At 44.5% G+C, this 288358-nt stretch overlaps 7 protein-coding genes, 2 long non-coding RNA genes and 1 pseudogene across 27 annotated transcripts; 7 read left to right on the top strand and 3 right to left on the bottom strand.

Annotated features, from left to right (window-relative positions):
- The first annotated feature begins 293 nt into the window (after positions 1 to 293).
- On the top strand, positions 294 to 7067 carry ldha.S (lactate dehydrogenase A S homeolog). Of its 5 annotated transcripts, none has more exons than XM_041591196.1 (9): positions 294 to 454; positions 578 to 693; positions 2544 to 2675; positions 3215 to 3332; positions 3702 to 3875; positions 5351 to 5524; positions 6051 to 6168; positions 6251 to 6374; positions 6507 to 7067. In XM_041591196.1, exons 3-9 carry the CDS (start codon positions 2550 to 2552, stop codon positions 6669 to 6671), a joined length of 999 nt encoding a protein of 332 aa, XP_041447130.1. In that variant the 5' UTR covers positions 294 to 454; positions 578 to 693; positions 2544 to 2549; the 3' UTR covers positions 6672 to 7067. The 5 variants fall into 5 exon arrangements, with proteins under 5 accessions (XP_041447130.1, XP_018114910.1, XP_018114909.1 ...); XM_018259421.2 differs by having other exon boundaries at positions 2541 to 2675; XM_018259420.2 differs by lacking the exon at positions 578 to 693.
- Positions 7068 to 7693: 626 nt separating this feature from the next.
- Positions 7694 to 16287, bottom strand: MGC81040 (uncharacterized protein). The gene is given in 10 exon segments (NM_001091151.1): positions 7694 to 8091; positions 8440 to 8679; positions 8774 to 8976; positions 10378 to 10484; positions 10688 to 10748; positions 12868 to 12994; positions 13568 to 13731; positions 14298 to 14363; positions 15457 to 15541; positions 16091 to 16287. Coding segments are annotated over 10 exon segments (1185 nt in total). The 5' UTR covers positions 16133 to 16287; the 3' UTR covers positions 7694 to 8001.
- A 31184-nt stretch (positions 16288 to 47471) lies between these two features.
- On the bottom strand, positions 47472 to 87669 carry ush1c.S (USH1 protein network component harmonin S homeolog). Of its 6 annotated transcripts, XM_041591456.1 has the most exons (28): positions 87463 to 87669; positions 74682 to 74749; positions 72728 to 72871; positions 70245 to 70383; positions 65408 to 65516; positions 65295 to 65319; positions 64719 to 64776; positions 63912 to 64015; positions 62679 to 62763; positions 62286 to 62345; positions 62069 to 62125; positions 61827 to 61969; positions 61072 to 61137; positions 60212 to 60336; positions 58033 to 58082; positions 57390 to 57542; positions 56979 to 57095; positions 56062 to 56511; positions 54607 to 54660; positions 53983 to 54102; positions 53584 to 53646; positions 52895 to 52936; positions 52660 to 52713; positions 51949 to 52048; positions 51507 to 51616; positions 51153 to 51208; positions 48773 to 48907; positions 47474 to 47761 (listed from the first exon to the last, which is right to left on the bottom strand). In XM_041591456.1, the coding sequence occupies exons 1-28, from the start codon at positions 87595 to 87597 to the stop codon at positions 47749 to 47751; spliced, it is 2835 nt and encodes a 944-aa protein (XP_041447390.1). In that variant the 5' UTR covers positions 87598 to 87669; the 3' UTR covers positions 47474 to 47748. The 6 variants fall into 6 exon arrangements, with proteins under 6 accessions (NP_001089894.1, XP_041447390.1, XP_041447387.1 ...); XM_041591453.1 differs by lacking the exons at positions 53584 to 53646; positions 53983 to 54102; positions 54607 to 54660 and having other exon boundaries at positions 52895 to 52927; positions 87463 to 87661; XM_041591454.1 differs by lacking the exons at positions 48773 to 48907; positions 53584 to 53646; positions 53983 to 54102; positions 54607 to 54660 and having other exon boundaries at positions 52895 to 52927; positions 87463 to 87656.
- A 14509-nt stretch (positions 87670 to 102178) lies between these two features.
- On the top strand, positions 102179 to 116273 carry LOC121393200. Its single transcript, XR_005960837.1, has 3 exons — positions 102179 to 102729; positions 115695 to 115785; positions 115945 to 116273. It is a non-coding gene; the product is annotated as an uncharacterized LOC121393200 (long non-coding RNA).
- Positions 104855 to 105564, bottom strand: LOC108715071 (phosphatidylglycerophosphatase and protein-tyrosine phosphatase 1). The gene has a single exon (XM_018259917.2). The coding sequence runs from the start codon at positions 105504 to 105506 to the stop codon at positions 105021 to 105023; it is 486 nt and encodes a 161-aa protein (XP_018115406.1). The 5' UTR covers positions 105507 to 105564; the 3' UTR covers positions 104855 to 105020.
- A 1735-nt stretch (positions 116274 to 118008) lies between the features above and the next one.
- Positions 118009 to 136572, top strand: LOC121393197 (otogelin-like). 4 transcript variants are annotated; one of them, XR_005960832.1, is made up of 7 exons: positions 118009 to 118250; positions 128303 to 128427; positions 128761 to 128867; positions 130243 to 130348; positions 132737 to 132783; positions 135859 to 136073; positions 136499 to 136572. XR_005960832.1 is itself a non-coding variant. In XM_041561061.1 (5 exons), exons 1-5 carry the CDS (start codon positions 128251 to 128253, stop codon positions 135872 to 135874), a joined length of 453 nt encoding a protein of 150 aa, XP_041416995.1. In that variant the 5' UTR covers positions 127982 to 128250; the 3' UTR covers positions 135875 to 136215. The 4 variants fall into 4 exon arrangements, 1 of the variants encoding a protein (XP_041416995.1); XR_005960831.1 differs by lacking the exon at positions 118009 to 118250 and having other exon boundaries at positions 127982 to 128427; positions 130243 to 130306; XR_005960830.1 differs by lacking the exon at positions 118009 to 118250 and having other exon boundaries at positions 127982 to 128427.
- A 6-nt stretch (positions 136573 to 136578) lies between these two features.
- On the top strand, positions 136579 to 156391 carry LOC121393439 (annotated as a pseudogene).
- Positions 156392 to 157598: 1207 nt separating this feature from the next.
- Positions 157599 to 237801, top strand: LOC121393198. 3 transcript variants are annotated; one of them, XR_005960834.1, is made up of 8 exons: positions 157599 to 157720; positions 158039 to 158149; positions 159389 to 159450; positions 161721 to 161824; positions 162146 to 162186; positions 162499 to 162527; positions 164620 to 164724; positions 237624 to 237801. It is a non-coding gene; the product is annotated as an uncharacterized LOC121393198 (long non-coding RNA). The 3 variants fall into 3 exon arrangements; XR_005960833.1 differs by having other exon boundaries at positions 157599 to 158149; XR_005960835.1 differs by lacking the exon at positions 158039 to 158149 and having other exon boundaries at positions 157704 to 157720.
- Positions 237802 to 240888: 3087 nt separating this feature from the next.
- Positions 240889 to 243470, top strand: myod1.S (myogenic differentiation 1 S homeolog). Its single transcript, NM_001085897.1, is given in 3 exon segments — positions 240889 to 241577; positions 242562 to 242640; positions 242778 to 243470. Coding segments are annotated over 3 exon segments (870 nt in total). The 5' UTR covers positions 240889 to 241034; the 3' UTR covers positions 243026 to 243470.
- A 3441-nt stretch (positions 243471 to 246911) lies between these two features.
- LOC108715325 (potassium voltage-gated channel subfamily C member 1) lies at positions 246912 to 283229 on the top strand. 5 transcript variants are annotated; one of them, XM_018260385.2, is made up of 4 exons: positions 246912 to 248849; positions 268237 to 269170; positions 279986 to 280174; positions 282225 to 283204. In XM_018260385.2, the coding sequence occupies exons 1-4, from the start codon at positions 248280 to 248282 to the stop codon at positions 282248 to 282250; spliced, it is 1719 nt and encodes a 572-aa protein (XP_018115874.1). In that variant the 5' UTR covers positions 246912 to 248279; the 3' UTR covers positions 282251 to 283204. The 5 variants fall into 5 exon arrangements, 4 of the variants coding, with proteins under 4 accessions (XP_018115874.1, XP_041416989.1, XP_018115873.1 ...); XR_005960828.1 differs by having other exon boundaries at positions 246916 to 248849; positions 279986 to 280699; positions 283062 to 283147; XM_018260384.2 differs by having other exon boundaries at positions 246918 to 248849; positions 283062 to 283229.
- The last annotated feature ends 5129 nt before the right edge of the window (positions 283230 to 288358 follow it).

The following is a 288358-nucleotide window of genomic DNA, read 5'->3' as shown; positions in this document are numbered from 1 at the left end:
AGATCAACCCGAGTACACTGGCCACTCCCTGCAGTGACACAGCAAGAAACGTGTACAGACTGTACCACACGCGCAACTCCCGCTGTCTCTGTACGACACGCTACACCCTCATATTGTCTGGGGGGCACATCTGCCCAAACCGAGGGTTATCAGCTGGGCATCGGGGAAGGAGAATAAGCCCTTTACTGTGTGACCAACTAGGACTCCCCAATCCCAATGTCCCCAAATCTCGCCCCCCCCCGACCCAATAACCTGCCATCAGGCACGTCCTGCCTCCGCCCACTCAACCGCACCGAGTGACGTCATAGAACGGCAGCAGTGAGTGACAGCTCCAGATATCCTTGCTCCCAGCCCACCCTCTGACAGCTATAAAGATCCCTCCGCGCTCTCCCTCCGCACTTACTGACTCATCGACTCACTGACTGAGTAGAGGGAAGAAGACGGAGCTGCGCAGGTAAGTGGGGCTCGTGGGGTTTGATCCCTGTCGCTTTCCTGATACAGTGCCGAGGGTCTGAGGGTGGGATGGAACCCCTTGTCTCCATGGCAACGGCTCCTGCATCCTCTAATTTCCCATCAGGTCCTTGTGTCCTTTTTAGCCGGGGGATGTTGTGGATGGGGGACCCCACTGTATGAAGGACAAACTGTCAGTGACAGAGCTGCATGATTGCACTTGGGCAGTTACCATAGCAACCGGTGAGTTAGTGACTGATTCCAGGGGCAGGATAATGATGGGGCTGGGCACTTGGGGCCACATGGGAGTGGGTTGGTTGATATGGAGGGTTAGAGTGCATGCTGGGATATTTCTGCTTATGGCCGGGGGATCTTGGGGAGCAGACCCCCCCCCTTTAGAGATTGTTAACTATAACTACCGGCACCTGCTGCAGCCTTTGGTGGTTGTGGCTGAAAGTCTCAGCTTCTTGCCCTACTGAACCACCCTCTCCATTCCTACTGGCACGTGTGCAAACCCCTGAGTGTGTGTCATTGTACCTTCACTTGTGCACCCCTAGGCCCCTCCCCTGTGGAACATGTGACAAGTTTATGGTGAAGAGCAGCGCCTCTAATATCCTGCAATCAGGGGGCATTGGTGCAGTTCTCCCAGACTGGATCCAACTGGATGAACATTTATTGGAGCATTTCTCACTTTTTCAAGGGGTTGGGTTACTAATGTATTAGGGTTAATTGTGTTGGGGTTTCAAGGGTTAAGGTTATAAGCGTTGGGGTTAATAATTTATTACGGTCACCAGTGTTGGGGTTTCAAGGTTTATGATTAGGGTTGGGGTTATTAGGGTGACTAATGTATTAGGGTTATTAGTGTTGGGGTTAGTAGGGTTACAGTTATTAGCTGGGCCACCATTAGAAATCACAGGGCCCAGTACAACAACATTTTCAGGGCCCCAAGCCCCACCCCAGATCCCGCCCACTCCACACTAGAGTTAAAGGACCACACAGACATCAGTGCTAAAAAAGGTAATCCCGCCCCACACACACAAGTTGTAAAAATCTATTGATGGTCAGGCCTCCTTATAAGTTAAAAAAACCTGTGGTGCCAGGGCACCACATAATTTTTCTAAAAAAAACATTGGTGGTAGGCTCCCTTAAGTAAAAAAAAAAATTGATGGCTTGGCCCCCCCCCACGAGTTATAAAAAGCCATTGGTGATCAGGGCCCCCACTGCAAGTAAAAAAGAAATAGATGGCCTGGCCCCCCCCCACAAGTTATAAAAAGCCATTGGTGATCAGGAGCTCCCCTGCAAGTAAAAAACAAATTGATGGCCTGCCCCCCCCCACACAAGTTATAAAAATCCATTGGTGATCAGGGGCCCCCCTGCAAGTAAAAAAAAAAATTGGCCAGAACCCTCCAATTTTTTTAAAAACTGCATGCCTGTGTTTTGTGTCTATGGGGCAGCTCGGCCATGCTTCACTTACTTGATTAGCTAGGCCCCCTCTGCTTTCAGCGTTCTGCTGCACAAAATATGGCACAGCAGCTCCATGCACGGAAGCTTTTCTCCTATTAAGATTTCCTGTACCCTCGTGGTCCTTTAAGAATAAGTCCCGGTAAAGCTGTACAAGGATTGGATAAGGGGATCCAATCCCAATGCAGATTTACTTTGATTTATTCTTAAAGGACCAATGAGGGTACAGGAAATCTTAATAGGAGAAAAGCGTCCGTGCACGGAGCTGCTGTGCCATTTTTAGGCATCCTTCTAGGGAAAATGGGGTGGAGTTATAAGAGTTGCATGTGAATGGTCCTCCTTGGTGCACCCCATTTAGCTGCAGTGTTCTGCTTCCATTACATCACAGTGCCCCCTTCCCTCCCTGATGGCAGAAGGGGGAAAGAGACACTACAGTCACTCACACGCCTGTCTGGCCTTCTCTTATCTGCCAGGGTGGGGCCATCTTGTCTCGCCTGCTGATCCCCAAGGCGGGGCCCTCCTGTATGAGTTTCCAGGGTTGGGCCCAGCGAGTGATAAACATGCGCTAGGAGTTGATGTGTAACGGGGGGCAGGTCAGTGACCCCAGAATAATCTCTTTTCTTTCTCAGCAGAACAACATGGCAACTGTGAAGGATAAACTCATCCACAATGTGGTCAAGGAGGAGTCGCTCCCCCAGAACAAGGTCACCATTGTGGGTGTGGGGGCCGTGGGCATGGCCTGTGCCATCAGTGTCCTGCAGAAGGTATGGGGGTACATCTGCTATGGGGGGTGAGGGTTTATCATGCAGAAGGTAATGGGCTACATCTGCTATTTGGGGGGAGGTCAGGGGTTTCTTGCAAGAAATGGCAAACATCTACTAATTGTGGGGGTGAGGGTTTATCTTGCAGAAAATTGTGTACATCTGATATTTGTGGGGGTGAGGGTTTATCATGCAGAAGGAAGGGTACATCTGCTATTTATGGGGGTGAGGGTTTATCTTGCAGAAAATGGGGTACATCTGTTATTTGTGGGTGCGAGGGTTTATCATGCAGAAGGAGGGGTACATCTGCTATGGGAGATAATGGTTTTATCTTGCAGATAATGGAGGGAATATCTTCTATTTGGGGGTGCTCAGATTCTTTCAGCAGAAGGTGGAGGTGAAACTGATTACTGCAGGTTGGACCCCAACATTGCAATAGTGGAAGCATTGGCCTGTGATATTCTGGGGGTCAGTGTTGGGGTGCAGATCTAAAGGAAGGGGACACTGATATTCCTTCTCCGTTTTACCAAATTTCTCTGCAGGATTTGGCAGATGAGCTTGCACTTGTTGATGTGATAGAAGACAAACTGAAGGGGGAAATGATGGATCTCCAGCATGGCAGTCTGTTCCTTCGTACCCCCAAGATTGTCTCAGGGAAAGGTCAGTGCCTCACTTGGTGGTTTGATGAAATCTAGGGGTGTCCCATGATAGTCTGATGGTGGGAGTCTCCCCCACTTGTAGATTGGGGTTTTTCTCTTCTCTATCAATCTGGAGCAGCCCCTTAGCAGAGATTGGGGGTTGGATCCTGGCTTTAACCTTCAGAGATAAGCAAGTGTTTCTGGGGTGCCTTGCCTGGAATCTTGGCATCTGGTTGAGGTCCCTCTTGCCTCATGAGACTGTGCAATTGGGGGGGGGGGTATGTTGTGCTGCTACTTTAACCCTTTCAATGGATTGTGGTATTTAAGGTCTTTAGGACCTACCCTGCCCCACATAACTGTGTCCCATTCTGGTAACCTCCTGTTCCCCCAGATTACAGCGTCACTGCAAACTCCAAGCTGGTAGTTGTGACGGCCGGGGCCCGTCAGCAGGAGGGAGAGAGTCGCCTGAATCTGGTTCAGCGCAATGTCAACATCTTCAAATTCATCATTCCCAACATTGTCAAGTACAGCCCCAACTGCACCCTGCTCATCGTCTCCAACCCAGGTAAGTTCCCACCCTCAGAAATAGGGTGCCGGCTCCTCCTGCAATGGGGGCACCGGTACAGCCCAAGGCCCTTCCCGATGTCCCAGGGCCCATAACAGATGTAGCACAGTAAGTTAGATTGAAAAAAGACACATGTCCATCAAGTTCAACCTAAGCCTCTCCAATGTGCCTCAGTGTGGGAAAAAATTCCTTCCTGACTCCAATATGCAACGGGGCCAGTCCCTGGATCAACTTGTGAGTTATGACTTGCTAAACACCATTTAACCCCTTCTTAAAGCTATCTAATGTATCAGCCTGTACAACTGATTCAGAGAAAGAATTCCACATCTTCACAGCTCTCACTGTAAAAAAAACCCTTCCCGATTTTTAGCCTGAACTTCCTTTCCTCTAATCAGATTGGGTGACCTTGTGTCAGTTGGAAGGAGCTACTGGTAAATAAAGCATTAGAGAGATTATTATATGATTCCCTTATATATTTATACATAGTTATCGTATCTCCCCTTAAGCGCCTCTTCTCCAGCGTGAACATCCCCAATTTGGCCAGTCTTTCCTCATAGCTAGATTTTCAATACCTTTTACCAGCTTAAGCTGGCCAAAGATTTTTAGAAAGATCCGATCGTCATGGTGAGACCACGATTATCTCGAAACGATCGTACGAATTGTCCATCAACTAAAAAGACCATTTGCCAGGAAAACAAAGGGTAGCTGCCTGCTTGGCCCTGCAAACATAGATAGATTGCACTGGGACCGATAAAGATTTTTTAACCTGGCCGATCAATTTTCGGACAGATGTCGGCTGAAAAATTGTAAGATGTTCGATCGTTCGAATCCCACTAACTTCACAATAATTTCGAACGATTGGTCGGACTTCGCTCAAATCGGTTGTTTCGGCAAGAAAAATCTTTGCGTCTGTGGGGAGCTTTAGTTGCCCTTCTCTGTACTCTCTCTAATTCAGTAATGTCCTATTTGAGCACTGGAGACCAAAACTGTACGGCATATTCTAGATGGGGCCTTACCAGTGCTCTATACAGTGGAAGAATGACCCCCTCCTCCCTTGACTCTATGCCCCTTTTAATACAGCTCAAGACCTTATTTGCCCTTGATGCTGCCGACTGGCATTGCTTGCTACAGCCAAGTTTATTATCTACAAGGACTCCAAGGTCCTTTTCCATAATTGATTTGCCCAGTCCCATTAAGGGTATAAGTGGATGTTTTTACATCCCAGGTGCATGACTTTACATTTATCAACATTGAATCTCATTTGCCACTTAGCTGCCCAGATTGCCAGTTTGTCAAGATCCTGTTGCAAGGATGCGGAATCCAGGATGGAATTAATTGGGTTGCATAGTTTTGTGTCATCTGCAAACACTAATACATTACTTATAATACCCTCCCCTAAGTTATTAATGAACAAGTTAAATGTAAGTGTCCCCAATACAGAGCCCCCACTGACTTTCTCTCCTTCCTTTTCCCAGTGGACATTCTGACATATGTGGCCTGGAAGATCAGTGGATTCCCCAAAAACCGTGTCATTGGCAGCGGCTGCAATTTGGACTCTGCCCGTTTCCGTTACCTCATGGGGCAGAAGTTTGGGATCCACACCCAGAGCTGCCACGGTTGGGTCATTGGGGAACACGGAGACTCGAGTGGTGAGCGACCTTATTGTGGCACCCTCGGGTGCTAATTATAACTATGTCTGCCAGTGAGAAGGTCACACGTAACACAAGTACCCACACACTTGGGCTAGAGGTGCTGGAATTACTTGTGATTTGTGACCTGACCCTGCACTGTGCTGCCCCCCCCCCTTGTATTTATGACATTGTCTCCTCCCTGATAGTCTCTTCTGTGGGTTAAGTTCACCTTTATATTCTATAGGACCTTCCCATTCTGCCTCTGCTGCTCTGTGTGAGGCTTTATTTTCATTCCTTTTATACTTTCAGAGCTGCCCCCTGGTTGCTATGGTAATTACCCCCAAACAACCAGATAACAGTTCACTTTCCAAGCCTGACAGTTGCAGAGCAAAGTTTGTAAATATTTCCAATATAAAGATCAAGTGCCACTTGCTGTGCACACCATGATGCAGATCTTACCATGATGCAGCATGGGGAACTGCAGAAAAGCAGATTGTATGGTTGGTCTCGGTGTGAATGTATTTGTGCCCTTGATGTGTTCCAGTGCCAGTGTGGAGTGGGGTGAATGTGGCTGGCGTGTCCCTGAAAACCCTGCACCCCGATATTGGGAGTGACGCAGACAAGGAGAACTGGAAGGAGGTGCACAAGCAGGTTGTGGACAGGTAATGGCGCGACGAGTCTGGAGGCTGCTTTGTGCCCATTGGTTGGCACGTGCATTAACCCTGTGTATCACTCTCACTGTAGCGCCTATGAAGTGATCAAGCTGAAGGGCTACACCTCCTGGGCTATTGGCCTGTCCGTAGCTGACCTGTCTGAGAGTATCCTGAAGAACCTCCGCCGAGTCCATCCCATTTCCACAATGGTCAAGGTGAGTGCCAGAGGCTGGTTCAGCTGTGGCCCAGTTCTTGCCCCGCCCCAGGTGTAATAAAGCCGCTCCTGATAATCCTGTGGCAGCGCCATTGTGATTCTGCAGCTGCCTGACCTCTGCTTCTTCCCGCAGGGCATGTACGGCGTGAATAATGATGTTTTCCTCAGTGTCCCCTGTGTGTTGGGCAACTTGGGCATCACAGACGTGGTTAACATGACGCTGAAGGCAGATGAAGAGGATCGCTTACGCAAGAGCGCAGACACCCTGTGGGCCATCCAGAAGGAGCTGCAGTTCTAGTCTGACCCATCTGTCTGTGTTGCACTGAGGATTAGGTCAATGTGTGTAGTGTCAGTGTCTTTTCCCACCCGGAAGCAGATCCCTCCTACCCTTGAGCGGGGGTGGAACAAACTCCTCGGGCTGATTGGGTAATGTCCCCTCTTCCATTGGACCAGACCAACAGTGGAACTAACCGGGGGGGGGGGGGTTCCCGGGAGGAAACCCATTTAGAATGCACTTTCCTGAATGTCTCAGATTCCACCATTCACCCAAAGAGAAAACTATTGAGTAATATATAATGCTATTGTGTCTGTGACCCCTGCCCTTGTATGTGTTCCCGCCCCCCGTGTCACTTCCTGTATTCCTTCTTGTTCCTATCTGACAATAAATAACGGACCTGCGCCGGTCCCAACTGAACCAGCTGCTGTGTGGGGTTTTATTTCAGGGTAACAGGTGTCCCCAATCAGATTATGGAATTTGGGAAAGCGTGTAGGATGATTGGCTGCCAGCAGGGCTGTATTTATATAAAGGTACCTAAGGGACTGTTAGGAGAGTGGCACTTGGGTGCAAATATCTATATAAATCTAGATCTACATTTTTTTAATAAAAGTCACCATCTGTGTGGAGACTTAGGGTGACACTGCACCTAAATAAAACCCATTGCCAGTGCTACTCCAACTAGTGATGTACCCAACCCTAACCTGGCAAGCCTCCCAATTTATAGACCTGCGCCCAGCTATGATGTCACAGAAGGGGGCAGGGCCAAGCAGGCAGAGTCTCTAAAAGGGGCACACTGGAGGCAGAAACCAGCACAGTGAGGTCATGGGGCAGGCCGCAGAAGAGAAAGGAATTGCTTGACTCAAACCCACCCATGATCATGAATGAGGACTTGGGGTGTGGTCACTGCAATGAAGGTGCAAGGCTAAATCCCTTGGGGCGAGGGAGGAGAACTGCATGATAGGAAATGAGCACATGTGGCCCCCAGCTACTAGATTCCAATTTAGTGACCGAGTTGCGCGAAGAGTGACAAACGAGCAAAAAGCTGAAAGAATCCGTAGCCATTTATTTAGAATATTAATCAGCCGATTATCATACAGCAGGCAGATCTGTCCCTCGGTGCAGAATTCCCAGCATTCCCTCTGGTGCAGGCTCTTAACTGGGAAACGCTGAACACACAGAGCCCGCCTACTGCTGGTGAATAACCAGATCCATGGGAAGCCCCAACCACTAGCATGTTAGTCCGCGGGGCCTTACCATCAGTCCTCAGCCTAAATTACAAGGGCCACAGCCAGGTATCTACGAATAAATTAAAAGGAAAAGTCTGGGGAGGAGAAAGGAAAGACAAGGGGGTTCAATAAAGATCACTCAGTCCCGCCATCTTCCTGGCCTTCTGCATAAGGGCGCGGAGCTGGAATTGCTTGCGGGACAGGAGGCGCACGTGCTGTGGGAACAAACAGACACTGGTCAACTGGAACCAATATAACCAAGTGCAACTGCCTCCCCCACCCCCTCGGTCACTCTCCCACTGGGAGGGGTCTATAGTTCAACCCAAATGAGATTGAAAGAGAAGGAACTTACACACACCCCCAGCTGGAGCCTCCCTACCCACCCATGAGTTACACCCCCCCAATCGCCCCCTGGTGCCTCTCTGCCCACCCATGAGTTACATCCCCCATCTCCTACTAGTGTCTCTCTGCCCACCCATGCGTTACACAGCCCCCCCTCACGAATACTGGTGAGATTTATGATTTGTACTGTACTCTACTTCTCTCCATATTTAGTAAATTACCTTAAGGAAAACATCGAGATCGATGACGCCGCGCCTCAGGGCTTCCCCCAGGTAAAAGATGGTGTCTTCGATGGCGTTCTCCTCGGCGTAGAGGTTAAGGATCTGTTTATAGAGGGGAGCAGTGGGGACAATCACTTCATCAATGTCTCTGTATTCCGACTGACTCTCCATCTTCTCCACCACCACCCCCAGCTCCTCGTCCTTCTTTCTCAGGGTCTCAATGTTCTTATCCACCTCTGTCTGCGGGGGCAAAACCAAACCTATCATGTCAGTACAGATTGCAGATCGGCTCTTTGGATCGTGAGGTTCTGATGGAGCCCCAAGTCCTACTCACCACTTCCTGTTCCAGGCGGGTAACCATCTCCTCCAGCTTCTGGTGTCCCTTCTTCAGGTCCTCCTCTGTGCGCTTCAGGGCATTGAGCTCAGCCTGGGCCCGGTCCATTTCCTCCTTCATCCTCCATCTCAGTTTGTCACTCACAGCCGAAATGAGAGAGGCGCGAATTGTGTCTTCCCCGATGGTCCCGTCCCTGGCAGGGCCTGCAAAACCCACAAACATGGTTGTGCCACATTCACATCAGTCTCATAGGCATTTATCAAACAATGGGAGCTGCCATACTGCCCCTTATTGCAGTATCGTACAGATTAATGTATGGGGGGGTAGAAGAGAACAGTGGTAGGTGGGGGTTAGGAAGACCCGAGGCTGGGTAGGATGGAGGGAGCAGCATCTCAATCGGGTGGATTGACCGTGACCCTTGGCATTTTCTCCCTGTTCTAATTTTAGCTCAGCTTTGGGCTTAATGTCATTATCCGGCTAAATACGGCTCTGACCTTTAGTCACCAGCCCAATAGCCACAGTCTGTGGCAGGAGGATGGAACTGAGTCCCCAGGACATGTGCCGTCTGCAATACAGCAGCTTCATGTTTCTATAGTTACAGTCACAGAGAGAGAGGAGGACCGGGAGTTACAGTCGCACACAGAGGGGCAGGAGGACCGGGAGTTAAAGTCGAATACAGAGGGGCAGGAGGACCGGGAGTTAGTATATCTGAATCTGTAAGAAAAGAGCATTGGAGCCTATAGAGCTGCCTTACTTCTGTGCAGGGAATCCAGCAAGTCTATATATAGGGGGTGGAATGTTTTGTCTCTCAACAGAATCCTTTTACTGTCCATCCTTCCTCCTAAACTGTCTGTTGCGCCCCCCAGTGGTATCAGCACAAAATACCAACAAAGAAATTCCATTACCGGTAATGACTTTACATCAACTCTCTGACACTCACTTACCTGTCATTATACCCTCAAGCTGTATACTCCCCCACCCCCCTAACAGAAACCCCTCGTCCCACTGTATATTATACAGGGAACTCTGAGTATCACTCATGTATTATAAGGATAATGACCCCCTACTGTATATGATAAGGATATTAGAAGTAACTGAGGGGTTATTCTGTGACCAAATAAAGGCGCAAGGCTGCAGGCTGAGTTATACAGGGAACTCTTAGTATCACTCATGTATTATAAGGGATAATGTACCTCCTACTGTAAATGATAAAAATATTAGAAGTCACTGATGGGTTCTGCGACCATATAAAGGCACAAGGCTGCAGGCCGAGTTATACAGGGAACTCTGAGTATCATTCATGTATTATGAGGGATAATGTACTCCTTACTGTATATAAGGATATTAGAAGAAACTGATGGGTTGTTCTGTGACCATATAAAGGCACAAGGCTACAGGCTGAGTTATACAGGGAACTTGGAGTATCACTCATGTATTATGAGGGATAATGTACCCCGTACTGTAAATTATAAGGATATTAGAAGTCGCTGAGGGGTTGCACTATGACCATATAAAGACACAAGGCTGCAATAAGCTGAAGTGGAGTGTGAGTGATACACAATATATGGAGAGAAGTAGAGTACAGTACAAATCATAAAACTCACCAGCATTAGTGACGGGGGGCTGTGCCGCCGGGGGCTGAGGGAAGATCTGGGGGCCGGATGTTGGTGGGTACTGCCCAGGCTGTGGGTATGGGAACCCTGTGTAGCCACTAAGGGGAGAAAAGACAGTAGATCAGCTTGGAAGAGAAACAGGATTCTCTCATGCACCCTACTACTGCTCTCCCAGACTCCCAACTCTGTCCCTTGCACCCTTCTACCAACATGCTGCTCCACCAGACTCCCATCTCTCTAACCCTAACATTATTAGGCTTCTCCTCCCTTCTGAACACCAGGGTCCCCTTGCCCTGCTTACCTGGGATTGGCAGGATGAGCAGTGGCTGGGTAGGGGGGCATTACCCCGGGCATGTAGGAACCTGGAACACAAACAGAACAAGCCGCTGAGTGTTACTGGAGAACTGCCATATCCCCAGCTGCAGACCAATTATTACACAGGTGCCGAGCATGCTATGCCACAGGAACCAATACTAACTGTTATTTCCCCACAATTCAGAAGATGCCCATATTACAGAAGGATGGGCCTGAGACTAGCACAAACAGGTGGGGTACCTCCCAACTATGAAGCCCCCTGCATCATTTAGCTGCCAGGGAAGGGCAGAGGCCAATAAGCATCTTAGAATTAAGGGATAGACACTGGCACTGTTCCACTGTCACATATCCCAGATGATGGGGGACTCGCACAGATATGTGGGGGCACCTACCAAATAGGTAGATACCACTTTATTCCGTGCAACATTCCACCCGGACCCCCTAACACAAAAAGGGATTTCAAGAAATAGTGGAGACCTTTATTGAGATACATATAGGCCTATTGCGCATGAGAGTGTGTGCAGCAGCCCCATTGCTATATACACCAAATACACTGAGACAGAGGTGGCAGACTGAACATAAAGCGCTGTAACTGGGGGTGTGTGCGGCAGCCCCATTGCAGTGAGCAGAGAGGGTTAGTGACTCCCCTTTTTTCTTTCTGTACCCTTTGGAAAATGTAATAAAAAGAGATTTAAAATAAAAATGAAGAATAAAGTTTAGTTTGGCAGGTGGGGGTGGGGGGGTAGGTTCACCCCCAAATCCCCCAGGATGAATGCTCTCAGGCTCTCTGTGTGGGGGTTGGGCTGGCACTTGGGGAGAGGAGCTGATTGGGGGGGCTGAGAGAGCAGACTGCAGCTGCTGGTAGCCCTTTCGGATTGGAGAAGGAGGAGGATGGCATCAGGCTGAGGGTCCCGAGGTGCTGCTGTTCCTGTAGGAGGCTATTGATGGAGAGCTGGAGGCTGAGGTGCTCGTCCCAGCGTAGGTTGGAGAGGGTCTCCAGACAGGCAAGGAGGGTCTTGGAGACATTGGGCATCACTGTAGGAGGGGGTTCCTGGGGTAACTGCAGGGATGGGGACTCCTCTTCCTCCGTGGGGCTCATATCTATGGGGGTCTGTGTGGGTGATTCCTCTTTTATGGGGCCCATCATCTCTTCCATTGGGAGGGAATTGCTTACAAAAGGGGGCAATAATGAACCCCCCAGCAAACCTCATGGATATATTACACATGCACCCTTTATTGGCACCATGTATTGGCCAATGCCTCCAGTCCCACCTCCCTGCAGGCACTGCCGGTCAGTATGGAGCACACCCACACAGCAGAGAAACCCCTGCCCAGGGCATGTCACCCTCCCCAAGATATCCAACAGAGTGGTACTTGTCCCCTTACACTGGGAATGTCACCCCCCCCCCCCAAGATATTCAACAACCAGAGTGTGGTACCCTTCCCCTTGCACTAGGCATGTCATCCCCCAGATATCCAACAACCAGAGCTTGCAAAGCCAGTAGGTGGCACAGTTTGTACAGCAGATATACAGTATTGGGGAATTACTAATATGGTGGATAGATCGCTCCACTTTTCAAGGGTATAAACCCCCTTATATGTGGAAGTGCATCTGCTTCTGACTCTGGTCACAACCTTTTGTTTATGCCAAACCTGGAGTTCAGCAGAGTACATGTAGGCAACACCCCAAATATTGCAGATTCCATAAGGCAATGGGTCAGTATCCCCAAAATCCACACCCTGATCCCAGGAGGCAATATTAGGGAGCCCCTTATACTGAAACAGCATCCCCCAGTTGTATACAGTAACCCCAAAATGTAAGATCAGAGAGCCCAACCGATATAAAGGGCTCAATTAATGCAGGAAGGACAGGGCTCCCCTCCAATCAATCAGTTCTTTTGTAACATTATGGGAAGTTCAACTATAAGGCTCCAGATGATAACGTACTACAACTCCCATAATCCTAATTCACAACATGGACACTGCTAAAAGCACTTACCAATGGCTACAGAGAAGGCAATGATCACAAAGTGTGTGTGTGTGTGGGGGGGGGGGTAAGTTAACGAGGCACAGAGGGTGCAGTATGAACAAGGACAGAGAAATACGATCACTGTTACTAGATGCATGGGTGTGTTGGAAGCTGTAGAAATAACAAACCATACTCACTATTCGGTGGTCCTGTTGCCGGGTACATGGGGTACGGAGCAGGAGCAGTAGAACGAGAGAAAACAGGAGGCTCCTCTCCAAAAACAACAATGAGTATTTGGATGAGACCCAACAAATCAGATGGAGGCTGCAGGGAAGATCAGCAGAATTACCCATTTCACAGTCTGGTTATCTCTTCCAGGGCATTCCCATGGCAAAGGCACAAGTACACTGCCAGGGAGCTGCTGCTGGTGTGTAAACATTACACGCTGGTGGGGTACACGCTGGTGGGGTGAAGCTGTGCCATAGGGATTGATACAAGAGGGGGGCTAGATGGCAGTGGGGGGTTAAGGCTGTGCCATAGGGATTGATACAGGTGGTGGGGGGGACTAGATGGCAGTGGGGAAGGTTAGGCTGTACCATATGGATTGATACAGTTGGGGGAGGGTAGATTGCAGTGGGGAGGGTGAAACTGTACCATTGACATTGATTCAGGTGGGAGGGGCTAGATGGCAGTGGGGAGGATAAGGCTCTGTCATAGGGATTAATGCAGATGGATGGGAGCTAAATTGCAGTGAAGGGAGACTGCCATAGGGATGGATACAGGTAGGTGGGCTGGATGGCAGTTGGGAGGGTACGGCTGTGCCATAGGGATAAATATGGGGGCATTTAATTACACCATTAGGATTCCCACAAGGAATTAAGGGAAGGTGGTACTTACGTGTTTCCACTCGTGCAGATATGGCAGATATATCTTGCCATTGGCATCAACATGTTTGCCAGTTTTGATGGTCATGGTACTGGTGGGTTTTACAAAACAGATGGGGGGATTGAAGGGGTAAGTGTCCAGGAGCCACAGGCATATTGGGATGTTATAAGTATTCCCTGCAGGAGAGGAAAGAGTTACTCTGTTGGACTAAGAATAAATAACAACAAATACACAAGACAGGCCCAAGGGATTAGACTAGGCCCCGGCAATTTCCATTAAATTTCTAGTTGTTTAGAAGATATTAGCAGTTTTAGACTGCCAGTACCAAGCCACCAGCTCGGTAGTTTTATTATAATCAGGGGGTCAGTGACTCCCAGCTTACCAGGCCATAGAGGCAGTACATAGTCAGGTCACTAGCACTTAGACTCACAGAGTTGCTGGGCTAGCAGCCTGGTACTGGCAGCGTAAAACTGCTAATAGAAACCACTAGAAAATGTAAAGTGCAGAAATGCTCAGAGGGACCCTGTGATTAATTACTGTCATTGGACAAGATCTCATTGGTGGGCAGTCCCCCAACACGCATCTGACAGTAGTCCTCTCAAGCGGGGGTATTCAGTACAATAAGGGAGGCAATAAAGAAATGGCCATTGCTGCAGACAGACCTCAGTGTTTCCTGTAAGAAGGCAAAGAGACACCAGGGGGCAGTTAGTACGTCCTGTATGGGAAGTTGTGGAGCACCTACCTTTATAAGGCACAGGAATGGTACCCGACAGGCTCAGCAACTCCCTGGAAGAGCCATCGTTGAACACTACAATGAGAGAAAGGCAAAAGAGTGAGCGGAGACAGAGCCATATGGAATATGTGGTACTTTTGGTGCTACAGAGACCACAGCTGTACGGGGGGGGGGGGCTTTATGTCTCTGTTACTGGAGGCTGTCAAACATTGAACGCTCCTTTGGGGGGGGGGAAGAGACCCCTCCACAACTGGTGATCTTCTCACCACAATGGGTGGCTTTGTACAGAGACTGATATATGGCAAAAGCAGGGCCGACAGATCAAACAGATCCACAGGACCAAGGAAGATTAGTTGAAAAATATATTTTATTAGTACAAAGTTAAAAATGTATTCAATGTAATCATTCAATGTAATCATGAGCCCATGACTAAGTGCAAAACGCATCAGGGCGTACGGAGATGCAAATATACATTTTTAACTTTGTAATAATAAAATATTTTTTTAACTAATCTTCCTTGGTCCTGTGGATCCGTTTGAGTGCTGGTCGGCCCTGCTTTATCCATATATCTGTTGCCGTACTGCTCCCTAAAGCTGGAGGTCTGAGGCTGGAGCACCCAGACCACATTTACTACTCTGTGAGTCATTTACAATTTATTCTGGAGCACCGCTTTCTTCTCTACTTTTGTACAGAGACTGACAAGGAACTAGAGGCCAAACTCACTGCAATAAATTCAGGATTCCTGCTCCACAGGAGCCATGTGCATGTGTACAGCATCGTGTGGGTCCTGACACTAGGCAGCACCCCACTTCCTTTAGGGTACACATCATATAGGCAGTGTTAGGGTACAGAGGAGAGGTACAGCACCCCCATATTAGACACATACCGTAGAAGTCCATAAAGGCCAGAATTAGGGTACAGAGGAGAGGTGCAGCACCCCCATATTAGACACATACCATAGAAGTCCATAAAGGCCAGAATTAGGGTACAGAGGAGAGGTGCAGCACCCCCATATAAGACACATACCATAGGAGTCCATGATGGCCAGTATTAGGGTATAGAGGTGAGGTGTTAGTACCCCCATATTAGACACATACCACAGGAATCCATGATGGCCAGTATTAGGGTATAGAGGTGAGGTGTCAGTACCCCCATATTAGACACATACCGTAGGAATCCATGATGGGCTTGAGGTCTCTGTAGAGGGAGGTGACATTGAGAATTTCTCGAACTGACAGGTCCCTGTATTTGTACTGAGGAGAGAAGGGGAAAGTCACTGAGGCACAGTATTACTTTGGGGTACACAAGGAGGATTGTGGGCACACAGTAATGGGGGGGTAGAAGGAGAACTGGGCTGTGTACAGAAGGTATAACTAGGGTACAAGAGGATGAGGAGGATTTGGCGTGGGTAAAAGGGCAACTGGGGTTGTAAGGAGTTATGGGGAGGGTACAGTGGGTATAACTAGGGTACATGAGGATGAGGAGGAATGGGGGTGCATAGAATGGGAACTGGGGTATAACAGGGGCACAGCAGGAGAACACGGGGCATGAGGAGGGAACGAGGGGTACTGTGGGTGTAGTTAGTAAGAGCAGGGGCATGGGGTTTGGGGGAAAAAGGCATTCCACACATACACAGCGGGTGAGGAGAAAGCAAAGGCGTTATGTGGGGGTTATAGGGTCCCGATATAGTAACGGGGTAGCCGGGAGTAGTGAAGAGGAGCAGGGGTACAAGGGAGGGGTAACAGATAGGGCACAGGGTATCTTTCGGGAGCACAATCTGTAAAAGGGGCATAAGAACTCACTTTTCCGAGCATTTTCTTAAGTTGTGCCTCGGAGAGAGCCATGGTACCGCCCAGCTCTCTCTCTCTCTCTCTCTCTCTGCCAGTTTGGACTTTCCCGGAAGTTCCGCATCTGTCACTCGTTTCCTGCTCTGGCGTCACTTCCCTCGATACAGGCGCTCGTTCTCATGGAAGAGTAGCAGAACGTGCCAATAATAATCTTTGTCTGGAATGACGCTCCCCTTCACAGTCATATTTTATATTTACTCCCATGTACTCCTCTCCTAGGAAAGGACCTGACGTCACGGTCATGTGATCCTACCATGTGACCCTTCCACTGAGGCTTACCTATTCTTGAGCGGCAAATTCAAACATGGGAAAGTGGCGGGCTGCGGGCTGCGGGCTGCGGGCTGCGGGCTGCGGGCTGCGGGCTGCGGGCTGCGGACTCTTGACAGGACCTGCAACTAAATTCCCAGGGTTGCCAACTTGTATTGTAGGTTTAGTACTGGTTGTAACCTCTACCTCAGGTTTTGGGGCAGTTCATTGTGTCGCTGGATGTTTGTAGGGATTGCCTCTTAATTTCTGTGGGGTGAGGGGGATCACAGTGAATTGTTGGTGGAGCGGGGTGAGGGGGAGATCACAGTGAATTGTTGTTGGAGCTGGGTTTTTTTTACCATCACTCTTGCACAATTACAATGCAACAATGGCAACATAAAAATGAAATGCAAGACATATTGACACAGCTATAATAATATCATATTCATTAACCATAAACAGTTTCGCTTTTCTGCCATGCACTGAAAGTCTCCCTTAATGGAGAATAATGTAATGGACAACTTTGGAACAATAAATTGTATAGAAACTGTTGTCTTGGTGTTTCATGAGCTGACTGAAAATGTGGAGCGCCCAGTCAAATAATAGAACATGGGATAACGATCATGAGAGGGACTTCTATTTAAGGAGAGGATCATTGCCCCTAAACCTTTTTAAAGGACCAGTAACACCAAGTTAGCTTAACACTTAATTTCCCCCAAACTTCTATATAAGTCAGGCTTATCCTCCCCTTTGGTTTTCTTTTTAAATCTTGAGCTTCAATATGACTTCCAAAGTCCTTCATAACAGAATGTGAAAAGGTGACGGCCGCTTGAATTCCTCTGTGTGCTGAACCAAAAGTTTTTTTTTTTTTAAGCATCTGCAGTTTAAATGTCTGTATAAAGGCTGGAGTGATTGGATGTCGAACAGAATAGAACAGAACCCAACTTCCTGCTTTTCAGCTCTCCAACTCTGAGTTAAGGTGGCCAAACACGGCCAGATTAAAGCTGTTGATATGGGTCCTTTAGACCGATTCGGCAGATTATCTGCCCGTGTGGGGGCTCCCAATGGGTCCCTCCAATCGATATCAGGCCAAAAATTGGGCAGATATAGATCGAGCAAGTTTGTTAATGCGGTCCTGTGACCCGTCGGCAGGGTCGCCATCAGGGGGGGGGGACAAGTGTCCCGGGCATGAACGGGGGCCCGGCAGTGCTGCAGTTTAGAAAGAGCTGGGCCCCCCTTGCCAGCACCGAAGATCTTCCTCCGCCTCATGCGTGCAACCTTGGCAACCCCGTAAGAACGCTAGCGTGATGTGATGACGCATGATGCTGTTGCCTGCGGAAAACGTCACCTATGGGCCGTTTGCTGATTGGCTAAAGAGGATGAGCTTCTCAGTGAGTGAGTAGGTATGAGTGCGGAGTGGGAGGATTACTGGTTTATTATTGCTGATAATCGGCTGTATTCTTACCTACAGGCTCTGATCCTGAGTATAGGGCCCCAGTAGCAGCAGCCAATTACAATCATGTCCTGGGGCTGCTTTCTGTCCATCCACAAGGGATTCCTCACATCTCTGAGACACCTGCTCCTTCTGATAATTCACAGGCCCTGGATTCTTTCCTCCATGTTGTTCTCCTGTCCCAGACCTTTAGTAAAGGAGAGCTTCACCTTTATGTTAATGTTTAGTGTCAGAATACCTGTGCGGCGGGGTCGTCCGCCGCACCGCTCTTCCCTCTAGCTGCGCCAGCATGTCTTCGTTGGCGCCGGCTCTTCTCTAGGGCGCGCGGCACGCCTCCTGGGTATTTAAAGGCACAGGCGTGCTGACGTCATACGTCAGCGCGCAAAGGCGCGAAATTCAAATAGTATTTAAAGCCCAGTTTTGCTGTTTGTAATTGCCTGTGATAGAACTTGTTCTAGTGGTTTTTCTGAGCCTTGTGCATCTGTCTTGAAAATCCTGATCTGATTATCCGTGTTTGACCCTGCCTGATCCTGACTACTCTCCAATCTGTATTCTGACCCTTGCCTGCCTACGACAACTCTCCTGCTTAACCCCTTGATTGACTACCCGGTTTTGACCCTTGCCTGCCTGACGATTCTGATACCCGCCTGCCTCGACTCAAGCCTGTCTGACCATCCGCTTGCCTAACCCTCTTGTACTGTGACCTTCGGCCCAAAAGATTCTGCTTCCTGCCGTGCCCCTTTGCCAGCCAGAACACCTCGCCTTGTACCCCTCGTTAAGTCCAGGTGGCACCCAACCACCCTGGCGACAATGTTTTTTTTTTTGGTTTTTTTTTAAAAACTTTTATGGGAGGCTCTGGCACCAATGTTTTTTTTAAACTTATAAGGGGGCCCTGACCATCAATAGCTTTTTATAACTTGTGTGTGTGGGAGGTTACTTTTTTAGCACTAATGTCTGTCTGGTCTTTTAACTGTGATGTGGAGTGGGGTCTGGGGTGGGGCTTGGGTGCCAGGGTGGGTGGGGCTCCGAAAATGTTGTATGGGGCCCCGTGATTTCTAATGGCGGCCCTGCCCGTCGGGGCCCATTCACAGCATTGTAATCTGATCGTTCAGCCCCAGGGCCGAATGTTCGGATTAACCTCATATCGCCCAGCCTAGTGAGCATATCGGGTTAAGATTCGTTGGCGACCTCTAATAGTGTATGGCCACCTTTAGTCAGCGACTCTCTCTGGACATGAGTAACTAAGTGCTTCAGTGAGTGCTTCAGAACAGACCCTGCAGCTTTCACTGTGAGCAGAAAAACCTCTGTATTAATGTCTCTCAAAAGCTCACTGACAGCTGCTAACACTGGGGGGGTATGGCAGGGGCAGGGCCCCGGACCCCCAGCCCAACCCTGACAACATATGTAAGGGCACAGCCTGCCGCTATACATGTAAAGTCAAATGTGGTAATAACTAAGCTGGTATGCAAGAATATGATAGAAAAAATGTTATTTCATATACTGGAGCATACAACTACCAGCATCCTCCCTGCTAGTGCAGGAATATGTGGAAGTGCCACAACAGGATCAAACTTTTTGTTTTATATGTGGCATTTGGTACTAAAGTTACACTTCCTACGCTAAATGCAGAACCCCCTGTACCCCCTCAGTGGGGGCCCCCGTTACTGCCTCAGAGATCTCTGTATGTCTCTAGCCATTGTTAAACTACCCAGCTGTCCCCGGGATTGATCAAAGGGCTTTAAAATGCAGGGAAACCTGCGATTTGCAACTTTTCCCATAATCACAGAAATTCGAGGGAAATGGTACAACCACATTTAGTAATGTTAATTTGCTTTAAGCCACTCGGTAGACCCTGCATTCCTGTCCACTCCATTCCTCAGACCGCAGAAGCCGGGTCTACAGGCTGCCTGGGGTGCAAAAGAATGGAATGTAGTGTTCACCTTGTAGCTTAAAGACACTCATGTGTATGCTGCCATATTCCCTTCTGTTGCTTCTGTTTCTCTCACCCTGCTGCCCTTGATTTAATTTGGCGCATTGATCCTGGGAGCCAATCCGATCGCCGTTAAGGGGTCATGAAGGAATTTTCCCTCTAGTAAGCAGATTGTCCCAAGCTTCCCAGAGGTTTTTTGCTTTCCTCTGGATCAAATAGCGCAGTTTCTCTAACTATTATCAATAAAACTGTGACTTACACAGATTTAACATCAAGTTGTTTTGTGTGTGTCTTTATTCTGGGTATTGGTCACATTTGGGAGGGGTATATATAGATGGGGTGGGTGGGGTGAGAATGGAACAAATAAGAAACACTAAAAAGTTAAAGAAGAATGAAAGTGAAATCTACTCATGTTCTTGTTTTATAAGAAACCCAATCAGTGGAAACCAAGTGAGCTTCAAAGCAGGAAGTAGTTTTCTGTTCTGTTAAACATGCAGTCACTCCAGTCTTTATACATTACATTTTTGGCTAACTAACCATATTAGAAACATTTTTTTTTTTGCAGAGCCTATCTATTTACCCATTTTTTATTTTTATACTGAACAATTCCTTTAAGCTCAGCATAGCAGAGGAATTCAAGCTGCAGTCACCTTTCTGCTATGGAGCACTTTGGAAGTCAGATTCAAGTTCAAGATTTAAAAAAAAAAAAAAAAAAAAAGAGAGTAAACCTGACCTAATACTATAGCTATTTGAGGATGAATTGAGTGTTAAAAATTTTCGGTGTTACTGTTCCTTTAAAGATAAGTTCTGTCATCCCAGTGTCTTTACTATAGAGACTTGACAGGGCTGGTAAACACTTGTAGGCTGCAGCTACATTTATATGCAAAATGTATTTCAATAAGTGGGGAGAAGTTATTGTGGAAAGGGTTACTACACAGGACAGGATATGGTTAAAACTTAGCTGCACAAGGGAGATGAAGCCAAATTATAGACTAATAAAACTGAAGGGAAAGGATAAAGTGAATGTATGTGTGCACTTTGTGGAGAACGTGAGATAACATGATATCTTTTCCCTCCTATAAGTATAATGGAACACCAAAGGTTTTGTTGAGCAAAATGTTTGTTAATTCATTCTTATGGGAACAGCTTGCAAGTGCTAGCTAATGCAATAATGTATTTACAGGCACAAGCAATTTCTACAGAAATGAATTGGGTGGGGTGGCAATTTGGAGTGGTTTGGTGTATGTTCACAGCACTGAAAACACTCAAGTGGCAAAATGCTGGGTCCATAAAGAGGGTACACATCAATGACTGTTCCATTTAAAGAGGCTAGAGGCTGTGTATAGGATATATTTCATTATTTAGGCTAATCAAAAGGCTGAAGAATTTGTTGCAATTTCCCATTGACTTAAATTGGAAGCTTGTGGTCTAGGGCACTACCAGACGTGTTCTTCACACTGCTGCTACTTCATCTACTTACCTAAGAGAGCTGCAAAAATTGGAAAGTGGCTCATCTTTTAGGGCAAACTGCTTGGCAACTTCCTGCATTAGAAACTGATTGGTGGTCAAATTCTTCCCATTCCAACTGAGATTGAGGGCATGGGATCTGTAGTATGAAGGGATGTTACAGAGGGTTTACTCAGTAATGAGTCATGAGCATGAGCAATTAGTCCATGAAAACTATTCTCATGAAAGAAGGATACTACCTCTAGGTGATGGTCCTCCAAGCTCTGAAATACCTGGAATGCAGAAACCGAGTTTCAGTTAACATATTCAATACATGTTATTATATTTTAAGACTAGAAAGTAGTCTCTGACCCTCTCCCAACTCAAGACATAAGCCTTCATGCACATGATTGACACGTTTCCCATAAAGCACCAGTGGCCCTTTACAAGTGGAGAATGCGGAGCTCGGGTGGCACCAAGGAACCAAGGAAAAGGCTGGTCAAGATAAGACATATGGAGCTTCACAAGGAAACATGGGCCTTTACTGCATTAGGGCTGCTGTGTATCTGAACTGGTAACATCACCCCTAACACGAGAAACATTATTTCTATTCCAACACTTTTTTATCCATAATACATCATTTAAAACCTGCTTACCAGGTGCAATCTTGAAAATGTATCAATACTGAGATTAACTGGCCACTGCACAGATTACACTTCAAATTCAGATTGTAAAATCCTGCATAGTTCACACCTTTAATCCCTCCTGCACTATTTACACCTATAACCCCTCTATTGTTCACACCCCTAAAGCCCTTTACTGTTCACATCTACTGAAAGTGCCCACACTGTTCACACCTAATACAAACTGCTGCAGGGGTACCAGCATTGTGTCACTGTATGTAGGACAGTATGAACTGCCAGGGCTGGATTTATAATGCAGGTGCCCCTGGGCCTACTCCCGCTCATCATCCCCACCCCTTTGTGTACATGCGGAAATTTTCAGCATCGGGTTTGGAATACTGGTGATTGGTGCACATAGCATTTTAAAAACGATTGTATCTTCTGCAAATTCCCAGTGCTTCTGAACCAATGCGGGCGTGGTTGGGCGGCATGCCGCCCCTCTAAAATTCTGCCACCCTAGGCCCAGGCCTTTCTGGCCTTTCCACAAATCTGGGCCTTTGAACTGCTCATATTAGAGTCATCCTGATAGGTTTCCCTGTCTCCAGCTGTAGTCTGCCTTCCCTATGTTCCCTGTATGTGCCATACTCTGCCTGCCCTATGCCTCCTGTCTGTGCAATTCTCTGCTTTCCCTATGTTCCCTGTGTGTGCCATACACTGCCCTATGCTCCCTGTATGTGCCATACTCTGCCTGCACTATGCTACTTGTGTGTGCATTGGTGCACATAGTATTTTAAAAATGATTGTATCTCCTGCAAATTCCCAGTGCTTCCGAACCAATGCGGGTGTGGTTGGGCGGCATGCCGCCCCTCTAAAATTCTGCCGCCCTAGGCCCAGGCCTTTCTGGCCTTTCCACAAATCTGGGCCTGTGAACTGCTCATATTAGAGTCGTCCTGATAGGTTACCCTGTCTCCAGCTGTAGTCTGCCTTCCCTATGCTCCCTGTATGTGCCATACTCTGCCTGCCCTATGCCTCCTGTGTGTGCAATTCTCTGCTTTCCCTATGCTCCCTGTGTGCCATACACTGCCTGCCCTATGCTCCCTGTATGTGCCATAATCTGCCTGCACTATGCTCCTTGTGTGTGCCATACTCTGCCTGTCCTATGCGTGTCGGAGCTGTGTGTCATACTCTTCTTGTAATGTTCCCACCATAAAACCCAACTACAACTGCCACAGATATGGAGAAATGTTTTGTGCAACAAAGTATGCCCTTGTATTTCAAAGTCTTGTAAGTCTAGTGATTGTGAATCCCACTTGGGGTTGTTTGCCTTAAAGGGGTTGTTCACCTTTAAGTTAACTTTTAGTATATTATAGAATGGCTTATTCTAAGCAACTTTTCAACTGGCCTTTATTTTTTATAGTTTTTGAATTATTTGCCTTCTTCTTCTGACCCTTTACAGCTTTCAAATTTGGTCACTAACCCCATGTAAAAACAAATGCTCTGCAAGACTACACATTTATAGTTATTTCCACTTTTATTACTCATCTTTCTATTCAGGTCTCTCCTATGCATATTCCAGTCTCTTCTCTCCGGGACCTAGGGTTTTCCTGATAATTGATTCGTAATTTGGATCTTCATACCTTAAGTCTACTTGAAAATCATGTAAACATTGAATAAACCCAATAGGCTGGTTTTGCTTCATATAAGGATTCATTATATCTTTGTTTGGATCAAGTACAAAGTACTTTTTATTATTACAGAGAAAAAGGAAATTATATTTAAAAATGTGGATTATTTGGATAAAATGGAGCCTATGGGAGAAAGTCATTCTGAAATTTGGAACTTTATTTGGATCAGATAACTGTAGAGGTTTCTGCTATAGGTTGTTTTGCATCACCCAGTATATTTACATCCAATTAGTACTTAGCCAATCACAGCCCTGCAGTCACACAAGCAAAGACTAGCCTTAGTCCCCTACCAGGTTAGCCCAGCTGCTGATCCAACAGTATCTGTTTATATTGCACTTGAGTACTTGTAATGTACTTGTAAAGAAGAATTATATACCCTCGCAAGTGTCTTTCCCTCCCAAGATAAAACCGCCACCATAACAGTCTGCCCTAATTTAAATCTTCCACCAGTTTAGTTACACGTCTTTGCATTTTCTCCAATTATTTATATCCTTAAAGAGGTGGTTCATCTTTAACTTAACTTTTGGTGTGTTATAGAATGGCTAATTCTAAGCAACTTCTCAATGGGTTTTCATTGTTTTTTTTTTAACTTATTTGCCTTCTCACAGCTTTCAAATATGGGTCACTGACCCCATCTAAGATCAAATGCTCTGTAAGGATACAAATGTATTGTTATTGCTACTTTTTATTATGAGTATGGGATCCGTTATCTGGAAACCTATCATCTAGAAAGCTCCAAATTACGGAAAGGCCATCTACCATAGATTCCATTTTATCCAAATAATCCACATTTTTAAAATGATTTCCTTTTTTCTCTGTAATAATAAAACAGTACCTTGTACTTGACCCCAACTAAGATATAATTAATCCTTATTGGAAACAAGACAGCCTATTGAGTTTATTTAATGTTTACATGATTTTCTAGTAGCCTTAAGGTTTGAAGATCCAAAATTACGGAAAGATCAGTTATCCAGAAAACCCCGGCCCGAGCATTCTGGATAACAGTTCCCATACCTATAGTTTCCTACTGTTAGCATTATATAGTGAATAAAGTACCCCCTCTTGTAAAATATAAGGATATTATAAGTTACCGAGGAGTTTCATGACCATATAAAAACACAAGGCCGAAGGCCGAGTGTTTTTATACAGGTCATGGATCTCCAAGGTAACTTCTAATATCCTCATATTTTGCAACTGGGGGTACTTTATTTATTATAATACACAAGTTTCAGTGAGTCATGTGACAGAAATTACATCAGAACTCACCGTTTATTATAATGAAAAAGAGAGAAAGAAAGAAAAGAACCTTGTTTTGTAACTGTATCAGTTACTACACCTCTATAATTCAAACACTTCCCTCAAAATGATGTAGTTTCAATTCGTTGTATAGTTTAGAAAAGGATACCCTTATCTTGTTGCAGTAGTCCGAATTGAAACTATGTTGGCAGTCTTTAAGATAAGATGATAATACCAGATTAGCAAATTACAATGTTGCTTATTATTGTAGTTTGGTAAATTTAACTCCTCTCTACTGGATATAGCAAGCCATGTGCAACATTCACCTTCAAAAACCTTACAATAAATGATTCTAATAAAGAAAAACTTATCAATTGGTATCGTTTGTTATTTTATTCCGGTTTAACCCACAAAATCGATAACCAACTAAAATTAAAATTCGGAGTTAATTACTCCCTATTCAATCACTTTTAATTTAAGGTGCCGTTATTTTATAAGGATTCCAATTCGTTCATAAATTCATTAAATTCGCTCTCAATGTTCTTAATCAATTAAACCAATGAGAGGTTTACTATTGCAATTCATTAAAATATACAATATAAAGTGACCTGTGCAATCGATTCAATTTTGAATAATTCTGATGTGCTCTGATTAATAAAGTGCCATGTGCAGTTAATTAATTCACCATTCCATTTAGTGGCTTGTGCATAAATTAATTAAGATCTAAAAGTTAATTACTATGGTCACAATTAAAAAAAACCCTGGTTATCAACCTCTTGATTAAAAGTTGAGGAAAAGTGAAAATGTATAGAGGGTGGAGTTGCTCCCAAGATATAACTAATAGTTTTTTCTAAGTCCCTAGGAGCACCACAAAGATGTAGAACGACAGGACCTGTAGGGCTGCGGTCTCAATTGTACCTTTCTATCTGTTTGAAAGAGGCTAGCTTAACCTACAAAACCACAAACCCCGCAGTCCTTAAAAGAAAAAATAGATAAGCAAAAAGAGTCTGAGAATATTATAAAAAAGATTTTTCGTTTCAATCCCGCCCCACCATCCGGTGATTTAAAGCTAAAATCAAGGAGACCGTCAGTTGCCAACTGACGGTCTCCTTGATTTTAGCTTTAAATCACCAGATGGTGGGGCGGGATTGAAACGAAAAATCTTTTTTATAATATAACGGCACCTTAAATTAAAAGTGATTGAATAGGGAGTAATTAACTCCGAATTTTAATTTTAGTTGGTTATCGATTTTGTGGGTTAAACCGGAATAAAATAACAAACGATACCAATTGATAAGTTTTTCTTTATTAGAATCATTTATTGTAAGGTTTTTGAAGGTGAATGTTGCACATGGCTTGCTATATCCAGCAGAGAGGAGTTAAATTTACCAAACTACAATAATAAGCAACATTGTAATTTGCTAATCTGGTATTATCATCTTATTTTAAAGACTGCCAACATAGTTTCAATTCGGACTACTGCAACAAGATAAGGGTATCCTTTTCTAAACTATACAACGAATTGAAACTACATCATTTTGAGGGAAGTGTTTGAATTATAGAGGTGTAGTAATTGATACAGTTACAAAACAAGGTTCTTTTCTTTCTTTCTCTCTTTTTCATTATAATTAACTTATACCTTGTGTGGCTGTAGAGTCTGAGTATTTATTTATTTATCATAAGAGTTAACTTTTCCTTCTAATAAAACTCACCGTTTATAACTGATGACATCAGAACTCACCGTTTATAAGGAAATAATTAACAAGATATTCATGGCTTTTGTTTATTATTACGGTATATTGATTTACTCATTACCTTACATTTTATTTTGTTTAGATTACAACCATTTCTTTTAGCCAACACTGAACTGACTGCAACATCTTACACTGATAACAATACTTATGTTAACGCACTTTAATCAAAAGGATTGTAACTTAATATGTTGCAAAACTAATTAAAATACTGAAAAACATAGTAACGAGAATAACCCCTTGCTAGCCCATAAATTGGCATCAGAGATCAGAGAAAATCTCGAAATAAGCCAGCAGAGCAAACCTTACAATATATTTTAAATTTCCATTATGCAGAGTGAAATGTATTCAGGTGTGGGATCCATTATCGGGAAACCCGTTATCCAGAAAGCTCTGAATTACGGCATGGGCATCTCCCATAGACTCCATTTTATTTAAATTGCCAATTTTAAAAAATAATTTGCTTTTCCTCTGTAGTAATAAAACAGTACCTTGTACTTGATCCAAACTAAGATATAATTAATCCTTATTGGAAGCAAAACCAGCCTATTGGCTTTATTTAATGTTTACATAAACACAAAACCCAAGGTCCTGAGCATTCTGGATAACAGGTCCCATACCTATACTTTCCCTTTAGAACACCAACACAATGAATTGTGAAACACTAATCTTCCATTACAGATAATCCACTGCTATACTCCGCTTGGCAGACGTGGAAAGAGTTGAGGAAACAGAATAACTTAAATAGCCTCTTCTATCCAACCCTGAATTCCAGAGTGAGAGGGCACTAACGATCTATCAGGACTGGGGTAAAGCAGGGGTGACAACAATATGCCAATTGACAAAGAAAGACACTCATAAGCCATTAACGTTTGCACAACTGCAAACCACATTTCCCTTCATACAACATAATGTGTTTGCCATTCTACAAGCTCAGACATATACCAGTAGGACTATATGACTTCTAACAGATGAGGATTGGGACAATGCTTTGGACAGGTTCCTTTTACGTACTAACTCCACGAGGGGTACTATATCTCTGAACTACAAGTTTCTGCAAAACTCTATAGACTATGACAGTTTACCTAACGGACCTAGGCAGTGGACAGTCGACATACCAGAATTGACCACAGAAGAGGTATTTAAGTTGTATATATACTCCTGGCGCACCCTGCCGTCTAGCATATATAGGGAAATGTTTTTAAACCTGCTACACCAAACCTATCTGACTCCGGAAGTTCTTTATAGAATGCAGAGAAGGGAGAGTAGTGACTGCCCGAAATGTGGACAAACTGGAGCTAACCTTATACATTGTTTATGGTCCTGTCCGTACATCCGACGGTTTTGGACTCAGATACGGGACTATGCTAATAGGCATCTGGTGAATTGTGTCCCATTATCAGCAGCCTGGGCAATCTGGGGTAAAATTCTGACCACTCATACTAGAATTACATGGGGTGCAAAGAGGCTCTTGTTGATAATATCAGCGGTAGCAAGAAAAACGATACTACAAGTATGGATAACAAACACCCCCCCACCATCAAACTATTCTTGGAAAAGTTAGTCAGAGTTTTTCATATGGACTGGACAGAAGCATCTTTGAATAAGAACACAGTTGTCAAACGGTTTTTTGAAACTTGGGAAGCATTTATTGACATATGTCCGAGAACAGTAAAGATAAGGCTTCATGACTGTTTCCACTCTACAGAGTGGTATATCTCTAGGACTATGAGTGGTGATCCTCCCGTCAATATATGACTGGGCGTGTAAAGCATAATAGATGGGGCTTCCGGCATCGCAGCTTTGGAGACATGATGAGACCTGTGAAGAGATGTACTTTAAGTGGTCATCATTTTATTTATTTATTTTTTTTTTGGTTGTTTGTTGGAAAACATAGTGGTTAATATGTTATTCATGTTTCTGAGCTCGCATAATACTATGATTTCCTATCTGTCACTACATTGTGTATTTAATCCTCCATTTCTGCACACTTGGATTCTAAATGGGATCCAGGACACACGGAACCAACCTGAACAGACCGAGACATGACACGTACAGGTTTTACCAGTATTATTTGTGAATGTTAATCGCTGTCATTGTTGTACGTTTACTGTGAAGTTGTACATGATTTATGTTCCGGAAAATATGTATGTAGTAATGGACAATTTTTTTTTTTTGGAAATATTGCTCGAATAAAAAATGTTATTTAAAAAAAAAAAAATTAATTCTTAGTATGATGAAGAGAGATATTATGAGACAATTTGCATTTGGTTTTCATTTGTTATGATTTATGTTTTTTTTTGTTATTTTGATTTTTCAATTTTGATTGAAAGAAAAAAAGATAGTGGCAAATAAATCAAAAACTATATAAAAGAATAAATGAAAGCCAAATGAAAAGTTGCTTAGAATTAGCCATTCTATAATATACTAAAAGTTAATTTAAAGGTGAACCACCCCTTGGAAGACACCACTGTGCAGAAGTTGCTTGCTCCTTACAGATGATCCTGTGAGATTTGTCAATACAATATGACAGCCAGGGCCTGGCATCAGTCAGTCTCATGACAGGGGGCAGATCTAGGGATTTGTCCCATTCCCCTACGGACCTATTTCTTTCCCATGAGTGCTAGGGAACCCCTGGGCCCTGTGCTGTTGTCTGGCTACGGTCCTGGCAAACTTCAACAAAAGTCCACGGGCACCACAGCCCCTGGGCAACACTTCTCCAGGAACTCCTGAAAGCTCTGCACCCCCATGATGCTGCTGGGCGGAACGGAGCTGAGGTGGTGGAGAGAAGCACTGAGACAGCTTGGGGGGGGGAGAAGAAACCACTGCTCAAAGTGTCCCGGGCTGTCAGATGCAGATAATGTAGGGAAGAGGCGAGGTCCTTCTATGGACTCGGGGATCCTTCCTCACAGTAGTCTGACAGTGGATGAGGGTCCCTGCACGTCATAGGCCACCATCTTAATCGCCTTCTTCGGTAGCGGCTAGTTCCTATCCTCGGAAATGACTTGACGTCACGGTCATGTGATCCTACCATGTGACCGCTCCACTGCTCATTATCTATTAGTGAGTGGCAAATTCAAACATGGGAAAGCGGTAATTGGTAATGGGGAACATTGTACCTCTGAATTTCTGTAGGGTGAGGGGATCACTTTGCCTCTGAATTTCTGTGGGGTGAGGGGTGGGATCACTGTGCCTATGAATTTCTGTGGGGTGAAGGGGGAGTCACTGTGCCTATAAATTTCTGTGGGGTGAGGGGGGGGGATCACTGTGCCTATGAATTTCTGTACATGGTGGGTGTTCAGTAACCAAGCCTCAGCAGAATAACTGCACAAACAAGATTTTACCTTTTCGGCACTTGACACACGCTTTGGCAGGAAGGTTTTACAAGCCACAATGATCTCTTCCACATAGGACCTGTTGTCCACCCTACATTGGGGACAGCTTTGGTATTCCCCACTGTTTCCTGTGTCACTGAAACAGACAATGGAGAAAAGGAGATTTTGTGGACTCACTGTTAAACCTCCTTCTCTTCAGTCGCTTTGGGGGGGACAGGACTTCCCTCCCTGGTTGGAGGCCTACGGTTTTCATTAGACATGGTTTTTCATTAGCCAACAGGTTTGTTCATTAATTTTTACTTGGATCACGTTTTTCGACTTTCTTTGGTACAAACTGATTAGAGTCCACAAAATCTCCTTATTTGGTATTTGCGCGTTCAGGAGACACAGAACTTTATAAATCTGCTGTGTTTTAATAAATAAAATAAATTATGCTTCTGATATATGTGATTGTACTATGTGAAACATGATTTTTCATTTAATAGACACTTAGAAGCCTATATCGTTTTACAGAAGTGGAATTAAACCAAAATTCTAGCATACTTTGAAAGCTCAGGTTGTCCTGTTTCCCAGGGTAAACAAAAAGACCCCCACAAGAAAGGCCCTTAAAGTGAAAGAGTACAAATTGTCTAAAAACTGCTTGGCAGTAGATGTTTGCATTTAGGACAAATTGGTTGGCAGGGTTAAAAAATGTCTGTTGGGACAAAATTAATATAAACACTATAATAAATGTTATAAAAGGCTTGTTAAGGGATCATGTTCAAAATGTCCTAGTGAATGGTATTATTAGCAGCAATCAGCATGGCTTTATGAAGGATAGGTCATGTAAGACAAATTTAATTGCTTTTTATGATGAGGTAAGTAAGATGCGGGACAGTGGGGGGCAGTAGATGTCAACTATTTGGATTTTGCCAAAGCATTTGATACCGTGCCACACAAACTACTGCTTTCTAAACTAAGGTCTGTTGGGCTTAATGAAGTCGTTTGCACATGGATAGGAAACTGGCTACTGGATCGGGTTCAGAGGGTGGTTGTTAATGGTACATTCTCTACTTGGAGTAAGGTTCTTAGTGGGGTCCATCAGGGCTTGGTATTGGGTCCACTTTTATTTAACTTGTTCATTAATGACTATGGGGAGGGTATTGTAAGTAATGTATCAATGTTTGCACAAAACTATCCAGCCCAATTAATTCCATCCAGGATGTGGCCCTTGCAACAGGATCTTGACAAACTGGCAATCTGGGCAGCTAAATGGCAAATGAGATTCAATGTTGATAAATGTAAAGTCATGCACCTTGGATGTAAAAATATCCACTTAATAAAGAATTCTCCCCTCTATACTCACCTCTAATCAGATGGGTTTTCTCCAGAACAAGCACCCTGTACAAACAATCAGCCACAATTAGGGATAGGCAAATTTTTTCGCCTTGTTTTGCCGAAAAAATGATGCCCATAGACTTGTATGGCATTGTGCATCAAAATAAAAGAGACGCACAAACTTCCTGACAGTTAATGGGTATTACTCAGAAAAATTTTGAATTCAACAGGGAACCAGGCAGGGCTGCCCCCTCTATTATTTAACATAGCGTTAGACCCTTTAATACAACCTTTCAAGGAATCCCTCTGGGACACTTAAAACAAAAAATAACAGCTTTCGCAGATGATATCTTATTATTTATTCAACATCCCCAAACAGAATTGCCCGCAATTTTAGATACCATCCAACTCTTTTGTACATTCGCAGGCTTCTGAATAAATCTGACTAAATCAGCAGCACTGGATATTGGTGTTGAAGGAACAAATAACAGGAATGACTTTCCATTTACGTTAGCAAGATCACATATAACATATTTGGGTATTAAACTACCAAAAAAACATACAGAATTATACTCTCTGAACATTCGCCATACAATAGATAATACACAACAAGAACTCAAAAAATGGGAGACGTTGAACTTAACATTTCTAGGTAGAATTCATTTAATAAAAATGATTGTTTTCCCCAAAATACTATATCAACTGCAGATGTTACCGTACAGCATAAAACCCTTAGATTATAAAAGATTACTCAAAACACTTCGCACCTTTATATGGAAAAAAAAAGACCTAGGATAAGCCTGTTTAAGTTGCAACAAACTAAAGAGATGGGTGGGGTAAATTTCCAAAACATAAGTGAATACAATGAGGCATCACTCTTGCGTTTCGCAGGTGATTGGATCTACAATAGAAATGTATATACCTCAACAGAACTTGATCAAGTACTGACAGGAGGCCTGTCTCTTAATTTCTTACTCCACTCTCAGCTAAAAGACATTCCTCAAGATATGCATGAACATCCCCTATTCATAGACACATACAAAACTTGGAATACAGTAGATTTAAACTCACATCAGGCAAATCCATCTATCTCACATGGATGGGTAACCTAACATTTCCAATGGGGAAAAATAATAGGACATTACTGAACTGGCAAAATCAAAAATTAAGATTGATCAAAGATGTTGCTACTGACAAATTCACCATAATTACCAAAGGAAACTTAGCTCAGAAATTCCGATTTCTATCTGAGGACTACCAACTCTCTATTCAAATTCTACATTTTGCTACAAAAGCTCTACAACATCTTTCTCAGATCGATACAAATAACCCAGTAAATACATTATGGCCCAGAGGCACTACAGTTAAGACTACATCTCAAATCTATCGTACAATTAGGACCACATTATTAATTGAAACTCCAAATAATTTTATAAGAAAATGGACCTCAGTAATTCCGCAGACAGAAGCTGCTAAAATACTCCAATTTCACATAAAGACTATGCAAATGCTTTCTACTAGTAAATATCAGGAAATGTCTCTACAGATACTTCATCAATCGTATCTGACACCACTTCGGAGACATCATATAGGTACTACAAATACAGACAAATGCCTGAGATGCCAACAACCTAGAGCTGACCTCATACACTGTCTATGGCTTTGCCCTAATATCCAAGAATTATGGGGAGAAGTTCAGGGATATTGGAAATCTCTAACACAACTGTCACGTTCGGCACCCTATATCCAGAACCCTAGCTAAGCTCCTTGGTTTCGGCTCTCACTTCTGCCTTTAACCGCCGCCTTTCAACTCGGGAGGAGCCCTCGGCTAATTGGATGCCGCCAGGCCTTAACAGAGAGAGAGAGGTTCTGGACTAGCAAAGGGGCACGATCGTCTCACCAGGATACTGGAAGGAAGAACACCACCAGGAACAGGCAGGCCGGGCCAGCACAAGCAATTATAATAGTCAGACAGGCCAGAATCAGGATAAGAGATCGTAGAATAGTCGGAGAACAGGAAAAGGTTCAGGATTGGAGAGATCACCGTAGTCACAGACAGGCAAGGTCAGGATTGGAGAGGTCAGAGTAGTCAAACAGGCAGACAAGGGTCAATACACAGTAGATCAATCAGAATACAATTAATAACGCACCCAGGAACATGGCAAATTCAACCTAACAATGGGCAAAGGCCTGAAGCCCTAATGAGCCTTTTATACTATTTGAATTTCGCACCAATGCACGCTGGCGTCATCACGCCAGCATGCCTGCGCCTTTAAGAAACGAACTCGCACGGCGTGAGCACCCAAAGAATAGCCGGAACCAGGAAGGGAGCAGAGCAGCAGCGGGCGTCTACACCAGAGACGCAGCGTTGGACTCCGCTGCTGCCCACTAGACCACCAGGTAACTTCATTAGAACAACAAACTGCACCCTTTACATTAACATGGGCAATTTTTGGAATACCCACCCCCCCCACAATTAAAACGTACACGTTCGGAGAGAGACTCTTAGCAGAAGGATTAACTGCTGCAACCAGGAAAACTATTTTACATCACTGGCTTTGAATTATTTTCAAACTATAATGTAAGGAAATATTGTCGTTTTAATTAATCCCATATTCAACTCACATTAACTCACAATTTGACAGGTTTTCAGATAAATCACTAAGCTTGTATTGACAATGGAATCTTTTCTCTTTGTATAATTTATGCACCCCCAAATTTCCATTTTGTTACTTTGTTATTTATTTGATTTGGAAAATAAATAAAAACATATGTAAAAAAAAAAAAATATATATCAATTTATACCCTTAATTGGACTGCACTAGGCAAATCCATAATAGAGATGGAGCTTGGCGTCTTTTTATATAATAAACTTGGCTGTAGCAAACAATGCAGGTCAGCAGCATCAAGAGCAAATAAGGTCTTGAGCTTTATTAAAAGGGGCATAGATTCACTGGAGGAGGGGGTCATTCTTCCACTTTATAGAGCACTGGTAAGGCCCCATCTAGAATATCCCGTACAGTTTTGGTCTCCATCACTCAAACAGGACATTATTGAATTAGAGAGGGTACAGAGAAGGGCAACTAAGCTGGTAAAAGGTATGGAAAATCTTATCTATGAGGAAAGACTGGCCAAGTTGGGGATGTTCACACTGGAGAAGAGGCGCTAAAATCGATACTGACTTTGACACTGCTAAAAGATCTGTGCTGTTTCAGTGACACTGGTCTGGGGGCGGCACAATCCTTCCATAGGCTAATTACAAATGAAAACAGAACTTCAGCCTATGGAAGGATCGGCTATATTCCGCACATTAAAGCCTTGGAGGTACTTTAAGTACACCACCCGCATTGAATGCATCCTGTTGAGTCATGTGATCAGGAGACACGCAGAGCCTGCAGCATACAAGTTATACAAGTATCGTGAGTGTATTGGCACTATTTATTTACTATGGAAGGATCACTCTGCCCCCAGCACAGCATCATGGAAGCAAGGCTGAAGATCCATTAGTTGTGTCAGAGGGTCGTCTGCTTTGAGGGGAACTATTGCGGATGCAGCAACTACTTGATACTGACACATTTTTATTTCTATAGGAACTTATCAGTATCACTTTAAGGGGTGATATGATACTATGTACTGTATAAATATAAAAGGGGATCATATAATAGTCTCTGAAATGCTTTATTTACAAGTAGGTCTTTCCAGCTGACAGAAGAAAGTGGTTCCGGCTAAATATTCGGAAGGGGTTTTCTACAGTGAGAGCCTTGAAGATGTGGAATTCTCTCCCGGAATCAGCTGTACAGGCTGATACATTAGATGGCTTCAAAAAGGGGTTGGATGGCTTTTTAGCAAGTGAGCGAATACAGGGTTATGGAAGATAGCTCATAGTACAAGTTGATCCAGGGACTAGTCCGAGTCAGGAAGGAATTTTTTTTCCCCTCTGAGGCAAATTGAGGCTTCGATCAAAAGGGTTTTTCGCCTTCCTCTGGATCAACTTGCAGTTAGGCAGGTTATATATAGACTTAAAAGGTTGAACTTAATGGACATGTGTTTTTTTTTCAGCCTAACTTACTATACTATATTTTATACCATGCTGCTGTGTCAAAGATTTGTTGTCTGATCCTGCTACATGTTTATTTTTCAATAAAATTATAAATAAAATTACCTTTTTCAGTTAATTTTTAGAAGTTTAAAGGTAACTTTACCTACTTGGCTTGAAATAGACCCTGCACAATGTTACACTTGACAAAGCCAGCCTTAGTGCAGGTATGGGACCTGATATCAAGAATGCTCGAGACCTGGGATTTTCCAGATAATGAATCTTTCTGTAATATGGATCTTCATTTTAAGTCTACTAGAAAATCATGTAAAAATTAAATAGCCAGACTAATGGCTTCCACTGATCACCTTTGGCCAGGTAAGGTACAGGGGAAACAGGCCATACCTACTTGCAAATTCAGAAATAGCAATATAAGTGAACCAGTACCATAGCTGTCTGCTCATTTAGAGTAGCGTTTATGGAAACAACATAAAAACACCAGATCATAGGCAGGATGTTATGTTACCCCCAAAGGGCTGCCTCTGGACCCTATAGTTGGTGTCTTGGAGCAACTTAAAGAAATGTGAATCACAGTATTCATCCATTGGCAGCTCTAAACAAAGCTTGACAGACTTTGAATTTCAAGGATTTTGTATGGACCAATAAACTTAGGTCATAACTGGGCAGAGGGAACCTGAAATTGGATATTTTTAGTAGACTGCTAAACCCTGGTACCTAGGAGCAGTCCTATGATGTATAAAACAACACTGATTGGTATCCCTGTGTGTATACATATATATATTGGATCCTTATTTAACCCAAACTATAGGTGGAGGTCTGACGAGGTCAGATGAAAAAAAAATATTAATATTGTTTGAGAAAAAAGAAACCCCACCAAATAGAAGTTTCTACATCTATACCAAGTAACATTAAACCATAAATTGCAGAACCAGGCTAATTAATGATAATAATAATTCATTAATAAAAGTGCTGACTAATAAATTAAGTAAAGTGCTAGTGCAAATAAATAAAGTGAAATTAATCAGTCCGAGGACTGATAACAAAGTTGATTATTCCTGAGTCCAATGGGTGTATTACCCCACCAATAGATTCCGATAACACCCCTTAATAAATAAATTCATTCATTAATTCATATAAAATGTGATTAATCAGGATAAATTTAGTAAATTGATATTGCAATAAATTACACCAATAAAGTGCAGTGCAATAAATAGGCTAAACATTGAGACTTGGTAATTAATTAAATGGTTAAAAAGGAGTTGGTAAAAAAATGGCCAAAAATTCAATATGGGTTAAAAGGTTATTCGGTCATATTCCAAGAATAAAGTTGAGAGAAATTGGAAAAAATAGCAGGTGGAGTTGTCCCAAAAAACTAACTGCCTATTTTGTTTCTAGGGCCTGGGACACCACAAAGTCAAGGCAGGACAGGGTAACCGGGGCTGTGGCCTTGTAATTTAAATTGCCCTAACAGTTAAAAGAAGCTAAATAGCCCTAAAAAGCCACAAACTCACGGCCCCTTAGAATGGAAGGAAGATAAAAGAGGTGGTAAAGCAAAGTATTTAGACCAAAATTCCTGCCCCCATAAAAATATCCAGTATATTCCCCTAACGAAAATATTGCTTCAGAATCAGATTTGTTATCTTAAGGAGATCAATTTTCAAGAGAACGCTGACGCGCGTTTCGCTTAGAAGCTTTGTCAATGCGAAAGTGATTGGGCCCGTGTGGTATGCGCCTAGAAATAGACTTCCGCATTGGCGTCACTTTGCTCACTTCTCGCGAGATCTTGGTCATAGTGGACGCGCCGAACATAGACTGCGTCTCCGCCTCCCCACTATCACATCACCAAGACCTCCCAACACCAATGATGACGCCCACAGGTGCACTCCCATCAGTGACACTTGTGGGTTTACCCAAACGGACCCATTTTATCCTGAGCTAAAAATATGAATTAACCATTTTAGCGATTTATTTATTTATTTATGAAACACTGGTCAGAATAAAATGTCTATTTTTAAAAAAGAAATTTGTTTATTTATGGATACTATATATAAAATGAATAAGTACCTTTAAAGCAGTAGTTTAGCCGCATATAGACGCAAAGTAAAATTTACATATAGTAAAATTGAAAATTAAAAGGGGAAGAAACTTATTTATTAGGAACAAAAATTAGATAAAAGCAGTGTAGAGGTTATTTTTATTTATTCCTTTTGGGGAAATTGTGTCCAGTAGCTTTCCCGTTTAAGGAGAGCTTGCTCAAGATCCCCTTTACGGATTCCCAGGTCAATTGTTTCCAGGGCCCAAAATTTTGAGAGACGGATTCATATTATGACATTTTAAAAAGTGAAGAGCTACTGCTGACAATATTTTATCATTTTTAATTGCATTTCCTGCTGTTCTTATTGTACTGCAATGTTGCTGTACCCTTTGTTTGAGCATTTGAGTTGTCATGCCAATATACTTCTTCTGGCAAGGACATTCGAGACAGTAAATCACATTGTGAGTCCGACAGTTAATATAACTGTTGACTTTGTGCTCCTTTCCAAAACGATCTTCAAAGGAATCAACTCTAATCATCCTATTACACATGTTACAATTTCCACAAGGGAAGCAGCCCCAATTCCTTTTGTTAATTTTATGGTTTGAATTATAAAAATGGCTTCTCGTAAGCATGTCCTTTAAATTCGGGCTTCTTTTGTAACAAATGGTGGCTCTGTCTTGCAGTATACCCCCTAAAGTTTCATCCTCCAACAGTACCGGACAATGTTTATTAAGAATCCCCTGAATCTGAGAACTGTTCGTGTTATAAGTAGTAATAAAGCGTACAGTAGTGTTATTGTCCTGTAGTTTATTTTTAATCTTTAAGAGTTCCGACCTCTCAGTGCATAATGCCCTATTGTATGCTCTTTTGACTATTTTTCCAGAGTAACCCCTGTCTTTTAATCTTAATTTGAGATCTTTAGCCTGTTCTTTAAAGGTCTCTAGAGAAGAGCAGTTCCGTTTCAGTCTCAGAAATTCACCTGTTGGGACTGATTTTTTCACCGGATGGTGATGAAAGCTGGAAAAAGTTAGTTTCTAGGCGCGTACCACACGGACTCAATCACTTTCGCCTTGACAAAGCTTCTAAGCGAAACGCGCGTCGGCGTTCTCTTGAAAATTGATCTCCTTAAGATAACAAATCTGATTCTGAAGCAATATTTTCATTAGGGGAATATACTGGATATCTTTATGGGGGCAGGAATTTTGGTCTAAATACTTTGCTTTACCACCTCTTTTATCTTCCTTCCATTCTAAGGGGCCGTGAGTTTGTGGCTTTTTAGGGCTATTTAGCTTCTTTTAACTGTTAGGGCAATTTAAATTACAAGGCCACAGCTCCGGTTACCCTGTCCTGCCTTGACTTTGTGGTGTCCCAGGCCCTAGAAACAAAATAGGCAGTTCGTTTTTTGGGACAACTCCACCTGCTATATTTTCCAATTTCTCTCAACTTTATTCTTGGAATATGACCGAATAACCTTTTAACCCATATTGAATTTTTGGCCATTTTTTACCAACTCCTTTTTAACCATTTAATTAATTACCAAGTCTCAATTTTAAGCCTATTTGTTGCACTGCACTTTATTGGTGTAATTTATTGCAATATCAATTTACTAAATTTATCCTGATTAATCACATTTTATATGAATTAATGAATGAATTTATTTATTAAGGGGTGTTATCGGAATCTATTGGTGGGATAATACACCCATTGGACTCAGGAATAATCAACTTTGTTATCAGTCCTCGGACTGATTAATTTCACTTTATTTATTTGCACTAGCACTTTACTTAATTTATTAGTCAGCACTTTTATTAATGAATTATTATTATCATTAATTAGCCTGGTTCTGCAATTTATGGTTTAATGTTACTTGGTATAGATATAGAAACTTCTATTTGGTGGGGTTTCTTTTTTCTTTTTTCTCAAACAATATTAATAGTCCTATGATGTATGTCAATGGCTCTGTTAGAGAAGGTCCTTAGACAGGATAGGAATTACCTAGAATTACCCTAGTTTCTATCCCTTTACTGGACCTGTCAGGTATTTGCCTAATACAAATGGTTCCTGTACTGTCAGAGAAGGTCCTTAGACAGGATAGGAATTAACTTGTTCTTATATGAACTGACTAGTTTCTATCCCTTTACTGGACATGTCAGGTATTTACCCAATACAGATGGTTCCTGTACTGTTAGAGAAGGTCCTTAGACAGGATAGGAATTAGCTTGTTCTATGAACTGACTAGTTTCTATCCCTTTACTGGACCTGTCAGGTATTCGCCTAATACAGATGGTTTCTGTACTGTTAGAGATGGACCTTAGACAGGATGGGAATTAGCTTGTTCACATATGAGCTGACTAGTTTCTATCCCTTTACTGGACCTAGTGTCAGGTAATTGCCTAATACAGATGGTCCTTGTACTGTTTGAGAAGGTCCCTAGACAGGATAGGAATTAGCTTGTTCATTTATGAACTGACTAGTTTCTATTCCTTTACTGGACCTGTCAGGTATTTTCCTAATACAGATGGTCCCTGTACTGTTATAGAAGGTCCTTAGACAGAATAGGAATTAGCTTGTATGAACTGACTAGTTTCTATCCCTTTACTGGACCTCATATGAAATAGCAGTATAGAGACTCTCTCCTGTACTACCCCCCCAAACTGTATATATGTGTATGGAGACTCTCTCTTGTACTCCCCCCCAAAACTGTATATATGTGTATGGAGACTCTCTCCTGTACTCCCCCCCCCCAAACTGTGTATATGCAGGGCCGCCATCAGGGGGGGACAGGGGGGACAAGCGTACCGGGCCCGGGCATGAAGGGGGGCCCGGCAGCGCTGCATTTTTTTGAAGATCCGGGCCCCCCTTACGAGCGCCCGAGCCGTAAAAGCCGAAGCCGATGCGACGAAAAGACCCGAAGTCACGGAAAAAGCCGAAGTCCCGAAGTCACGAAGCGCCGAAAAGACCCGAAGTCACGAAAACAGCCGAAGCCGAAGTCCTGAAGCAGCGCAAAGACCCGAAGTCACGAAAACAGCCGAAGCCGAAGTCCTGAAGCGGTGAAAAGACCCGAAGTCACGAAAGGAGGCGAAGTTGAAGTACTGAAGCCATGAGTTCAATTCTACTGAACACCAGTTTGTGTTTTTGTTTTTTTTAATCCCCTGGCCACCAATGTATTATTTTAATATTCTATAGGCCCCTGCCACCAATCTTTTTTTTAAAACTTTTGTTTTTGGGGCCCCAATTTTTTTTTTAACTCGTAAGGGGCCCCTTGCCACCATTGTTTTTTTTGGGGTTTTTTTTTTTTAAAAAAAAATTAATTTTCTTTTTGGTGGCCCCAAATTTTTTTAACTTGTAAGGGGGCCCCTGCCACCAGTTTTTTTTTTTTTCAAAAAAAATTATTTTTTTTTTAAACTTTTTTTGGGGCCCCAATTTGTTTTTAACTTGTAAGGGGGCCCCTGCCACCATTTTTTTTTTTTTCAAAAAAAATTTTTTTTCTCCAAATTTTTTTTTTGGGGCCCCAATTTGTTTTTAACTTATAAGGGGGCCCCTGCCGCCAATGTTTTTTTTTTTTTCAAAAAAAAATTTTTTTTTAAATTTTTTTTGGGGCCCCAATTTGTTTTTAACTTATAAGGGGGCCCCTGCCGCCAATGTTTTTTTTTTTTTTCAAAAAAAAATTAATTTTTTTTCAAATTTTTTTTGGGGCCCCAATTTGTTTTTAACTTAGAAGGGGGCCCCTGCCACCAATGTTTGTTTATTTTTTAGTTTTTTTTACATTTTTTTTGTTGGGGCCCCAAGTTTTTTTTAACAGGGGGCCCCTGCCACCAAGGTTTTTAAAAAAAAAAAAATTTTAATTTTTTTTTTTTTGGGGCCCCAATTTTTTTTATAAGGGGGCCCTGACCATCAATAGCTTTTTACAACTTGTGTGGGTGGGGGGTTACTTTTTTAGCGCTGATGTCTGTGTGGTCTTTTAACTGCGATGTGGGCGGGATATGGGGCGGAGCTTGGTCGTCAGTGTGGGCGGGGCCCAGGGGGCCCCAAAAATTTTGTTGTACGGGGCCCCGTGATTTCTAATGGCGGCCCTGTGTATATGTGTATGGAGACTCTCTCTTGTACTCCCCCCCAACTGTATATATGTGTATAGAGACTCTCTCCTGTACTCCCCCCCAAACTGTATATATGTGTATGGAGACTCTCTCTTGTACTCCCCCCCAAACTGTATATATGTGTATGGAGACTCTCTTTTGCACTCCCCCCCAACTGTATATAAGTGTATAGAGACTCTCTCTTGTACCCCCCCCAAACTGTAAATATTATGGAGACTCTCCTGTCAGGGCCGGATTTACATAGCGGACACCTCTAGACCCACTGCCGTTCATCGCCCCTCCCCTTTATTTGGGCAAATTTTTGTCATTGGTACCGGAGCAATGGGTATTGGCGTGCGGAGAATTAAAAAAAATATTGTATCTCCTGCGCATGCCCAGTGTTTCTGAACCAATGTGGTTGTGGTTGAGCAGCATGCCGCCCCCTAAAATCCTGCTGCCCTAGTCCTGGGCCTTTGTGGCCTTTCCAGAAATCTGGGCCTGTCTCCTGTCCTCACCCCCATACTTAGGGTTGCCACCTTTTAAAAAAAAAAATTACCGGCCATGGTGTGGGGCGTAAAAGAAAGGGGCGGGGCGTGACGCAAAAAGGGGCCGATGAGGGGCGCGGCAAAAGGGGTGGAGTAGTGTCACAAAAGAGGGGGGCCATGTGGAGTAGCATCACAAAAGGGGCGGGGCTACCGCCCGAAGCCGACGAAAATGTAAGTTTTCATCGGCGGGCAGGGGATTTTGTAAATGGTATTACAAATTACCGGCAGCTACATTGCCGGTAAATTTGTAATACTGGCCCCGGCCCTGGCAAGTGTTTTACCCACACTGTATATATGTGTATAGAGACTCGCTCTCCTGTACTCACCCCCAAACTGTATATATTTGTATAGAGAGTCTCTCTCCTTTTCTCACCCCAAACATCATACCTCCCAACATTTTGGAAATAATTAGAGGGACAAAAAAGTTGTAGTAATTTGGCAATTTTTTTGACCATGCCCATTTTTTGTCCACACCCCCTAATTACCATTACAGTGCTACGCAATATGTTGGCGCTATATAAATACATGTTAATAAATACCATGTTCATTTTACAAAAGGTTATAAAAGTTTGAACATATTTCTGTGTTTTTTTTCAGTTATTACAGTTTAGCTAATGACAGTGAATTGCAAAAGAGGGACTGTCCCTCTGGGCCTTGGTGGCCTTTCCAGAAATCCGGGCTTGTCTCCTGTACTCACCCCCAAACTGTATATACAGTATGTGTATAGAGACTCTCTCTCCTGTACTCCCCCCACCCAAAACTGTATATATGTGTATAGACTCTCTCTCCTGTACTCCCCCCCCAAACTGTATATATGTGTATAGACTCTCTCTCCTGTACTCCCCCCCAAACGGTATATATGTGTATAGACTCTCCTGTACTCCACCCCAAATGGTATTTATGTGTATAGATTCTCTCTCCTGTACTCACCCAAACTGTATATATGTTTATAGACTCTCTCTCCTGTACCCCCCAAACTGTATAAATGTGTATAGACTCTCTCTCCTGTGCCCCCCCCAAACTGTATATATGTGTATAGACTCTCTCTCCTGTTCTCCCCCCCCCAAAACTGTATATATGTGTATAGACTCTCTCTCCTGTACTCCCCCCCCAAACTGTATATATGTGTATAGACTCTCTCTCCTGTACTCCCCCCCCAAACGGTATATATGTGTATAGACTCTCTCTCCTGTACTCCCCCCAAACGGTATATATGTGTATAGACTCTCTCTCCTGTACTCCCCCCAAACGGTATATATGTGTATAGACTCTCTCTCCTGTACTCCCCCCAAACGGTATATATGTGTATAGACTCTCTCTCCTGTACTCCCCCCAAACGGTATATATGTGTATAGACTCTCTCTCCTGTACTCCCCCCCCAAACTGTATATATGTGTATAGTCTCTCTCTACTGTACTCCTCCCAAACTGTATATATGTGTATAGACTCTCTCTCCTGTACTCCCCCCAAACTGTATATATGTGTATAGACTCTCTCTCTCCTTTACTCCCCCTCAAACTGTATATATATGTGTATAGACTCTCTCTCCTGTACTTCCCCCCCAAACGGTATATATGTGTATAGATTCTCTCTCCTGTACTCCCCCCCAAATTGTATATATGTGTATAGAGACTCTCTCTCTCCTGTTCTCCCCCCCAAACTGTATATATGTGTATAGAGACTCTCTCTCCTGTACTAACCCAAACTGTATATATGTGTTTAGAGACTCTCTCTCCTGTACTCACCCAAACTGTATATATGTGTATAGAGACTCTCTCTCCTGTACTCCCCCCAAATAGGGTTGCCACCTTTTCTGGAAAAAAATACCGGCCTTCCTATATTCTTGCAGTTTTTTCCCTATTAATAACACATGGTGTATATATGCGTATGCCATTCACCAGGCAATAACATCTCTAAGGCAGTTGGGAGTCATCACAACTGTCCCTGAACAACACAAGTTCAAATGGTTCTACTCAAAACTCTTCCTGGTGGCAAATAAGGAGGGTACATCCCAGCCAGTGAAACGAGTTTATCCACAACCACAAGTTCAAAATGGAATCGATCAGGTCAGCAATAGTCTTCATGCTTTATGACATCAATCCATTAACGATGGGAGGATTTTTTCTGTTTTGATTCACAGAAAAATTCGCCAGCAGCGAAACGTGGAAATTCACTGCGAATTTGTGCCTGGCGAATTTATTCGCCCATCAATACAATCGATCTCCAAGACGCATGCATGCACATTCCAATACATCCAAGTTCACAGACATTCCTATGATTTGTATTCACAGACCAGCACTTTCAATATGTGGCTGTATTGTTCAGACTCTGCATGGCCCCGTGAGTGTTCACTAAAATCTTAGTACCAATGGTGGCTCACTTGAGGACAATGGGGATCCATGTCCTACCATATCTTGACAACCTGCTCAAAGCAACGTCCCAAAATCAAGCATCCAAGGACATAAAAATAACGCTACAAATCTTAACACAATATGGGTAGTGAATAAATAATCACAAAAGTTCTCTATTCCCATCCCAGCGGATATGTTTTTTTGGGTCTGATGTTTGACTCCAGAAGTTGGGCACCACCGACCTGGGAAGTGGTGATGACAGACACCAGCACATTCAGATGGGGAGCAGAGCTGTCCATTTAATGGCCTGACATTTGAGACCAATTTATGGGCAAAGAGAGGATCTTCTCCACCAGTGATAGACATCCTGTTGCGGGTAAGGAAGGGTCCACAGCTAAAGCCTAGCACAAAGTCTGGCGAACCTTCCTCTTGTGGTGCTCCTCCAGACAACTCACCTGGGAACACACAAGTTGTGACTGAATTTCTAACCACAAGGTTTCAGAAAGGACTAGCACCCTTAAATCCCAGATCTCAGCTATCTCAATGTTATTCCACTCCAAGTGAGCAGGACATCCAGATATCCAACAGTTCTTGCAAGGGGTTTAGCAAATCAGACCTCCCTTTCGAAACCCAACACTTCCATGGGATTTCGCCGGTACTGTCAGTCATACAGAAAGCACCATTTGAACCTTTCCATTCCTGATATCTGAAGTGGTTGACCCCAAAAGTCTCATTCCTCATTGCAATAACTTCAGCAAAAACAGTATCAGAAATGGCAGCATTGTCACATAAGGAACCATGGCTGATTATTCACAAAGACAAGGTAGTCCTTCGTGTGGTCCCTGGTTTTCTACCAAAAGTACTATCTGGATTCCCTATCAACCAGGAAATTGTTCTCCCTTTCTTTGGCCCAAACCCCAAGAACGGCAAAAAAAAAGGCAACATAAGCTTGATGTGGTGCTGCCAATCAAGATTTACAAAAAGTGGACATCGGCCTTCAGACACTGACTCACTTGTGGTCTCCTACTCTCCAGCACACAGAGGCTTAGCCGTATCCAAACACTGCAAGGTGGCTTGTAGAGACAATTAACCAGGCCTACACTTTCAACCACAAACAGCAACAGTTCCAGGTTACAGCTCACTCTACAAGGGCTCAAAGTGCTTTCTGGGCCCTTCAGAACTTGGCTACACCAGAGCAGATCTTTAGAGCAGTTACATGGGCTTCCCCCAACACTTCTATTACATTTTATCAGTTACATGTTTTGGCATCTACTCTGGCTGTGTTTGGCCGCAAAGTTTTACAAGTTTCAGTGGCTTAAAGGGGTGGTTCACCTTTAAGTTAACTTTTAGTATGTTATAGAATGGCCAATTCTAAGCAACTTTTCAATTGTTCAAACGTTTTCATTAATTATTTTTTATAGTTTTATAATTATTTGCCTTTTTCTTCTAACTTCTTCTAGCTTTCAAATGGGCATCGCTGACCCCATTTAAAAAAACAAATGCACTGTAAGGCTACACATGCATTGTTATTGCTAATTTTTATTTCTCATCTTTCTAGTAAGGTCCTCTCCTATTCACATTCCAGTCTCTTTTTCAAATTGCATGGTTCCAAGTGTAATTTGGACCCTAGCAACCAGACTGCTGAAATTGCAAACTGGAGAGCTGCTGAATAAAAAGCGAAATAACTCAAAAACCTTAAAGGAACAGTTCAGTGTGAAAATAAAAACTGGGTAAATAGATAGGCTGTGCAAAATAAAAAAATGTTTCTAATATAGTTAGTTAGCCAAATATGTAATATATAAAGGCTGGAGTGAACAGATGTCTAATAAAACAGCAAGAATCCAACTTCCTGCTTTTCAGCTCTATAACGCTGAGTTAGTCAGCGACTTGAAGGGGGGCCATATGGTACATTTCTGTTCAGTGAGTTTGCAATTGATCCTCAGCATTCAGCTCAGATTCCAAAACAACAGATATGACCCATGTGGCCCCCCCTCAAGTCTCTGATTGGTTACTGCCTGGTAGCCAGGGTAACCAGTCAGTGTAAACCAAGAGAGCTGAAAAGCAGGAAGTAGTGTTCAGACTGACATGTTATACATCAAATCACTCCAGCCTTTATACATTACATTTTTGGCTAACTATATTAGAAACATGTTTTATTTTGCACAGGCTATCTATTTAGCCAGTTTTTATTTTTACACTGAACAATTCCTTTAAATAATAAAAAATTAAAACCAATGGCAAATGGTCTAAGAATATCACTCTCTACATCATACTGAAAATGAACTCAAAGGTGAACATCCCCTTTAAGTTGTATAAGATAACCAAATCATTCAGCATACCCAACCTATATTTTACAGGAAAGTTTTTGAACGTCCCCATACGTCTGGAGGGCCAACTAGATAAAAAAGGAATTTTGTACTCACCAGAAAATTCCCAACTGTCAGATAAGTAAGTCCCACCCAGGCTGATTTTAGTATGGCTGAGAGGACTCTATCTCTCTATCACTATCCTCATACTGTTGTCTCTTGACCTTCCTACCTCCCTTGCTGTCTCCTGACCACCTCACCAAGCTTTGCAACAGAACTGGGAAACAGAGGTGGAGCCTATATATCCTGAGGGAGGGGCCAAGAGAAGACAGTTTGGGCCTACTTTAAAAGGATTTTACAGTGAGTATAAAATCCCTTTTCTATACAGTATTTGTCAAAGTAGACCAATCAAAAGAGGTATTTCCAATGCAGGGCAATCTAATGCTGTCAAAGCTTTTCAAACCTCTTCCACTATTAGAGCTTTTACATTGACATGAAACAGTATAGGGAGAGACAAACACTTACAAGGGAGGGTATACAGAGTTATGGAAGCATCTTGGAATCAGGGATGAATTTTTCCCCCTCTGAGACAAATTGGAGGCTTCAAATGGGGTTTTTACAAAGACATAAAAGGTTGAACTTTGTGGACATGTGTCTTTTTTTCAGCCTGACTTACTGTGTTACTATGTTAGAGAAGCCCTTTTTATTTCTGCCACCACAGAGAAGCCTGACTCACTCCCACCATCACAGAGAAGCCTGACTCACTCCCACCATCACAGTGAAGTCTGACTCATTCCCAGCATCACAGAGAAGCCCTACTAAATTTTCAAGTAATTGTCCACTGCCTACTCCCACCATGACATGTAAGCTCCATCCATGCCTGAGATGACACATCCCTCCCCACACAGAAAAAATGGAGAAACATTGGCCTCAGTGTGGGGTCCTTTGTGCTATTTCCATATTTATTAGGGTACTGAATATGACAATAAGTCACAATTACTGACAGTTGGACCCAATTATTATTGGAACCAGACCATTCATATTCCATATGGATCAGTTCCATACACGGATAATTAATAAACACATTGATCTTGTGCTAAAATCACCTCCCACACATCCCAGACATTTCATTGAAAAGACTCTTTAGGCTCGTCCTCTGTGAAATGGTCACACCGACAGCCTCTTCTCTGGATCCTGATTGGCTTTTTTATCTTCTCCTTAAAATAATGTTCTATAAAGAAGGGAAGTTAGAATTAGGGGGATGAATAGGCAGCAATATATATATTATACAAGAGCCATGAATATCCTGTAATTGATATCCTTATAAGTGTTGCTTAGTTCTGTCATATGAATCCCTGAAACTGATGGTTAATAATAAAATATAAAATATATAGGATAGCAGAAGTCACCTCGGAGTTCCATATACTGTATAAAAGTACTCGGCCTTCAGCCTTGTTGGGTCATGGACCTCCTCGGTGACTTATAAAAGCCTTATATTGTCAGGAGGAAGATTATTCCCTATATGGAATATATATGCTGCACCCACAGTACATGGATTAATGACAATATGGTGAATTCACAGGACTCAAGATAACATATATAAAATATAAAGTGGGAAGTGGAGACATTTCTGTTGTAGGAAGCACCAAGTGTTTTCTCAGCATGTAATGGGATGATAATGGGCGCAGTGAGATAGAGGAGAGTGGAACTGGCTCTGTAAGAAGAGAACATACATGGGAAGTGGGGAGAGTATAATCTGGGGTGGGGGGGGAAGAATTGAAGAGAATCAAAAATGTTTCCTCAAATGGGTCGAAGCCCTGAGCAGAGTGGAGCCATTGGGGTGGGGCATATATTAAAGAGACAATATCCCCCCTTATGTAACAAAAGTGCAATGAATTGGGCTCAATATAATGCCAGTTAGATTCACAATAATGGCCCCCACACACACACAATCAGGGTCTAGAGCAGTTTTGGGGAACTTATCCGATACCCTTTATATTTTAGTGATAAGGACGGAGAATGGGGCTGAAACAGCAAATAAATGGTTGGTCCAGTGGAGGTCCTCTAGTGGCTGAAGCCAGAACTGCATGTATCCCCTCTCCCTGATTTTCTCACTGGTCATTATATACTTGCTGAGAGAGCAGAGAGCTAGGGACCACTGGTGGGATAACCAGCACAAGAGTCCATCACGTGGGTCATGCAGCACTATCTTTTACACATGCAGGTAACAGCACAGAAGCACCTGGCTGCTGCCCTACTGTCCGTGGCTGATCCCTGCCCAGACTTCTGGAGCTGTAGGATGAAGCCTTGTCTGTATACAGAATCGGCATTCCCAAAACCTTCTCTGTCGGCCATGATACTCTCTGCGGCCGGAAAGCTAAACAGAAACGTATGGAAACACAGAGAGGGACTCTGGTTATTGAAATACTGCAGAATACAGCCCTTACTAATAGAGGCGTACCCCCATAACTACAAGGAACCCTTACTAATAGAGCGGTACCCCCATAACTGCAAGGAGCCCTTACTAATATAGACATACCTCCATTACTAATGGGACTACTGCCCATAACTGCAAGGGGCCCTTACTAATGGGAGATACCACCCATAATTGCAAGGAGCCCTTACTAATATGTCTTACCCCCATAACTGCAAGGAGCCCTTACTAATGGGACATACCCCCATAACTGTAAGGAGCCCATTCTAATGGGATGTACCCCCATAACTGCAAGGAGCCCTTACTAGTTCGATGTACCCCCATAACTGCAAGGAGCCCTTACTAATGGGATGTACCCCATAACTGCAAGGAGCCCTTACTAATGGGATGTACCCCATAACTGCAAGGAGCCCTTACTAATGGGAAGTACCCCCATAACTGCAAGGAGCCCTTATTAATGGGAAGTACCCCCATAACTGCAAGGAGCTCTTACTAATGGGAAGTACCCCCATAACTGCAAGGAGTCCTTACTAATAGGATGTACCCTCATAACTGCATGGAGCCCATTCTAATGGGATGTACCCCCATAACTGCAAGGAGCCCTTACTAATCCGATGTACCCCCATAACTGCAAGGAGCCCTTACTAATGGGATGTACCCCATAACTGCAAGGAGCCCTTACTAATGGGATGTACCCTCATAACTGCATGGAGCCCATTCTAATGGGATGTACCCCCATAACTGCAAGGAGCCCTTACTAATCCGATGTACCCCCATAACTGCAAGGAGCCCTTACTAATGGGATGTACCCCATAACTGCAAGGAGCCCTTACTAATGGGATATACCCCATAACTGCAAGGAGCCCTTACTAATGGGAAGTACCCCCATAACTGCAAGGAGCCCTTATTAATGGGAAGTACCCCATAACTGCAAGGAGCTCTTACTAATGGGAAGTACCCCCATAACTGCCAGGAGTCCTTACTAATAGGATGTACCCTCATAACTGCATGGAGCCCATTCTAATGGGATGTACCCCCATAACTGCAAGGAGCCTTTACTAATCCGATTTACCCCCATAACTGCAAGGAGCCCTTACTAATGGGATGTACCCCATAACTGCAAGGAGCCCTTACTAATGGGATGTACCCCATAACTGCAAGGAGCCCTTACTAATGGGAAGTACCCCCATAACTGCAAGGAGCCCTTATTAATGGGAAGTACCCCCATAACTGCAAGGAGCTCTTACTAATGGGAAGTACCCCCATAACTGCAAGGAGTCCTTACTAATAGGATGTACCCTCATAATTGCATGGAGCCCTTACTAATGGGGTGTACCTCCATAACTGCAAGGACCTCTTACTGATGGGACGTACCACCCATAACTGCAAGGAGCTCTTACTAGTTGGATGTACCCCCATAACTGCAAGGAGCCCTTACTAATCAGACGTACCACCCATAACTGCAAGCAGTAATGTAACTAGAGGGGGGCGGGACGTGCAGCCGGGCTCCCCCACCGCCCCCTCCATACACTATTTTCTCCGCCCAGAATCAGCCAGCAGCAGCAGCAGAGTCAGTGGCGCGCAAGCTGCAGGGGGGCCCTGAGGGGTTGCGGGCTCTGGCCCAATTGCACCCCCTGCTCCCCCAGTAGTAACGCCACTGACTGCAAGGAGCCCTTACTAATGGGAGATACAACCCATAACTGCAAGGAGCCCTTACTAATAGCACATACCTCCCTAACTGCAAAGAGCCCTTACTGCAAGGATCCCTTTCTAATGAGATGTACTCCCATAACTGCAAGGAGCCCTTACTAATGAGATGTACCCTATAACTGCAAGGAGCCCTTACTAATGGGAGATACCACCCATAACTGCAAGGAGCCCTTACTAATAGAGATGCGTAACCCTCCCCTTGTCTCTATGCATGACTTTCTGACTAGAATCATGTATCACAGGCCTCCCTTAACTCCCACCCAGTGCAATATGTTCTCTACTAGGAATAAAGAAGACACTTATTTGTGCCCCTAAACAAGTTTGTTCCATTGGAGCCAGAGCTCTAGTAAGATTCCAATGTAATTAAGCATGAGGACTGGGAATTGCCATTGCCATGAATCCCCGGTACATGAGTGCAGTGTAGCTCAGTGCTTTATACACAGATGTGGAGCGGGGACACAATGGCTTTAATACTTACACTTCATCATCATACTCCTTGAGGGGAGACACAGCAATTACCAAGTCTATCCAGTCCTGTAGGAGATAAACATTGTCACCCACACTGCAGTGTCCCTTAAATCAGACATGCACCCATTTCCCCTTCCCACTTAAGGATGACCCCATTACTGACACTGGACACCTTTCCCTTCCCATTAGGGTTGCCACCTGGCCGGTATTTTACCAGCCTGGCCGTTAAAAATGAAGGCTGATCCCAATGTTATGAATAGGGTAAAAAGATAAATATATACAAAGGTTGGTATTTTTTACCAGAAAAGGTGGCAACCCTACTTCCCATGGAGCAGTACGTGTAGGCAGGGCATGTACCACTTACCCCTCCCTTGTTCCACGCTTTCATCAATGTGGCCTGAGCTTCCGTTAATGTTACATCGGTCAATATCTTTCCATTCACAGCCAAAATCTCATCCCCCTGCACAATGCCACCTGGGAGAGACACAGAATCAGTGTATCACAGTGCCTGGCAAGGAAAGAGTGCTTGCAATTGCTACTGCACTGCTGCCTGGGGAACTGCTGATTTAATAATGAGAGGAATATGAGTGCTTAGCAGAGGCAGGGCACCCACAAGCAATGCACATATTCACAATATAAACCAAGGATATGAAACAGTAATACAATGGGGCTCATTTGCACCTCATATGATAAGAGCAGGCAGGGAACACCAGCAGTTGGTAACCTTAGAATTAGGGAAACAGATTCATAATAAGGGGAACCAGTGGGATAATGGCCCCAGGGCCTCCCACAAACTGGAGCCTCACCGTGTTTATCTGCTGCACCTCCGTCATACACAGTAGAGACCACGATCTTCCCAATTGGTGACTCTATTCCCCCCTCCACTGCCAGATCCAGGTCCCCCTCCTATGGGAGACAGAGCAGTCTGAATGGTAGGATGGTGGGTAACCTCTGTGGGTGGCAGGATGTTGGGTAACCTCTGTGGGTGGCAAGGTGACTAACTGTGGATGGCATGATGTAGGGTAACCTCTGTGGGTGGCAAGGTGGCTAACTGTGGATGGCAAGATGGTGGGTAACCTCTGTGGATGGCAGGATGGTGGGTAAGCTCTGTGGATGGCAGGTAAGCTCTGTGGATGCCAGGATGGTGGGTAAGCTCTGTGGATGGCAGGATGTGGGTAAGCTCTGTGGATGGCAGGATGGTGGGTAAGCTCTGTGGGTGAAAAGGTGGCTAACTCTGTGGATGGAAAGGTCACTAACTGCAGCACCAGGGCATAAGTCTGACTATGGGAGTGAAGGTGGGTACATGAGGGCAGGACAGACAGGAAGTGAATAAGAAATAAAGGGTGACTATGAAATTGGTTCCATTACTCCAACCCACCCTGTTGAATCCCCCCCCCCTTTCTGCAGGTTTTGGGTCTGGCCGAATCTCAAACTAAATCCTAAATTGAGTGGTCCCTATAAACTACTTACAGTCCAGTTGGGGTTCACCCCCAGAACCTACAGGACCCCTTATTCACCTTCTTTATCTGCAGCAGCCTGACGTCCTTCCCGGCAATCTGATCTGCACTGAACTGTAAGGGACACAAGGGAACAGTAAGTGCCACTTACCTTACACAGTTACTGGGAGGGGATCTAATTCAGACTGGGATTATGCACTGCTGCATGCCCATATGTACAGCTCATTGGTACATTATTACATGTGCCCAGCTAAACCCAATGACTGGCACCCTTGGTTGTGCCCCTTGTACTCACCATGGTGTAAGGATCAAAGTCTTCTACGTACTTCTGGAATCCCTCGGGAGAGAGAACAGTTGCACAGTCACAATCATTGTGGGACAGAACGGAAAGTAGGGCAGAAAAGAGATGGGGTGGGGGTAAAATCTTCACCCTGACAGCCAGAAATGCCTACCCTCTTGTCCCACCCAGCAGAGCACTGAAGTAGGGGTCGTACGAGTAGAGTGAAAGCCCTTCAAATCAATACGAAGGATATATATGGGGTAGGACTTTACAACAAGATTCTATAACACGGCCCATTTACTTCCAAGTGTCACTGCTGCCCAATGTTGATGATGGCCACAACCCAAACCTGTGATGATATTGCAACAAAAGCCTATCAAGCTGCTCAGGCTCACTTTCTGACGAGTGGCATCCACAGCAATGGCCCTCACATTCCTCCATGTTATCAGTGTGATACAAGGCAGATATGGCTCAGAGAGTAGACAGTGTAGATATCACTCAGAGTACACACAGGGCTGATATCACTCAGAGTACACACAGGGCTGATATCACACAGAGTACACACAGGGAAGATATAGCCCAGAGAATATACAGGGTGGATATCACTCAGAGCACAGACAGGGCAGATATCACTCAGAGTACACACAGGGCAGATATCAAAATATTATGACACGCTTCACTTCACCCCAAACATTAGTAGTTACTTGTATTTTGTTGCCACCAAACGACGAATTATAAACCACCATCCGTTTCAGCATCTGTGGTTGCTATAGAGGAGGCACAAAGGGAAAATGACAAAATGCTTGGGGCATATTTGTTTCCCTTCATACCAGCGCATGACACCCTGTCAGACACATATAAACTGCACTTTGCCTCCCAGAAATATACCCTCTGAGCCTGCAGATGCTACAGATTACACACCCTCTGTGGCCCTAAGCAGTGAATAGGGCCATAGGTTTAGAGGCCTCTGACACAATTTATGGCACTTAAAGGAGACTCCATCCTACAATCACCTGGCAAAAACATCCCAAGGAAAGAGAGAGGGGGGCACAGCAATATGGAACTGTTTGGTCCCCCAACACTACACACAGGAGGAATCTCACCAGGTGCTCTGGTTTGGGTGCTGCTCTTAGCATGAAATTAGAGTCCGGAGACAGCATGATGGGTTTTGAGGCAATCGGTACTGCTGGGCGACGTTGGGTAGGTGGGCTCGGGGCAAGTTGCTGAGGTTGGGAAGCAATAACCACAAGAAATGTGAGATCATGGCACAAGGAATGATGCACAGGGAAACACAATGATACAGAGTAGCCCTACAAAGGATGCACAAACCTACAAAGGATCCCCAGTGACACACAATGATACAGAGTAACACACAAACCCTGGGAAGGTTGCACAGTGACACACAAACCATGGGAAGGATGCACAGCGACACTGGGACAGGGATCAGTACAGAGACAGAAATGAACAGGGACTGATGTTCTGTGATAAACATGCTTGGGGAATGATACACAACAAATGAACAAAACAAAAGAATTCCCTTTCACCTGGTAAAAGCAAAGGAAATATGTGAGTTATGTTATATGAAAGGCATGTAATAGGGCAACATGATACTTTTGGGTATTTCTGCTGATTATTTTTGTTGCTTTTGCTTCCAGTAGTGTTTAGAGTATTGTTGCACATACAGGGCATGCACCACACTCCATGAACCGTGCAACACACACACTCACCAGGGGGATACTTGAGGAGGACATTTTACTGGCATCAGAGACATTTCTCACAACCTGGGAGGAAACAACAATATTCACCCCCTGCCGTCATATATCCAAGGAGAAACAGGTTAGTTAGGCAGCGCAGTTGCCTCTTTGCTCTGCCCAATCACATGCATCTGCATTAGGATACGGCCAGACAGAGTTGGGAGCCATAGGTACATGTCATTACATGCACACTGATAGAGACATAGGCAGAAATACATTATGGTTGTTGTGATCTTTTACCTAACTTGTACCTAATATTTCATTGTCGTGTGTCTGGTACAAAACTAGAAAATCAACTGTGCTTTGATTGGCCACTCCAGATTTGCCTTTTCTCCCACAGAAAGATTCATGAACAGAGAACAGGTAGCACAGTACAGTAAGAAGTGACCAAGAGATCTGCCTCTGTACAAATGGATAGTTGAAAGTGGTAGCACAGACTATAGCCAAGAAAGTAGCAGGAGTTCAGGAGTCACAATCTCAGGGTTCAAGAGCTCACCTTCCGGAGTTAGTATGATAGCATTTCCCATGTGGCCCAGTGAGCCTGGGAAAAGCACTGTACTGGCCAGAGAAGGAAGCTGTGTATGAGGAAATTACTAAGACTCATAACCTTAAAGGTAAAATCCTCCAGGACCACTGGAAATTTATCCATCTGTGGTCATCATTTTCTTGGGGTACCAAGTCAATATTAGGGATGGCTGTTGCTGTTCCAGCAAAAGGAATTAAGCAGGTCTGGATGTACAAACAGGGTCCCAGGAAAAGCTAAGTGAGCTACAGTACGTAACATATGGATGCCACTGGGCATTACAATCCCTTAGGAAACCCGCATGATACAACAATGGGAGCAGAATGCCCAGACTTAATCTTAATAGGAGGCTTGAGCACTTATTTATATGGTAGGACAACATCTTATTGCTCTAGAAAACCAAGCTTGGTCAAGATTTATCCCAGTATATGCCCTTTGCCAGTAACAGTCATACAGTCTAGGCTAATTTTTTCCAAAGATTCCCTAGATAGTAGGGATGAATTTTTGTGAAGGAAACTAAATATACTGAAAGTACTGGATATGCTGAAGGTGCTGATCCTGCATCATGGGATCTTTTCTCATTTACTGTAGACATTGAAAGTAGAAAGTATAGATTGAATCCATGAAGTTTGTGTAGTTCTATTGTTATTCACAGAAGATACAGCCCTAGTAATCATGGTGCAGACAATTTGGATGCCATTCAGGGCACAAAGGCAAACATGACACTGATAAATTTGGAAGATTGGATTTAAAGGCCATAGTGGAACCATGCTGGAGCACAGTGTGTTCTGTGAGCTCTGTATAAAGATGAAGTGACTTAAACCAACTTAAACTTACATATATGTCTAGGCAAAAATACAAGGATTAACCCTAAAGCACACCATGCAGTCACACTTGAAACCTACCTTTGGGCTTGGGGGATAAGAAGGTTCTGGGTTTGAAGACCTCAAAGCTGGTCTTCCTCTATAATTTTTCAGTTCCTCAGAGAAAGGGAGAGGTGGCCGAGCTGAGCCCAGGGACTGGGAAGGTGGTGGCGATGGAGACGGTAAATGCATCCATGTTGGCTGTATCAAAGAAGACCTTGAGGCCACTGGTGGAGGTGGCGGGGCATTCCTCTTGATTAAAGTGATATTGGGTGAAGATGGCTTTTGGGATGAAGATGATGCAGATAACATCCGAGGTGAAGGGGGAGGAGGTGCCATTCGTTTAGTAGGGTGACTCATTTCATTTAGATTAACATCATCCAGGTCTGTGGTATGAAGCTGTAGGCCACCAACAAATCGCCGCACTGAGGTGGAAGAAGGTGGGGCAGTAGGAGGGGGAGAAGGAGAAGCTGGAGGTCGCCCACCTGCCACCTACATGAAATAGCATTACTGTTATAGTACAAACAGTTACACATGGGGAACTAACTGTCACAGATGCCCCTCTGACACATGCATATATTGCAATGCTCAAAGAACACAAAGGCACAAACTAATGACCAGAGAACATGGCAGTTGTGCTAAAGTTGAATAAAGGACTTTGAAACAAAAGTACTTTCAATATATCAAGTAATGTTTAACTGTAGAGGGGAAGCGCCAGCTAAACTCAGCCAACAATACAACAACATTCTTTATGCAGCCATTTTGATTAGTATATACCCCCAGCTGCAGGTTGGTACCAGGCGCATTCTCGGGTTACTGTGGTTATGGAAGCAAAGGGGACACCAATTGGTGCATTCCTGCCCCACTTGCAACCCACTATTAGAGGTATCCAAAAGTAAAATAATCTCAGGGAGCCCCTGAGTGGCACTGCCAGCACCTGGCACACAGCACTCTGTTACCTCGTGATTATCACTCTCAGCAGAGGAAATCTGTTCCAGCCGCGTCTGGCAGAGTCTCTCTACCCACACTTGAACCTTTTCTGATTCCTCCAAGTCTTCTCTCTCCGTCTCAGAGACCTTGGTGTCAGTAGAGGTGCATGTGCCAGGTGGAGGAGACACAAGACAGAGATAATGCTAAATACTCTAATCTGGATTGGAACTCTGTACATACTGGCATTTTGTATTGTTTCTTGGTATAAGGGCCATTGAATCTTCTGTCTCTCTATCCCATGCAATAGAGTGCCCACACTATAGCATAGCTCAGCATAGATTGGCTCCACTATTCCTCTCACATTGGATTGGGGTCTCTGATGCTCCTAAGCCTGACCCTGTCCTGAACCCTGGTCCTATAGGGGAATGTAGCGTAAATACCTCCTGAACCAGACGATTTATCTTCAGCTGCTTCTCCTTTTCCAGCATCTCCTCCTTCTCCTGGGCAAGTTTCTGCTCAAACTCCATCTCCTTCTTACTCTTCTTCTGCTCAAACAGACTGTCCGTCTTGGACTTCTTTCTGTCCTTCCCTTTCTGAGGGTCAGTATTAAGCAATGAGCAAATAAAGTCACTAAGGAAGTGACATTTTATTCCCACAGAGGAACATGGCAAACAATGCAAACCATGCAGAGTGGAGTCTCTTTGTCCTTCACTGGTCAAGGGCCATTTCAAGATCATTTCCCACCAATGTCTCCCATCATGCACCAGAAAGAACTGTATGATCATTGGCCAATGTGTGGACACTGTAGGTGGGCTGTAAGTGTCTTGGATGCCCCTTAGAGAGACCCCTGTATAAATTGGTGAGGGAAACATGTCCCAATCCTACAGTAACTGAGAGGCTGCCAGAAAGGAAAAACAAAAGACACACATCCCTATAAATAGGATCAGCTAATGAGAACCATTGCCCTTTTTTGGGCATTGGTTCACTTGAATTGGGTTTTTGGCTAATGAAAACAGTAGAAACACATGAGTCTGGGCACAAGAGGCCTTACTAGAACAAGCCAAATAAACACACACACTGTACCTTCCGGAGGGTGGGAAATTTCCCTTCGTATCGGTAGAACCACCCGAATGCTATTGGAATACAAAACAAAAAAGCGCTTATGTCGGGGGGGGGGCTATCACACAATGACCAATTGGACCAGGCATAAATGAGACAAGCAGAGCTTCTAACAATCCCATCACATGCTTCTACTTCCACCGTCTCACACACCTCTCCAGCCAACTATGCCATTAACATTCACCTTGAGATGAGTCCTGTGAAACGATTGTACTGATCTACAACCCTTGCTATAAAGCAAGACTTTGGTGCAGCACAGAAAATGAAAGTCAGTTATTTCCCCCCAACCTCTCATTTGTACTACTACCATTAAGGTATATAGGAGGCATTGAGAGGGTGTTTTAGGGGTAGGGCTCAGCAATGGGTTAACGGGGCATTATACTGAATCATAACCATTGCTGCTACTGTATCTGGTGTGGGTATCTTTGGGTTTACTGAATATAATCGCCTTGCCGGTAGAACAGAAAAAAAACCCATTAGTGCCACTGCCTGCTGAACCCAGCACCTTCACCTTGTGGAACAACACAACTGGCCGTTTCAGTTCCTAATTGGAACTTTTGTCTTTTTTCCCTGACGAAAGTTCCAATTAGGAACTGAAACATTGGACCATAATAAACCTTTTCTGCATTATTCTTTTGTTTTGTTATAATTTTCCTGTGAGTGCTGTCAATCTGGAATACATTTGATGTTGAACATTTGAACTTGAACTTTTGGTTATGAGTTCCATATTGATATATATCAGTATATCATATATATATATATATATATATATATATATATATATATATATATATATATATATATATATATATATATATATTTATATATATTTTACAGTAGAGATTTCTGGCTGTCGGGGTGAAATGTCTGTATGGAGTCAGAACAGGGTGATCAGTAGGAAAAGTCTGTTATCCCTGACCTGCTTATTGCTTCTCTCCGAAAACGTATTGGCACCATCCTCTGAAAGAAGGAAAGGGAGTGTCATGAGTCTGCCTGTGGATATACTAAACCCCAACTCTACAAACAGGTGTCAAAACTGTGCATCGCCATTCCCTCAACTCTTCACCCATCCCTCCTACTCTGCAGCCATCTGAACCCATCTCCCCAATGCTACATACACACAAATAACTCTGCACTCATCCCCCAGTGCTGCATCCATTCCAGATCCTGCACCCATCCTCCAAATGCTGCAGCCATCCCCCAAGTTTGCATTCATCTCCCCACTAACTCCCACAGGCTGATTAACCCTCAACTCTTCACACAGGCCATCCCTCCAACTCTGCAGCCATCTGAACCCATCTCCCCAATGCTGCACCCACACATATAACTCTTCATGCATTCCACATCCTGTATCCATCCTCCAAATGCTGCACCCATCTCCCAAGTTTGCATTCACCCCCACTAACTCCCAGAGGCTGATTAACCGGAGAACATAAAAGAGTGGGTGCTGCTGTACAGATGCAGAGATAAAGGGTCGTTGATGAATAAAATGGCCCCAAGGTGTTCCTTGCACTCATATCACCTAGTTGTGCCCGTGTCACTGGCTTCATTGGCCCACTCCCCTTGTGAACTCTGTGCAGTGTGTAAACTGATATAGGGGAACCCTGGAGACACTGCCCCCTCAAGGTGCACTTGTGAATAAGTCCTATACAGTCCAATAGCTGAGAGACAGACAATCCAGCAAAGCAGGGGCAGTCCAAGAGAGACAGACTGTCCAATAACAGCAGAGACAGACAGAAAGACCAATAGCAGCAGAAACAGTCCAGAAAAGCTGAGACACACAGTCCAGAAGAGCAGAGACACAAAGTCTAGATAGACAGTAAAATAACAGCAGATAAATACAGTCCAATAGAACAGAGACAGGCAGTCTAATTGAACAGAGACAGGCAGTCCAACAAAACAGAAATAGACAGTCCAGTAGAGCAGAGATAGACAGTCCAGTAGAACAGTGACAGACAGATAGGTGCAGAGACAGACAGTCCAATAGAGTAGAGACAGTCCAATAGAGTAGAGACAGTCCAATAGAGTAGAGACAGTCCAATAGAGCAGATTCATACAGTCCATTCCGAGTTGGATAGGTTATCACTTACCTCCCTGTTATTGTGAATCTAAAGAAAACTGTTCCTCCTGCTCCCCAACTTACGTTTGTTCTTGGCTGTGGGGCTCCGCTGTGTCTTGGGAACTGGGGGTTTCACACTTTTAGGTTCCTCTTTGCGGCCCCAGTCTTCATCCCAATCCTTCTTTATTTTCTCCTCTTGGGATGATATCCTATAGAAAATCCATATGGCAGCTTTTACTTTCAGTGCCCCATCACGGAGTCAGGGTGAGTGGGTGCCCTGTCATTATTAGGGCAAGAAAAGATGCCCCGTCATGGAGTCAGGGCGAGAAAGGATGCCCTGTCATTAATAGGGTGAGAAAGGGTGCCACATCATGGAGTCAGGGTGAGAGGGTGCCCTGTCATTAGGATGAGAAAGGGTGCCACATCATGGAGTCAGGATGAGAGAGGGTGCCCCAATATAGAGTCAGGGTGAGAGGGTGCCCTGTCATTATCAGGATGAGAAAGGATGCCCCGTCATGGAGTCAGTGTGAAAGAGGGTGCCCTGTCATTATCAGGATGATAAAGGATGCCACATCATGGAGTCAGGGTGAGAGGGTGCCCTATCATCGTCAGGATGAGAAACGGTGCCTCATCATGGAGTCAGGGTGAGAATATGCCCTGTCATTAGGGTGAGAAAGGATGCCACATCATGTAGTCAGGGGGGAGAGAGGGTGCCCGTTATAGAGTCAGGGTGAAAGCAACACTTATGGCTTTACAGAGAAGTTTATGATATATTTTAGCTGAGTTTTCATTCCAAGCCCCCTACACGGGCAGATCTGGTTGGGTAGGTGATGGGTTGGGTTAGTGGCAGGTGAATGGTGGAGGGGAGACTAATATTAGGAGGTAATTTGGGTATAGCTGATCCATCGAACTACCCAATGGCAATATAAAGGAAAGAGAGTTACTTCTCCACCTCCCGGCGGTACCGCTCCTCTTCCTCAGCCACTTTCTGGGAATTCTCCATTTTTCTCCTGTAAAAGGAAAGAATGAATTAGGAACGATATCGGCATGTCTGGGTAGTGAATTTGGGAGCAGGACACAAAGAGACACAATGCACCAATCATTCCCAGCATTCCGCCATCATAAGTGTGCCCAAACTGACATCCATTTCTCTTCCTGAAATCCTCACTAGCTTGCGGCCAATGGGCACCATGGAAGGTGGAATGAGGGTGGGATACGGACTTTGTGCCAGCCCTTACTAAATTCACTATTCACTCCCCCCCCTCCCCCCCAGTTTGAGCCCAGTTATATACAGAGATCCAGCAAGATGTGCCAACATAACTAGCAGATGTGTTTTTACAGGAGGGCTTGAGTAGCCACCAGAGAAGGACTGCACGGGTGCAATAACAGCACCCTAATGATGTCAATACGGTATATACTTATATATGGACTGCAGGGCTAAGAGTGGTCATTTTGCTGCAGGATTGCACTTATTTCTTATTGAAAAGAATCGCTTTTAGCCCATGAAGTTTTGCCCCTCTGTACCCACAGCATGAGGTTTTGCGACTGTCAGTATGTCACAAGACTTTAGGAAGCCAGCCACAATACTGTGGGAACTCTGCCAGCAGCCATGTTTGAGCTAAGGCTGATAATGGTGCCTGGAGTAGATCAGGCAGTAGATCTGGGGGGGGGATGTAAGATGAGAAACACGGGCTCTTACATTCGCTCCTTCTCCTGCTGCTCCTTCACAATCTTGTTGGTTTCCATGGCGTGTTTCTTTTGGCGCAGAAGTTCCTGGCGCTCCAGTTCACGCCTCCGCTGCTCAGTTAGCCTTTCATCTTCTGTCATGAACAAGCCCCGCCCCTGCAGGGAAAGGACAGTTTACCTGGGGGCCACACTGGGGTATATAGCACACGAAAAGAGACACCCCAGGCAATGTCATTGCACCCCCACTTTACTTACAGCTCCTGCCACAATGGTGATAGTGAGACTCCGGCTCCCCTTTAACACTCTCACTGCCTAAAAGACACAGACGAAACTTGGTTAAACCCTGTTAATGATCTAAATAAATTTCACAATTGAAGTGATTGTGTTATTGGGACCCCAGGGAATCTTTTCACCACAGAAATAGATTATTACATTACATAGCCCCCCAATACACTGAATGCAGCAGAAATACCTCTTTATGGTCAAGGTTAGTAAAGTCCTCTCCATTCACTTCCACTATCTGATCTCCAACCTTTAAAGAACAGGAACAAACACTCAGCGTGGAAATATCAGGGCGACTCAGTAGGGCAGCACAGTGAAGCCTGGCTGATTTAGGGATAAGATTTAAGGAATTCCAAGATGAGGAGTTAGTAATGTCCTGATAGATACAGGATTTATACTCACCGTGGGGCCTGGCTGATTTATCGGTAACATGTCGGGAGTTCCAGGTTGAGGCGTTAGGAATCTCCTGATAGATACAGGATTTATACTCACAATGGGGCCTGGCTGATTTGATGGGTAACATTTGGGGCGTTCCAGGTTGAGGAGTTAGGAATCTCTTGATAGATAAAGGATTTATACTCACATCTAATCCAACTTCAGCAGATAAGGAGCCCGGTTTGACATTGCTGATAAATATGCCAGGTTTCTGTGAGGGTCCGCTGGAGATACTGGGAATAAGGTGAGACAAGCAGCCAATTTATTAATTAAGGGCACACACCAGGTGTCACTGTAGCATGGCTGAACTAGTGAAGGGCAACAGTAACCTACACAAGTCTTTTAACTGGAGGCTAGTTACCAAACTGTGGGGGGGGGGCGGCACCTTCTGAGGAATAAATATCCTCCTTCTATATCTTCCTTCCCTATTAATAACATTGACATACCTCCCAACATTTTGGAAGTAAAAAGAGCGATACAAAAAAATTTTCCGCATGTAGCGCAGCAATTTTTTGACCACACCCCTTTCTGTGGCCACACCCCCTAATTACCATGTTTGTTCTACAAAATTTGGCAGGTTATGAAAGTTTGAAAATATTTCTCCTTATCTAAACTGTGTTTTTGTGTCTCTAAATTGTTACATAGTATCTTATTTGCAACTGTTACCTGTTCTGGGCTCTCTGCTAAAAGCCAATTAAGTGAGAAACTTTGTTTCTTTTTCTGGCTGTTCAGTGCAGAGAAAAGAGGGACTTTCCAGTACAAATGAGGGACTGCGGGTTGAGCTGTCAAAAGAGGGACTGTCCCTCCGAAAAAGGGACAGTTGGGAGGTATGCATTGACTTAAGCATCATTTCTACCAGCCAGATAACCCCTATATAGAACAGGAAGTGCCAATCATTTCTACTGGCCAGAGGGCACGCCTATACAGAACAGAAAGAGCAAATCATTTGTACTGTCAAGATGACACCCCTATACAGAACAGGAAATGCAAATCATTTCTACTGGCCAGAGTATACCCCTATACAGAACAGGAAGTGCAAATCCTTTCTACTGGCCAGAGCGCACTCCTATACAGAACAGGAAGTGCAAATAATTTCTGCTGGCTGGAGGGCACTCCTATACAGAACAGGAAGTGCTTAGGAACAAAATGGGCTGATGGTATAGACTCCTGCAGATCCCTCTAAACACATCTGTGGAAGTAATACCATCACCATACTAAGAGCAATGCAGGGACCAGGTGGGTTGTGTGTGTGTAGAGATAGATAGAGTGTGAGAGAGAGAGTGTGAGAGAGAGAGAGAGAGAGAGAGAGAGAGAGAGAGAGAGATAAATTATAGATAGATAATAGATAGGTAGATAGATAGAACAGGGAGACTGTACAAACCTGCAGCCCAATCCTGTTGTTCCCACCAAACTGATAAACACTTTCTTCTCCTTCATTTCTCTTCCACCAGCCGATGCCAGTCCCGCAACACTGCTCTTGCCATCCTGCAACACAAGAACAACCAGAGCTGCCATTAATGGGGCCCAAATACAAGTGTTTGCCCCACAGATGAGCTACTATACTAGTTATAGCTGAGCAAGATGTGAACGGTGGGTCTAGCCCACTACCCAGAGGTTTCACTGCAGGGGGGGATCCTCTCTTCTTTATAATGTAAGCTGAACTGTTTCATTATACTTCAGTTCTGGTGCGTGCCCATTAATTAGGGGGTTCTCTCAAACATACGATATCAAAATACACACAGTGTCTCTCTGAACTGCTGCTGCTCCCGGCATAAAGGGCAACAACGGTAACAGGGGTTCAGGAAGTGTTTGAGAAGGACTGGGCACGCACCAGAACTGAAGTAAAAGTACCTGCCAGTATTTATCCTCTTGTATCTTTGAGTTCAACCTCTTGTTCCTAGGACCAGTCCAGCACAGTCAGTACGGGGAGAAAATTGTAAATTCTCCTGGCAATGCCAATGAAAAGTTCAGCAGCAGTAATTGGCTCCCTGTGCTGCTCCTTAAATCTGCTGTGTGGGTGTGCCACACAATCCTGAACTGGAGGACTATTCCTAATAATCTAATCATTAAAAGTGATCATCAGTGTGCAAAGTAAACTTTACCCCCATGTAGTGTTATGTCTGAAGAAACACTATGGCAGCTCCCACATAGAGGGAAGGAAGGCAGACACACCATGGAGTGCACTTACTGCGGTTTCGGACACAAACTGATCAGAGAACTGCCACTTCAGGGGCTCATCCTCACAACTGTGGGGCAGAAAAGAAAGACTGGAATTATGACGATGACCCAAGCACTAATAACCATGCTGCTCACATGCCAACTAGCACAGGGGGTGCAAGCAGCAGTTTACTATTAAAAGCTCAGGTCTTTGTGGCAGTGCAACAGAGGGGTGTTTCCACTCACACTATGAGCTGGGCAGTATAAAACATTGGTGCGAGAGGGAGTGTGCCCCATTACATTGTCATTAACTGAAATTGTTGCCATGGCATCTACATATACAGAGGAGATGGGCAAAGGCCTTCATTTATATTCCTTAATAACACAGTATTTTGTCCATGAAACGCTTGAATACTAATACCATGTACAAGGCACTCGTAGCACCAAGGGACCAAGGGAACCCCTGTGCACCAGAGGATGCCAAGATCTGGCTTGGCACAGCCATTAATACGTAAAAAAGACCCAATATAAAGTTTTTGCCATTCCAGCAACTACAGGTGCATATATGACAAACCTGAGACACAAGAGAGTCAGGGCAACACTTTACCTTTTTACTGGGATCATACCAATGTCTGTGAGACAAAGAGAGACAGGAGATATTAGTGCAAGGTATGGAGGTGACTGTGTGTGTATATCTGGCTCTGGGGGGGGCACACTTACGTCTGACTTTAATAGACACTATCTTCTTTGTGCGGATGAGGTTGATCACTTCCTCGTGAGTGCAAGACGAAATGGAATATCCATTGATCCGAACCAGCTCATCCCCGATCTGTGGGCACAACCATAAGAAATGGTGTAATCCAATAACATACACCATACACACATTTATACACACACACATTTATACACACGCACATTTATACACACTTCTCGTTTAAATGGCAGGAAAAAATGTTAAAATACCTAGGGATCCTTCTAACTCCCAAATTAGCAGACCTATACTCTCAGAATTAGCTCCTGATGGTTAAACAACTCACCTCAACACTTCATTCCTGGCATAAAAAACAGATCTCATGGTTAGGAAGGCTACATTCTATAAAAATGGTAATATTACCCAGGATTCTATACCTATTTCGCATACTCCCTATACCAATAAATACCGTAGATATAGATAAGCTACAAAACGAAATGTTCAGATTTTCCTTGAGCAACAAGCATCCAAGGGTAGCCAAAAAGATACTGATGCCAGGGGGGGCTAAATTTTCCCAATCTTCATCATTACTGGAACGCTGGGAAAAGAGACTTAATGCGTAAATGACATAAAACATTGGGAATTCACGTTAGATAATATCAGAAAAGCTTCTGTAACGAATCCTACTCAACCTGGCGGTCTAATGGTGTGGCGGGGTCGCCCGCCACGCAATAGTCGGGGGCCTGCCACGCCATCGTCGGAGGCGCATTTGGGCTTGTGATCTTTGCCCGTTATAGGATTGTGTTCCTGGTGCTTCTGAGCTGTTAAGCTATCTGTTATCTGATTCTTGATTCCTGTTATAACCCCTGCCTGGCTTTTTGACTATTCTGACTTCTGGATCCTGACCCTTGCCTGATACCCGACTCCGCTTCTGCTTAATCCCTCTGATTGATCTCCTAGTTTTGACCCTTGCCTGTCTGACTATGTTTATACTCTGCCTGCGTCGACCCGGCCTGATCTGACTACTCTTTTGCCAAACGCCTTGTACTACAACCTTCTGCCCAAAAGACTTTGCTTTTCAGTCGTGCCCCTTTGCCTGTTCAGAATCCTTCGCTTGGCACCTCTCTTATTAAGACCTGGCGGAATCCGATTAGCTGAGGGCTCCTCCCGAGGTGAAAGGCAGCTGCTAAAGGCTGAAGAAAGAGCCGAGACCAGGGTGCTTAGCATCGGTTCTGGATTAGGGTGCTGATCCGTGACAGCTTTTATCAACACAATTATCAAAGAGAATCCATATAAAATACTGTATGACTGGTACCTGACTCCGGCGAAATTACACAAAATATATGGTTCTGACCCTCACTGCTTCAGGGGCTGTAAAACGGTGGGAGACAAATTACATATGTTGTGGGAATGCTCACAAATCTATGGAAAGAGATCTTGCTAGAGAAAAATGTTCGACCAGACCCGTGGCTGGCTCTTCTTACTTTCAAATCTGACTCCCTCACCAAAAAGGAATTCAAATTGTGCTCACAAATTTGCCTGGCAACCAGGTGCACTATAGCACACAAATGGAAGGAAGGCATTCCTACATTATTGGAGGTTAAAAGGAGGATATGGTGGGTGTCCTCAATGGAAAAACTTACTGCAATGATACACCACAAAATGGACAATTTTACCCCCGACTATCCTGGTGTGAGACCCAAAGCTCTCTTAATTTTACAAGATCTGTAACTTGAAGTACATATTGTATGAGACTACTGTATTACTATTACCTAAGAATGACAGTTAGGATGAATATGTTACCTATACATGCTATATCTTGTGGAAAATGTCATTTCAACTTGGCGAGAGTCCTATTCCCCCCCTTCCCTCCCCTCTCTATCTTTATCTTTCCTTCTCTTTTTCTTTCTCCTATCCTATTTTATTTTATTTAACCTTATATATTGCAGTCTGGAATAAAATAAGCTGTTACATCTCAGAAATTATGAAGATTGTTATCTTGCAGTTCCAACACAAAATTTGTAACAAATTGATAAAGATATCACTTTAAAAAGATTAAAAAAAAAACATTCATTGTGGTAATGTACAGAACCAAAATTAGAAAAAAATTGTCTGTCCAAATATTTATGGACCTAACTGTATATAGTGGCAAGGGCACGTATGGAAAGGGTTCCAGAGAGAAACGGCCAAGCAGGTTCGACTCAGGGGAGAGCATGGGCTCTGTGGGAAGCAGATTCAGCTCACTGAGTAGAATGGCAAATGATAGATAAATGGGCAGAGCAGATAAATGTCAGAGATTTGCCCTGAATTGGACAAAGCCTGGAATATTAATGGATCCATTGCTCGGGAGCTGCAGAATGGTGCTAATAAGCTGTAATAGGGGTTATTTTGCAGACAGACAATACCATGAGATAATATCTAATATTTAAGGCGGCTGTGGGGTGAATTGACCATGGCTGGGAACTGCACACAGATAATTCCCACCACAATACCCTCCAGTGGCCATTGTGCCCCCCGAATTCAATGATTTCATGTCGGCGCTGAATGCTGCAATCTGATTGGGACAAAGTGATGGGAACTTTCTTGCCAGAAAGAACCGACACCGACAAGATGTCACTGCCAGCGCATGTCACTCAATGCACCCAACAGCTTCAGTATTAGGGTTCTTACAGACGAGTGCTTGAAACTGCGCTCCCCTGCGTTCCGTTTTTATGCGTGCAGGTGCAGGGGAGCGCAGGAGTAGACGCATTCAGTTATTTTAAATGGGGCTGTACTCACACAGGCGCATGTAGGCGCTGAAACGCAGGTTGAGACGCAACATGCTGCATTTTTCCTACGTTCGGCACCTACAGTACATGCGCCTGTGTGAGTACAGCCCCATTGAAAAAAACTGAATGTGTCTACTCCTGCGCTCCCCTGCGGCTGAACGCATAAAAACGGAAAGCAGGGGAGCGCAGCTTCAAACGCTCGTCTGTAAGAGCCCTTGAGGGGTTTCAACAGGTTCAGCATTAAGAAGTTTCTCACTGCCAATTGCCCAAGATTAATCCCTGGGGGCACAAATCTGGAATGGGATGTTCTACCCCCCTGTGCAGTTAAGTGGTAATTATTCACAGACCTGTCCGCTCTCACATCTGAACCCAAACTGAGGGTCCTAACCATTAACTGCAGGATGAGCAGCCACCTGATTCCCAAATCCTCATTTATTTTCCTTTGTGCCACTTGCTACTTTATCCTGGGGTGCAGGAAAGATGTAAAGTACCCAGAGAGAAAGGGGAGAGCAAGATAACAGGGACACACAATGGAAGGGGTCCCTGTAACTGGGCTGTTCTTCATTTCCTTCTGTTCTGGAAGTTCTAGGATACAGATACAGTTCTGACTGAAAGGAGCTAAGCAGCAAAATGCCCAAGTGATTTCCCCTATCATGCTTGATGGTGACAATGATTCCCTGAGTTTTCCCAACAACTTGTCAACAGGAGGGAACTTTTTACAAGATATCTACAAGTGGTGAGCCTAAAGGATGTGACTAACTACTCACTAGACTCGATACTCAGCCCTGATACAGTTTATCTTCACCAGGATCAACTTTCATAGATCTAAAGATTCCCACAAGGCAATTTGGTTGGTGCCACAAGTAGAGGGCCCGCATAACACTTCCTGCATCACAAACACAGACCTATGGATGATTGATCTGGGCTGCTGATGTAAATCTACTAAGAAAGATGATTATAGTAATAGTGAGTATAAGAGCACAGAAGGGACTGACCCTACATGAGGGCTAATGTTCAGTCTATATGTAGCACTATGTGAATCAGCGATTATTCACTAGGCTGAAGTATTTAGTAATAGTGAGTATAATAGCACAGAAGGGACTATGAGGGCTAATGTTCAGTCTGTATGTAACATTATGTGCATCAGTGATTATTCACTAGGCTGTAGTATATAGTATTATATAGTAATATATAGTAATAGTGAGTATAAGAGCACAGAAGGGACTGCCCCTACATGAGGGCTAATGTTCAGTCAGTACTACCCCTTCTGGTAACAACAGAATACATGGGCCTTACGGAGGTTACACCCAGCAGGATGACTTTGTTGCCATAAATACTATGTGCTCTTTCACCAAGCAAATGCCCCTTTTCTAATGAAGCCAATCACAGGGCTGGGGCAGGAGGAGAGGGCAACACAATATCGTGGGGAATGCCCCTGGGACCCCACAGAATTGCGCCACAGGAGATTGCTTGTGTTTTTTGTACATGATAAACCTTTTACGGGCAACACGTGGGGCTGTTTAGCTAGTGGCTGGGACAGTGAAGGAGCCAGACTCCCTGCCCAACAGATAAGAGATGGACAGCAGTGCTGCCTATACACCCAGGGGACATGCAATAAAATGAAGGCATGGCTATATCTGCTAGTAACGGGACGGGGATAAGGGGGGTCAGTACAGCCCTCCGGTCTGGAACCAGAGGCAGTGTATATCTATCTATCTATCTAAATTCAGTGGGGCCTTCCCACCATTTGCTTCTGCATTTCCCAGCATGCCTCAATCCTCCATTATATAGTGGAGCATGCTAGGAGTTGAGGTAGTGTTTTTAAGAAACCTGTGGTCCTGCAGCTTCCAGCAAATCCCAGCACAGACCAGCAGTCATTGGCTTAAGACAAGGAAATGAATCAATGGAGAGAGGAAGTAGAATAAATGATTATGAAGATTTTCATTCATCCAGGTCATGGTATATCTAATATAAGTAATTATAAAACAACTGGACTTGCTGAGTAATTATTGAGCAAGTCTAGTTGTTTTATAATTACTTATATTAGATATAGAATAAATGACATGGCACAAAAGCTAAATGGTGCATTAAGTCTGACCTGAAGCCCAGCATTGTCCGCTTGCCCTTCCTTCATTATGTGGGAGATGAAGAGGCCACAATTAAACTCCAGACCTCCCCTCATGCTGAGTCCCAGCCCATCAGGGTGCGTGCGGTCCAGTTTCACCTCCCTCAGCTTCCTGAAAATGGGAAAACCAGCAGAATAGAATTAAATAAATCACCCCATAGAGACAGGGGGTGGCAGGGCTCTATATTTCACTGCAATTAGAGGATTCTGTAAGAAGACATTTCTCTTGTTCCCCCTTTAATCAGAGAACTGTCATGTAAGAATTTTAATAAATCTTAAGATGGCCATAGACATGCACATTTGAGCCTCATATCGAATGAACGTTCGAAAGTTGTAATCTTCCAACCTGATATTGTCAGATAGGCAATACATGCAGAGATATTATCATTAGCCAACAGAAATCTTTTAACCTGTTCCATCGACTAAACGACCGATCTTATGAAAAATGTTAGGACGATCCACACATGGTCCAAAAAATTTTACTTTAATCAGTTGTTCATCCAACTTTAGAGACAATTAATGGTTTATTGATGGGCCCCTCAAACCTAGTCACTCACACTGTGACCCCAGACTAACAGGAGGTGCAACTGGGAGTCAGTCAGTAAGTCTGATTCCTGGAGGGGATCATTCAGGGAACATTTAGTCTGGGTGCATTTCTCAAGCCATGACAGTTCCCCTTTAAAAAGGAGTATCATCTGGCCTAATGACTAATCATTTGAATATAATGGAGTAGAGGCCCATCTAAGAGGAACCCCATGAAAAATTGTACAATATATTTGTATATGTTTTATTCACCCCGAAATCAGACCAATCAGCTCCCAATCAGCTCCCAAGTCTTCTGCTTCACTGATACAAAGATGTCTTTTGTCAAAGCAGGTGTGTCTGACCTTGGCCCCATATATTTGCATTAGCTCTTTTAAATACCTGCATCTGGGCAAGAGAATGCAACTTCCAACTCTGCATTCACCAGGTAAATAGCTCTGATTCTCTGTACTTCCTGCTCCTGGGCTGCTTTCTTTCCCATTGTCGTACAGGAGCCTCCCCCTGGGTAAGTGAATCCAATGTCACCCCAGTACTTAAGGTGGCCATAGACGCAAAGATCCTATCCTTCAGACTGTGTGTGGAGAGTCCCGACATTTTTCGTCCGGCGGGGATCGGTCGTTTGGTCGGACAGGTTTGACCGTCCAGCTGGAGCCCATTGAGCTCTCATCATAATCCGATCGTTCGTACCCCCGATATAGCCATGCCCGTTAGTGGCATATCAGGGAAAGATCGGCTCGTCTGTCGATGACGCCAAACGAGCGGATCTTTACGTCTATGGCCACCTTTACCCAGGTAAATAGCTCTGATTCTCTGTACTTGCTGCTGCTTTCTTTCCCATGGTCAGACAGTACAGTCCTGCTGCGGGTTGGGTACCTGCGGGTTACCCACAAAAACCTGTGGTACCCTGCAGGTTGCGGGTAGAAGTTCCGGGTGCGGGTATAGATGCGGGTTGGCGGTTCTGCGGGTTTGCAGGTCGGGCCGTGGGTCTTCTCAATAACGATTTTTACTCCTTTTTTCTGATCATGTCTACTACCGATAATGTCACTTCCGGTTTACAATGATAGCACTTCCTGTTTTACTCCTTTTTTTCTGATCACGCCTACTTCCAATGATCTCAGATCCGGTTTACAATGACAGCACTTCCTGATTCTTGATGGTCAGCGGGTTGTGAGTCGGGTGGCGGGTCCAAGCGGGTAAGAATGCGGGTTGCAGGTCCGGGTTGCGGACTGCAGGTTCCAAAAAATTGTACAGATTCCAAAAAATTGCCCACGCTCAGGACTCTATTAGACAGGAACCTCCCCCCTTATTAAGTGAATCAAATCTACCCCAGTACTTACCCAGGTACACATCTCTGATTCTCTGTACATCCTGCTCCTGGGCTGCTCTCTTTCCCATGGTCAGACAGGAACTTCCCCATTAGTAAGTGATTCCAGTTTCTCCCCAGTATTTACCCAGGTACAGAGCTCTGATTCTCTATACTTCCTGCTCTTTTGACTGCTTTCTTTCCCATGGTCAGACAGGAACCTCCCCTTGAGTAAGTGAATCCAATCCCCCCCCACTTACCCAGGTATACATCTCTGATTATCTGTACTTCCTGCTCCTGGGCTGCGTTCTTTCCCTTGGTCAGACAGGAACCTCCCCCTGAGTAAGTGATTCCAATCTCTCCCCAATATTTACCCAGGTACAGAGCACTGGTTCTCTATACTTCCTTCTCCTGGGCTGTTCTCTTTCCCATAGTCAGACAGGAACCTCCCTCCTAAGTAAGTGATTCTCTGTACTTCCTGTACAATGTTGAAATGACCCCAGATATCCTCTTTCCAATAAATAGTGCATCTACTAAATACATGCATTAGATACAAAGTGACAGAGACCCCCATTAGGTTCCCCTTGCACCCTCTGCCTTCAGTACTGACCTTGAGCGCTTTGGGGTCAGCTGATCATATTCCACTTGATGTTTTAATGGGATTAGTGGGCGAATGGCGTCAAACAGAGGCAATCGGAAAGGATCGTTGATGACCAGTTTAAGGTCCCCCACAAATACTGGGAGATTCATCGACCTTTAAGAGACACACAGTAATAGTGACACAGAGCTTGCACTTCAATCTATGACTTACAAAGCAAGCCAGTGGGATTGGACCCATGAATATAGAAAATGACTCTGTTATGCAGGGTTTGCAAAATCAAACATGTCAGAATATTCCGTAACTCCCCGAGTGAATGGATTAGCGACCCCCCTCTAATACCACTAATACCCCTGTCAGGGACAGAACAGGTAAATCAGGCCCATTACAATATAAGGCCATCAGATGTACAGTACATGAACAGGGTCAGGGGAATCATGGGTCCCAAACACGATGGAGGGGGCTCCAAGAATACCTTTTCTTAGGGAAGATCATGTTACAGCCTGGGGTAATGTATGAATAGATAAAAAGCCCCCCATGTGCAGTGCATTGGTAAATATCCTCCCCAGGGACTGAGAGGCTCAAGCCCATGAGAGGGAGGCAGTGGTTACGTGATGCAACATCTAAATAATTTAAGTACCAATTGATGGGAGCTGAGCACAGGTGGCCGGGCTTTATGGACCTGCATCAATTAGTCCTGACTGAAACAGAAAACTATTGAGACACACAAATAGCACATGTAAACTTCCAGGCTACTGAGGGAGGGGTAACAAGCCTGGTGCTCTGCATTTGAGGGAGGGGGGGACAGGCTGCTTTGGGGTACAGCAAGGAGAGTGCTAGCTCTCCCTTTACAGTCAAACCTTGGACACCCCCAAGACCAGATGTGGGGCCCACAAGACCTGCTCAGATGTGGGGCCAGCAAAGTTACTCAGATGTGCAATTGTTTAACCACGCCCACTTTTTGTGGCCACACCCCCTAATTACCATGCTAATTTTACAAAATTTGGCAGGGTAGAAAGTTTGAACATATTTCTGTGTTTTTTTCAGTTATTACAGTTTTGTTAATGAAGCTGAATTGCGCTTTAAGCTGTGAGTCTAACTTTTCCCAAGGGACCTGTTATCTTATATTGTTACAATTACTTATTTGCTTATCTCGAAATTGTTACAAAAGTATCATATCTGCTGCTGTGGCTGTTCTGGGCTCTCTGCCAAAAGCCAATTAAGTTAGAAACTTTGTTTCTTTTTCTGGCTGTTCAATACAGAGAAAAACTGGACTTTCCAGTACAAGCGAGGGACTGGAGGGACTGCGGGTTGAGCTGTCAATAGAGGGAGTGTCCCTCTAAAAACGGGACAGTTGGGAGGTATGCAGTTGGGTTGAGGGCTCTGTGCAGTCAGGTCCTTCCCAACTCAGCAAACCCATTCTGTACGTACTTGGCTTTGTGGGGCATTATTGTGCTGAAACATGAAAGCCCCCAAACTCTAACACAGTGTAGGAAGCACAGAATTGTCAAGACATTGAACCCTATAGCCTTTCACTGGGTTTACTGGACCTGCGGCTGAAATAACTGAAGCAGTCAATGCTTGGCAATCTGCATGGTGATGTTGTCTGGTTGTTGCACGTGGATGTTGGGCCAGGGTAGGGTAGCCCGGGGGCCCACTGGAGGTGCTGCAACCCCCATTCAGCTCAACGCACATGTACATGGTCTTACGTTCTTTTGCCGCGACCAGGGCCGGAAAGATAGATTGGGGGCAGAAGGCAGGGAGTGGGTCTGTGCTGTGGTCTGGGCCTATTTATAGGTCCAGACCACAGGGGGGATCTGGACCTAGCAATATTTACATTAATATATGTCTATATACTTTTCTCCTTGTAGCCTTTTTAAGCCAAGAAGGTTGAGAGGAGGGTTAGAGGTCTTGGGTGTAATGGAGATTTTAGCAAATTTTCAGAAGGAAACTGGGCAGAACTTACTGATAGTACATGCGCAGCACATCGTACAGATAGTCCTTCTCTGCCTCATTGTCTATGCATTTCTCAACCTAGAATAAAGAAGAAAAACATATTACATGTACATGCTCACCTACCTTTACTCCTCACCTTTCTGATATTCACTAAGCCCAGAGCAGTCTTTGCACAAGTGGCATCCAAGTTGCCACAACAGTCCATGTGTGGTGGGATCCAACAGAACAGTAGCCAAAGGTAGAAAGAGTGGGGTAACAAACAACAATAAGGACAAGATGGAGGCAGTAGGACAAGATGTAGCCAGTAGGATAAAATGGAGACAGTAGGGCAAGATGGAGACAGTGGGGCGAGATGGAGACAGTAGGACAACATGGAGACAGTATTATTATTATTAACATGTATTTATATAGCGCCAACATATTGCGTAGCACAAGATGGAGACAGTAGAGAAAAACAGAGACAGTAGGACACAATGGAGACAGTGGGGCGAGATGGAGATAGTAGGACAAGATGGAGATAGTAGGGCAAGTTGAAGACAGTAGGACAAGATGGAGAGAGTAGGGCAAGTTGCAGACAGTAGGACATGATGGAGAGAGTAGGGCAAGTTGAAGACAGTATGGCAAGATGGAGCGAGTAGGGTAAGACGGAGGTGGTAGGAACAAAGACAATGGGGCCCAGTATGGACAATTACAGGACAAGATGAAGACATGAAGGGAAAGTTGGAGAAGGAAGAGCAAGATAAGATATTTTATACAAACAATGAAGTCCTAGAGACAGTCCTGATTGAATCACAAGAACCAAGTGTAAATCCTGAAGGACAATAACACCTGTGGTAAAATCAATAATCAGAAAGACGAGGCCACACCTGATATTGAATATATTATCGAAAGAAGATTGTTAGGAATCTTTGGGGCTGTTCACTAATATAGCACATGTCCCCAATAAGGTAGGATAAACCCTTAAGTGCCGGGAGGGTGCAGGAGCTGCAATTCCCAGAGCAGAACAAGTGATAATGTGGCTGCTGTGCTGCTGCACTCACTTTCTACTCAGGGACACTGTGATCACATTACTGTGCTGGGATCATCAGGAAGAAAACTCAATAGCAACTCCTGCATGATAAGGGAGAGTTTTAGGTACCCTATGAGGGGCCACTGACATAAGCTCTATGAATAATAGGGCCACTGAGTACTAAGAGTGGGATAATAGTCCCTGGGAAGGGAGTGTGACTGTGGGGTAGCAGGTATAGTAGGAAGAGATAGTGATTATAGTAGCAGTGGTATAATAGTCTCTGGGAAGGGAGTATGACTGTGGGATAGCAGGGATAATAGGGAGAGATGGTGTCTATAGTAACATTGGGATACCGTAATAGTCTCTGGGAAGGGAGTGTGATTGTGGGATAGCAGGTATAGTAGGGAGAGATGGTGCCTATAGTAACAGTGGGATAATAGTCTCTGGGAAGGGAGAGTGACTGTGGGATAGCAGGTATAGTAGGGAAAGATGGTGCCTTTAGTAACAGTGGGATAATAGTCTCTTTGAAGGGAGTGTGACTGTGGGATAGCAGGTAAAGTAGGGAGAGATGGTGCCTATAGTTACAGTGGGATAATAGTGGGAATTTTTTTATTTGTAAAAACTTAACTGTTTACAATATGAATCAAGCCATAATTCAGATCAAATGTTCACATATCACCCACCATCGGAAAAAAAACATATAGTCCATTGTGCTGCAACTTGCCAACATTAAAGAAATCTCGCTCAAAGGCTTTCTTTTGTCCATAAACCCTCCCACAAATAATCATTCCCATTTTCCAAAGGGATGCCCCCCAACCCAACAACCGCACCAAGCACACACCCCTGGTCTTTAAGTCCTTGCAACAGGACACCCATGACACACCATCTTTCTGATTGCAGAAAAGGAAAATTCAGATGGCTAGATCAGAGTCTTTTTGCTTTCTCCAATAGAAATAAATAAGTACAGTCTTTGTTTTTGAGGATAGTGGGTACCTCTGCTTAATCCCTTATTCCCAGTTTTAACTTTACATTTTTCTAAAAACAAAAAGAAATTCATATTAGAGTCAAAACACATGAATCTCATAAGGATTAAACATACATAAGAAAGGAGGCAGTTCATAGTCTTACACCAATCCATTTGGACAAATTATTTGTGTCTGCTCTCACTTCTTTCCCTTACAGGAAACCCAACCCCCTAACTATATATTTTACTATTTGGTTGATGGAAACAGCCCTCTGGTCAAGGGATTGCTTATAACGAAAGTGCCATAAGTAATACCTCACTAAAGATATTATAATGTACATCGTACCTTGGTCTAGTAGAGGATACTGTACAGTCAAAACCCTTAAGCAGCAGCAGGGTAGGACAACTGCCTAATACATGGCACCTTCAGGGTTTCTGCTAGCTTTTGACACACAGCCTTGGTCACACGGCAATTCACCAAAAGTGCTCCTGCGTCTCCTCTATGGGACACCCCCATGGACAGTCCCTGTCAGTAAGGTTTAGATAACATAAATTGCCCTGAACAAAAAGTTTTCACTGAAGGGCAAGCCAGTTGATGTCAAAATGTTTTGGGGGGATTCTTTTGTCATTTAGCCACAAAAGGCTCTTGGACAGAACATGCCCTGTACAAACCTTCAAAATAAAGGAGGGACAAAATAGGTCTCAAGTACCCTCCAATAAATCTGCCTTCTAGAGGCCAACATGAGCTCTTCCAAAGTAACATCCCACTTCCTCAGTAGTTTCAGTCCCAGTTTGAGATGTGGTGGGAGAAAACCACACACCTGGACTTCCTTCATGCGACCATGTACCATCTCCCACCAAAGGCAATGTCCAGCACCTGACACAACACTCCCACAGGGAATCAGTTCTTTCACCCAAATTCCCAAAAATGAATTTCAGGAAAATTGAGCCAAAGAAAGCCACTGGACACAGCATGTCCAACCCACCTGCCTTCCTCTGTAGGTACGTAATACCCTAATTTAACGGGATTCAGCCTATTCCCCCAGATTAACTGGAAGAATATGCTGTGGATTCGAGCATAGAGAGCTTGAGGCAATGGATACACACAGGAAACAAACAAAAAGATAGGGAGTAGGACCAAATAAGTCTTTACAAGCTTCACCCTTTCCCTAGGACAGACTCCAGTGCTTCCATCACTGTACCTTTGCATTTCCAGCATCCAACTTTTCTTCCCAGTGTTGCCTACTGAGATCTCCCCTCCCAAATTGAATCCCTAAGATTCTAATCTGGTCTGGAGCAGTTAGGAATTCCTCGAGCAGAAAATCAGGCTTCTTGTCCTGCGACCAAAAAGCTTCTGACTTATCCATGTTGACCAGAGACCCAGATGCCTCTGAGTAGCTTCTGATGGTATCACTCAGCTTTTCCACATCCCCTGAACATGAGATCATCACTATGACATCATCTGCGTAGGCTACTGATCTAAGGTGCCGGCCATGAGTCACAGGGAGACCCTTCAAACCACTCATCTGCAATCTCCTAAGAAAGGGGTCGATCACAAACACATACAGAAGAGAGCTCAAAGGGCACACCTGCCCCAACCTCAAAGTATTCGCCATGCCATCCATTTATTAGTGGGAGGCTTACAGCCCCTTGGTACATACAGAAAGCCACCTAATAAATTGGATGCCATAATTTGCTAAAGTTGCCCACAGGTACTGATGATCCATTTGATCAAAGGCCTTATCCTGGTCCAAAGAAAGAAAGTAGTACCCGATGTTCTGAGCTTTGCAAAATTCTTGGGCCTCTCTAATAGTAAGGACTGCCCTGAAAATGCTCCGCCCTTTCACTGTGCAGAATTGGACAGATGACAACAAAGTGCCTGAAAACAAAAGTGATCTAGCAAAAAGTATTCTTGCGAGAAGCTTCCTGTATTAAGAAGGGCAATAGGCCTCCAGTTCTCAACTCGCTTTGGATCCTTCCCTTTAGATAGCAATATCAAAGAGGATTCTCTTATAGAGGGGGGTAAGATACCCCCTTCCAGGCTGTCTCTAAAGAATTCCATGAGAATTGGAGCCAGCTGATCTTTGAAATTTTTTTAAAACTGCGGCGCTTCGATTTCCGAAGTCGCCCGAAGTTGCCTCACAAAGAAATATTTTCTTAACCTTAACCTTAAAAAGAGCAGCGTAGTAGTCCTTCACAATCCCAAGGTTTCCCTCCCTCGAAACCTGCAAATTACCATTGGGATCGGTCAGGCCAGAAATGATCTTAAGCCGAACATTCTCCTTGCTGGAGAGTGAAAGCTCCCAAAATCCCTCTCCTGCAAGAGAGATTTGTAGCGACTATACTGGCATTCTCTAATTTGGGCTTTCAGCCGGGCATTCTTTGACCCCTCCTCCTCATCTGAAATGCAAGATTCCAACTTACTTATGAGAGTTAGGTACTTTTTATATTTGTTACCCTCCCTGTGTACAGAAAGTCTCCGGAAGGATGTCTTAAAAGAGCATTTGGCATCCTCCCACCAAAGAGACACTGAGTCGTAAAAATCAGCTCATGCTGAAGAGGAGCCTCAAAGGATTGTACCACTGACTCACCCTCTAGGGAATCCTCACTGAGTCACAAAGACCTTTGCCCTTTTTTTGGAACAGAGGAGGCTCCCCTATGAAAGAGCGAACCAGATGGTTCTCCTGCCCCAACAAAGGCCATGTCAAGATGACTACTTCTCCCTGCACATCTGTAGATATAAGCTGACTTTTGACTGCCCTGAGTGGCAACATCAACCAGGCCTGCCTGCTGTATCATCTGATTTAAATAATATTCTTCAGATTGTCTAGGATTTCCTGTGCGATCCTCAGGCCTAAGTACCAGGTTAAAGTCACCAGCCAAGACAACTGGGAGCGATGTATGCAGGAAGGGTATCTCAGCCAGCAGAGCCCGCCTACCTGTCACAGACTGTGGCCCATAGATGTTAATGAGACAAATATGTCTTCTGCCCACTGTTACAGCTAAGAGAAGACAATATCCTACTTGTATTTCAAGGAAACAATGCACTTTAACACTGAGGTTATTATGAAATAGCATTATTATGAAATAGCACAGCAATACCCCCATATGGCTCCTCTGCTATTGACCAAAAAGAGGGATCATACCGCCATTCAGCTTTTGCCCTCCTAAGATCGGCCCTAGTAGTAAGCTGGGTCTCCTGAAAGAGCCAGCCAAGACAACTGGGAGCGATGTATGCAGGAAGTGTCTTATCTCAGCCAGCAGAGCCCGCCTACCTGCCACAGACTGTCGCCCATAGATGTTAATGAGACAAATATGTCTTCTGCACACTGTTACATCTACATCTGATCATACCGCCAGTCACCTTTTGCCCTCCTAAGATTGGCCCTAGTAGTAAGTCGGGTCTCCTCAAAGAAAATAACCGCAGCACCAGATCTAGCCAGGCTCTCAAAGGCCAAAAATCTAACATGCTGACTTAATGCTTTAGACATTCAATGTCAACAAATTAACTGGAGACTGTACGATCATGAATGTTCTCTAGATTTGTCTTTTCTCTCAAATATCTTTTATTAAATTTATAGCTATGAACAGGGGTTTGCTAACATGAATTTTCATCATATAAGGCAAATTACACGATATACAAGAAATCTTCAACATGTAAAACATTCGTGTGTCATTTCTATTAGCTGCTTGTCCCCTATAAACTATGTGTCAAAGTGTATAGGTGTGTGCACTATTTATTCCCAGTGCTGACTGGGTCCAGATCCACCTTAACCTGGGTCAAGTGAGTGAGCTTGTTTTTTGTTCTTTTTATTTTTGGCAGTAAGCCAACCATCTTTATCAACATGCCTAGGCCTGGCCTCCTTTCATTTAACTTCACTCCTAGTCTCTAGTTCTTTTGCCTTCTCTGCTTTCCTTCTTTTTAGTATTTCTTGATATGGGCCTTTGTCTTTTTGTTACTATTTCATCTTGTAATTCTGAAACCTCTGCATTGGGCTCCTGACTATTTTCCTCTTCTGGTGGTGACATCTCCCTACTCATCTCTTTATCCAAACCTGGAATGAGACGGACCATGTTATGATAGGCTTCGGGGCACTTCCTGTGTGTATGACCCATCCTAAAACCTTATTCGGTCATAAGACTGGGCTTCATGTCCTGTTGCATTGCATGAGACACATCTTAGGACCGCCTTTGCCAGGTGATCTCTTGCACCACATTTAAAGCAGCTGCGTGGTTGGCCTACATTAGCCTACAGCCAGCATTTTGGTGTCAGATTTTAAAGACCATTTTTCCTCCTGCTTCAGCAATGGGAGCTCAGCTTTCACAGGTTGTAAAACACACTGTTGTTTCTCTGCCACTTCACCTGGATTATCTGCCTGCACATTTCTCTCAGTCCTTTCCTTTTGCTGAAGGTTTCTTTTCGGGGTCACCCTTAGCTCAGTGCCAGTAGAGAGACCAGGGTTTTCCACTTCAGACACAGCAGTTTCTGCCTGTGGGATACCACAGCGAGCTTCCACTTGTAAATCCCGTGCTGTTGGGCATTTTTTTGTCCCATTTTCTTTGCCTCAGAAATAAAGTTTTCCAACTGTATGTCTTCTTCATTGTTGTTTCCTTTTTTGAATCTTGGGGCTCATGCAGAGGAAGACCTCAATCTTGGCCTTGCAGTGTCTGTTCTCAATTCAATGGTAGGCTGGCACAAACACTGGACTTCACTCCAAAATATGATGCAAATAAAAAATGATTTATTATGCAAAAAGGAACATCTCAGAGGATGGCCTTATGCATTTTGTACCTTGTGGGCACGTAGTCATAGGCTGGGGATATTCTTTACAACCAGTGATGTTTAAATGTGAACACACCAATCAGAGAAGTGTTTTGGACAGCCAATCAGGAAAGTAAATACATAAGTGATTAGTTTGTCCAGGAGAAACATAGTACATATAGAAACAACATGTTAAAAACGTAAGATTATATATTTTTACAGAAAAAACATTGGTTTTACACCAAGAGAAAATACTTTTTGCAAAAAAAATTGTAAAAGTTATAGTTTTACTGGGTAAGGTGACAGTTTTAGTTTTTTTCAGATTACTTTAAATATAAATGGTTGGAGGTATTTTTACACCAAAATTCAAAGACTTTTAGGCAAAACAGGATACATTATAATCTAAATTCATTCCTGTGGGTTGTCTTGTTCCTAAAAAGAAAATCCATTTTGCTTTTTGTCTACAGTATTTCCGCCTCTAATATGCAGTGAAATTTGTTCTATACCAATTACTGAGAAACAATTGAGGGACCTAGTCCTAAAGCTAGCAAAATGTCGGGCCACTGTAGTTGTGCTGTTTTCACTTTTAATATCCAGAAAATGTTCCCTTATTCTTTCTTTAAGGGTTCGAATGGTTTGGCCGACATACTGTTGAAGGAATTTTTTACATGTGATCAAATACACTACATTTTTAGAGTTACAGTTAATATATTGTCTTATATTGTATGTTTTTCCTGATGCAGAGGAAGAAAAGGTAGTTGTCTTGTTCACATAGTTACACGTAATACATCTAGAAGCCCCACATTTGTACATAACAATTATTGTTAGGTGCTAGTTGTAGGTTTTTTATCCTTTATGAGGCTTGGAGAAAGAAAGTTATCAATAGTTTTTGAACGTCTTGAAACAAAACGACATGAGGGTCCTAGAATTTTGTCTAGTACAGGATCCATACGTAAAATGGCCAATTTTTTGTTTACAATCTTTTTAACTGTGAACTATAGGTAAAAATACAGGACAGAGTTTCTACATTGGTATTTTCAGTTTTTGAAGATTCAGTGTAAGATGGGGAAGAGTCTGTATGATCACATATATCATTAGATATATATCTTTTAGAGACTGTGTAACTTCATACGCATAGCTTTAGTAAAAGCACTTATTAGATTTGTCATTTTGTAACTTCTTGAGTCTATTGCACAATTGACATGATTCTAGTATAAAGTCATCAAAGGAGGAAGATGTTGGACGCAGTCTTATAAATTTCCCATAGGGTATACTTTTAATTAAGTGGTTAGTGTGAGAAGATTTGGCATGTAAACTTGTGTTGCCTGCACATTGTTTTCTAAAAAGTGTAGTGAAAACCTTATCATTGTAGAAAGCAAGAGTGATGTCAAGAAAGTTTAAAGACTGTGTGTTACATTTGAAAGTGAATTTCAAATTTAAATCATTCTCATTTATAAAAGAGTTTTTAAGAGTGACGGTGCCTGACCAAACGAAGAGCATATTGTCAATATAGCGACTGGAGTAAGCAATATATTTTTTGTATACATTTCATTCATTAAAAATGATCATGTCCTCCCACCAGCCAAGATATAAGTTTGCAAAGGAGGGGCAAATTTCGCATTTCTGTGCCACAGCATTGGAGATAATATTGTTGGCTAAACAGAAAATAGTTGTGTGAGAAGGAAGGAAATAGATTCAAGCATAAATCTTATGGTATTATTGTCATAAGAACTATAGCAACAAAGATGATATCTAATGGCGGTAAGAGCAAGATTGTGAGGTATACAAGAGTAGAGGAAAGTGATGTCAACTGAGGCCCAATTGTAATTTTGGTGCCAACTGAAATTGTCAAACACATGTAGCACATGGCCACTATCGCTTAGATAACTTGGTAACCTCAAGACTAGGGGTTGTAGAAAATGGTCTATTAGTTCACAGTTTTTCTCCAAGGTAACCAATGCCTGCAATGATGGGTCTTCCTAAGGGTGGCCTGTCTTGTTTGTGTATCTTAGGTAGATGATGAAAAATGGGGGTCTTAGGTAAATCAGCACATAAGTATTCACCAGTATTTTCATCGATTACATACATTTGAAGAGCATTTTCAATAAGGATATTTATTTTGTCCTTAAACTTAGTTGTAGGGCTAGGGCCTCCGATATATAATCAACTTTATTAAGGATGACTATTTATCCTCCCTTATCTGCTTTTCTGATGACTATATCATTTTCAGATTTTAAAGTTTTTAATGCACTCAATTCTTCAGGGGTTAAATTCAAACTTTTTCTATTTTATAATTTGTATTTACCTTTTCATCAATAAGGGCTAGGCGCCAAAGCCTGGGCCTCAGTTTGCCGGGTGCCTGACCAACCCTAGCAGGGCCTGGGCTCACGCCAGCCAACCTCCAAGCTCCTCAGAGCTCCTAAAAAACACACGTCCTCACTCTATAGTAGCAGTGGGATAATAGACTCTGGGAAGGGAGTGTGGCTGTGGGATAGCAGGTATAGTAGGGAGAGATGGTGCCTATAGTAACAGTGGGATAATAGTCTCTGGGAAGGGAGAGTGACTGTGGGATAGCAGGTATAGTAGGGAAAGATGGTGCCTTTAGTAACAGTGGGATAATAGTCTCTTTGAAGGGAGTGTGACTGTGGGATAGCAGGTAAAGTAGGGAGAGATGGTGCCTATAGTTACAGTGGGATAATAGTGGGAATTTTTTTATTTGTAAAAACTTAACTGTTTACAATATGAATCAAGCCATAATTCAGATCAAATGTTCACATATCACCCACCATCGGAAAAAAAACATATAGTCCATTGTGCTGCAACTTGCCAACATTAAAGAAATCTCGCTCAAAGGCTTTCTTTTGTCCATAAACCCTCCCACAAATAATCATTCCCATTTTCCAAAGGGATGCCCCCCAACCCAACAACCGCACCAAGCACACACCCCTGGCCTTTAAGTCCTTGCAACAGGACACCCATGACACACCATCTTTCTGATTGCAGAAAAGGAAAATTCAGATGGCTAGATCAGAGTCTTTTTGCTTTCTCCAATAGAAATAAATAAGTTTATTTATTATTTATTAGTCTCTGGGAAGGGAGTGTGACTGTGGGATAACAGGTATAGTAGGGAGAGATGGTGCCTATAGTAACAGTGGGATAATAGTCTCTGGGAAGGAAGTGTGACTGTGGGATAGCAGGTATAGTAGGAAGAGGTGGTGCCTATAGTAACAGTGGATAATAGTCTGTGAGTAGGGAGTGTGGAGAGGTATATGCAGCCCCTGTCAGATAATCTGAGGGACGTGAGTGGGGAAGTGGCTCTGAGGGGCTTTCGCTTAATATCCCCAGTAATTAAGAATCTTTTAGTCCCTAAACTGGGCATTGGCCAATAAAACCACATGAGTAAATGAGTCCCCATGGACATTAACCAATCAGCTGCAGCTTAAGCAGATTGACTGATCCATTGGGACTGGTTCCATTCTTGTGCTGTCACATAAATCAGAGGCGCTCAATAGGCCAATAACTATGCCCATATGTGGCCCCAGCTTTCTACTGACGTGGAATGGGGAGAGAGGGGGAGGAGTAACATGGTGTTGGTAACAAACCCTAATGGGCCAAAAGTGACTCCTGTTCCCTGTCTGCAAAGTGAAAGAAAGAGAGAGCGATGGGAATGTGGAGCCCATGGTGCTGCCATACTGAAGTGCAGCTTGTCCTACACATTCCAATAACCCCCCGCATGCCAATAACCCTTACCTGATAACCCCCACCGCTAATAACTGAGCTTTATGGGCCATGCAACAATACATGTGCTGGAGAGAGAGAGAGAGTGAGTGAGAGAGAGAGAGAGAGAGAGAGAGAGAGAGAGAGAGAGCACAGAGGGTGTCAGAGGGCAGATGGGTCAGTGTACAGCACCAAACACAGGGACAGTGACAGTTTCCTGACTCCTCCCATGTTCCTTTGTACCTTGTGCTGCAGCCATAAAAGCAGAGGATTATGGGTACCTCCCTGAGTTAATAGCTTCTGTATAATGTGACCCAGGAGAGATAAGTGTCAGCACATCTGAGCAACCGCACAGATACTCGCTACTCCAGTAGGCTGCGCAGAGCCATGTATAATGTGCTACAGCACCAACACTCCCTGCACTCTGCCCCTAACAATTAGGGTTGCCACCTTTTCTGTAAAAAAATACCGGCCTTCCTATATATTTATCTTTTTTCCCTTTTAACATTGGGATCCACCATCATTTTTACCGGCCAGGCCGGTAAAATACCGGCCAGATGGCAACCCTACTAACAATACAAAGCCAGGACAGGCAAGCAGGTGCCCAAGATGTTGTGAATTACAACTCCCAGCAACCCCTGACAGCCTTGCACATATCATTCATACACTGTGCATTTGGTGATGTACCCACTAAACATTGGGGTGCAAAAAGATGGTATGGTTTGCACGGGGTGTGGGAGTTGTAGTTGTATAACAGCCCAGCAGCACCACTCACAGACAACATGCCAAGTATTTCCCATCATTCATTGCTGGAAAGAGTACGATGGCTGGAGAGCTGTGTCTGTTTTCTTTTTGTGTAACGTCACACAGTTCCACGCTCTATGGCAGAGCCACCTCATAACATTATTTCTTATGTCCCCCGTGCCTCAAGCCTGGCACCCCTGCTCTAATGAGAAGGTACAAATGCCATTACAATTGCCTATAACTGCACTGATTGCCACACAGTTGCACTGCAGTGATACGCGGTCATGAACTATAACCCACACCAGACCATAATCTGCAAAACCTTAACCCACACCCAACCATAATAACATTACATTGAAATGGAAACTGTCCCCCCCTCAACTAAATATTGCTTTTTAAAAGTGTGAGAGTCATTGGGGACAGGAGCCAGTGTCATCACTGATACAGTAAATGTCTGGGCCCAAGAGCTTGCAGTTTATGAGTGTGAGAGCCACTGGCAGAGGAGCCAATGCCATCCCTGATACAAGAGTGATGGTAATGTTGAGTCCATGGTGCTGCCATACTGAACTGCAGCAGCTAACATGCCAATAACCCTAACCCAATAACCCCCACCGCAAATAACTGAGCATTATGGGCCGTGCAGCAATACATGTGCCGCAAAGAGAGAGAAGCACATAGGGGGTCAGAGGGCAGATGGGTCAGTGTACAGCACCAAACACAGGGACAGTGACAGTCTCCTGACTCCTCCCATGTTCCTTTGTACCTTGTGCTGCAGCCATAAAAGCAGAGCATTATGGGTCCCTCCCTGAGTTAATAGCGTCTGTATAATGTGACCCAGGCGAGATAAGTGTCAGCACATCTCAGCAACCGCACATATACTCGCTACTCCTGTAGGCTGCGCAGAGCCATGTATAATGTGCTACAGCACCAAAACTCCCTGCACTCTGCACCTAACAATACAAAGCCAGGACAGGCAAGCAGGTGCCCAAGATGTTTTGAATTACACCTCCAAGCAACCCCTGGCGGTCAGGAACTGTAACCCACACCCGACCTTAATCTGCAAAACCTTAACCCAAACCCAACCATAATATCATTACATGGAAACTGACCCCGCTCAGCCAAATATTGCTTTTTAAAAGTGTGAGAGTCATTGGGGAGAGGAGCCAGTGCCATCCCCGATACAGTAAATATCTGAGCCCAAGAGATTAGTTTATGAGTGTGAGAGTCACTGACAGAGGAGCGCAATGCCTTCACTGATACAGTAAATGTCTGGGCCCTAGAGCTTGCAGTTAATGCGTGTGAGAGTCACTGGGGAAAGAAGCAAGTACCATCACTGATACAGTAAATGTCTGGGCCCAAGAGCTTGCAGTTTATGAGTGTGAGAGTCACTGGGGAGAAAAAAACAGAGCCATTTCTCATGGGAGGAAAGTTGCTGAGAAGGAGGTGTCAGGGCTAAGTGCTATCAGAGGGTCCATAGTCCAAGTGAGTGCAAGGGTGGCAGGAATCTTCCCTGGGAAGCAGCTCATTCCCTGTCCCAGGGCACAGTGGCACCTGAGTGGGGTACAGATGGGGGCACAAGGGGTAATATTTCTTACCTTGTGGCGGAACTCTCTGGCAATCTTCCTCTCCATGGTGCCAGGCAGAAGCCAGTGACAGGTGTGTGATGGATCCCTCAGCCTCCTCCTGCTGCTCCTAGGAGATAAATATGCAAAGGGGGAGGGGCGTGACATGCAAACAACTTCCTCATTGGCTGCCTGATCAAACTCTCACTACACTTCTGTGACATCTGCATTTTTATTGGTCAGAGCTGTCCCCTATTCCCTGATCATCTTCTGTGTCTTTTGTACCAGGAACCAGCTGGTCCCACAAACAAACTACTCCCTTTTCACCTGGGTTATACACTCTCTGCTAGGAACAGCCGGTTCCACACACAAACTACTCCCTTCCCCCTGGTACCTACCCCCTGGGTTATACGCTCTCTGCCAGGAACAGCCAGTCCCACACACACAAACACTCCTTTCCCCCCTGGGTTATACACTCTGCCAGAAACAGCATGTCTCACACACAAACTATATATATATACCTACCCCTTGGTTTGCTGAGGGGCAGCACTAAAGAGGAAAGTGATTTTTTCAAGAATAAGAAATGTTAATCGATTACTTTTTTAAATGATCTTTTTGGGCTGAGTTTACAGTATAGGAAGCTGTTGGTTTTTTGCACATTTCATGATTACATTGGGTTCTGTTTTGCTGCAAGAAGCCCCCTCACCCACAGACTGAGCCTGTTCATGGGGATAGGTGACCTTTTACTGCAAACCCAGAGATGTATATTAATTTGTGTGGGCTATTTATCTATGTTAATGTCTTTTTGTGCATTATTTGTTAGTGCCCTGAGTGCCGCCTTCTCTCACTCCCCAAGTGGCAATAAATCAGCTTCACACTGTGCAGCCCTGTGGAGGATAATTGTCATGCAAATTGCCATATAGATCCGTATTGAAGTAGTTTCACACTCTAAAGAGAATCTAACTGGGAAAAAGTCACCCTGGAGGCTTCACATGAATATTTGGATGACTTACCCTTTAATCAGATGAATCAATGAGTAAGTTAAGTCATTGTATTTCTGTCCTTATCCACACATGGGAATAGGACTGGCACAATGGCTGTCTAGCACTGTTGCAAGAGGGCTTTGGATACCTGCTGCAGAACAGCTGACCCATCTTGGATATATTGATATGTTCCTCTAATTCCTTTCCAGCTATGTGCGCAAAAAAATAATTTTCTCTGCACTTTTAAAACTGTGTGCTCAGGTCAGAATTAATACTCATTTTGGTGTTTTACCCAATATTCTTTGTGCGCCCCACAATTCGCTGTGTGCGCTGACCTCAAAATTTGTATGGCGCTCACCTTAGAGGGAACATTGATGTCACTACAAAAAGGTCCGATGTGAGAAGGAGACATTGAATGACGCACAGAACTTGAGGTCATTCTGAGACCGTGTTCCAATAAACAAACCAAGGACAATGAGATTATTAGTAAAGTTCTGCTTAATAGCGGTCACAAACTGCTTGCCAAATGTCTCTAATGCCAGGAAAATTCCAAATTCCTCCTCAATTATTCAGGCCCTTGAGTCACCAATTCTTCTTTATAAGTGAGATCTTAATCTGGTTCCCAAGCCACGCTCTGCTGGGCCCTTCTCTGCATGCTCCTGGGGTGCAATAGGTCAGGGTGTTTTGGACCAAATTCACTTTGAGTTTCAACATTTGGGCAGGCCCCCATCTACCTCACAACAGCAACAGAACACATGACCATATCAGTGACCCTACTACAGTGTAGGGATGTAGCGAACGTCGGGAAAAAAGTTTGCGAACATATTCGCGAACTTGCGTCAAAAATGCGAACGGTTCGCGAACGTCGCGAACCCCATAGACTTCAATGGGAAGGCGAATTTTAAAAGCTAAAAAAGACATTTCTGGCCAGAAAAATGATTTTAAAGTTGTTTAAAGGGTGCAACGACCTGGACAGTGGCATGCCAGAGGGGGATCAAGGGCAAAAATGTATCTGAAAAATACATTGTTGACACAGCGCTGCGTTTTGTGCTGTAAAGGGCAGAAATCACACTACATTTCTAAACCTGTGTAATAAACTGCTTTAAAACGTCCGGCGTCTACATGCCAATCAAGTCGTGTAAAGGTTACAGCCTGTTCACACGCAAAGACGAAACGCGGCGCTTACTGCAACGCAAAAAAACGCAAAGAGCTTTAATGAATGATACCGTCAAGAGAGCAAATAATAGTTGTTAATTACTAGTTGAGCTTGTCACCTCCAGGATGTTCGTCCTGTTGGTGGCAATATTTCTGTAGTGGTGTGTTTAGCAGTCACCGTGCTTGTGCGCACGTGCACGGTCAGGCAGAGGTAATTCAATGTACAGTGAAGTGAACCAAAAAACACTGATTCTGCAGTGTGGGCCCAGTTTTGGTCTACTTTATTGATCACCTGCGGTGACCATAAAAGATGCGATTTTGCCACTGTTGCAGAACCCTGAAAAATTAGGCATGTGTACTTTCCTGAAAAATTATGTTTTTTTTGTCGCAGCCACTGAAGCACAGAGGCCAGAAAAAATATGCCATATGAATGCTAAAAATATAAAAAAAATTTGTCGCAGCCACTGAAGCACAGAGGCCAGAAAAAATATGCCATATGAATGCTAAAAATATAAAAAAATTTTGTCGCAGCCACTGAAGCACAGAGGCCAGAAAAAATATGCCATATGAATGCTAAAAATATAATTTTTTTTTGTCGCAGCCACTGAAGCACAGAGGCCAGAAAAAATATGCCATATAAATGCTGAAAATAGTCATTTTTTTGGTCGCAGCCACTGAAGCCAGAAAAAATATGCCATATGAATTTTTTTTTTGGTCGCAGCCACTGAAGCACAGAGGCCAGAAAAAATATGCCATATAAATGCTAAAAATAGTCATTTTTTTTGTCGCAGCCACTGAAGCACAGAGGCCAGAAAAAATATGCCATATAAATGCTGAAAATAGTCATTTTTTTGGTCACAGCCACTGAAGCACAGAGGCCAGAAAAAATATGCCATATAAATGCTAAAAATAGTCATTTTTTTTGTCGCAGCCACTGAAGCACAGAGGCCAGAAAAAATATGCCATATAAATGCTGAAAATAGTCATTTTTTTGGTCGCAGCCACTGAAGCACAGAGGCCTGAAAAAATATGCCATATAAATGCTGAAAATAGTCATTTTTTTTGTCGCAGCCACTGAAGCACAGAGGCCAGAAAAAATATGCCATATAAATGCTGAAAATAGTCATTTTTTTGGTCGCAGCCACTGAAGCACAGAGGCCAGAAAAAATATGCCATATAAATGCTGAAAATATTCATTTTTTTTTGTCGCAGCCACTGAAGCACAGAGGCCAGAAAAAATATGCCATATAAATGCTGAAAATATGAATTTTTTTGGTTGCAGCCACTGAAGCACAGAGGCCAGAAAAACTCAGGATTTACCTGGATTCAAATGAAACCAGTAGGGTTTGCACCCTAGTTTGTAACGGTGGCGGAGGGAGGAGGAGGACGCTAAAGGACAGCTGTGTGTGGAGTCATGAGGCGTGCAGAGAAGGACAGCTGCATGGGGAGTCAGAACAAGTCTTCCGGCGTGCAGTAACCCTCCGAGATCCACGCCTCGTTCATTTTAATAAAGGTCAGGTAATCCACACTTTTGTGACCTAGGCGAGTTCTCTTCTCAGTTACAATCCCTCCTGCTGCACTGAAGGTTCTTTCTGAGAGGACACTTGAGGCGGGGCAAGACAAGAGGTTCATGGCAAATTGTGACAGCTCTGGCCACAGATCAAGCCTGCGCACCCAGTAGTCCAGGGGTTCATCGCTCCTCAGAGTGTTGATATCTGCAGTTAATGCCAGGTAGTCTGCTACCTGCCGGTCGAGGCGTTCTTTGAGGGTGGATCCAGAAGGGTTCTGGCGCTGCCTTGGACTGAAAAACATTTGCATGTCTGACGTTACAGAGTGGCCAAAGTGCTTTGTCCTTGCAGGTGCGCTCGTGGCAGGATTACTGGCACCTCTGCCCCTGGAATGTTGATGAGTTCCTGAAGTGACATCACCCTTAAAAGCATTGTACAACATGTTTTGCAGGCTGGTTTGTAAATGCAGCATCCTTTCGGACTAGTGGTACGTTGGTAACATTTCTGCCACTTTATGCTTGTACCGAGGGTCTAGTAGCGTTGCGACCCAGTACAGGTCCTTCTCCTTAAGCCTCTTGATACGGGGGTCCTTCAACAGGCATGACAGCATGAAAGACCCCATTCTCACAAGGTTGGATGCAGAGGTATCCATCTCCGCTTCCTCTTTATCAAGGACTACATCATCCACGGTCTCCTCCCCCCAGCCACGTACAAGACCAGGGGTCCCCAAAAGGTCACCACAAGCCCCCTGGGAAGCCTGCTCCTGTTGGTCCTCCTCCTCCACAAAGCCACCTTCCTCCTCTGACTCCACTTCTGACACCTCTCCCTGCGTTGCAGCAGGTGCCTGGGCTCGTTCTGGTGATTCCGACCAGAAATCGTGCGCTTCCTGCTCCTTGTCACGCTGGTCTACAGCCTCATCTGTCACTCGTCGCACGGCACGCTCCAGGAAGAAAGCAAAGGGTATTAGGTCGCTGATGGTGCCTTCGGTGCGACTGACCATGTTTGTAACCTCTTCAAAAGGGCGCATGAGCCTGCAGGCATCGCGGATAAGCAGAGCACCCAGTAACGTGGGAAAAAAATCCCCAGCTCTGCAGATCCAGTCCTACCACCCAGTTCAAACAGGTATTCATTGACGGCTCTTTGTTGTTGCAGCAGACGTTCCAACATGAGGAGCGTTGAATTCCAGCGAGTCTGGCTGTCGCAAATTAAACGCCTGACTGGCATGTTGTACCGCTGCTGAATGTCAGCAAGGCGTGCCATGGCTGTGTAGGAACGTCTGAAATGGGCCGACACCTTCCTGGACTGCCTGAGAACGTCCTGGAATCCTGGGTACTTCGAGACAAAACGTTGGACTATTAAATTCAGAACATGTGCCATGCAGGGCACATGTGTTAAATTGCCCAGTCTCAGTACTGCCAACAGATTGCTTCCGTTGTCACACACCACTTTTCCGATCTTCAGTTGGTGTGGGGTCAGCCACCGATCGGCCTGTGACTGCAGAGATGACAGGAGTACAGATCCGGTATGGTTTCTGCTTTCCAGGCACGTCATCCCCAAGACAGCATGACAACGGCGTACCTGGCACGTCGAATAGCCTAGGGGGAGCTGGGGGTGCACAGGTGTGGAGGAGGAGGACCCAGCAGCAGAGGAGAAGAAGAGGAAGAAGACGAGGTAGAGAGCGAAGGAGGAGTAGAGGTGGTGGCAGAACCGCGTGCAATCCGTGGCGGTGACACCAACTCCACTGTTGTTGTTGAGCCACACATTCCCTGCTTCCCAGCCATTACCAAGTTCACCCAGTGGGCAGTGTAGGTGACATACCTGCCCTGACCATGCTTGGAGGACCATGCGTCAGTAGTCATATGGACCTTTGGCCCAACACTAAGTGACAGAGATGCGGTGACTTGGCTCTGCACATGGTGGTACAGGTGTGGTATTCCCTTTTTTGAAAAAAAATTGCGGCTGGGTACCTTCCACTGCGGTGTCCCAATTGCTACAAATTTGCGGAAGGCCTCAGAGTCCACCAGCTGGTATGGTAAAAGCTGGCGGGCTAAGAGTGCAGACAAGCCAGCTGTCAGACGCCGGGCAAGGGGGTGACTCGCAGACATTGGCTTCTTACGCTCAAACATGGCCCTCACAGAAACTTGGCTGGGGGCAGATGACTGGGAATGGGAACTGGTGGTCAAGGTGGAAGGCGGAGTGGAGGGTGGTTCAGACGGGTCAAGGACAGCAGAGGTAGAGCAGTAAGATGCTGGACCAGAAGGAGGGTGGCTTTTAGTTTGTCTGTTGCCTTTGAGGTGTTGCTCCCAAAGTGCTTTGTGCTTGCCGTTCATGTGCCTTCGCATAGAAGTTGTACCTATGTGGCTGTTGGGCTTCCCAAGACTTAGTTTCTGACTGCACTCATTGCAAATTACAACGCTTTTGTCAGAGGCACACACATTAAAAAAATCCCACACTGCTGACCTTTTTGAAGCTGGCAATCTGGCGGTAACAGTAGAAGTTGGCGGCGTTGGCGGCAATGGCGGGTGCGTTGGCCGGCTGACCACAGGTGCCGATACATGTTGTTGCCCTACTGTTCCCTGCGAGCTGTCCTCCCTGCTTCTTCTAAGTCTTATTCTCCTCCTGCCTCTCTGACTCTCCGTCTCTCCATCTGAACTATCCTCCTCTTGCTCTCTTCTACTGGGCACCCACAAAACATCAATCTCCTCATCATCATTCTCCTCAGATGCATCAATTTCTTCTAACAGCTCACAGAAGGAAGCAGCAGCGGGGACCTCCTCATCACTCATTATGTCCATCTCTGTTGTGTTCTCTGCCATAATTAAATCTGGTGTAACGTCCTCATCTCCTTCATCTTCTTCTGCCAATAATGGTTGCGCATCACTCAGTTCAAGAAACTCATGTGAAAATAACTCCTCTGACTCCAGTGAAGAAGGGGCGCCGGTGGTGGAGGAAGTGTTACGTGGGGTGCCCATAGCAGTGGAGGATGAGGATGTTGTGGTAAAGTTAGAAACGGTAGAGGATGGGGTGTGCTGTGTAAGCCAGTCAACTACCTCTTCAGCATTTTGGGAGTTCAGGGTCATTGCCTTTTTAAAACTGGGCAATTTCCTAGGGTCACAGGATAGCATAGCAGCACGGCCCCTAGTGCCTCTGCGTGGCGGCCTGCCTTTGCCTGGCATTATTTTTAAAACAACAACAACAACTCAGGTGGTGTTTCTGGAGACGGTATTATTATTGATATTTAGACAGATTGTGAAAAAGCTCACACAGCTAGATGGCAGTTGTTTGAAAATGAAGAACACACTGGGCAAACAAATTGAAACAATGCCTGCAAGGTCAATGTATACACTACTACAGCAGTGGATACGGAATATATTATTGCTGCTTGAAAAACGTCACTCAGGTGGTGGTTCTGGAGACGGTATTATTATTGATATTTAGACAGAATGTGAAAAAGCTCACACAGCTAGATGGCAGTTGTTTGAAGAACACACTGGGCAAACAAATTGAAACAATGCCTGCAAGGTCAACGTATACACTACTACAGCAGTGGATACGGAATATATTATTGCTGCTTGAAAAACGTCACTCAGGTGGTGGTTCTGGAGACGGTATTATTATTGATATTTAGACAGAATGTGAAAAAGCTCACACAGCTAGATGGCAGTTGTTTGAAGAACACACTGGGCAAACAAATTGAAACAATGCCTGCAAGGTCAACGTATACACTACTACAGCAGTGGATACGGAATATATTATTGCTGCTTGAAAAACGTCACTCGGGTGGTGGTTCTGGAGACGGTATTATTATTGATATTTAGACAGAATGTGAAAAAGCTCACACAGCTAGATGGCAGTTGTTTGAAGAACACACTGGGCAAACAATGCCTACAAGGTCAACGTATACACTACTACAGCAGTGGATACGGAATATATTATTGCTGCTTGAAAAACGTCACTCGGGTGGTGGTTCTGGAGACGGTATTATTATTGATATTTAGACAGAATGTGAAAAAGCTCACACAGCTAGATGGCAGTTGTTTGAAGAACACACTAGGCAAACAAATTGAAACAATGCCTGCAAGGTCAACGTATACACTACTACAGCAGTGGATACGGAATATATTATTGCTGCTTGAAAAACGTCACTCAGGTGGTGGTTCTGGAGACGGTATTATTATTGATATTTAGACAGAATGTGAAAAAGCTCACACAGCTAGATGGCAGTTGTTTGAAGAACACACTGGGCAAACAAATTGAAACAATGCCTGCAAGGTCAACGTATACACTACTACAGCAGTGGATACGGAATATATTATTGCTGCTTGAAAAACGTCACTCGGGTGGTGGTTCTGGAGACGGTATTATTATTGATATTTAGACAGAATGTGAAAAAGCTCACACAGCTAGATGGCAGTTGTTTGAAGAACACACTGGGCAAACAAATTGAAACAATGCCTGCAAGGTCAACGTATACACTACTACAGCAGTGGATACGGAATATATTATTGCTGCTTGAAAAACGTCACTCGGGTGGTGGTTCTGGAGACGGTATTATTATTGATATTTAGACAGAATGTGAAAAAGCTCACACAGCTAGATGGCAGTTGTTTGAAGAACACACTGGGCAAACAATGCCTACAAGGTCAACGTATACACTACTACAGCAGTGGATACGGAATATATTATTGCTGCTTGAAAAACGTCACTCGGGTGGTGGTTCTGGAGACGGTATTATTATTGATATTTAGACAGAATGTGAAAAAGCTCACACAGCTAGATGGCAGTTGTTTGAAGAACACACTGGGCAAACAAATTGAAACAATGCCTGCAAGGTCAACGTATACACTACTACAGCAGTGGATACGGAATATATTATTGCTGCTTGAAAAACGTCACTCAGGTGGTGGTTCTGGAGACGGTATTATTATTGATATTTAGACAGAATGTGAAAAAGCTCACACAGCTAGATGGCAGTTGTTTGAAGAACACACTGGGCAAACAAATTGAAACAATGCCTGCAAGGTCAACGTATACACTACTACAGCAGTGGATACGGAATATATTATTGCTGCTTGAAAAACGTCACTCGGGTGGTGTTTCTGGAGACGGTATTATTATTGATATTTAGACAGAATGTGAAAAAGCTCACACAGCTAGATGGCAGTTGTTTGAAGAACACACTGGGCAAATAATGCCTGCAAGTGCACTACTATTGGTGCACTACTATGAAGAACAGCAAACAGCACTGGACACGTTAAAGAACAGTAAGATAAGTAAAATAAAAAAAAAAATATATGTATATTAAAAAAAAAAAAATTACTCGGGTTGGTGCTGCTGAACTACTAGGAGCAGCACAGTAGCACACCAGTCCCACTCCCCAACACAGCTAGACTAATAGCACTGGGCTCTTATAGTAGCAAAGTAAAAAAACAAAAAAGAAAATAAAATAAAAGCAGTCCTTACAAGGACTATTGGGTTATTACAGCAGTCAGCAGATGAGATCAGAAGAGATCAGTGCCCACAGCAGCTACATACAGAGCACTGCAGTAGAAGGTAGATTACTAGCCAGCAAAGCTACCTAACCTAAAATGTCCCTCAAATCCCTGCAGAGTTCTGTCCCTCCAATACAGAGCAGTATCAAGTAGATTACTAGCCAGCAAACTTACTATCAACTGTCCCTCAAATCACTAACAGCTCTCTCCCTACACTAGCTCTTCCAAGCACACACAGGCAGAATGAAAAAACGCTGCAGGGCTTCAGTTTATATATGGAAGGGGAGTGGTCCAGGGGGTGTGGGGGTGGTCCAGGAGGGAGAGCTTCCTGACTGGCTGCCATGTATCTGCTGGTCTGGGGTGAGAGGTAAAAAAAAAGCGCCAGTTAAGGCGAACCCAAAATGGCGAACGTCGCGCGACGTTCGCGAACATTCGGCGAGCGCGAACAGTCGATGTTCGCCGGCGAACAGTCCGCGACATCCCTACTACAGTGCCAATCTTAACAAATTTGGTTTTTGGGCACACCAGGCACTTCACTCTAATCTGCTCTCTCTTGTTATGTCTGCACCCAGTACCCAATGTATTGGGCTGGATGCAGAAAAATGCAGCAGATTACGGGACTGAAATGCTTGACTATGTATTTTTGTGCAGAAATCTGCTCCAGCTGAACATGAATATCAGCACAAAAGTTACTGTAGCTGGGCTTCTTTACCTCTAAAAACATGTGCCTGCCAAAGAGTGAGAGGAGGCGCTAAAAGTGGGTACCAGAATATCAGTTCTGTGGATGATTGGCAGATAATAAGGGCCCGAGACCAATACATAATGGTTCCTTACAATCAGCTGCATTATGCAGGGCTATGAGTGATTGAGCAGATAAGAGGAGAGCAAGTGTGGTTCCCTGAGATCCAGTAACGAGCATCTGCCCCAGGTATGCCTAAATCCCAGACTTATTGCTCTTACACTTAAAGCGCTTAGACTCATTGAGGTGCCTTTAGTGATTGGAGTAAATGAAACCCAAGCGGCAGGGCTGCACATGCCTTTAATGACTTGCTGTTAACAGACTTCTTGCTAAGGCTGGAGAACAAGAACTTGCTCTGCTAAACCCATTTGAATATTTTCCTCCCTGCCGCCATATAAGCTTTTTCTTACAGTGTAGGAGAAGAAAGGGTGGCCCAGGAGTACAATATTATGTTTTGTGATGAGAAGTTTCTATGGGAAGGCAACAAATATCTGTCTGCTTCCCAGGAGTTACCATCTTTTAGACCCCCCCCCCTAAATTTCCATGATTATATGCCTTTCCTCTGCTTTTTCACCCTCCAAGATATACACATGCAAAAGCAGGAGGAATAGGCCACACCCACATACAAATAGAACACACGCACATGAATGCTCCTGCATATGTTACTTCTACCTGTATTCTTTAACTAGTGCAATGGCCCCCTTTACAGTTCCTGCCTCTGCTCCTGCCTGGATCAAGGCACTTCTTGCATAGAAAAGAACATACTGTATACCTGTATATTGCCTGCTGTGCTATATAAATGAACATATATTGTACATGTATGATGCCTGTTGAGTGATATAAATGAACATATACATGTATGATGCCTGTGGAGTGATATACATGAACATATACCTGTATATTGCCTGCCATGCTATATAAATGAACATATATTGTACATGAATAATACCCGTGGAGTGATATAAATGAACATTTATTGTACATGTATTATGCCTGTGGAGTGATATAAATGAACATATACATGTATGATGCCTATGGAGTGATATAAATGAATAAATACATGTATGATGCCTGTGTTCTGCTAAAGATGTTCATGAAGTCACTACTACAAATGTTACAGTATTAAGTGTGGATAAAGCTGGTACATTTATTCCAGACAAGTTTATTATTATTGACACTGTCAGTGTCTGTACTGTTTCTGCTGACAAGGGACACTCCATTAACCTGATGCTTGATACAGGTTCAGCTGTTTCTATACTACCAAAGAATATTTTCTTGAAATACTTTGCAAAAGATCCACTTGTTGCACCTGCCCTGAAACTGGTCAATTACTGAAAGGATCCAATCCCTGTACTTGGTTGCTTGCCAGTGACTGTACAATTTGAATCAAATACTGCAAAATGTGACGTTTACATTGTGAATAAGGGTACTGCTATACTTGGAAGGGATTTCTTTGCTGCATTAAAACTACAATTAGTTGATGGTCTCATTACAGCACCAGTGCCTGCCACACAGCCAGTGTCTAAAATTTCACCACAAAGCAACACTTCACTGGGCTGTGCAAAGAACCTTGTACACAATAGACCAGATGTAAAACCAGTACTATTTCTTGATTTAGCATGGGAAAAACTTGATATTGTCGGTCCTTTTACAGATGCTCCTATGGACTGCAGATTTGCTATAACCTTGATAGACTATTATAGTAAATGGCCTTTGTTTCTCATATAACATCAGCTACAGTAATAACATTTCTGTCTACAGTCTTTAGCAGAGAAGGTAATCCAAAGGAGTTAATATCAGACAACGGACCACAGTTTCTCATATGAGTTTGAATCCATTCTGAGAGAGAGGAATATTGTGCATAGAAAATCTTCAGTGTATTACTGTAAGGCCCAAAGGCCTCAGAGGTAGTGAGGACCAAGGGAGGAAATAACAATGTCCAAGTTCGCAGTACAGATAAGGATGAGACGAAAGAATGGTCAAACAGGCAACAAGATCAGTCCAGGCAGAAGAGGTTCAAGGTCGAGGAATTCAAGCAAAGGTCGGTACACGGATAACAAGGATTTTCACAAGATCACACCCAGGAGTAGCAAGCTAAAACCTATAATTGGGCACAGGTGAATTCCCAGAGCTCCTTAATATAGTCCCAGATTTGGCGCCAATTTGGACGCATCGGCGTCATAACGTGTGCGCGGACGCGCTGGCGTCAGCGACCGACGCGCTGACGTGTGCGACTGACGCCGGCGCCAATTATTGACGCCGACGTCCATTCCGTCGCCGGCGACCAATCAGAGTGCGGGAAGAGGTCGACATCATCGTCCGTGAGGAACCAGGGAGCCGCCATCTTGGACGCCATCTTGGCCACCATTTTGTAAACCGATTTCGGACTCCATTACAATTACCCACAAGCAAATGGAGAAATCGAGCGATTCAACAGAAGTCTGAAAGAAGCACTACAGACAGCAAATCTTACTGGGAAATCTTGGAAAGTATTTACAACAGAGTTCCTACATAACTACAGAGCAACGCGCCATGCAACAACCCAATCTCCAGCTGAATTATTACATGGCAGACAGATGCGCACTACGTTACATGTTGCAGACATAAAGCTTCCACAAAATACTGTGCCTACAAAATCATCTACTGCTGACATTGTCAAACAATAACAAGCCAAATCAAGGCTTATACGGACAGAAAATGTGGTGCAAGAGAAGTGCCCTTTCAGCCTGGATCTTTAGTCAGAATTAAGAAACCAGGAATACTGAAACAAGGACAATCTAAATTTACTACACCACTTGAAGTGAGGAGCATACACATATGAACTGTCTGATGGTCGCATATGGAATGCAAGTCATCTTGCTCCTGTTAGGAATGACTTTGGAGTTCCATTTGATGAAGGACATTTTCCTACTCCTGATGTCAACTGCAATAGGCCTGAAGAACGTGAACCTATAAGGCGTACTGAGAGAATCAGAAAACTACCTGCATGGACCCAGGACTATGTGATGTGAATAATGTATATTATTGCTTTAAGATGCATTGTTGTTGTTTATTACATTTGCCCAAATGCTTTCCTACTATAGGGGGAATATGTGGTGTTTATACAAATGGCCTGTAGATGTCACTGTGCCCAGACTTATACTGTGCATACTTCATACAGCTTAAAAGTGAAAGTGAAAGTTACTGTTGAAAGCATGAGGCTGTGCTAATAAAGCACTGTTATACTGTAATCATCCTCGGCCACCCAAAACATAACAGACTTTATTGAAATTGAATTCAGACTCCTGTGGCACATTTACTACCATGGCACAAACACACAAGGACAGTCTCATTTGTGGCACTTATTACACTGAATGACATTTGTAACATTACAGTGAATGAGACACAGTGTAGCACCCAGAGAAGTGGGCAGATTTGCACCACTGTGAATACAGGTGTGACCTACAGGCCCCTCCCCCTGTGCCAGAGTGCTGAATGAAAATGCCACCACATTGGCATTAAAACAATTTGCTTTTGGGGCCCCAGGCAGCTCAAGAGAGGTCAGAAAGGGTCAATATAAAGTGACTCACTGCCATATCAACAAACCTACCCATTGCAACGGTGCACATTTCATTAATTCTTTCCTTTCTCTTCTCCTAAAAACCAACCTGCCAAATCCTCCCCCCTGCTAATCTCCTTGTCACTGCACTGCAATTAGACAGGTGAATGAGTTCTGCCAACCCCCCCAAAAACAGATCCATTAACACCTCTGGAATGCCAGGGAATGGGGCCCTAGTGTAATAGTCCATATTGTACCTAAACTTCTGTGAGCCAGAAGTCTGGTGATATTTAGGAATGATTTGGGTGTACCCAAGCAATTCTAGGTACCCCCTGTGTTTATATATCCTCCATACTTCATAAGTGCGTCAAGTGTCAAAGACTAAGGGGAAAGCATCTAAATCAACAGATGGCCGAGCTTCCAACAGACAGATTGAGTACCGAGCCACCTTTCACCAATGTCAGTATTGATGTCTTCGGCCCCTGGAGCATAGTTACACGTAAGACCAGTGGCATTGTTAATAATAAGTGTTGGGCTGTGCTGTTCACCTGTTTGAGTATTCGCGCAGTGCACATTGAAGTTATAGAATCAATGGACTCTTCTTGCTTCATTAACGCCTTCAGAAGATTTATTTCCATTCATGGGCCTGTTAAGTTACTCATATCCGATTGCGTGACAAATTTTACTGGAGCAGAGAAGATAGAGAACTTCTGCTATATCAACAAGTGTAAGTGGGAATTCAACCCGCCTCATTCTTCACATATGGGAGGCTCTTGGGAACGCATGATCGGGATTTAGAGGAAAATCCTGGACTCTATGCTGCTGGACCACAAATATTCTCATCTCACACATGAAGTCTTGGTCACCTTCCTTGCCGAGGTGTCTGCCATAATCAATGCGAGACCTCTTGTTCCCATTTCTTCAGACCCAGAGTCTCCAGTTTTGCTAACTCCAGCCACGCTTCTAACTCAAAAGATTGGGATAGATACTATTCCACCTCAGGCTTTCGATTGTACCAATGTTTACAAACAACAATTGAAACGGGTTCAACAGCTTGCTAATGCATTTTGGAGCCATTGGAAGATGGAGTACCTTTGCAACCTTCAAAGTCGCAGAAAATGGCAAGTCAGTAAACCCGACCTGCAAGTTGGGGACGTTGCTCTCCTCAAAGAAAAAGACGCTCATCGTAACAATTGGCCTATAGGTCTTATCACAAAGACTGTTCCAAGTAACGATGGCAAGGTGCAGAAAGCAGAAGTGAAAGTAATGAAAGAAGGTTCTGCAAGACACTACTTCAGACCCATATCAGAACTGGTACTGCTTCTTCCCAAACAGGAAGATAGACTCCCAACATCGACCTGATGCAAAGGGAGGTAAGAAGGATTGGTGCTGTTGCTGCCTTCCCCTCTGAAGTCCGGTGTCCACACTTGAAAAAGTACTTCTACAAGTATTGTAGTAATGTTTCCTGTTGCTCTTTGTCGTTTCTTCTGTCGCAGGTCTTCCAAGCAGAAAAAATATCTATTATACCCGGACTTGAACTAAAGTTATTATTGTTATTAGAAATCATAGATTCCGACGGGGAGTGTCATGTTACACATGCATTGTTTGCCTTTTTTTTATGTGTCTCATCACTCTTCCCTTAGCCTCCTCTCATCCCTTGTCTCCTCCCCTACTTCTCATTCCAGCTCATTTCAGCTTCAACCTGCATTCAGTTACATGCTCTGTTAGCTGTTCACACTATGATTTTTGTCCTATCCATTTGTTCATCGGTATTTGATCTACACAGTTTTAAATAAACTTCTTCACGATCTTCAAGGTGTCATTGGATCGATTCACTGTCCGCCAATCTACCTAAGACTGCAGTTATAGACATCTCAACACAACCGTGAGTTAAGACGAGATCACATTGTAGTGCTTAGACTGGAGAGGCAGAACAGAGACGGAACTGTAATCTTTTGTCTGCTGATTTCATGTCGAACATGGATTTACACTAGATTTGCCAGTTCACTCACTGTGTCAATCAGATTAAAGTTATTGGGGTCTGTGTCAGCAGCCAGAGAAAAGAGTCTTTGTGCTTACAGAGCCAGCACCAGCACCATATTACTGGCCTTCAGGCAATATTAGGAGATTTCTATTTCCTCTGGGGCCACAGGAATGTATCACTGGTTACCCACTGATTTACCTCCAATTACACAGCCCCCCAAATCAGCTTCCAGAGATTCTTCTCTCCTTCCCTTTGTGTTCATGCCACATGACACTTCATTCTATAGTTAATGAAGAAAAACAGCTCAACCAGTACTGCTGTCCACCAAATGAAGTACATATGTTACACATGATCTGTCCTCCATATATTCCTTCTGATTATTACTTATAATATGTCTCCAGGATTTCCCTCCTACCCATATTCAACATCAGTATATACTATAGCTATTGCTATTTATAATGCCAGTCTCCAGGATTTCCCTCCTACCCATATCCAACCTCAATACATACTATAGCTATTACTATTTATAATGCCAGTCTCCAGGATTTCACTCCTACCCATATTCAACATCATTAAATACTATAGCTATTGCTATTTATAATGCCAGTCTCAAGGACGTCCTAGTTCCCACCTACCCATTTCAAATCTTGATATCTTGCTAATCTTTATGTAATTTTTATCTCTATATTTTGTTTACTAAAAAATCACTTAAACGTGAAATGGAGCCAATGGTTTTGCCTCCAATAAAGATTCACTATACCTTACTTAGGATCAAGTACAAGCTACTGTTTTATTATTACTTAGAAAAAGGAAACCTTTTGTAAAATCTTGAATTATCCATTTAAAATGGAGTCTATGCAAGATAGCTTTCTCGTAATTCACAGCTTTCTGGATAACGGGTTTCCAGATAATGGATCCCATACCTGTACAGCCATTAAACACATTAGTAATCAGTATTCCTCCAATACACTGGTAACACATCATACACGAGAAATAATGGTCTGGCTACAACAGACATCTGAACCATCTAATGACACGTGGATGTATCACATTAGGCCCTTAGCTTTGTAGACATTTTGCTTATATGTTACAATTACCACACTCTATTTCAGAATCTAATGTTTGGGCTAACCCTTGGCCATTCAAGAATATTCCACTTCTTTGCTTTAATAAACTCCTAGGTTGCTTTGGCTGTATTTTTTGGGTCATTGTCCATCTGTATTATGAAACTCCTCCCAGTCAATTTGACTGCATTTAGCTGGATTTGAGCAGACAGTGTCTCTGAACACCACAGAATTAATTCGTCTGCTTCTGTCTTGTGTCACATCATCGATAAACACTAGTGTCCCAGTGCCACTGGCAGCCATGCAAGCCATGTAAGCCCAAGCCATCACACTGCCTCTGCCAAGTTTTATAGATGATGTGGTATGCTTTGGATCATGAGCTGTTCCACGCCTTCTCCATACTTTTTTCTTGCCATCATTCTGGTAGAGGTTGATCTTGGTTTCATCTGTCCAAAGAATTTTTTTCCAGAATTGTGCTGGCATTTTCAGAAGTCCAATCTAGCCTTTCTATTCTTGATGATTATGAGTGGTGTGCACCCTCTGTATTTACTTTCATGCAGTCTTCTCTTTATGGTAGACTTAGATATCAATACGCCTACCTCCTGGAGAGTGTTATTCACTTGTTTAGCTGTTGTGAAGGGGTTTCTCTTCACCATGGAAATATTTCTGCGATCATCCACCACTGTTGTCTTCTGTGGACGTCCAGGTCTTTTTGTTGAGTTCACCAGTGCTTTCTTTCTTGTACCAAACTGTAGATTTTTTTTTTTTTTTTTAGCAAGAGACGGCATTCTTTATTGTGTGCAAAGTTGCAAAACAATCCCAGCATGCTTTATTCTGCATAGTAAATGTCCGTGCTGCCCCTCTGGCATCAATACAAACTGAGGGTAGTGGAATAGGCCCTTGGGGGTTTAGATTGTCAAAAAATATTGACTGTAGCTAGGACGGGAATACAACGTGAAGAGTCTTATCTGTACCCATTCGTCCTGATTGGAAGTTTGATGCAGCAAGTTTAATGCCTAGAGGCATAGAAATAAATATCACACTGTTTAACATTCAACTTCCAGTTTGCGGTGCCCTGGAGGTTAACGCCAGTTGGTAGAAACGCTCTAACATTTGGCGCTGGTTGTTTCAGATCAGGATGTGAGGACGGATTTCTGCTATAAAAGCAGCAGCCTCGTCGGGTTTCCATTTGTGCCTCTGTATTAAATAGGCAGCGACCATGGTAGCGCTACGGGACCGGCCTGCCTTACAATGAATATACACGCTGCTTCCTTTTTGCCTGTGCTTGTCAATGAACTCCACTCCTTGCTGCAAGTGCTCTAACTTGGGGACCCCCAGGAAGTCCACGGTGCTCAGGCACAGCTGTTCTACTCCCATCGCTTTCCACTGCTCTGCCGAGTTACACAGTCGTCTGGTCTCGTATTCTTCTTTCATAGTGATCACCCCGTGGACGTTCTCCTCATTTACTAACTTACTGCTCATTCCTCGGAACGGAAGCACCCCCAGAATCACCGTCTCGTCGATTCTGTTGTACCATTTCCGACTAGACATCTTTTCCATGAGAACATTGTATAGAAGGCTCGGATAAAACGCGACACGGGCTAAGAGAGACATTTCTTTTTGTTTCTGAGCTCAGGTTTCAATTGCAATCTGACTCGTCCCTAGGTGTCGCCATCTTTCTCCCCAAACTGTAGATTTTGACACTACTAATATTGTAGCAATTTCTCTGAAGTTTTTTTTTTCTGATTTTGCAGCTTAAGGATGGCTTGTTTCACCTGCATGGAGAGCTCCTGTTCTCTCATGTTGTCTGTTCATAGCAAAATCTTCCACATACAAGCACCTCCTCTTAAATCAACTCCAGGGCTTTTATCTACTTCATTGATAATGACATAATGAAGAAATTGCCCACACCTGCCCATGAAATAGCCTTTGAGTCAATTGTCCAATTGCTTTTGAGCCCCTGAGATTGTGTTAAAAAAGGCTTAAGTTCCTCACATTTTTATGCAATCTTTTTGTTCAACCAATTGAATTAAAGCTGAAATTCTGCAGTTCAACTGCATCTTTTGTTGTTGTTTCATTTAAAATTAATTGTGGTAATGAACAGAACCAAAATTAGAAAAAAAGTTGCCTCTGTCCAAAGATTTATGGGCCTAATTGTATACATTTTGCTGCATACCTGCCAAAGGAAATAAGTCAATACGGTTAAGGGGGACACAAGTGAAGTGTATGTGGGGGAGCTGCTAGTGGACTGGTTTCTGTGGAGGCAGGTGTTAGGTCAGTTAGTAGGTTTAAATATAGAGAAGCAATTCAGGTGCAAGAGTCTGTAGGTTCAGAAAGCCCAAATGTTCCAAATGGATCCTTCAGCTGCGGGTTTATAATTACAGATACAAGTCAGTGACATCCAAAGGCACACAGGTCTACAGGAATTCTTCCAAAATTCTTTATTTACGGATTGCAAATGCAACGTTTCGGGGAACAGAAATCCCCTTTGTCAAGCATGCTTGACAAAGGGGATTTCTGTTCCCCGAAACGTTGCATTTGCAATCCGTAAATAAAGAATTTTGGAAGAATTCCTGTAGACCTGTGTGCCTTTGGATGTCACTGACTTGTATCCTGTCGTGAGGTTGCCGAGCCTCTACCATCGTGCACCAGGCGTCTCTTAATTTCCTATAGGGTGTGCGGGGTCCTACACTGCTGTTTACCTTATAATTACAGATCCCAGAGCTGGGCCCAGTAGCAGAGCATTGCCATTGTAAGAGTTTTAACCTCATCCCTCTGCCCTGATTTTAATCTTCCCATTTTCCATAATAGCATGTTGAAAGTTCACCAGTGTGAATGGGCGCTGGCACATGTCCCAAATATTCGGTCCATTCAAGTAACTGCATATCATGCTCACTAACTGCAGATTAATCTCCAGATGCTGGGGGAGGTAGGGGGGGGCTCAGACATTTGGGCAATTGAAAAGACCCCATACAAGGGCCAACAAGCTGCAGCCTTGATCAGAAGGGGCTAGGGTGGCAGTTTCTATTGGTAGCAGGGAGAAAGCAATAGAGGAGGACGGCACATGATTTTCTCACTGACAGTTATTAAACATTCACAACAGATACAGCAGTTTCTCTTTGATGTGTTGTAAGGAGGGTAAATGCTTACTAATTGCCTCTCTCACAATAAAACTCATCGTCACAAAGGGAGAGTCAAGTCAACACTTACAGTACAATGAGTAAAAACAATGATTTGAGATCTGTGGCAGAGAGCTGCATTAATATTATAAGCCCCACAGCATTGAAGTCTGGCCCAGAGTCACACACGGGGGAGCCAAACTCAGGGACACTCACACATGGGGATAGAAAAGTGCAAAAGATACAATAAATATATCATTGTGTTGCTATGCACTTGGCTAGAGCGGGACACACATCATGTTTGGGAACCAGAACACCATATGATTCCATAGCAACTGCATACACAGGGTTCCATGGTTCCAGAATTTACATTTAGGTACAAGAAGAGCCACAGTGCGCACCTTCTCAGTGCACACAGGAGCTAGTCTTAAAGCAATACTATGCATTATTTACATCACATAGTCCATGCAGATTCTCTCAGTATGCCTTATCGGTTCACTTTCTTCAGGTCTATTGCAGATGGCATCAGGAGTAGAAAAATGACCTTCATCAAATGGAGCTTTTCCAAAGTCATATCTAACAGGAGCAAGACGACTTGCATTCCATATGCAACCATCAGACAGTTCATATGTGTATGGTCCTCGCTGGCGTCTCACTTCAAGTGGTGTAGTAAATTTAGATTGTCCTTGTTTCAGTATTCCTGGTTTCTTAATTCTGACTAAAGATCCAGGCTGAAAGTGCACTTCTCTTGCACCACGTTTTCTGTCAGTATAAACCTTGTATTTGGCTTGTTGACGTTTCACAATGTCAGCAGTAGACGATTTTGTAGGCACAGTATTTTGTGGAAGTTTGATATCTGCAACATGTAACTTAGTGTGCATCTGTCTGCCATGTAATTATTCAGCTGGAGATGATTGGGTTGTTGCATGGCGCGTTGCTCTGTAGTTATGTAGGAACTCTGTTGTAAATACTTTCCAAGATTTCCCAGTAAGATTTGCTGTCTGTGGTGTTTCTTCCAGACTTCTGTTGAATCGCTTGATTTCTCCATTTGCTTGTGGGTAATACACTGAAGATTTCCCATGCACAATATTTCTCTCTCTCGGAAAGAATTCAAACTCAGATGAGACAAACTGTGGTCTGTTGTCTGATATTAACTCCTTTGGATTACCTTCTGTGCTGAAGACTGTAAACAGAAATGTTATTACTGTAGCTGATGTTATATGAGAAACAAATCAATGCCCTTCAGAAAATTTTTTAGGCACTTGTCATGAAGATCCATAGTTGGAGCGTAGACAATTATATCATCCAAGTAGCATTGTACACCAGGTATGCCATGGAGTATAGAAGACATCTTTGAAAACAACTCAGTGCTGAAGCCAGTCCATAAGGTACACGCTTGAACCAAAACAAACCATCATGGGTGATGAATGCAGTGAGGTCTCTGCTTTCCTCGTGCATTAATATTTGATGATAAGTGTTGCTTTGTGGTGAAATTTTAGACACAGGCTGTGTGGCAGACACCAGTGCTGTAGTAATGAGACCATCAACTATTTGTAGGTTTAATGCAGCAAAGAAATCACTTCTAGGTATAGCAGTACCTTTATTCACAATGTAAAAGTCACATTTTGCAGTATTTGATTCAAATTGTACAGTCACTGTCAAGTAGAGTCCTGCATGGGTCCATTTTTTGGGACCCGTATCCGTAACCTGCAATCCACAACCCGGATCCGCTTGGAATCGCTACCCGACCCTACCCGCAAGTACCTTATCTGCAACCTGGACCCGCTGACCATCAAAAATCAGGAAGTGCTGTCACTGTAAACCAGAAGTGACATCATCAGAAGTAGACATGAGCAGAAAAAAGGAGTAAACAGGAAGTGCTGTAATTGTAAACCGGATGTCATCGGAAGTAGACATGACCCGAAAAAATGAGTAAATATCGATATTGAGAAGACGCTGTCCCCTTGCTCCCAGGCAGTGAATAAGTAAAGCATGCTTTCTCGCAGCAGAAATCTCCCCTTGGTCAACAGCAATAATGTCATTTTCAAACATATGGATCCAAGCTGTAAAAGGTATGGTAGGTTTACCAGGGTTTGGGAGAAAAGCTGCAGGCTGCTGCAGAGGTAGAAGAGACATCTCGTTGCCAATTTGTTATGTTTTGGTAGCCGAGGATGAGTAGAGTACAACAGTGCTTTTTTAGCAGGTTCATGCAGCCATTACACTTCAACGAGGGCAACTCTAATACTTTTAAGCAGTATAACTCTTGTGCACAGTGACTCCTACAAGTAAGTTTGCCAACAAATATGGAAGGGGCAGTAGGAAACAGCATGAAAGAGTTTATGATGAAAAGGGAGCTTGGGGTTATTCTTTAGGAATATATATATATATATATATATATATATATATATATATATATATATATATATATAGTATACACACACACACACAATCCTTGTTTTTTCTGTACTCCACTTGTTAGCAAATAACCCAGGTTCTACTCAATTATAGTAATTAATTAAAAAAAATAAAGGATAGAAAAGGTACCCCACTTAATCACTAACCTAAGGCAGTCACAATATATGTAATGTTGTTGCTCTCCACAATCACAAATTAATTAAAGTGTATACACCCTGGTGAGATACCCCTGATTGTCTAGGGATTAGAACAATCTCTAATAAGTTAATTTATATATTATAAAGTGCAGTGCAATGAATCAAATTAATTAATTCAACTCAAAAAAAATTTAATAATTTAAATCAAATTTATTAAGATAAAGTGCTGTGCAATACAATTCATTGAATATTTACGATTCAACCACCAGTTTATTATCTTTCCCACATTGGAGCCAATTAAACATAAAGGAAGGTCCCCAGGCAGGGTTTGAATCCTCCCTTATTCTAAGTGTAACCGCTTTACTCAAATTAGTGTGATAAATTAATTAGTCTGATTCCAACGTCCAATTAAGCTGAAAATTAATTAATTGAGTTTAAGGTGCTAAAAGTGCTGATAGTGCTGATTAAATATTTAATAATAAATACACTAAATTCTATTGAGGATTAATTATAAGTGACCGCAATTCATAGGATAAAAACTGGAATCAATGCTCAAATTCATGAAATATAGAGAGAAAATGAAAAAAGAGGAGGTGGAGTTGTCCCAAAGCTACTACCTATATATTTTTCTATCCCTGGGACACCACAAATGTGGAGAAGGCAGAGCAACAGGGACTGTGGTCTCAATATAACAACTAAGCCCTAAGATGTTGAAGGCTATTATATCCTAAAAAAACACAAATCCACGGCCTCTTGTGAGTTAAAGGGATCCTGTCATCGAAAACATGTTTTTTTCAAAACGCATCAGTTAATAGTGCTACTCCAGCAGAATTCTGAACTGAAATCCATTTCTCAAAGGAGCAAACAGATTTTTTTATATTCAATTTTGAAATCTGACATGGGGCTAGACATTTTGTCAATTTCCCAGCTGCCCCTGGTCATGTGATTTGTGCCTGCACTTTAGGAGACAAATGCTTCCTGGCAAGCTGCTGTATTTCTTTCTCAATGTAACTGAATGTGTCTCAGTGGGACATGGGTTTTTACTATTGAGTGTTGTTCTTAGATCTACCAGGCAGCTGTTATCTTGTGTTAGGAAGCTGCTATCTGGTTACCTTCCCATTGTTCTTTTGTTTGGCTGCTGTGGGGGGAAAAGGGAGGGGGTGATATCACTCCAACTTGCAGTACAGCAGTAAAGAGTGATTGAAGTTTATCAGAGCACAAGTCACATGACTTGGGCCAGCTGGGAAATTGACAATATGTCTAGCCCCATGTCAGATTTCAAAATTGAATATAAAAAAATCTGTTTGCTCTTTTGAGAAATGAATTTCATTGCAGAATTCTGCTGGAGCAGCACTATTAACTGATTCATTTTGAAATTTTTTTTTGCCCATTACAGTATCCCTTTAAGTATGAGCAGAGAGAGAAGATATGAGCCAAGCATGAATTTCCAAAACAACCACCCCACAAAGATAGTATTGATCCAAGTTAAATAGTACGATTGTAGCTAAAAGATACCAGATAAATAAAACCAACGCCAACGCGCGTTTGACAATAATAGCGTTTTCAAGGCGTAGTGAAAACATTCCCCAGACGAGTGATTTAAATCACTTCGGCATCTTACGTCACCCTAGAGTTATCGTGGGACCATGTCTTTACCAGCACGGGATTCGTCCTTCCACGTATATCTATCGCGAGGACTGGTTCATACCCGTGTTCTTCTTCTCCTACAGATTCCTTTGTAACCATGGTTACCCAAGTGGCGTGGCTGTATCATCTGACAGGAATTGTTCCCCTGCTACTCTCCCCTGATTGTTCAATTACAGAGCATCCTTATCACCAATATTACATTTCAGATATCTTCTAGGGAAACTAATTCTCTAAGGAGTATTAATTACTGGGACTTTAAAAAAAAATGTGGATCAACTCTTTTCTAACAATTATCTCCACACCTTTATGTATATACAATAAGCCGTTAAAACCACAATTTATTAATTATTTATTAAAAATGAATTCACCTATAATCCTATATAAATATATACCGTGGATAATATTAAGATGCATATGAGTTATAATAAAATTATCAAAAAACAGGGGAATAAAACCGCAGGGATTTATACTATTCACTTATAATCCTATGTTTATATACACAGTGAATAGTATTAAGACTCATATGAGTTTCTATAAGATTGTCAGAATAAAACCGCTGTGATTTATACTATTATTAGATACATGATGTAAATAAATTATTCTCATTTATTCCATTCGGGGATACTGAGTTCATTTTAAAGATCCAGTAGCTTTCTCTTTTAAGTAGGGCTTGTTCAAGGTTACCTTTCCGATTCCAAGTTCAGCCTTTTCCAATGCCCAAAATTTCATTCTTGCTGGATCCTTATTATGTAGTTCTTTAAAATTTTAAGCTACAGTATTTTTATTCTCATTCCCTGCAGTTCTGATCGAACTACAATGTTGTTGCATTCTGGTTTTGAGCATATGTGTGGTCATGCCTATATATTGTTTGCTGCATGGGCACTCGATGCAATAAATTACACCCTGGGTCCTGCAGTTGATATAATTATTGATCCAATGGGTTGTGCCAAACCGATCTTCAAAAGTGGTCGTTTTTGGCATTCTGGTACACATATTGCAGTCCCCACATGGGAAGCACCCCAGGTATTTGTGATTATTCTTTCCATAGGTTTGAAAATGACTCCTTGTAAGCATTTCTCTCAAATTAGCACTTCAATGCTCGCTCCTGTAATATTGATCCAAGGATATGATCTTCCAGAAGTATTGGCCAGTGTTTATCCAAAATTGTCTGTCTCTGTGAACTGTTGGTATTATAAGTTGTTATAAATATGACCATATTATTGGGTTCTTGTGTTTTCTTTTTTATTGCCAATAACTCTTGTCTATCAGTAGCTAGAGCTCTATGGTATGCTTTCTGGCATACCACTAGCTTACCAGCACTATCTTGCCAGAATAGCCTCTTTGTTTGAGTCTAGTTTTTAGTTCCTTGGCCTGTTCTTTAAAATATTCTAGAGAAGAACAATTGCGGTTGAGTCTCAAAAATTCCCCTGTAGGGACAGATTTTTTTTACCGAATGTGGGTGGAAGCTAGAGGAACTTAGTAGGGAATTGGTGGCTGTTGCTTTTCTTAAATGCTTAGTCACCAACTTTCCCTCATTAGTGACTTCTATGTGGAGATCCAGAAAAGAAATAGATTTCTCAAAAAGTTCCATGGTTAACTTGATATTGCGATCATTATCATTTAGTTTAGTCAGAAATTCTAGGGCCTCCTCTCTAGTGCCTTCCCATATCACCAATATGTCATCGATATACCGGATCCATTTGACAACTTTGGACCGGTATAATAATATAATGTTCTCAACCACAGTTTTTTCCCATTGTCCCAAAAACAAATTTGCATAAGAGAGAGCACATGACGTGCCCATGGCTTATTACATTTATTTTGAGTTGAATGAAATAATTTGATTTATTGCACTGCACTTTATAATATATAAATTAAATTATTAGAGATTGTTCTAATCCCTAGACAATCAGGGGTATCTCACCAGGGTGTATAGACTTTAATTAATTTGTAATTAATTAAAAGTAATTAATTAAAAAACTGCAGACAGGTCTTGATAAAGGTTTACAAAAGTTACAGACTGAAGAGTTGGCCTTTTTTTTAATTAACTTTAATCATGGTTTTAAAATAGGTTCCCAGTGTGCAAAATATATAAAATATACCACACTCCAAGGACTTTATAGTGCAAAAATTAATTATTATTAGTTTCGGCGCCATCACTCGGGCTGAAACGTCGAAATAAATAATAATTGATTTTTGCACTATAAAGTCCTTGGAGTGCGATTTATTTGGATATTTACATGTGATTACTTTGACCAGCACCCAGGCATTTGCGGCAGTGGTTGAGAGTGCACTAGGTTTGACGAATCATATATATACAGTTAGGCCCATAAATCTTTGGCCAGAGACAACTTTTTTCTAATTTTGGTTCTGTACATTACCACAATAAATTTTAAATGAAACAACTCAGATGCAGAACTCCAGACTTTCAGCTTTAATTCAGTGGGTTGAACAAAAAGATCATATAAAAATGTGAGTAACTAAAACCTTTTTTTAACACAATCACTTCATTTCAGGGGCTCACAAGTAATTGGACAAATTATAAAACTGAAAATAAAATGTTCATTTCTAATACTTGGTTGAAAGCCTGAAGTCTTGAACTCTTGGACATCACCAGATTCTGGGTTCCCTCCTTTTTAATGCTCTGCCAGGCCTTTACTGCAGCGGCTTTCAGTTGATGTTTGTTTGTGGGCTTTCTGTCCAAAGTTTAATCTTCAACAAGTAAAATGCATGCTCAATTGGGTTCAGATCAGATGACTGACTTGGCCATTCAAGAATATTCCACTTCTTTGCTTTAATAAACTCCTGGGTTGCTTTGGCTGTATGTTTTGGGTCATTGTCCATCTGTATTATGAAACACCTCCCAATCAATTTGACTGCATTTAGCTGGATTTGAGCAGACAGTATGCCTCTGAACACCTCAGAATTAATTTGGCTGCTTCTGTCCTGTGTCCCATCATGGTTAAACACTAGTGTCCCAGTGCCACTGGCAGCCATGTACACACAAGCCATCACACTGCCATGTTTTATAGATGATGTGGTATGCTTTGGATCATGAGCTGTTCCACGCCTTCTCCATACTTTTTTCTTGCCATCATTCTGGTAGAGGTTGATCTTGGTTTTATCTGTCCAAAGAATGTTTTTCCAGAACTGTGCTGGCTTTTTTAGATGTTTTTTTTAACAAAGTCCAATCTAGCCTTTCTATTCTTGATGCTTATGAGTGGCTTGCATCTTGCATTGCACCCTCTGTATTTACTTTCATGCAGTCTTCTCTTTATGGTAGACTTGGATATCGACAAGCCTGCCTCCTGGAGAGTGTTGTTCACTTGTTTGACTGTTGTGAAGGGGTTTCTTAAGGATAAATATTGATCGTGCACCTCTACTCTACTTGAGATCGAGTGCGGACACCCAAAGCATTTCTATATATATATATTTATATATGTGTGTGTGTGTGTCCAAATTAAATGTGCGCACACTGTCCATATGATGTGGGAATGTGAGGTCATCTCCCGCTTCTGGTCAGCAGTTGTTAGATACTTAAGCCAGAATCTTGATCTCCCGGGAGTAAAATCCCCGGCGGTGTGTCTATTAGGGGTGGTAGATGAGCTGGTGCCCCTAAGCAAAACTAGGAATCTTCTACGGGCTACACTATTTTATGCCAAAAAGCTTGTGGTGATGAAGTGAATGAGCCCATATCCTTCCTCTATCAAACTGTGGCGAGAATTAATAAATAAAACATTGCCACTTATTAAATTGACCTACATTGCCAGAGGTTCACCCATAAAATTTGATTAAATCTGGACTTGATGCCAATCCTGAAATCCAATTACCTGATTCTCCACAATAATAAGTGAGGACTCGCTACACTTGAACTGCATATGATATAATATTGGCTTATATATATATATAATAATGACTCGGTGCACAACTTAATATATGTCTGTTATTGTTTATGTATTTGAAAACCAGAAATAAACATCTTTAAAAAAAAAAAATGGGAACCTATCCAACCTATCCTATCCTATGCTCTGCTGGGTGTTCCAATAAATCAGACACTTCTTCAGGAATTTCCCTCATATCTGCTCAGTGGCTGGAAAAGTGATCTCATATAATGGGTCAACATGAAGAAACATCTTATTTATCTCCAACAAAGGCCAATAAGCAATGAGCATTAGAAGAACAGCTCCATCCAATTCCATATACATACAGGGTATAGTAAATAAAAGCCAAAGTGAATAAGAAGAATATGCTATAGCTTAGTTTTGAGATTGCAAGCTCTACTGAGCAAGGCTGCATTTACCTCCTGTATCAGTAACTACTTGTACTTATGATGTATACACCCTTCTGCTGTACAGAATCTGTTGCCACTTAATGATCATTCTAATTAATGATGTCACATATTTATGTCACAGGACCCTCTTACATTCATCATGAGTTCATTGCAGAGTCACAAGCTGAGCTCACACCGTCTGTCCTCTCTTTAGAAATCCTCCACTGCTTCAACGGAGGGGAATGTGTCCAGAAGAAGTTCTGTGACTGTGGTATACAACGCATCTGGATCTCGGTGTCAGATAGGTAAGTGATCCTTTATATTCACACATGCACTTCTCTGCCCTCTCCCACAGAACTTATGTTCCTTCCCTTATGTCACAGTGTATAATACTGGGGCACTTATGTTCCTTATGTCACAGTGCATAACATGGGGGCACTTATGTTCCTTCCCTTATATCACAGTGTATAACACAGGGGCCGAGAGGGACAGTATATGTCGCATGTGGGGACAGTACCACTTTGAGACGATTGATGGAGTTTATTACTTTTTCTCTGGAAAATTCACCTATGACTTGTTACGGCAAAATGAGCCGGACCAACACAGTTTCGCAATACAGGTGAGAAATCAGTTGGACTATCCACAAGGTAATAATATAAAGTATTTTCATTGTATGGAGTTAGAGTGGCCATTTTCATATAATAACATCCACCCCAGCACATTTTATTTGGGAGTAGCACTAATTCTAAACTAAATCTTGGCTCACAAATGTTACTCTCACTTCATCCAAAGGGATAAGAAACACAAACATATTAATTATATTATAGATATATAATTTTGAAAGGGGTTCTTCACCTTTACATTAACTTTTAGTATAATGTAGTGAAATTCAGAGGCTTTTTTATGATTGATGTTTTTTGAATTATTTAGCTTTTTGTTCAACTGCTCTTTAGCTTGGAAGCTATTTGGTTACTAGGGTTGAAATTACCCTAGCGACCAGGTAGTGGTTTGAATGCAAAAGTGGGATATGAATAGAAAAGAACCTGAATAGAAAGCCAAGTAACAAAAAAAAAAGTAAGTTAAAATCCTCAAAGAGCAACACTTTATGGGCTACTAGGGTCAGTATCTACCCATTTGTAAGCTGGAAAGAGTCAAAAGAAGGCAAATAATGAAAACGTGCTCTGAAGTTCAGACTTCCAAAGGGAAGCATATTAATAACTCCACTGATAAGCAACATCCAGTAGCATTCTGCATTTCCTGCGTGAATTCTGCCCACAATTTATGTACAGTCTCAAGTAATACTAAAGCAGGCTAAGAAACCTTTCAGTATTCACAGGTGCCCTACAGCAGCTGAGTGGCCAGAAGAACACTAGGAGTTATAGCTGGTTATCTGGAGGGTAGTAGGTTGCTCCTCTTTGCCAAAATCATGTCCAAGATGAGACCTTACAAATAACACTGGTAAACATAGATTATTATCGGGAGGACGGAAGGTTGCTACTCTTTGCAAAATCATGTTCAAGAGGAGACTTTACAAAGAACACCAGTAAGCTTAGATCATTATCTGGAGTATGGAAGGTTGCTACTCCTTGCCAAGAGCATGTCCAAGATGAGACCATACAAAAAACCCAGTAAGCATAGATCATTATCTGGAGTATGGAAGGTTGCTACTCCTTGCCAAGAGCATGTCCAAGATGAGACCTTACAAAAAAAACCAGTAAGCATAGATCATTATCTGGAGGGTAGAAGGTTGTTCCTTCTTGTCAAGAGCATGTTTAAGGTGAGACCTCATAAAGAATACCAGTAAGCATAGATCATTATCTTGAGGGTAGAAGGTTGCTCCTTCTTGCCAAGAGCATGTATAAGATGAGACCTCATAAAGAACACCAGTAAGCATAGATCATTATCTGAAGGGAAGAAGTTTGCTCCTTCTTGCCAAGAGCATGTTTAAGATGAGACCTTACAAAGAACAATGGTAAGCATAGATCATTACCTGGTGGGTAGAAAGTTGCTCTTTCTTGCAAAGAGCATGTTTAAGATGAGACCTCATAACAAACACTAGGATTCATGGATGATCAAGAAGAGACCTTACAAAGAACACCAAGATTCATTCCATTCTGTCAGGGAGGGAGATGTCAACCTAAGCCAAATCCTGCAAAAAGTGAAGTAGATTATATAATGGAACTTCTTAGGTCCCTGCTTCAGGCATGGTTGCCAGACAAGAAGTCCAGAAAGCTTGCATTTTAAAATCTACTAAATTAGCCAATAAAAAGAATCACCTGCTCAATATTTTCTGGTTCTATTCCACGCAGTGTGTCTGTATCGGCACAGCACACCTCAGAGAGGGGTAGGTAGGTATAGAGAGGTGTAGGTAGCTGTAGAGATGGGTAGGTAGGGGTAGATGGGTTATGTAAGGGGTAGTAGGTAGGTGCACATAGGGCTAGGTAGCTGCAGTGAGTAGTAGGTAGGTGTAGAGAGGGGTAGGTAGCTGTAGAGAGGGGTAGCAGGGGTAGATGGGGTAGCTAAGTGTAGCTAGGGGTAGGTAGGTGTGGGTATTTGCAAGTACCGGGCTTCTCTCTCCCAGTTACATAACATGAGAACTTGGATCTCGCATTGGCATGAAAATTGCTCATATTTGTCCCATTGTTTCAGCTCCATAATGACGGGCAGTGCCAGGCTGCCCCCTATTCTTGCTAGCACTCATTCAGTCTGTATTTTGCTGGAGAAGGAGAGATAAAGTTACAGAACAGGAGGTTCTCCATAACCGAAACAGGTACCTTATCTTGTTTCCCCACCAACAACAGGGCAAAATCAAAGAGGTTGTGCTATCAATATGTAATAATTGTGTCTTTGTGCCTGGAGTTGTGTGTCTGATACAGAGCCCAGCCCAGGCCTTCGCTGGCATTTGCTTTCTTTTGTACTGGCACATTTGTCTAATGAGAGAAACTCCCATTCTTAGCAACTTCCCCATAGCCATGTATTTCCCATTCTCCCTGGGTGTATAGTTATGTGTCACTATAAGTCACTGTGTCTGTGTGTCGCTATCTGTCTGTCCCTTCACTGCACTGCTGCCTCTGACTCCTGATACAATTTCCCAATAACCATTCATTCCTCATTTTCACTGGGTTTATAGTTCTGTGTAACTGTCATTTTGTCTATCCCTTGCTTTGCACTGCTGCCTCTGACTCCTGTTACAACTTCCCAATACATATTCATTCCTCATTCTCTTCTGTGTAACTGTCATTGTGTCTGGCCCTTTCTCTTCTCTGCACTGCTGCTTCTGACTCCTGATACAACTTCCCAATATCCATTCATTCCTCATTCTCACTGGGTTTATAGTTACATGTCATGGTGTCTTTCTGTCACTGTCTGTCTCTTTCTGTTCTCTAGCTCTGACTCCTAAAATAATGTTGCAGAAATCAGTTGTCCTCCAGCTCTGTTAATCAGCTGGCTTCTGCTACATTGTTTTTGCAGGATGAACCAGCAGTGCAGGGAATATAAACAGCCAGACAGGTCCAGCTTTCAGTTGCAATTACATAAACAAATAACGTCATAGCCAAATAATGATTGTATGCTGAAATGTTGTTTAGTAGTGTTACTGTCATGTCTCCAGCATAAAGGTGGCCATACACAGGCCGATAAAAGCTGCCGACAGACCGAGTCGGCAACTTATTGGCCCGTGTATGGGGGCCCCCGACGGGCTTCTCCGATCGAGATCTGGCCAAAAGTCGGATCTGTTCATTGATGCGGTCCCGCGATCCGACCGCCCTTTCGCGTTCGCTAGGATCCGATCGTTGGGCCCTAGGGCCCACGATCGGATCAGCCCCATATTGCCCACCTCAAGGTGGGCATATCGGAGAGAGATCCGCTCGTTTGGCGACATCGCCAAACGAGCGGATCTCTCCATGTATGGCCACCATAAGCCTTCAAATATGCCTTCATATTTCACAATCTATTTGCTCGGAGCTCCCTCCGCTGAACACTTGCTGTAAGTGCACAACGTCACTTCCTGTATATTCATTCTACACCTCCATAAGGCTTATGGCAGAATTTGGACTAATCAGGCTACCGTACGCTTACCACGTGACCTAGAGCAATGCCTTGTGGGAGCCAGGACTCCATTTTACAGACCATGCTGCTGGAAGAAGCACACAGTTCTGCATCTCCCTTATGATAGAATCGCTGGTGAGGAAATAGTTACACCAAAACACCTCCACAGCTGCCAGAAACCCCAGAGACATTGCTACATAGACATTTATGCCAGTATATATATTTTATGCTGCAGTTATATGTTCATTTGCATGTTTTTATATTGTTCATTGCAAGCATACTTATTATATTTTCTGCTGTTTGTATTACACTTTCACCTCTATTCCACTTGTTTATTCAGTAAAATCTACAGACTCCAAGCTTAGTCTCTTTATTGGATTGTGGGAAGGTTTAGCTGCATGTCAAACTACACACTGCCCCAGGGTAATACGTAGCGAGGACAGAACAGTGAAACAGCGCTACCACAAAGGTGGGATTGAACTGTAACTCATTGCATGCGCAGTAAAAACAACAACTACCAAGGCTTATCCAGTGTCGCATAATGTCACAGAAAAAGACATCCTCATTAGTGACCAGATCCCAGGTCTCAGGCTCCTCTCAACGATCATCTGTTACTAATGCTGCCGTCATTGTCCGCGCAAAGGCAGAAGCCACAAAGGCCCATGCCACCTTCGCAGAGAGGGAAATGGAGGTAAAAGTAAAGAGTGCACTCTTAGAAGCAGAAAGGGAAGCAGAGAGTGCCGGCTTGAAAGCAGAGAGTACACGCTTAGAAGCAGAAAGGGAAGCAGAGAGTGCCCAATTGAAAGCAGAGAGGGAAGCAGAGAGTGCCCGCTTGAAAGCAGAGAGGGAAGCAGAGAGTACCCGCTTAGAAGTAGAAAGGAGAGCAGAGAGTGCACGCTTAGAAGCAGAAAATGCACGCCTAGCAGTAGAGGCAAAGCTGGAAAGTGTTCGCTTAGAGGCAACCCTAGAAAAGCTGGCCAGAGAGAGAGAAGCTGCAGCAACTATGGCAGAAGCAAAAGCTCTAGAGATGATTGTGTACCCTAGCAGCGAAGGACACAGCGAGGTACCTAATCTTGAGACTGAACCCCACGACCCACTACAACGCACTAGAGAGTATGTCTACCAGCACTCCAAACAAGACACAGATTCTCTTTCAGCACAGCAACCAGGCCAAAATGCTGCTCCTGAACCAAGCCAAGGATGCCATACACCTCCAAAGGCCATCAGCAAGCTGCAATTGCATCAGAGAGACCACTTGGAGCAAAGTGATCCTGCCTACAACATCCACTTCAGCCAGGTACCCAAGCCTAGGGTTAACCCTGCACCTACCTCCTCAGCTGTGTCACAACGGTATGTCACAGTCCAGCCTAAAAGAGAACCTCCAGACAGGTATGACTATACAACACCTTCTCACTATTACACTCATCCACCCTCTTATCCTGGTAGTAACCAGGACACAATGGACTTTGCCAAGTTCTTTGCACGGCGCAAGCTATTCACAAAAGGACTTGAAAAGTTCAACAACCACCCAGAAGGTTTCAGAGCCTGGCGATCCTCCTTCCAAAATCAAAGGCTTAGACCTTTCATGCAGCGAGGAAATAGACCTCCTAATCAAATACCTAGGTACCGAGTCTGCAGAGCATGCCAAAAGAATCAGGGTGATCAACATAAACCACCCATAAACTGGTCTCAGAATGATCTGGCACAGACTTAATGAGTGCTATGGCTCAGCAGAGGTTGTAGAAAATGCACTCTTCAAGAGAATTGATGACTTCCCTAAAATAACCAATAAAAGTTACCAAAAACTTAGGGAATTAAGTGACTTGTTAATGGAACTACAAGTAGCCAAAGCTGAAGGAGACTCAATGGGGCTTGCATTCCTAGGCACAGCCAGAGGTGTTAACCCCATAGTACAAAAATTGCCCTATAACTTACAAGAGCGGTGGATGGCACACGGGTCAAAATTCAAAGAAATGCACCAACAAACCAAGATGAGAAATTACCCCAGTTTTGATTTCACTTTGCCACATGCCACCCTTTCAGTACTTAATAACAGTACACAAAACTAATTCTTCCTCTTTAGATTCTTTTCACAGATCTGCAGAACCTTCTCACAAGGAGACAAGGCAAAAAAAACTAGTAAGCAGTGTCCTTTACACCAAATGCCTCATCCTCTTCTGAAATGCAGAGCCTTCAGAGAGAAGTCCATAGAAGACTGCAAAGCCTACCTAAAGGAAAACAACATCTGTTACAAGTGCTGTTCATCAACGTCTCATCTTGCCAAGGACTGTCAGGTCAGTGTAAAATGCACAGAATGTGACAGCACACATCACAACACAGCTTTACACCCTGGGCCAGCCCCGTGGACTGTACCTTACACCAAGAGTGCCAGCAAGCATGGCGGGGAGGAAGATGACAGTGTCACAAACACCATAGAGGTCAATTCTCATTGCACAGAAATCTGCAATGGCGCCATAGGCGGCAGATCCTGCTCCAAAATTTGCCTGGTCAGAGTATACCCGACAGGCCAAACAGATAAAGGCATTAAGCTCTATGCAATCCTGGATGACCAGAGCAACAGATCTTCTGCCCAGCTTTCTTTGATGCATTTAATGTCAAGGGCCCAAACACTCCTTACTCTCTAAAAACATGTGCAGGAGTTATCAAGACAGCAGGAAGAAGGGCATCCGGCTACCAAGTCCATAGATGGAAAGGTATGTCTACCCTTACCAACTATAATCGAATGCAACCAGATCCCCGATAATAGATCTGAAATCCCTACACCGGACGTAGCTAAGCACCAGGTACACTTGAAACGTATAATACACTTAATCCCCGAACTTGACCTCAAGATCAAGGCTCAGATAATGCTTCTCCTTGGAAGAGATATGCTATGGGTCCACAAAGCAAGGAACCAGATAAATGGCCCTCACAATGCACCTTATGCCCAGAAGCTAGATCTCGGTTGGGTCATAATAGGAGACACTTGCCCGGGAAGCGTACACGAACCAGTCTGCGTAAACAGCATGCTGACAAACACACTAGAAAATGGACACCCCTCCATTTTCCCACCATGCAACAACCAGTTCCTAATAAAGGAAAAAACCTTACAGCACTAGCCTGGAACACCCCCCCCCAAACATTTCCGATGATAATCTCACCCGTGACAGTGATCAAGATCATTTGAGATGTACAGTGTTCCAGAGAACAAAAGAGGATAACCAATTAGCAATGTCTATTGAGGATATACTCTTTCCAAAAATAATCAAACAAGAACTAGTTAAACACGATTCAAACAGTTGTGTCACCCCTCTACCCTTTAGGCTCAGAGATAATAGCCCTTTCAAAGACATCATAGAGTACCCTACAAGGGTGCACATCTTTGGCAACAGTCCTTCGCCTGCAGTTCCAATCCACGGACTCAGTTGCTCTGCCCAAGAAAGTGAGGTACAGTATGGGTCAGATGTCAGGCGATTAGTAAAAAAAGACTTCTATGCAGATAACTGTTTAAAATTGCTACCTTCAAGCAAAGCTGCAATCAGTCTTCTCAAAAGAGCGCAGGAAGCACTCGCCTGCTCCAACCTCAGGCCTTACAAAATAGCTTCTAACAACAAAGTAGCGATTGAAGCCTTCTCTTCCCAAGACCATTCAAATGATCTAAGAGACTTAGACTTTTGAGCTGATTCCTTACCTGTGCAACGGAGCCTTGCGCTTCTGTGGGACTTAAAGTCTGATACCTTTGCCTTCCAAGTAAACAGGGAAGAGAAACCCTTCACTCGCAGAGGTGTTCTGGCCACAATAAATAGCCTGTGTGATCCTTCAAGATTCGCTGCTCCTGTCACCATACAAGATAAAGCACTTTTAAGAGACTTAACCCCCAAAACATCTGATTGGGATACCCCACTGTCTCCTGACAAAAAGAATTTGTGGGCAGAATGGAGAAGTTCTATAGCAACTCTTAACAACCTTTGTGTTACACGTCCATATGTCCTAATACCTTCTACAGAGGTGCAAAGGCAAAAACTTTGTGTGTTCTCTGATGCTTCTGTCAAAGCCATAGCTGCTGTAGCATACCTCAAAACTGTGGATATCTATGGACAATGCCACATTGCATTTGTTATGGGTAAGGCAAAACTGGCACCAATTCCCGAACACACTATACCCAGACTGGAACTCTGTGCTGCCGTTCTAGCTGTAGAGCTAGCTGAGCTCATCACAACCGAGACAGGCACAGAGCCCAAAGAGACTGTATTCTATACCGACTACAACCCTGCAGACCACACAACCAAAGCTGTTGCAGCAAGCCAGCTTAAAGACGCAACTTGGCTCTCTGGACCAGCGTTCTTTTACACCACAAGAAACAAACTCGTCCCTAGAGACAGCACTTTGAGGAAGCTTCACTCATTCCTTGACCAAACTGGCCTATTGAGAGTAGGAGGCCATCTTGCAAATACTTTCTGGGACCTTTTACTCTCCCCCTAATATACCTCGAGCCTGATCTGAACCACTTCCAGATCTTGGACACAAAAACTCGCTCCAGCGCATAGGCCTTCTCACTCCTCAGGCCTAGAGATCCCTCAAAGCCAATAACAAGCGTATTTATTTTGGGAAAGGAGACCAACGGGGGCACACTCCCTGCACCACATCGGGCGACAGCTCAAAAACAATATGCCCTGCTACATATCAAACCTATTGAGCATATACAGTAGGTCTCGAGCACAAAGCAAACCGCCAGACGACTACAATAACTTAACACCACTGAAAATCCCCTACAATTTCAATATCACGGAGATACATTATTACACTCTCTAGCCAGAGCAGTTGTAATGTGCTAATATACTTCGTACACTCCTTTTTGGAATCATCGGGGCACATAACTAAAATCCTATCACTGGACTAATTTTTCTTTAATTTTTCTTTTTTTTCCCACTCACTATGTGAATTCTCTTTCACCCCTCACCCTCTCACCCAAAGTCAGTGAAATGACCAAATAGAATCACAATTTATCACACCTCTCACCTAGAAGACAAGTGAAAACCCATCACAAGCTGCAACGTGGAACTACGACTCTCCACTACCCACTATAATTTATGCATAATACTATGGAAAGATTCCTGGGTCAAAACTCTAAAATGCTGCCAGTCTAGCCACGGCTAAAATCTACCCTATAGACATCTCAGATCATGCCATTATCACTACCCAATTGGAACTACCTAAACCCCAATCCCGCTCATCCAACTGGAGATTCCCAGCTTACTTAACCACTAATACAGATTTCTCCACATTTTTAAAATCAAACTGGGCTAATTATGTCGATGACAATATTGAGCACTGGGAAGATCCCCATTTATTATGGGCTGCCTCTAAACCTGTCCTGAGAGGGCATATTATATCTTATTTAATTAAAAGAAAGAATTTTTTTTTACAAAAATACACATTACTACAAAATGAATTGACGAAACATTACACAGCTTTCAAAACGACCAATACAAAGGAAGATAAAACAAAATATACTGAGACAAAACAACTTTTAGACACTTTATTAACAGATAAGGCATGCAATTCATTAAATTACTCAGCAAACAAATTTTATAGATGGGGAAACAAATCAGGTAAACTTCTAGCTCGGTTAGCTGCAAAAGAAATTATCAACCCATACATACAAAAATTACGAACCCCACAGGGATGGACAAAAAATCCTGAACAAATCAAAAATATCTTAAAAAACCACTTTAAAAACGTATATAGTGCCGCTTAGATGATCCAGTGGACGGTCTCAAATTTTTGCAGGAAGCTGGACTTCAAAAACTGTCAGTTCCAGATAGAGAAATTCTTGATGCCCCTATAACGAAAGAAGAAATTACAAGACAATTAAACGTTTGAAAAACAACAAAACACCAGGTCTCTTGGCAGAGTACTATAAATTACTAGTATGGGAACTCTCCCCTATCCTGACTAATCTTTATAATAAAGTCTTACAAGGTTCGTCCCTATGGCACGAGGTCAATGTCACCAGAATAATATTAATTCCGAAAGAAGGTAGAGATCCAACTGACTGTACTTCATACCGACCAATATCACTACTTAACCAAGATATCAAAATCCTAACCAAAATAATGGCAGACAGATTACAGCTAATTCTTCCCAAAATACTTACTGAACATCAAGTAGGCTTTCTTAAACATAGACAATCGGCACAGGCTATCTGCAAGATACTGACAGCGATATACCATTGCAATTTAGAGAAAAGGAGACAAGGATTATTGTTAAATCTAGATGCAGATAAAGCCTTTGATAGGATATCACATATATATATTAGACGACTATTAAAATTTCAACACATTGGTATCCAAATGTTTAATCTCTTCAAAACTTTATATTCTGCTCCAAGCACATTTGTCACAGTGAACAACCAAAACTCTGAAAGATTTCTGATTGGCAGAGGGACAAGACAAGGCTGTCCGCTCTCGCCACTATTATTTAACTTAGCCATAGACCCCCTACTTTGACACTTCTTGAAGAACCCCAACATCTTAGGTATCCCGATTAACCATACACGATTGAAAGTCACAGCTTTTGCTGATGACATTTTGCTCTTTATACAAAACCCTCAAATGGAAATCCCGACCATTCTATCAATCATAAACAGATTCGGTCAAATAGCCGGCTTTCAAATAAATGCAGGAAACTTCACCTTCATGATACCACACCACACACTTGGTCTTCCGATTTTCCCTTTAAAAAAGCTCAACGCCATATATCATACTTAGGCATCAAATTACCGAAACATCACAAAGACATTTATAATTTGAACATTCGATCAATTATTGATAAAATTCACCAAGACACTCAACAATGGAAACACCTCAATTTAACTTTTCTAGGCAGAATCCATTTTATCAAAATGATCCTATTCTCAAAACTAATATATCCAATACAAATGTTACCATATCGTATCAAACCAACTGATCTCAAACGCATAAACCATATATTTCATAGCTTTATTTGGCAGAAGAAACGCCCCCGACTTAGTACTTACAAATTGCAACAAACAAAATCCTTAGGGGGAGTTAACCTGCCAAATATTAAGGAATATAATGAAGCAGCACTACTTAGATACACATGTGATTGGCTAACAAACAGGAACTGGTTCGCTAACACAGACTTAGATCAATCTACCTTAGACGGTCTTACTTTAAATTATTTCCTACACTCTCCGCTTTCGGCGATTCCCCAATCGTTGAAGGATAACCCATTATTTTCGGACACTCATAAAACTTGGCAACAGCTCAGACTTAGACACCACTTATCTCCATGTCTAACATGGCTGGGAAATGTAAACTTTCCCATAGGACTGTCAAACCTGATATGCCTCTACATAATTGGCGGGAAGGCGGAATAGACACGATACGACACCTTATCAACCAAAATCAAGACCTGCTCTCTTTACAGGAATTAAAAGAGAAATTCCCATTCACGCATTTACCCATATTCCTCAGCATGCAAATACTTCACTTTGCTAGAACCACGGTCCACAACATGAAACACACAACTATTAATAACCCGATAGACAACCTTTGGAAAGAGAAATCAGTTGTACGATCTACCGCACAAATATATCATATCATACGAACGAACATAAACCTAGATACTGAGGAATCCCATTTATTTAAATGGACCACTCTTACATCGCAAATCCCTATCATAGATATTTTAAAAGCATACACACGCACCACTCAGATGTTATCAACCAGCAGATACCAGGAAATGACACTACAAATTCTTCACAACTCCTACCTCACTCCAAAAAAAACGATATAAGATAGGAACTCTCCCCTCAGATAAATGCACTCGATGCACAGCCCCTAAAGCGGATCTTCTCCACATGCTCTGGTCATGCCCTCAAATACAAACTTTTTGGCTGGAAGTAATCTCCTATTGGATGCAAATGACAACCAAACCAATCGGACTAACAATAGAATGGGCCTTATTAGCATCACTCAACAATACCCAACTTTGAATAAAGGGGAGAAACACTTGGCAGCTAGGTTGGCAGCAGCGTCCGGAAAACAATCTTACACCAATGGCTGTCTATGGAAATCCCATCATCCACACTTATGAAACAGAAATTGCACCATATCTTTCATATGGACGGCTGGAGGCCACGACGAGAAAAGATTTACAAGCGGAGAAATTTTTTTCCACTTGGATCTCATACATCAATAGTCTTCCCTCACCACTTCGATTTTTCACCACTTATACATTCATAAATACCACATGGTACGATATGGAAATCTTAAAAGGTAATTCTTTGCTACAAGAAACAAACGATTACATCCAAAACTCACTTGAAGAAACCAGACCACCTACAAGTTCACCCCCCAGGAGTCACCGTACTAACAGGCTTTTGGCATCTTACTTAAGGTAAATAAACCTAACCTGTTTCTCTAGATCTAGGAATTTGTGTTCAATCTCGGAATGTTGATTTATACATAACGCAAAACCATGGAACTGTAATGTTATGCTAGCTTTGTTTCTGTTTTACTTTATCTTTTTTCAATATACCACACTTTATATGGCATGCATATTTCCTTAACAATGATGACTTTTACTGGGACTCATCTAGTCCATTGCTGTATGACATGCTTATAAAATTTCAATAAAAACAACTTAAAAAACCCCCAAAAAAAACAACAAATGCTCTGTAGTGTCTAAAGAAATGCATGTTACAGCCTGGTTATAAGGCCCCCCTAATAATCATGTGTTTCATCCCAGGGAAAGTTACGGAGAACATCGAAGAGTTTTGTAATAGCTGGAGAGAAAATGCACCCCTTGAAGCCGCATCTCTACCCTCTCCAAATGAGCCAGTGTGTGACGGGCAGAGCCAGGAGGCCAAACAGGTGAAGCAGTCGCTATGTGGCACTAGAAGGGCGATACCTGGTGGGAGGGGGACACGCTGGCAAGTGATTGGCCTTGTGAAGTGACCAATCACTTGCTTTAAATTGCACATGTGGTTTTTGAGTGTTAAGTGTCTGTCCCTTAAAAATGCATTATACTTGCCAATGATTCACATTTACATTTGAGGGAAATGTTGAACTATTACTGAACTGCGTAAAGCCTTTTATTTATGTCATTGGAACTGGCTGTCAGTGAACAAGAGATACATGGTCAGAATTACAGATTTCTCTCTCCCCTTCTACAGAGTAATGTTACTTTCTCACCTTTTATTTCAGACAGGACATTCCATGTGCAGCTTGATACTACAGCCCCCATTCCAGAGCTGCCACGAGTCTTTCAGTCCCTTCCCTTTCATGGCTGCCTGTGCCAACGATATGTGCTTGTAAGTAGGGCCTTGAGATTTGGTGTGGGGGAGAGATTATATAGTGAATAAAGTAGCCCTTATTGTAAAATATAAGGATATTATAAGTCACGAGGAAGGCCTTTGACCTCATGCTTTTATACAGGTCCTGGAACTCCAAGGTTACTTCTAATATCCTCATATTTTCCAACAAGGGGTATTTTATTTATTATAATACACAAGTTTTAGTGAGTCATGTGACAAAAATTACATCGATAAGCTCTGTTTATAATTAAGAGCTGTTTCTTATGTATTCTTCATGTATTTTGTGTATTATATACTGATTATTATTAATAAATATGTCAGCTGAGTGTATTTCTTGGCACTTATGTAAAACTATCACTACTTACTTTGTAGTATATTAAGTATATTTCCTAGTACTCTTGTAACTGTCTCTACTTCCTTTGCATGGAGGAGTATATTTCCTAGTACTCTTATACTGTAACTGTCTCTACTTCCTTTGCATGGGGGCGTGTATTTCCTGGTACTCATGTAACTGTCTCTACTTCCTTTGCAAGGGGGAATGTATTTCCTGGTGCTTGTGTGACTGTCTCTGCTTCCTTTGCATGGGGGAGTATATTTCCTGGTACTCATGTGACTGTCTCTGCTTACTTTGCATGGGGGGGAGTGTATTTCCTGGTTCTTGTGTAACTTTCTCTCCTTCCTTTGCATGGGGGAGTGTATTTCCTGGTACTTGTGTAACTGTCTCTATTTCCTTCACATGTTGGAGTTCATATTTCCTGCTACTTGTGTAACTTTCTCTCCTTCCTTTGCATGGGGGAATGTATTTCCTGGTACTTGTGTAACTGTCTCTGCTTCCTTTGCACGGGGGAGTGCATTTCCTGGTAATCGTGTGACTGTCTCTACTTCCTTTGCACGGGGGAGTGTATTTCCTGGTACTCATGTAATTGTCTCTGCTTCCTTTGCATGGGGGAGTGTATTTCCTGGTATTTGTGTAACTTTATCTCCTTCCTTTGCATGGGGGAGTGTTTTTTCTGGTACTCGTGTAACTGTTTCTACTTCCTTTGCATGTGTAGTGTGTTTCCTGGTACCTGTATACCTGTCTCTGCTTCATTTGCATGGGGGAGTGTATTTCCTGGTAGTTGTGTGACTGTCTCTACTTCCTCTGCATGGGGTAGTGTATTTCCTGGTACTTGTGTAACTGTCTCTATTTCCTTCACATGTTGGAGTGTATTTCCTGGTACTCATGCGACTGTCTCTACCTACTTTGCATGGGGGGAAGTGTGTTTCCTGGTACTCGTGTGATTGTCTCTATTTCCTTGCATGGGGGAGTGTAACTCTGAAGTTCATTTTGCTGCTCAGGATTATCAAGTCTATTTTTGGTTTCCTCCATCAGGTCTGGAAGTGACACGGCCACATGGTGTTGGGCTCTTACTGAATATGCACGTGCCTGTGCTCAGGTGGGACACTCCATGGCTGGAGGGCCGTATACAAGCAGTGTGGTATGTGGAGTGCATGGGAGACTTTTAGAACAGGAGTGAGGTGGGGAAGATATTGGGGCATATGGAAATGGAAAGGGCCCATTGTGATTCTACAAAGGGGAAGTATATGAATTCATCCTGACAATAGAGACATTTTAGGTCAGTGATAAATTACAGGGTTGTAAGACATGGTGGCAGCTCCTGCAGGGGGATTTGCAAAATCACTGGGGGAAATGTGGCCTGGGTTTGCCATGAATGGGGAGACGTGAGAGTTTGAGCCGTAGCAGGGAATGAAAGTGTGGAGTTTCCCTGAAGAGAGAATGGAGAGAAGGGGCCCAATGCCTTGTTCACTCTGAGATCCAGTGTGATAAAGACTTGGTTAATAATGAGTGTATTGACTGCTGCCCCACCTCCTGCCAACAAAGAAAGCCATGTATTGACAACGAAATCTCCTGTGTGGATGGCTGCTACTGTGCCCAAGGTATCTTCCTTTTATTCCAAGCTTGCTGTATATCTCATCTGTATACAGTATATCTAAAATGACTTTGTACCTTTATTATAATATGCTGTGCTGAATAGTATTTTATTCTTTCATTATTAATATTCCAGTCTGCATTAAGGCACATTTAATAAGAACTATCCATTTACAGTCATTGCTTATTGTGACAACTAATAGTGGGGTTACATTACAGTCAGCGTATCTGTGCCCACAGGTTTCATGTATGACAATGGAGTATGTGTCCCCCCATCAGCGTGCCCATGTGACTTTCATGGCATGTCCCACCATTCTGGCTCAGTAGTACAAGAAGACTGCAATAACTGGCGATTCGCTAGATTATGTATGGCAGTTGGCAGCCATGTGATCTGATTGTTAGTGGTTGAGACAAATAAGGAACCTGGGGTGCATCCATAAACACTGGTGTGAACCCCAGTACGGTGTAAATATATTTTTGGTTGATAAGTTCTCTATACATCATAGAACATAGTGTAGCTGGCCAGCCAAGACCTGTCCTAGGTTACTATTATGGTCATATATATGTATGCACCAAAACCTGCCAACAACCTCAGTACAGTTCATATGTTCACATGTTTAAGTAAAAAGCAGAGTTATGGCTATAATTTATGTTTCTGAATGTTATAACAGTTATATGCATTGTGTTAGCAGAAGCAGAAAAAGAAAATTTACCTTTAAGAATCATCATATAGGTAGGCCAATCATAGCCAGCCTCAACCAATCCCAGTCAGATACACAATGGGTCTGTGTGGGAGTTCCCCATGCCAGATCTTTCTGAGGCCATTACTCATCAGACAAAGGGAAGGAACAGACGGAGTTCCAGTCAGAGATAAGTTTTATGGAAGGAGAGAAGGCCAAATAGTTCCACCAATTACAGACCTATCCGAGTGACAATTACAGACCAAATACAGATGCAATTACAAATCCAAGTGCAAATACAAAGGTTAATTGCTTACTGCTGCTATAAAGCAAATGCACAGTGCCATACCAAAGTGCTATACCTGGAAGTCAAATACATCCACCATCTTTTGTTATCTGAACCGTTGAACTGCCTTTTATGGTTTTATTCACCACGTGTTTGTACATGGAATATCCGCTGCACAAGCAGCAGTGTTATATGAAGAAAGTTGAAGTTATTAAAGAAGTTATTTAAAAGGTATTGGTGTGCTCTTTAAACCTACTGTTTCCATAAAACGGCGCTAGAGGAATTACAGAGTAAAAGAAAGTCTGATTAGACTAAAGGGACAGTGATTTCATAATTCTTCTAATGCCACAGCGCACAAGGCAATACGTAGTGCTGCGCCTGCCACACATAGGACCCTACAGCTATAGTTGCACTACAGTTTCCAGCAGTCAGTGAGGGAAGGGCAGTGGTTACCTAGTCTTGGCCTATTTTTGTGAAAAATTACTGAAAATTTTGTATTTCTACTTAGTGGGCCCAATAAAAGTCTCCTGGCCCCAGTGGACCTGACCTTGTTGCACCCTTGGTTGTTCTGCAAGTCTGTGTTGAATCATTTGTCAGATGGGTTTCCACTTCAGTCCTACCCACTGACTGTATGGGCAAAATCTCCCACCCCTGTTGAATGAAGTTTATGCAGGGGCAGCAGGGCATTGCCCAGCAGTTGTGCCACCCTGTGCACCAGGGATCATTGCAGCTGCAGCCTCTTTTCCCCCATGAACCTAAACACACGATTGACAAAGTATAAAAATGACGAATATACAGATCTAACATGAAAGTTACTGTATTTAATTGTACACTAAAAATCGTTTGATATGATACGGACCCCCAAATACAAACAATCCCCGTCATTTCGCCATTGAGTCCTCCATTGACAGTTAGCAGGAGTCACATGGAAAGTAAATAATATTTGTATATTTTACTTCTTGTGTTCCAGCACATGCACAGAAGGGAAGTGGATTTGCACAAACATTACCTGCCCTGGTAAGTTTAAATCTTAAATGATTGTTATTACTGCCACACTTCCTATTTGCTGGAACGGCTGAGAGGGGCTATTGCTCTGCTTGCCCTGGCTAATATTTGGGGCTTTATTTATTAAAATCGAAATATATTATTATTTTAATAAAAAAGTCTGACTAAACTAAAATCCACGATTGGACCTTATTTATTGTTTAAAAAAAACGTTATTTAATGAGATCAGGTACAAACATGAATAAATCGAGTGAAAATCCAAATTTTTTTCCCGAATCGCTTGATTTTTTCATGCTTTTTCCTGAAAAGCACGATTTTTTTTTATTATTGCCTGAAAAGTCCCAAATAGTAGGATTTTCAGGCTTATTCCAGTGCAGACCATAGAAACTTCCAAATAGAATAGGGACCTCTCCCCATGTGCGTTTCAGCCTGTAACACCACCTGAAGCCGCCCATCACGCTTACTTTAAGATCGTCGATGGGGGTCCAGGGGGGCACATCGCAAGCACAGAGAGTGAAATTGTGCTCTCTGCGCTAGAAAAGCTGAATTTACTGTTTATTACCTGGAAATTGGGCTCTTAAAGTTACCAGGAATGACTTTTTGCCTCCCCTGGTAACTTCTGGGGAGCTGCCGTCTGAGGCAAGGTGCTCATCTTGCCTCATGGCAGAAACGCCCCTGCCTTTCCTTATACTTATACACAACCTTGGTAGGTCTGAGATGCTGGATTTTCAGATTCTGACTTTTTCCATCTTCGGGGTATAATAAATCTCGAGGTATGGTAAAAAATTTTTTTTTTTGAGTTTTTGACATTTAATAACCACCCCTTAAGGTGGTCTTACACGGCATAGTTTTATCTTTCTGCCATGAATGTTCTTATCATGATTAGAATTTCATATGGTATTACGTCATTGAACCATAACATACAACAATTAACAACAACAATATTGACCCAATAGAAAACCATCCCTGCCGACCTGACCTAGAACTTCGCAGATATTGAGATGTGCTCATGGGGAGCAAGTGGCTAACTTCTGAACCTAGTGGATGGCACAAAAATCCGCCGTGCCGATGTTCTCAAGTCCAGGACCGCTACTAGCTTAGTTCCTTGCCACTGGTAGTAAAGTAGTTAGGTAAATGTGTCCACTATGTGTGTTCTGCTTGTGGGTTTCCAGTGCGTGAAACAGGGGTATATGGTCCTGGGGTACTAAGAATAGGTGGTCTCACCTGTCATGACGGTAAATGTCATTCTCAACCTTTGCGTGTTCCCTAATTTTATCTGTTGGGGCTGACCCTTAGGGATGGAGTACCCCGTGAGTCCAAACAGTCACTGGCCTCTTGTGGTGTCTGGAAGAAGAGGGCCATGTCCCCAGCTTGGACCCGCAGCTTAGCCAGGTATAGCATACCATATTTGAAATTGGCCTTGTGAGGTCGTCCTTTGACTGCTGTAAAGGTTCCCCGTTGGCGCTGCAGTTTGGCCGAGAAGTCCGGGTACACACCTTCCTGCCGCCCATCTGGATTCAGACGGTCTGCCTGCAGAATTGCATTGTTGTCTCTGAAGGTGCCGGATTAGAAAAGGTTGAGGAGGGCTGCCCGGCGGGGGGTTCTTGCCTGGTACTCGATGGGCTCTCTCAACCGTGAAGAATGGTGAGAATGAGGCTGTTGGAAAGGAGTCTCAAAGCCAGCGTTCGGCAAAGGCCACCGGGTCTGCTCCCTCCACTCTCTCCGGGAGACCCACCAGTCGAACGTTGTTGTGCCTCTGCCTGTTTTCATAGTCATCTAAGGCGGGTAGGGAGTTGCAAGTATCCTCTAGAGTGGATATTCTGTTCTCAGTTTCCCGTACCCGTTCCCTCATGTTTTGCATGTCTGACCTCAGCAAAGAGAGGGTTTTTACCTCTTCTAATTTAGTAGAGAGCAATGTCCGGCAGTCTGTGATTGCATCTAACAGTAGTTGGTCGGCGGCCTCCAGCTGTGGCGTTGGAGGGGGGGGGAAGAGTTACTGGGTTCAGGATGAGTGTTGCTCAAAGTGGCGCCATTCTGAGATGGGTGTCGTATAAATTAATTCCAGTTTGTAAACTGCATCTGCCTTTGTTTTCTGTGTTTTATTGCTGCACATTGTCTGTTGCAGGTATATTATACGCTTAGGTAGCTTGAGAGTAAATTGTTAGAGACTTTAGAGTACCGGGCACGCAGATTTTGTTCCAGTTTAAATATTCAGCATGCCAGCCTTGTCTCAGTACCAGGTGTAGAATTTACTTATGGTAGTAGAATTTACTGTTCAAAGCACAGTTTTTCCACCCTGAATCTTGGCCTATAGGCCGCAATCCTGCGTGTAGCAGAGGAAAGAGGTGGTATGATCAAGCCTGCAGGTTACGCCCTGGGAATAGATCACAGGCTGACAGAGGGTTGGTTGCCCAGCTCAGGTTCTGGAGAGTACAGAGTGCAGTTGTTATGTGGCTGCTTTGTAAGTCCTTGGGCAGTAGTTCCGAGTGAAGGGGTTAATTTGTGGTCTGTCTTGCAGGTGTTAAGTTGCCAAGTGCAGGGCTGTTTCCCCTTTATAGCAGAGGAGGGCTCAAGTGTGGGGGTATGGACTGGGTCCCTCGGGCATTCACCCTCTTCTTTATGGGGCCAAAATCCCTTTAGACGTGTGCAGGAGCAGGGGACCTTTTTACCCATAAAGAGCTTCACTGTATCAGAGACCACCCCTTCAGACGAGAAGAAAATAACTTTCCTTTGAAGCAACGTAGGTGGATCTTTACAGTGAGGACAGTGAGGTTGTGGAATGCACTGCCCGGGAATGTTGTGATGGCAGATTCAGTTAATGCCTAAGAGTGGCTTGGATGACTTCTTGGACAGACATAATATCAAAGGCTATTATGATACTAGATTCTATAGTTAGTATAGGTATGGGTATATATATAATTTATGTGAAAGAATGGAGAGGTGTGTGTATGGATGATGGGTTTTCATTTGGAGGGGTTGAACTTGATAGACTTTTTTCAACCCGATTTAAATATCTAACTATGTTTTTATTGGGCTCCTTATTGCAAATAATGCCTATACAGTAGTCAACTCACTTTTCCTTTACAGCCTCCTATGCATCTGAAAGCTGCAGTATCCTGACCAAGGACCTCTTTGCCCCTTGCCACCCCCTTTCTTAGCCCTGTGTCCTACTATGAAATGTGCTGGGGTGATACATGTAAGTGCGGCCCAGCCTGTATGTGCTCTGCCCTGGCACACTACGCCCATCAGTGCCGCCACTATAGAGTCCACATCAATTTCAGAAACAAGTGTCTCCGACTATGGTACGTACAGGCTGTGTGTGACTTACTGGGGGGGGGGACACAGGTCTGTATAATACTTATGTGTTTAAATGTACACAGTGCTGCACAAAGACAACATAGACATGAATTGAATGGGTCAAACCCTATCAAACCAGCAATGAATCCTTGCCATAAGAGCTCATACACCAGTTTGGAGTTAGGAAAATATACATGAACTTGTGACTATATAATGGCTTTAGGCATTCATGGGGCTGCAGTATTTGATGCAGGTTAATGCCTCACTGAGGGGGTGCTAACATGAGGGAGATTATGGTAATTGGTGGGGGTACAGAGTTAGAATAGGTAGTGGGCTTAGTGAGAAGATGTGATGGGGTGCCTCAGCTGTTCTTGGGTAGACAACAAGAAGCAATTGGAGCGGTGACACATTATTCTGATGATTTCTGCAGCGATCACTGTGGAGGATACCATGCAATATGGTGCCCGTGTGAGTACCTGTAGCCAGACCTGCCAGGCTCTTTCTGTTCCAGAGACATCTAACGGTGAATGTGCAGAAGGCTGTGCCTGCCCCCCAGGAACCTATTTAGATACAAAGTCAGAAAGATGTGTGGAAAGGTACATTGATTGTTCCCTTGTGTCTATGTGTGCTCACAGTGTTTCCTAACAGTAAGAGAACTCCACTGCAGCCCTTGCTGAGAGACAGATCATTTGAACGGTGGTACAACTCATCCAGTTGGCCAACTCAAGCAATAACGGTGGGTTTGCTGGAAGATTGTATACAGAAGGGTTTATTTTATTCATTCAGGAGTGAGTGCCGCTGTTATTTCCAAGGAATTCATTATCATCCTGGAAAGAATAGAATAACGTTCCTCAACAAATGGTAAGAACTGAAAATATATTCTATATGTATGCCCCTCAAGGGCCTGTGACGCCCGAAACATGTCGTGTGGATAGCAATAAATTGCAAATTGGCAGTCATCCTGCATATTGTCCTTCTGTCCTCCTATTTGAATTTATATTGGTATATGTAGGTGCATGGACGGAGCACCTGAGAGACAGTTGGACTATCTACACTACGCTTATATGTGTATAAACTACTGATTAAATAATAATGTTTATATGCATAGCACATGGTTGCTTGAACCTGTTACCCCCTTGCATGTAAACAGACTGACCCCACTAAGCAGAGATGGGGATTGTCTGACAAAAGAGCAGGAGTCATTACAGAAGGTTCAGTTTGAGTGCACACTCAGTTCTGCTCATCCTTACCATTCAAATTAGTGCTGTTCAGTTAGAAGCTCCTTTCCAAGATGGGGACCCCCAAGGGCTGGAGTGGAGTCACTTGTGTGTTAGTATTGTGCTTTATATCTGTATATATGTCATGTAGGTATGTATGGGATCTGTTATCCGGAAACCTTTTTTCCAGAAAGCTCTGAATTACAGAAAGATCATCTCCCATAGACTCCATTTTATCCAAATAATCCAAATTTTTTAAATGATTTCCTTTTTCTGTGTAATAATTCTTTCAGCTACTGTAAGGATGGGATCATGAACTGTGAGAGCAGCACTGTGTGTAAGGCCAGTGCCACATATTCACTCATACTTATACACATATATACATACACACACACTCTCTCTCACACACACACACACTCTCACACACACACATACACACACACGTCTTACCTTTAGGGTTGCCACCTTTTCTGGAAAAAAATACCGGCCTCCCTATTTATTTATCTTTTTTCCCTATTAATAACATTGGGATCAGCCATCATTTTTAAAAATCTAAAATACCTGCCAAGTGGCAACCCTACTTACCTGCCACATGCCTCATGCCAAGAGCTCATGCCAACTCTTCTCTCCCAGCACAAGCGTATCCCGCCAGGCAGATCTGTTATAACTGCAGCCATCCAGAACTTGATGCTAAACTGAGCCAGGAATGGACCTGTGAGAACCAGCTTCTTAATCTAACAGTGCCGGCCCATCGACCTTGTATTTCAGGATGTGTCTGCCCCAAAGGGTGAGTGCGTGTTAATGGGTCAATGTTGTTCATTTTCACCTTTGATCCCAAACCATGTACTGTACATACTGTACATACTGTATTAACAGCTGCCGTAGGGTGCCACTAAGGGGCACATGCAGGCAGCCACAAAGAGCCCATTTGATTATTGCCATTGCTGCAAAGGCTGCAGACATTGAGCCCTCTCTGTAGAATTCTAATTTCTCTCCTCTGTATTAAGTCAAATCCCAACATGGGCTTCCTTAGGTCTGACTATGGCAGGAGACTGTAGATAGGAGAGATCTAATGCTGGCCTTACAGAAAGGCTCCTACTGATGGCACCAGCAACTGCCACATTCCTGTCACTTCAGTGGAAAACCCACAACTGAACTGATGCCGCTATGCCTTTCCCTTTTCAGTGAACAGCGTATGACAAGAATTGTTTGTGGTGCTTCTGTGGCATCATGCTGCCTTGGGCTTTATCCCTTATGTTACATGTTGTATTAATCAGATATGTGTCACCTTTCATGTAGTGCTTGCCAACATAGATCCTTCCAGTGCACCTTCCACCCCTGTCCCTCCATGTGCACCACCTATGGGGCCCGCCATTACAGGACCTTTGATGGGCTGCCTTTTGATTTTGTGGGCACCTGTAAAGTTCACCTGGTAAAGGTAAGAACATACCAGTGCCAGGGATTCTGTATGTATAGTTGCTTTATTTTTCCCATGGCAAAGGAGGCAGCAGCTGTTCAATTTGGAATATTATTTCCAGTTACCCAATCCCTCAACTCAGGCCTTGGATTCTGCTTTGGCCACAGAGAAAACCCCACCTAATGACACTAATCTCTCCCCCCCCAACACGTGGTCATAGCCTAAGGGAAAGGACAAAGTCAGAGCACAAGGGAGAGGGGCAGCTGAAGGGTAAAAAGGGCAATAAGAGAAGAGGTAACAGAAAGAACATAATTTAAGGGTAAGGGCTGATTTGGGTGGGTAAATAATGGAGGCAGAAGAGAAGGCCGGCTATAAGTGTTTGGCAGTGAGAGGGGCATAAGTTCTAGTGACCTGTGTCTAGTCAGTGGGCACAAAGCCTGGGCACAGTGGCACATATGGGATCCTGTGGGCATGGATTTCCTCAGGGTTATGGTATGTGGGCCTCTGCCTCTCAGCACAAAAACACTCATTGTACCTTGTGTGCCACTGGGACCTCTAGTTCTGCTCACACCATGCCATTTAACTCTTTATGTGCTGTTATAGAGTTTATCCCCCACCAGTCATTGTAGAAAACGTGAATTGCTACAACACAGGGATCTGCCGCAAGCTGATCTCTATCAATGTGGGACAATCGCCCATCATATTCGATGACAACACCAGCAACCCGGTAACTTTCTCATTTATGCAAAAAGGTGACCCGGACTATAGAAAACTGTCAGTCATTAGTATGGAAGCCACTGCTCCACTTATTGGTTCATATTCTATAATATTAATGGTCTGATGGGCATATTGATTGTGTAATGCCACAACCCATATTGAAAGTGCTGCAAATAGGAGAAAAGAATAAATGTTCAGCTCCCGCTGTCTGAATGTTGTTCTGTACTGTGCCCAGAGGCACTGCTGGCACATGCTTTTCCCATAAAGCCACTTGTGTTGATATTAATTAGGTTCTTATTAATATAAATGTTTCATTATAAAATGATAAAGCTAATAATGAAACTGTACATTAACCAACATATATGTTTGTCCCCCACACCCCACAGAGCTCCGCCAGTATCCTGGAAAAGAGGCAGAACATCCACATATGTCAGGCCGGATTCTTCACATTTGTACATTTTCCCGCGGAGCAAATTACTCTTGTCTGGGACCAAAGAACAACCAATCACCTGCAAGTTGGCCCACAGTGGCAGGTAGATCCATCTAGGGGCCACTCAACATCAGGAACAAAGGGCCTTTGTGCCAAAAATTAATTTTGGCTCAGTGTTACCCTATGCATAGGGGCACCTGCTCCAGGGCTGTTCTTTAGGACGACTTGTGGGCTGCCAAAATTCAGTGGTATAGTTATGTATAATCCATGTATAATATTTACATTTAATATCACACAGACTATCATGGTTCCTATCACCCTGAGGAATCAGCTGTGTGTGTTATAATAATACATGTATATTTATATCTGGCAGGTTAGTGTCCCCCCTTTTCTAATTACCCCCTAATTGACTGAAATCTAGTGATGGGCAAATCTGTCCCGTTTCGCCGAAAAATTTGCGGAACTGTGAAAAATTTGTGAAACGTATTTAAGTCAGCAGGCATTAAAATTATTTTAATGAGTAACAATTTTTACATGAGCGACAATTTTTACATGCGTGACTTTTTTTTCCAAATGCATTAAAGTCATTGGGTGTCAAAATAATTTTTATGCGCAACAATTTTTATGCGCTGGACAATTTTTACACGAGCGACTTTTTTGGTCCAAATCCATTAAAGTCAATGACCATCAAAATAATTTTTACATGCAAAACTTTCTTGTCGCAGTGAATTTTTTCTCCAGCGTATTGTTGCAGCAGTTTTGCAAAACAATTTTCAGGTGGCGAAATGGGGGAATCCATGCCTGCTGAATAAATTTGCCCATCACTGCTGAGATCATGTCACACAGTTTGGAGATGTTTTCCATATATGAGAATAAAGGGGAGATATTTTCCATTTAATACCTACAGGTGGCGCTGTTGTACTGTAATTCCCATGTCCCAGCAGAGGTTCTGTTATCTTATAATTTGGCCCAGGAATGATCTCTGGCCTCTTTATGGCTGTACTGAAACAATTCTTATGTTTCTATGGAATGTGCAGAAGTCACATTTGTAGTTATTGTCCCTTACTTGCTAATTGGGCATAATAACAGGTATGGGTCAGTCAGTTAGAAAACCCTAATTGCCTCCCCCCCATTTTTCTCTCCAGGGTGAGCTCAGTGGACTGTGTGGGAATTTTGACCTGAAAACGGTAAACGAAATGAGGACCCCCGATAACTTTGATCTTACCAGCTCCCAGGAATTCGGAAACAGTTGGGCAGAGTGGAGGTAAAATGTTTGCAGTTCATTAGTGTTGATCATACATGGGGCAAAGAATGTGAAGCACTGCCCCTCCCTGCCCCAAATGATCTCTGTACATTCATTTATAGTCCTCACTCTTCATTATGTACTGTACATGCCCAGACCTATGAACTGACAGTTAGATTAATGCAGGACATGCCTGATGGGTTATTAATTAATTCATATTTACTGAGCCTAGAGTCGAGTTCTGTGCTGCATACTCCATACATTGCTTGGTGGGCTGTATATATGGTGCAGCATATATACACCCCACCAAGTAGTGTATGGAGTATGCAGTACAGAACTCGACTCTGGATATGCTGCATGCTGGGAAATATATATGTATGGATATGTTGCATGCTGGGAAATGTGCCATCTTGAAGAGTGAGGTGTTTGAGGCCTGCCACCCAGTGGTGAGTAAGGGAACTGTAGCTGCTCTCTATTGATGGACCTTATTGGCTGCTCAGTTCAGCATTGATGTAATTGACTGATTGTTTCTAGTTTTACTTGTTCCACCAGGGGCTTCTTCCATTATGCTATTCAGTTGTATTGATTAACAGAAGTGTTGCATGACTGTTGTAGTTGTGCTTGTCCCACCAATGGCTTCTTCCATCATGCTATTCAGTTTTATTGATTAACAGAAGAGTTAAATGACTGTTGTAGTTGTGCTTGTCCCACCAATGGCTTATTCCATCATGCTACTCAGTTTTATTGATTACAAGAGTTACATGACTGTTGCCCATGTGAGCACAATGTGAGTTCCCCATATATAAATATCCCCATATATAGTAGATGTATTTAATGGGCCCAGAGGAGGTAGAATAAGTGTGGCTGGATAACATGGAATGAGCTGGAGAAAAATACAGATATTTATACCCCACATGTTCCTCTCATGGCTCCATGCAGATAGATGTCACATGGTATTACTCCAACTGCTTGTCAGACACGTGTGGCTGTAGCCGAGGAGGTGACTGTGAGTGTTTCTGCACTAGCGTTTCTGCCTACGCACATCAGTGCTGCCAACAAGGAGTTTCCATAGACTGGCGGTCCCCGAGGCTTTGCCGTGAGTATTTATAAGGGAGCCATAAAGTAATTGGCTGGGTATGGTACATATTGTTTATTCTCTTTTGTGCAAACAGATTCCCAAACACAACCTGCCCCAGTGTCGACTGGCCCACATGGATACCAGGAAAACTCCCGGTGGGCCCAGGTTTCAGTGGGCCCATTTGCTTCTAACTACCCTAGCTGCCCCCCCAGCTTTCTCTAATTCAGGGCATTCAGCTGGTAAACTAATGTTGCTAATACTAGTGCCAGCGCTGGGTATGATGTGTGTGTAGGGGTCGATGGCTGTTCGTATGACCAATAAAATGCAGACAAATAATTAGTGCCATCTGTCCCGTGGGATAAGAAGTTAGATTTTTGCTTTGGGTACTGGTGCTGAACATCAGGAGTTCACAGGGGAAATGTTTTCTTTATCATTCCTGTTTATTTTTCCTTTTTTAGCATATGACTGTATGACATTTTTTTAGATTTAACACTTTAAATTATTGCACCACACTTTATTTAATGAATTTTTTGTCTATCTATGGATGAATTTATGGAGTATTATTAATTCACAGAGGAATTGAATTGACTCGCTTTATCAATTTTTTTCACTTCAAAGTACTTAGAAAAAGTCAATGTTATTATAACGGCACTAGCACTTTAATTAATTTTGGAGTATATTATCTCATCAATTATTGTTCTTAAATAAGTAAGGTGCATTACCTATTAGAATTTTCCTTATTAACTTTATAACCACAACTATTGGTGGGGTTTCTTTTTCCTTTTTATAATTTTTTGTATGTTCTGACCTCGTCAGACCTCAACTAATAGTTGTGAAAGATCTTTCTGTGTTTGAATAAGGGCACCGAATCTGGTTTATATTTCGCCTTTGAGAGTTTTGCCAAACCCAGGCACTTTGTGCGCTTATCGGCATCGGCAGTATTCCTTGCCAAATATCATCATTCTGTGGCCTTCCAGCTCTCCACGCTCTTCCGCTTAGCAGGTGAGTGGGCAAATGGTGCTTATTAAATACCCTTAGTAGCACACATTAGCCCTTCCTTATTATAATAACATTAATAGTGGGTTATTCTGAAAGGCCCAATGGATGAGTGTGCTGTTCCTAACCCTAATACACACACATATATGCATCAGCCATATAAACCCCCACTTCCAGTCTCATTGGTCTTTGTATAAATGAACATGATGGAGGCTTAGATGCTGCACTGATCTTAAGTACCTTACAAAGGCAGTGTCTCTTATTCTCTGGGTCCCCTTCCCTAAACTCTCCTACTATGACATAACCCTCCTCACACTCACAATGTAATGCAACCCCCTCCCTCACCGTTTCTCATTGGGAAGTGATGGTTTCTGGGACTTGAAACCCCCCTGCTTTTCAGAAAATATGTACCTCACCCACTATGGAAAGCAGAATCCATCACTTCATAATAGAGCAAGGTGTGGAGGGAGGGGTTTCATGACACTGTGAGCCTAAGGGGTAGGAATCTGGTCCCAGCAAGCTCACAGCACATTTTTCATCCCAAAGAAAGATGCCCCTTGTAGTCCCAGTGGCCTAGAATCCAGTTTAATTGGGGTGTCCCTCCGAGCACAAAGTGAAGAGATGCAGCAAGAGCTGTGGGGCTGGTGGAAAGGATGAGTGCCCTGGGCCTCGGCCCTTCATGTTGGTGTGACAGCATTTGCCCAAGCATCTGAAATGCCAGTGTTTGTTTCTTTGTTCCTGTGCGTCAGAGCCAGTGACATGAGACCTTTCCTAGCCCCATTCTTCTCTCCCTGACGTTCCCAACTCCTCACTTACAGTCTGGCTTTGCTGAAGTGCCAGGCAAGGCATTTCCAATAGTCAGCAAAAGCCTAATCTGACTTTCCGTGCACCCTGGGACTGGTGTCAATTTTCCAAAAACAAATGGCACAGTATTTTTAGCTACAGTAATTACCCACCACAGGAAGGCCAAGCTCTGAAACTACTGAATTCCTTTCCTTGTACCCTCTGTGCAATGCTGGTTCCCCAATAGGACAAGGCTGCCACCCACTGATACTAAGCTCTGCACCCGACATGGGATTTTTATTCCCGTACCAAGTGCTCAGCAATGCCCCTGTCACCCATTTAGTGTGACTGACCACCAAGGGGCAGAACCTGCAGTAGAGGCACTGTTAAACAATTAATTCTCATTGGGGGATCTGTAACTAACAGCAGAAATTCAGATTTTACACCAAACATCCAAAGTATAAACCATGCCATTGGCCGTAGTAAACTGTGCATGCACCTAAATACCAGTCAGTAGTATCAACTAGCAGTTAGGCAGGTTCAAATAAAGTTAAAAGTTTTAACTTGATGGACTTGAGACTTTTTTAACCTAACTTACTATGTTACTATGTAGTACAGGCATGTCCAAAGTCCGGCCCGTTTTAAAATTTACATAGACCAAGTGGCAGATCATTTCACTAATGTGCCCAAATATTACTGCTACGGCTACGCGATTCCTTGTTTAAATTAGTTAAATGAGGTTAATGCTTCAAATATATAAATAGGGCTGTTTCCCTTATAGGAGCAGATGTTGCTGTGCTAGAAACATGCTTTATGCTATATATTATGTTCCATGATGGAGGGGCACATCTCTCCCTCTGACATGATGAAGATGGATTTCTATTTTGGGCTTGTTGTGCTAAGCACATATTTCCTCTGGCTTCCCAGTAATCTGTCGTCATAAATAATCCTTCCTTTCCCCTGTGTTGTCACATCTGAGCCTTTCTTACAGATTTCCCCCCTGCATTGGCCCCCCAGCCCCTGAATTGTTGCCTTGTGACAGGTGCAAAGCAATGAGGCATGATCACTGTCACGCCTGGCATCCCAATACAGGTCGCTCCCGGGTTGTATCCCCTCAGCTATGGATACATAGCAACATACAGGTGCCTGGGGATCCTGAATGTCACCCACCCACATACAATCCCATTTTTTAGTGTGTGTCGCACCTATTAGCCATGCTCTCTCTCTGTTGGAAGTTAGGGTGCAGACCCCTTTGTGGACTTATCACAGTTACACAGTCGATATTGCACCTGTATTAGAGTGTAGACACCTATGAAAGGGAGCACAATGCACCTGGTGCTTCAGAGTTAATATGGCACATGGCATTGTGGGTACCTCTGTACCAGGACGTGAGTGGCAAAACAGGTTAATTTCATTACATTCAGTAGGAGCATAATTTACCCATATGACTCCTTTTATTCCAAGCAGCTGGGACATTGCCCGACATAAATTCACCTTCATTTTACTCTCACTGACACTCCAAACTAACAGAATCTTCATGTTTATAGAGTCAAAATCATATCGCCCAATCTGTGAGTGGCGCTATGATTCTTGTGGAAGTGCCTGCTTCCGGACCTGTCGAGATCCACTGGGGGAATAATGTCGGGATGTCCCAAAGTAAGTTTCTTATTTGTTTTAACTCTGTCCTTCCCCTGCAGCTATTTTCTGTTGTACTTCCTTCCCCTGCAGGTACTTCCTGTAGTATATACTTTCCCTATAGGGATTCCTCACTGTTCTTCCTTCCATTGCAGCTACTTCCGGCTGTATATCCTTACCCTGTAGGGATTCCCCACTGTTTTCCTTCCCTTGCAGCTACTTCCTGCTGTATATCCATCTCCTGTAGGGATCCCCCACTGTTTTTCCTTCCCTTGCAGTTATTTGCTGCTGTATATCCTTCCTATGTAGGGATTCCCCACTGTTTCTCCTTCCCTTGCAGTTATTTCCTGCTTTGTTTCCTTCCCCTGTAAGGATTCCCCACTGATTTTCCTTCCTTTGCAGCTGCTTCCTGCTTTATATCCTTCCCCTGTAGGCAATCCCCTACTGTTTTCCTTCCTTTGCAGGTACTTTCTGCTGTATATCCTTCCCCTGTAGGGATTGCCCCATTAATCCACCAAAGCTGTATTTGCCATTTACCGGTATTTGCCATAAAGCAGGGCACACACTGTATTACACACAAGCCTTCTGGGAAATGGTGTTTGTGGACAGACACAACAAAGATTCTTCTTCATTGGTAACGTTTAGCAACATCAACAACAAACCAGTAAATAATTTCTGCCCCATGTTTGGCTGCTCCAAGGGCAAGAGTCACACATGCAAGAATTGTATGAAATCCTATAATTCTGATATCTCATAATCCTCCACCCATCAACAGCCACCAGGGACTTTGCATTGATGTTGCTTTTTGGTGATACTTAAATAGTCCATCTGCTGCAGCCGTCTCATGTCACTCGGGTGCTGCCCTTTAGATTGGCACAGTGACTTCTCCTTTTCATCATTCAGAATGTTGTAATAGTGATAGTATTGTATCACTCGGGTCTCAGGAGAACCTGCTACTGCCTATTCCTTTATTACTGGGGGAATGACCACCCCAGCTTCAACAGCCCCCCAGCAGAATCTCAGCACAATCACTACAGTGCATATACCGAGTATTTCAGAGGCTAAAAGTGAAACAACTTCTGTTCCTTCCTCAGAAATCCCCCTTCCATTAACTGAACAACCTTCAGAGCCGGTGACATTGCCCCTAGTCTCATCTGCCCCAGCCATCAGTGAAACCAAGTCCCTGGCACTAACACTGAGTGTCAGTAGCATGGAGACAGAAGGGACAAGCACCTCTAGGAACATCATTCTCCCTTCCAACAGCCAAGCCAAAGTCGATTCTACTGGAAGGAACAGTGTTTTCCATTTCAACAAATGCCACAAGAACATTAACTTCTCCTCTAGTTACGGGAATGCTCACCAGTGAAAGAACAACACTCGTTCCTACCAAGGAACCCACATTTACTTCCATATCAACCTTAGAAAGATTAAGCACATCTGCTGTTACAGTTCTAGCAAGCAGAGAGCCGCCTCATATATCTACAATAAATACCACATCTGCAATGACAATAAGTACCCGCACATCAACCCCATTGCACTTACTGATCACTACACTGCATGTTCCTACAATATCAACCAAACTTAGTTTTCTTTCTTCTTCAGCAGTTCCTGTCTCCTTAGGTACATCGCCAGTAGCATCAACAACATCATACACCACCAAGCTTGTCACACCATTGCCATGCACTAATGTTAGCACATCCCCAGCTTCCGCCACCAGCAGAGAGATAAGCAGGACAACAGCCCTACAAGATACAGCCTTCTCCCTTCCATCAGCAATGCCAAAATATACTGTACTTAAGTGAATTTGTGGGAAATTTGCGCGATTCACCGCTGGCGAATAAATTGGCAAAACGCCCACGAAAATTCGCTGGCGAAAATTCGCCGGCATCAAAAAAATTTGATGCCAGCGTCGAAAAAAACGGACGCCGGCGTAGAAAAAATGGATGCCGGCATCAAAAACGGACGCCGGTGTCAAAAACGAGAGATTTAACTAAAAAACTTAAAGATTTAACAGGAACCACCGGGCCCTCTGATATTCAAACTACAGTTCGAGAACTAAGGAATGCAACAACTCCTTCTAGATGTACAGAATCTTCAATTGGGACATCACCGGCCACTGTCTATTTCAACTCAGCGCAAACAGCACTGCTACAGCCAACATCAATAAAGCCATCAACAGCATGGTCTACTAAAAATGTTACTGAATCAACAGCAATCACCCAACCCAGTGCAACAGTATCCCACCCAAGCTCAGCCAGCCTTTCAGCAGATATCATCAGGATAACACAGTTAACTAGTCAACGCTCTGCTTTTACTAGCTCATTATGCCAAGCTTACTCAGCTGTCTCTTCTCCATTGCAAAGCACAGGAATAAAGGAAGTGATATTGGAATCCTTTGCAACATCTCCCAGCCTCGTCTTAGTGACTACGGTCAGTGAACCAATTCACCTAGTTGGCCAGTTTAGCACTATGACTGCCTCCTCTATGGCCAGAGAAACACCAACAACATTTCTAACAACTCAATTGCCATCTAAGGACAAAGAGGAACCTTTATTTACATTGATGAGAGTCACATCTGGATTGAAAGAGCTGTCATCGGCAGATGCCTATAAAACAACAGGTCAGCTCAGTTCTGTTTCTCAGCCAGGCACTCCATCAGTCACTGTTTCTGAAACATTAGCCCCTCTTCAGCCAACACCAAAAGGATCACCGGCTGCTGGGCTAGTAACTGAGGAGACATTGACACCAGCAATAATAATAACAAGAGATAAAGTTTCAGGGACACCAAAGCCTGTATTTCTGTCAACCACCACCTACAGTCCATCCGCTATGCGACCATGGCAATCACTGCTACCTCTGTGTATTGGACTCCATTAAACACATCTGTGTGGACGGGCAGCTCATCCAAGTGAACAAGTCACAGTACTGCCCTTATACTGCAACTCAATCGGGCTGCGGACTCCTGGGATTGGCTGTGCGGATCAATGGCGACAAGTGCTGCCCCAAATGGAGGTGCACATGTAGGTGTTCAGCACAATGACTTAATTGGGTTTGTCCGGGTGACTGAAGCCTTATAAAACCTGCAATAAAATATGGTTAATTTCAGCAGAAATGCTTTATGGTACCAATTTCATAACATTGCTGAAAATGAACCTGATGTACCTCTCACCAATAGAAAGGGAATATCTGACTATAAGCCCCTGATCTCATTACACCTTATAGGGATCTCATTACACCTTATAGTGATCTCATTACACCGTATAGTGATCGCATTACACCTTATTGTGATCTCATTACACCTGAAATGAGTTCTCATTGACTTTGTAATGATATAAACTATATTCACTATGTACGCCTTCACAGGTCGCTGCTCCATCTTCTCCGACCTGAGCTTCGTCACATTTGATTGCAGCTACATGGCTCTATTTAAAGAAGCTTCTTATATCCTCAGCCTGACAGAAGATGAATCCATTACTGTCCAGGTGTCCAAATGTGCCCAGGCAGGCAGGGTAATGTATCCCCATTCTGTGTTACCATAAAGATTACTTTACTGACCTGTTTAGTGGGGCTCATATCAGCTATACTGGATTCATTAAAGGAAACCTTTACCCCTCACACAATGTAGGTCTGTATAAAAAGATATTGCATGGGGGGAGGGTCTGACCACTGATGTGAATGCATGCACTTTCAGGAGCTCCGCAAAGAAACCTCACAAGTATCCTGATACATCTGCAAATCACCTAAAAAACAGAAATACCCTCTTGGCGACCCCTACCATAGAGACATCTAATGGGGCACTCCAGAGCACAAAAGCGAGCACCAGAACTTGCAGCCCGGTTGGAAAAATTTGCCCGGAAAGCCTCCTAAGATGGCGGCTTCTCAGACCACGCAGAGAGCAATCCCAGCCTGCCAGCAGGCACTGAAGATACAGAGACTCCGGCACTAATCTCACAAGTGCGAGATCCAGCTTCACTACCAGCAGACCCCACACTGCATGATATGATGGCAGAGATACGTGCAGCAAATACCTCCTGTATAGCCCTGATACAATCAAAGACTGAGGAAATCCATGTTGACCTATCTATAACTAAGGGCGACTTACAAAAGCTCAGGGAGCGAACAATTGAGGTGGAAGTGCGTGTGAGTAACCTGGAGGATAATTACCGCGACATACCAGAACAGTACCTGGAGGTGCACAAGCTGCTCACAGGCTGCCAACGTAAGTCGGACGACTTGGAGAACCGACTGTGACGCAACAACTTGAGGTTTGTGGGGTTCCCTGAGTCAGCGGAGGGTAATGTGCCTGAAACATTCTTGGAAACATGACTGAACGACTCCATCGGGGCAGCACAACTCTCCAACATGTTTACCATCGAGAGAGCTCATAGGGTCCCCACGAGGCAAGCCCCACAAGCTGCCACCCCAAGACCGCTGATCGCCAAGCCAAGGATCCTGTCGTTAGCCAGAGCAAAGGGTCAGTTGAAATAGCAAGTGTCAAACATATCTATCTAAACGGATTACTCCATGGAGGTGCAAAAGCAACGGGCTGGATTCCAGAGTGGCAAGAACAGGCTCCGAGCGGCAGGAATGGTCTACACAATGCTGTACACCTCAAGCAAAAAGCTCAAGCCAAACACACTTTTTCTAAAGTAAATGTATGTGAAAATGGGGAGAAAGCTGGTGGCATGTTGGCACACCTGGCCAAGGTGCATACCTCCCCTCCCCCTATACCAGCACTGAAAGACAAACAAGGGACACTCCACTCTGACCCAGATGAGTTAAAAAAGATGCTGGTAGAGTTTTACAGAGACTTATTTGCCTCTAAGTTACATTTATCCTCACTATTCACTTGAAAGAGGGGTATCAGTCTTGGGTCATGTACAGGGAACTTTATTGTTTGGTGCCCCGCATCTCTACAATAAGATGTATAGGCTTTCAGACCTCACTGCCAACTAGTGATGGGCGACTTTGCGACGTTTCGCTTTGCCGAAAAATTTGCGAATTTCCCGCAAAATTCCTGAAACGGCGAAAAATTCGTAAAACAACAACAAAAAAACGTTATTTTAATATATTAATAATGGACGCCAGCTACATTTTTTTTTCCGGCGGCAAATCACCCAAGTTCGCTGCAAAATCGCGTCTGGCGAATAAATTTGCCCATCACTACTGCCAACCTTTCAGACTGGCAACCAGAGGTATGTCAGCTCATGCCACAAATGAACCAAGCTCCACTAGGGTGGACAGAAGTCTTGGAACACCAAGTCCCTCCTTTAGTTTCACCCCAACTTGAGTTGCTTTGGCTAGTAATTACTCTTATTATTTTGGGGGGGCATTTTCCCCTTACAGACCAATCAGTGTTCTAATGCCAGGCATTCTTAAATATATTCAAGTTACTGTCCCTTTAAGTCAGCCAAGAATACAGTAATGATTGTTAGTGCGAATGGCACATGCACTTTCTTGGGGATGGCAGAATGCTAAGAATGGACAAGGCATGAGCATGAGCCTTAAGCTAATAATGAGCATATTCTTATGGAGAGGACACGGTGCTGATGGGCAGCTGTAGGGTGAGGCTACACAATTAGTAATGCCTGATTGTTCTTTTCATCCTCACGAGCTGACAACTTGCACTACTGTATTGTACCAAACAGCATTTAGCTCCCCTTTCATATAATCCTCATACATTCCAGAGTGGAAAAGCCTGGACTCGAATCCCCTGCCAAGTCCTGCCCCAGCTTTCCAATAAGTCCAATACTCTCACCTGTTCTAGAACCTTCAGGCAGATTTGCACTTGCCCATGTGTCAGCAACATGACTTGCCCCCTGAGCCAGAGAAGAACTGAAGGGGCAATAAATAAGCGCTGGTGTCACAGCAATATGATTTGTGTTTGCAGATGGCCAGACACCGCTGAACTGCAACTCTTGCCAGAAACACTATCAATAGAAACCATTGTCTCTGTGTCTCCTTCAGGGACTGGTACAAATACATATTGTGCAAATACACACTCGACAATAAAGGCAGATTCATGTACAGTAGAATTTCTTTATGCCTTATTGTCCCCACAGCAGGTTTGTTATAGTCACCATCCAATCCCACTGTTAGCTCTTACAGAGCTGGTTACTAGTTACATGGGCTCCATAGAACCAGTCACAACCAGAACACCAGCTCCTCACATGCATTGGGCACAAGGGTTACTTTGTTCTTTTGCTGCTCTGGGGTTCAAATGGGCATTGGCGTGGCCCTATTTTACACACTGGCCTGCGACTGCACCATACTCACAAGAGCTTACAGTCTACAAGGAAGGGGAGCAACTGGCATATAAACTGATGATGATTATTACTGGTTTGTTTCTCATGCCTCTAGAAAGCAGTTGATGTTCTCACCCATTTGCCCTTCAACCCCAGCCCTATCTACAGACCCCCAGCTCAGTTTCCATCCATTCAACCTGACTGACTGAAATAACCAGCCTTATTAACCCTTCAGGTGGCAGTGAATTCCAGATATGCAGGGCCCATGGTTAGGAAATACGGCTACAAAATAGTGGACACGGGAAGCATGTATTTGATTGACACTCCTGGAAATGTTAAAATTCAGTGGTTTCACAGCAGCGGCCTGATGATCATTGAATCCAACTCCACCAATAAATTTCCATCTACAGTATGGGTCTGTGTGGTAAGTACTGAGATCTTTTCTAGTCTGTGTCATATCCAGATTTGTTATAGTAACGCAAGAATATTCCTTTAATAAAGCAAAACAGAAGCAAAGGATCCATCCTGTGACCTTTCCTGTAAATCGGCGCAGTAGAACATTGGGCCAGATTTGATTGGAAACATTAGCTTGCAGTTTATATTTAGGCTGGTATTTAGTGTGCAGGAACAGAACCTTTACTCGAGCACTGAAACTTTCTAACTATCCCAACACAATCCCACAGCAGCGCCAGGTGTATCTCCCAGGATTTCACCCAAATTAGCATGTGATTGGCATACATACGTATAAATGTCAGATAAATGTCACCTCCTCCGTTTCTGAATTTACTAAACATCAGACACTTATAAAGCAAAGTGAGATCCAGAGAGAACTATGCTGTGCCTGTTTGGCTCGTGTCCGCCTGGGATCCAGTAACCACATTGCTTGGGCTCAGCTTTCACTGGCACTCAGACTCTCTGACGCGCACTTCTGTTTGTTTCTTGCCTGCTCCCTTCTGCCCTGGGCAGGGCATCTCTACTGAGCTGGGGTACATTCCAGGCAAGGGACTATTTGGACAGAGTCTCCCCTAGAATACTGTGTTCCTTGAACATGATGGAACAGGCAAAAGTAATGTAGACTCCTTCACAGAGTATATCCACATCAGTCTAGTAAATGGGGGCCCTCTGTTACTGTCTGATATATAGAAGCTGTAAATACATTGGGTAGGAAGAATATGGTGCAGAGCACTTTAGGGTGCAGAGGTCAGAGTTAGAGGGGGAGTATGAGCAGGGTGCTGACCAATTCAGCCTGTTGGGGGCAGAGCAGTTAGTAAAGTGTTAGTATATGTGGCCCCCTTAAAATAGCGCACTCGGCCTCACACCCCACTGGCACCTCCACAATCCACAAGAGACTTTCTGCCACTTATCACATTCACCTTCCCCACACTGAAAGCAGATTAGCAAATGCCCAAAAGGTAAATGTAATGTGGGGCTGCAAATTGTCAGAGGGCATGATGCGGTGGTTGTGCTTGTGCAGTGGAATGAGAAACTCCCTCCAGCAGCAGATACAACACGCAATCATCACAGCCCTGCTCTCTAGACTAAACAGCTCACGTCCCAGTGGCCTTCATTAAAGGAACAAGTGCCTTGTGTTCCCTGTATTCGACAGCTCCACACTCTTGCCCCTTCCACCTTTTACTTTTCTATCACATCAATGTAATTTCTGCTTCCTACCCCCATATCCAAGGATAAAAAGAATACTTCCATGGAAATGGACTTATTGTAGGATTACATATTTAATGTGAGCAAATGTAACACAATGTGTAGTACCCCCTGAGGGTTTGGTGGTTACATAGCCATTAGTCATTGTGTAAAATGTTGTGCATTGTGTGCGCACAGGCCTGTGTCATGTAATAGGTGTGCATTGTGTGCCCGCAAGCCTGTGCCATGTAACATGTTGTGCATTGTGTGCCCATAGGTCTGTGCGATGGCAACAGCACAAATGATCTCATTATGCCCAACGGTCGAGTCCTGAGCAAACAAGAGGACTCTGTGGAGTTCCTGGACAGCTGGATGGTGCCCTACACTGTCAAATACGTTGGCAAGGAACGACACAAAGATGCCAACTGCACCACCCAGGACTGTGCCGAGTGCATGGAAATGATTCAGAACCAGACATTCAGCAGCTGCCACCCTTATGTATGTATGAGGCTTTGTACACAGTATCAGGACATGGACTGGCACTAAGGACTTTTATGGACCAGTTTCTACACTGTGCTGCCTACTGGCACCAGGGCCTCTCCTGTGCCAATATCCTGAGGGAAAGTACCAACCCAAAGTAACTTAAAGGAGAAGGAAAGCTACGGAGGCATTTTATTGCCAATAGATTAGCTGCAATAGTGCAAGCTAGAATGCTATATTTATTCTGTAGAATATTTTACCATACCTGAGTAAAAAGCTCTAGAAACTCTCTGTTTGTTTAGGATAGGAGCTGCAGTATTAATGTGGTGTGACATCACTTCCTGCCTGAGTCTCTCCATGCTCTGGGCTCAGATTACAGTAGAGAAGGGAGGGGAGGGGGGGGGAGAGAAGCAAACTGAGCATGCCCTTGCCCAGGGCAATGAGGTTTAAGCTGAAGGCAGGAAGTCTGATACAGAAGCCCATGTGTACACAATAGAAGGAAAGAAATGCAGTGTTTCTTTTGACAGGGGACTCAGAGCAACATTACTTTGGGGATTTACTGGTATATTTAAATCGACCTTTCTGATAAGGCTTACTTAGTTTTAACCTTTCCTTCTCCTTTAAATAAAAGACCTGGGAAGGGGGCTAGTGATTTAGTTTTGCACATTGGTGGGTGCCATATGTTACTGCCATAAAAAACTCTCCATCGTGTGTGTGTGTCACTGCGGGTTCTGTTTAGTGATGTGTATTCTCATTGGAGGGATGCACTTACTGAGGGCATGGGTCATAGGATTCCAACAGTGCACATGGCATCACAGATTCCCAAACGTCAAGGCTTACCCACCAAGGCTGTCAGATCTGTATATAACTAGTCCCCCATGTCTCTTGCAGGTGTCTCCCGAAACTTTCTATAACTTGTGGGTACAGGACCTGGAATACATTGAAGATCCATGCAAAGTTGTGACTGCCTATGTCTCCATGTGCAATAAATTCAATGTCTGTATTCAGTGGAGAAGCTCAGACTATTGCTGTGAGTAACGTGTCCCGTGTAAGTGTTTTGTACCAACAGTCTCTCCTACTTAGTGCTAATACCCCCACATGCCCCATGCTGGTACCATCATATACCCAATGGCTAATACTCCCACATGCCCTAGGCTGGTACCATCATATACCCAATGGCTTATTCTCTAACATACCCCAAGCTATTAACTTCATATACCCAATGCCTAATATTCCCATGTACCCCAAACTGGTACCTTCATATACCCAATGACTAATACTCCCACATACCCCAAGTTATTACCTTTATATACCCAATTGCTAATATTCCCACATGCTATAAGCTGATAAATTCATACAGCCAAATGTTAACTCTCACAAATACCCAGAACTGATGCCTTTATATACCCAATAAAAGTGAAGATAGCAGTTGAACCAGTGAAAAATGCACATGGTTTAATTTATCCCTCCTCTGAGTATCATATGTTAACAATACTTTGTCCCACTTGCAGATTTACAGTGCCCAGAATCCCTTCAGTACCAGCCTTGTTTGCCTGTGTGTGATGTTCCACGGAGCTGTCAGAATAATGAGATTGATGTAAGTGACACAGAATCCTGCACTGGCCTTACAGAGGGCTGCATGTGTCCACAGGGCTCTGTTCTGCACCGCTCATACTCAACCTTGTGTATCCCAGAGAGAAAGTGTGGTAAGTCCAAAGGAACTCATGATCCAAGAGGACCCATGTACCTTTATGCATAATGCAAGAAACCCCTTGTATCTATCAGTATAATCATCAGAAACTCATGTACTGTTCAGTATAACCCACGGAACCCAAATTATCTCTCAGTATAACCCAATGAAACCCATGTATCTATCAGTATAATCATCAGAAACTCATGTATTGTTCAGTATAACCCACAGAACCCCAATTATCTCTCAGTACACCCCACTTAAACCCATGTATCTATCAGTATAATCTTCAGATACTCATGTATTGTTCAATATAACCCACAGAATCCCAATTATCTCTCAGTATAACCCACTGGAATCTATGTATCTATCAGTATAATCATCAGATACTCATGTATTGTTCAGTATAACCCACAGAACCCCAATTATCTCTCAGTACATCCCACTGAAACCCATGTATCTATCAGTATGATCATCAGATACTCATGTATTGTTCAGGATAACCCACTGAACCTTTAGTATGTGTTTGTTGCACGTTTGTGTTCATTGTACATCAGAAATAGTGTGTAATTAGTGTTTTGACATGTCATTTTCAGCCTGTACCGATAGCTCCGGAACCCCACGTTCCATAGGGGAAGTGTGGAAAACCTCCCATTCTGGGTGCTGCATGTACCAATGTATTGACTGTAAGAAAGATACCTGTGCGGCGGGGTCGTCCCGCATGGTCCTTAATGCCGGCGCCATGTTGTCTTAGGACGTGAGCGGCGCGCCTGTGCGCCGCTTAAAGGCGCAGTTTTTGCACGTTTTTGGCACGAAGTTTGAAATGCTATATAAGGGCCATTCAGTGTACTGACATGGCCCGTGATAGAGCCTTGTGCGTCTGTCTTTGAACTCTGATTTGATTATTCGTGTTTGACCCAGCCGGCTTCCTGACAATCTGACAATCTGTATCCTGACCTGTGCCTGCCTACGACAACTCTCCTGCTTAACCCCTTTATTGACTACCCGGTTTTGACCCTTGCCTGCCTGACGATTCTGATATCCGCCTGCCTCGACCCAGCCTGTCTGACAATCCTTCTGCCTAATCCCTTTGTACCGTGACCTTCGGCCCAAAAGAACCTGCTACCAGCCGTGCCCCTTTGCCAGCCAGAACATCTCGCCTTGTACCTCTCGTTAAGTCCAGGTGGCACCCATGTAAGCTGAGGGCTCCTCCCGAAGCCCAAAGGTGGTCACACTACTGGTGAAGCCGAGCGGAGACCAGGGTACTTGGCACTACCAGGGTACTTGGGTGCCGGCCGTGACTTTGACAATGAGACCATGATACCAACTGCAGCTTCACGGTGGAACCTCCCTGCCTCAGATATGGAGAAGTGCTTCTGTCTGTATCTGAGAGTCACTCCTGTTGCCCTGAGCGAGTCTGTGGTAAGTACAATATCTATTCCTTATTCATAAAGGGAAATCATAGGTAGACTAAAGAAAGTATGGCGATCCAAATTTTGGAGCCAAGGCCCATTCCTGTTATATATATTGTATACACACAGATAGGCTATACAGTATATACACACAGATTGTCACACATATAGCACTCTGTGACCGCTCAGTAATATATGTGGCAAAGAGTGCCAGGGGCTGAGAGGGTTTCAGTGGAAGACATTATGGAGCAGTGGATCCTGATCATGGCACAGGGTCAGTGCCCATGTTGGGTGGGGCTTATTAGGCAGCTAATGTATAAATGTATGTATATAAATGTATGTATATAAATGTATGTCTAAATGTGCTTATTTGTCTCAGTGTGCAATCAGAGCCTGTGCCATGTCCCTGTTCCTGAGTGTGAGAGTTGGTAAAAGCTCGCAGGACATTATCAGGAATACTCCTGCTGCCCCAGATATTCCTGTAGTAAGTACAGCTGGGGGGCCACACTGCCAGTATGAGTCCAATATGACTCAAATCTGTACCTCCATTCTCTTTTTAGAATGTGATCTAGTAAAATGTGAGTGGTCCCAGCAGAACCAGCACTGCCAGGAGGACCAGATTCTCTTTGCTTCCCCAGTGAACAATTCCTGCTGTGTCCGGCACTTCTGTGGTAAGAATCGTGGCAACGTGCCACTGACTGCTCCTAGGATAGAGTGGAGGGAAGGAATTACTCATGGCACCATGGCACTGTCTGCTCCTAGTATAGAGAGGAGGGAAGAATATCTTGTGTCACCATGGTACTGACTCAGTGGCGTAACTAGATATTACTGGGTCCCACAGCTAATTTTTTTCCAGGCCCCCAAGCTTGCAGCACATTATCAGGAATACTCCTGCTGCCCCAGATATTCCTGTAGTAAGTACAGCTGGGGGCCACACTGCCAGTATGAGTCCAATATGACTCAAATCTGTACCTCCATTCTCTTTTTAGAATGTGATCTAGTAAAATGTGAGCGGTCCCAGCAGAACCAGCACTGCCAGGAGGACCAGATTCTCTTTGCTTCCCCAGTGAACAATTCCTGCTGTGTCCGGCACTTCTGTGGTAAGAATCGTGGCAACGTGCCACTGACTGCTCCTAGGATAGAATGGAGGGAAGGAATTACTCATGGCACCATGGCACTGTCTGCTCCTAGTATAGAGAGGAGGGAAGAATATCTTGTGTCACCATGGTACTGACTCAGTGGCGTAACTAGATATTACTGGGTCCCACAGCTAATTTTTTTTCAGGCCCCCAAGGTAGAGGTTGACATGTTTTGCCAATATTTATTGAAGCTATATATTAATTAGGGCCTCATTGGGCCCCTATACCTCCTGGGTCTGCTTCCTCTATAGTTACGCCCCTGCACTGACTGCCCTTAGGATAGAGAGGAGGAAGGAATATCTCGTGGCACCATGACAATGTCTGCCTCAGGGCACACAATCAGCCCTTTCACAGGGACATAGCAAGATAGCAGCAAAAATGGAAAGAGGAAGGTTTAGTCTTAGTTTTGGTGGCCATAATATACATCAGAATCTTGGCCTGGTGATCAGGGGATCTCAATAGCTTGGTCCTTGCTAAACAGTGTCCTGTATGCTATGATATATATATATATATATATATATATATATATATATATATATATATATATATATATATATATATATATATATATATGTTATATAGTAGCAGTTCTGTTGCAGCTCAGGCTGGTAGCTCTGGTGCCCCAACTCCTTTAGCAGTAGAGGGAAATCTTATAAAATTCTCAAAAAAAAAAAAATGTGCATGTTGCAATGAAATATTCTTAGGCTTTTATTTAATTATAAGGCTTTTATTGTATTGTGAATCTTAACTGCGCTGCTGACAGGTCCCAGATAATCTACTAAACTGGCCACTAAGAAATGCAAATTGGCATCTTGGTTGAAAAGACCCAAATACTGAATATTAAATCTTTCTGGACCTGGTACTTTTTTAGGGTGCAACGTGTGTTCTATTCCCATTCCTTCCTGCCAAGCTGGAGAAATCTATCTATCGCTTACAGATCCAGTATATAAACTAACAAGTTGGTACTGGCTATTTTTAATACACAGAAAAAGCAACTCTATGCTTCTCTGAACTTGTTGTTTTGTCAATTATTTATTTAAAGCCTATCAAAAGGTTTTAATTAATCAAGCAAATCCTCTTTATTAGCACAAGCACTTTATAATTATTAACTCATTGGTTCACTATATAATTTAGATAAGTTATTTAATTTATTTGAGAGTACGGGGGCTCTTACTATCTTTTTCTTTTCTTTTGAATAAGCTGGAGAAATCTTTATGGTGGAGGGAAACAGTACAGAACTCTGCTGCCCTTCCTATAATGTGGTGAGTTCTGATACTGCTGCTGCTCTGTGTATCAGTGTGGTGAGTGAGTATCAGTAGGGTGAGTGTGTATCAGTGTGGCGCAGGCCCAGACTGGCAATCTGTGGGTTCTGGCAAATGCCAGAGGGGCTGTTATAAGGTGCCATAGAAAATCAGTATTTAGTGGGCTGGTGGGGGCTGTTTGGGCCTCTGTATGGGCTGATTGGGCCTCTGTGTGCCTGAAATGCCAAGGCACTGGGGCGAGTGTGTATCAGTGGGGCTAGTGTGTATCAGTGGGTTGTGTGTCTATCAAAGGGGTATGTGAGTATCAGTGGGGCAAGTGTGTTTCAATGGGGTGAGTATCAGTTGGGTGAGTGAGTATTAATGGGGCAAGTGTGTATCAGTGGGGCAATTGAGTATCAGTGGGGTGAGTGTGTATCAGTGGGGTGAGTGTGTATCAGTGGGGCGAGTGTGTATCAGTGGGCAAGTAAGCATCAGTGGGCGGGTGTATATCAGTGGAGAGAGTGAGTATTACTGGGGGAGTATGTATCAGTGGTGAAAGTGTGTATCAGTGGGGCAAGTGTGTATTGGTGGGGTGAGTGAGTATCAGTGAGGCGAGTGTGTATCAGTGGCGGTGAGTGAGTATCAGTGGGGCCACCTGGGCGAGTGTGTATTAGTGGGGCGAGTGAGTATCAGTGGGTGAGTATGTATCAGTGTGGTGAGTTAGTATCAGTGGGGTGAGTTAGTATCAGTGGGGGGAGTGTTTATAAATGGGGTGAGTATCAGTGTGGTGAATAAGTATCAGTGGGGTGAGTGAGTATTAGTTGGGTGAGTGTGTATCAGTGGACAAGTAAGCATCAGTGGGCGAGTGTGTATCAGTGGTGGAGTATGTATCAGTGGAGAGAGTGTTTATCAGTGGTGCAAGTGTGTATCAGTGGGGCGTGTGTATGTCTCAGTGGGACAAGTGTGTATCAGTGGGAAAAGTGTATCAGTGGGGTGAGTGAGTATCAGTGGGGCTAGTGGGTATCAGTGGGGCGAGTGTATCAGTGGGATGAGTATCAGTGGGTGGGTGTGTATCAGTGGGGTGAGTATGTATTAGTGGGGTGAGTGAGTATCATTAGGGTTAGTGTGTATCAGTGGGGCGAGTATCAGTGGGATGATTGTGTATCAGTGGGATGATTGTGTATCAGTGGGATGAGTGTGTATCAGTGGGGCGAGTGTGTATCAGTGGGGCGAGTGTGTATCAGTGGGGCGAGTGTGTATCAGTGGGGCGAGTGAGTATCAGTGGGGCGAGTGAGTATCAGTGGGGTGAGTGTGTATCAGTTGGGTGTGTGTATCTGTGGGGCGAGTATGTATTAGTGGGGCGAGTGAGTATCATTAGGGTTAGTGTGTATCAGTGGGGCGAGTGAATATCAGTGGGGTGAGTATCAGAGGGGTGAGTGTGTATCAGTGGGGCGAGTGTGTATCAGTGGGGCGAGTGTGTATCAGTGGGGCGAGTGTGTATCAGTGGGGTGATTGTGTATCAGTGGGATGAGTGAGTATCAGTGGGTTGAGTGAGTATCAGTGGGGTGAGTGTGTATCAGTGGGGTGAGTATCAGTGGGGTGAGTGAATATCTGTGGGGCGAATGAGTATCAGTGGGGTGAGTGAGTATCAGTGGGGCGAGTGAGTATCAGAGGGGTGAGTGTGTATCAGTGGGGCGAGTGTGTATCAGTGGGGCGAGTGTGTATCAGTGGGGTGAGTGTGTATCAGTGGGGCGAGTGTGTATCAGTGGGATGAGTGTGTATCAGTGGGGCGAGTGTGTATCAGTGGGGCGAGTGTGTATCAGTGGGGCGAGTGTGTATCAGTGGGGTGAGTGTGTAGCAGTGGGGTGAGTGAGTATCAGTGGTGCGAGAGTGTATCAGTGGTGCGAGAGTGTATCAGTGTGGCGAGAGTGTATCTGTGTGGTGAGTGTGTATCAGTGGGGCGTGTGTATGTCTCAGTGGGACAAGTGTGTATCAGTGGGACGGGTGTGTATCAGTGGGGGAGTGAGTATCAGTGGGGGAGTGAGTATCAGTGGGGCGAGTGAGTATCAGTAGGGCAAGTGTGTATGAGTGGGATTAGTGTGTATCAGTGGGGTTAGTGTGTATCAGTGGGGTTAGTGTGTATCAGTGGGGTTAGTGAGTATCAGTGGGGTTAGTGAGTATCAGTGGGGCGAGTGTGTATCAGTGGGGCGAGTGTGTATCGACAGGTTATTGGGTTAACCTCGAGCCACCAGCACAAATCTGATGCCTTTCTTTTTCTTTCCCCTGTGCAGTGTGTGACGGCTCTCAGTGCCCTGATATTACAGTAGATGTGACTTTGGGATGTCGGCCGTGGAGATTTGGACCCCTGACACCTGTTGCCCTTACAGAACCTGTGGTAAATGGACGACCCCAAGTCTGAAATGAACCCACAGAGGAAATCTCTCCCCCCATATAATACCCAGGGGCTTGTAGGGACCTCAGAATTGGCCAGTGAGCCGCACCATGTCACAGTTGGTCCCACTCTGATTAGTTGCACCCTGATGCTTCAGTCTTGTTTGAGGGGGCTATCAGGGGACTGGCTGGTTACTTAACCCTTTAGTCTGCAGGTTGCTTTTAACCAGTAGCCCAGTTCTGCAGTTACTCCTACTGGGGGGTCCCCTATACGTTTATATCTGTTATATCTTATCTATATATATTATCTCTATATCTTCCACAGAATGTTCCTGTAATAAACTCCCGGTACCAGACTGCAAACTGGTAAGTGACCATTACACTGGGGGACATTCATATGGTATGGGGGGGGGGCTAAATACCCCAGGGCAATAAATAATAATAATCCCACCTGCAAGGGAAAACCCACCAAACCTACCAAGGCCCAATCCGATACAGACCTCACAAGGGGGAGCACTTGTTCCTTCACTGTGTGTGTGTATCAATGTGTGTGGGAACTTTATGGATAATGGGTTTCTGGATAAGGAATCTCATACCCAAATGATTTTTTATCATGTTAGTTGAGCAAAATAAAACTTACTTACACTACATTTATTGTTTAAATTTTGTTTCCTTCAGTCTTGGAATTACACAATCACAGCACACAGGTAGGAGCCATTTTGTGGACACCGTTATTATTCTCAAGAGAAAGGCTTCAGTATAGAAGCCGAAACGTCGAAATAAATATTTTCTTTTGTACACCTTTGATAAGACCTGGTAGTGCGGCTTTTTGTACAGCAAATTGGTATATATATATATATATATATATATATATATATATATATTTATTATTTTTCTTTTTTTTGAATATAGCTGGGGGTTATGTAATAGAACTGTACTTTATATACAGTACATATAAATAAGAATGGAACTGTACTGTATATACACAGGGGGAGCAGTAGAACAGTACTGTATATAGATTGGGGTACAGTAGAACAGTACTGTATAAAGACTGGGATACAGTAATAAAGTACTGTATATACACAGAGGGAGCAGTAGAACAGTACTGTATATAGACTGGGGTAGAGTTAAACAGTACTGTATATACACAGAGGGAGCAGTAGAACAGTACTGTATATAGATTGGGGTACAGTAGAACAGTACTGTATAAAGACTGGGATACAGTAATAAAGTACTGTATATACACAGAGGGAGCAGTAGAACAGTACTGTATATAGACTGGGGTAGAGTTAAACAGTACTGTATATACACAGAGGGAGCAGTAAAGCAGTACTGTATATAGACTGGGATAGAGTTAAACAATACTGTATATACACAGGGGGAACAGTAGAACAGTACTGTATATAGATTGGGGTACAGTAGAACAGTACTGTATAAAGACTGGGATACAGTAATAAAGTACTGTATATACACAGAGGGAGCAGTAGAACAGTACTGTATATAGACTGGGGTAGAGTTAAACAGTACTGTATATACACAGAGGGAGCAGTAAAACAGTACTGTATATAGACTGGGGTAGAGTTAAACAGTACTGTATATACACAGGGGGAGCAGTAGAACAGTACTGTATATAGATTGGGGTACTGTATAAAGACTGGGATACAGTAATAAAGTACTGTATATACACAGAGGGAGAAGTAGAACAGTACTGTATATAGATTGAGGTACAGTAATAAAGTACTGTATATACACAGAGGGAGCAGTAGAACAGTACTGTATATAGACTGGGGTACAGTAATAAAGTACTATATATAAACAGAGGGAGCAGTAGAACAGTGTTGTATGTAGACTGCGATACAGTAATACAGTACTGTATATACACAACAGGAGCAGTAGAACAGTGCTGTATATAGACTGGAGGTGCAATAGAACAGTACTGTATATAGACTGGGGTACAGTAAAACAGTACTGTATATATACACAAAGGAAGCAGTTAAACAGTACTTTATATAGACTGGGGGTGGAATAGAACAGTACTGTATATACATCAGGGGAGAAGTAGAACACTGCTGTATATAGATTGGGGGTGCAGGAAAACAGTACTATTTATAGCTGGGGCAGCAGTAAACCAGTACTGTATATAGACTGGGGGTTCTTACCCACCCAGCACATGCCATGGCTCATTTCCCTATCCCCCCCTGCCACTCCTCTCACTGCACCACCCTAGTGGATCTCGTTACCAAATACCATTGGATCAACGTTACGTCCCTAATGTGTGCGGCAAAGTGCCAAACTGTAAGGGAAAGCGCCAGTTTCTATGCACAACTACCAGCAATGTATTGGGTATTTTCATGGGTCAGACTGGGTCTTAGGGTACCAGGAATTCTCAGGGAACCCAGGGCAGCTAGCCACCCCATCTCCCCTGTGCTGTCCTTTCTAACAATTGGTTGATGCACAACTCCTGCCCAATCAGAAAGTGCTGTGCAAAGTCCCCATCAAATGAACATTGTAGGGCCCTTTCTAAACATTGCCTTGTTGGGGGTTACAGGGGTAATGCTGGGACCTTGTGCAGCCCCTACTTTACTGTCAATGATGTTTCTGAGCACAGGGTCCCAAATGGCCATTGATTTGAATTTTGCACAGTGAAGTCAACAAGTTAGGTTGTATCAAGAGGCACCTGCATGCATTGCCCTTGTGCTGGATTTACAATGCAACGACCCTGGAGCAGAGAGAGAAATGCCCCTATAAAGGAAAAAGGGCAAGTAGATAATTAGATGTGTATATTTTGTTATGTTGCAGAACCAAGTATATGAACCCCCAAGAGACCTGGCCACGTGCTGTGGGAACTGCTGCAATGTTTCCTGCCTCCAGACCTTACTGAATGGGACGCTGCTCAGTCACAGGGTTGGTACAAATTGAACACTTACCTGCACAGATAACATGACTTTGTGGATATTGACTGACTGTATTTGTAGCCCTTAGCCCCTCTAGGAACCGCCCCTGGTTAAGTGAATCCAAGTGGCACAATACACTTTGATAAGCTGTGGGGAGACTGTACCCCATTACCCAGGGGGGTTCCTCTCTTACCATGGGAAAAAGAGCAGCTCAGGAGCAGAAAGTATAGAGAATCAGAGGTCAAAGTCTTGGTACTGAGGGGTGAAGTGGGGGGTGAAGGGCACAGGTCTCTGTGTATGATGAGCACAAACGGCTGGCACTCTGACTCCAGATGCACTTTACCTCAAAGGGAAAGCAAACCCATCAATGACAACAGATTCCCCCCGCGGCTCACCCTTCTTTTTGTAAAACAGTATATTTTCCCAAATACATGTGACTTTTGTAAAGTTGTTTTGTTATATGTAGTGGGAACTGCCAGTGCAGAAATGTCTCAATATAATAACAATGAGAATTACAAAAATTCAGACATCTTTCATTAGGAAATATCATGGCCCCTGACTGTGGACCCAGCACTTACCTCTTCTTAACTTCTTCCTTTCACTCCCGTGACATGCTTCTCAGTCCTATTTCCCTGCGTCCTACTTACCTGAATGCTACTCCAGTGAGATCCCTTTCAGTCATACTTCCCTGAGTGCATCTTCAGTGCAATCCCTCACAGTCCTACTCCCTTGATGCTGCTCCCATGAGATCCCTTTCAGTCCTACTTCCCTGAGTGCTACTTTTATGAGCTCCCTCTCAGTCCTACTTCCCTGAGTGCTACTTTTATGAGCTCCCTCTCAGTCCTACTTCCCTGAGTGCTACTCCCGTGATATCCCTTTCAGTCCTTTTTCCCTGAGTGCTACTCCCATGAGATCCCATTCAGTCCTACTTCTCTGAGTGCTACTCCCGTGTTAGCCCTTTCAGTCCTTCTTCCCTGAGTGCTACTCCTATGAGATCCCATTCAGTCCTACTTCCGTGAGTGCTACTCCCGTGAGATCCCTTTAAGTCCTACTTCCCTGAGTGCTATTCCAGTGAGGTTGCTCTCAGTCTTACTTCCCTGAGTGCTAATCCTGTGAGAATCTTCTCTCATTTAAGCCAAGGTGTGAGTGTTTGGGTCCAGCATTTGGGAGCTGGAGTGATGACTTGGGCACTTATTCACCCTGTACAACACATGTATGTGAGGGGTGGGGTTGGCAAGGGTGTTGTCTGGCTGTAGTTGAACTAATACTTTTCCATGTCATTAGCACCCCCCCCCAAGGCAGGCTGTGTGTAGGAAAGGGGGGCAATATCTCCACATCTCCTGATTATGTTGTGGCAAATAGATTGCAAGCTCTTGTTGACTTGTTGGCATTGCCCATCTCTTGGCACTAATGTAATTTCCCATACTCTGTGACAATTGTTGTGCCCTTCTCAGCTGCACTAGTACCCGGTCCAGTTCCTGAGAAACATTAGCTCTGTCCATCTCAGCTCACTGATTATATCTGTTTGATTAACCTAATCCCACCAGGGACATATGTGGCCCCCAATGAATAATAACCCTTTCCAATTACTTCCAATAATGAGAAGGTCTCAGGAGGGGCTTAACGTTCTTTATTGTTCACAAAAACCAATTAAACTCTTATTCTGAAGGGATTCCCCAGGGTTTATAGTGAGATGGGGGATTAGGAAGGTAATGCCAGGGATTTGTTTGGGGCCCTGTCAGCTGAACTACATTTCCCAAAGATCCAATCCACGCTGATATCTCTTCCCAGGGTCATGTGTGCCATTCCACGTACTTTTGCCATAAAACCCCACCATTATTTTGTGGCTGCAGAGCAAAACCCCCACAAATAGTAACCACATTGCAACTGTATTTTTCCATCATTCCCAACAATGGACATATGAAGAAAAGCAAGGAAAACCTCTTGCTGTTCTTTTACCAGTTTGGATCCACAACAGATTGGCCCTTTGGGGTATCTTCCAGATCTGTTCACTGGCATAAAAGTCTGGGAACCTATCATCCGGCCCCACGGTTTGCAACTTGTCATTGTCGTATCTTACCCAACTGTATCCATCTTGCCCTACTGTCTCTATCTTGCCCTACTCTCTCCATCCTGCCGTACGGTTTCCAAGTTGTCCCACTGTCTCCATCTTACCCTACTGTCTTGATCTTGCCCTCCAGTCTCCATCTTGTCCTACTATCACCATCTTGTCCTACTGTCTCCATCATGCCCTACTGTCTCCATCTTGTCTTACTGTCTCCCTCTTATCCTATTGTCTCCTTCTTGCCTTACTGTCTCTCTCTTGCCCTACTGTTTCCATCTTGCCCTAATGTCTCTGTTTTGCCCTACTGTTTCCCTCTTGCCCTACTACCTCCATCTTCTCCTATTGTCTCATCTTACCCTACTGTCTCCATCTTCTCCTACTGTCTCCATACTGCCCTACTGTCTCCATCCTGTCCTATGGTTTCCAACTTGTCCCACTGTCTCCCTCTTGCCCTACTGTCTCCATCTTGCCCTACTTTCTCCATCTTGTACTATTGTTTCCAACTTTTCCTACTGTCTCAATCTTGCCCTCCAGTCTCCATCTTCTCCTCCTTTCGTCTCCATCTTGTCCTACTGTCTCCATATTGCCCTACTGTCTTCATCTTGCCCTCCAGTCTCCATCTTGTCTATTATCACCATCTTGTCCTACTGTCTCCATCGTGCCCTACTGTCTCCATCTTGTCTTACTGTCTCTCTCTTGCCCTACTGTTTCAGGCTTGCCCTAATGTCTCTGTTTTGCCCTACTGTCTCCCTCTTGCCCTACTACCTCCATCTTCTCCTATTGTTTCATCTTAGCCTACTGTCTCCATCTTCTCCTACTGTCTCCGTCCTGCCCTATGGTTTCCAACTTGTCCCACTGTCTCCATCTTGCCCTACTGTCTCCATCTTGCCCTCCAGTCTCTTTCTCGTCCTACTGTCTCCATTTTGTCGTACTGTCTCCATCTTGCCCTCCAGTCTCCATCTTGTCCTCCAGTCTCCATCTTGTCCTACTGTCTCCATCTTGCCCTCCATTCTCCATCTTGCCCTCCAATTGCCATCTTGCCCTATTGTTTCCAACTTTTCCTACTGTCTCCATCTTGCCCTCCAGTCTCCATCTTGTTCTACAGTCTCCATCTGGCCCCAAAATACTGCTCAACTCTTCCCCATTACAGTTGAAGTGTGTGGGTCTCTAGTTGCACTGATGGCACCATCTTGCCCCACTGTCTGTTGCACCATGCTACAGCACAAGATGCCTTTTACGGGGGTGGAAGTGCAAGGCGGTAATGTGCCCTTGAGCAAACTACGTGTACTAGTGGACACCAGTGCTGCTCTAAGGCAAACAACATGGCAGCTCCAACTTGTGTGTCCCTTCTAGCAGTTTTGGGTTAATCACATTGTATGTGAACAGCACGTTCCCCAGGCCTGGCAGACACAAAGCTCAGTGTACCCGACTAATCCCTGCAGAACGGGGGTGAAGGCAGTTTGGCCTGCAGCTGTTAGAGACTGGAACACAAGCCCCCCCGCCCCTGGGCAGCTGCAGGAACAAATGGCAAAACAATGTGTGTGAGTGCATGGAGGGGGCACGTGGGCAGATCTGCTGCCATTGTTCCACAGCTTAAGGGCAAGGTGCCACTCACACACGCAGCGTGCCCCCCCCACTTAAAGCCCAATGTGGGACCCTTGTATTGCACCTAGAATCCAGGCTTCCAGGTGGGCTTTTCTCTTACCATTCCCTTCCTGTTTCCCCATAGAATGTATATCTCTGGGGAATAATGAGCCCCCTGAGAGTGGAAAGCCAATAGTTATAAGGGCCTCCCAATATAGTTTCATTTGTTCCCAAAATAACTGCACCCAACAAGGTTGGATAATTGGATTGGATACAACCATGTTGCTCAATCACATAGCAAGCTGCCCTGGCATTTTAACTAGGAACAGGGGTCCCCCCACACTGTCATTAAAAATGTCCTCCTGTGCATGTGGGGCCCCTTCATGGGTTAAATGGAAATCTTTGATGTGAAGCTGCCCAAAACTCGCCTACTGAGCCATTTACACTGCAGTTTGGTTGGCAGGTATACTGACTTTAGCAACCAGATAACTGAATGAGAAATAGAAAGGCGCTGAGCAGAATATTAAGCAATTAAATACAATGCTGCTTTATGCTTGTTAGGGTCACTGACCATAGCAATAAGGTAGCACTTTCTGTTTCACTTGGAAGAGACAACATGCAGATGTATTATGTATAGATATAAGGGATGTTGTTGTACTGAAAATCTCAGTCTTAATACGATGGGTCTCAAAATATAGCTTGAGGGTGACAGGTTGGGCTTTCCCAGTGGATTTACTCCCCTCCCAGATTGGTCCCAGCCTTCTTGCACTGGCAGGGGAGCCCCTTCTCCAGTTCCTGCCCGGTCATTGGCTACATCATACTGAATATTCCCTTTAGGCGTATTCCTACTTCCCCCTAATAATGAATGAAATGCCATTAATTATACTCACTGTCAATATAATTAGCATATTTGCAAATAATTAGCATAATGATCACATCAAGTGACACCAACCATCTCACGCCAGGTTTGCTGCAAGGAAACTTCCCTGTTGCTTGTGTCTGTTGCGCCAGCACCTTGTCCTGACTGACACAGGGGAGTGTATTTCCTGGTACTCGTGTGACTGTCTCTACTTCCTTTGCATAGGGGGAGTGTATTTCTTGCTACTCGTGTGACTGTCTCTACTTCCTTTGCATGGGGGAGTGTATTTCCTGGAACTTGCGTCACAGTCTCTACTTCCTTTGCATAGGGGGAGTGTATTTCTTGCTACTTGTGTGACTGTCTCTACTTCCTTTGAATAGGGAGAGTGTAAATTCTCCTACTCGTGTGACTGTCGCTACTTCCTTTGCATGGGGGAGTTTATTTCCTGCTACTTTTGTGACTGTCTCTGCTTCCTTTGCATGGGGGAGTGTGTTTTCTGGTACTCGTGTTACTGTCTCCACTTCCATTCAACGGGAGAGTGTATTTCCTGGTACTCATGTGACTGTCTCTACTTCCTTTTGCATGGGGAGTGAATTTCCTGGTACTCATGTGACTGTCTCTACTTCCTTTTGCATGGGGAGTGTATTTCCTGGTACTCGTGTGACTGTCTCAACTTGCTTTGCACAGGGAATATATTTCTTGCTAGTCATGTGACTGTCTCTACCTCCTTTGCACAGGGGAGTGAATTTCCTGATACTTGTGGAACTGCCTCTACTTCCTTTGCACGGAGGAGTGTATTTCCTGGTATTCGTGTGACTGTCTCTACTTCCTTTGCATGGGGGAGTGTATTTCCTGGTACTCATGTGACTGTCTCTATCTTTGCACGGGGGAGTGTATTTTCTGGTATTCATGTGACTGTGTCTAATTCCTGTGCACGGGGGAGTGTATTTCTTGCTATTCATGGAAATGTCTCTACTTCCTTTGCACGGGGGAGTGCATTTCCTGGTACTCGTGTGACTGTCTCTACTTTGCACGGGGGAAGTTCTGGACTGAGAATCAAAATAGGCCCTGGGATTTCAGGTACATAGAGGCACAATCAGCCCACACACAGGCCCAAACAACCCCCACCAGCTTACTAAATACTGACTTTGTCTGGCATTTGCCAGAACCCACAGATTGCCAATCCGGGCCTGCACGTGGGAATGTATTTACTGTTACTCATGGAACTGTCTCTACTTCCATTGCAAAGGGGAGTATATTTCCTGGTACTCATGTGACTGTCTCTACTTCCTGACTGTGACTGTGTCTAATTCCTGTGCACGGGGGAGTGTATTTCTTGCTATTCATGGAAATTTCTCTACTTCCTTTGCACGGGGGAGTGCATTTCCTGGTACTCGTGTGCCTGTCTCTACTTTGCACGGGGGAAGTTCTGGACTGAGAATCAAAATAGGCCCTGGGATTTCAGGTACATAGAGGCACAATCAGCCCACACAGAGGCCCAAACAACCCCCACCAGCTTACTAAATACTGACTTTCTCTGGCACTTTATAACAGCCCCTCTGGCATTTGCCAGAACCCACAGATTGCCAATCCGGGCCTGCACGTGGGAATGTATTTCCTGTTACTCATGGAACTGTCTCTACTTCCATTGCAAAGGGGAGTATATTTCCTGGTACTCATGTGACTGTCTCTACTTCCTTTGCACAGGGGAGTGTATTTCACTAATGTGACTGTCTCTACTTTGCACGGGGTTAGTTCTGGACTGAGAATCAAAATAGGCCCTGGGATTTCAGGTACATAGAGGCACAATCAGCCCACACAGAGGCCCAAACAACCCCCACCAGCTCACTAAATACTGATTTTCTCTGGCACCTTATAACAGCCCCTCTGGCATTTGCCAGAACCCACAGATCGCCAATCCGAGCCTGCACAGGGGAATGTATTTCCTGTTACTCATGGAACTGTCTCTACTTCCATTGCAAAGGGGAGTATATTTCCTGGTACTCGTGTGACTGTCTCTACTTCCTTTGCATGGGGGAGTGTATTTCCTGGTACTCGTGTCTCAACTGTCTTTGCTCAGGGGAGTGTATTTCCTGTACTAGTGTGAGTGTCTCTACAGGGGGGGTGTATTTCCTGCTACTCATGGAACTGTCTCTACTTCCTTTGCACAGGGAAGTATATTTCATGGTACTCATGTGACTGTCTCTACTTCCTTTGCATGGTTGAGTGTATTTCCTGGTACTCGTGTGACTGTCTCTACTTCCTTTGCACAGAGGAGTATATTTCCTGGCACTCGTGTGACTGTCTCTATTGCATGGGGGAGTGTGTTTCCTGGTACTCGTGTGACTGTCGCTACTTCATTTGCATGGGGGAGTGTATTTCCTGGTACTCGTGTGACTGTCTCTACTTCCTTTGCTCGGGGAGTGTATTTCCTGGTACTCGTGTGACTGTCTCTACTTCCTTTGCATGGGGGAATGTATTTCCTGGTACTCGTGTTACTGCCTCTACTTCCTTTCCATGGGGGAATGTTTTTCCTGGTACTCATGTGACTGTCTCTACCTTTGCATGAGGGAGTGTATTTTCTGGTACTCATGTGACTGTGTCTACTTCCTTTGCATGGGGGAGTGTATTTCTTGCTACTCATGGAACTGTCTCTACTTCATGTGAATCTCTCTGCTTCCTTTGCACGGGGGAGTATATTTCCTGGTACTCATGTGACTGTCTCTACTTCCTTTGCATGGGGAGTGTATTTCCTGGTACTCATGTGACTGTCTCTACTTCCTTTCCACAGGGGAGTGTATTTCCTGGTACTCATATGACTGTCTCTACTTCCTTTGCATGGGGGAGTGTATTTCCTGGTACTTGTGTGACTTTCTCTACTTCCTTTGCATGGGGGAGTATATTTCCTGGTACTCATGTGACTGTCTCTACTCCCTTTTCATGGGGAGTGTGATTCCTGGTACTCGTGTGACTGTCTCTACTTCCTTTGCATGGAAAAGTGTATTTCCTGCTACTCGTGTTACTGCCTCTACTTCCTTTCCATGGGGAAATGTATTTCCAGGTACTCATGTGACTGTCTCTTCCTTTGCATGGGGGAATGTATTCCTTGCTACTCATGGAACTATCTCTATTTCATGTGAATCTCTCCGCTTTCTTTGCACGGGGGAGTGTATTTTGCTGGTACTCATGTGACTGTCTCTTCCTTTGCATGGGGGAGTGTATTCCTTGCTACTCATTGAACTGTCTCTATTTCATGTGAATCTTTCTGCTTCCTTTGCACGGGGGAGTATATTTCCTGGTACTCGTGTGACTGTCTCTACTTCCTTTGCATGGGGGAATGTATTTCCTGGTACTCATATAACTGTCTCTACTTCCTTTGCATGGGGGAGTGTATTTCCTGGTACTCGTGTGACTCTTTCTGCTTCCTTTGCATGGGGGAGTATATTCCCTGGTACTCGTTTGACTTTCTCTACTTCCTTTGCACAGGGGAGTACATTTCCTGGTACTCTGTGACTGTCTCTACCTTTGCACGGGGGAGTGTATTTTGCTGGTACTCATGTGACTGTCTCTTCCTTTGCATGGGAGAGTATATTCCTTGCTACTCATGGTACTGTCTCTACTTTCATTGTGAATCTTTCTGCTTCCTTTGCACGGGGGAGTATATTTCCTGGTACTCGTGTGACTGTCTCTACTTTCATTGCACGGGGGAGTATATTTCCTGGTACTCATATGACTGTCTTTACTTCCTTTGCACGGTGGAGTGTATTTCCTGGTACTCATGTGACTCTCTCTGCTTCCTTTGCATGGGGGAGTATATTTCCTGGTACTCGTTTGACTGTCTCTACTTCCTTTGCACGGGGGAGTATATTTCCTGGTACTCGTTTGACTGTCTCTACTTCCTTTGCACAGGGGAGTATATTTCCTGGTAATCTGTGACTGTCTCTACTTCCTTTGCATGGGGGAGTGTGTTTCCTGGTACTCGTGTGACTGTCGCTACTTCATTTGCATGGGGGAGTGTATTTCCTGGTACTCGTGTGACTGTCTCTACTTCCTTTGCTCGGGGAGTGTATTTCCTGGTACTCGTGTGACTGTCTCTACTTCCTTTGCATGGGGGAATGTATTTCCTGGTACTCGTGTTACTGCCTCTACTTCCTTTCCATGGGGGAAAGTATTTTCTGGTACTCATGTGACTGTCTCTACCTTTGCACGGGGGAGTGTATTTTGTTGGTACTCATGGAACTATCTCTATTTCCTCTGCACGGGGGTGTGTGTTTCCTTGTACTTGTGTAACTTTCTCTCCTTCCTGAGCATGGTTGAGTGTATTTCCTGTTACTCGTGTGACTGTCTCTACTTCCTTAGCATGGGGGGAGTGTATTTCCTGGCACTCGTGTAACTGTTTCATCTTCCTATGCACGAGGGAGTGTATTTCCTGGTACTCGTGTGATTGTCTCTACTTCCTTTGCATAGGGGAGTGTATTTCCTGGTACCCATGTGACTGTCTCTGCTTTCTTTGCACAGGGGAGTGTATATCCTTGTACTAGTGTGACTGTCTTCACTTTCTTTGTATGGGGGAGTGTATTTCCTGCTACTAATGGAACTGTATTCACTTCCTTTGCATAGGGGAGTGTATTTCCTGGTACTCCTGTGACTGTCTCTACTTCCTTTGCACGAGGGAGTGTATTTCCTGCTACTCATGGAACTGTCTCTATTTCCTTTGCATTGGAGAATGTATTTCCTGTGACTGTCTCTACCACCCTGTGGTAGTTAACAGCAGCTCTTGCTTTCTGGCAGAGGTATAGACATAGGAAAAAGACACAGCCAGATGAGTTCCCCGTTATTTAAAGATGGATTTGCAGTTATAGCACTGCCACCTGAAGAGAGGAGAGGGAAAGAAAAGCAAGTTTGGCAGAGATAGAGGAAACAAAAGTCCATACCTCCCAACATTGTGGAAATCGAAAGAGGGACAAAAGATTTGCCACGCGTAGTGTGGCAGAATTTTTTTGTCCACGTCTGTTTTTGTGGCCACACCCCTAATTACCATGTTCATGTACAAGATTTGGCAGGTTATGAAAGTCTGAACACATTTCTATGGTTTTTCTTGTGTTATTACAGTCTTGCTAATGAAGGCGAATTGTCCTTTAAGCTGCAAATCAGTTTCCTCAAGGACCTGCTTATCTTACATTGTTACAATTGCTTCTTTGCTTATCTTAAATTGTTACAAAAGTATATAAGCATCTATTTTGGGCTCTTTGCCAAAGACAATTAAGTTAGAAACTTTGTATCTTTTTCTGGCTGTTCAGTGCAGGAGGTCAAAGAGAACCTCAAGACATTTCTGTAACAATCCGGAACTGTGGGTTGAGCCGTCAAAATCGGGACAGTCCTGCGCAAAACAGCACAGTTGGGAGGTATGATAAAACCAATGAGATGGTCAGTACATCATTATATGGGAAAGGCTTGTGTGAGAGAAAATAATGCGCTGAAAAGACAAAGCAGGTGTCACTAAGCAATGGCAGGGGCCCTTGTCCCATTGGATTGGAGGCTGGGGGGGGCATGGGCAGAGATTCCTATAGTGGGGGAGGGGCATGCTGGCACCACAGGGCTGGGGGTAACCCCTATTTGCTGGTTTGATTAATAGAATCTGTAGAAGGAGGAATGTGGCGCCCCCAGGTGAGAATTGAGTTGATAACAGACGGCAGGAATTAACTATAGGGGGTGCTGTGCAAGGGGCAGAGAGAACTTGAGCTTGACTTACACTCATACAAGAAAGGGGAGCAGTACAGAGGGGAAGATGACAGTATATAGGATATATGTGGCAGACTGGGGGGCACAAGGATGAGCCTCAGTGTTGGGAGAGGAATAAAGGGAATTACTGGCTAATCTGTTCTTCCATGAAACCAGATCCCCCTCCGTTTCCCAGAACAATTACAGGGGCTTATTCCATATCAGGTCATTATTTGCCCCAGTCCCCAATATCTTCCTGCTCAGAACTTCATCAGGGACCGTCTGCCTGTGTCACCAATCTGCCCCCACATATACAAGGTCAGGGCAAATTGGGGCCTGTGGGGCACATCCTTGGCTCCAGAACATAAAGAAGGACTCTTAGCTGCAATACACTCCAAGCCCCCCAAATCACAGCACCCCATTCTTTATACGGCACATGACAGGCTGTTTTGCATTGAAGCTGTGGGCTCAGAGACCCCTTATGTCTGTGCTTATATAGACATCACTGTAGGCTCCCCCTGTAATTCCAATAGAAAGTGCTGCCCTGGGGGCAATTAGTACATTACCAGTAGGGGGTGCCCGGGGGTGAGTGCTTGGGGCCTAGCAAGGTGCAGTATAATCACAGGAACTCTCAGACAAGTGCAAATGCAGTGTCCTGCTGGGGCCACATCTATAGCCCCCAATAGAATAACATTTGCTCAGTGGCCCCGTCCACCCAGAAGGGCCCAATTGTCACTGATTTTGAATTAAGGGCTCTCAGTTGCTAATGACCCTAATAATGAGCCCATCTGAGCTCATTGGGGCCCCGGTGGAGACGTGTCAAAACCAACAGGGAACAGATGAGTCCACACGGCCAGGGGAAGTGTCAGAGGAAATTCTTGTCACAGCCCTGCACTCCCTGTGTGTCCCAGCCCACAGAGCTTGTACTCTAGAACCCTTGTACCAAACAGGGGCCCCTTGTGAATTCTCATCTTACTTTGTCTGAATGTAGATATAGTGCACTGGATCTCTAAAGGGTTAAACTTTGGCTGCACTGTGACCCTGTCTCTATGGGGGCCCCTTGGTGGAAGAGGACTGAGCTTGCACATAGAGCTTGCACTCTAGAGCCCTTGCACCAAACAGGGGCCCCTTGTGACCTCTCATCTTGCTTTGTCTGCATGGAGACATAGTGCACTGGATCTCTAAAGGGATACACTTTGGCTGCACTGTGACCCTGTCTCTGTGGAGGCCCCTTGGTGCAAGACGATTTCAAAGCTCAGTATAAATAGGAGAAAGTGAGAGGAAAAGGGCAAAGAAACCATTTCCTGTGGATCTTGGGAAAAAGCAACAGTTTGTGGGATCCCCCTGTAACTCGATAACCTCCCCAGTGGAAAGAAATCTTGTTTATAGAAAAGATTCAATGCTGCCTCTCCTGGGAGTCAATTCCCTGTATCCACCACTCCCTCCACTTCCTGCTCCACAGTTGGGGTCCTTGTTTTATCACTTGTGCTTCTCTCAGGGAGAAATGGAAATGGGGCCAAATGTCTCATTAGTGTTTCCCCAACGCCCTCAACTTGGGGGGGGGTATTCATTTGCTCCTTTATTTGCCTCCAGTCCCATTGACTGACCCAGCTGAGTGTGTGTGTGGGATGCAGGGTAACACCAGGGCTCAAATGCATTTGACAAACAGTAGCTGCAAAGATCAAGGGCCTCACATGGGACACTGACACCGACTTCCTCTCCACTTGTGCCTGGGGGGATCTTAACTCGTTGGGGCCCGGGGGAGGCCAAAAGGGATCAATTTGTCTTTCATTAACAACCTCAGATTTACTTTCCCTTTAACTCCCTTTAGTCTGTGAGAAGTGATGTGTGGGGGAGAGATATTGACCTTTTTATTATTAATATCCCTTGAACTCCCAGGCCCCAGTGGAGTTAATCCTATTACCCATGCCATGACCAAATTTCTTGGTGCCACATGGGCCCCAAAATGACAGGGGCCTCTTGGGGCTCAAATTAGAAAATAGCAATACATTAGGGCTGTGCTGCCTGCACTTAAAGGGCAAGTCATCCCAGGGGAGAAATCTCCTGAGTACGGTTGACGGGAAGACGAGGTTTGTGAGTTCCACATTGCGGGCAGCAACATGATGGCATACGGTGCAATCTCCATAGTTAATGACCCCTCTATCCCCAGGGGGGCCTCTGTGAGGGGCTCTACCGGGACTTTGGTTTAATAGAAAGTGGATAAATGCCCCCCCTCCAGGAAAGGAGGGGTTAATGATGAAATATCTGCAAGCTATGCGGGGGGGGGGGGAGTAGATAATTATTGTGAAAGCACTGCCCCCTTTATTCTCCCCCTACCTTACAGGGGTATTGTACAGAGCAACCAGTCGTCCAAGCTCCCCTGTGATTGGCTGGCTATAACCACCAGTGTCACTCCCTATACAGTCAGGTTACTGCCCCACCTGAAGAAACAGTAATGCAAGTAACTATAGTAGCTATAGTGGCCTCAGAAATGGGACAGACTAGCCCCCAGCCATTGGCAGACTAATCAAATTAATCGAATCAGTGTAATTATCAGGTTATTGCCCAATCAGTCTGTGAAATAAAAATGAGCTGAAAAACAAAGGGGGCTGAGCCTCATCCATCGGCTGTCCCCCAAGGGGATTCCGAAATGAAAGATGGAGTGAGGCAGAGGGGAAAGGTCACACAAGGTGCAAAGGAAATGTAGAGACATGGGGAAAAATGTCAAGGGGAATAATCCCAAACAAACAATTAGGGAACATGTCTGCACGGGCAAGTACCCAACACCAGTTCCGTGTCTTTCAACTATGGCCTCTGATAATCTGGGGAACATCGTGTCAACCTGCCTTCTAGTTCTCCAAGGGTTCAAGCCCCTCACAGGTGCAGCCTCAGGTCAGGGCACCCCTTAGCTTATAACATGGGAATTGCCAGTGTATCAGCTGTAGTTCCTGGGGCATCCAGGGCAAATATCACCCTAACCCACCCTATATTCATAGGCAGACACCCCTTGGACCAGTCCCTGGATCACCTTTGTGCTAAGAGTTAATATCAGAGACCCTGTATATTTTGCCTTCCCCCCCCCCTGCCGCCTGCTATAATGACAAAACATCAGAGACAATGCACTCGTGGCTCTTCGATTTCCAAAGTCGCCCAAAGTTTACTCGTGAGGCAACTTCGGGTGACTTCGGAAATCGAATCGCAGACGTGCAAACTTTGACAGTATAAAGGCATCTCTGCAATATATTAAGTGGAAAATGCTTTTCACAGGGTTAAACACAGAACAAAAACATACATCAGCATATTCCCCTTGTAAGCAAGGAACGTCATTGCAAAACCTTTTTGGTTCAATAGAAGCGTTGGTGTTGAGGTGGGTAAGAAAAGACGTGCTTTTAAGGCTTTCAAGTTACCTGGGACAGCCGAATTATTTATAAAGTACAAGGAGGCCAATGAATCATGCAAAAAAAATCAGGCAAGCTAAAATCGATCTGGAAAAGGATTATGCAGCAAGCATTAAAAATAATTCAAAATAATTTTTTAAATATGTAAATAGTAAAAAAATGAAGCAGGAAGGGGTTGGACCCTTAATTTCAGAGGGGGGTCAGCTGGTTGACCTGAGATTCTGAACCCATATTTTTCATCTGTCTATACAAATGAGGAACCAGTTAATGAAAGTTTCTTTCTTAAAAGTCCCAATTCTAGTAATACAACTACTGATGCATGGTTCACATGGAAATTCAAAAGAGACTAGAACATGTTACGATAAACAAAGGTCCAGGGCCAGATGGTATTCATCCCAGGGTACTTAGCGAGCGTAGCTCTGCGATTGCCAAACCTCTTTACTTAATTTTTCAGGATTCATTGAGGTCTGGCATGGTGCCAAGAAATGTGGTGTTGCTATTCAAAAAGGGATTCCGTTCTCAGCCTCAAAACTATAGGCCAGTTAGTTTGACATTAGTGGTAGGAAAGCTTTTGAAGGGTTAATAAAGGATAAGATACTGGACTTCATAGAAAATCATAATACAATGAGTTTGTGCCAACATGGTTTTATGCATAATAGATCTTGCCAGACTAACTTAATTTATATTTATGAGAAGGTGAGCAGGGACCTCTATCCTGGGATGGCAGTGGATGTGATTTTCTTAGACTTTGCTGAAGCATTTGATACAGTGCCATATAGAAGGTTACTGATTAAATTAAGGAATGTTGGCCTGGAACATAGTATTTATACCTGGATAAAGAACTGGCTAAAAGATAGACTACAAAGAGTGGTGCATTTTCTAATGGGATGAATGTTGTTAGTGGAGTACCGCAGGGCTCTGTACTAGGTCCTTTGCTTTTCATTAATGTTGTTTATTAAAGACCTGGAGGTGGGCATTGAAAATACTGTTTCTATTTTTGCAGATAATACTAAATTGTGCAGAACTATAGGTTCCATGCAGGATACTGCCACTTTGCATTTGTCTTGGGAAACTGGGCAGCAAACTGAAAAATGAGGTTCAATGTTGATAAATGCAAGGTTATGCACTTTGTCAAAACTAATATAAATGAGAGTTATACACTAAATGGCAGTGTGTTGGGAGTTTCTTTCAATGAGAAGGATCTAGAGGTTTTTGTAGATAACACGTTGTCTAATTCTGGGCAGTGTCATTCTATGGCTACTAAAGCAAATAAAGTTATGTTTTGCATAAAAAAGGGCATTACATCAAGGGATGAAAACATAATTATGCCTCTTTATAGGTCTCTGCTGGTAAGGCCTCATCTGGAGTATGCAGTGCAGTTTTGCACTCCAGTCCTTAAAGGGGACCTGTCACCCTTTAAGGAAAAAATATGCTTAAGGCATAGAGGAGGGGCAGGCAATATTTGATTGACAGGTGAGCTATTAAAATGCATTTACAACAGCTATGAATGCTTTAATAATAAAAGAATTTGGGTTTCAAGTTTAATTTGAAAATAACTTTTGAGGCCACCCCTTCAGACTAGAAGAAAAGAACTTTCATTTGAAGCAACATAGGTGGTTCTTTACAGTGAGGACATGAGGTTGTGGAATGCACTCCTGGGTGATGTTGTTAATGCCTTTAAGAATGGCTTGGATGATTTCTTGGAAAGACTTACTATCAAAGGCTATTTTGATACTAAACTCTATTGTTAGAATAGATATGTGTATATATAATTTATAGGTATGGAGGGTGTATGTATGGATGCTGGGCTTTCATTTGGAAGGGTTGAACTTAATGGACTTAATGTGGGTCCCTGGTCCCCCAAGTTGTGCAACTATCTGTAGCCTCACAGCCTAACAATTCTAAATTAATCAGCAAGAAATACTAGAGTTTGAGCAGTTTCCCTTTGTGTCACTCCTTGGAGTTATAGTAGCCTTCAAGGCTGGGCCAAGGTATTTTGGCACCCTAGGCAAGGGCTTCAATCAGTGCCTCCCCACTCTGTGCTGCATTACCATTTCCCACCTGTGTCAACAGCAGTCAATCTCTCAGATTGCCCCCAATCTGTACTTGTGCCACCATAAAACAAAACATCCATCATATTGTTACCCCCAATCTGTACCTATGCCAGTGTTAGCTAAAAAAATCCATAATATTGCCCCAAACATCTGTAGACCTGTGCCAGCAGCCACCATATTGCCCCATGTACCCTCATAGTGCCCCCAATCTGTACCTGTGCCAGCATCAGCCAAAAAATCCACAATATTGCCTTTCAAATATGTACCTGTGCCAGCAGCAGCCAAAAATCCATCATATCATCTGTTTACCTGTGCAAGTAGCAGCCAAGATATTGCCCACAAATATGTACCGGTGCCAGCAGCTGCCAAGAGGGAGGTGGGGAGTGATTCTGCCTGCAGTACGAATCATGGGCAAGAGGGGGTTTGAACAGGTGGTTTATAAAATTGAAAAACTTTTAAAGGCCAAGCAAATCAGGGTTTAAAAAAGAAAAGAGAAAAATCCCCTTAAAAGTGCGCCCCACCCCATGATTGCGCCCTAGGCAGACGCCTACTCTACCTACCCCTAGTTCTTGCCCTGGATTCCTTGCAGTAGGAGGGCAGAAGCAACATCCATTTGTGCCACTAACTGTATGATCTATCAGAAAAATGACCTACTGGGAGTTACAGTAGCCATACAATAGGAGGGCAGGAGCAGTGTCTATTTGTGCCACTAACTGTATGATCTGTCAGGGTTGCAGTGCTGGGAGGTTACAGTAGCCTTACAGGAGGAGGGCAAGGGCAGTTTCAAGTCTTTAGAAGTGGCACAGGTGGGGAATAATAAAGCAACAGGCACCTTGTTACAACTCCCTGCACCCTGAATGTTCTGTGTCCTGTGTCACTATGCCAAACGAGAGACCAAACCACATGACTTCAGGCCAATGGGAAGAAACAAGGAGGGGTGTAAATGCTGTAGGGTGGGCGACACGTGTTCCCACCAGTTACTGCAAAGGACCCGCTGGAAGGGCCTAACCAAGCCCAGGACTGGGGGGGGGGGGGGTAGAGGCCTCTCCATTAATTAGAGCTTCCTCTCTCCTCAGCCTCTGTGGTGTCAACATCTCAGTGAGGGTCTCACATTTCAAAGCTCAGCCAGGGACCAGCTGCATCTAGCGCAGTGAGACCCCCCCTTTGCCATTTGAAATGAAAGCTGAGCCAATTGTGCAGGAGATTAATGGGGCCATTTGATAAGGGCCACATGGCTGGGAGATTTGCTGCTGACAGTGGCTGATGTGCGCCAGCTTGGATCCATCTTGGCCCTTGTCCTTAGCAGGCGCCAATTATCTGCTCACTCCTCCCAGGACCCCACCAAATAGGGAAGAAAGAAATACACCCCAAATTGTATGGTTTATATATATATATATATATATAGAGAGAGAGAGAGAGAGAGAGAGAGAGAGAGAGAGAGAGAGAGAGAGATAAATATCTATATAATAGATATAGATAGATCTATCTATCTATCTATCTATCTATCTATCTATCTATATATGTAACATAAATATTAAGGTATTTGTAAAACATCCAAACATATCACTCTCCAGGAGCTCCCCATCTTGTTTTCTACTGATTCACTGCACATGCTCTGTGCTAAGGGTTGCCACCTTTTCTGAAAAATATATACCGGCCTTCCTATATATTTATCTTTTTTCCCTATAAATAACATTGGGATCAACCATTATTTTTACAGGCCAGGCCGGTAAAATACCGGCCAAGTGGCAACCCTATCTGTGCTGCTGTCACTTACTGAGCTTAGGGACCCACTCACAATATACAGTACACATAGAATAGAAATGTCACAATATAAGGCTGATTAGTAATTAATACAGATAATTACTACAGGGCAGCACAAAAACAAGTGCAACTAGCATCAGAATTTAATAATCAGCCCTGTAGCATCATCTTATATTACAGATCAACCTCATTTCCATCTTGATAATTTGTGACGACCCCTAAGTTTAGCTTCTCAACAGCCGCTCAGAGCCCACAGACACTTTCCAAGATGATGACCCCCTGTGACAAGTTAGAAGTCCTGGATCATTGCTGCTATTGAGAAGCTGAAACTTAAGGCTGGTACAATAACTCAATTTTAACCATATTCATTTTTAGGCTTTAGTTTTCCTTTAAGGCTTGGCTGTCAGGGAATCATGGACATTGTAGTTAACAGAGTACTACTGATTGGACAGCTTTGCCACACAGAATAATTAATAATTAGAATTAATTAATAATTGGATGTTACAATATCACATACCATCCAGCTTGGGCCGTTTAATGCTGCTCCACTTTTCCTTGAACAATTTTTTCAAGTGCAAGTTCTTTGGTCAAATTCCCTAGTGTTGGTACATGAGCCTCACCTTAGTTCAAAGGAACATCAAAGGAAGACCTTGTGTTGCTCCACAATACAGCAGGGAATGGCCTGTAAAGTAATTGGTTCAGGGGAAAGCTCAGTTTGCCTGGGGTACAGGGGAAAGTTCAGTTCAGCCCAGGGTACAGGGGAAAGCTATGTAATAGGTTATGGTCCAGGGAAAGCTCATTTGAAGCTGGGGTTCAGGGAAATCATAGTTCAGCCTGGGGTTCATGGGAAATCTCAGTTCAGCGTGGGGTTCAGGGGAAAGCTCAGTTCAGCCTAGGGTACAGGGGAAAGCTAGGTTTAGCCTTGGATTCAGGGAAAAGCTAAGTTTAGCCTGGGGTACAGGGGAAAATTCAGTTCAGACTGAGGTACAGTGCAGTACAGGCTGGGAAAGTGCAGTTCAGGCTGGGGTACAGGGGAAAGTGCAGTTCAGGCTGGGGTTTAGGGAAAAGCACAATTCAGGCTGGGGTTCAGGGGAAAGCTCAGTTCAGTCTGTCCATTGCAGTTAATAGTTGACTTTGTGGCAGAGCAGGTTTGTGTTGATCACAAGGAACCCTGAGAAACAAACTTCTACCCAAGTCAATCAGGGTGCAATTCCCCTTTTGCCCAGCAGGTCGCAGAGGATTTATTCCCTGAAGCATAAATATCTTCATTTGTTATTAAAGGACACATTTTAGAGCAGAGAGACTAGTAATTGGCACAGAGGCAATGTAGGGAAACAGCTGAATGTGCACTGACAGAGGAGCTGGGTGGGCCAAGAGCAGTACTAGAGAAAAGGAATTTGCAATAAATATATTCCACATAAAACAATATATGCCCTTCCCATGCAGTGTCTCATGTGCTTTTATAGGAAGTTTTACCTGCAACTTATTTATAGTGGAACACAATGTGCCCAGTGGCAACAATAGAACTAGTTCTTTCAATTCCGTTCAGGTTTCTGCACTGAAACTTTATTTTTCTCTCATAGGGCCCACTGGGGTCCCTGCATAGACTCATTATAGAATAGAGAGAGAAGCAAAGCCTTTCTACAGGGCCCCTCTACAACACCTACAGCTGTGGTCCTGGGCATACCTGGCACATTTATGGCTCCTGTGCTAAAGTTTGCTGGTAACCCCCTATTTCTTTGGGAGCATCAGGCATTGTTGGGGCAAGTGCAGAAAGTCTTGAGGTCTCAGTGAGATCAGTAGCCTCCTGGGGCAGGTTTTTCCATCGTGACTCCCTTGCGCTTACAGTATGAGCTACACAGATGGTGCAGTGCGGACAAATACTGAGTCTTAGCCAGTTAAGTTGCTCCTCAGGGGAAGTGGTGCCACAGAATCAGAGTTAAAAATGGCCTGCTGAGTGCAGCACACAGGGCTGCCATTAGAAATCATTGGGCCGCATACAACAACATTTTTGGGGGCCCCCTGGGCCCTGTCCACACTAGCGCCCGAGCCCCACACCAGATCCCGCCCACTCCACCCAAGCCCCACTCCATCCCGCCCAAAGACCACACAGACATCAGCGCTAAAAAAGTAACCCCCCCCACACACAAGCTATAAAAAACTATTGATGGTCAGGGCCCCCTTATAAGTTAAAAAAAAAAAAAAAGTGCCAGGGTCTCCCTTACAAGTTTAAAAAAAATTGGGGCCCCATAAAATATTTTTTTTAAAAACATTGGCGCCAGGGCCCTCCTTACAAGATAAAAAAAATTGGGGCCCCAAAATTTTTTTTAAAAAAAACCATTGGTGTCAGGGCCCCCCTTACAAGTTAAAAAAAATTGGGGCCCCAAAAATGTTTTTTTTAAAAAAAAAACATTGGTGGCTGGGGCCTATAGAATATTAACCCTTTAAGTGCCACAGAACGTAGAATCTACGTTCTGTGGATCAAAGGACCAAAGTGCCACAGATCGTAGATTCTACGTTCTGCAGCACTTCCGGGTTTGCGAGCGGAGGAGCGGCTGTTAGAGCCGCTCGCTCCGCTCCTTCACGATCCCCTGCCCCTAGACAACGAGCAGAGCAGGGGATCGTGTGGCCCCTGGGGCGCGATCGCCCAGGGGCCCCAAAGCAGCAGCAGGGACGCGTTTCCTATGCGTCCTGCTGCTGCCTGCGCTGCACTTCCGCCCAGCTCCGCCCCCACATGGCTGCTGACCGTTGGAGCTGGAGATCTGCTGCGTGGGACCCATTATTAACGATCTGCAGCATCTACCCCAGGTAAGTGTGACATTTACACACACAAAAACACACAAACACACCAACACACACTTATTACAGTAATATACACTTACATTCACACTTACACACACTCACACATAGATTTTTGGGGATTGGGGGGGTCACACACACTCACAGCACCCATGTACACTTGCACACGCGCACACGTGCAAATAACATGCAATTTACCCGTTGTGCACACGCATATGTACATATATGGCTTTGTGGCTTTTTTTTTTTTTTTTTTTCTTATCGCATCGTCTCTTTTTGGGCTAAAAAAAATGTTTTATTGCCGTTCCGAATAGCGTATTCGCTAACCGTACTGTGCAATAGCTTTTGTATGTTATTTTGGTGGTTATATTGCAATTTTGGGTATTTTGGTGCATTTTTAGCCATTTTATTGAATTTTTAGCCATTTTATTGCATTTTCAGCTCTGCATTTGTGTTGTTCACTTGTTTCTGTCCGTATAATCGATTTGGCCCAGCTAAAATATTCAAACGGTAATTCTGGTGGCCGATTACACTAGTGTGAAAAAAAAAAGCATTGATTTTTGTGGTTTTATTAGTTTTTGGTGATTTATTTGCATTTCACACTGTTCTGTGTTATTTTGTTTTGCCTATGTAAATTTTATCTACTATATATCCATTTGTGGGTCTCTGTGCGCCACATAGTTTGGTATATCTATGCATATTGGGCATCAAAGTGTTCAGTAGACCCCTGTCGTTCATATTTAGGATGTTTTATGCTGATAAGTTACGAAATGTGGGGCATATAATGGGGTAAAATGCAAGCTTTGTGACGATTTTCAGAAATTTGATAAAAACCGTTATGTTCAGCATTGCTTTGCAGTTTGGCAGTTTGCAGTAGAAACACTTATTTACCCATATTGGATTCGTCAGAATGTGTACTTTCTGAAAATATATGGTTTTCTGGGGTCTCTGTACTGTTAGGGGGATCTAATGTCGCATATTACACACACCAGGTGCTTATATTGCAGCAGCCAGCGCGTCAGCTGTGAAAATGTCTATACATATTGTCATTTGGGGGTCTCTGTGCGCCACATACTTTGGTATATCTATGCATATTGGGCATCAAAGTGTTCAGTAGACCCCTGGCGCTCATATTTAGGATGTTTTATGCTGATAAGCTACGAAATGTGGGGCATATAATGGGGTAAAATTCAAGCTTTGTGACGATTTTCAGAAATTTCATAAAAACCGTTATGTTCAGCATTGCTTTGCAGTTTGGCAGTTTGCAGTAGAAACACTTATTTACCCATATTGGATTCGTCAAAATGTGTACTTTCTGAAAATATATGGTTTTCTGGGGTCTCTGTGCTGTTAGGTGGTCTAATGTCGCATAATACACACACCGGGTGGTTATATTGCAGCAGCCAGCGCGTCAGCCGTGAAAATGTCTATACATATTGTCATTTGGGGGTCTCTGTGCGCCACATAGTTTGGTATATCTATGCATATTGGGCATCAAAGTGTTCAGTAGACCCCATGCGCTCATATTTAGGATGTTTTATGCTGATAAGTTACGAAATGTGGGGCATATAATGGGGTAAAATTCAAGCTTTGTGACGATGTTCAGAAATTTGATAAAAACCGTTACGTTCAGCATTGCTTTGCAGTTTGACAGTTTGCAGTAGGAACACATATTTACCCATATTGGATTCGTCAAAATGTGTACTTTCTGAAAATATATGGTTTTCTGGGGTCTCTGTACTGTTAGGGGGGTCTAATGTCGCATATTACACACACCAGGTGCTTGTATTGCAGCAGCCAGCGCGCATCAGCCGTGAAAATGTATACACTATTGTCATTTGGGGGTCTCTGTGCGCCACATAGTTTGGTATATCTATGCATATTGGGCATCAAAGTGTTTAGTAGACCCCTGGCGTTCATATTCAGGATGTTTTATGCTGATAAGTTACGAAATGTGGGGCATATAATGGGGTAAAATTCAAGCTTTGTGACGATTTTCAGAAATTTGATAAAAACCGTTACGTTCAGCATTGCTTTGCAGTTTGACAGTTTGCAGTAGGAACACATATTTACCCATATTGGATTCGTCAGAATGTGTACTTTGCGAAAATATATGGTTTTCTGGGGTCTCTGTACTGTTAGGGGGGTCTAATGTCGCATATTACACACACCGGGTGCTTATATTGCAGCAGCCAGCGCGCGTCAGCCGTGAAAATGTATACACTATTGTCATTTGGGGGTCTCTGTGCGCCACATAGTTTGGTATATCTATGCATATTGGGCATCAAAGTGTTTAGTAGACCCCTGGCGTTCATATTCAGGATGTTTTATGCTGATAAGTTACGAAATGTGGGGCATATAATGGGGTAAAATTCAAGCTTTGTGACGATTTTCAGAAATTTGATAAAAACCGTTATGTTCAGCATTGCTTTGCAGTTTGGCAGTTTGCAGTAGAAACACTTATTTACCCATATTGGATTCGTCAGAATGTGTACTTTCTGAAAATATATGGTTTTCTGGGGTCTCTGTACTGTTAGGTGGTCTAATGTCGCATAATACACACACACCGGGTGGTTATATTGCTGCAGCCAGCGTGTCAGCCGTGAAAATGTCTATACATATTGTCATTTGGGGGTCTCTGTGCGCCACATAGTTTGGTATATCTATGCATTTTGGGCATCAAAGTGTTCAGTAGACCCCTGGCGCTCATATTTAGGATGTTTTATGCTGATAAGTTACGAAATGTGGGGCATATAATGGGGTAAAATTCAAGCTTTGTGACGATTTTCAGAAATTTGATAAAAACCGTTATGTTCAGCATTGCTTTGCAGTTTGGCAGTTTGCAGTAGAAACGCTTATTTACCCATATTGGATTCGTCAGAATGTGTACTTTCTGAAAATATATGGTTTTCTGGGGTCTCTGTACTGTTAGGTGGTCTAATGTCGCATAATACACACACCGGGTGGTTATATTGCAGCAGCCAGCGCGTCAGCCGTGAAAATGTCTATACATATTGTCATTTGGGGGTCTCTGTGCCCCACATAGTTTGGTATATCTATGCACATTGGGCATCAAACTGTTTAGTAGACCCCTATGTTTATATTTAGGATGCTTTATGCTGGTAATGATACATGGACAATACGATGCTGGAAAGTTGAAGCTTTGAGGCAATTTTCAGAATATTTTACCAAAACCGCCAAATTTGGCAAAGCCTTGCGACTCAGTAGTTTGGGGCAGAAAGGCATGGGTACCCATTTTAGATTCTGTATAATGTGTACTTTCCAAAAATATATGGGTTTGGGGGGTAAACATATATTTCTGTGTTTTTACCCCACAAAAATGCAGTCAATGTGTTGATTTTTCATTAGCTGAAGTTACCCACAGGACTATTTGTATGCGCTAACTTCATTTTGGGGCCTCTAACTGCCATATACTTTGGTAAACCTATGCACAGTGGGCACCAAACTGTTTGGAGGACCCCTGGCAATCATATTTAGGGTGTTTTTTTTTGGTGCGTAACGATACATGGGTGATATGGTGCTGAGAAGTTGAAGCTTTGAGGCAATTTTCAGATATTTCACCAAAACCGACAATTGTGGGAAAGCCTTGCGACTCAGTAGTTTGGAACAGAAAGGCATGGGTACCCATTTTAGATTCTGTAGAATGTGTACTTTCCAAAAATATATGGGTTTTGGGGGGTAAACATATATTTCTGTGTTTTTACCCCACAAAAATGCAGTCAATGTGTTGATTTTTCATTAGATGAAGTTACCCACAGGACTATTTGTATGCGCTAACTTCATTTTGAGGCCTCTAAATGCCAGATACTTTGGTAAACCTATGAACAATGGCCACCAAACTGTTTGGAGGAACCCTGGCAATCATATTTAGGGTGCTTTTTTCTTGGTGCGTAACGATACATGGGTGATATGGGGCTGAGAAGTTGAAGCTTTGAGGCAATTTTCAGATATTTCACCAAAACCGACAATTGTGGGAAAGCCTTGCGACTCAGTAGTTTGGAGCAGAAAGGCATGGGTACCCATTTTAGATTCAGTAGAATGTGTACTTTCCAAAAATATATGGGTTTGGGGGGTAAACATATATTTCTGTGTTTTTACCCCACAAAAATGCAGTCAATGTGTTGATTTTTCATTAGATGAAGTTAACCACGGGACTGTTTTGTATGCACTAACTTCATTTTGGGGCCTCTAAATGCCAGACACTTTGGTAAACTTATGAACAATGGCCACCAAAATGTTCAGAGGAACCCTGGCAATCATATTTAGGGTGTTTTTTTTTGGTGCGTAACGATACATGGGTGATATGGTGCTGAGAAGTTGAAGCTTTGAGGCAATTTTCAGATATTTCACCAAAACCGACAATTGTGGGAAAGCCTTGCGACTCAGTAGTTTGGAGCAGAAAGGCATGGGTATCCATTTTAGATTCTGTAGAATGTGTACTTTCCAAAAATATATGGGTTTGGGGGGTAAACATATATTTCTGTGTTTTTACCCCACAAAAATGCAGTCAATGTGTTGATTTTTCATTAGATGAAGTTACCCACAGGACTATTTGTATGCGCTAACTTCATTTTGAGGCCTCTAACTGCCAGATACTTTGGTAAAACCTATGAACAATGGCCACCAAACTGTTTGGAGGAACCCTGGCAATCATATTTAGGGTGTTTTTTCTTGGTGCGTAACGATACATGGGTGATATGGTGCTGAGAAGTTGAAGCTTTGAGGCAATTTTCAGATATTTCACCAAAACCGACAATTGTGGGAAAGCCTTGCGACTCAGTAGTTTGGAGCAGAAAGGCATGGGTACCCATTTTAGATTCGGTAGAATGTGTACTTTCCAAAAATATATGGGTTTTGGGGGGGTAAACATATATTTCTGTGTTTTTACCCCACAAAAATGCAGTCAATGTGTTGATTTTTCATTAGCTGAAGTTACCCACGGGACTGTTTGTATGCGCTAACTTCATTTTGGGGCCTCTAAATGCCAGATACTTTGGTAAACTTATGAACAATGGCCACCAAAATGTTCAGAGGAACCCTGGCAATCATATTTAGGGTGCTTTTTCTTAGTACGTAATGATACATGGGTGATATGGTGCTGGGAAGTTGAAGCTTTGAGGCAATTTTCAGATATTTCACCAAAACCGACAATTTTGGGAAAGCCTTGCGACTCAGTAGTTTGGAGCAGAAAGGCATGGGTACCCATTTTAGATTCTGTAGAATGTGTTCTTTCCAAAAATATATGGGTTTGGGGGGTAAACATATATTTCTGTGTTTTTACCCCACAAAAATGCAGTCAATGTGTTGATTTCTCATTATATGAAGTTACCCACAGGACTATTTGTATGCGCTAACTTCATTTTGAGGCCTCTAACTGCCAGATACTTTGGTAAACCTATGAACAATGGCTACCAAACTGTTTGGAGGAACCCTGGCAATCATATTTAGGGTGTTTTTTCTTGGTGCGTAACGATACATGGGTGATATGGTGCTGAGAAGTTGAAGCTTTGAGGCAATTTTCAGATATTTCACCAAAACCGACAATTGTGGGAAGGCCTTGCGACTCAGTAGTTTGGAGCAGAAAGGCATGGGTACCCATTTTAGATTCGGTAGAATGTGTACTTTCCAAAAATATATGGGTTTTGGGGGGTAAACATATATTTCTGTGTTTTTACCCCACAAAAATGCAGTCAATGTGTTGATTTTTCATTAGCTGAAGTTACTCACGGGACTGTTTGTATGCGCTAACTTCATTTTGGGGCCTCTAAATGCCAGATACTTTGGTAAACTTATGAACAATGGCCACCAAAATGTTCAGAGGAACCCTGGCAATCATATTTAGGGTGCTTTTTCTTAGTACGTAATGATACATGGGTGATATGGTGCTGGGAAGTTGAAGCTTTGAGGCAATTTTCAGATATTTCACCAAAACCGACAATTTTGGGAAAGCCTTGCGACTCAGTAGTTTGGAGCAGAAAGGCATGGGTACCCATTTTAGATTCTGTAGAATGTGTTCTTTCCAAAAATATATGGGTTTGGGGGGTAAACATATATTTCTGTGTTTTTACCCCACAAAAAATGCAGTCAATGTTTTGATTTCTCAGTAGCTGAAGTAAAGTCCTGAACAATTTGGATGCGCTAACTTCATATTTGTGTCTCTAAATGCCAGATACTTTGGTAAACCTATGCATAATGGGTATCAAACTGTTCAGTGGATCCCTGGCAATCATATTTCAGGTGCTTTTTCTTGGTACGTAATATAGTTTGGGATATGCGGAGCAGCAAAATAAAACCTTTGAAATGATTTTTCAAAATTTTGAATTTTATTTTGAAAAACCGCTATGTTCAGACAAGCTTTTCTGTTTGGTAGTTGGGAGTAGAGAGACATAGTTACCCATTTTGTAATCGGCAGAATGTGTACTTTTCAAAAATGTATGGTTTTCTGGGGTAAACCTATGGTTTCAGGATTTTTTGCCTTGGAATCTAAAGCATGCCGTTTTCTGCCTTAGTGCTTTCAAAATTCAGTAATATACTGCCGGGAGTTTTTGCTGTACAGAAATCCTAAATCTCCCTAAAACTATACATATCTGGTATTGGCACGTTCGAGAGACATAAGGCTTTCCAAATAAGTTGGATTTTCATCTGTAAAATGAAATATTTTTCTGGTATAAATTGATATACGATGAAAAATGGTAATTTTTCATTTTTTTTTGTTATTTAGCACTATAAATTTTTTTGCACAGGTGGAAATACATGAAAACTCAGGCAGATTTAGAAAGCTCAGTTTCTACCGAAAAAAACAATGTATAATTTTCCTAGGTAAACTATAGGTTTCCCCTCAGAAAATGCCCCTAAAGTGAGAGAGCACAAAATGCTTAAAAACGGCTGGCATTTCGCGTAACCAAAATGTGAAATTCTGCTGGCACTTAAAGGGTTAAAATAATACATTGATGGCCAGGGAATTAAAATAAAAAACTCCACATTGGTGTTCAGTAGAATTGAACTTGTGGCTTCAGCGCTTTAACTTCGCCTCCTTTCATGACTTTGGGTCTTTTTGCAGCTTCAGGACTTAAATTTCGGCTGTTTTCGTGACTTTGGGTCTTTTCGCCACTTCGGGACTTCGGCTTTGGCTGTTTTCTTGGCTTCGGGTCCTTCGGCTGTTCTCTGCACTTCCGCATTTCGACTGTTCGGGAGCGCTCTCAAGGGGGCCCGGCTCTTTTCAAAACTGCAGCACTGCCGGGCCTGGGACACTTGTCCCCCCAATGGTGGCCTAAGCAGCAAGGGGTTTAATGTTTGGGAAAAGTCTGGCTGACATGCCATCCCCAAAAGGAAAATAGGAAGTGTCCTAATCCATGAGCCTGATGGGAGTCTCAGGGGGTTTGGGGCACAAAATATGTTGTTGACAAGTGGCTGAGATGAATATCCACTTGTTATTTGGGATCAGCCCAGGGTCCCTGGGTCTGATTTACCCCTAATTACACAACCACCATCTCATTCTTGTCTTTCCTTTATTTACTAACATTCCTGTGTCCCAGTCGGCTAGACCACCATCCACTCCCCCCCAGCTCTCTCACACCATTAGCCACCTGCACCCAGCGCCGGATTAATGGTGGGGGCATCAACTGGGTCTCACACTGAACTAAACAGTTAAACAGTAGATATATGTCTGTTACATGTAGTAAGGATTCTATTCCCTTATATATTGGGGGTGAAATCCAAGTCCCCCCATTCTACTACTGTCCTACTGCAACATTTGAGGTTGGAAGGAATGGTAGGTGCTGCTCAGGGGCGATTCTTTGTTTCTTGCCACCTGAGGTGGCTCCTGCGATGCCTCCCCCCTCGCTCCCCAGTGCTTTCCTTTTTTTACGCAGGACCGGGTCTGGGGGGGGCTGCATCACTAGTGCAGTAGGGCAAAATGGAGACAGTTGGGTAAGATGGAGACAGTAGGGCAAGATGGAGACAGTAGGGCAAAATGGAGACAGTAGGGCAAGATAGAGACAGTAGGGCAAGATGGAGACAGTAGAGAAAGATGGAGACAGTAGGACAAGATGGAGACAGTATGGAAAGATGAAGACAGTAGGGCAAGATGGAGACAGTAGGGCAAGATGGAGACAGTTGGGCAAGATAGAGACAGTAGGGCAAGATGGAGACAGTAGGCTAAGATGGAGACAGTGGGGTTAGATGGAGAAAGTAGGACAAGATGGAGAAAGTAGGACAAGATTGAGACAGTAGGGCAAGATGGAAACAGTAGGACAAGATGGTGACAGTAGGGCAAGAAGGAGACAGTAGGGCAAGGTGGAGACAGTTGGGTAAGATGGAGGCAGTAGGGCATGATGGAGAAAGTAGGGCAAGGTGAAGAGAGTTGGGTAAGATGGGGACAGTGGTTCAAGGTGGATATAGTTGGGTAAGATGGAGACAGTAGAGCAAGATGGATACAATAGGGCAAGCTGGAGACAGTTAGGTAAGATGGAGACAGTTAGGTAAGATGGAGACAGTAGGGCAAGGTGGAGACAGTAGGGCAAGATGGAGTAAATGGGACACAATGGAGATAGTAGGGTGAGAGACAGTAGTGCCTCTGACTGGTTTATCTATTATGAGGAAAGAGCAGGAATTAAAAGGTTAAAATGTCAGTGACTTTAGACACAATTATGCCCCTTCAAGCACTGAGCTGTAGGAAATCCCCTGGGTACTGGGGGGGGGTGCAGATGTCTGTGCAGATGTCCGAGCCTACACCAGGGCTGTTTATGTTATGTCTGTGCCCCTGCACTCTGCTTGTGTGACCCTAAAGTAACTACACAAACTTGTGTATTATGGGCTCTGTCCCTGCTGGAGGGGGGGGCACTGGGTGTTTGACAGCCTATTGGCCCCACCTAAAGTCTGCCTGGGACCCCCAGGATCATTGTTTTTGGGTGTGAAGGGTTAATTGATAATTTCCCTGATAGAAAAGCCCTAGGGATCCCCCATAAAGTGCACCATTAGACAGCTGGCACTTGTGTAATTGTGTCTGTGGTCAGTGCCCACAATGTGGCCCCTCGATGGATCTCTGCTAGGTGGGTCCTTTGTACCTGGTGAGTCTATAATGGGGGGCACATACAGGGAGGAGAGTTCTGGGATGAGTACGCCCAGTGATGCCCTCCTGCAATAGACACTCCTCATTTTATTGGCTGGCAGTAACCACAGTGCCTGGGGGGTAATGAGTCCAGCATCCAGTGCAATTAGTTCATCTGAATGGTTGCTATGGGTTCCTGTACTTGAAAACCATATCAGATTTGCTGGGACAGTCCCACCGCACAGCTAGATTTTGCCCTTCAGGTGTTTGGCTGAGCAGGAGCACAACTGGTCATAACTGGGGGCAGCCTGACTTGCCATTTGGCTTTAAAATGTGTCCCCAGACATGTCATAGGGCCCAACGCTCCAAGTGGGTAAATGCTGATGCCCCAAACCCCTCCCCCCACCAGCTTCCAGTTGCAGATCCTCAGCAGGGCAAAGGTGGCACGACTGGCAGGGGCTGCAGTTACCCTTTAAGCGTAACCTTGCCATGAGCCGCTTTTGGCAGCGTTTGTGCAAAACAGGGATTTTCCGCGCTTGGCTGCGAATAAGACATTCCGGCGTTTGGATCACATTGCTGGGAGATTAGGAAATTGGCTGCAGAATAGACACGTCTCCAATGACAGATTTGTCCAACCTGCCCCCCCTCCACGTCTAATCATTTCCATCTGCAGCAGCAAAGCATTCTGGGAAACACAAAAACCTCCCATTTAATTCAATCTGCTTGGGAAAAACTCAGCTTTTCTGCCTATTTGCTAAATTGGGCCTATCCAGCCCAATCCTTCAGCTGCAGGAAAATGGATTTTCATAGATAATGAAATAGTTTCTGTCCCCAGAATCCAGTGCAGTGTGGGAATGCGCTGGGGCCAGGGATGGAGCAGCACCTCTAGGGGCCTGGCTGGATCTTGGGCAGAAATGGGGCTCTGTTATATTCATGTTATACGGTGTCAGGCCTTGAGTGGTGCTTCCTCTCTGGTTGAGTGGGAGGGAGAATCCACTTCTGGCCATATTGGGGGCCACAATTCAGCTGGGGGGCTGCACATGGAACTTTTGGATGCACCAATGTAACTAAATGCCATGAGCTATGAATATTTTATTACTGGGACGTGCCGTTTGGAACATTACAAATATATTCATATCAACATCCTGATAGAAACAAATCCAACCCTCGGCCCCCAGCCAAGGCTGCCCCCACAGATCAGCAGTCATTGGCCATTCTGCCCTACAAGTCTTTATCTGGCTGGCAGTTGCTTCCACTACTGGCTGTTCAAATGCCCCCAGGGGACTTAATGAATGCAATGCCCATATTGCCATATTCCGGGCATGGAAGGTGCCCATATGTAATGCACATTCATTGATCAAATAATCAATATTTGCATATAATCCTCACATGGCCCCATCCCTGCTCCTCCCCTTGAAAACTAGCCCCAGCAACACTGCCTGCCCATCCCCTATAAGCTTCATTAGAGGGTTCTTGTCCCACCCACTGCTTGAGGCAATGTGCCTTGTTATTTTATGGCCATGTAGAAGGCTCTTTGCAAGATCTTTGGGTTTTCGGGGTTCAACAGAATATCCCTTCAAAACTTGAGGCACTGGAGTAGATTCTCTGTTTTTCTAAAGCAGCCCGAGGCTCCTGGGATTCCTGTGGAAGGTTCTTTAGAAGCTTGAGTCTCTTTTCAAGGCTTTGGGGAATCTTGAGGTCCAATGAAAGGCTCTTTGAGTGTCTGGGGGTTCTACAGAAAGTCATTTGGAAGCCTAAGGCTCTAGAGAAGCAGTAAGAGGCTCCCATGAATCCTGTGGAAGGTTCTTTATGAGCTTGAGACTAGAGGTCACCATGAGAGGCTCTTTGGGTGTTTGGAGTTCTACAAAGAGACCATTAGAATCTTGAGAACAGTCTCTAGTCCCTTGGGTGTTTGAGTAAGGCAGCCCAAGTCTCCTAGGAATCTTGTGGAAGGTTCTTTAGATACTTCAGACTCTGGTCAAGGCTTTTTGGGTGATCTCCAGAAAGACCCATGGAAGACAAATGACTTCACTGAAGGCTTGTGGAAGCTTGAGGCCCTACAGAAGGTTAACGTGATGCTTGGCACTCTGTGGAATCTCTTTGGGCACATGTAAATCTTAGTGATGGCAAAGTGAAGAATAGAAGAAAGTGTCGCGATAGTGTCCTAGTTGTAAAACCCACCACTTGAATGAATTTAGGAGATGTACCAACTACATATAAATCCTTAAGTTTCATTTGGGTATTGCTGCTGCCGCTGCTGCCCATGAAGGTTCCTACACTGGAGACAATATGATAATGTACATCACATAGATGGAATGTACGTCTCTTCTATGGACACAACATAGACCCCAGAAATCTGGTGCAAAAAGGGGGAATGTGTCTTTGAAATGTTTCCAACTGCTGCTCAGTGGGACCCCATATGTAGAGAATTTTTTTTATATCAAAAGATATCTGTCCCAAGGCCTTTTCTTTTAGTAAAATAAATTATTTATTTATATTCACATTAAAAATCAGATACATACTGACCCCACATGGCCCACTTTATGCGTTTCACACCCTCCGGTGCTTAGTCATAGGTGTCTTTGTTAGCAGCATGTCCCATACAGAATTTAAACCCTGTTAATCCCTCCCATTTCTCTTTAAAACCAATCAAAAATCAAAGGGGATTAACCCTATTTTCTTTATAGAATCCCAATATTGCCTCTGTGGGGTGTTCGTATCTTATTCCATACATTACATATTGTAAATTCAAGTAATGTTTCTAGTTTAACAATATTAATTAAGTCAATATACAACATATCATATTAAAATTGCATAATTATCCAAAATAATTTACATCAACGATTTTGCACATGTTATTAACTATACAAGCCGTCACTAGTTCTCTCTATTGAAAATTCACCAGTAAAGATATTTTAAGTACTTAAAGCAGATTTTCTACTCTATCTTATTCAGGTATAACAGGTAACGTCGAACTCAGTGGCAGACGCGTTCCCAAATGGAAAATCCAAAAATCTCTCCTTTCCAAAAGGCTCAGATGGTCCCCCCCTCTCACTCCTAATCTGATTTTTTATCTGACTCATATGCTCCCTTGCCCTTTATTTCAGTGTTCTAGTCGTGCACCCCACGTATTGCATCTGGCACTTCAAGCATGTGATCAAGTAGATAACAACGGTAGTATTACAGTTGATGTACCCTTTGATATCAAATTCCCTCCCTGTCACTGTTGATTTAAATCTCTTAGATACTTTAATATGCTTGCAAGATATACATCTGCGGCTCCCACATCTATAGTTGCCTATCGATGTAAGTGGCCCCAAATCACGTCTCTGACATTCCGATCTAAAATGGCTCGGCGATAGCATGTCTTTCAGGGTATGAGCCCGTTTGGGGATAACATTATTTCATACCCTACAGTGCTACGCAATATGTTGGCGCTATATAAATACATGTTAATAATAATAATAATAATAATACCCGGAAAGACATGCTATCGCCGAGCCATTTGAAACTTGAAACATTACTTGAATTTACAATATGTGATGTATGGAATAAGATATGAACACCCCACAGAGGCAATTTTGGGATTATATAAAGAAAATAGGGTTAATCTACTTTGATTTTTGATTTTAAAGAGAAATGGGAGGGATTAACAGGGTTTAAATTCTGTATGGGACATGCTGCTAACAAAGACACCTATGACTAAGCACCGGAGGGTGTGAAACGTGTAAGGTGGGCCATGTGGGGTCAGTATGTATCTGATTTTTAATGTGAATAAATAATTAATTTTACTAAAAGAAAAGGCCTTGGGACAGATATCTTTTGATACAAAATCTTTTTTGCATGAGATTGCCTGTGAACTGGGGCAAGTCCCTTTGGCTTAATTGGGGATTTACAGAATTCAGATGTGGACTCCCGACCGATGAATCCCATATGTGTAGAGCCTAGGGCAGTGGCTCCTTCTTGAACCCTCCGTCTCAGTCTGCACTGATGCTTAATGGCACTCTTGCGCCATGTGTCTGGCCCAGATAATGATGGAGGAGGCAGATTATTTGCTAAACGCTTGGCCAAAACATTCCTATTCCAAGATATGGTTCCTCCTTTGTTTCAAACTGGATGCCAGCTTTTTATATACCAGGTACCAAATAATGCCATGGACAGCAGCCAATAGAAATGCTCTAGCCTGTGACCCTGGGTTCCAACCCCTGTTCAGAAACCTGGGCAATTATGTTACTGCCCCATCATGTAAAATGGCTTAAAACCAATAGGCCAGAGAAGTGCCAGTTATGCCATGGGTTGACTGGGTAAGTCATGGCTCCCTACTCTTGTAACACCATCAATATCCACCCTCGTCAGCTGTCATAAAGTGCTGCAGGAAGTGATGGGCTAATAAATTCCTCAGGCATGGATTTGTGGCGAATTTCCGTGTTTCTCCACAGGCAAATGTTGCGCGAAACTGCACTGGAAATTTTCAGCGACAAAAAAAATTGCCACGCATATAGATATTGCCACACGCCAAAATTATTTGGACGCCCATTGACTTTAATGCATTTGGACAAAATAGTCGCGCATATAAAAATTGTTGCGCATCAAAATTATTTTGACGTCCATTGACTTCGCTAATTGTTTTGCCGTTTTGCAAACTTTTCAGTGAAGCGAAACGGGACAGATTTGCCCATCACTAGCTGGGTGGGCCCCTGTGTTCTCTCTCCCACTGACAGAGGTGGCTTCTGCTAGTGGCCATTGTGGGGGTGCTTGCTGTCGGGCCCCTGAGTGCTCATAGCACCTGTACCATCTGGCTGGGGCCCCAGCCCAGCAGAATAATGGGCGCCGTCTAATCCTTATTAATGCCAGCATGCGCTCACAGCACGGCTAAGGGCAAACACTGTGAATATTGGGTTTCCCATGTGCCAATAGGGGGGGAGACAGCTGGGGGGGATATCTTCATATGTTTAATGGTGCGAGAGTGTTTGGAATCTGTGGTGATATTTCCTAATCCTGGGGTCTTAATCTCAAGTGGTAACTTTATCCCCCAATTGCTGCCAACGTCTGACCCGACATTCCCTGGCCGTTACAGGGGGCGCCACTAAGTCAATAAACAAACATAAGGGGAATTTGCACCCACAATCTGTACAGTCACATAAACACCTAATGGGGGTTCAGCATCAGGTTTCTCGGGGGCCCTTTTACAATATGCACGTCCTGAGGCAACAACACTTCAGATCCTTTGTATTGCACTTGTTAGGCTTAACAAACTTAGTCTCAGTGTGTGCATCTCAGTGTGTGTGTGTGTTTATCTCAGTGTTTGTGTGTCTCAGTTTTTGTGTCTCAGTGTGTGTGTCTCAGATTGTGCATCTCAGTGTGTGTGTCTGTGCGTGTGTATGAATTGTGTCTCAGTGTGTGTATCTCGGTGTGTGTCTCTCAGAGTGTGTGTGTCTCAGTTTGTGTGTCAGAGCCGGGCCAACCCTGCCAGGCGCCTTAGGCAACCTGGCGGGCCACGGCGCCAGCTCAGTGCGCGCAAAACTGCACTCCAGCGCACATGCGCGAAACTGCGCTCCAGAGCGCATGCGCAAAATGGCTTGCGCGCATGCGCAGAAGCGCATTTTCGGAAAAGTTACACTCGGCAGTCTGGGAGAGACGGGATGGGGTAGGAGACAGAGCAGGTACGTGCCTGGCGCCCCCCCAGCTTTGCTCCCTAGGCAGGTGCCTACTCTGCCTACCCCTAGTTCCGGCCCTGGTGTGTGTGTCTCAGTGTGTGTGTATGTGTGAATTGTGTCTCAGTGTGTGATTCATTATGTGCAAGTCAGTTGCGCACATACTTTCTTAAAGGAGCAGTAATACCAATAAATGAAAGTGTCGAGGAGCAACATAAGCATGCAAAAACTTCCTGGGGGTTCCAAATAAGGGCTGTGCTTGGCTATTGGTAGCCCCTATGTGGACTTGCAACAAACAGAGGGTTCTATTTGGCAATACACATTTTTATGTAACTAAAGTTTGTCTCCAGGCCTGGAATTCAACAAGAAGCACCTGCTGGGAGACCACTGGGATCACTCAATGTATCTGCCAGCAGGGCTGCCGTTAGAAATCACGGGGCCCCGTACAACAAAACTTTTGGGGGCCCCTGTGCCCGCCCATCCAGGCCCCCAAGCCCCACCCCAGATCCTGCCCACTCCACATCACAGTTAAAAGACAACAAAGACATCAGCGTTAAAAAAAGGTAAGCCCCCCACACACAAGTTACAAAAAGCTAAAATTGGGGCCCCAAAGAATATTTTTGAAAAAAAACATTGGTGCCAGAGCCCCCCTTACAAGTAAAAAAAAATTGGGGTCCCAAAGAATATTTTTAAAAAAAACATTGGCGCCAGGGCCCCCCTTACAAGTTAAAAAAAAATTGGAGCCCCAAAGAATTTTTTTTAAAAAACATTGGTGCCAGGGCCCCCTTACAAGTTAAAAAAAATTGGGCCTCCAAAGAATATTTTTTAAAAAAACATTGGTGGCAGGGGCCTATAGAGTATTAAATTAATACATTGGTGGCCAGGGGATTAAAAAAAAACACACATTGCATTGGTGTTCAGAGGAATTGAGCTTGTGGCTTCAGGACTTCACTTCACCTCCTTGCCTGACCTTGGGTCTTTTCGCTGCTTCAGGACTTCAACTTCGGTTGTTTTCGTGACTTCAGGTCTTTTCGCCACTTCGGGACTTTGGAACTTTCGGCACTTCCGCATTTCGGCTGTTGGGACTTCGGAAGGAGGTGGCACGGCTTTGGCCCTGTCAAGGGGGGCCCGGCTCTTTTGAAAAGTTCAGCACTGCTGGGCCCCCCTTCAGGCCAGGGCCCGGTACACACAGGGCCGGAACTAGGGGTAGGCAGAAGAGGCACCTGCCTAGGGCGCATAGCTGTGGGGGCGCTGGCAGGTGCCTGTTCAAGAGTTTTGTACCTACCCCTAGTCCGGGCTGTCCGCTCCTCTGCTCCTCTCCTTCCTCCTTCACTCCCCTTTTCACTCCCTCCCCTCGTCATGACTCTGCCCTCCCTTTTTTTTGTTTACCTATTGCGCACTCGCGCCTGCGCACTGTCGCGAGTGTGCGCACACAAGCAAGAATAAAAGGGGGAGGGTCAGGGGGTAGCAGACCGAGCGCCTAGGGCGCCTTGTCAGCTTGTTCCGGCCCTGGGTACACATATACCCCCTGTGCCCCCTGATGGCGGCCCTGTCTGCCAGTACATCCACTTCATTCCACCTTGCAATTTGGTCCCCTCCATTCCATTCCTTTTATCAGCTTAGTTGCTCTTCTCTGTACTTTCTCTCTTTCATTACTGTCCCCTTATATATTTATACATAGTGATCATATCCCCCTTAACTGTCTCTTCTCCAGTGTAACCAATCCCAACTTGCCTTTGCCCATAACTGATCCCTTCCATTCCCTTTATCAGCTTAGTTGCTCTTCTCTGTACTTTCTCTATTTCATTACTGTCCCTTATATATTTATATGTAGTGATCATATTTCCCTTAACTGTCTCTTCTCCAGTGTAACCAATCCCAACTTGCTTTTCCTCAAAACTGATCCCTTACATACCCTTTATCAGCTTTAACAGCTTAGTCGCTCTGTACTTTCTCTGTTTCATTACTGTCAGTTTATATATTTTTATATAGTGATCATATCCCCCTTAACTGTCTCTTCTCCAGTGTAACCAATCCCAACTTGCTTTTCCTCAAAACTGATCCCTTCCATTCCCTTTATCAGCTTAGTTGCTCTTCTTTGTACTTTATTTCATTACTGCCCCCTTAGCTACCCTAGCAAATGGCAGGTGTAATTCCAGTCTAAGGAACAGTAAATGTATTGTCTTTCTCTTAAAGGGATACTGTCATGGGAAAAAACATTTTTTTTCAAAATGAATCAGTTAAAAGTGCTGCTCCAGCAGAATTCTTCACTGAAATCCATTTCTCAAAAGAGCAAACAGATTTTTTGATATTCAATTTTGAAATCTGACATGGGGCTAGACATATTGTAAATTTCCCAGCTGCCCCTGGTCATGTGACTTGTGCTCTGATAAACTTAAATCACTCTTTACTGCTGTACTGCAAGTTGGAATGATATCACCCCTCCCTTTCCACCCCCCAGCAGCCAAACAAAAGAACAATGGGAAGGTAACCAGATAACAGCTCCTTAACACAAGATAACAGCTGCCTGGTAGATCTAAGAACAACACTCAATAGTAAAAACCGATGTCTCACTGAGACACATTCAGTTACATTGAGAAGGAAAAACAGCAGCCTGCCAGAAAGCATTTCTCTCCTAAAGTGCAGGCACAAGTCACATGACCAGGGGCAGCTGGGAAATTGACAAAATATCTAGCCCCATGTCAGATTTCAAAATTGAATATAAAAAAATCTGTTTGCTCTTTTGAGAAATGGATTTCAGTGCAGAATTCTGCTGGAGTAGCACTATTAACTGATTCATTTTAGAAAAAAACATGTTTTCTGATGACTGTATCCCTTTAAGGTTCCATTCAAACCACTGTCTGGTTGCTAAGTTCGTTAAGCCTAGCAACCATATCAGCACAGTAATGTAACTATAAATGCAGAATGTAAATGTCCTTCTGCATAGCAACAGTAAGTGGGGTTGAGTCAGAAGAAATGTGCCCCCCACGGATGTAGGCTGTGATGGAGCTTCTTCACCTGGAAGGAAACTGGTTACTCAGTAATTAAAGGAGAAAGATTTGGTGGAGGAGCTGAGTTGGAGTTCATTTCGAATGATGTCACCCCGTGAGTATGGGCCAAGAAGATAATTGCTACAAAGTGAAATGTGTTTAATTACACGCCACACTGCCACACTGGCAAATCAATTGGTCACATCTGTTAAATCAAAAATGTGTAGCGGAAAATACAAACATTTACTGAAATAATGATCCAGCTGCTGCTCCTCTCAGAATTCCTACTCCACTGAATGACTAAGGAACAGGATATTTTGGGGAGAATTGAAGAGAAACTTAGAGGAACTGAATATGTGACAAGAAGTGCGTGCAAAAGCTTTGCAGTCTTGCAGGGACCCACCCGTGTCCAGGAGATCATTGGAAATGTGTGGCCCCCTAAGGGGAGTCTTTCCTGGTGCTGCCAGTAGGGCAAGTTTGAGACAGTAGCACAAGATGGAGACAATAAGACAAGGTGGAGGCAGTAGGGCAAAGTGGAGACCGTAGTACAAGATGGAGACAGTAGGGCAAGATGGGGACAGTTGGAAAAGATGGAGACAGTAGGACAAGATGGGGACAGTTGGAAAAGATGGAGACAGTAGGGCAAGATTGAGACAGTAGCACAAGATGGAGACAGTAAGACAAGGTGGAGGCAGTAGGGCAAAGTGGAGACAGTAGTACAAGATGGAGACAGTTGGAAAAGATGGAGACAGTAGGACAAGATGGGGACAGTTGGAAAAGATGGAGACAGTAGGGCAAGACAGAGACAGTAGGACAAAATGAAGGCAGTAGAATAAGATGGAGACAGTAGGATGAAATGTAGACAGTAGGGCAAGATGGAGACAGTGGGGCAAGATGGAGACAGTAGGACAAAATGAAGACAGTACAGCAAAATGGAGACAGTAGGGTAAGATGGAGACAGTAGGGCAAGATGGAGACAGTTGGACAAGAGGGAGAGAGTAGGATAATATTTAGACAGTAGGGCGAAATGGAGATAGTAGGATAAGATTTAGATAGTAGTACAAGATTGAGACAGTAGGACAAGATGGAGACAGTAGGACAAAATGAAGACAGATTGACAAGATGGAGAAAGTAGGGTAAGATGGAGACAGTAGGACAAGATGGAGACAGTAGGGCAAGATGGAGATAGTAGGACAAAATGAAGGCAGTAGGGCTAAATGGAGAAAGTAGGACAAGATTGAGACAGTAGGGCAAGACGGAGACAGTTGGGCAAGATAAAGACAGTAGGACAAGATGGAGACAGTAGGAAAAGATGGAGATAGTAGGACAAGATGGAGATAGTAGGACAAAATGAAGACAGTAGGACAAATGGAGACAGTTTGACAAGATGGAGACAGAAGGACAAGATGGAGACAGTTGGACAAGATGGAGACAGTAGGGCAAGATGAAGATAGTAGGACAAAATGAAGACAGTAGGGCAAAATGGAGACAGTAGGACAAGAAGGAGACAGTCGGACAAGATGGAAATTGTAAGACAAGATGGAGACACTAGGGCAAGATGGAGACAGTTGTACAAGAAGGAGATAGTAGGACAAGATGGAAACAGTAGGGCAAGAAGGAGATAGTAGGACAAGATAGAGACAGTAGAGCAAGATGGAGCCTGTGACAATTTATGTCATAATTGTTGTTGATACTTTTCATTAATGATGTTGAAGTTCAACTCTCTGGTAATGGTTGTTGGAAGATGCTGGGAGTAGATTTACAATTGCTGGACCAAAGAGTTGCCAGTCTTAAGGTGGCCATACATGAGCAGATTTTTTACCGATTCCAGAACGTTCCGATAATATCGATCAGATGGTTGATGGTGTACGAACGATCGTTGGACGAACGAATGTCTCAACATTACCATTCGCAAAATTGATCGGATGAGTTTAAAATTGTTAGTCGTTCAGGGATAAAATCCATCTTTGCGCATGTCAGGATTGTAGCACAAGCCAACGAACATATACAGAACAACGAACATATACGGAAGGACCCGAATGTTCTTTGCTGAAAACTTCATTTGTAACCATATGAACTATGTAAAGAAATAAATTGGTGCTGACTGCAGGAATATCACCCTATCACCTCATATGTGAAAGAAGTATTATTCCATATGTCTGCATGGATCAGGGAAGGAGAAACTGACTATATACTACAGAAAGTGACACAATGCTAGCTCCACTCCTCGTTTGTTGAACAACGGTTACAGGGGCGTAACTACAGAGGAAGCAGACCCTGCAGCTGCAGGGGGGCCCAGGAGGTTTAGGGGCCCCATTAGGCCCTACTTAATGAGCATTTCAATATATATTGGTAAAACAGGACAACAATATTTTGGGGGCCCTAAAATAAATTTGCTGTGGGGCCCAGTAACATCTAGTTATGCCACTGAACGGTTATATCTGTTCATATGATTGTTCTCCATGGATGGCATATCGTATGGTAAAATAATCGTCAGACGATCGTTTAACGATAAGATCGTTCATCGCAGAACGATAAAAGTATGCCCGTGTATGGCCACCTTTACTGTTGGGATCTTCCAATCTGCAACTAGAAAGGTAGTTTTCATGGGTCTCTGCCCACAGACGGAAGTGGGAGTCCAGGTGATGACTGTTTCCTGCATTTTGCCTTCCGTGATTCCCACCTGTTAGTCAGCAGGTCCAGTCGAAGGTAATTTCACAATTATGGGCCTTTTTTGCCCTCCTCATCCTCCTCCGTGTTGAACTGTTTGCTGTCAGTCTATTCCTGCCCTGCACCCATATTGTCCCCGCAAATCTCTTGCCTTATCCTCTTGGCCTGTTTCATATACTTTGTCTGCCTGGCCCAGTGCCTTCTGTAACCAAGTGCCTGTTCTGACCCAATGCCTTCCTTCCCTAACCCAGTGCTTGTCCTGACCCAGTACCTTCCCTAACCAGTGTCTGTCCTGACCCAATGCCTTCCCTAACCCAGTGTCTGTCCCAACCCAATGCCTTCCCTAACCTAGTGTCTGTCCTGACCCAGTGCCTTCCCCAACCCAATGTCTGTCCTGACCCAGTGCCTGTCCCGACCCATTGCGTTCCCTTAACCAGTGTCTGTCTTGACCCAGTGCCTTCCCTATCCTAGTGTCTGTCCTGACCAAGTGCCTTCCCTAACCCAGTGCCTGTCCTGACACAGTGCATTCCCTAACCCAGTGCCTGTCCTGACCCAGTGCCTTCCCTAAGCCAGTGCCTGTCTGCCTGTCCTGTCCCAGTGCCTTCCCTAACCCAGTGTCTGTCCTGACCCAGTGCCTGTCCTGACTCAGTGCCTTTCCTACCCAGTGCCTGTCCTGACCCAGTGCCTTCCTTAACTCAGTGCCTGTCCTGACCCAGTGCTTGTCCTGACCCATTGCCTTCCCTAACCCAGTGCCTCTTCTGGTCCAGCCTTCCCTTACCCAGTGCCTGTCCTGACCCAGTGCTTGTCCTGGCCCATTGCCTTTCCTAACCCAGTGCCTCTTCTGATCCAGTGCCTATCCTGATCCAGTGCCTGTCCTGACCCAGTGCTTGTCCTAACCCAGTACCTGTCCTGACCAAGTGCTTATCCTGACCCAGTGTCTGTCCTGACCCAGTGCCTTAACTTATATCTTATTAAAGCCTGTTGCACTGTTCTTTATTCCTGGGGGCACTTACCCCGCTCTGCTGAGTTTCCCTGGCACATGCCTTGTCCCCATCCAATCTGGCACCCGAGATTAACCCTGAAAGCAAACTGGATGCTCAGTCTCAGTGGATGGTGGGCCCCTGCCTGCTGGATGAAATGGAAAGCTGTGTAGGAAGTTGTTTGACATCATGTTCCTTGGACCCCAGAGATTTCGGATCTCCCCCAAGCACTGAGTAGTTTATCTGCAGCTACAAGGCACCTGTTCTGTCTATCAATCAGCACTTAGGGGAGGGGCTTGGGCTTAACAAGCAACTTTCCATTCACACCAGCGCAGTAATTAGTGTCTGAAGGTGTTAAACTGCCTAAATCCTCTCTTTATTATCTTAACTTGCCCATACACCTACCCACTGCCCCGCACACCTTCCCTTCTGCACCCTTTTCTCTAACCCCCCACTCACCTGCCCATCTGCCCCTTTCTCTTACCCGCCCCCAGCCCACATGCCTGCCCTGCTGCCCCTTTCTCTCACTCAGACCCCCCCAAAAAGAGGCATTTCTAAAGGAACCGATCTGTTATAATGAGCACAACTGCCCTTCATTTGGAATGAAACTTGAAGTTGGGCAATGTCAGCTCCTCTACTGATGATCCGGTTCCAGTAGATACCAATATAAATGGGTGAGTGACAGATCAGTGTATGGACAGAGGGTGCCTGTTAATACTGAACTTACTGTATCTAATCAGACAGTGGGAAGGAGATTTCATTACTTTAATGCTCCAATTTAATCTGGTTCCCATTTAGATTGAAAGCTCTTGTGAGCAGCCCCCCCCCCCACTGCATCAAAAGAACCCAAATTTTTTGTTCATGGTAGCTGTGCCCCTGTGGGTAAGATGTCACGTGTTGTGGCATAATTTGGTGTTTGTGGCACTGGGGCTATGAATAAAGTGACTCCTACTCTCTAAAATACCCCAATTGGGGTGGGGCAGCTGAGGTGGCAGCATTGGCTTGGTGCCAGGCCAGTTTGCACCACGTGATTAGGGGCAGAAATGATTCTCAAGTCCCATTTGTGTGGAGGGTGCAGGCAGCAGGGGCCACACTTGGGGTTAAAGGAACAGGTGGGGGGATTGAGGCTCCTCGGCTCAAAACGGTGAGTCCCCAGAGGGGCCCTAAGCATGTGTGTGTCCGGTGTGCACAGTGATAAACAGGAGCAGCGGGGGGGGGGGCTCATTCCAGAGGGAACGTGCCGTCCCCACTAAGGAGAGAGGTGGTGGTTCCAGTGGGCTGACAGCTGGGTGGATAATGTGCGGATAATGTGCCGATCCCACTCAACAGCTTTATTGCCCATTGTGGCACGCAAGCCACATTCCAGCAGCCATGCCCATTGGCTAACGAGCCTCCAACAATGGGGAGATTGTCCCAGCACACGTGCACCTTGCTTTGTGGGTACCGGAACTAAGTGCCTAATCCCATGCCTGCTGCTCTGCTGCCAGCTGGGGTACAAATCTTCTGCCCCACCCATTCCTGCCTCCCCATCCTGCACCCCATCACCCATGTTGTGGCCCATTAATTTACTTCTTCCCCAGGCAGGACAGCAAAGCATGAACACAAACTGGGGGGATACCAGCAAGGGGCAGTGCAGCACCATAGCATGAATGCCAGTCTTCTGGTTAAGGGGCATCAATATGACACAATATAGCTGCCAGCGAAGCCAGGCAAAACACAAAGCCGACTGCACCTGTCAGCTTCTATCCTCTGCAGATCTTACCCACCCTGCTGGGAGGCTGCTCCCTGTATCTACTCCCCCTTCTGTATAGTAGCACTTCCTTATGTTCCCTTTCACTCTCCCTCCTATTCCTTTACTGTATTAGTCCCACTACCCTTGCTGGGAGGCTGTTCCCTGTATATATCCCCCTTGCTGCTGAAATCTCCCTAACCACTGGTAGATACCCTGCCTGAGGCAATTTGTGGGCCTGATGATTGTTATGAGCCTTCAGTAGGCAAGTGGTCAGTCAGTACATGGCAGGGTTGTGGCAGGTGCCAGGGAGTTGCAGGGCAGTTGTATGGAGAGAAAAGACACAGTATATACAGTATATACATGGGAGTCACTAGAGAGGGGGAATGAGCTGTTATATCCCAACGGCATCATTAGAGGGCGCTCTTCTCTGTCCCTCTGACCCATCACTGTTCTGAGCAACCCAGACTGGCTGCAACCCCAATTCTGCCTACTCCCCTGGGCCCATGATAGCTGCACTGATGCCACTGCCAGAGGGGGACAGGGCACAGGATGGCACTGAATTCCTAGGGGCATAAAACAGCATTCATGGATCAGAGGGGAAAATCCACTCACAGAGACACATACTCACTGTGACTCCAGTATGAGCCCATACTCACTATAAATATTGGGCCAGCACTCACTATTAACCCTTGCACCAGTATTCATTATTAACCCTTGCCTAGCACTCACTATTAACCCTTGCACCAGTACTCACTATTAACCCTTGCCTAGCACTCACTATTAACCCCCTGCACCAGTATTCACTATTAAACCATGCCTACCACTTACTATTAATCTTTGCACCAGTACTCACTATTAACCCTTGCCCCAGTATTCACTATTAACTCTTGCCTAGCACTCACTATTAACCCTTGCACCCGTACTCACTAATTACCCTTGCATCAGTATTCACTATTTACCCTTGCCTAGCACTCACTATTAACCCTTGCACCAGTACTCACTATTAACTTGCCTAGCACTCACTATTAACCCATTACAAAAGCCAGCACTGGGGCTAGAATTGGCCTTGAATGTGTGGTTGCAGTCAGTGTATGGGCATATTCAGGATTAATAAAAGCAGCATTGATATAAGAAAGCTCAGCAGGGGAAGGAAACAACTCCACTGGCTCCATGTAACAGAAGGAAACTGCTGTGTCTGACTGGGATGCCAGGGGCCCACCAGAAAACCTTAGATCAAGGACCCACTTTCCAAAATATTATACCTCCTCGCCTCACTCAACCTCTTTATTTTCCTTGTCTCTCTTTTCTCTACATACTAATCTATTCCTCCATTATGAAGCCTCTTTTATCCCATAAAGAAATAGGAAATGACCATGAAATACGAAGTTTTCCTGGTATCCCGACAGGCCAGTCCAACACTGGGAAACTGCTCGGCACTGCTCTCAGCTGCCACTCCATGCTGAGAGCAGAGGTTACGTGTCAGCTGGTTCCGTGCTGATTGGTTCCAAGCTCACTGTATACAAGCCTTCCCCCTATGCAAGTGTTCAGGCCCCACACATTTACCCGGGGTTCAGTGCAATAACTGTGCCCCGTGCAGTGGCGTAATGAGATGTTACCAGGTCCACAGCAAATTTAATTTAGGGCCACAAACCATTGGTAAGTTGACCTATTTTATCAAGACATATTGAAATTGTATATCAATTAGGGACTCACTGGGCCCTCTACACTCCTGGGCCCCCCTGCAACCGCAGGGTCTGCTTCCTCTGTAGTTACACCCCTGGCCCCGTGATCTTCACAGAACCGGTTTGTGCCAGGGTTCCGTCTATTGCCCAGGAGGGATAGGCTACAGAAAGGGAATTAGCTCCACCCCTTGTTCTCCAGTGTGTCCCCCTGCCCCATTATCAGCCCCGGCTCACTAAGTGACTGCCCTCAGCTCACTGTCAGGGGGGCAATAACATGGGAAACTGACTTGTTGCCCCCAAACTGCACAGAAGGGCAACAATGGGGATTTCAGTGAAATCTGGTAACTGAGTCTTCCGGCACATGGGAAATATGTTCAAACGATTCATCTGCTGAAACCCCATGTATTGCCACAGCTGGGGTCTGATTTACCGGGGGGGGGTGTCCTGAGAGAAGTGCCTTCTCTAATAAAGCACCTCCTACAGCACTCAGGGGTTTATCTCCGGTACTATATACTGGCTGGGGGTTACAGATACTGATTAGGTTGTTATCTCCTGTACTATATACTGGCTGGGGTTATAGATACTACTTAGGGGTTTATCTCCTATACTATAGAGGCTGGGGGTTACAGATACTGCTATGGGTAATATTTCCTGTACTATATATTGGCTGGGGTTACAGATACTGCTCAGGGTAATATCTCCTGTAAAAATACTGGCTGGGGGGTTATCTCCTGTACTATATAGTTGATGGGGATATTATCTGTGGTAATGGCTGTGGCTGGCAGTCGAGGAGCCAGTGCAGAGTGGTGCCAGTATGTGGATAAGAGTGAGGATATGGGGGGGGGCACATACTTTTGAATACAGGGCCCAGAGATGGACATTCCAGACCAATGACAAATGCAATGTTTCCAGTAATCCCTGCAGCCTTCCCATAATGCCTCTGGGCAGCCATTTCTGTCTCTTTTCCTAACCCAATGCTAAGTCAGGGGGCTATTGACTGCTTTACTGCCCCCACCTCCTAGTCCCCCTGTCCTACAGTCCCCTTTCCTTGTTTTTAATGCTGACATTTCATCTTTGCGGAAGATGCCAAGTCTCATAGTGGAGCAGCTGCTGCCGATCCGGATAATCCCCCCTAGTGTGTGCTAAGAGCCGTGACCCCCAGTGCACACATGGGCTGCAAGGTGGGCCCCCCAAACTGGGATGGGGGGTGAATTGAAGCATTTGCTTCTGGTCCCACACTCAGAGGGTCTCCCATGCATTTAGCACTATGTCTCCACTGGAAGGAGCGCTGGGACCCCCAGACCAGAAAAAACCCTAAGAGCCTGTAACTTTATAGCGCCACTAATGGGGGTGGCAGAGAAATGAGGCACTTGGCCCGACCCCTCTGTCCCAGGAACATACAGTATGTCGTTCTGACACCTTGGGGCAACATCATCCTGACTGGACCCCCCAGTGTGGAACCACAATGTGACTCCCCCCCTGGGCTGACTGATCTCCCCCTTACGTCTCCCCCCATGGCCCATTCCAGGGCCCCTCTTCCCCTGGTATCCCACTGTTGTGTGTTATGCACTTCTATACTCGGGCACATAATTCAGGGGGCATCAAGCTTGGAGGGGGGGATTAAATGGAATTGCCCGATGCCAGTGACCCAGGCTAATTGGTACTAACCCTGCTGCCCTCACATGTGTGGAAATTGACTGAATGAGTGTGTGACACACCTGTGTACAGAAAGTGCCTGGAGACAAATGCACAATTGTGTCCCCCCCAAGGGCCCAAGTTATGGGAGTTACAGGTGTGGGGTAAGTGCAGGGATGGGGGCAGACATGGGACCAAGACTATTTGGGGTTTCGGACAAGTGGGAATTTATGAGTTGAGGGGGGAAGTGGCCGTAAGTGTTATCTGTTGCGCCACCCACCTTGCCAGGGAAATAAGGGTCATTAACCCCTTCCGTGTGGCTCCTAGGGGCCATTTACCCCTGATTGCTTTGGGCTGCCCTATAACCTTCAGTAAATGGGGAGTTAATGCCCCTCTTCCTTAAGCCTAAGACGATGTGTCCAGTTACGGTGCCAGGCCTGGGGCATCAGGGAATCCTGGAAGTGAAAGATCATGGCTATTCCAGCAATGGGGTAAGATATGCCCAGTGCCCAGTCGGTGCCTCTCGCTGCCAATGATTCAGACGCACCCAACTCCTGGCACTGTGTGCAACTCCCAACACCTGCTCTCCCAAGGCTTATATAATACACAGCCCCTGTACATGATATCAACTGATATGACGGCACAACACAGCAGTACTGAGTATCTGATCTGTAGGAAGAGACGGATCCCAGACAGAGAGACGACACCAGAGTGAGCGCCACTTTATCTTCCTTAGAGAGTGTGAGGCCCCTAATGAGCAAATGAGAGTGGCCATTAGCGCTGCCTCCCCCCCTGGCCCCTCACATCACATAGACAGAATGATGCGAGGCAGCTGTTGGAGCCCCGGGAGCCAATGGTGTGCCCCGACATTTTTCTGCCCTAATGATAGATAGTGAGTGATAACAAGTGGGGCATCAGTGCCAATGTTTCATGTGGGAGCCCCACAAATATTTTGTTTAGGGAAAAATCTGTGAAAAACTCACTGAAATGAGAAAAATGTGTGAGATTTATTATTCTCCTTTACAGAATTCCTATCAGATTCTGCCCCAGTAAGCTTACAATCTAAGGTCCCTATCACATTCCAATCTGTTCCTACCCCAGTGAGTTTATAATCTAAGGTCTCTATCACATTCCCATCAGTCCCTGCCCCAGTGAGTTTACAATCTAAGGCCCATCAGTCCCTGCCCAACTGAGCTTACAATCTAAGGTCTCTTAGGTCTCTTGGCCTGCTGACCAAGGGGAGATTTCTGCTGCTAGAAAGTGTGCTTTACTTATTCACTGCCTAGGAGCAGAGGGACAGCGTATATATTCTATACATTACCATTAGCTGATGATACTTATGAAACTGCTCTTACTGCTATTAAGAACTGACCTGACTGAAACTAAGTCAGTTACTTAAAGGATCCAATCCCTGTGCTTGGTTGCTTGCCAGCGACTGTACAATTTGAATCAAATACTGCAAAATGTGACTTTTACATTGTGAATAAGGGTACTGCTATACTTACTACCTCTTTGCTGCATTAAACCTACAATTAGTGGATGGTCTCATTACTACAGCACCAGTGCCTGCCTCACAGCCAGTGTCTAAAATTTCACCACAAAGCAACACTTCACTGGGCTGTGCAAATAACTTTGTACACAAAGTTAAGTTGAGACCTGATGTAAAACCAGTACCATTTCCTGATTCAGCATGGAAAAAACTTGCTATTGATATTGTGGGTGCTTTTACAGATGCTTCTATAGAAGGCAAATTTGCTATAACCTTGATAGACTATTACAGTAAATGGCCTGAAGAAAGTGAACATATAAGGCGTACTGAGAGAATCAGAAAACTACCTGCATGGACCCAGGACTATGTGATGTGAATAATCTATATTATTGCTTTAAAGGAGAAGGAAATTCCCTGGGAGCAAAAACCCTCCCCCACCCCTGTGTTGCCCCCCCTTCCTCCTCTTCCCTGGCTTACCTGTCCCCCTGGGCAAATGCCTCTAACTTACTCACCCCTCTGCGCAGGTCCTGTCCACGGAGTTCACAGGGGCCATCTTGCGCTCAGGAGGTTTCCTTCTCCTTTAAGATGCATTGTTTATTACATTTGCCCAAATGCTTTCCTATTATAGGGGGAATATGTGGTGTTTATACAAATGACCTGCGGTTGTCACTGTGCACAGGACTTGTACTGTGCATACACAGGACTTTCTGTACAGCTTGAAAGTGAAAGTGAAAGCTTAGTGTTGTGTAATGCCTGCATGACTCTGCTAATAAAGCACTGTTATACTCTACTCATCCCCGGCTACCCAAACATAACAATTCCCATTAGTCCCTGTCCCAGGGAGTTTAGAATCTAAGGTCCCTATCACATTCCCATCAGATCTGCCCCAGTTAAATTACAATCTAAAGTCCCTATCACATTCCCATCAGATCTGCCCCAGTGAGATTACAATCTAAAGTCTCTATCAAATTCCCATCAGATCTGCCCCAGTGATATTCCAATCTAAGGTCTCTATCAAATTCCCATCAGTTCCTGGCCCAGTGAGATTACAATCTAAGGTCCCTATCACATTCCCATCAGATCTGCCCCAGAGAGTTTACAATCGAAGGTCCCTATCACAGTCCCATTAGTCCCTGCCCATCTGAGTTTACAATCTAAGGTCCCTATTACATTCCCATTAGTCCCTGCCCAACTGAGTTTACAATCTAAGGTCCCTATTACATTCCCATCAGTCCCTGCCCAAGTGAATTTATAATCTGATGTCTTTATCACATTTACACAAACTAGGAGCCATCTACCATGCCTGTGTGTTTTTGGAGTGTCAGAGGGAACCCTTGAGACTATGTGGGCATTGGGTGGCACACAGGCTAGAGTCCTGCGCGGGTCCATTTTTTGGGACCCGAACCCGACCCGTACCCGCAACCTGCAATCCGCAACCCGCACCCGCAACCCGCATTCTTACCCGCTTGGACCCGCAACCCGACCCGCAAGTACCTTCTCTGCAACCCGGACCCGCGACCCGCTGACCATCAAGAATCAGGAAGTGCTGTCATTATAAACCGGAAGTGACATCATCGGAAGTAGATATGATCAGAAAAAAAGGGAGTAAAACCGGAAGTGCTGTCATTGTGTACCGGAAATGACATCATCGGAAGTGGGCGTGACCAGAAAAAAGGAGCAAATATTTATATTGAGAAGACCCGCAGCCCGACCCGCAACCCACAAACCCGCAGAACCGCCGACCCGCGGGTATACCCGCACCTTGAACTTCAACGAAAAACCCGCATGGTACTGCAGGTTTTTGCGGGTAACCCGCGGGTACCCGCGGGTACTCGACCCGCTGCAGGACTCTAACACAGGCCCCCCTCACACTGGATTTCATAAGACCAATGGCCAGGGTGCAAGTGCTGAGCGCATGGGGGGACCAGGTCTGCACCCAGGACAATAGTAACCCACAATTGTAATGACAAGCACAGAGTATAGGAGACAGGGGCCACAGCAGAAATAATGTAGGATAAAGGGGCCATAGCAGAAAGGAATTCTTTATAATTATACCAGGGATACAATTCCCATTGGAATCAAGGTTTCCCAAGGAATTCCAGGGAACCTCACAAATCGTATTCTCTATGTGAATTGGGGCCCTAGGCAGCAGACACAGCATGGGGCCCAGCATGGGACAAAGGATCAGTATCTTTGCACAGGGTTCATTATTCAAGGTCTTTGGCAGGTTCCCCCCGATATCCGATACCCCCATGTATCAGTGAGCAAGCCCCGCCCTGTCCCTGCAATAATAATAAGCAGGCTGCTATTTATCAGGGTTAAGTGAAACCGTCCCTAATTGGCTCTCAGGGGCCAATGATTAATGTTTGGCAGAGGATTAACTGGACACCAAGTTCTCTGCAGGACGAGCAGCCATGTACATTGCTCCGGCTCAGGTTCCCGCTCCTTAATGAAACAGGTCAATCCCAGCGCCTGGCCATTCCCTGCCCAAACATTCCAACCATTCCCCCCACTATCATGTCTCATCCAGGGGGGTTCACCGCATTCAAACTCATCCACCTGTTTGGGGATCAGAAGAGGTTACATGTGGTACCCACAGGAACAGTACAAAAATACTACGTTTGCACTGCTGCCGCTGACTCCTGAATCCTGATACAACTTCCCAATATCCATTCATTCCTCATTCTCACTGGGTTTATAGTTCTGTGTAACTGTCATTGTGTCTGTCTGTCTGTCCCTTTTTCTTCTGTTGCCTCTGACTCCTGATATAACTTCCCAATATCCATTCATTCCTCATTCTCACGGGTTTATAGTTCTGTGTAACTGTCATTTTGTCTGTCCCTTTCTCTTCTCTGCACTGCTGCCTCTGACTCCTGATACCACTTCCCAATATCCATTATTTCCTCATTCTCACTGGGTTCATAGTTCTGTGTAACTGTCATTTTGTCTGTCCCTTTCTCTTCTCTGCACTGCTGCCTCTGACTCCTGATACAACTTCCCAATATCCATTCATTCCTCATTCTCACTGGGTTTATAGTTCTGTGTAACTGTCATTGTGTCTGTCCCTTTCTCTTCTCTGTACTGCTGCCTCTGACTCTTGATATAACTTCCCAATATCCATTCATTCCTCATTGTCACTGGGTTTATAGTTCCGTGTAACTGTCATTGTGTCTGTCACGCTCTGTCCCTTCCTACTATCTGCACTACTGCCGTGAAACAATGGAGTCTGATTGGTGCCCAGCAGCAGATAAGCAGAGCTCAGAGAGTCAGAACCAAAGAACAGAAAGGGTAAACAAATGTATAATCAATATAGAAGGAAAAGGATGGCTTGGAGTTTTGCTATGTGTGGGTGGGTTTGTTTTATCTGGGTGCTATGACCCCCCCATCAATTATTTTTATTAACAGGGAAAAAAGAAAAAATAAATACAGTTTTTTTTTGCAGAACAGGTGGCAACTCTGAATTTGCCCCAAATCTGAAGTCTCCTCGCTACAAACAGCAGCTACAATTGCAATGAGGTTCAGTTGCCACTACTTTCAGTGACTACCAGTGAGTGTGAGCTCCAATGTCAAGGTTTCTACAGGGGAAAGGCTCCTGGTGAAACCCAAATCCCCTCACTGTCTTGTGTCCCCCACCAACAGGGAGTCACTTAATCCTTCTCTCTGTGCGTCAGCCACTGAGTAACAATGTCCGAGACAAATCCCTGGGGGGAGTCACATCCCAACAGCAGATTCCAGCCATTCCCTTGGGCCATTATCCCTGTATGGAATCTGTGTCTCAGACTCTGTGGAATGGGGAGAGTGGCAGCTACAGGGACAGAGTGTTCCAGACCCAACGGGCCAGCACTGGTCTGCACAAAATGGAACATAATGAAATGCTATTTTATAGAAAGGTGGATACAGGGAACTGACTCCCAGCAGGGGTGGTGGGACTAATACATTAAAGGAATAGGAGGAAGAGTGAAAGGGAACATAAGGAATTGTTTCTTTACAGAAAGGGGGATAGATACATTGAATAGACTCCCAGCATGGGTGGTGGGACCAATCTCAGTCCTGCCTGCCTTCTCCCTCTAGTCTCCACCTATTCAATATTAATCATGCGCACACTCTGAGCAATCACAGTCCTGTGAGACACAAACTGAGCATAAACCACCCCCCTCCCCACCTATTTATTACAGGGAAACACAAACCGGGTATACTTGTGCAATTTAAGCCTATATCTAAAGCTAGGGTTCATTAGGGTTCATTATGTCACTGAGCTATCGTCTCTGTTATACACACTCTATTTTCTATTAACGAGGGGGCACAACTGCACTTACCTCTGGCGCTGAAGTACCAACTAAAGATCAAACTGACTCCAACCAGTTTTATTCTACACCAATACTTATAGAATGCAGTGAAAGTCCTGCCCAGAGGGGGGGGGATAATAATCTGCTCCCAGTACAACATGTGCAGGATTCTGGGGGAGAGGAGTTTGTTTTCTTGCAGTCACTGCCCCAGTAGCCAGACAGACCTTAAGTGGCCATTTCCTATTCTCTGTGGCCCTGACGACTTGTTCAAGCGCAGTGATAATTGTCACACTAATGAGCCTCTCCTTCTGCTCAATTAACTCTCATTCCCATTCATTAGTCTCTCACCAGGACACCCTGACAGCCATTTCCTACTCAGCTCCACCCATCCTGACTCCAAGTTGTCACTGGCTGCACCCAAGCAATGTCAACCCTCCAGCCAGACTACAGGAACTCTGGTACCTCAACATCCACACTGTAGCAAACATGGCACCCCATAATAAAGGATTCTTTACAATACATCAGTGATACTCAGAGTTCCCTGTAAAACTCATCATTGTGCCTTTATACGGTCAGAACCCCTCAGTGACTTCTGATATCCTTATCATTTACAGTAGGGAGTACATTATGCCTTTTAATACATGAGTGATACTCAGAGTTCCTTGTATAACTCAACTTGTGATTTTATATGTCACATAACCCTTCAGTTCCCTGTATAACTCAGTCGACAGCCTGTCGACGTCTGTATTACGTCACTCGCATCCGTACCGTGAGAATTAAAATGGCAGAACCTCATGTTATTGCTGAAAGGAAAACGGTGCAGGGGTGGGGGTGAGTTTTTGGACGTTGAACACAGACAAGGGGGGATTATATTCAAACAGACAATTTTGGCCCCAAATCAAAGGAAATACCCCGATTCCACAATGTGCCAAATCCCCTCACCAAATTGACTTCATCACCCTCAGCGGGAGGTGAAAAGACATGCGGGGGCCCCAACTCAAGTTATTCCCCATCTCACTGTTTAGGGGGTTGCTGCCAGCACAGGGTGAATTATTGGAGTGTCATGTTTATTGACTTCCCCTTTTTATCACAGCTGCTAATGGAAACATAAATAAATATCTATGGAAACATAATTTATTGGGGTGGTAATAGGGGTGGAGTCTCAATGCAGGGAAAGGGGAGGAGACAACTGTACCTTTTGCACTGGAAGCCAGTGTATCCCCACCCATTCCCCTCTGGACAGAAAGAGGCTCCACGGACTGGGGTGCCCAGGTCCCAACAGAGAACCTCCTCTCTTTGTTCAACTTCTTTATTTTCTTAATCACTTCTCCTTTCATGTCAACGTATATTCTTCTGTACTTCTACACAAGTGGGGAACGGTCATGGCACAGGAACACAATGCAAATGTCTGGGTGAGCAGGAGGGTCCCTGGGAGTTTCCCTGGAATCCTGGCCAGTCTGACACTGCCTCTGCATTGCCTGTGCTTGATGTCAGTGTATGACAGGGATAGAAAGACTAGAAGTCTGGGGCTCCTACACATGGAGAACTTGGCAGCTAATTCCATCTGCACTGGGGCACATTGACTTTCCCTTGCCCCTGCCTTGGGGTAACAGCACAGAGCACAGCTGGGGGGAAATGATTTGCAAAGAGCCCCCCACGCAGGGCAAGTTATCAAGGAGACAGCGAGGATCATGGGAAGGCTGTAGAAACCCAGAGATATTATTATGGTCTGACCATAATCTCCCCTCCCCCCCCAGTATAGCAGGGGGTAAAAAACAGTGCTGTTTCCCTGGCAGATTAGTACATTGTATGGCATGAGCCCCAGAAAGTTCCTGTCTGTCATCAGGGGCCGCTGAGACCTGGGGCTTTGAACGGGGGCCCGGGATCACGTTGGCACGAGGCCCATTCAGAACCTGTGCCGGCCGCATGGCGCCTCCACTACGTAAGGCAATACTTCATGTTCTGCATCATGTTCTGCCTGGCAATTAGCCAGTGGCCAATCATGCTGCTGAGGGAGTATCGAGTGCAACACTAGTCTCTGGCACACACACAGGGTCACTATGTGACTGGGTTCCAAGGAAGAAACGGGGTGTTACAGGGACAGCTGGGAAGTTGTGAATCAGTTGTACTGGCAGATACATTAGATAGGTACAAGGAAGGGCTGGATGCTTTATTCCCCAGTAGCTCCTCCTAGCAGATAGGATGCAGCTAATCAGATTAGAGGAAATGAGGTTTCGTGTTAAGAAGAGAAAGGGGTGTTACAGGGAGAGCTCGGGAGTTTTGAATCAGTGGTACTGGCAGATACAGTACATTAGATAGGTCGGATGCCTTTTTAGCCTAGGAGGCAGTATAAGTTTACTTATAAAGGGACACTCCCATTACCCATCAGCAGGGCTACTGTGACAGCCCATAATGCTCTTCTACCTGTGAGTTGTGAGGGATTTAACGTGCTGCAAAGTCTGGCACTTTAACAGCTTTTTGTTCTGTTGCAATGGTCATTTTGCTTGCCAACCAGGTGATGGCTTGAGTGTCAGACAAGGGAACAGATGTAAGGGCCCCAGAGGAAAGGGAATGATATGAATATGTAATATCAGCAGATGGTCAGTTGCTAGGGACAACAGCCATAGCAACCAGAAAGAACTACAGAAAAACATTATCAGAGATAATTGGCTGGAGAATAAGGATGAGCGTCTTGTTGATGGGTCATAGGCCCCCCAGGAAATTGAAGATTCCCTGCGTGGTAGGTGGGGAGGGGGGCTGCAGATGAAATTTGTACAATTGCGGTTTCTGTGCACCCCCCATGTGCCGGCTGCTGCAGCCGGCACATGGCTCTCTAATTACATAGAGGACAGGGGGGTCACACAGGAGGGTTTTGCCTGGAAATAACCCCCAGTATAGCTCATATAGGGAGAGTCTGGGTTTCCCAGGAGTTACATAGTTACATTAAATAGGGTTGAAAAAAGACAAAGTCCATCAAGTTCAACCCCTCCAAATGAAAACCCAGCATCCATACATACACCCCTCCCTACTTTTAATTAAATTCTATATACCCATACCTATACTAACTATAGAGCTTAGCATCACACAGCCTTTGATATTATGTCTGTCCAACAACCCCAACCTTGACAGTCTACCGTCATAATTTAAGTCTTCCGTCCCTCTAACCAATTTAGTTGCACTTAAGGTGGCCATAGACACACAGATCCGATCGTACGAATCGAGGATTCGTAAGATTTTCGGATCGTGTGTGGCGTGTCCCGACTTCTTTCGTCCGGCGGAGATCGGTCGTTTGGTCGATCGGTCAAGTTTGATTTTGACCCGACCGATCCCGCCGGAACCTAGGGCACATCGTAATCGGATCGTTCGGCCATGCGGCCGAACAATCAGATTACACCCGATATAGCCATGTTTGTTAATGGCATATCGGGGAAAGATCCGCTCGTTTGGCGATGTTGCCAAACGAGCAGATCTTTGCATCTATGGCCACCTTAAGTCTCTGCACTCTCTCCAGCTCATTTATATTCCTCTTAAGGACTGGAGTCCAAAACTGAACTGCACACTCCAGATGAGGCCTTACCAGGGACCTAAAAAGAGGCATAATTATGTTTTCATCCCTTGAGTTAATGCCCTTTTTTATACAAGACAGAACTTTATTTGCTTTAGTAGCCACAGAATGACACTGCCCAGAATTAGACAACGTGTTATCTACAAAAACCCCAAGATCCTTCTCATTTAAGGAAACTCCCAACACACTGCCATTTAGTGTATAACTTGCATTTATATTAATTTTGCCAAAGTGCATAACCTTGCATTTATCAACATTGAACCTCATTTTCCAGTTTGCTGGCCAGTTTTCCAGTTTAGACAAATCACTCTGCAAAGTGGCAGCATCCTGCATGGAACCTATAGTTCTGCACAATTTAGTATCATCTGCAAAAATAGAAACAGTACTTTCAATGCCCACCTCCAGGTCATTAATAAACAAGTTGAAAAGCAAGGGACCTAGTACAGAGCCCTGCGGTACTCCACTAACAACACTGGTCCAATTAGAAAATGTTCCATTTACCACCACTCTTTGTAGTCTATCTTTTAGCCAGTTCTCTATCCAGGTACAAATACTATGTTCCAGGCCAACATTCCTTAATTTAACCAGTAACCTTTTGCGTGGCACTGTATCAAATGCTTTAGCAAAGTCTAAGTAAATCACATCCACTGCCATCCCAGAATCGAGGTCTCTACTTACATTCTCATAAAAAGAAATTAAGTTAGTCTGGCAAGATCTATTACATATCGAGTTACGTGGTTTAGACTCCCGGCGCTATATGGAGTTCATGCACGCAGTGAGTATTCAGTGACGTGAAAGGGCCCTGTCTATAGGCAACACCCACAATTTTCAGATTACCCCAGACAGTGCCTAGTTGACATATCTGTATTGGGGTGCAACTGGGGAGGGGGTTGGCAAGGGACCGCATCAGATGGGGACAAATATAAACCAACCAGTACTCGTTCTTGAACTGCAACTCCTAGAATTCCCAGACAACCTTTAGCTTGCTGGGAGTTATAGTGCAACTGTAATATTATTATCCCATCCACTTCTCAGGGATCTGGAAATTCCTCTTGGCACTGTGGCCCCTGGGGGGCAGGCAAATGATGACCCTAGGAAAATTTTTTTCACCCTTTGGCCCTGAGGGGGGGGGCAGGGATATAAGGGCCCTGGGGGATATCTGTTGGCACTGTGGCCCCAGGGGGGGCAGGGTTATTAGCATTATGATGGCCCTGGAGATATCTATTGGCACTGTGGCGCTAGTGGGTGCAAGGATATGAGGTCCTGGGGATATCTATTGGGCACTGTGGCCTGGGGGGGGCAGGGATATGAGGGCTCTGCTGGGGATATGTCTTGGCACTGTGGCCCTGGGGGGGAGAAGAGATATGATGGCTCCGGGGACAGTTCAAATGAATAGCAATAATGTCAGGTTTCACTGCTGAAGGCGCCTAAAGCTCATTGAATCTTGTTTATGGACCTGACCCCTGACCCTGCCGTGCTGATGGGGGGCAGCTGCTCTGTGGGCTCAGGAGTCTGTAGATCCCATTTGGGAGACAGAGAGGGGACAGTGAGTTTGTTCATTAACCCATCAGAGTGGAACAGGTGGGGGCCCAGCAGGTGTCAGTGAGGAGGGAAAATACTAATGATAAAGGGGCACTGGAACATCTCACTCCTGCCCCTCCTGTCTGGGACCCAAAGCTCATCCGCCTGAGCTAAACTTTCTTTTTCACTGTTACAAGAGTCACAGGCCTCTCCAGGCAGTAGTGCAGTAAAGTGTTGCTCAGCATCTCAGATAAAGTCAATCAATTCGGTGGTATCGTCTCTGCTTCATACAATTTACCCTGGTACCCCAAGGGTGACCTGGCACACTCCCCAAAGTCCTTACAATCTCGGGGTAACATTGGCCGCATGCTCACTGGCAATACATTGAGACCCAAATGCAAATCACTGCTCTCTTAGCCATGACCAGTGGGTGGGGTGGTCCAGGCAGTGCTGCTCCTGCTTGGTGGGGGATGATGGGAATTGTAGTTAAAGCTGGGAGCCTTATATGAACAATTAAATCCCCCAGTATAAGAACTGGCAGTACCCCAGGAATCTGCAGCAAATGGGTCCCTGGCTGGCGACTTTGGCAGCAAGTGAATATTTTAAGCTCAGGGGCATTAATGTTCCTTGTGGGGGGGGGGGTTATATTGTTGTAAAGGGAAAAGAGCCCAGAACAAAGGAGGGGGGGACAACAGGTTCTGAGCCAAAAGGCAAAGGGGCTGCGAGGTGTCAGTTTTACTGGACTTCTGCTCCCAGTGACAGCTGCACCTCCACTGAGAGACCATGTGTCCTGCCACCCGGCCCTTCATACAGGCACTTAACTACTATTCCAGCCACACAGCTGTGGGTGGCATCAGCACCCTCTCCACTAATTCCTCTGTGGGCCTCAGCACCCCCTCCACTAAATCTTCTGGGGCCTCAGCACCCCCTCCCATGAGCACCTCATCCATTCATTCCTTTGGGCCATCAGTGTCCCCTTCGCTAATATCTGTGGGTGCCATTATCCCATCTGTTCCCCAATAAACTCTCCCCTGCACTGCATCCCTATAGCTGCTCAGTTACTGGCACTGACCTTTCCTATGTCCTAATCAAATTCTGTATCTGGATCCAGTTCTGCCTTAGCCAATATTTCTGCCTCCCCCCCACCATGTTATGGGGGACAACAAGAGAGAAGAAAGATTACCGGCACTCAGGACTCCATGCAAGCAGCACAAACCCTGCATGTTTATTGCAAAGTAACGTTTCGGGGGCACGTTCCTTCGTCAGACAGCAAACCACACTGAGGGTGAACATTTAAACCCACCTTAATGAATAATAATTAGCATACAATTCAGCAACAATAAAGCACCCAAAAAACGCAAAGTCCATAATTATTAGAGTATATGTGCAAAGAGTCCATAATAATTCACCATTTAAAGGAAAGGTTTTCCCAATGAATATGTTGGGCATAGGGTTCTATGAATGAGCAGTACAATGGGGGCACACAATGGCACAGCATGGTCACATATATCTGTACTGATGCCCAGGAGCTGCTATAATGATTCGATTCTATACACTCCAGTGCAAAGCTGCCCCACCTGGTGGAATAATGGAAGCTGCGGTACCAGTACTGAGCTGTGCTGTTTGATTGTATTGTGTCTCACATAGGGAAGGGATCCCCTTGTTTTACTTGCACCCCTATCAATCATACTTCTTACTGGTATCAGGTATTTATAAAATTTTGACATGTTCTGTGGTGCTGTACAGCAGGGCTAGCAATACAGATTCGGCTCTACCATAGGGAACATAATCAGCCCATCAGGCTCCTCCCACACCCTATAAAACTGCCAACATTCTCTGAGCAGGTCCAACCGTAACACCCTGCACCCAGCAGCCAATAAGATGGAGACAGTAGAACAAGACAGAGACAGCAGGGCAAGATGGAGACAGTATGGCAAAACAGAAACAGTAGGGCAATATGGAGACAGTAGGGCAAGACAGAAACAGTAGGGGAAAATGGAGACAGTAGGGCAAGACAGAAACAGTAGGGCATGATGGAGACAGTAGGAAAAAATGGAGACAGTATGACAAGATGGAGACAGTAGGGCAATACAGAAACAGTAGGACAAGATGGAGACAGTAGGGCAAAACAGAGACTGTAGGGCAAGATGGAGACAGAAAAACAAGATGGAGACAGTAGAGAAAAACATAGACAGTAGGGCAAGATGGAGACAGTATGACAAGATGGAGACAGTAGGACAAGATGGAAACAGTGGGGTAAGATGGAGACAGTAAGACACGATGGAAACAGTAGGGCAAGATGGAGACAGTAGGACCAGATGGAGACAGTAGGACAAGATGGAGACAGTATGACAAGATGGAGACAGTAGGACAAGACAGAGACAATAGGCTCGAGATGGAGACAGTAAAACAAGACAGAAACAGTAAGACAGGATGGAAACAGAAGGGCAAAATAGAGACTGTAGGGCAAGACGGAGACAGTACGACAAGATGGAGACAGTAGGACAACATGGAGACATAGGGCAAGATGGAGACAACAGGACAAGATGGAGACAGTAGGAAAAGATGGAGACAGTAGGGCAAGATGGAGACAGTAGAACAAGATGGAGACAGTAGGGCAAGATGGAGACGGTAGGACAAAATAGAAACAGTAGGACAAGATGGAGATAGTAGGGCAAGATGGAGACAGTAGGACAAGATGGAGACACAGGACATGATGGAGGCAATAGGGCAAGATGGAGGTGATAGGACAAGATGAAGCGGTAGGACAAGATGGAGACAGTAGGGGAGTTTATATGAGTGTTGGCCAACCTTAGTCTACCAGGAAGTCTACCAGGAAGTTGTGGGAGTTTAGAATCAGCTGGAGTGCCATACATTGTAGAGTCCACCCTTATAGGTATAAAGTATAATTTGGGTGGGATGGGTGTCATTTCAGTTGGAATGTTCTGTAGGGTCTGTAGGGTGTGGAGCACAGAGTATTAAACCCTCATCAGAAGCTGATAGGCCTCAGAACAAGATTTTTAGCAACTCACTAAACATTTTATTGACTCCCTAATTCTCACTGAGGGATCGATATGAGAAATTCCCTGTTCCTAGAGAAGACCACCGGTAGTTATTTTCCAGTTGCTGCCCCCGTTGCTCCATGTGCATTTTACTGGCTCATTTTATTGGGCAAACACAAGTTACTCCATTGTTATTTCAGCGCTTGGTGTCAAAATTTGAGATTTTTAGCCATTTGTAGCAAAAGAGAGCAAGACCACCCAGAACGCCCAACCCACTGGCCGCCTTTACCTGTTCCACAGCTCTGGGACCCTCATCAAGTCTATATTGGGCTCTATTGGGACACCTGTTCCCCCAGTCGCTCCCTGGGGAGGGGTAACACATTAAGGACAGAAATGGGAGATGAGACGGGTGTCGCTGCAGTGGGATGTCATTAACTGCCTCTTGTCCATCTGCCACTGTCTGTGTCACATCAAAGCGTTGAGACGTGTCAACCCACCCAGAGGGGGCAAATGGGTCTGATGAGCTAATTAGCACTTTATCATCTGTATCTCCCTGTACAGTAGCTGCTCTGGGACAAATGACACCCACCTACAATTTACCCCATTTCCCATCATAGGCTCTGGTCTACATCACCTGGCATCTCCCACACACAAGTACACACACGAAAAGAAGTTGGTTCTTGTTCCTTTAAGAGGATGGCTGCCCATTGGGGTACACACAGGGAGTTGGGGAATAGCCAGTAATGTGGATCCCAGATCTCTGGGCTCCTGTCAGGATCAGATGTGGTTTAAATTCACTAATGCACCATTACCCCTGCAGCTCTTGCAATTACCCCATCTAAGGGGCCCGTCTGCCTGACATTGTCATTGGCCTCAAGGCTCAGGTGCTTGTTTAGTGCCACCTCAAGGACTTGCATTAACGTCACTCTACAACCCCCTTCCCCACTGCTATACGACAAGGAGATACCACAACCTAATGCCATATCATGTTTGAATACACAGTATATGGGTAAATTATATACACATGCCTTTCTTTTACTTACTCTGGGCCCTTCTACATTCTCTCTTTGCAGACCCTAAGAGGACCCTATGAGTACCCTAAGAGCACCCTATAAGCACCCTGTGAGCTCCCTAAGAGCACCCTATGAGCTCCGTAAGAGCACCCTAGTTACGTGGCTGATAGAAGAACAGTGTCCAAATGTGGCAGTGTCCAAACGTCGTCCCGTCCCACCCTACGCTGGCAAAGAGTCCAGCCAGTGAAAGTGCCAGTGTGATGAATTGAGAAGAGACTGTAGATTTTGGGGCCCATGTGCCCATGTAGCTGGCAGGGTGCCAACCCCGGGCTGAGATTTCCACTCAGCAGAATTAGCAGCAAATCCATTTCTCTGGGTCTAATCCCCCTGCCCCAAACCTGATGCCACAGTGAGATCATCTATGTTCCTGCAGCAAATCCTGCGGTTTGGCACATCAAAGTCCCCCCGCCTCAATAAATCAGCACTTTGCACCAACATGAGAGGTTTAATGATGGCCTAGATTTCATCTCACCCCAAGCCTAAAATGTTCAGTCCCCTCAGCTCCCCTTTTATTGGTCAGTTTAACAGGGAATTCAGTGAGGCGCAGAGAATCGGACTTATTCTGCCCCAAATGTGTTTCTCCCCCCGCTTCTTGGCACAAATTGCCCTGGCACAGCTGCTGGATTATCCCTCCCACAGATCCCACTGCCAGTCTGCACCTTAGGGGGCTTCTGCCCTGTGCTAAGGGCTCATGGCCGGACACAACTGTCTGTCACCTTCAAGCTCTTGTGCTACTGCAACTTTCAGCATGATTTATATATCACTGCCCACATTATTACAACTTGTGGGCAGTGATATAAAAGCCACTGACATGAGTGCCGTGTGTCTTGTGAGACTTCCATAAGCACAAAAACACACATACAGTATAAACATATATACACACACACATATATACACATACATACATATAAATATATACACACACATATACACACACACACATACACACACATATACACATATAAATATACACAAACACACACACATAAATATGTACACACACACACATATATATATATATACACACATATATATATATACACACATATATATATATATATATATATATATATATATATATATATATATATATATATATATATATATATATATATATATATATATATATATATATATATATATATATATTAAAAAATCCAAAAAATGAGGTGCACACTGGGAACATTTATAAGTAAAAAATCTGATTTTTTTTATTAATGCAACATGCATAATGCATGTTTAAAAGCAGGTCAACGTTTTGTACCAGGCCAGACATGCCCATTTCTCCTGCACCCCTTGGTTAATGAGACTGTGTAATACAATCCTGCCCCAGCACAATGAGCTGTTTGTGGGGTTAAACAAACCCGGGGGCAGGTGTGAGCCCTGACACTTCTGCCCATAAAACTCATCACTTTGTCATGATCCATCGCCCCCCGTCACCTTGTATTCCATTTCCAGCCACACACACCAGCCACCACTCAACTGTATGACATGATCCGAACTGAGTGCCTGACCTTGTCCAAAAGAACCCATAATTCACAGCAAATCCACCAACACCCTCCACTGCCATAGCAATGTGTCTTAGCATTCAGCAATTTAGCCATGTTCCTAAACATGGACATGCAATGTGTTTCCCCTAAATCCCCTAAATCCCTAAAAAAAAACCAAAATCCCCTAAAAACCTAAAAAGAAAAATCCCCTAAAAACCTAAACCAGTACTGCCTTATGTCTGTCCCTTCTCCTATCTACCTAAAGAACTCAGGCTTATTCCACCCAGTACGTCCTTATGTCTGTCCTATCTAGTCTGTCCCTTCCCATATCTACCTAAAGGGCTCAGGCTTACCCCCCCCCAGTATGTCCTTATGTCTGTCCCATCTAGTCTGTCCCTTGCCCCATCTACCTAAAGAGCTCAGGATTATTCCCCCCAGTACAGCCTTATGTCTGTCCCATCTAGTCTGTCCCTTCTCCCATCTACCTCAGGCTTATTCCACCCAGTACGTCCTTATGTCTGTTCCATCTAGTCTGTCCCTTCCCCAATCTACCTAAAGAACTCAGGCTTATCCCCCCCCCCAGTATGTCCTTATGTCTGTCCCATTTAGTCTGTCCCTTCCCCAATCTACCTAAAGAGCTCAGGCTTATCCCCCCCCAGTATGTCCTTATGTCTGTCCCATTTAGTCTGTCCCTTCCCTATCTACCTAAAGAGCTCAGGGCTTATTCCCCCCCCCCCAGTACAGCCTTATGTCTGTCCTATCTAGTCTGTCCCTTCCCCCCATCTTCCTAAAGAACTCAGGTTTATTCCCCCCAGTACTGATTTATGTCCAGGGCCACCGTTAGAATGAACAAGAATATTTTTAGGGATGCACCAAATCCACTATTTTGGATGCGGCCAAACCCCTGAATCTTTCCTGAAAGATTTGGCTGAATATCGAACCGAATCCTAATTTGCATATGCAAATTAGGGGTGAACCTTTTATATTTCCTTGTTTTGTGACAAAAAGTCACGTGATTTCCCTCCCCACCCCTAATTTGCATATGCAAATTCGGATTTGGTTCAGCCAGGCAGAAGGATTCGGCCTAATCCTGCTGAAAAAGGCAGAATCCTGGCCGAATCCTGAACCAAATCCTGGATTTGTTGCATCCCTAAATACTTTTTAAAAAAACTTTGGTATCAGGGCCCCCCTTACAAGGTAAAAAAAAATTGGGGCCCCAAAGAATATTTTTTAAAAAAAACATTGGTAGCAGAGCCCTATAGAATATTAAAATAATACATTGGTGGCCCAAATTAGTGTTCAGTAGAATTGAACTCATGGGTTCAGGACTTCAACTTTGCCTCTTTTCATGACTTTGGGTCTTTTCGCTGCTTCAGGACTTCAATTTTGGGTGTTTTCGTGCATTTGGGTCTTTTCGGCGCATCAGGTCTTAAATTTCGTCTGTTTACATGACTTCGGGTCTTTTCGCCGATTCGGCTGTTTTCGTGGCTTTGGGTCTTTTCACCGCTTTGGGACTTTGGCTGTTCGGGCTTCATAAATGGCCGCACGGCTTTGGCGATGTTAAGGGGCTCCTGGCTCTTTCAAAAGTGTAGCACCTGCTGGGCCGTTCCTTCACGCCGGGGCCCGCAGCGCCAGAGCCCGCCCGCACAGGTGCAAGAGTGCTGGCGTGCTAGTGCCGGAGCTCTGGGGAGCAGCGAACAATCAGATTACACCCGATATAGCCATGTTTGTTAATGGCATATCGGCGAAAGATCCGCTCGTTTGGCGATGTTGCCAAACGAGCGGAACTTTGCATCTATGGCCACCTAAAGAGCTCAAGCTTATTACCTCCAATATGTCCTTATGTCTGTCCCATCTAGTCTGTCCCTTCCCCTATCTACCTAGAGGGCTCAGGCTTATTCCCCCCAGTACTGACATATGTATGTCCCATCTAGTCTGTCCCTTGGGAGCGGAACTTTGCATCTATGGCCACCTAAAGAGCTCAAGCTTATTACCTCCAATATGTCCTTATGTCTGTCCCATCTAGTCTGTCCCTTCCCCTATCTACCCAAAGAGCTCAGTCTTTTCCCCCCCAGTACTGACTTATGTCTGTCCGTAGCTCAGACTTGCTTTATGGAATAGAGTTAAGCAAGAATAACAGGGATGTATGAGAAATATGGAACTAATATTAAAATATTTCCTGAGGTGATACCTGCCCTTTTATATGCCATTATAGTATGACCCAGGGGCGAAAGGGCACTTTGCACAAACTGCTTCTGATGTATCAATGTTTTTTTTTCCTGCAAATTTTTGAAGGGGGGGGGGGTAATCCCATCTAGTGCCACCCCTCTAGAAATGCCCCCCATATACAAACAGAGCAGATATCTGTGTGCACGAACCACAACAGATATCTGTGCGGGGGTCACCTGGGGTGACTGAGATGGTCCTGCCCTGCAGAGCAGGTATATGGTGACAGCTGCCAGTTAATGGCTGGGGGGGGGGGGATTGAGCAACTGGTCGGGGGGAGCAGCTGCTGGGTATCAGGTCAGGCCCAGGGCTCTGCTTTCTGCTTTTCTGAAAATGGTCCAATCCACCCACATCCTACAGTTTAACCCTTTGTGCACCTGAGGAATGGTGCATGTGAGGGGACTCAGTACTGTAAAGGTTAGGATAGGAAAATATGACTGCACTACAATAATCATTGTCCTTACCCCAAGAGCTGACAATGTAGGTAGTGCACTAATTATCTTTATAGGGGATGAGCTTTATATAAACTCTTTAGTATTTCAGAGATGAACCATACCTCCCAACATTTTGGAAGTAAAAAGAGGGACAGAAAAAAAAATTTCCGCACGTAGCGCAGCAATTTTTTTGACCACACCCCTTTATGTGGCCACCCCCCCTAATTACCATGTTTGTTTTGGCAGGTTATGAATGTTTGAAAATATTTCTCCTTATCTAAACTGTGTTTTTGTGTCTCAAAATTGTTACAAAGTATCTTATTTGCACCTGTTAGCTGTTCTGGGCTCTCTGCTAAAAGCCAATTAAGTGAGAAACTTTGTTTCTTTTTCTGGCTGTTCAGTGCAGAGAAAAGAGGGTCTTTCCAGTACAAATGAGGGACAGTGGGTTGAGCTGTCAAAAGAGGGACTGTCCCTCCGAAAAAGGGACAGTTGGGAGGTATGGATGAACTGCTATATTTAACCTCTGCACAGTCCTTCCCTATTGGTTTTCCCAAATTCTTACATGTGTTAATTGGGTCCCCAAAACATACACAAAGGCACTGCTTCCTGATTAAAGTGGTCCTCTTCCATGTGTATGTGATAAGGACTTTTGTAAGCTCACTCGGGCAGGGACTGATGGGAATGGGATAGGGACCTTAGACTGTAAGCTCAGTGGGGCAGGGACTGATAGGAATTTGATAGGAACCTTAGATTGTAAGATCATTCGGGCAGAAACTGATGGGAATGTGAAAGGAACCTTAGACTGTAAGCTCAATCGGGCAAGGACATGATGGGAATTTGATAGGGACCTTAGATTGTAACACCATTGGGGTAGGGAATGACGGGAATGTAAAAGGGACCTTAGACTGTAAGTAATATGGGGCAGGAATTGATAGGAATGTGATAGGGTCCTTAGACTGTAAGCTCAGTGGGTTAGGGACTGATGGGAATGTGATTGGGACCTTAGATTGTAATCTCACTGGGGCAGGAACAGATGGAAATGTGATAGGGACCTTAGATTGTAAGCTCACTGGGGCAGGGACTGATGGGAATGTGATAGGAAACTTAGACTGTAAGCTCACTGGGACAGGGACTGATGGAAATGTGATAGGGACCTTAGGTTGTAAGTTCACTGGGGTAGGGACTGATGTGAATGTGATAGGGACCTTACAGTGTAAGTTCTATGGGGTAGGAATTGATGGGAATGTGATAGGGCCCTTAGAATGTAAGCTCAGTGTTGCAGGGACTGATGGGAATGTGATAGGAAACTTAGATTGTAATCTCACGGGGGGGGCTGAAGTATGTGGCTGGTGGAAGTCTGCTCAAGAACTGTAGCTCAATTGATACTGGGGGCCCAGGGTCCATTACAGCTGATGGAAACTCAGGTCTTGGTGTGCTGGGATATGGCAGTGAATTTGCAGCGGTGTCTTTAGGGTTAAACTGTTATAGGGCAAAAGGCAGTTAAAGTGTCTCTTCTCCCCAGGGAAACCCAATACACTTGGAGCTGCCCCACCCAGGGGCTAATTTGCCCATAAACCACTCAGACCATATGATCAGTATCTGGGGGTTAATCTCCTGCAGCATCCATAGCTAATGGGACCCATTACACAGACCGTGTCCTGGGGTAGAATATCACTGAAATCACAATGCCAGAAAGTGATCTGCCTGAATATCATTGCACCAACCCTGCCCCATATCTGCCCATCCTCCACTGTGCCTGTGTCTCGTGTCTGGGGTTACTGGGGGTTACAGTTGTACATTGTAATGCATAGTGTCCAATCCACAGGCTGAATGGCTAATACCAAATCCATAATATTCATCCCCGCCTCCCAGGCACCCCCCTCCTCCAGATCACCCCCCCAACTCCCAGGCACCCTCACCTCCTGATCATCCCTTCAACTCCCAGGCACCCTCTCCTCCTAATCTTCCCCCCAACTCCCAGGCACCCTCACCTCCTGATCATCCCCTGAACTCCCAGGCACCCAATACTCCTGATCATCCCCCCCAACTGACAGACATTATCACCTCCTGCTGATCCCTACAACTGCCATTTAAACTCTATAACAGGCCTTATTGCCAACTTGTAACAATTTCATAGTTACATCAAGTTCAACCCCTCCAAATGAAACTCACTGCCCATGCACTCACACTGACCCCTCCATACACTCACGCTGACCCCCTCCATACACACACTCACACTTACCCCTCCATACACTCACATACACACTCACACTGACCCCTCCATACACTCACATAGACACTCACACTAACCCCTCCATACACTTAGACTCCCACTGACCCCTCCATACACTCACACTGACCTCTCCATACATTCACACTGACCCCTCCATACACTCACGTACACACTCACACTAACCCCTCAATACACTTACACTCACACTGACCACTCCATACACTCACACTGACCCCCTCCATACACTCACATACTGTACATACTCATACCAACCTCTCCATACACTCACATACATACTCACACTGACCCCTCCATGCTCACACTCACACTGACCCCTCCATTCACTCACACTAACCCCCTCTATGCACACACTCACACTGACCCCTCCATACAGTTACACTCACAATGACCCCTCTATACACTCACACTGACCACCTCCATACACACACTCACACTGACCCCTCCATACACTCACATACATACTCACACTGACCCCTCCATCGACACACTGACCCCTCCATACACTTACATTCACACTGACCCCTCCATACACTCACACTGACCCCCTCCATACACACACTCACACTGACCCCTCCATACACTCACGTACACACTCACACTAATCCCTCCATACACTTACACTCACGCTGACCCCTCCATACACTCACACTGACCCCTCCATACACTCACATACACACTCACACTGACCCCTCCATACACTTACACTCATACTGACCCCTCCATACACTCACATACAAACTCACACTGACCCCCTCCATACACTCACATACTGTATATACTCATACCAACCCCTCCATACACTCACATACATACTCACACTGACCCCTCCATACACTTATACTCACACTGACCCCTTCATACAGTTACACTCACACTGACCCCCTCAATACACACACACACACACACACTGACCCCTCCATACACTCACACTGACCCCCTCCATACACACACTCACACTGACCCCTCCATACACTCAAACTGACCCCTCCATACACTCACACTGACCCCCTCCATACACACACTCACACTGACCCCTCCATACACTCACACTGACCTCCTCCATAAACACACTCACAATAACCCCCTCCATACACACACTCACACTTACCCCTCCATACACTCACATACATACTCACACTGACCCCTCCATACACTTACACTCATACTGACCCCTCCATACACTCACATACAAACTCACACTGACCCCCTCCTTACACTCACATACTGTATATACTCATACCAACCCCTCCATACACTCACATACATACTCACACTGACCCCTCCATACACTTACACTCACACTGACCCCTCCATACACTCACATACATACTCACACTGACCCCTCCATACACTTACACTCATACTGACCCCTCCATACACTCACATACATACTCACACTGACCCCTCCATACACTCACATACATACTCACACTGACCCCTCCATACACTTACACTCACACTGACCCCTCCATACACTCACATACATACTCACACTGACCCCTCCATACATTCACATACATACTCACACTGACCCCTCCATACATTTACACTCACACTGACCCCTCCATACACTCACATACATACTCACACTGACCCCTCCATACACTTACACTCATACTGACCCCTCCATACACTCACATACATACTCACACTGACCCCCTCCATACACTCACATACTGTATTTACTCATACCAACCCCTCCATACACTCACATACATACTCACACTGACCCCTCCATACACTTACACTCACACTGACCCCTCCATGCACTCACATACATACTCACACTGACCCCTCCATACACTTACACTCATACTGACCCCTCCATACACTCACATACATACTCACACTGACCCCCTCCATACACTCACATACTGTATATACTCATACCAAAGCCTCCATACACTCACATACATACTCACACTGACCCCTCCATACACTCACATACATACTCACACTGACCCCCTCCATACACAAACTCACACTGACGCTTCCATACACTCACATACATACTCACACTGACCCCTCCATACACTTATACTCACACTGACCCCTTCATACAGTTACACTCACACTGACCCCCTCAATACACACACACACACACACACTGACCCCTCCATACACTCACACTGACCCCCTCCATACACACACTCACACTGACCCCTCCATACACTCAAACTGACCCCTCCATACACTCACACTGACCCCCTCCATACACACACTCACACTGACCCCTCCATACACTCACACTGACCTCCTCCATAAACACACTCACAATAACCCCCTCCATACACACACTCACACTTACCCCTCCATACACTCACATACATACTCACACTGACCCCTCCATACACTTACACTCATACTGACCCCTCCATACACTCACATACAAACTCACACTGACCCCCTCCTTACACTCACATACTGTATATACTCATACCAACCCCTCCATACACTCACATACATACTCACACTGACCCCTCCATACACTTACACTCACACTGACCCCTCCAAACACTCACATACATACTCACACTGACCCCTCCATACACTTACACTCATACTGACCCCTCCATACACTCACATACATACTCACACTGACCCCTCCATACACTCACATACATACTCACACTGACCCCTCCATACACTTACACTCACACTGACCCCTCCATACACTCACATACATACTCACACTGACCCCTCCATACATTCACATACATACTCACACTGACCCCTCCATACACTTACACTCACACTGACCCCTCCATACACTCACATACATACTCACACTGACCCCTCCATACACTTACACTCATACTGACCCCTCCATACACTCACATACATACTCACACTGACCCCCTCCATACACTCACATACTGTATATACTCATACCAACCCCTCCATACACTCACATACATACTCACACTGACCCCTCCATACACTTACACTCATACTGACCCCTCCATACACTCACATACATACTCACACTGACCCCCTCCATACACTCACATACTGTATATACTCATACCAACCCCTCCATACACTCACATACATACTCACACTGACCCCTCCATACACTTACACTCACACAGACCCCTCCATACACTCACATACATACTCACACTGACCCCTCCATACACTTACACTCATACTGACCCCTCCATACACTCACATACATACTCACACTAACCCCCTCCATACACTCACATACTGTATTTACTCATACCAACCCCTCCATACACTCACATACATACTCACACTGACCCCTCCATACACTTACACTCACACTGAACCCTCCATACACTCACATACATACTCACACTGACCCCTCCATACACTTACACTCATACTGACCCCTCCATACACTCACATACATACTCACACTGACCCCCTCCATACACTCACATACTGTATATACTCATACCAAAGCCTCCATACACTCACATACATACTCACACTGACCCCTCCATACACTCACATACATACTCACACTGACCCCTCCATACACTCACATACATACTCACACTGACCCCTTCATACAGTTACACTCACACTGACCCCCTCAATACACACACACACACACACTGACCCCTCCATACACTCACACTGACCCCCTCCATACACACACTCACACTGACCCCTCCATACACTCAAACTGACCCCTCCATACACTCACACTGACCCCCTCCATACACACACTCACACTGACCCCTCCATACACTCACACTGACCTCCTCCATAAACACACTCACAATAACCCCCTCCATACACACACTCACACTTACCCCTCCATACACTCACATACATATTCACACTGACCCCTCCATACACTTACACTCACACTGACCAATCCATACACTCACACTGACCCCCTCCATACATACACTCACACTGACCCCCTCCATACACACACTCACACTGACCCCTCCATACACTCACACTGACCCCCTCCACAAACACATAAACTGCAGAGGAGCAAGTACAGAGCCAGGTCCCCTGGTCCCCTGCTCTGTTACAGTGACAGTGTTATGAGGAGACAGTGTTATGGGGGTGACAATGTTATGGGGGAAGACTGTTATTATGAGGGGGGAAACAGTGTTATGGGGGAATACTGTTATGAGGGGGGAGACAGTGTTATGGTGAGACAGGGATATGGGGAAGATTGTTATTATGAGGGGGGAGACAGTGTTATGGGGGAAGACTGTTATGAGGGAATACTGTTATGAGGGGGGAGACAGTGTTATGGAGGAGAGAGTGTTATGGGCGGGGAGACAGTGTTATGGGGAGACAGTGTTATGGGGGAAGACTGTTATTATGAGGGGTGTGACAGTGTTATGGGGAGACTGTTATGAAGGGAGTGACAGTGTTATGGGGGAGACAGTGTTATGGGGGTGACAGTGTTATGGGGGAAACACTGTTATGAGGGAGGAGACAGTGTTATGGGGGGAGACTCTTATGGGGGGTCGATATGCAAGAAGTGTATAAATCACCTGTGACTCAGTCGGGTTCAGCTATTAGAAAAACAGATCAAATGTCCAGTGAGCAACCACCAAGTGAAACCCAATCGCCCCAACACATCCCTCAAACAACTTGTCATCCTCACTGGAACCCACATGGCAGCTTCCACCCCACAAGCAATGATCTTCAAGGAAGAAGAGAACAGATCACTTGTACATACACTTACATTCACACTGACACATTTTTCTGATCCTGGGCAATGTGCCCCCAAAGCTCCTGCCTCCCCTCCCGATTCCAGAGTACACATTTGCCACCCTTATTTTGTTTGTTGCTGGGGATTTTGGTTCTGTATGACTGTAATACAGTGTTATTGTAATGTTATTTAAATAATGTTCATTTTTTGTTGTAAAGTTTTCAATAAAAAACATAAAAACCCTCTAGCTCTTATCCCTAGGTTTTGGGCCATCGCCTTCCACAATGGTCTTGACTGCACAAGCTTTTCTGAGCAGCTACAGGCAAACTGGAGGACACTCGGCACCCTGAGAACTGCTGATCAATCCCATGTCGTAGGGATACAAACAACTCCCTGGACAGCAGGCAAATATCACTGGGCAAATGAGTGCTTCAGAGTAAATAGAATTCCTGGCACCAGCACCATCATCACATTACTTGGCATCTGCTACTGGCCAGCACTGTGCTGTGTGTCGATAACTGGGCACAAGGGGGAATGAGAAGGGTCTGGGACTAATAATTCTCTTCCCAATCTGGGGCAAAAAGACTCTCCTGCCCTCTTCTACCAATGATTTAGTATTGCCCAACCTACTCCTACTCACCCAAATACTACTACTACTACACCCATAAAGTGTCACCCTCCGAGCAGGAATTTGTCAGTTAAACAAACTACTGCTACTATATACACCATCTCTTCCTACTATACCTGCCATCCCACAGTCACACTCCCTTCCCAGAGACTATTATCCCACTGTTACTATAGGCACCATCTCTCCCTACTATACCTGCTATCCCACAGCCACAGTCCCTTCCCAGAGACTATTATCCCACTGTTACTATAGGCACCATCTCTCCCTACTATACTTGCTATCCCACAGTCACACTCCCTTCCCAGAGACTATTATCCCACTGTTACTGTAGGCACCATCTATACCTGCTATCCCACAGTCACACTACCTTCCCAGAGACTATTATCAAACTGTTACTATAGGCACCATCTCTCCCTACGATACCTGCTATCCCACAGTCACACTCCCTCCCCAGAGACTATTATCCCAATGTTACTATAAGCACCATCTCTCCCTACTATACCTGCTATTCCACAGTCACACTCCCTTCCCAGAGACTATTATCCCACTGTTACTATAGGCACCATCTCTCCCTACTTTACCTGCTATCCCACAGTCACACTCCCTTCCCAGAGACTATTATCCCACTGTTACTATAGGCACCATCTCTCCCTACTATACCTGCTATCCCACAGTCACAATCCCTTCCCAGAGACTATTATCCAACTGTTACTATAGGCACCATCTCTCCCTACTATACCTGCTATCCCACAGTCACACTTCCTTCCCAGAGACTATTAACCCACTGTTACTATAGGCACCATCTCTCCCTACTATATCTGCTATCCCACAGTCACCCTCCCTTCCTAGAGACTATTATGCCACTGTTACTATAGGGCAGTTGGTGTAGTTGCTGGGGGTACTGGAAAGGCAGATCAAGTCATGGAAGTTTAATTATAGGAGTTTTGAGTCAGTAAATAAAATGATGGGGTTTAGGGAAGTTGTTATGAACGGTATTTTGGGGGAAGTGTTTGTGGGGAATTGATTCTAGAGCACAGGGGGTGAAACAGGAGCAGGTTAAATGGATTTTCCACAGTTGGCTGGTGAAGGTCTCCCCCTTGTGGACATATTTCCCAGCAGCCCTTGTCAGGCCTCACTTCCCACCCAGGAGATGACAAGAGCCTCTGGCTTTGATGTGGGCCTAATTTGGCATTTGCAGGAAGGTGCCGCGTTAATAATGAGTTTTTAGCTTCTGTTCATTAGCAAGTTCTATGGTCACAGGAGATCGCAGAACAAATACCCCAAGTGCGAACTTTCGCACCCCCTTCCTTTCCTGGGGTAGTTTAACCCCTGCAGCTCCGGTTTAGTTACACAACAGGTAACTTGAGGAGTAGACACGGACACAAGGGGTGATAGGGTGGCCCCCATACTCGGAGGGATGTTTCTAGAGAGTTTTTTGTTACCCCTTTAACTTGCCTCCCTTGCAAGCAGGCACATTATTCAGTTCCAACCCTCTGGGGCAGGTCAATAAAATGGTCACTTTCTTATTGAGATTATTGGGGTGATAATAATCTTTTCCTGCAGATCCCTACTGTGATAAAATTTTTATGAGAGCAGCCAACACCCCAGCTGATCTACATGTAAGGAGACTGATTTGGGGGGCTCCTTTTGCACCAATGTTTCTGTATCTTCCCCTATCCTATCACAAACCAGAAAATATTGTTTAACGCTAATTAACTCATTTTCCCATTATTATTATCACTATTAATAATAATAATAATAATAATAATAGCAGCTAATTACAGTAATATCTTCCGATTATTCTCTGCTGCTCGATTATCTGCTGAATCCACTAACCATTCACAGAGCGACTGATCTGTGGATGCTGCTAGGTTTGCGAATATAGCGAATTTATCTACTTTGCGATATTAGAGAATGAGTTGATGGGGGTGGGGCTGTAATACAACATACAGGGAATGTGGGGTGCAGGGGAAAACGGGGTTTATTTGTATTTCTTTTCTAGGGAATAATATTTCATTTATTCTCTTTTCCTACAATGAAGCGAATCTGAATCTAGTGTCACAAGTCACAGGAGGGTCTCACATATTCTTGTGTGTTTCACTTGTAGATAAGACTTGAAAGGGAATCTCTGAGGAAGTTGAATTAAATTAGGAAATTAGCACTTAGCTCTGGGACTCCCGGTACCAAGCGAAATCTTTGGGATCCCAGAAGGTGCGAATGGAGAATTTCCCTATTGGGGCGGGGGGGGGGAGCAGAGAGGGAGAAATAACCTGTCAGACACTATATATCCAGTTCCATGACAAGTGGAGGATATTTGGGGCACAGGGAAACTGGGAATTGGAATGAATTCATTGAACCGTTTTAAGGACGAATAAAGTGACTTGGAATGAATTCATTAAACCGTTTTAAGGACGAATAAAGTGACTTTTCGTGTGGAGTGGAACGAATTTCGATAAAAGGGAGAAAGCTTCCACCGTGGGGAGGCAAATGCCACGGTTACTGTGGGAGAGGAAAGGGGCTCCGCCTGTTCTTTACTGGCAAATGGAAATTAAACGAAATCTTTGCTCTGGGGCCCCCCAGCCCCAAGTCCTTAGGATCCTTCGTTTGGAGAAATTTGTCGGGTTACGATAAAGGTGAAATATGAGGGAAATAGGAAGGCTCCTTCTCTCTGAAACATCACAAAGTTCTAGACAAGAAACTGTCAGGCAGAGGGTCTGCAGCAACTTTACACTGGGGCTTAATCCTTCAGCCAATCAGAGAGCAGTATTAACCCAAGGGACACAACGCCCACTTGGCTGGCCCCATGCCCTGATTGGTCCCCCCCCCCGGTGCAACTGGACAGGGCCGAGCACATCCCTCCTAAAAGTGCAGCCATAAATAGAGTGTGGACAGAAAGGCATCAGGTGCCCTGAGAGGGTGAGAGCTGCCAAGAGTCCAGATTTCCTACAACGGGGCAAGGTGACTGTGCGTGGGCATTCGGACTGGACCCCAGAGCTGTGGATCTTTTAAACCTTCGCTGGGAGTAGTGACTTTGCGCTGTTTCTATGGAGCTGTTGCCCCCACCACTGCGGGACATGGAAGTCACTGAGGGATCTCTCTGCGCCTTCCCGACCCCCGACGACTTCTACGACGACCCCTGTTTCAATACCTCAGACATGAGTTTCTTTGAAGACCTGGACCCCAGGCTGGTGCACGTGACTCTTCTGAAACCAGAGGAACCCCACCATAACGAGGATGAGCACGTGAGGGCCCCCAGTGGGCACCATCAGGCTGGCAGGTGCTTGTTGTGGGCATGCAAAGCCTGTAAGAGAAAGACAACCAATGCCGACAGGAGGAAGGCCGCCACTATGAGGGAGAGAAGGAGACTCAGCAAGGTCAATGAAGCGTTTGAGACCCTGAAGCGATACACCTCAACTAACCCCAACCAAAGGCTCCCCAAAGTGGAGATCCTGCGCAACGCGATTCGCTACATAGAGAGCCTCCAGGCTCTGCTCCACGACCAGGATGAGGCTTTCTACCCGGTTCTGGAACATTACAGTGGGGACTCAGATGCCTCAAGCCCCAGGTCCAACTGCTCCGATGGCATGGTAAGTGGCACCGGGCTCATGTATTATCATGGCACCCCAGTGTTCCTTGTAGCCCCAAACATACTGGGCCTTCTGTGTGGTCCCTCATACTCATATATAATTCTTTCTCTGTACCCCCATTCTCACTGAATCTTCTCTGTAACCCCATTCTAATCTCCACTCTGAGTCTACTCTGTACCCCCATATTGGTAGATCCCACAAAAAGCAGGATAAGGGTTTTATCCCATTAGAGAGTTTAGTAACCAAGATCAATCTGTCATCTCTTTCTCTATACACACACATACAGTATATATTTATATAACTGCCTATATCTCTGTGTTGATAATTCTGTATCTGAGACGTAGGCATTAGGGGGTTGATAGTCCTGTATCTGAGATGTAGGCATTAGGGGTGGAGGTGTCTGTTCCCAGCAGGCTCCTGTCATTCTCACCTCTGTCCCACTCTAATTAGAAGGGGCATGGACCCCCTGCCGACACTAAGCTGGACAGTCATGTAATTGGTCAGTTCACCTTGGGGATTTCAGCATCAGCATGGGGAGGGGTTGTTTTCTCCCTTTGCTCATAACAAGGTTACAGATGTACAAAAACATATATACCCCTGCCCAACTCCCAGCAATACCCCCTGACTGCCAGTAAAGGTTCCACTGTAACTGCCACTCTCATTGCTTTGCCCCCATTTGTACATGGTATGGGTTGTTAAACAGACATTTTGGGGTGAATGAGAGATCCCCCCATGAGGCTAAATTGGGAGCCACTTTGGTGGGGTTTTTTTTCAATTTGCAGGGAGTTCTGGAAAAGGGAAACTTCATTGACTTGTTTCTTATTTCCTCCTCGTTAATGCATTTTGCTTCCACCAAACCTTAGACACAACAAGTTCCCTAATTGCCCATACCCTGTAATTTAAGGGGGTTCTGGCCTGTATGTGGGGGGGTCGCTTAATAGAGGTTTGGGGCAGCAACTGACTTCATTATTTGTCTCTTTACAGATGGATTATAACAGCCCCCCCTGCGGCTCCAGGAGAAGGAACAGCTACGACAGCAGCTTCTACAGTGACAGCCCAAATGGTGAGTTATGGGTTCCACCACAGATTCTATGTAACGCCCCCCCCATTCTGCTATTTATAACCCCTCAAACTGAGACCTATGTAGCTTCTCCTTCTACCTCCCCTGTGAAAAACCTTCATTCCCTTTGTTCCTTTCAGACTCGAGACTTGGGAAAAGTTCAGTGATCTCCAGCCTTGACTGCCTCTCCAGCATCGTAGAGCGGATCTCCACCCAAAGCCCCAGCTGCCCCGTCCCCACAGCTGTGGATAGTGGATCCGAGGGCAGTCCCTGTTCTCCCCTGCAGGGGGAGACATTGAGCGAGAGAGTAATCACCATCCCTTCTCCCAGCAATACCTGCACTCAACTGTCCCAGGACCCCAGCAGCACCATCTATCACGTCTTATAGGCTTCAGCCTGCCTCCTGCTGGTTGCTGATTTCCATTAACAGGATTCTCTCCTAATTCCTTCCCAATCCATGAACTTCCCCTTTATTTATTGGTTTGTCCTGGCCAAAGGATTCTGCCATATTTCCAATGTAAATAACCAAGCCCCTCCCAATATCCAATCAGATTGCAGCTGGTGTTGAAGGACAGACCACTCTGGAACCTTAGGGGTTACATGACCTGCCAATGTTGTGTTGAGCACGGACAATGGGGCAATTCCCCCCTGAGGCCAAAGGAAACTTGCGGACCACTTTTTGTAAGATTTTTTTATAGATTTGTAAATAAGAGGTGATTGTGCCTTATTTATGTGCTTGGTGTGTTGTGCCAGATGCTCCTTTATATATTTATACTGTGTGAATGCTCCGGATGCTTCCAGAATATTCTAAATAAAGTACCTTATTTATAAACCTGCTGACTCTGTCACCCTACCCTGCCTGGCAGGGAAATCTTATCCCAAGGGCCTCTGGGCCCCACCCCACCCTCCCGGGCCCCACCCTCCCTACTTAACCTTCCTCAATTTTACACAATCATCTGCCCTCCTCTGCCTCTCTCATACTCAGGGGGTTTAGTACAGGGAGTCACACAAACCCTACATTTATAGAACCAGTTGCAATGTAGGTCAGATAAGCACTCACCCCAAATTTCACCCTAACTGGCCTTCAGGCTGGGCCCCCATAGCTCATAACACTGTTACAGATATATAGAAACATTGGGGTAACAGTCACCCTGCTAGAGTTCCAGGGGTAACCAGGGCATAAATAAGCACTCACCCCAAATTTCCCCCCTGAATTGGGGTAACAGTCCCCCTGCTATAGTTCAAGGGGTACCCAAGGCACAGATAAGCACTCACCCCAAATCTCCCCCTAACTGGCTTTCAGACTGGGCCCCTTTAGCTCATAACAAGGTTACCGATATATAGAAACATTGGGGTAACATTCACCCTGCTATAGTTCCAGGGGTACCCAGGGCATAAATAAGTACTCACCCCAAATTTCCCCCTAACTGGCCTTCAGGCTAGGCCCATTTAGCTCCTAACAAGGTTACAGATACATAGAAAAAGTGGGGTAACAATCACCCTGCTATAATTCCAGGGGTACCTAGGGCACAGATAAGCACTCAACCCAAATCTCCCCCTAACTAGCCTTCAGGCTGGGCCCCTGTAGCTCATAACAAGATTACAGATATATAGAAACATTGGGGTAACAGTCATCCTGCTATAGTTCCTACCCAGGGCACAAATAAGCACTCACCCCAAATCCCCCCTAATCTGCCTCCAGGGCGGGCCCTCATTATCCCCTAAAGTTTTGTTGCCTCCCAAAGGGCAATTCTCGTAGTTGGGGGAACAAATTTAGATTTGTATTTTTATGTGCTCTCATTTCACACTGGGGGTCGGCATTAGGATTGGGGTACGTTTTTTTTATTGAAAACGTCACTAGAAAATATAATAAAAAAAAAACTGGGGCAGATGATAGAAATCTGTATGAGACACCCCCCCCAGTTCACAAAAGCAGTATCAGTCCAATTAAGAGTCTGTGCCACAGAGGTCCAGAAGAAGTCAATGAACAAGAGGAACCTGAACCAATGAAGGCACCAATAAACAGGTTTGGGATTTGGGTCAGAGTTTGGGTCAGCTTTAGGGTTTGGGTCAGATTTAGGGTTTCGGCTTGGATCAGCTTTATGGTTTGATTCAGGGTCAGCCTTAGGGTTTGGGTCAGGGTCAGCCTTAGGGTTTGAGTCAGCCTTAGGGTTATTTACTCAGAAGTTTAATACACTGGGCCATTGTATGTATAGAGGGATGCAGCTATACTTAGAGTGTACTGCTTTGAGATGTGGGATTCATGCCCAGAGGTGGACTCCCATTGACTATGGAGTGTTTAGAAAGGCACTGCCATCTGGGTACAACAGGATGTTGCCCTCTGCTGCCATTCTCTATATTTGGTCAAAAGGTTGTGTTCTAAAGAGGACATGGGGATCATGTTGGGAAAACAATATGGCAACAGCTAAATGGTGTAGCCCCATTGGGTGAATCCAGTGCTAATGCCATTATTGATGCTGCACTTATTAGCATAAAGGGATAGCACCCCCCAATCTTAGATCCTAAATTAGGTGTGTTTCAAGAAGAAGGGTGCTAATCTGTAACCATATTGGAGCACTGAATTATATTGGGAAACATTTAGCTGATACCTAAACATAGATTTGTGAGGAAAACACTGCATTATAGGTAAACAATATTTACTGATTTGCACTCAAAAAATGCATTATCGTGTGTAGAGCTGCTCAAAGTAAATGAGCCCTAATATTTATCTCCATTGGGCTGCAAGGCTGCAGTTCTAAAAAGAAACACTAGATGGAGCCATGAAACTGGGACCCAGAGTTGCCATACAGACATGTCTATGCTCCCATCAGGTGGAGCAGGAGATTCATGTGTAGCAGCCTTGCATTGTTAGTTTGTGGCTCACATACTCTCCCTGTGTCCAGCAAGTGCCCCCTCTAATGGGCATTGCTAAACACAAACATCAGGATCCTTGTGCCTAAGAAAAGACACAGTGCAGTTACTATGGGAACACCCCATGTAAAAACCAACCATCATTCATCCTCATTTAAAACCAATTCCAACCATGATACAGCACAAACATTGTGTAACTGTCCCATGATCTACCTACCTCTGTGCAACCAAACTTTTGTGTTGGGATCTCAGTAAGAGTGACTGTGCAAAGTAGTAACTAAGATGGAGACAGTAGGGCAAGATGAAGACAGAAAAGAGACATGGAGACTGTAGGACAAGATGGAGAACGTATGGCAAGATGTAGACAGTTGGGCAAGATGGAGACAGAAGGATGAGATGGAGACAGAAGGATGAGATGGAGACAGTATGGCAAAATGGAAACAATAGGACAAGATGGAGAGAACAGGACAAGGTGGAGACAGTAGGACAAGATGGAGACCATAGGGCGAGATGGAGACAGTAGGACAAGATGGATGCAGTAGAGTAGGATGGGACAGTTGGGCAAGATGGAGACAGAAGGATGAGATGTAGACAGTAGGGCAATATGGAGACAGTAGGACAAGATGGAGACTGTAGGGCAAGATGGAGACATAGGACAAGATGGAAAAGCAGGGCAATGTGAAGACATTAGGACAAGGTGGAGCCAGTAAGACAAAATGGTGACTGCAGAGCAAGTTGGTAGGCAAGATGGAGACAATAAGACAGGCTGGAGACAGTAGGAAAAGATGGAGAGAGTTGGGAATATGGAGACAATAGGAGAAGATGGAGACAGTGGAACAAGATGGAAACAGTGGGGCAGGATGGAGACAGTAGGAGAAGATGGAGAGTGTAGGGGAAGATGGAGATAGTGGGGCAGGATGGAGAGAGTAGGAGAAGATGGAGAGAGTAGGGGGAGATAGAGACAGTGGGGCAGGATGGAGACAGTAGGAGAGGATGGAGACAGTAGGAGAGGATGGAGGCAGTAGGAGAAGATGGAGAGAGTGGAACAAGGTGGAGACAGTAGGAGAGGATGAGACATGACCTAATTACAGGTGAGAAGGGGGGGGCTAACATTAATGATTTGGAGGGTATATAAATAAGGGTTTCTGGTTAACATGTTTAGCAGGACACATGAGGGTAAGTAATCAATGTAATAGAAGGGATGGGGTAACATATATAATAACCAGAATAACAGAATAAGAGTTGCAGGTGGGATCGCTCAGCAGGAGAATGTAGTGCAGACTTATTGCTCTTGTATTTGCCTGTAAAGTCCCTCGCTGGGCGAATCCTTTTTGGGAGAGCACCCCCCCCCCCCAGTTAGGGCAGACTGGGCAGTGCAGGTGCTAATCATCCAGCGCTAGGACCGCGCGCATCCCTAAACGCCAGACTCGGGCCTCTGAGCGCATGCTGAAGCCATTCAAGCCAGAGTCCCAGGCAGCCCCACATACACAGGGAGAGGGGACACCTGCCTGGCAGGGAAGGCAACTCCTCAAGTACAGGATAGACTGAGGATAACTGAGCAGGCACTGAGGGGTCCGGGGTCGCCCTCCCACCAAATGATCTGCATTTGACTCTTTCCTGTCACCTAGTAGTGGACTATTCTGTGACAGCTGGGTAACCTGCATTGAGTCTGTTCCAGCCGGTAACCTACATCCCTTCAGCACCAGCCTGTTGGATCCATGTGGTCATTGCCTGCAGTGAGTGCCAGCTTTGTGTCCAACACTCGTCCTAGGGTTCATTTCACCTCCGAGCCATCGGTACCTCCAGTATCCTTTCTAGGAATCTGGGTCTGATTAAGGAGCTCTTGAGCTGTCATTTCAGTACCACGGATTGCGCCATAAACTGGACTCCCTTCGGTACAAACTGGTTTGAGTATTATCCCTTAAAAAGCACCACAAACTGGATCCCCCCCCACACACAGACTGGCACCTTAATTAACCATTCATCAGCCTCTCTGATCTGCAATTCGGATTCACATAAATTGTCCCCTGAACTCCCCCTGTGGTGTATTCCGGATCAGCATCCCGTCCCTCCACGTTTAATGTGAATTAACTGCCTCCCCCCCTCGAAGGAATAGTCCCATCGGCAGTCCCTGTGGCATAATCCGGATTCACAACCTCTTCTACCGCCTTCAATCTGCGCTAATCCGGATTCCCCTTGAGCTGTCCCTTCAGCACCTCATTTCCACACTACGGACCGTTGGTGCCCCTGTCCCTCCCTACAGGAGCAGAGCAGCAGAACAATCAGTACAGTACTGGTTGCCTAGACATTACAATTGGGGACCGCACTAGAAGCAGTTACACCCCCATTTATCCAGCAGACTGGGGCACAATCCTTGGATGGGTGTCCCTGGCTTGGCACTAAGCAGTAGTATTCCCATATAGTTGCCTATCTGGCAGGCACTGAGCAATAAGCCCTTCCCTTGGCACTGCATGTCAGGCTGCCTCTCTGGAGTGGGTCAGTATCTCAGGGGCCACAGGGAGGGGGCGCTCCCACTGATGTGCAGCACTGGGTGGGGGAAAGCTGTCCCACCATTCGTCCCTTCCATGCTATTAAACAAATGAGCAAGGATCTGCCCCAGTGGGGGGTAGTAGGCGGGATCGCTGCGCTCGGCTCCTGTATTGGCTACTCCGCTGGGAATCTGTTGCTGCTGTCGCTGCGCGGCTGTTGCAGTAAATCGCAGGGCTAGGATGAGCGATCCGCGCACGCATGAGTGATGCCTAACGGGCGACATGGGCCAAGGGGACGAGACAGATCGCATCGTGATCAACGTGGGTGGAACGAGGCACCAGACCTACCGCAGCACCCTGCGCACCTTGCCGGGCACCAGATTGGCCTGGCTGGCAGAGCCCGATGCCCACAGCCACTTTGACTATGACCCGCGGGTCGACGAGTTTTTCTTTGACCGACACCCGGGGGTCTTCGCCCACATCCTCAACTACTACCGGACCGGCAAGCTGCACTGCCCCGCCGACGTGTGCGGCCCTTTGTACGAGGAGGAGCTGGCATTCTGGGGCATCGATGAGACCGACGTGGAGCCCTGTTGCTGGATGACCTACCGGCAGCACCGAGATGCAGAGGAAGCACTGGACAGTTTTGGGGGTGGCCCTGTGGACTGTAACGGGGACGACGGGGTCGGAGATGGCACCGGGGACTCTGGGGATGGAGAGGAAGAGCTGGAGATGACCAAGCGCTTGGCACTCAGCGATTCCCCAGATGGCAAACCTGGGGGCTTCTGGAGGAGGTGGCAGCGTCGGATATGGGCTCTCTTTGAGGATCCCTATTCCTCCAGATATGCAAGGGTGAGTCTTGTGCCCTCATCTCCCCTTTATTCTTCCACCCACTCCCCAGTTATGTGGCACTGCCAGGGTCCCCTTGCTCTCCCCACTACCTGGAAACCTTTATTGTGGCAAAACTATGATCTCTTGTTGTGTTTCTTCCCACTACCCATTCCCTCCTTGCTCTGGCATTAGGGTTCTATGCACTTTACAGAGTGCAAACAGGCCCTTTATCACCTTCCAGCAGATGTCACTCCACCCTTACCCATGGCTATGGCATCAGGTTAGGGTTCCCTTTGTGCCCCCCCTCCCGGATCTATAGTCCTTTATTTTGGTACCCTCCTTTACTCTGAAATTAGGGTTCTAAGTCTTTCTCACTGTATTACGGCAAATACAGGCTTGTGCCATTCCCCCGTACTGTGGCCCTGGCAGATAGGCTTGGACCCCCCTGGTGCTGGGGAGTAGAATTCACTATAGGGAAACCAGGCTTGTGATTTATAGGCATCTTGGGTCAGAGAGCAGGCACCTTTCACCCTGTACAGGAAATGGGTGCAATTACTGCAAATGTGGAGATTGGGTAATGACTGACTAATTCACTGATTTCCTGCACAAACACAGCACTAACCCCATATCCAATGGACTCAAAGTCTGGGGGGTGCAGGGAGTTCTGGAAATGAGAGGGGTCCTTAAGACTCCCCATGCTCCCCATTCATGTGTTGCTGGGGTGGGTGGGCTTGGCATTACCTTGGGATGCCTGGGTGCAGAAATCCTGCATAGGGCAAAGTGGGTCTTGTAACAGGTTGAGAATGTTGATACAATAATAATGAGCTGATATACGATATATGTTATTGAATAAAAGGCAATTATTACCCCCCCCCCAGTGAAAAGCATGAGGTAGATGGCTACTGTGATTGCTATATGGTAGTTCGACCCCATGCCCTGGAAGAGGAGGACACTATCACTTTAAGAAGAGGAAGATTAGGGATTAATATATGATTAATTTGTGGGAATAATTGGGGCATTAAATGTGGCTAATGCTCAAAGCCATCAGCTTCATGTGCCCAGTGCTTGGGTCTGACCTGAGCCCAAATCAACCTTCTCTGAGGTAACGCTGAGCCTCAACCACCTGCGCTGGGAGGTGAAGACCTGCCTGGCTAGAGACAATTGGAGGGGGGGGGGTGTAGGTCCAGCATTATTTGCCCTTGACAAAAAGCACAAAAGGTACACAACAATGCACAACTTGCCCGTACATTTCTATGACTCTGCCCTAAGGGAAAAGATGAACAATTTGCCCTTTATTTATATGGAAGGAGCAGATAATTTCTATGCAAGGGGGCAAATCCGTGAATCCCAGATTATCCTTCAGGGATCTTCCTCCTTTTCCTAGAAGTGCAATGTAGCAGTATTGTCTCTCCCTATGAGCAGACACCAGCAGCACCCAGTTCACATGCACCCCTTCTTAAATTCACTTTCACTAGCAATGGGTTACCTGCAGGCTTCATATGTTGTTACATTGTAGGGGTGCTGGGAGTTGCATCTAGACCCTGGGGCAGGGGAGCATGTCTGTTGACAGTGCCCGTCATGGAGTCAGAGCATGTCATGAGGTGCAAGGGCCCAGTGGGGATTGGTGGCTGTGCTTTCCTAGAAGTCACTTATCTGTCTGTGGAACAAGGGGCACAGGAGTTGTAGTTATAGTGAGAGGAAATCCAGTGGGATAATAAGCTGAACCCATTGGAATGAGCCCCCCTCCTATCTGGCAGTGATTGTGTTACAGGTAATTATCACCTGTGAATAGAAGTGTCACACCCCAGTGCCCTTATATGATCTGCCACCATCAGGGCCCGGGCCAAGGTTTTTGGCACCCTAGGCAAGGGCTTCAATCATGCCCCCCAATTTACAATTCATATTGCCCCCATTTATACCTGTGCCAATAGCAGTCAATCCCTCAGATTGCCCCCAATCTGTACCTGTGCCAGTATAAAACAAAATATCCATCACATTGTCACCCCCAATTTGTACCTATGCCAGCGGCAGCCAAAAAAATCCATCATATTGCCCCTTATTTGTACCTGTGCAAGCAGGAGCAAAACACCCATCACATTCCCCCTAAATTCCCCTTAAAAGTGCGCCCCCCATGATTGCGCCCTAGGCGGGCGCCTACTCTGGCTACCCCTGGTTCCCACCCTAGCCACCATGTACCCACCCCCGTACTACTGAGCGCCTGCTCCTGTATGGGGGCACAGGCTGGGAAACAGGTTTGGGGTGTTTTGCTTGTTTCTAAGGAGGGGGTCTGTGGGAGAGGATCAATTATTAGTAATAAAAAGACAGCTATGTGGTTGTTCCATATAAGGCAGGAAAATTACCTTGACTTGTTGGTGCTTCCAGAACCAGCAGGGGCGCTCCACCAATGAGGCGAGTTGAGGCACTTGCCTCAGGCGGAAGCGCTCCCTGGTTGCCGCTCCTGGTAACTAAGAGCCGAATTTCCGGTTTTCAACCTGGAAATTTGTCTCTTCTAGTGCAGAGAGCGCAAAAACTAAGGCCGCCTCAGGCGGCAAATTAGGCAGGATCACCCCTGAGAACCAGGTCCCAGTGGGACACACATTTCTGCCAATCAGACCCACAGAATAAGTCATAGTATGAGACTTGAGTCCCAGTTACAGATTGGGGTGTGACTAGGGTGACTGGGGGTTGTGTTGTTTCTGTGTCCCTCCTATAATATCACTGCAGTACTGTATATTCACTACTGACATAAATGGACTGTCGGCAGCCCCCCAAAACTCTAGGATTCTTCTACAGAATTTTGCTTTGGTGAAATTATATATGTCTTGCTCCTGGGCACAGAGTTCTGATTCTCTGTACTTCTTGCTCCTGGGCTGCTCTCTTTCCCATTGTAACACAGGAGTCTGCTCCTGAGTAGAGGAATCCCCAGTACTTCCCCAGGTACAGAGCTATGATTCTTTGTACTTCTTGCTCCTTGGCTGCTCTCTTTCCCATCAGAACAGGAGGCAGCACTATGAACATCCAAGAATCCAGATCAGAGAAACATTTGGGGTCTCTGCGACATCACACGGCCCTAATCGTGGGAAATGGGGGGTTATTGTTTTGAAAGCACTAAAAATAATATTTAGAACTGCACATTAAGTAACTGGAGATAGTCAGGTTCTAGATGCACAGGTCCCTAATACATACTAACTGAGGGCAGCCATGCTTATTGGTCAGGAGCACTCAGAGCTGTGATTGGATAGAATGTCCACTTGGTATATGGCCCCAACGGGAGTTATTGGGGAGAGGGAATAGATTATGGGGTTATTGGGGAGGAGAGATGAAAATACAATATTAGGGGGTTATTAGGGTATTTTGGGATGACAGCAGAGAAGAGAAATTAAATGGACTTTGCAGAATTGCTGGGATAACCAGACACTGGATCTGATTTCCTTTTTCAGGCAGATAATTAAGGTAACATGAGGAACTCCTCCCCCGAAGCCCCTTCTCTGTTGATCTTTATTCTCTTTATAAATAATTTCAGAATTTCAGGATTCCCCTCCCCCATCCCCAAGTGCAGGCCCCTAAACCAGGACAGACCCCCAGCAGTACCACTGGCAGGATATGAGATGATATAAGGGTGGGATTGCGGGGGGAGTGTGCCATAAGCAGATGGTGTACAGCAGCCTGTATTGTGGCTCTGATTTTTAATGAAGGACTCGTATCTCCTTGGGAGCAAACTGACTGTGTTACTGCAGTTTCTATGGAAACAGATCTCTCAAGCGCTCGGCACATGAGCCTCTGTGTAAAAACCTCTGCAAATTAGTATCACATGACCGACACCCCTAACCCTCTCAGCATTAATATTTAGCATTGGGCGAAGAATCCTTGCAATTGCCCTTCCTTAGATTATTGCCAGTGCCATCAGCTTTAACTGTCACTTTACACAGCCAGTGAGCCAGGGAGGAGAAAGTTACAGTAAATGTGCAGTAATGGGCAAGGGATGATACGATTGTGCCCATCCAATAGGTTCCCGGTGTGGGGCAGGAACAGCCAATGAATTCAGCAAATACAGCTATATCTGCCACATACTACAATCTTATATATTCCTACGAGCAAACAGGGGGCTCAGGAAGCGGGGTACCTGGGTCCCATTTTGCCCCCCGGCACTATGGTATTTTTATGTTTTGCCTTGTGTTTGGGGGGTATTTGGGTTCCATACTGCCCCAGGCACTATTTGCATGGGATCTGGATGTTCCCCTTATGTTTGGTGGGTTTTTGGGTTTCATTCTGCCACAAGCACTATTTGCATGGGATCTCGATGTTCCCCTTGTGTCTGGGGGGTATTTGGGTTCCATTCTGCCAAGACACTATCTGCATGAAGTCTAGATGTTCCCCTTGTGTTTGGGGGTATTTGGGTTCCATTCCTCCCCAGGCACTATTTGCATGGGATCTCGATTTTCCCCTTGTGTTTGGGGGTATTTGGGTTCCATTCTGCCCCAGGCACTATTTGCATGGGATCTGGATATTCTCCTTGTTTTTGGAGGGTATTAGGGTCACATTCTGCCCTAGCACTATTTGCATGGGTTCTGTATGTTCCTCTTGTGTTTGGGGGATATTTGGGTTCCATTCTACGCCGGGCACTATTTGTATGGGATCTGGATGTTCCCCTTGTGTTTGGAGGGTATTTGGTATCCATTCTGCCCGAGCACAGACATGGGGCCTGTATTTTCCCCTGTGTGTATAGGGGGAGGAATATTTGGGTTCTATTCTGGGTTCTGAGTCTGCCTGGGCTGGGGGCTTTGGCATATGATATAAGGGGATGGGTCTGGCTGAAGGTGACAGATATGATTGGATGGAGTCTCTGGATAGGTCTGGGACAATCTCATGGTTTGGGTGCATTCCTTTTGGCCAGTATGCTCCAGTGGGGCAGGGGCTGATGGGATAAATAAGCGAATATAAAATCAGGGAGAGAGAATCCATGCTGTGTCAGGAAATGGCGGTGATCGATTTCCCTGTAAGGTAATCACTGTATCCCATAAATATTAAAGGACAAGTAACAGGCAGAAATTGAGTGACTTCAGTACCTTCCAGAATCTCTGTGCTGATGGGCCAGACATGGCTCTCAGGTCACAGGCTGATGGGTGGAAAATATATTTGTGCTTTTGCCCAGAGCTAATTGTGCCTGGGGTGGGGCCAGAAGTGACTGCCTAGATACAAATGCTGGAACAATGATTTGTTTCCATTGCCCCTCTGTCCATTTATCACTACACCATGCACAGCTAAAGATCATTCCATTTGGCTGCATGCTGCAGACTTGGCGGATCCCACAAAGCCATGCACACTGTATCCCAACCAATCAGTAATTTGCCTTTAGGATGTTAAAGGTTTAGGGCATTAAGGGGGTGCGGCTGTGTTTAGCAGTGCTGTATTCATTAGGGATGGACGAGGGAGCCATGAAGATCACCAGAGAATTAATTAATGACTCACTATTTAGGCTTTCCTTCCCCTTTAAATAGTCACAGTTGTTGGATTGTTTTTAATGTATAATGTTAGTTACATAGTTACATAGTTCCCCTTTAAGTAAGAGATAAGCAGTGACTCAGCACTGGACACTGGAGGTATTTCTGCCCAACTGGCCACTGACATCATTGGAGACAAAAATGATTAACTGCCTCGTTAGTCTCTCTCAAGGTCAACAAGCAATTCCCTCGCTGGCTTCCAATTGGCTGATGTGGCTAATGCTCAGGACAAGACTCACTTTCCCATTGCAGAGGGGAGAGTGAACCAACCTTGCACTCTCATTATACCTCAATTATGTCTGAATCTGCTATTGCCTCTAACTTGGGACTCCATTCTATATGATTCCCCCCTGTTGTTATAGGGGAGAACTGTTTGGGTATGTTATAGGGTTTTAGGGCCGCTGGTTTGTGCTAATGGGGTGTAGGGCTGTTGGTGTATGTTATACAGGTGTAGAGCTGTTGGGGTATGTTATTGGGGTGTAAGGCGGTTGGTGTATGTTATAGGGGTATAGAGCTGTTGGTGTATGATATAGGTCATAGAGCTGTTTGGGTATATTATAGGGGTGTAGGGCTGGTTTATGCTATTGGGGTGTCGGGCTGTTAGTGTATGTTACTGGATTATATGCCCATTGGTTATTGGGATGTTACAGACTAATGGGCATTGATAGTTATAATGCACAAAAGTTTGGATCTGGTATATCGGTTTCTGGACCTGAGCATTGGTTCCATGTTGGCACTGGTGGTGCCACTGAATGATATCTGCCAGGCTGCTGAACAAGGGCAAATTTCCGCTGATGAAAGGACACAATATAAATATTTGATAGCAGCAGGTTAATGCTGTGCCAACTCGCAGCCAAGGAAAATGCCAAGTCCTGGACACAAGAGCAAAGCTGCCACGCTCAGACCTTGGGGACAATATCAGAAGGTTATTTTTGGTTCTGCTGGGCACAACTGAGTGACTGGTACAAGTCTTAGGGTGAATGAAGCTCAGTTCCCCTTGAAACGTGCCCTTAGCTGCCCAGTGTCAGTGTCATTTAGTTTCTGCTGTAACACTGAGTCTCTTGGCATATCTAGCTCGGTAATAAGAACATTGTGGGGGTAACACTGTTGTTGAATATTGATAATAACAACAATGTTGGGGACAAATAAATTACTCTCCCATTATGGGGACCCTAATACTGAATTCTAAGTGTTGCTGGAAATGATGGGGGTTTATATGCAGCTTCCCACTGGGGTGGCACTTCCCCTCTTCCCACACATGAACATAAGGAGATCAATGGAAAGTAGCAGGAGCCAGAGCTGTAATGGGCCTAAGTGCTAATGTAAAGCAGTTAATGAAGAGATTACAGTTAGTGCCATATCACCCAACTGTACCACTGCCCAGGGTACCAAGATTAGAAAGAATCAGCCGATCTGCTGCAGGTACAGAGATACGAGAATGTGCCACAGTTATTCCTCATCTCACATTACCTGGGATTCTTCCTACTTATCTTACCATCTTGTGCTACAATTCCTACCTTGACCTGCTGTCCTACTGTTACAATCATGCCCAACTGTGGCCCTGCTGTTTCCATCTTCTCCTACTACCGCCATCTTGCCATTTCTTGCTCTTCTGTTACTATCTTGTTCTAGTGTCACCATTGTGGCCTACTGTCTCCATTTTGTCCTAATGTCTCCATCTTGCCCTTCTGTCTCCATCTTGTCCTACAGTCTCCATCTTGTTCTATTGTCACCATTTTGGCCTACTGTCGCCATCTTGCCCTAATGTCTCCATATTGTCCTACTGTCTCCATGTTGTCCTACTTTCTCCAACTTGTCCTACTCTCTCCATCTTGTCCTACTGTCTCCTTCTTGCCCAACTAGCTCCATATTATCCCACTGTCTCCATATTATCCCACTGTCTCCATCTTGCCTCATTGTCTCCATATTGTTCTACTGTCTCGCTCTTACCCTACTATCTTCATCTCAACATACTGTCTTCATCTTGTTCTACTGGCTGTACTTGCTCTACTGTATCTAGCTTACCCCGCTGTCTCCAATTTGCCCTAACCACCATATTGCCCTACTATACATGCTATCCACTCTTCCAACCTACGGCTCTCCAGCACCACATGTGCAGAGTATCGGTCAGTCACCCCTAATTTTTACAGACACCCTTGATTGATTGATTGTCATTGCATGTCACATGCTTTAACTTTAAGTCTTCAGAATGTCTGATTGAACATTCAGCATTCATTAATGAGATAGAAAGGTAGACTTTTTTGGATTCCCCCCCCCAGCAGTCATAAATTGGGATGCCCAACCCTGAAAACAAGGTTACAGATATAGAACTATTGTAACATAGGCCCTCTTCTATAGTTCCAGGGCCCTAAACAGGCATTCAACCCCAAATGTCACTCTAATTACCCTTCTTGCTGGGACCCCCCTTTCACTGGCTTGGGCCTATGGCATGTAATGTACTATACCTTCATTCACACCCTGCTTTAACTGGTGCCTCGCTGGCAGGAGGGCACAATTGACTGAGCCCTGTGCCCCTGTTCCCACATGCCCTTTGCTGTGTCTCGCCGGTGCATTAGATCAGCATTACACCTCCAGTAACATAAACATTGATTCCAATGAATTCTCCTCCAGCTCCTGATGTGCTTCCCCTAATAACTAGTTACCTGCTGCTCATGTTGTTCAGCTGGGGGCGGAGAGCGAGGGGATTTGAATGGGTTTAAGGAAATGAGCGCCAGGCTGGATGTTAGTGGAACTGATTCTGTGAGACACATTACATTTCATTTCATTCTAATGACAGTTCTTTTTGGCAACTCCTATTAAACTATATCAACCAAGGGCCCTGTGCCCTTACTATACCTACCAGTGTACCAATAACCTCAAGCTCTCCAGATGCTTTTTAATTGAGTTAGTGAGTGGGAGTGAATGAGTTAGTGAGTGGGTGGGAGAGTTAGTGAGTGGGTGGGTGAGAGTGGAAGGATTAAGTATTGGAAATGTGAATGGAAGAAATGGGGTGGGGAACAGCACATTGATGAGTCTCTCAGAAATTACCAAAATCACCTAAATCTCCCCTGTGCTGCACTCAATTGACACCAGGCAGCTGGTGGGTTGTATGAATCAGTAGAAGAGATTCTGCTATTTAGGCAATTAGAATAAAATACCCCTTCAAAATGCACTTTGCTTCTGCCCACTCGAGTAGGAATGGGGCAGCCCGAAACAGAGTAGAGCTAATCTCAGAAATTCCCTTTCCCTGAAAAACCTCTCCAATCCCAGTTCCGCTCCACAGCCCAGAGAAAATTTTAATTAATGTGTCACAGGGCCGGTCCCCTTCCTTTCATTTGGGGAACTGCGCTCCTTGTCAGCCCCGATCAGAACATGTAATTACTTCTTCTTCTTTTCATGACGGCGGCCCTTTAACTGCCCAGCACCGATTAATAAGGAGATGGTATCTCTGAGCATTAGCCCAGCTCATTGGCACAGGCATCACCCGGGCAGATTTAGCCCCCCCCCACTTGTATTACATTTTATTGTACTACATATATATATATGTGTGTGTGTGTGTACGATGTACTGTTTGGCCTTACCCTCCCCCATCCTCCCTCTTTCTTCTCTCCCCTTCTTTATTTCTCCTCTCCATTTGTCTCTCTACTCCCTAATTCCCTTTCCCTTCTCTCCTTCTGTTTCTTATCCCCTCTTCTTTCCTTTTCTCCCCCAACTGTTTGGCCTTACTCTCCCCCATCTTCCTTCTTCTCTCCCCTGCATTATTTCTCCCTCCCATTTGTCTCTCTTCTCCCTAACCCCCTTTCCCTTCTCTTTTTTTGTATCTCATCCCCTCTCCTTTCCTTTTCTCCCCCAACAGTTTGGCCTTACTCTCCCCATCCTCCTTCTTCTCTCCCCTTCTATATTTTTCCTTCCCATTTGTCTCTCTACTCCCTAACCCCCTTTCCCTTCTGTTTTTCTGTCTCTCATCCCCTCTCCATTCCTTTTCTCCCCCAACTGTTTGGCCTTACTCTCCCCCATCCTCCCTCTTCTCTCCCCGTCTATATTTCTCCTTCCAATTTGTCTCTCTACTCCCTAACCCCCTTTCCCTTCTGTTTTTCTGTCTCTCATCCCCTCTCCTTTCATTTTCTCCCCCCAACTGTTTGGCCTTACTCTCTCCCATCCTCCTTCTTCACTCCCCTTCTATATTTCTCCTCTCCCCATTTGTCTCTCTACTCCCTAAACCCCTTTCCCTTCTCTTCTTCTGTCTCTCATCCCTTCTCCTTTCCTTTTCTCCCCCAACTGTTTGGCCTTACTCTGGCCCAACCTCCCTCTTCACTCCTCTTCTATATTTCTCCACCTCGTTTGTCTCTTTGCTCCCTAATCCCCCTTTCCATTCTCTGCTTCTGTCTCTCATCCCCTCTCATTTCCCTTTCTATTCTCCCCCAACTTTTGGCTTTACTCTCCCCATCCTCTCTCTTCTATATTTCTCCTCTCCTCCCCATTTGTAGAATAGAAACATGAACCTTCCTTCCTATTCCCTCTAAGCCTTTGGGTCATTGCTAGAAATGTCCACTCAAAGTTACCCAATGCAGTGAGGGTGGGGGTTGACGTTAGCTTTGCGCAATTAGTGATTAGCTTTATTACATTGCAAGGTGCCCTTTAAACACGGTACCTAGATTTGATCACAGTAACAATTTCTGGCACATATTACCAAGACATGCTTATGATTTATTAATATACTTCTCAATATCCACATTAAAAACTATTAAACTATTAAAAACTATTTAAAAAAGAAACTATTAAAATACTGGTTTCTTTAAAATGGCACACTTTGCTTGGGATCAGTTTAAAGGCATAGCCATATCTGTACTTAACTAAGTTCTACAGTTGTAGTTGACCTTTAGCAACCAGATTTACCCCAATACTTTCCCAAGCTGCCCACCCCAATACTTTCTCGGATCATTGCATCTATGGCCAGCTTAATGCTGCTGAGAAGTGGCAATGTGACAAGAAATAACAGAAATTGAGCCTTGGCAGTTTGGTAGAAAAGGTTAAAACCTGAACCTTAAAGAAAGCCTTGTTGAAGGGCAACAGTGACCTGTTTGTGTGTTGCAGTTTATTACTGGCCAACAGATTAACAGTTAATCTGAAGGTCACTGAGTGTTCTCAAATTTCTCTTGGCAAATGAGTAACAAGGGACGCAGCATGTAGGGATAAGATGTAGGTGCCCACATTGTGTAGGTATTACAGTAAAGGTAGCTGAAGGTTAGAGATAGAGGGCCAATGACTGAAAGTCAATGCAGTTCAAAAATATTCTCCCCCCAAACCATTAGGAACACGTTGGATCCAATGTCTATTGAGGAAGGTTATAACGGGCTCATTGCCTATGCTCAGTATCAGCACTTTTCACCCAGTGGAGGACACAGGAATAATTTGAGTCTTCAAGGCCTGTGTTCAGATAAAGAGCCCCAAACCCATTTGTTGGGCTTTTCAAGCTCCTGCTGAACTGAATTGACAAGGCTGAAGAGAAGAAAGCCAAGAGAGAGAAAAAGCAAAGAGAGGCGAATGACAGATCAACATCCTGCATCAATTTACATCAATTAGTTTCACTGGCTATAGTGCTTTTTGCTGGAAATCTAATCCTTTTCCTCCAAGATGAGACTTCCCCAGAGAAGTCTTTCAAGTGACCTTGAGGCTGCCTGTGGTGTAACATAATAATCCCCTGTCTCTTCCATGACAAACCACTCTGGTTCTTACTCCAGGAATGGCTGGTGGAGAAAAGAAAATGGATATGAGGAAACATGGGCGCTTGTGTCACGTTCGGCACCCTATATCCAGAACCCAAGCTAAGCTCCCTGGTCTCTGCTCTCACTTCTGCCTATAAGGGGCAAGTCAAGAGCACAAATTATTTTAGCCCACTCACCCTAGCCGAATATGCTTATCCACTTCCAAGGTTAAGTAACTGGGATTCTGGGGTGGGGGCTGCTCTGTATGACAGGCTGCCAGAACTGGGAGACTTTACAGAAACATGATAGCCCAGATAGTTTACATTGTAACTTATGAAGTGCTGGGTCCTCTGATCCCCTTTCCATCCCAGGTTTGTGAAGTCTCAGGCCACTAAGGGAAACAAAATGGCAGCTCCATCCCTAGGTATAAATACAGATATACAGCAGAACTATTGGTATGTATAGGAAGAACTTGGGACTGGAGGAAAATGACTTTATGGGACAGTGTGGGAGTGAATGGGACATTGTTGTGATATCCCCCCACACACACAAGACCATTCCCTGCAGCACAGATACAAGAGGCCTAGAGGTAGCTCAGCACCCCCACAATCAATAGAATATGTCATCTCGGCACCAGCTGTTCCCTGGGAAAGGGAAGTGTGCAGAGAAAAGGTGGCTGCTGCAACAAATCAGCTCTCTATGGGGCTGGCGGACGTCCATGTGCATGATTTTTTATTTCCACGGCTTAATTTATAGAGACAAATTACAGAAACTGACAACTGCCCCTTAATAGCATTTCCAGGTGTGGAATCACATGACTGAAGGAAAGACGATAGGCCCGGGTGTAGAATCACATGACTGGAGGAAAGCAGATAGGCCCAGGTGTAGAATATCATGACTGGTGGAAAGCAGACAGACTTAGTTGTAGAATCACATGATTATAAACTATAAGCAATATTTCCAGTGCAATATCTTAGAATATAAGGTACCAGTGAGTGACATCTTCAGTGTGTACACATGGACAATGAGGAACAGCTAAACAAAGGAAACCACTGTGGTTACTCTGACATTATCCCATGTATGTGGTGGGGCAATTGCACTCAACTGGACATACTGTGCTCAGAGCTTGCTGCATCGCACGATCCTATTTCCATCCAGACAACACTGTGCTTTTCCTAATTGGTCCAAGGAGTTTTGCAGATCCATTTCTTTATTAATTAAGATTCAATTAGGCGGAGGATTTACTGGTCTCCATAAACAGCAACATGGGAATTGAATAAATTAAAGTGATGTATTTGGCTTTGGTAAAGCCAGAACCAGTATGTTACTTACAAGGGCCTCTGTTGGGGACACAGGGAGTTGTAGTTCAGAGGGCAAGTGTAAGGCTGCAGACTGTGTAAGTGCAGTATATGTAGAAAGGACGTTTATTGCCCAGGTGTTCATATGACTACCCATAATCCCTAGGGTCAGGGCCACTTTCCTTTTCTGCAAGTATTGTCCCCAAGTATTGTCCTGCTCAGCTCTCATAGCCTTCCTGTTGGGTTATATTCCCATCACAAGACAGGCAGGAGCCTAGCATTGCTGGAATACTGGCTACCAAGGCCTAGGAATGCTGAGGTTTAGTAGGGTTATATCTCCGTAACCATGCGGTGGTCAGACTATCTGTAGTGCCTCCTGCTGGCAAGTGCAATATTGGCCTCTAGTTCCAGAGGAAAGTCCTGGAGGGGGATTTTTCACAGCTGCCTCTCTATCAATGACCTAATTGGGCATTTTGTCTCAGCCTGATTGCTCGTTAGTGTTTCACACTGCCCATAATTGGCTCCCATTCCAACAGCAGCTGCACATGCAGCATTTTAGGGTTTTTATTATCAATGGGAATATCTTTCCTACAGAAAAGGGGCAATATATAACTTGTGTTGGCACTAACCCAATCGCACAATGTGCACCACCTATGCCACCTTGTGCCTCAATCAATGACCCATGGCTCAATGGTAATAGGTGGCCTCTACATACATTACCCATTGCCACTGATGGACCAAATAAAAGGCAATAGGGCTGTAGTGAGCCATAGTGATATGTGCTTAGAATAGAACAGGGGAAGAAAGAGTTAATGTGGAAGATAAGTTGTGGCTGGTTTCGGAGATGAAAGCCCCAGTAGCAGGATACAGAATGGTTAAGGGTTAACGAGGAAGAGAGTTTGTGGCTGGTAGACGAGACTAAAGCCCCAATTCCAGGGGGAATGAAGGGTTAATAAGAAAGATAATTTGTGGTTGGTATAAGAGATTAAAGCCCCAGTAGCAGGGGAGGGAAGGGTTAAGAGGGAAGAGAGTTTGTGATTGGTAGAAGAGATAAAAGTCCCAGTGGCAGGGGAGGGAAGGGTTAAGAGGGAAGAGAGTTTATGGATGGTAGAAGAGATAAAAGCCCCAGTAGCAGGGGAGGGAAGGGTTAAGGGGGAAGAGAGTTTGTGATAGGTAGAATAGATAAAAGCCCCAGTAGCAGGGGAGGGACGGCTTAAGGGGGAAGAGAGTTTGTGATTGGTAGAAGAGATAAAAGCCCAGTAGCAGGGGAGGGAAGGGTTAAGGGGGAAGAGAGTTTGTGATTGGTAGAAGAGATAAAAGCCCCAGTAGCAGGGGAGGGAAGGGTTAAGGGGGAAGAGAGTTTGTGATAGGTAGAATAGATAAAAGCCCCAGTAGCAGGGGAGGGACGGGTTAAGGGGGAAGAGAGTTTGTGATTGGTAGAAGAGATAAAAGCCCCAGTAGCAGGGGATGGAAGGGTTAAGGGGAAAGAGAGTTTGTGGTTGGTAAAAGAGATTAAAGCCCCAGTAGCAGGGGAGGAAAGTGTTAAGGGGCAGGATATTTTGAGGCTAATACAGAAGAGGAGCCAAACAAGTTTTTTAGGGACAGGGATAATTAGGGATAATTACTTGCTGAATGTTAAACAAGCAGAATGTTCCTAAAGGAAAAGAAAGAAACTCCTTCCCTTTGAGAAAAAGGATGAGTTGCTATCAGCTGCATTCTGTGCCCGCAGCTGCCATATGCCCAGCACATTGTGCCACACACACGCTACATGTTGGTGCTACTTTGGCAGCACCTTTAACTATACACTTTCTTTGTTAGCCCAGCTCCTCACTTGTCCTTATCTTTTTCAAATGGGTGCACGCCACTCCATGTGTTCACCTACACATGTTTTACAAAGTAGAATATAAAGAATTGGCAGCACTCCCAGGCCTTGTATAAAACTGCCTTTATTCTTTCATATAGCAGCAGCAACGTTTCGGACCTGCAATGGTCCTTTTTCAAGCTGACAAAGCATTGAAGCATTGTCAGCTTGAAAAAGGACCATTGCAGGTCCGAAACGTTGCTGCTGCTATATGAAAGAATAAAGGTGGTTTTATACAAGGCCTGGGAGTGCTGCCAATTCTTTATATTCTATTTAGCACCTTTAACCATTCATTATTCTGTGCCGTGTTTGTAATGAGACATGGCTTGACCCATGAACCAGTGTCCACATGAAGCTGCCAGATGTACTTGTACATATTCATGGTGGCCACTTCCTTGTACTATTTCATGCAGGAGCAAAGGTGCCAGTCCTGCAGGGGTCACTATGTGCCCAATACACTGCTACTCTATACACAAGTACTAGGAGGAGCAATTAGTACCACTGGCAAAGGTGGAACTGGTACTGGGATGTACTGAGGTAGAACTTGTACTAGAAGGTACTAGGGTAGAACTGGTACTAGGAGGTAGAACTGGTACTGGGAGGAGTAATGAGCTAGAACTAGTGCTGGGAGGTACTGAGGTGAAACTGATACTATGAGGTACTAAGATATAACCGGTACTGGGAGGTACTGAGGTGGAACTGGGAGGTAAAACTGGTACTAGGAGGTAATGAGCTAGAACTGGTACTGGGAGGTAGAAGTGGTATTGGGAGGTACTGAGGTGGAACTGGTAATGGGAGGTACTGAGGTGGAACTGGTGCTGGGAGGTAGAACTGGTACTAGGAGGTAATGAGCTAGAACTGGCACTGGGAGGTAGAAGTGGTATTGGGAGGTACTGAGGTGGAACTGATACTGGGAGGTACTGACGTATATCCGGTACTAGGCAGGTACTGAGGTGGAACTGGTGCTGGGAGATAGAACTGGTACTGGGAGGTAATGAGCTAGAACTGGTAATGGGAGGTAGAACTGGTACTGGGAGGTACTGAGGTGGAACTAGTACTGAGAGGTACTGAGGTGGAACTGGTACTGGGAGGTACTGAGGTATAACAGGTCCTGGGAGGTACTGAGGTGTAACCGGTACTGGGAGTTAGAACTGCTACTGGGAGGTACTGAGGTAGAACTGGCACTGGTAGAACTGGTATGTACTGAGTCAGAACAGGTACTGGGAGGTACTGAGGTAGAACTGGCACTTGGAGGTACTGAGGTAGAACCGTTACTGGGAGGTACGGAGGTGGAACTGGTACTAGGAGGTACTAAGGTAGAACTGGTACGAGAAGGTACTGGGGTAGAACTGGTACTAGGAGGTAGAACTGGTACTGGGAGGTATTGATGTAGAACTGGCACTGGGAGGTACTGAGGTAGAACCGTTACTCGGGGGTACTGAGGTTGAACTGGTACTAGGAGGTACTGGGGTAGAATTGGTACTAGGAGGTAAGACTGGTACTGGGAGGTACTGAGGTAGAACTTGTACTGGGAGGTAGAACTGGTACTGAAAGGTACTAGAGTAAAACTGGTAGGAGGTAGAACTGGTACTGGGAGGTACTGAGTCAGAACTGGTAATGGGAGGTACTGAGGTAGAACTAACACTGGGAGGTAGAACTGGTACTGGAAGGTACTGGGGTAGAACTGATACTGGGAGGTAGAACTGGTACTTGGAGGTACTGGGGTAGAACTGGTACTGGGAGGTATTGGGGTAGAACTGGTATTGCGAGATAGAACTGGTACTGGGAGGTACTGGGGTAGAACTAGTACTGGGAGGTAGAACCGGTACTGGGAGGTACTGGGGTAGAACTGGTACTGGGAGGTAGAACCGGTACTGGAAGGTACTGGGGTAGAACTGGTACTGGGAACTGTAAGTGTGGGTGTGAGTGTTGGTAGGTAGATGTAACCAAGACAAGTAAATCCTCACTGGATCATTCCCTGAAGGAAAACTGCCTTAAGCAAAGAAGAAGTGACAAAGAAATACTGATTATTACATCTATATATAGACACTGGCACAGTTTCCATATGACAGATATAACTGGGTGGCACCCAATCTCCACTTCCAATCCTCCCTACTTACTGCATGGAGATGGGTACCACTGGGGCAGGTTTAATGATTTTGTTTGCCCATACATAGCACTGCCCTTCACCCCCAGCTCACTCGGTTGCCCCTAGCAGGGGTCGGGGTCAGATTGAGAATGTTCCGCCACTAACCGCTCCTCTGCCGAAAGCATAGGGTTAGTTTGGTACCAGTACGGGCAGTTATTAGCATTGGCTTGGGGTAGGTATGAGTATGGGCAGTTACTAGGTTAGGGTAGGTATCAGTATGGGTAGTTATTAGGTTGGGGTAGGTATCAGTATGGGCAGTTATTAGTATCGGGTAGGTATCAGTATGAACAGTTATTAGGTGGGGGGTAGGTATCAGTATGGGTAGTTATTAGGTTAGGATAGGTATGAGTATGGGCAGTTATTAGGTTATGGTAGGTATGGGCAGTTATTAGCATGGGCTTGGGGTAGGTATGAGTATAGGCAGTTACTAGGTTAGGGTAGGTATCAGTATGGGTAGTTATTAGGTTGGGGTAGGTATCAATATGGGCAGTTATTAGTATCGGGTAGGTATCAGTATGGACAGTTATTAGGTGGGGGGAAGGTATAAGTATGGGTAGTTATTAGGTTAGGATAGGTATGAGTATGGGCAGTTAGGTTATGGTAGGTATCAGTATGGACAGTTATTAGGTTATGGTAGGTATCAGTATGGGTAGTTATTAGGTTAGGATAGGTATGAGTATGGGAAGTTATTAGGTTGGGGTAGGTATGAGTATGGGCAGTTATTAGGTGGGGGTAGGTATGAGTATGGGCAGTTATTTGGCTGGGGTAGGTATGAGTATGGACAGTTATCAGGTTGGGGTAGGTATGAGTATGGGCAGTTAGTTATTAGGTTGGGGTAGGTATGAGTATGGGCAGTTATTAGGTTGGGGTAGGTATGAGTATGGGCAGTTATTAGGTTGGGGTAGGTATGAGTATGGGCAATTATTAGGTTGGGGTAGGTATGAGTATTGGCAGTTATTAGGATGGGGTAGGTATGAGTATGGGCAGTTATTAGGATAGGGTAAGTATCAGTATGCAGTATGATGGGGGTTAGTGCTGCAGACTCATGAAAGGAAGCTCATTCTGTAATGATAAGCACCTATTGGTACATGGTCCAGTCCTGTGAATTTTGAATGCTCTGATTGGCTATAGGATGAAGTAGTTGAGTGTTCCAATTCCATGATTGGCTGCAGGTTGGTCTAGACATTTTATAGCTGAACTAGGCTGCTTAATTTTCCACTCAGTGGGACACTACTGTAGGGAGGATGAAAGGTTGAATCATACCATTTTAGCTACCTTGGGGGGGGGGTTGGGGGTGGAATCCTATGATCACAGGCCGTGTGAACTTCAAAGGCAACTTGCATTCATTTGTGGTGACCAACGAGAGCTGCCCTGCTGCATACTGTATGCACAATATATGGCAACTGCCTCACAGCACTGACAGTATGGGCCCTGATTGGATTGTGCCCATAATAAAGCTTCACGGACATGTATTGGGATGCAGAGATAAAAGCACAGTGGACTCATGTCACACCCCCATGGCCATGATATTAGTGACACCTTTGCTTTATATACTTCTCCTTAGCACCCAGAACCAACTGATACTATTGGGTGGCTCTGTATATATATCACCCTGCACCCTACTCACTGCAGTTAATGGACATTTAGCTGAATTGCTGGTTCCTGCACACTGATAAACACATGGGCCCCCCACCCCTCTGCCAAAGGGATTCATGGTGCTGCTGCAGATAAGCCGCTCTTCTTGTTTCTAAGGCAACACGTTAGCAGCCCATCTCAGGGAAAAAGATCAGCATTTTCACTCATTTAACTGTGAGAATTTTCTGGGGAGATGGAGGAAGAGGAGCCACTGCCTGAAGGACGTTCTCATGCAGGAAGGTCACCCTGGGCAGAGATGTACAATTCCCATGATTCCTCACTAACTGCCACCCCCACATCTCACAGGCTGAATATAAAATAAATAAATGAGTCCTTGGGAACTGGTACCAATACTCATACTGTACTTCTAAGCAATTTGGCACCTCCCTCCTATAATAGAAATATACAGAGAGGGAATGTTCTGGGCACAAAATAAGCTTTACCCTCATACTGCACTGTCTAAGGGAATCAATATGGCACCTCCCTCCTCCCATATGTATAAATACAAATATACAGAGAAGGAATGTTCTGGGCACACAATAAGCTATACTCTCATACTGTACTGTCTAAGGGAATCAATATGGCACCTCCCTGCTCCCATATGTATAAATACAAATATGCTGAAAAGGAATGTACTCAAGGTACACAAAATCTATCATTGTGCAATGTAGTTGGTGTGCATAAGCTTTGTGTGTGTGTGTGCAATAAATATGGGGGAGAATGCTGCGTAACCCTTTCTAATGTGATTGGGAAGGAGGTGTGACTGAGCCACTTCATTTTGTTACCTTAAATCAGGGATCCCCAACCTTTTGAACCCGTGAGCAACATTCAGAAGTTAAAGGAGTTGGGGAGCAACACTACCATGAAAAATGTTCTTGGGGTGCCAAATAAATGGTGTGATTGGCCATTTAGTAGCCCCTATGTGGATTGTCACCCTACATTGAGGCTCTGTTTGGCAGTACATCTGGTTTTTATACAACCAAAACTTGCCTCTAAGCCTGGAATTCAAAAATAAGCACCTGCTTTGAGGCCACTGGGAGCAACATCCAAGGGGCTGGAGAGCAACATGTTGCTCACGAGCTACTGGTTGGGGACCACTGCCTTAAATGATAATCTGGAAAGGTTGGGTAATTTCAGCTCCAATAAGAATGATTTAGAGAGCTGATAGAGCAAAGCTGGAAGGAGAACCATAACTGTAGGTGCTGAGCAGCCAATTGCCTCTATCCTCCTAACGACCCGTGTCTCTGCTTCCATTACAGTACGTGGCATTTGCCTCGCTCTTCTTCATTCTGGTCTCCATCACCACCTTCTGCCTGGAGACCCATGAGACTTTCAATCCTATTGTGAATAAAACGGAGACCGAGATAGTTGGCAACGAGACCCAGTTCCGTTTCTACAGGGAGTCGGAGACAGAAGCCTTCCTGACCTACATCGAGGGAGTGTGTGTGGTTTGGTTCACCTTCGAGTTCCTGATGAGGATTACCTTCTGCCCAAACAAGGTGGAATTTATCAAGAACTCTTTAAATATCATTGACTTTGTGGCCATTCTGCCTTTCTACTTGGAGGTGGGACTCAGTGGTCTGTCTTCCAAAGCTGCTAAAGACGTTTTGGGCTTCTTACGAGTGGTCCGATTTGTCAGGATTCTTCGAATTTTCAAGCTGACAAGGCATTTTGTGGGCCTGAGGGTTCTGGGACATACCCTGCGTGCCAGCACAAATGAATTCTTGCTGCTCATTATATTCCTGGCATTGGGAGTCTTAATCTTTGCCACAATGATCTATTATGCTGAGAGGATAGGTGCTAACCCAAATGATCCCAGCGCCAGTGAACACACGCAGTTTAAAAATATCCCCATCGGCTTCTGGTGGGCGGTCGTCACCATGACCACGCTTGGATATGGAGACATGTACCCCAAGACTTGGTCAGGAATGCTGGTAGGAGCCCTATGTGCTCTTGCCGGAGTGCTGACCATCGCCATGCCCGTGCCCGTCATCGTAAACAATTTTGGAATGTATTATTCTTTAGCTATGGCTAAGCAGAAGCTACCAAAGAAAAAAAAGAAGCATATCCCGCGCCCGCCCCAACTGGGATCCCCCAATTATTGCAAATCTGTTGTAAACTCTCCGCACCACAGCACTCAGAGTGACACATGCCCGCTTGCCCAGGAAGAGATATTAGAAATTAACAGAGCAGGTAGGAAACCGCTCAGGGGGATGTCCATCTGATATAATGTCACTTCCATTGCTTGTAGAGATTTTCTTCTTGGTTCAACTCTTTCCATAGCAAACGGCTAGTGCATTGACCCATTCCTGTCCCTTGCCACAAGCTAGCCACCAGTTCAGGGACATGTGCAATGAGGCGCTTATGGTCGGCCTTGGTCGACCTTACTTGGGAAGCCTTCGGAATGACACTTCTATTTGTATCTGCATAAATCCGGACCACAGTGCGGAATGAATGCAATAAAGATGAGATGATAATGATGATGGCCAATAGGCCAGGTTAAGGTGGAAGGGAAAGAGCAAGGTACCTTGGGACATATATCTGTTAGGAGCAGCTATGTAGCTTCATGATTCACCACAGCACAAGGAACTCACTAGGAGTCCAATGTAGACGTAGGTACTGTAGGACATGTACTATATAGAGCATGCAAGGAAACCCAATATACAGTATATTATATAGACATTAGCTTTTCTTATTAACTAACTGAGAGGGACTGGGAAGGGCTAAGGATCCCAATGGCAGGAATGTTGGTTAATGGGGTTACTAGTGTACGTGACAATCGGATTGCGGATTCTGTTTCACGCCAGTCCGGCTCAGCCAGTATTACAAGCTAAAAGCAGTGGGCAGGCCACACATATAGGGAAGCACATGTGCATAGAAGCACATGTGCATGTCCCACTACTAGAGCCCAATAAAGTTGTCTCAGTTCAACGAGAACAATGTTAGTGTTTTAGCCCGTAATCTACCTCAACTCATGGAACATCATCAGCAGGGCAGGATTTAGAGCGGGTTGTCTAACTGTCTCTATAAGGGACAGCTAATCTTTGCACAACCCCAGCTGTGTTGGAAGTGCAACTTTCAGCATCTCAGGAGTTCATGTGAGTTGTAGTGCAACACAGCTGGTAGGTGGCAGGTTGGATTCCTAATTTCCATAGGGGGGAATGAGACTCCCAGAACATCCACTGAATTCTATGGGAATACGGATCACAAGTTAAAAACAGAAAAGACCCAAGTGACCTGGAAGGTGTAGCACTGCACAATGAACGGTCGATAAGTATCCCCATCTGTGTGTGTGTGTGTTTGTGTCTCTACAAATAATGTTGTATGTGTGTGTCTCTCCCACCGACACACCACGCATTCCACATTGATTCTGCTCAATAATTCACCAGCAAGTTCTCTTCCTTCCCCAATGAGATGTGAATGGAACTCAATGCTCCTTGTTCAGGGCTTATGGGAAAATTATTCTGACCAATCATTTTAGTGGAATATGTTTCTGTTTCCATACCATGCATGCTGTCTATGAGAAAAAGAAGCCAACTGCCATACTCACCCTCTCTCTGGGATATATTAATCATTACCAAACATCACTGGGTTAATCTGATGGGGGAGATTTGCCCCTCAAAAGTCAGATCTTGCTTCAATCTGATCTGATGCCTCTAGTTAGGCAGAGAAATTAAGCCCAGAAAGATAATGAGGCGGCGTTTGGGTTTTCTCCATCAATCCATACCAGCCAAATTTATCAGCATTTCTGTATATTAAATGTTTCTGTTTTCATTTGCTTGGTTCAAAACCAACATCTAGTTCTGTGCCTCAGGTCTTGCTGGTAGGTTGGTTCTGTAAAATGCCAGGGCTACCTTTCTTTTCTGCCTGCGCTGTGCATTATAAAGAGCTAATACACCAATGAGGCGACTTACCTAAATCAAAAGGAGAAGAGTTAAGGACCATGGCTTAAGGCAGTGCTATCCAACTTATTACGTGTAGTTGGACAGTTATATCTCATACAACACATTGAAGGGTCAGATTCAATTAAAATGATGATTTCATATAGTAAGTCTGAAGGGACTGGGGCCATAACAATCTTTTGTAGGGCCACACCCAGCCCCCAGTTAGACAACCATGGCTTTAGGGAATTTAGACTTGGCTACAGTCACATCTGGTATCAGATGATCCACCACAGGATCCTGGACTCTATGAACTAAACTTACAGTTTATAGAACTGGCAAAATTTCAAAATAAACATACTATAAACTATTGCCCCTCTTTGTGGAACGATAAAGCATAGTTAATATGCTAGGGGCCTAATTCCCACCTGTACATAACAATCCTACCTACTTACTCAATCTAGAGGCTAGATGCCTAATTCCCACCTGTACACCTGTTCCCACCCACCTGTACATGGCAATCCTACCTACCTACTCACTCTAGAGGCTAGAGGTCTAATTCCCACTTGTACATGACAATCCTACCATGTATTCACCCAAGAGGCCTAATTCCCACCTATACAAGAAAATTCTACCTACTCACTATAGAACCTGGAGGGCCAACTCCCACCTATACATAAGTCCTAACTACTTAAACACTATAGAGCCTAGGGACCTAATTCATGACAATCCTCCCTACTTACTCACTATAGAAGCCTAATTCCCACCTGTACATGACAACCCTACCTACTTACTCTCTAGAGGCTTGAGGCCTAACGCCTACAGTTTAGTTTTGTTACTACAGAACCTTGATGTCTAATTCTAATTTGTACCAAGACAATCAAACCCATTTACAGAATTACGGAGCCATAGTATATCATGACAATCCAACCTAGGGAAGTCTAGAGGTTAGAAGTTCATCTTTATACTTTATAATGGCATGTGTTAATATAACTATTGAGCCTTGAGGACTAACCCCCTCACCTATACCATAACAATTCAACCAATGTATAGAAATATAGAACCTAAAGGTCTAAGCTCCACCAACATAACATTCTTGTCTACTTATAAAGACTTGAAGTTCTACAGTCATTCATGTACAGTATGCCAATCTTATGTGCTCAAACTATACAGCTTAGAGGTCTAATATACTAGGACAATCCTACTTGCTCATGGAGTAATATAGCTTATACGTTCATTTCCCAGACATATCATAACAATAACACCAATTATGGAACTACAGAGTCTAGAGGTCTATGTCAGGCTTACCAGGAATCTGGAACCAATATGCTGATAGAAGGCCGCTCCTACAGTACCCCACATGGTATACCCTCGATATGAACAGAGGAGAGACTGGTAGGGGAAGGTATGAGAGCCGATAGCAGTAGGATGTTGAAGCACAGCTCCCAGCGGAGAACAAGAAGATTGGTCAGGCAGGCCGGGTCAGGAACGGAGAGGTCAGCGAAGTCAAGGTCAGGCAGGGTCAAACCAGAAAAACAGCAACCGGAACGTCAAAACAGGAGGAGTAGGCAAGAGGCGTAGTCAAGTGGATCAGGTCGAAAAGAATCAAGCTTGGATAATTCACAGGAATCTTCAGAGTAGCAAAGACGATGTCTGAGCAAGGTCCTGCTCTAAAAAGATGGTTTAAATAGGCCCAGCGTCCAAATGGCGTCAGCGTCGGCGTCAGCGTCACCGCGCCGGCGTCAGTACCGTCGCGCTTGCGTCAGTGCCGTCGCACTTGCGCCGGCGTCACCGCGCTTGCGTCGACGTCACCGCGCCTGCGTCGACGTCACCGCGCCTGCGTCGCTTCCGACGCGCTGCGTCGCTTCCGACGCGCTGCGTGACTGCGCCTGGAATGACTCGAGGGGCGGAGCCAGAACCCTTACGATCCTGACAGTGCCCCCCCCCTAGGCGCGGCCTCCGGACGCGGTCCTTAGTAGTATTACCAGACCTCCGAGACTGAAAGATTTCCACCAGTCTAGGGGCGTGAACATTAGCTGCTGGTTCCCATGAATTCTCTTCTGGGCCAAAGCCCTTCCACTTTATGAGATACTGAGTTTTACCTCCTCTACGTCTGGAATCCACGATAGACTCAACCTCGAACTCCATATGATCTTCCACCAGGATAGGATCAGGAGTAGACTTCCTCCGCCCTGGAAATTGATTTGGTACTACAGACTTCAGCAATGAAGAATGAAAAACTGGATGTATCCGAAAGGAATCAGGTAATTGTAACCTAAAGGCTACTGGGTTGATCCGTTGTATAATCTCGAAAGGCCCCAGAAAACGTTGCGTCAATTTCTTGGATGGACAATTCAGCTTCAGGTTTTGGGTAGACAGCCACACCTTGTCTCCGACCACAAACTCCGGATCTGGATTTCTGCCTTTGTCAGCAAAGTATTTGGTATCAGCCTGTGCCTTTAACAAATTCTCGTGTAACATCTCAACATTAGATCTTAACAGGGCAAGCCTATCTTGTGCAGCAGGAACAGATTCCTCCTTGAGTAACCCCAGGAATCATGGAGGGATGATAACCAAAATTAGCGTAGAAGGGAGTTTGCTTGGTGGATGAATGTACGGAATTATTATAGGCAAACTCCGCCATAGGTAGGAGTTTGACCCAGTCGTCTTGAAGAAAGCACGAAAAGCATCTTAAGTATTGCTCTAAGGTCTGATTAGTCCTTTCAGTCTGACCATTTGACTGTGGATGGTATCCAGACGAAAGGGATAACTTAATTTGTAACCCCCTACAGAGAGCTTTCCAAAACCTTGAAGTGAACTGGACTCCTCGATCAGACACAATGTCTTTTGGCAGCCCATGAAGTCGTACCACCTCTCTAATGAAGGTGTCCGCTGTCTCTGCTGCCGTTGGAACTCCAGATAGAGGAATAAAATGCGCCCATTTAGTCAACCGGTCTAAGACTACAAATATAACTGAGCAACCTTGGGAAGGAGGAAGATCCGTAATAAAATCCATTGAGATGGAAGTCCAAGGACAATTTGGGATGGGTAACAGATGAAGAAGTCCAATTGGTTTCCCCGTAGAAGACTTACAACGGGCACAGATGTCACAAGATCGAATAAATCTGGAACAGTCACTGCCCAATTTTGGCCACCAGAAATGCCGCCGTGCCAAATCTAGAGTCTTACGTAACCCAAAATGTCCAGCCAAAGGAGAATCATGGATGGCTTCTAATGCTTCAGTCCTTAAAGTTTCAGGAACAAATAGTCTTCCTTTATTGAAGTAAAGTCCTTCCCGAAGGTGTAAGGGAACTTCTGTAGAAGGGGGAGAACTCCCCGACTTCTCTCGAATCTTATGTAACAATGAAGATTGCAACAGTAAGAAGCTGTTGGCTGAGAGAATAGTTTCAGGGGACTTTACTGGAGCTACTTCTTGAGAACCCAAACGGGACAAAGCATCAGCCTTGTTGTTTCGTGAGCCTGGACGATAGGTAATGTGTAACTGGAACCTCGAAAAGAAAAGGGCCCACCTTGCTTGTCTAGGTCTTAATCTTTTGGCAGTTCGCAAGTACTCAAGGTTCTTATGGTCTGTATACACCAAGATAGGATGGACTGCACCCTCCAGCAAGTGTCTCCATTCTTCTAGAGCCAATTTAATTGCTAACAGCTCTCTATCTCCGACGTCATAGTTACATTCCGAACTGGACAATTTCTTTGAAAAGAAGGCAACCGGGTGAAGAAGGTTTTGGATCCCCAGACGTTGAGATAGAACTGCCCCTACGGCAACTTCAGAAGCATCCACTTCCAGAACGAATGGTTGGGAAGGGTCAGGATGTGCAAGAATAGGGGCCGAAGTAAAACTCTTCTTCAAGGTGTCAAATGCTTCCTGCGCTTGGGAAGACCACAGAAATTTAGAACATTTCTTCGTTAGGTCAGTAATTGGTCGGATAATCATGGAAAAGTTTTTAATAAATTTACGGTAGAAGTTGGCGAACCCCACAAATCTTTGTACTGTTTTACGATCTGTAGGAATAGGCCAATCTAGGATTGCCGACGTCTTCTTTGGATCCATGATGATTCCATTAACAGAAATAATGAACCCCAAGAACTCAATGGTGTCTTTCTCAAACTCACATTTCTCCGCCTTCGCTATCAGATCATGAAGGCGTAAACGACGAAAACACTTCTCTCATATGACAACGGTGTTCCTCCAGTGATGAGGAGAATACTAAAATATCATCAAGATATGCAACCACATAAATGTCCAGAATGTCCCTGAAAATGTCGTTAATGAAATGTTGGAACGTTGCTGGAGCGTTACATAACCCAAAGGGCATAACGAGATACTCGAAGTGTCCGTATCTGGTTCTGAAGGCTGTCTTCCATTCATCCCCTCTCCTGATTCGGATGAGATTATAAGCTCCCTTCAAATCCAATTTTGAAAATACAGAAGCAGAACGAAATCTCTGAAACAGTTCGTGGATCAACGGAAGCGGATAACGGTTCTTGATGGTTACCTTATTAAGCTCCCGATAATCTATGCAAGGACGAAGAGAATGGTCCTTCTTCTCTACAAAAAAAATTCCAGCTCCGGCAGGTGACGTGGATGGTCTAATGAAACCTTTCTTTAAGTTTTCGTTAATGTATTCGAGAAGGACCCCTAGCTCCCTTTCTGAAAGAGGAAAGATACGTCCAAACGGTATAGGAGCACCGGGCAGCAAGTCGATCGGACAATCGTATGCCCTATGGGGTGGAAGGACATCAGCACTCCTCTCATTAAAGATGTCCAAGAATTCATGGTAAACCGCAGGCACTGTCAACAGCAGTTTTTGTTCAGTTGTAGTACAAGCCACAGTCTTAGGAGGGGCCTGTGGATGAAAACAATTTTGGAGGCAATATGGAGAAGAAAATGTTACAGTTCCTAATGCCCAATCAACCACCGGGTTATGTGCCTTTAACCATGGCAGTCCAATAATAATTGGAAATAAAGGAGAAGAGACCACATCAAAGCGAATAAACTCAAAATGCATCTCATTTATTGAAGAAAACAAAGGTGAAGTCTCTAAAGTAACTGGACCGGAACGAAGAGGAGACCCATCGGCCATCTTGATAAGGATCGGCTGAGACTTCGTTATTAATGGAACTTGATGGTCCCTTGCGAAAGTTGAATCCATGAAACAACTGCTAGCGCCTGAGTCAAGGATTGCCGCCACTTGCAGACGGTTTGTTCCCCCACTGCAAAGAGATAAACAGAGAAATATGGGCACTTGAAAATTGGAGCTGGGACCTAATTTCAGTCTTTGTAGGACCATTACCCTCTGGGCGAACAGGACAGGTGCGCAGAAGGTGATCAGCCGAGCCACAATAGAGGCAGAGGTTACGGCGTCGTCTTCTCAACTTCTCCTCAGGGGACAAACTTGGCCGAATTAACCCCAGTTGCATTGGTTCAGCTGCAGGAAGTGAAGAGGTGCTAGGAATCGGTGGGGGAGCCTTGGGCATGACCCACGAAACTTGAGGAGAAAACTTCTCAACCTGGCGTTCCCTTAACCGCCGATCCAATTGGATGGATAATTGGATCAACTCTTCCAGGCTGTCCGGAACTCCAATTCTTGCTAGCTCATCTTTCAACGGAACAGACAGACCGAACCGGTAGTGATGTCTTAATGCCGATTCATTCCATGAGGTGTCAACAGCCCACCTACGGAATTCAGCCGCATAGTCCTCGATGGGTCTCTTGCCTTGGGTCAAATACTGAATGGCGGTTTCGGCAGTAGTTGGCCTCTGTGGGTCATCGTATAGGGAGGCCATAGTAGCAAAGAAAGTCTTAGCATCAGCCAGGAGCGGGCTGTTGAGCTCCAACAGGCGATGGGCCCAGATTTGTGGCTCTCCCGCAAGGAAAGAGATCACTGCCCCGACCTTAGTGCGTTCGTCATAGTAGGTTCTAGGCTGGAGCGAAAACAGAAGTCTGCAGCTGTTCTAGAAGGTCCGAAATTGGCTTCGGTCACCAGAAAATTTATCCGGCAGTGCAATCTTTGGTTCAGGGTGTACCTCCCCTGAAGCTGCTTGGGAAGGAGTGGCGCTGGATGTGGAAGCCGAGGCAGTATCTGGATCAGAAGGTGGAAGTTTGGTAAGCCGAGCTTGCAAACCATGATACCCCCCTTGAAGTTCTTGCACTGCTTGTGTGAGGGCTGCGATCTGCTGGGCTAAAGTCTCTAAAGCAGTTACTTCCTCAGCTGGTTCCATTCTGCTTGGCTCAGACATACTGTCAGGCTTACCAGGAATCTGGAACCAATATGCTGATAGAAGGCCGCTCCTACAGTACCCCACACGGTATACCCTCGATATGAACAGAGCAGAGACTGGTAGGGGAAGGTATGAGAGCTGATAGCAGTAGGATGTTGAAGCACAGCTCCCAGCGGAGAACAAGAAGATTGGTCAGGCAGGCCGGGTCAGGAACGGAGAGGTCAGCGAAGTCAAGGTCAGGCAGGGTCAAACCAGAAAAACAGCAACCGGAACGTCAAAACAGGAGGAGTAGGCAAGAGGCGTAGTCAAGTGGATCAGGTCGAAAAGAATCAAGCTTGGATAATTCACAGGAATCTTCAGAGTAGCAAAGACGATGTCTGAGCAAGGTCCTGCTCTAAAAAGATGGTTTAAATAGGCCCAGCGTCCAAATGGCGTCAGCGTCGCGTCAGCGTCACCGCGCCGGCGTCAGTACCGTCGCGCTTGCGTCAGTGCCGTCACACTTGCGCCGGCGTCACCGCGCTTGCGTCGACGTCACCGCGCCTGCGTCGACGTCACCGCGCCTGCGTCGCTTCCGACGCGCTGCGTCGCTTCCGACGCGCTGCGTGACTGCGCCTGGAATGACTCGAGGGGCGGAGCCAGAACCCTTACGATCCTGACAGTCTAACTCTCACCTATTTTTTACCAATTTAAAGAAACCTAACAGAGCCTAGAAGTGTAAGCCCCACCTAATGTATCTTGTATTAGTGTAACTCCTACCCAAGCCACAACATTGACAACAATCCATATTATGGAACAGATGTCCATCTCCAAACTAAATGGTTACTCTACCACTACCAAATATTTACTGTATCACAATGGCACAGATAGCCCTCATACTTCACCATGCAACCAGCTGAATTACTGTGCTGAGAAATGAAATTAATAGCTGCAAATGAACACTGCTCCTTATAGTCTCTTAGTTCATGGAAAGTACAACAAGGTGGCTAATCTGCTCTCCATCAATGTGCCACGTGGTACATACTTTAATAGTAAGCTTCACAGATGATTGTGTAAGTAGGATGCACAGCTGTTCTGAGGTATATTTTCTCCTTTAAAGCATTAATATATCTAGTCAATGACAGGAATAGAAAAAAATACAAATGCAACACAAACAAATGGAACAGATGGACACAGAAAACAATGGAGAGGTTAATTCATTGTATGGTCTGTGGTCATAATCAAACTCCCCTGTTTCTAGGATTGGTTTGAGGCATCTTGACATCTTGCACAAATTCCTGGTTCCTCCATCCACACAACATTAAGAGCTTGATGCACCAACACATGTTAATGGTGATTTGATCACACATCAAATACATGAACACCACAAAAGCAAATGAGGTGCTTATTTATTTAACTTTAATACCAACGCAGTAACCCTTGGCAACCAAATACATTTTTATATCACACCAGTGCCATAATTATAAAATATTAAATCTACAATTAGACATTCTGTGTATACCCTGTGTAATAAGGTTACACAGGATATATAGGTAATAACAGCACTAGGCCGTGTACCTTTAGACCAGGGATCCCCAACCTTTTTTACCCGTGAGCCACATTCAAATGTAAAAAAAAGTTTGAGAGCAACATAAGCAGTCAAAAAGTTCCGGGTAATGACAAATATGGGTTGTGATTGGCTATAGGTAGCCCCTATGTGGTCTGGCTGCCTACAAGAGGCTCTGTTTGGCAGTACTTATGTTTTTTTATACAACCAAACCTTGCCTTCAAGTCAAGAATTCAAAGAGAAGCACCTGCTTTGAGGCCACTGGGAGCAACATGCAAGGGGTCACAAGCCACTAGTTGGGGATCACTGCTTTAGACAGTAGTGGAACTCTTTCGTGATTTATAATATCCTTTTATTTTACAACAGGGGGTATATTATTCAATATAAAGGCACTAAAGTGACTAAAGGCAGGAGCATAATGTTCTCACATAGCCATGGTAGGACTGGCACAAGTCTCTATAGGGAGGAGGATAATGTTCTCATATAACCATGATAGGTCACAAGTACTAGAAGGAGAAGGAGGACAATTGTCTCATATACCCATGATATGACATGCACAAGTATTCTAAGGAGGAGGACAATCTCACATAACCTTGATAAGACAGGTAAAAGTGACTGAAGACAGGAGGACTATATTCTCACATAGCCATGGTAGGACAGGCACAATTCACTATAGAAGGGAGGCTAATGCTCTCATATAACCAAGACATTTGGTTTTAACAGAGTTTTTAGGTCCTTCTGATCAAAACCTCAGCCACCCATGTAAATTGAATAGCCTTTTTTATGTCAAAACAGACATTGCTACAATGGCATCTCACTTCAACTGACATCAATGCCTACATTTTGCTGCCACCACCTCTACTTATTTTTACATTGCATATAAAATGATTTGGTTAATTTTCTTGATAGACAACTCCGTTACTGCCATTCGGTTCCAGAGGACAAGCTTTCGATAAAGTAAACCTTGCTCCAGTTCTGACCCCGCCCCATCAGCATGATATGATCTGACTCAGATACGTTGAAGTTCTTGAAAACATGAAATAGCAATTTCTATATTCTGCATTAGTTTTCTTTCAATCACAAGCTATTCTTTGACAAACTACTATGGGAATTTCCTTTTTAGCCTCCACTGATTATTTCACTGGCTTTGTTTTATCTAGATAATTTTGTTTTGTTTTTCTTTTTTGTTTTACATTTTTCCTCTCTAAAGTGTAGTGTGTAACTGGAAGATAATTGGTGCCTTTATTACATAGCTCATAGCTCCAAATAGCTCCCAAATCTAACGTTCTTCTCTCACTACAATCAAGTGTTTCCAATAGCATTCTGCTTATATGTTTGAAGATTCCAAAGTGAATGGAGAGGTGGCCAAGGCGGCATTGGCAAATGAAGACTGCCCGCACATAGACCAGACTATAACGCCTGATGAGGCCCTTTCCTTTACGCAGTCTAGCACTCACGAGAAAGGTGGGCCCTACTTTCTCCTTTCACCAGAGGAATACCCCAGCCCACCTGATGGCGGAATAAGGAAGGGTATGTAGAAGAGGTTTGGACTGGCTAGATGTAGCTGTAGATATTTAATATTCATGCAGTACCCAAGACAATGGATTTTAAATAAGCATACATACCCTATTATTCTATACAGTTGCCACATTGATCAGGATCACCAAGGCCTCCACATATCCAAGCTTCATCACTACCAGGATTACAATAATAGTTACAGGTCTCTGGCAACTGCGTTCATTTTGCAGTATTTTGTCTAGCTAATATTCACATACAAACAAGGCAGGAGTTTGCCAGGTCAGGCAATCTATTCTCTTTTGTGCTTTGGTGCAGTCAGTAGATATTTCTGTGAAGTGAATACAATCAGGGCAGGCTAATCTGTTCCATATCCTTATTTTACTGCACGTAGGTGATTAAACAGGACGTAATAGCTTGGAGGCTTGCTCTTGGCTGTTCAATTCATTATGAGGCTTCTCTAATGGAGGTATGAATTGTGTCTCATACTGTAATTGATCCAAGAAGCAATCTCGGAGCAGAGGAAAAGGAACCCACTCGGTAAATGTCAGCATTTTTTGTGGCCCATCAGATGTCTACTCCAAACATTGTTATTGTCTGTACTTAATTCCATTGTCTGTTACTGTGTGAACTTGCTGAGCTGTAATTATGTGCATGTCTGCAAGCAACAATATGGCTGCATGCTCTCTCGTTCCACGCAAGCTAATGGGTTGTATCACTATGGCAACAGGAAGAATCAGTCCAGTACGATGTACATAGAACATAACAAAACTAGGAGATGCTACACTCATCTCGACTTACTGTATGTATCCCTGGCAGATCAGAGCTCTGGCTCAGTCTGAATCTTTGGGCTTCACTAGAGATGAATCTGAACCTCTAGGCTTCACTAGAGACAGATCTGATCTCTTTGTTTCACTACAGATGGATATGTATCTCTGTGTTTCACTAGAGATGAACCTGAATCTTTGGGCTTCACTAGATATGGATCTGGACCTCTGTGTTTCACAAGAGACTGGTCTGATCTGTGTTTTAGTACAGATGAATCTGGATCTCTCTGTTTGACTAGAGATAAATCAGGATCTCTGTGTTTGACTAGAGATGAATCTGGATCTCTGTGTTTGACTAGAGATGAATCTGGATCTCTGTATTTCACCAGCGACGGATATAGATCTCTGTGTTTCACTAGAGATGAATCTGGATCTATGTGTTTCACTAGAGATAAATCTGGACCTCTGTTTAGCTGCAGATGAATCTGGATCTCTGTATTTCACTAGGGATGAATCTGGAACGCTGTTTCATTTGGATCTCTGATAAATCTCTGTGTTTGTGTTTCAGAGAGGGATGGATCCAGATCTGTGTTTCAATAATGATGAATTTTTCACTAGAGTTGAATCTGGATCTCTGTTTCTATAGACATGTATTTGTATTTCTTTGTTGCACCCTGAATACATTTCTGCAGACCTGAACTTCTGATTCAATGGTGTGAGATCTCCTTCCACCCAGATATGGGTAGAAATCTATCAGTAAAAATACTTTGATTCTGTACCCCCTGAGATATCCTTGGATCTTGCACTGTTGATGTTCAGTTCCACAAGAGAAGCCTCTTAATTTCTATCATTCAGGAACATACAAATCTCTTTATTAATGTGTAGATCTTTCTATATTTATATCCAACTAATTAGCAATGGGTCCAGTGGTTAAATAATAGAAAAACAAAAAAACAAGATGCCATTTAGTCTTGGGATTTGTAGAAGATTCTCTAATGAATCTAATAGCCATTTTTTGTCCTACAAAGACTTTTATTGGTTTGGAGGAGGAATCCAGTGGCAGCTGTTGAGGGTGGCCATGCAATGAGGTAAAGATAGTTCCACTAGGTGGAGATTAACATGCTTCTCCTGTTCCAAAATCTGTGATCACATGTTGCCAGCAATATCACTCTTAAATACCAGTCCACACTACAAAACCCCCCAACCCAAAGTCCAGTAATAAAGCTGGTTACAAGTATATTGTCTAATTCATGGTTATGAAGCTCCGTGGAGTAAAAGTGCTTTTAATTTCTCCATAGTTGTGCATAGATGGCCCGGTGGATAATGTTGCCAAGTGATACGACTCTCAGCATGACCGTGCATGGAAACCCCACTGCCCGAGTGACTTCATCCTTTAGTACATTCTGTTTTTCGATACACTGCCGTATTTTGCATTCCATATTCCAATGGAAGGTTATAACATGCTGTAACAGAGTAGCCAACAAACCATGCCATGAACTTTCTTCTGGGACTTTAATTCTCCTTAATTCTTGGTCCATCAACCCATCCATCTCCTAGCATGGATCAGTATCTAAATGATTAATCAGCCTCATCCATGATGTCTTGTTCCATAATATTCTTCATGGGCACGGCATATTATTGGGGTACAAAAGTATTCACTAGTGACATACAGTATATCCATAAGTGGGCATTATTTATATATATATATTGTTGGTGGGCCATACACTGCATGATACTGGTTTATAGGAAGAAGGGTGGATGCATCTTATCATATCTATTCAAGTGGCAAATGCTCATACTAGTAGAGTGTTAACCTGGCTGTTGTTGGATCCGCTGGCTGCAGGAAAAATTCGGAAACAATTGAAGATTCGCTATTTCTCAGGATTATTTATGAGCCATAGGAACCCTGCGAGAGTCTGCAAGAAGCACAGTAGGATGAATTATTGCATGGGCACCTAATACATTAGAAAGCAATATTCAGATGCAATGAGCTCTCAGTTCTGGCTGACTGCATGGGGAAAATAACTCCATTGGACTGCCTCTGCATGTACTGCTTCTCCTCTGTCTTCTTTTTTTAAAAGCTTGATGTGAGCGCACGTGGAAGATGCTAAGTTTCCATTGTGTTCCGTTTACAGGGATGTTTTTGCAAAGGGCGTCCTGTCATTGCTAAATATATGCAAGCAGAGGCAGTCAGTGCTTGGGGATGTTGGCGTGGCAGGTACTCATCTTGGTGGAAGGAGCAGAGGCCAGCAAGTACTACTACTGCGCAGGATAGACGGACAGTGCTGCAGGACCTGAGGCCATGCTAGTTCAGTATGGAGATGCAGGCTTTTCTACAGCCAAATGGAACAAACTGTAGGAGAATAGTTTTCTACATTTCTGTCTCGCATGGATTGCATGATGTAACATAAGATGAAACAAACTGGGATTGTACATTCCCATAAAGGCATATATTTTCATTTAAAGCTCTTTAATTTTACATACATTATGTAGCAAAATGTAAAACATTGGAAACTGTATAATGATTTGCTCTGGGTTGCTTATTTTCTATACAGACCAGTAGTTCATAAAATATGTGCAATCGGCAGCCATCGGTCATATTGACCAACCCTACATACTGTACATCATCGATAGATCCACACCAAGAACGATTGTCCCACTGGGCACATTTATTTAACGTCTCTGTTGGCATGCTTGTGAAACCAGGGACCTAGACTCCCAATAGAAATGGAGGAGCTAAGTTTATTTTGCAGTCAAGGCTCTATTGTATTTTATCGGTGTGTATAAAAAAAAATCTAATATGAATATTCTTCTTAAAAGATTGTTCTTATTAAAATGATCATTATGGATTTAAACATAAGAAAATGTGTTACTTTTAATGCTGGAACTTGTGAAGAACACAATTCAGCAAAAGTCTAACAAAGACAACCAAGGACAGTATTGTATTCAATTGAACCCTCCTTGAGCAAAGATGCATGCAGAATGTTATGCAAACACAATCTAGCATGAAATAAATTTTCTATCATGGTTTTACTGCCTGCTGTATGCATACATAGATGCACCGGCTTCAACTGAACATTTCAACATTCTGATTAAAAAAAAGGGGAAAAAAGAACATTTTGTCTGTTGAATGCTCATAAAATATCTCCTAAATAGACAGAGGCTGTCCCTATTCTGTCATTGGCACACCCAGAAAGGTAAGTTCCCAGTGTGACTTGAAAGTCAGCATGGTGCATGTCTGGGAGGCTTCCGCTGCATGTCTGATGGCTCTCAAAGCTTCACTCACATTGGACTGATGAAGTGTCACAAACCCTTAATGACACTTACATGAAAAAAGGAAAAAAGCACGTCATGAAACATACCTTAATCTATATGATATAACCTCACTGTCCAGTCATTCTTCTCTACAGGAATAAAATAACAGAAGCAAAGAGAGTCAATGTCTACTCATATAGGAGTTGATTCCATTCTTGCTTTCCTCTGTTACTATGAGAGAAGCAGTAGTCTAAGTTCCTTGGGCATTGGGATGGAGAGTAGAAATCTTAATTCCTTCAGGTCCTGGGAAGAAGGTTAGCATTCTTGGTTCCACAAGGGTTGGAATGGAGGTTAAAATTCTTAATTCAACTGGGCCATGGGAAGAAGACTAGCATCCTTGGTGCCTCAGAATTCTCATTTTCTCAGGGGGCTGAGGTGGGGAGTAGAATTACTCATTATTATAACATGGAAAGAAGATAAGCATTGCTGTATCCACAGCATTCTCAGTTCCTCGGGTGTTGGGATGCACAGTACCATTTTCAGGTTCTCCAGTGGAGAGTATCATTATTCGTTTATTTAGGTCATAGGAAGAAGATTAGCATTGTTTGTTCCCCAGCATTCTCAGTGCCTTGGGTGATGGAATATAGAGTAGCATTCCTAATTAATTCCATCAGGACATAGAAAACAAGATTAGTATTCTTGGTTCCACAGCATTCTAAGCAAAAATGTTAGGACAAAGAGTAGTACTCTTACTTCCTTAAAGTCATAGGTAGAAGATCAGAATTCTCATTTCCTCAGTTGTTGGGGTGCACAATACCATTCTTAATTACATTAAGTCATGGCAATGTTAGCATCAGTTCTACAGAATTCTCATCTTCTCAGGTTCTGCAGTGGAGAGTATCATTATTTATTTCTTTAGGTCATAGGAAGAAGATTAGCATTGTTGGTTCCACAGCATTCTCAGTTCCTCAGGTGTTGGGATGCACAGTACCTTTCTTAATTTCATGAAGTCATGGAAATGTTAGCATCGGTTCCACAGAATTCTCTTTTCCCCGGGTTCTGTAGTGGATAGTAGCATTATTCATTTTTTTAGGCCATAGGAAGAAGATTATAATAATTGGTTCCACACCATTCTCAGTTCCTCAGGTGCTGCGATGGAGAGAGCGGGACATGTAAAAAAAATTCTTGGTTCATCAACATTCTCAACAAAAATGTAGGGATAGAGAGTAGTATTATTAATTCCTTTAGGTTATGGGAAGAAGATAAATGTTGCTGGTTCCACAGCATTCTCAGTTCCTTGGGTGATGGAAGAGAGAGTAGCATTCCTATTTCCATTATAACAGAGAAAAAAGGTTAGCAATCTTGGTTCCACAGCATTTTCAGCAAAATGTTGGTATTCTTATTTCCTTTATTTGATGAGTAGACGATTTGCATTGTTCTTTCTACAACATTCTCAGTTCCTAAAGGGGGTGATGCAATGGAGAACAGCATTCCTAACTCAATTAGGACTTGGAAAAAAGGTTATCATCCACAACATACTCCTCAAAAATGTTGGAACAGAGAGTATAAGTCTTACTTCCTTTACATCATTGGAAGAAAATACACATTGCTGGTTCCATAGCTTTCTTGGTTCCTCAAGTGTTGAGATGGAGATTTTAATTCTCATTTCCTATAGGTCATAAGAAGAAGGTTAGTTTTCTTGGTTCCATGGCATTATCACCTCCTCAAGTGTTGAGGAAGAAATGTACCATTGTTGGTTCCACAGATTTACCAGTTCCTTAGGAGCTAGGATGGAGAGTGGCATTCATAATTAGGTAGTGGAAAAAAATCTTAGAATTCTTAGTTCCACAGATTTTGGAATGCAGAATATGGGTTTCTATTACTAGTGCTAGTGGAGAGAATCTTTTACGGTTCACTCAGCTTTAGGGCGGAGAATAACATTTACAATTTTCAGAATGTAAAGTATGATTTACAGTTTGAAAGAAAACATTAACTCCAAATGTTGAAATGGATGGAATGGAGTGATATTTTTTCCCGTTTGCCTTGAGGTGAAGGGTAACATTCTGAGCTTTCTTCTCTGATGGACAGTACCATTCTTAGTTCCATGAGTCCTTGGCATGGTAGAACACCAATGATCTCCTATACATATATATTTATATCTATATATATTTATATGCATTAATACTATTTACCCACTTGTTTCTCTACCCATTTTCCTATAGGCGACTGACACAAAAGCAATGACCCATTATACAGGATATATATTTTTAACAGCAGCACCATAGTCACAGAGGAAGAACATTCATTCTCTCCGCAGCAAAAGGGTGGGACGTAGAAGCAGGGGAAGCAGGGGTTGGACATATGCAGTGAGGGTGGTAGAAGGAAAATGAGTTGTATTTGTTAATAGGCTGAGTATGGGAAGGTGAAATGATAAGAAGAGGTTTGTTAAAAGGATAAGAATGGGAAGGTGGAAGGATAAGAAGAGGTTTGTTAAAAGGATGAGGATGGGAAGGTTGAAGAGATGGAGGAAACAAGTGAAAGAAGGTGCAGATGGTGAGGAGAGAAAGATATATAAGGAATACATTAACATCTTGTACAAAAACAGGTGAAGATGCTATGGGGGTAAGATGGGCAATAGAATAAAGTGACTTGAGTGAGAAGCTGCTGGAAAGGGAATACCAATGGACAATTCTGGGCATATTTTGGAGGGGTAGTTGCATTGCAAACCATAATAATGTTAGTTAGAAGCAAAATCAATTCTATTTTCATCCAGTGCAGACTTATATACTAGGGCTCCCCATCTGATTAGACAGGAGCTGAGCAAGGAATATGTGGGGGCTATATTTAAAGAGGCAGAAAGATAGACAGATACAGATTTAGCTAGCCATACAGAAGTAAAGACAGACATAGGCAGGGGGTTACCAGCTTTCAAGTTCCATAAGAAACAGAACCTCACTGCATTGCACTCACAGTCAGTGTTGCCATTTAATGAATGCCATATGACCGATAGCAAGTAACTAGTCACCAACTACTACACAAGGACCAACCACTGGGCACCTCTGATACAGACTGACTGGCTGGAGACAGAAAGAACTATAAATGCAGTTTGGTGGTATGGATTACTAGACAGAAAGGAGGTGTGAATACAGATCAGTGGAATGAGTAATTTGTTGATACAAGAACCTTTCTCCTCCAGTGACTGCCTAAATGATATGTGAGAGGCACAATGGGGCTGCCCAGCCATCAGTCATAAGTATCTAATATGTGTACAATAGGGTGAATAGGTGCCGTGTTGCAGCAGAATAATCAGTAGAAAGAGCCAGTCATGTGAAAAGTCATGGAATAAAAATCAACAGCATTCTACTTATACTTCCCATGTCCAACAGAACCCTCACCCCACATTCAGCTCACCAAGATCTTCTGTAGCATTAAAGTAAGCTCCCCTCTTGTATCAAACATGTGGTCCAGAAGAATCGGTCTGGAATATCCAACCAATGGGGTCCAAAAGTTGGACACTTCCCATACTGCAATGAGATTACCCTATGTACTAAGGCAATTGTAATCACCAGGTTAAGCAGTGTTGCAACTGACTCTGCTCATAGGGTGCTACTCTGGTTGCCCACAAGGTGAAGATTCACCCACCCAGAACTAAGCCCAGTGAGCATTCTTTGTACAAGACACAAGACTAATCATTAGCTTCACCTGCTCTGCCTGATTGGGTGCCTGAGCAGGGCTGATTGATAGGGTGCCGGAGCAGGACTGATTGATAGGGGCCACAGCAGGGCTTTGCTTCCATACAATGGACCAGTAAGCCACTACACTGCATGCTTGAGGGCAGATAATAAGGTAGAGAAGCACTACAGTAGGATAAGAGCCAAAATAATCTTGTGTAGGGTTACATCAGAACTGTAAGGACAGCCCTGATTTACCACATGGAAGGTCACATCAGGGTCCACTTACCTGATCCCAGTATCATAAAGAGTGTATTACTGTTAAGTCTTGTCTTAGGAATCACCTCCATCACATATGAGGAGATATGGGTCCATATGAGAATTTATTTCTAGATAACGTGTGATGAACAAGTGGTACCTCAGTGATATTCTCATGATACTCTTGTGCACAGTTGGTATATGCGGATTTAGTGCCTATGCTGGTAGTCGTCAGCAAGTCAGTATTA

Source organism: Xenopus laevis, chromosome 4S (assembly GCF_017654675.1).
Source record: "Xenopus laevis strain J_2021 chromosome 4S, Xenopus_laevis_v10.1, whole genome shotgun sequence".
NCBI classification, from domain to species: Eukaryota; Metazoa; Chordata; class Amphibia; order Anura; family Pipidae; genus Xenopus; species Xenopus laevis.
The sequence above is the reverse complement of the archived record's forward strand: the minus strand, read 5'-3'. Positions and strand labels throughout refer to the sequence as shown.

Coding starts and splice junctions, on each gene's coding strand:
- ldha.S (XM_018259420.2), top strand. CDS start 2,550: ATGGCAACTGTGAAGGATAAACTCATCCACAATGTGGTCAAGGAGGAG. Junction 3,333..3,701: donor CAAGATTGTCTCAGGGAAAG/GTCAGTGCCTCA, acceptor CTGTTCCCCCAG/ATTACAGCGTCACTGCAAAC. Junction 5,525..6,050: donor GGAACACGGAGACTCGAGTG/GTGAGCGACCTT, acceptor GATGTGTTCCAG/TGCCAGTGTGGAGTGGGGTG.
- ush1c.S (XM_041591456.1), bottom strand. CDS start 87,597: ATGTCACGCCCCTCCCCCTTTGCATATTTATCTCCTAGGAGCAGCAGG. Junction 64,016..64,718: donor AGTTTGTGTCCGAAACCGCA/GTAAGTGCACTC, acceptor CTTGTGTTGCAG/GATGGCAAGAGCAGTGTTGC. Junction 53,647..53,982: donor CACCCAAACCAGAGCACCTG/GTGAGATTCCTC, acceptor CCTCCTCTATAG/CAACCACAGATGCTGAAACG.
- LOC108715071 (XM_018259917.2), bottom strand. CDS start 105,506: ATGTCTCTCTTAGCCCGTGTCGCGTTTTATCCGAGCCTTCTATACAAT.
- LOC121393197 (XM_041561061.1), top strand. CDS start 128,251: ATGTTACAGCCTGGTTATAAGGCCCCCCTAATAATCATGTGTTTCATC. Junction 128,428..128,760: donor AGAGCCAGGAGGCCAAACAG/GTGAAGCAGTCG, acceptor CTTTTATTTCAG/ACAGGACATTCCATGTGCAG. Junction 130,349..132,736: donor GGCCGTATACAAGCAGTGTG/GTATGTGGAGTG, acceptor CTTGTGTTCCAG/CACATGCACAGAAGGGAAGT.
- LOC108715325 (XM_018260384.2), top strand. CDS start 248,280: ATGGGCCAAGGGGACGAGACAGATCGCATCGTGATCAACGTGGGTGGA. Junction 248,850..268,236: donor ATTCCTCCAGATATGCAAGG/GTGAGTCTTGTG, acceptor CTTCCATTACAG/TACGTGGCATTTGCCTCGCT. Junction 280,175..283,061: donor TGATGGCGGAATAAGGAAGG/GTATGTAGAAGA, acceptor TTCCGTTTACAG/GGATGTTTTTGCAAAGGGCG.